The sequence below is a fragment of the Chiloscyllium plagiosum genome, unplaced genomic scaffold, assembly GCF_037043375.1.
Source record: "Chiloscyllium plagiosum isolate Xiang-an unplaced genomic scaffold, Cpla_swu_hap1 HiC_scaffold_244, whole genome shotgun sequence".
NCBI lineage: Eukaryota > Metazoa > Chordata > Chondrichthyes > Orectolobiformes > Hemiscylliidae > Chiloscyllium > Chiloscyllium plagiosum.
The window spans coordinates 1-219,994 of NW_028270383.1; the positions used below are offsets into that span (position 1 = coordinate 1).

Genomic DNA, 219,994 nt, shown 5'->3' on the forward strand with positions numbered 1-219,994 from the left:
GGTGTCTGTGGGGGGTGTGAGGGCGGGGTGTCTGTGTCTGTGGGTTGGGGGTGAGTGGGGGGTGTCTGTGTCTGTGGTTGGGTTTGAGGGGGGGTGTCTTGTGTCTGTGGGTGGGGGGTGAGGGGGGGGTGTCTGTGTCTGTGGGTGGGGGTGTGAGGGTGCGGTGGGTGTCTGTGTGTGGGTGGGGGTGAGGGGGGGGTGTCTGTGTCAGTGGGTGGGGGTGAGGGGGGGGTGTCTGTGTCAGTGGGTGGGGGTGAGGGGGGGGGGTGTCTGTGTCTGTGGGTGGGGGTGAGGGGGGGGGGTGTCTGTGTCTGTGGGTGGGGGTGAGGGGGGGGGTGTCTGGTCTGTGGGTGGGGGTGAGGGGGGGGTGTCTGTCTGTGGGTGGGGGTGAGGGGGGGTGTCTGTCTGTGGGTGGGGGTGAGGGGGGGGCTGGTCTGTCCTGTGGGTGGGGGTGAGGGGGGGGTGTCTGTGTCTGTGGGTGGGGGTGAGGGGGGGGTGTCTGTGTCAGTGGGTGGGGTGAGGGGGGGTGTCTGTGTCTGTGGTGGGGGTGAGGGGGGGTGTCTGTGTCTGTGGGTGGGGGTGAGGGGGGGGGTGTCTGTGTCTGTGGGTGGGGGTGAGGGGGGGGTGTCTGTGTCTGTGGGTGGGGGTGAGGGGGGGGTGTCTGTGTCTGTGGGTGGGGGTGAGGGGGCGTGTCTGTGTCTGTGGGTGGGGGTGAGGGGGCGTGTCTGTGTCTGTGGTGTGGGGGGGTGAGGGGGGTGTCTGTCTGTGGTTGGGGGTGGGTGGGGTGGGGGTGTCTGTGGGTGGGGGTGTCTGTGGGTGGGGGTGGGGGTGTGAGGGGGGTGGGGGTGTCTGTGGGTGGGGGTGGGGGTGTGAGGGGGTTGGGGGTGTGAGGGGGGTGGGGGTCGGGGTGTGAGGGGGGTGGGGGTGGGGTGTGAGGGGGGGGTGGGGGTGTCGGGGTGTGGGGGTGGAGGGGGGGTGGGGGTGGGGATCGGGGTGTGAGGGGGGTGGGGGTGTCTGGGGATGGGGGGTGGGGGTGTCTGGGGGTGGGGGTGTCTGGGGGTGGGGGTGTGAGGGGGTGGGGGGTGTGAGGGGGTGGGGTGTGAGGGGGTGGGGGGTCTGGGGTGGGGGTGTCTGGGGGTGGGGGTGTGAGGGGGGTGGGGGTGTGAGGGGGGTGGGGGGTGTGAGGGGGGTGGGGGTGTCTGGGGGTGGGGGTGTGAGGGGGGTGGGGGTGTGAGGGGGGTGGGGGGTGTGAGGGGGGTGGGGGGTGTGAGGGGGGTGGGGGGTGTCTGGGAGTGGGGGTGTGAGGGGGGTGGGGGTGTCTGGGGGTGGGGGTGTGAGGGGGTGGGGGTGTCTGGGGTGGGGGTGTGAGGGGGGTGGGGGTGTCTGGGGGTGGGGGTGTGAGGGGGGGTGGGGGTGTGAGGGGGGTGGGGGTGTCTGGGGGGTGGGGGTGTGAGGGGGGTGGGGGTGTGAGGGGGGTGGGGGTGTCTGGGGGTGGGGGTGTGAGGGGGGTGGGTGGGGGTGTCTGGGGTGGGGGTGTGAGGGGGGTGGGGGTGTGAGGGGGGTGGGGGTGTCTGGGGGTGGGGGTGTGAGGGGGGTGGGGGTGTCTGGGGGTGGGGGTGTGAGGGGGGTGGGGGTGTGAGGGGGGTGGGGTGTGAGGGGGGTGGGGGGTGTCTGGGGATGGGGGTGTGAGGGGGGTGGGGGTGTCTGGGGGTGGGGGTGTGAGGGGGTGGGGGGTGTCTGGGGGTGGGGGTGTTGAAGGGGGTGGGGGGTGTCTGGGGGTGGGGGTGTGAGGGGGGTGGGGGTGTCTGGGGGTGGGGGTGTCTGGGGGTGGGGGTGTGAGGGGGGTGGGGGTGTCTGGGGGTGGGGGTGTGAGGGGGGTGGGGGTGTCTGGGGTGGGGGTGTGAGGGGGGTTGGGGTGTCTGGGGGTGTGAGGGGGGTGGGGGTGTCTGGGGGTGGGGGTGTGAGGGGGGTGGGGGTGTCTGGGGTGGGGGGTGAGGGGGTGTGAGGGGGGTGGGGGTGTCTGGGGGTGGGGGTGTGAGGGGGGGGGGGTGTCTGGGGGTGGGGGTGTGAGGGGGTGGGGGTGTGAGGGGGTGGGGGGTGTGAGGGGGGGTGGGGGTGTCTGGGGGTGGGGGTGTCTGGGGGTGGGGGTGTGAGGGGGGTGGGGGTGTCTGGGGGTGGTGGTGTCTGGGGGTGGGGGTGTGAGGGGGGTGGGGGTGTCTGGGGGGTGGTGGTGTCTGGGGGTGGTGGTGTCTGGGGTGGTGGTGTGAGGGGGGTGGGGGTGTCTGGGGGTGGGGGTGTGAGGGGGGTGGGGGTGTGAGGGGGGTGGGGGTGTCTGGGGGTGGGGGTGTGAGGGGGGTGGGGGTGTGAGGGGGTGGGGTGTCTGGGGGTGGGGGTGTGAGGGGGTGGGGGTGTCTGGGGGTGGGGGTGTGAGGGGGGTGGGGGTGTCTGGGGGTGGGGGTGTGAGGGGGGTGGGGGTGTCTGGGGGTGGGGTGTCTGGGGGTGGGGGTGTGAGGGGGGTGGGGGTGTCTGGGGGTGGGGTGTGAGGGGGGTGGGGGTGTGAGGGGGGTGGGGGTGTCTGGGGGTGGGGGTGTGAGGGGGGTGGGGGTGTCTGGGGGTGGGGGTGTGAGGGGGGTGGGGGTGTCTGGGGGTGGGGGTGTGAGGGGGGTGGGGGTGTCTGGGGGTGGGGTGTGAGGGGGGTGGGGGTGTCTGGGGTGGGGGATGTGAGGGGGGTGGGGGGTGTCTGGGGGTGGGGGTGTGAGGGGGGTGGGGGTGTCTGGGGGTGGGGGTGTGAGGGGGGTGGGGGTGTCTGGGGGGTGGGGGTGTGAGGGGGGTGGGGGTGTGAGGGGGGTGGGGGTGTCTGGGGGTGGGGGTGTGAGGGGGGTGGGGGTGTCTGGGGGTGGGGGTGTGAGGGGGGTGGGGGTGTCTGGGGGTGGGGGTGTGAGGGGGGTGGGGGTGTGAGGGGGGTGGGGTGTCTGTGGATGGGGTGTCTGTGGGTGGGGGTGTGAGGGGGGTGGGGGTGTCTGTGGTGGGGGTGTGAGGGGGGTGGGGTGTCTGTGGGTGGGGGTGTGAGGGGGGTGGGGGTGTCTGTGGGTGGGGGTGTGAGGGGGGTGGGGGTGTCTGTGGGTGGAGGTGTGAGGGGGGTGGGGGTGTCTGTGGGTGGGGGTGTGAGGGGGGTGGGGGTGTCTGTGGGTGGGGGTGTGAGGGGGTGGGGGGTGTCTGTGGGTGGGGGTGTGAGGGGGGTGGGGGTGTCTGTGGGTGGGGGTGAGAGGGGGGTGGGGGTGTCTGTGGGTGTGGTGTGAGGGGGGTGGGGGTGTCTGTGGATGGGGGTGTCTGTGGATGGGGGGGTGTCTGTGGTGGATGGGGGTGTGAGGGGGGGTGGGGGTGTCTGTGGGTGGGGGTGTGAGGTGGGTGGGGGTGTCTGTGGGTGGGGGTGTGAGGGGGGGTGGGGGTGTCTGTGGGTGGGGGTGTGAGGGGGGGTGGGGGTGTCTGTGGGTGGGGTGTGAGGGGGGTGGGGGTGTCTGTGGGTGGGGGTGTGAGGGGGGTGGGGGGTGTCTGTGGGTGGGGGTGTGAGGGGGGTGGGGGTGTCTGTGGGTGGGGGTGTGTAGGGGGGTGGGGGTGTCTGTGGGTGGGGGTGTGAGGGGGGTGGGGTGTCTGTGGATGGGGGTGTCTGTGGATGGGGGTGTCTGTGGATGGGGGTGTGAGGGGGGTGGGGGTGTCTGTGGGTGGGGGTGTGTGGGGGGTGGGGGGTGTCTGTGGGTGGGGGTGTGAGGGGGGTGGGGGTGTCTGTGGGTGGGGGGTGTGAGGGGGGTGGGGGTGTCTGTGGGTGGGGGTGTGAGGGGGGTGGGGGTGTCTGTGGGTGGTGTGTGAGGGGGGTGGGGGTGTCTGTGGGTGGGGGTGTGAGGGGGGTGGGGGTGTCTGTGGGGTGGGGGTGTCTGTGGGTGGGGGTGTGAGGGGGGTGGGGGTGTCTGTGGGTGGGGGTGTCTGTGGGTGGGGGGTGTGAGGGGGGTTGGGGTGTGAGGGGGGTGGGGGTGTCTGTGGGTGGGGGGTGTGAGGGGGGTGGGGGGTGTCTGTGGGTGTGGGTGTGAGGGGGGTGGGGGTGTGAGGGGGGTGGAGGTGTCTGTGGGTGGGGGTGTCTGTGGGTGGGGGTGTGAGGGGGGTGGGGGTGTCTGTGGGTGGGGGGTGTGGAGGGGGGTGGGGGTGTCTGTGGGTGGGGGTGTCTGTGGGTGGGGGTGTGAGGGGGGTGGGGGTGTCTGTGGGTGGGGGTGTCTGTGGGTGGGGGTGTGAGGGGGGTTGGGGTGTGAGGGGGGTGGGGGTGTCTGTGGGTGGGGGTGTGAGGGGGGTGGGGGTGTCTGTGGGTGGGGATGTGAGGGGGGGTGGGGTGTCTGTGGGTGGGGGTGTGAGGGGGGGTGGGGGTGTGAGGGGGGTGGAGGTGTCTGTGGGTGGGGGTGTCTGTGGGTGGGGGTGTCTGTGTGGGTGGGGGTGTCTGTGGGTGGGGGTGTGAGGGGGGGGTGGGGTGTCTGTGTTGTGGGTGGGGGTGTGAGGGGGGTGGGGGTGTCTGTGGGTGGGGGGTGTCTGTGGGTGGGGGTGTGAGGGGGGTGGGGGTGTCTGTGGGTGGGGGTGTCTGTGGGTGGGGGTGTGAGGGGGGTGGGGGTGTCTGTGGGTGGGGGTGTCTGTGGGTGGGGGGTGTCTGTGGGTGGGGGTGTGAGGGGGGTTGGGGTATGAGGGGGGTGGGGGTGTCTGTGGGTGGGGGTGTGAGGGGGGTGGGGGTGTGAGGGGGGTGGGGGTGTCTGTGGGTGGGGTGTGAGGGGGGTGGGGTGTCTGTGGGTGGGGGTGTCTGTGGGTGGGGGTGTCTGTGGGTGGGGGTGAGGGGGGGTGTCTGTGTCTGTGGGTGGGGGTTGGGGTGGGTGTCTGTCTGTGGTTGGGGGTGGGGGGGGTGTCTGTGTCTGTGGGTGGGGGTGGGGGTGAGGTGGGGGTGAGGGGGGGTGTCTGTGTCTGTGGGTGGGGGTGAGGGGGGGTGTCTGTGTCTGTGGGTGGGGGTGAGGGGGGGTGTCTGTGTCTGTGGGGTGGGGTGAGGGGGGGGTTGTCTGTGGGGGTGTGAGGGGGGGTGTCTGTGGGTGGGGGTGGGGGGGGTTGTCTGTGGGGCTGAGGGGGGGGTGTCTGTGTCTGTGGGGTGGGGGTGAGGGGGGGTGTCTGTGTCTGTGGGTGGGGGTGTCTGTGTCTGTGGGTGGGGGTGTGGGGGTGGTGGTGTCTGTGTCTGTGGGTGGGGGTGAGGGGGGGGTGTCTGTGTCTGTGGGTGGGGGTGAGGGGGGGTGTCTGTGTCTGTGGGTGGGGGTGAGGGAGGGGGGTGTCTGTGTCTGTGGGTGGGGGTGAGGGAGGGGGGTGTCTGTGTCTGTGGGTGGGGTTGAGGGAGGGGGGTGTCTGTGTCTGTGGGTGGGGTTGAGGGAGGGGGGTGTCTGTGTCTGTGGGTGGGGTTGAGGGAGGGGGGTGTCTGTGTCTGTGGGTGGGGTTGAGGGAGGGGGGTGTCTGTGTCTGTGGGTGGGGTTGAGGGTGGGGTGTCTGTGTCTGTGGGTGAGGGGGGATGTCTGTGTCTGTGGGTGGGGGTGAGGGGGGGTGTCTGTGGGGGTGTGAGGGGGGGTGTCTGTGGGGGTGTGAGGGGGGGTGTCTGTGTCTGTGGGTGAGGGTGAGGGGGGGTGTCTGTGTCTGTGGGTGGGGGTGAGGGTGGGGGTGTCTGTGTCTGTGGGTGGGGGTGAGGGGGGGTTGTCTGTGGGGGTGTGAGGGGGGGTGTCTGTGGGGGTGTGAGGGGGGGTGTCTGTGGGGGTGTGAGGGGGGGTGTCTGTGGGGGTGTGAGGGGGGTGTCTGTGGGGGTGTGAGGGGGGGTGTCTGTGTCTGTGGGTGAGGGTGAGGGGGGGTGTCTGTGTCTGTGGGTGGGGGTGAGGGTGGGGGTGTCTGTGTCTGTGGGTGGGGGTGAGGGTGGGGGTGTCTGTGTCTGTGGGTGGGGGTGAGGGGGGGTTGTCTGTGGGGGTGTGAGGGGGGGTGTCTGTGTCTGTGGGTGGGGGTGAGGGGGGGTGTCTGTGTCTGTGGGTGGGGGTGCAGGGGGGTGTCTGTGTCTGTGGGTGGGGGTGAGAGGGGGGTGTCTGTGGGTGGGGGTGAGGGGGGGTGTCTGTGGGTGGGGGTGGGGGGGGTTGTCTGTGGGGGTGTGAGGGGGGGTGTCTGTGTCTGTGGGTGGGGGTGAGGGGGGGTGTCTGTGTCTGTGGGTGGGGGTGCGGGGGGGTGTCTGTGTCTGTGGGTGGGGGTGCGGGGGGGTGTCTGTGTCTGTGGGTGGGGGTGCGGGGGGGTGTCTGTGTCTGTGGGTGGGGGTGAGGGGGGGTGTCTGTGGGTGGGGGTGAGGGGGGGTGTCTGTGGGGGTGTGAGGGGGGGTGTCTGTGTCTGTGGGTGGGGGTGAGCGGGGGGGTGTCTGTGTCTGTGGGTGGGGGTGTCTGTGTCTGTGGGTGGGGGTGAGGGTGGGCGTGTCTGTGTCTGTGGGTGGGGGTGAGGGGGGGTTGTCTGTGGGGGTGTGAGGGGGGGTGTCTGTGTCTGTGGGTGGGGGTGAGGGGGGGTTGTCTGTGGGGGTGTGAGGGGGGGTGTCTGTGTCTGTGGGTGGGGGTGAGGGGGGGTGTCTGTGGGTGGGGGTGAGGGGGGGGTGTCTGTGGGTGGGGGTGAGGGGGGGTGTCTGTGGGGGTGTGAGGGGGGGTGTCTGTGTCTGTGGGTGGGGGTGAGGGGGTGTCTGTGTCTGTGAGGGGGGGTGTCTGTGTCTGTGGGTGGGGGTGAGGGGGGGTGTCTGTGGGGGTGTGAGGGGGGGGGTGTCTGTGTCTGTGGGTGGGGGTGAGGGGGGGGGTGTCTGTGTCTGTGGGTGGGGGTGAGGGGGGGGTGTCTGTGTCTGTGGGTGAGGGGGGGGGTGTCTGTGTCTGTGGGTGGGGGTGAGGGGGAGGGTGTCTGTGTCTGTGGGTGGGGGTGAGGGGGGGGTGTCTGTGGGGGTGTGAGGGGGGTGTCTGTGTCTGTGGGTGGGGGTGAGGGGGGGTGTCTGTGTGTGGGTGGGGGTGTGGGGGGGGTGTGAGGGGGGGTGTCTGTGGGGGTGTGAGGGGTGGGATCTGTGTGTGGGTGGGGGTGTGGAGGGGGGGGTGTCTGTGGGGGTGTGAGGGGGGTGTCTGTGTGGGTGGGGGTGTGAGGGGGGTGTCTGTGTGTGGGTGGGGGTGTCTGTGTGGGTGGGGGTGTGAGGGGGGGTGTCTGTGTGTGGGTGGGGCGGTCTGTGTGGGTGGGGGTGTGAGGGGGGTGTGTGTGGGTGGGGGTGTGAGGGGGGTGTCTGTGTGTGGGTGGGGGTGTGTGTGGGTGGGGGTGTGTGTGGGTGTGTGTGGGTGGGGGTGGGTGGGGGTGTGTGGGTGGGGGTGTGTGTGGGTGGGGGTGTGTGGGTGTCTGTGTGTGGGTGGGGGTGTCTGTGTGTGGGTGGGGGTGTCTGTGTGGGTGCGGGTGTGAGGGGGGGTGTCTGTGTGGGTGGGGTTGTGGGGGGGGTGTCTGTGAGTGGGTGGGGGTGTCTGTGTGGGTGGGGGTGTGGGGGGGTGTCTGTGTGGGTGGGGTTGTGGGGGGGGTGTCTGTGTGTGGGTGCGGGTGTCTGTGTGGGTGGGGGTGTGGGGGGGTGTCTGTGTGTGGCGGGGGTGTCTGTGTGTGGGTGGGGGTGTCTGTGTGGGTGGGGGTGTGGGTGGGGGTGTCTGTGTGGGTGGGGGTGTGGGGGGGGTGCCTGTGTGTGGGTGGGGGTGTCTGTGTGGGTGGGGGGTGTGGGGGGGTGTGTCTGTGTGTGGGTGGGGGTGTCTGTCTGGGTGGGGGTGTGGGTGTGGGTGTCTGTCTGGGTGTGGGTGTCTGTGTGTGGGTGGGGGTGTCTGTGTGTGGGTGGGGGTGGGGGTGTGTGTGGGTGGGGGTGGGGGTGTGTGTGGGTGGGGGTGGGGGTGTCTGTGGGTGGGGGTGGGGGTGTCTGTGTGGGTGGGGGTGGGGGTGTCTGTGTGGGTGGGGGTGGGGGTGTCTGTGGGGGTGGGGGTGGGGGTGTCTGTGTGTGGGTGGGGGTGGGGGTGGGGGTGTGTGGGTGGGGGTGTCTGTGTGTGGTTGGGGGTGGGGGTGGGGGTGTCTGTGTGTGGGGGGGGTGTCTGTGTGTGGGTGGGGGTGTCTGTGTGGGGGGGTGGGGGTGGAGGTGTCTGTGTGTGGGGGGGGGGTGTCTGTGTGTGGGTGGGGGTGTCTGTGTGGGGGGGTGTCTGTGTGTGTGTGGGGGTGTCTGTGTGGGTGGGGGTGTGGGGGGGGTGTCTGTGTGTGGGTGGGGGTGTCTGTGTGGGTTGGGGTGTGAGGGGGGGTGTCTGTGTGTGGGTGGGGGTGTCTGTGTGGGTGGGGGTGTGGGGGGGGTGTCTGTGTGGGTGGGGGTGTCTGTGTGGGTGGGGGTGTCTGTGTGGGTGGGGGTGTGGGGGGGGTGTCTGTGTGTGGGTGGGGGTGTCTGTGTGGGTGGGGGTGTGGGTGGGGTTGTCTGTGTGTGGGTGGGGGTGTGGGGGGGGGTGTCTGTGTGTGGGTGGGGGTGTCTGTGTGGGTGGGGGTGTGGGGGTGGTGTCTGTGTGTGTGTGGGGGTGTCTGTGTGGGTGGGGGTGTGGGGGGGGTGTCTGTGTGTGGGGGGGGTGTCTGTGTGGGTGGGGGTGTGGGGGGGGTGTCTGTGTGTGGGTGGGGGTGTCTGTGTGTGGGTGGGGGTGTGGGGGGGGTGTCTGTGTGTGGGTGGGGGTGTCTGTGTGGGTGGGGGTGTGGGGGGGGTGTCTGTGTGTGGGTGGGGGTGTCTGTGTGGGGGGGGTGTCTGTGTGTGGGTGGGGGTGTCTGTGTGGGTGGGGGTGTGGGGGGGTGTCTGTGTGTGGGTGGGGGTGTCTGTGTGGGTGGGGTGTGGGGGGGTGTCTGTGTGTGAGTGGGGGTGTCTGTGTGGGGGGGTGTCTGTGTGTGGGTGGGGGTGTCTGTGTGGGGGGGGTGTGGGGGGGTGTCTGTGTGTGGGTGGGGGTGTCTGTGTGGGTGTATCTGTGCGTGAGGGTGTCTGTGTGGGTGTTTGTGTGTGAGGGGGGTGTCTGTATGTGGGGGTGTCTGTGTGGGTGTTTGTGTGTGAGGGGGGTGTCTGTATCTGGGGAAAGGGTGTGTGTGTGGGGGGGGTGTCTGTGAGGGAGTGTGTCTGTGTGTGTGGGGGAGAAGGGTGTCTGTTTCTGTGTGAGGGAGTGTGTCTGTGGGTGGAGGGGGTGTGTGTGTCTGGGGAAAGGGTGTCTGTTTCTGTGTGAGGGACTGTCTGTGTGTAATGTCTGTTACAGTGTACAGTATCTGTGTAATCTGCCTGTCTGTTATCTGTGTAAATAGGAAAGGTTTGGTGGGATATGGGCCAGGAGCAGGCAGGTTTGACTGGCTCAGTTTGGGATAGTGTTCAGTATGGCCTGGTTGGACCGAAGGGTCAGTTTGTGTGCTGTCTGACTCTGCCTGAGTTGGAGTAGAGGGGAGGGAAACGTTTCTATAGCCTGCAGCCATGAGTCCGTTTGGGATGCTCTGCAGCCTTCTGTCTGTCTCCCTCTCTCTCACTTTGTCTGTCTCCCTCTCTCTCACTTTGTCTGTCTCCCTCTCTCTCACTTTGTCTGTCTCCCTCTCTCTCACTTTGTCTGTCTGTCGCTTTCTCTCTGTCTGTCTCGCTCTCTGTCTCGCTCTCTCTGGCTCTCTCTCTCTCACTCTCTCAATTGTGAGCGACTCAACAGAAACAATCATGGGGCTGTCAAAGGTCAGGCACCATCCAAGGGCACAGTGAGGAGTGTGTTGTATATGTCAACAAGTCTGGGCTTCAGAGAGTGTATTCCCAGTTTCGTCTGCGTAACACCCAGGGGCTAATTTCACTGTCACTTCCAATGTGTAGATATACAGCCTTTGATAAGGGGACCCAATCAACACACAGCAATCCAGATTGGGTTTCATCAAAGCACTATACAATGAAAAGCGTTGTACTCTATTTCTGTACTCCAATCCCCTTGCAATAAAGGCGGCATGAGTAAAGAGTTTTTGAAGAACAAGAGGCGACCTAATTGAAACATAATACAAAAATCCTAAAGAACTGCGGGTGCTGTAAATCGGAAAGGCAAATGGAAATTGCTGGAAAAGCTCAGCAGGTCTGACAGCAGCTGTGGAGAGAAATCCGAGTTAATGTTTCGCCTTGGGGGATGGAAGAAGGCTCTGAGGATGTGTCCCTGGAGCTGAAACGGTAACTCGGTTTCTCTGCACAGATGCTGCCAGACGGACAGGCAGATTACACAGATACTGTACACTGTAACAGACAGGCAGATTACACAGATACTGTACACTGTAACAGACAGGCAGGTTACACAGATACTGTACACTGTAACAGACAGGCAGATTACACAGATACTGTACACTGTAACAGACAGACAGGCAGATTACACAGATACTGTACACTGTAACAGACAGACAGGCAGATTACACAGATACTGTACACTGTAACAGACAGGCAGATTACACAGATACTGTGCACTGTAACAGACAGGCAGATTACACAGATACTGTGCACTGTAACAGACAGGCAGATTACACAGATACTGTGCACTGTAACAGACAGGCAGATTACACAGATACTGTGCACTGTAACAGACAGGCAGATTACACAGATACTGTGCACTGTAACAGACAGGCAGATGACACAGATACTGTACACTGTAACAGACAGGCAGATTACACAGATACTGTGCACTGTAACAGACAGGCAGATTACACAGATACTGTGCACTGTAACAGACAGGCAGATGACACAGATACTGTACACTGTAACAGACAGGCAGATTACACAGATACTGTACACTGTAACAGACAGGCAGATGACACAGATACTGTACACTGTAACAGACAGGCAGATTACACAGATACTGTGCACTGTAACAGACAGGCAGATTACACAGATACTGTGCACTGTAACAGACAGGCAGATTACACAGATACTGTGCACTGTAACAGACAGGCAGATTACACAGATACTGTGCACTGTAACAGACAGGCAGATGACACAGATACAGATTCTCAGGGGACTCGAGAGGGTGGGTTTGGGAAGGCTGTTTCCCCCTTGTGGAAGAATTGTGGACCAGTGGGCATCTCCTCAGAGTAAGGGGTCAAAATATCGAAGACAGAGGTGTGGAGTTTTCTACCCCTTAGTGTATTGAATCTGCTCTACCGCATGGGGCTAGCGAAGTTGGGTCATTCAGTATACCCAAGGCTGAGAGAGAGATTTTTAATCGGGAGAAAATGAGGACTGCCGATGCTGGAGATCAGATTCAAGAGGGCGGTGCTGGAAAAGCGCAGCAGGTCAGGGCAGCATCCGAGGAGCAGGGGAATCGACATTTTGGGCATAAGCCCTTGCTCATTTTTAATCGGTCAATGGAATCAAGGGTTACGGGGAAAAGGCAGGGAAAATGGAGTTGAGGATTACAGCCATTGGATGGTGGAACAGACTCAATGGGCTGAATGGCCTACTTGTGCTCCAATGCCTTCAGCATGGTGGCCCAGGGGAGGTGTACAGCCCGGGTCTGTGAAGTTTGGAATCCATGGTGTGCTGGCCTTGTGTTGTTGATTGTCTCCATTCGGGCCCACAATGTGGTTTTATTTGATCAGGTCCTGTTTTGATTGCAGGATGCACTGAAGGAATTCTTGGGTAAACTGGAGGAGAATGAGAGAAGATTAACCGAGGTTCAACAGAAACAGAAACGCAACATCTCCGGAGTGCAAGTAAGTGTGGCAGATGTTATCGCTCCCCCTTGGCCCTGAGGGATTTGTCCCCAGTGTTATAAAACCAGGGTCCTCTCTGTCCCTTCCAGGAGACGTTTGTGACTGAGTTAAAGCACATTAAGCAGTGCTTCGCTGAGATGGGCCAGTTCATGGAGAGAAAGGAGCGAGGTTTGGTGGAAAAACTGGAGGCCAGGTCAGAAACCATGGCGAAGGAGATGGAAGCGAGACTGGGTGAGATCCAGGAAGCATTGTCATCTGTGACAGCAGATATTGTAAAGAGAAAAGAAGAGATGGCGGAGGAGGATGATGTGAAATTCCTGCAGGTATAGGATGGGGAAATAGTATTTCAACTGCAGACTTTTGATATGATAGCCATGTGGTGAGAATGGGACTCATGATACAGACTGGCGTGTGTGTGGTAATGGTCCAGACTGGCATATGTGTTTGTGTGTTAATGTTACAGACTGGCACGTGCTCATGCGTTAATGTTACAGACTGGTGTGCGTGTGTGTGTATGTTAATGTTACAGACTGGCATGTGTGTGTATCTGTGTGTGCGTGTGTGTTAATGTTACACACTGGTGCGTGTGTTAATGTTACAGAGTAGTGCGTGGTCGTGTGTGCGTGTTGATGTTACAAGCTGGTGTGTGAGTGAGTGTTAATGTTACAGACTGGCATGTTTGTGTGTTATTGTTACAGACTGGTGTATGTGTGTGTGTGTGTGTGCTTGTGTTAACATTACATGCACACACACACTTCAGTCTGTATCAAGTATTTGGTTAAAGTTCAGATTAATTGCTTGCAAACCGCCCACATGTTGTTGAGGTTGTCTCGCAAAGGGACTGTGGTGTCCAGACTGAATATTTCGGAAAATGTCAAGCCTTTAGTTTATTCTTTCAAGGGAAGTGGACATCACTAGTGAGGTGAGCATTCGTTGCCCATTGCTTAAATAATATGGGTTTGAATAATCGTATTCTTTATTTTTGCAGGGATTGAGCAGTCTAAAGCTAAGGTATGTACTTTATTACTGCAAGGACATCCAAAGAGATTAAATAATGGACAGCCCTTTTGCTTCAGAAATGTTGACATGTTTTCCTATCTGCAGGGGTCTGGAAGACTATAAGGCACTTGAAGATACATCTGAAGACCCCTCGCTGGAAATATTGAAAGGCCCTTTGCAGTACAGTGTGTGGCAGGATCTGGGGAAAGTCATCAAACCAGGTAAATTGTTTGAAGAATTAGCATTTGTACGAATGACCTGACAGCGTCCCTTTTATAGTGTCTCCACATTGACCTGTTCAGGGCTGCTCAGCAACTCAAGTTTCAGTAAAATCTCCTCTTGGACCTCAAAGTTCCAGTGGGTGTAAGCCCGGCCAGTTGATTGCCTCTGTTAAACCTCTCGGACGTGCCTCCAATGGAATGGTGTAGCTCGTCCTTGAGTGAGGGGATACGGCAGGACTGGGTCAGCTCTACCAGTCCCATAAGAACTTGGCTGCTTCAAACTTTGGTCCTTGATTTTTTTTTTTTATTCTCCCCGTGTCTGCGTGGGTTTCCTCCCGGGTGCTCCGGTTTCCTCCCACAGTTCAAAGATGTGCAGGTCAGGGTGGATAGGCCCTTGGGCAGCACGATGGCTCAGTGGTTAGCACTGCTGCCTCACAGCTCCAAGGTTCGATTCCAGCCTCGCGGGACTGTCTGTGTGGAGTTTGCACGTTCTCCCCGTGTCTGTGTGGAGTTTGCACGTTCTCCCCGTGTCTGTGTGGAGTTTGCACGTTCTCCCCGTGTCTGTGTGGGTTTCCTCCGGGTGCTCCGGTTTCCTCCCACAATCCAAAGATGTGCAGGTCAGGGTGAATTGGCCATGCTAAATTCCCCGTAGTGTTAGGTGCAATAGTCAGAGGGAAGTGGGTCTGGGTGGGCTACTCTTCGGAGGGTCGGTTTGGACGGTTAGGCCGAAGGGCCTGTTTCCACACTGGGGGGAATCTAATCTTGACTTGGCGGCTCAGTGGTTAGCACTGCTGCCTCCCGGCACCAGGGACCCGAGTTCAATTCCAGCCTCGGGCGACTGTCTGTGTGGAGTTTGCACATTCTCCCCGTGTCTGTGTGCGTTTCCTCCGGATGCTCTGGTTTCTTCCCACAGTCCAAAGATGTGCAGGTCAGGGTGAATAGGCCGTGGGAAATTGCCCATGGTGCCCAGGGATGTATAGGTTAGGTTGATTGGCCTGCTAAGTTGCCCGTAGTGTGCAGGCTAGCTGAGCTAGCCATGGGAAATGCGGGGTTACAGGGACAGGGCGGGGTTGCGTGGGATGCTCTGCGGAGGTTCGGCGCAGACCTGATGGGCCAAATGGCCTCTTCCCGCACTGGGCGGGACTCTATGATTCCACTTTCCAGCGTTTTGAGTCCCTTGTTAGTCAAGGACCGATTGACCCCCATCTCCACTTATCTTATTCCAGAACCTCAACCTCCCACTGCCAGCAGGGGGGAAAAAACCCTCTCCTCACGAGAGGTATCGACAGGGTTAAAAGTAGTTGCCTTTTGGGGAATTTCAAGACGAGGGGACACATTTCAAGGTCAGAGGGGAGCGATTTTAAAAAAGACACGAGGGGCAAATGTTTTACACAGAGGGTGGTTCACGTGTGGAATGACCGTCCTGAGGAAGTGGTGGAAGCGGGTACAGTCCCAAACCATTTAAAAGACATTTGGGTAAGTACAGGAATAGGAAAGATGGAGGGATTAGGGCAAGGAGCAGGCAGGTGGAACTGGTTTAGTTTGGATCGTGGTCGGTATGGACTGGTTGGACTCCATCTCCATCTCCAACCTAAATGGGAGAGCCCTAAGGGGGAGCCATCCTCTCAACTCTCCACAGAATCCTGTATGCTTTGGTAAGGTCAACTCTCTGCCTAAGCTCTGATGGTTTCTCGAGCAGCTCCCTCCCCTCCCCTCCCCCCCCCCCCCCCCCCCACGAGGTGAATGGGTCGGAAACATGGCGCCTGTGACCCCCTGCCTGGAAGATCCAGGCCGGCAGTCTGAGGGTAGGAGTGGGGTGCTGGAGGGGATCCTCTGGGGGCACTACTTGGCTGCAGTTGTTACCCCGGGGCAGGGTGGGGGTTGGCTCCTCCCGTTGACCATTTGTAAACGCTGCCGTCGTTTTGGCCTCACCCCGGGGATTATGGGAAGTGGGCCCAGGGAGAGTGGAGTGGCTGTTTTCCCAGCGACCCCGTTCGGAGGTGGCATCGCGAGGCCTCCTATCTCTGAGGAAGGGGCCCTGCTGGCGGAATCCTGAGGCGTTACAGTGGCACGGTGGCTCAGTGGTTAGCACTGTGGCCTCACAGCACCAGGGACCCCGGTTCGATCCCACCCTCGGGCGACTGTCTGTGTGGAGTTCGTACATTCTCTCCGAGTGCTCGAGTTTCCTCCCACAGTCCAAAGATGTGCACGTTGGGGTGGATTCACTGTACTAAATGGCCAATAGTGTTCAGGGAAGTGTAGGCTGAATGGTTTCGCCACAGGAAATGCAGTGTGACGGGGGTGGGTCTGGGTGGGGTGCTCTTTGGAGGGTTGATGTGGACTAGTCGGGCCGAACGGCCTGCTTCCACACTGCTGGGATTCTGTGAATGAATTACAGGGTTTCGGTCAAAGGATAGTCTTGGATTTTTTTTTTTATCCCTGGAGCATCTGAGGCTGAGTAGTGACCTTAGAGGTTTATAAAACCATGAGGGGGCATGGATAGGGTAAATAGACAAGGCCTTTTCCCTGGGGTGGGGGAATCCAGAACTAGTGGGCATAGGGTTAGGGTGAGAGGGGAAAGATATAAAAGGGACCTAAGGGGCAACATTTTCACGCAGAAGGTATGGAATGAGCTGCCAGAGGAAGTTGCTGGAGACTGGTACAATTGCGACATTTAAAAGGGTCACAGAGATGTACAGTACAGGAACAGACCCTTCGGTCCAACTGGTCCATGCCGATCAGATATCCCAACCCAATCCAGTCTCATTTGCCAGCAGCCGGCCCATATCCCTCTAAACACATCCTATTCATGTACCCATCCAGATCCCTTTTAAATGTCGTCATTGTACAAGCCTCTGCCACACATGATTTAAAAACAGTTAGAATGGAGGAATAGAGCAATGGACTGAGAGATCTGTTCAGTTTGACGGTCTTTTCTTACACATAGCATTTACACATGAGGATGACTATAATTGAGAACAAGATTGATCTTTGAAACTGTAGCATTATCAACTGATAATCGATTCCCAACTGATCAATTCTCCGATGCATATGTGGCCACACACCAGCTGACCACTGTAAAATATTAAGGAAACTGTGCATTCAAAATAAAACCGAAATTGCTAGAAAACCTCAGCAGGCCTGCCTTGGTTAGCACCCCCCTCCCCCTCACTGCGCCACGGACCCGGGTTCAATTCCAGCCTTGGGCGATTGGCTGTGTGGAGTTTGCACATCCTCCCCGTGTCTGCGTGGCTTTCCTCCCACAGTCCAAAGATGTACAGGTCAGGGTGGATTGACCATGTTCCGTTGTCCACAGTGTTCAGGGATGTGTAGGTTAGGTGGATTGGTCAGGGGAATGGGTCTGGGTGAGTTACTCTTCAGAGGGGTCGGTGTGGACTTGTTGGACCGAAGGGCTTCTATATTTTATAGGGATCCTATATTTTAAAAAAAAAAGTCAGAGTTAATGTTACAATCCCTACTAGTGTGGAGGCAGGCTATTCGGCCCTTTGTGTCCATACTGACCATCCAAATAGTATTCCACCCAGCCCCAGCCATGTAGCCCCGCATTTCCCGTGACTCATCCACCTAGCCTACCACACTATGGATAATTTCCAATCCACTCTGACCTGCACATCTTTGGACTGTGGGAGAAAACCAGAGGAAACCCACGCAGACACGGGGAGAATGTGCAAACTCCACACGGACAGTTGCCCGAGGCTGGAATTGAACCCAGGTCCCTGGTGCCGTGAGGGGGTGGTGCTAACTACTGAGCCACCAACCCATTAGAGCTCACTGACCTTCAGAACCGCATTAAAAAGCTGTCAGTACCTGACCACACTTTGAAGCAACGCTATCTTCCCTCCCTGATAACCGCCTTCTACTTCCCTTCCCCATCTCCATATTAAACCCCAATATTTATAAACGTTCTGTTTCTTGTGTGTTGGGCGGAAATGGTTTTTTAAATTTCTGAACGATGGGGATCTGCCCCTTTATTGATGGACGGACTTTGACTTTAACATCTCTCTCTCTCTCTCTCTCTCTCTCTCCCCACCCCGTGTGGTTGTTGTTGCTGCAGGGCTGACCCCGCTGACCTTTGACCCCGAAACGGCCAGCCCATGGCTCCGTCTGACCCCCGACCTCACCGGCGTGGAGTGGGCTGCCCAGAGGGGCCCGGTGCCCGAAGACGACCCGCGGCGATACAATCCGTGCCCGTGCGTCCTGGCATCGCGGGGCTTTGACTCGGGGTGTCACTACTGGGAGGTGAGGGTGGCAGGCCGCACAAGCTGGACACTGGGAGTGGCATCTGAGCGAGTGCCCAGGTGGGGGGACATCCTGCTGTCCCCTCCCAACGGCTACTGGGCCATGGGCCTGAGGCAGGGCGGCCGGTACACGGCCTTCTCCGTGCCGCTCAGGGAGCTGCGGCCCACCGTTGCCGGTGGCAACTGGCCACGGGTGATTGGCGTCTACCTGGACTACGGTGGTGGGCGGCTCTCCTTCTATGACGCCGACAGCCTGCGCCACCTCCACACCTTCCAGGGCTGCCCCTTTGAGGGGAGGCTCTACCCCTTCTTCAGCCTGGGCCACGACCGTGCAGGGGCCTCCCCCTCTGAGCCACTGCGGCTGCTCAACCCACTGGCTGCCCCCGCCCCCAGTGGGGGGGCAGATGGGGAAGCCTGCCCCTGCGCACAGTGCCAGTCAGGGGATAGTGCTACTATCCCTGGCGCGGAGGGGGCCCACTTTCCCCAGTGCCCACCTCCCGGGCCGGGCCCTCAGGCCTGGTTGTGCCTGGCACTGCTGTTGGCACTCGGGCTGCTGGCTCCCGGGTGCCTGGCCGAGAGCTACCTGGCCTGCTGTGCCATAATGGGGCTTGCGGCCTGGAGCTGGTGCCTGCTGGATGGCGGTGAGAGCCTGGCAGTGGAGGTTTGCCGGGCCTCCTGCGGGGTTCTGGCCTACGCCGGGCTCTGGTGCCTGGTGCTAGCCTACGCCAGGCACCTTGGGGCCTGTTGCCTAGCACTGAGCCTGGGCGGCTTAATGCTGGCCCATAGCACCCGCTCAGGCCTGGCGCTGGCTCCTGGCTCGATGGCCCTGCTGGGATTGCTTTGGCTGGCGGACTCAGAGGTGTGGTCCTGGTGGATATGCTGTGGCCTACTGGGATATGCCGGGCTGTGTCTGACCGTGGCGGGCCACAGGCCCGGGGCCGAGATCTGCTGGTGGTGCTGCGGTGTCCATGGCTACTTCGGCCTGTCTGTGTTGCTCCTGAGCGCCCGGCCGCTGACCGGATTGTGCTGGGTCCTGCTGGGCGCTGCTGGGCTCGTCCTTGGGACAACAGGCCGCTTTGGGAGCCGCTGGCTCTGGGCTGGCACGCTGAGTTACTGCAGCGCCTGGTCCCTCCTTCTGCCCCATGCTCAGCTGGCTGCGGTCACTCTGGGCATGGCTGGCTTTGTTTGGTCAAACTGGTCCTACCTCTCACGCTAGACCCTGGCCTTGCCTCCCACGCGCAGCTTGCTTGTCCTCCCAGTGTCCGCGTGGGTTTCCTCTGGGTGCTCCAGTTTCCTCCCGCAGTCCGAAGATAGGTGGATTGGCCGTGAACAATTGCCCCATAGTGTGCAGGGATGTGCAGGCTAGGTAGGGGGGCCATGGGAAATGCACGATGCCAGGGATAGGGTTGGTTTGGGTGGAATGCCCTTGGGAGGGGTGGGGGGGAACGACCCGATGGGCCAAATGGCCTGCTTCCACACTGCAGGGATTCCCCTCCTCCTCCACCACCACTAGGAAAGCCCCAACAAGGCCAATTGAATTTTCGTCTTAACCCAATTATTGCATATCTCTAGAGGAGACGGGATGTGAACTCAGGCCTCCTAGATCTAAGATAAGGACACTACACTGTCTATCACACACTCCTCAGTGTCTCTTTTGGATAGACTCCCCCTGCCAACCCCAAAGCATCCATGGTTTTTTTATTTACATTTTGTACAGCGAGATGGAAAAAGAAGACACCATTGTGAATACATGTACTGTCTTTTGTTCCATCAGGAAAGCAGCTATGTGGTCTACTGAACGTTAACAAGCACAACCTGTTAAAGGCAATGCGGTCTTTAAAATGTGAAGGTGGGGCGGGGGGGGGGGGGGTTTGCTTCCCCCTCCTTCCTTCCCCCTCCCCATTCAAATCTAGATTGAAGCAATGAGAGCAGCTAACTTCTGATGATGCCCTTTCTCGTTGCCCACTCCCCCATGGAGACCCACACTCGCCCAACGACCACCCCCAGCCACAATCCAATATTAAATGGCTGCGCTCTCACACTACTCCTCCTGTAGCTCAACAAAGAGGAGTCTGTCAAAGTCGTTTCCCCCTTCGAACGGCATACCTTGTTGAAATAAAGAAATATCACAGGGTCATACAGCATGGAAACAGACCCTTCGGCCCAACCAGTCCATGCCGACTATGTTGTCAAACTAAACTAGTCCCACCTGCCTGCGTTTGGCCCATATCCCTCTGAACATTTTTTGTCCAAATGTATTTTTTAAACGTTGTAACTGTACCTGCATCCACCACTTCCTTAGTTAGTTCATTCCACACGTGAACCACTGTGTGGATGAAAAACCCTCATGTCATTTTAAATCTCTCTCCTCTCACCTTAAAAATACGCCCCCTAGTTTTGAAGTCTCCCACCATGGGGAAAAGACATCTGCTATTCCCCTTCTCCATGCCCCTCATGATTTTAGAAACCTCTACGAGGTCACCCCTCAACCTCCTCGGCTCCAGGGAAAACAGTCCCAGCCTATCTTTATAACTCAAACCTTGTGTACCCGGCAACATCCTGGGAAAGCGTTTCTGAACTCTCTCCTGCTTAATACCCTTGGTGTAATTTTTCTTTTCAATATTTCCAACCCATTCACAGGAATGCTAGGCCAGCACTGATTGTCCATCTGGAAATTGTGTTCAGAATCTCCACGTGACTCTCAACCCCCCCCCCCCCCCCCCCCCCCCCCCCCAGCAATGTGCCCGACTGTTAACCTAATTCGGGACGGGCAGTTGGCGTTGGCTAAGCCAGCAACCCCCACGTTCTGAGAATGAATTGGAACCAAAAACATTTGTAAAAGACGATTTTAAAAAAAATAAGTGTCTGGAGTCGCGTGGGGAGCACACCAGGTGTAGTGGGGAGTTCCCTCCCCAAAGAATTAGTGGGTTTTCAGAAACCCTGGCAAGTGTTTCCATCAGCTCTTAATTTGAGATTTTTTAAACAACTGAATTCAAAGCTGCCATGGTGGGATTTGAACCCAAGTCCCGGCACATTCCCCGGGTCAATAGTTAGTGATAATACCACCAGGCCATCATCTCTTAATTTGTTTGTCATCTAACTATGTGTAATGGCCAAATAATCAAAGTGCATTCATTAAATATATTTTTAGTTCTATCGAACTGTATTGAAACTAAATTGTAACCAATAGCAACACATCCTTTCTCTTTCTGTGAAATAGCAACTGGACTGTGCTGATGTAATTTAATGTAGGCCGTTACTGCCAAGTCAGTCAAAATAGTCTGGAACAGGTAAACCCTCAAACTATCAAGTGATGAGTAACGAGCTGAAACGTTCGGGTTTCAGCTCGTCACAAAGAGCCCATTGTGCAGGGAGGATCGCAGCGAGGTTTTGAGCCCCCCTGTGTTGTGTCTTCAGTTAGTTCAACGTTTTAACTTGCGATGCCTCAGGAAGAGCAATCACTTTTTTTTTCCCCCCAATCTGCAACAATCCTATGCATCACTTTGCCTCTGCAAGCTCAGGTGTCAAGCTCTGTATTAGTTTCATCGCCGTACAGGTACTTTGCTCTTACTGATGATCAGCATGCAACCATTGAAGATACGCTGCAGTAATTTATAAGCGCATCCTCTTAACTATGTACTAATTGTTTATACGTGGATTTTATGCATAAATTTCTTTGTTAAAGTTCTGTGCCACTTTGTCCTTTTTTAGTTAATTTGCACTCTGGTATAGAACGCTACGTAAGTAATTCCTTTATTTAAACTATTGCTAGGCACCTTCTCTGAATGAGAACACCCCATATATGATACCGAGACATCAGCACCATACAAAAGGGACGATAAACATGAGGCTGATTGTCACTACCTGACGATGTGCGGTCACTTCTGTCAACTATGAAAAGTAACAATCATAATGCACCTCATTATTTCAGTAAAAAGCATTCCATTTGATTGAAGAACAAGGAAGAGCTATGATAGGTTCAACAGGTAACCATTACAAAGAGAACTGGTCAAACGCTAACTGGAAATGTCATCTGTAAACGCCTGTCACCCTGAGGAAACCAACTGACTAATCACGCACGACCTGGTTGGAATCACTTTAATTCAAATAGTTTGGATGGAGCAGTTTTTGTCAGGTGTGTGCAGAAAGGTTTCCTGACTCAATATGTAGATAAGCTGACTAGAGGGGAGGCCATATTGGATTTGGTGCTTGGCAACGAACCAGGTCGGGTGTCAGATCTCTGAGTGGGAGCACATTTCGGTGACAACTCCCTGACCTTTACTGTAATCATGGAGAGGGATTAGGAGCAGACAGTATGGGAAAGTATTTAATTGGGGGAGGGGGAATTACAATGCTCTTAGGAAGGGACTACAGCACCTAAATTGGGAACAGATGTTCTTAGGAAAATGCATGACAGAAATGTGGAGGTTGTTTAGGAAGCACCTGCTGATAGTGCTGGACAGGTTTGTCCCACTGCAGCAAGGAAGGGATGGTAGGGTGAAGGAATCTTAGGTGACAAGGGATGGAGCACATCTAGTCAAGAGGAAAAAGGAAGCTTACTTAAGGTTGAGGAGGCAAGGATCAGACAGGGCTCTAGAGGGTTACAAGGTAGCCAGCAAGGAAGTGAAGAATGGACTTAGGAGAGCTAGAAGGGGGCATGAAAAAGCTTTAGCGGGTAGGATTAAGGAAAACCTTAAGGCGCTGAATACTAATATGAGGAGGTTGGCCAGAGTGAGGATAGTGGAGGGAACTTGTGCCTGGAGTCAGAGCAGGTAAGGGAGGTCCTTAATGAGTACTTGGCTTCGGTATTCACTGCTGAGAGGGATCTTGACATTACCGAGGACAGCGTGGAACAGACTGATACACTCTTAACAGGTTGATGTTAAAAAATAGGATGTGCTGAACATTTTGAAAAACATAAGGATAGATATGTCCCCCTGGGCCAGACGGGATATACCCAAGGTTACTACGGGGAGTGAGGGAAGAGATCGCTGCGCCTTTGGCGATGATCTTTGTATCCTCACTGTCCACTGGAGTAGTGCCAGATGATTGGAGGGTGGCAAATGTTATTCCCTTCTCAAGAAAGGGAATAGGAATAACCCTGGGAATTACAGACCAGCCAGTCTTACATCAGTGATGGGCAAAGTATTGGAGAGGATTCTGGCAGACAGGATTTATGATTACTTGGAAATCCATAGTCTGATTAGAGATAGTCAGCATGGCATTTTGAGGGACAGGTCATGCCTCACAAACCTTATTGAATTCTTTGAGGATGTGACAAAACACATTGATGAAGGTAGAGCAGTGGATGTGGTGTACATGGATTTTAGCAAGGCGTTTGATAAGGTTCCTCATAGTAGGCTCATTTCAAGGAGTAAGGAGGCATGGGATACAGGGAATTCTGGCTATCTGGATACAGAATTGGCTGGCCCATAGAAGACAGAGGATGGTGGTAGATGGAAAGTATTCAGCCTGGAGCTCGGTGACCAGTGGTGTTCCATAGGGATCTGTTCTGGGACCTCTGCTCTTAGTGATTTTTATAAATAACTTGGCTGAGGAAGTGGAAGGGTGGGTTAGTAAGTTTGCCGATGACAAGAAGGTTGGTGGAGTTGTGGATAGTGTGGAGGGCTGTTGTAGGTTGCATCAGGACAGTGACAGGATGCAGAGCTGGGCTGAGAAGTGGCAGAGGGAGTTCATCCTCAAAGTGTGAAGTGATTCATTTTGGAAAGTGGAATTTGAACACAGAATACAGGGTTAAAAGCAGGATTCTTGGCAGTGTGGACGAACAGGGGGATCTTGGGGTCTACATCCATAGATCCCTCAAAGTTCCAACTCACTTTGATTGGGTTGTTAAGAAAGCGTATGGTGTGTTGGCTTTCACTAGCTGGGGGAATTGAGTTTAAGAGCCGTGAGGTTATGCTATACTTCTATAAAGAACTGGTTAGACCACACTTGGAATATTGTGTTCAGTTCTAGTCACCTCATAGGAAGGATGTGCTAACTTTAGAAAGGGTGCAGAGGAAATTTACCATGATGCTGTCTGGACTGAAGGGTATGTCTAATGAAGAAAGGTTGAGGGAGCTAGGGCTTTTCTCATTGCAGTGAAGAAGGATAAGAGGTGATTTGTTAGAGGTGTACAAGATGATGTGAGGCATAGAGTGGATAGCCAGAGACTGTTTCCAACGGCAGAAATGACTACTATGAGGGGGGCATAATTTGAAGGCGATTGGAGGAAGGTTTAGGGGAGATGTCAGAGGCAGGTTCTTTTTACACAGGGAGTGGTGGGTGAGTGGAATGCACTGCTAGCAGTGGTAGTAGAATCAGATACATTCGGGACATTAAAGCGACTCTTGGCTAGGGACAGGAAAGATAGTACAATGAAGAGTACGTAGATTAGTCTGATCTTAGAGTAGGATAAAAGGCCGGCACAACATCGACGGACAAAGGGCTTGGACTATGTTGTACAGCTCTATGTACAAAACGAATGACTGATTGCTCACTTATGTAAACGAGGGCCGGATCACCACGTACCTAAACCAGGGTCTGATAACGGTCCTACCTAAACCAGGGTCTGATCCCACCCCTACCTAAACCAGGGCCTGATTACCCTCCTACCTAAACCAGGGCCCGATCACCACCCTACCTAAACCAGGGTCTGATCACCACCCCTATCTAAACCAGGGTCTGATCACCCCCCCTACCTAAACCAGGGTCTGATCACCCCCCCTACCTAAACCAGGGTCTGATCACCCCCCCTACCTAAACCAGGGCCTGATTACCCCCCTACCTAAACCAGGGCCGATCACCACCCTACCTAAACCAGGGTCTGATCACCCCCCCTACCTAAACCAGGGCCTGATTACCCCCCTACCTAAACCAGGGCCGATCACCACCCTACCTAAACCAGGGTCTGATCACCACCCCTACCTAAACCAGGGCCTGATTACCCCCCTACCTAAACCAGGGCCCGATCACCACCCCTACCTAAACCAGGGTCTGATCACCCCCCCTACCTAAACCAGGGCCTGATCACCCCCCCTACCTAAACCAGGACCTGATCACCCCCCCTACCTAAACCAGGACCTGATCACCCCCCCTACCTAAACCAGGACCTGATCACCCCCCCTACCTAAACCAGGACCTGATCACCCCCTACCTCAACCAGGGCCTGATCACCCCCTACCTAAACCAGGGCCTGATCTCCCCCTACCTAAACCAGGGCCTGATCACCCCCTACCTAAACCAGGACCCGATCACCCCCCTACCTAAAACAGGACCTGATCACCCCCTACCTAAACCAGGGCCTGATCACCCCGTACCTAAACCAGGGCCTGATCACCCCCCTACCTAAACCAGGACCCAATCACCACCCTACCTAAACCAGGACCTGATCACCACCCTACCTAAACCAGGACCTGATCACCCCCTACCTAAACCAGGGCCTGATCACCCCCTACCTAAATCAGGGCCTGATCACCCCCTACCTAAATCAGGGCCTGATCACCCCCTACCTAAACCAGGGCCTGATCACCCCCTACCTAAACCAGGACCCGATCACCACCCTACCTAAACCAGGGCCCGATCAGCCCCTACCTAAACCAGGACCCGATCACCCCCTACCTAAACCAGGACCCGATCACCACCCCCACCTAAACCAGGGCCCGATCACCACCCCTACCTAAACCAGGACCCGATCACCCCCTACCTAAACCAGGGCCCGATCACCACCCTACCTAAACCAGGGCCTGATCACTCCCTACCTAAACCAGGGCCTGATCACCACCCTACCTAAACCAGGGTCTGATCACCACCCCTACCTAAACCAGGGCCTGATCACCACCCTACCTAAACCAGGGCCTGATCACCACCCCTACCTAAACCAGGACCCGATCACCACCCCTACCTAAACCAGGGCCTGATCACCCCCTACCTAAACCAGGGCCTGATCACCACCCTACCTAAACCAGGGCCCGATCACCCCCTACCTAAAACAGGGCCTGATCACCACCCTACCTAAACCAGGGCCTGATCACCCCTGTGGGATATAGGTGAATTAATGTTATTTCTGCAAATTATAAGTTCTGATACAGAGTAAATAAATACACATTAGTCTGTGATTGTTTCTCAGCTAAGAGCTGAGTTAACAAGAATGGGAACTACATCGAGGAAGTATATAATCCGTTAAAAATGATATGTCAGCATGAGACGTGATTACAAAACAATGGTAGAAATACAGGCACTAGATAAAATGCTGTGAAGAGAGGCCTGTCTAAACAGTAGGTTTCCCACTTGTACAGAGACACAGGAACAAACCCCAATTAAAAAAGCTTAGTGATAAGATGCTGTGAGGGGCGGCGCAGGTGGAGGGAGTAGATAATGGTAAGCAAGGATGGGATGACTTCAAACAACCTTATGGGGGGGCCAGAGATAGACATTTGTCACGGACAAGGCCGGATAAACAGAAGTTGTGGGATCAGTCTTCAGGAAATGAATGACGTAAGCGGAGGATGGGGGCAAACAATGGAATGAGGAAAAAATATGGGGATTCAAACTGTATAAATTTCGAGAGTTTGTTGGATTTGATGTGCATTTGTCATTGTCTTACCTGGCATTAGACATTGCACCCACTTGCAAGTGTACAAATAAACAACACTGTTTCAGATTTTTGTCTCGGACTGAAATTATTGAAGTGAGTGAGCTTTTGTTTCTCACAATTGGGGGCTCGTCCGGGATTTTCTTCCATCGCCGGGGGGGAGTGGCTGGCCTTGGACACTGGGAAGAGGCGTTCCGTTCCTCATTGAGGTTTGGTCCGCTCCCTTGGGTGACTGGTGTGAATCCTACAAGAGAGACATCTGAATCAGACAGTGATCGGAGGTTGATAGACAATACAGAAAAAAGGGGCCAGGCAACTCTATGCACAGACCAGGGTAAGAAAACTGACTTTTAAGTATTGCCTTGGTGGCTGGGATTGAGTTTTAGTAGTTAATAAGGGACTAACGAAGGAACTCAATATGGATTGTGCTGTGGGTGAGGAAAAAGCCTCCGGGAAAACAAAAGAAGGAAAAGGCAATGGAAATGGAGGCGGGGTCCCTTACAACATTCCTCCAGAAAGTCCTTTGGGCAGGATGTTGCGGAATTGGCAAAATAATACTTGTACAAGGGAGAAAGATGATTAAATATTGTTGCTTTGTATGGACTAAGGAATCCATTCTTCGTCCCGCTGTCTTCTAGCCAACGTACAGATCGGACGAAGACTGGGTTTGTGAATATCTGACTTTATATGTCAATGTGCGAGAGAGAGAGAGAATGTACAGAGCTGTACAGCTGGTAGGAAGTTTAACCCTTTGTGATTTGGTTTGAATGAACATTTGTTTGTTGGTGATTGAATGTTTGTGTTTTATTCTCTGGAGCTTGAGTTCCAGGACTGTTTTGAATCTGATTTTTATTATGGAAACTTAACATGATTTCTTTTAAGGTTAAGGATTCTATCCAGATTATGAAAAAAAAAGAATGATAACTCCTGTTCTTTTTACAGATCATGACTGCCTTACTGTCAGTTTCTAACTAATCTCTTTTATCTTTACATAACAGCGATTTATGGAGGACAGTTGAAGTTTCAGTTCAACATTAGATTGTAGTAAAAGCAAAATTCTATGGTTAATATCTGTGACCTTGGATTCAGCCATTGTTCATGCATTAGAAGTTTTTTTTAAAACTTGAGTAGACAAATTCTTTTAAGGCAGCTCTGATTATTTTAAGACCTATAGTATTGTAATTGAGCAATGATTGGTCAGGACTATTTAAGAAAACTAATTTTGGATTTAAATTAAAGGACTAAAACTGGGTAATTACAGTGAATTGCAAAATTGGGAACTGTACGCATTTTGCATTTTAATTATTAAATACTGAAGAAATGAACGTAAATATATATAAATATATTTACAAGTTTGGAACAGGCTTTAAAGGTTAGTCAAGCATGAATTGATGAATTGGTGTTTGAAGTTATGGGGAGCTAGAAATATTGCAATATTTCTTTAAAAAAAGAAAAAGGGGAAGAACGTAACGACTTATCCCCTTCGGGAGGTACCCATAGGGGACAAAGAGATTGGGTTTGTAAGTGCCCCCCTCACCAATGGGGAGGTCAGAACATTTAAAAAGGAAATGAGGATCCGGTGGGGTTGTCTGAACAAATTGATCAATTTCTGGGGTCCAGTCTGTATACCTGGGCTGAGTTAATGTCTGTTTTGAATATACTATTTACTGGGGAGGAAAGGGGACTTATACGGGGAGCTGCTATTAAAATATGGGACAGGGAACACTCGATTGGAGATGGGAATGCTGGACAGGGAGAGGTGAAGTTTCCCCTCAAAGACCCCCAGTGGGAAAATCAAAACCCGGAGCATAGAGAAGAAATAAGGGAATTGAAAGACCTGATTCTAAAAGGAATAAGAGAGGCAGTTCCGAAGTCACAGAATTTGACTAAAGCCTTTGAAGTTAGACAGGAGAAAGATGAGACTCCCTCAGCTTTCTTGCAAAGATTAAGAGACTCAATGCGGAAATATTCTGGAATGAACCCTGAGGACCCAGTGGCACAGGGTCTGTTGAAAGTACATTTTGTGACAAAAGCGTGGCCAGACATACAGAGAAAGATACAGAAGATAGAAGGATGGAGCGAAAAATCATTGTTGAGAGAGGCACAGAAAGTGTTTGTAAAGAGGGAGGATGAGAGACAAAAACAGAAGGTGAAAATGATGGTAGCTACGGTTGATGAGGTAGTTAAGGGGAGAATGGAACCAATAGTGAGCAACCGGAGCGGCAGGAGGCAGCATGTAGGACAGAGAGGGAGAGGGAGAGGGAGAGGACAAGGGGGAGCATTTGATAGAGGGTTTGAGCGACAAGGGCAGAGATGGAGGTCTCCACAGGCAGGATGCTATTATTGTGGAAAGATAGGGCATTTTAAGCGGGAGTGTCCTGATCTACAAAGGGAAGAAAGGGCAATTCCGCTTATGAATTTTGATGAAGAATAGGGGTGTCAGGGGTTCCTGCCCTCGGGGGCCCACCAGGAACCCTTGATAAACCTGAAGGTGGGACCCTGTGGGGAAGAGGCAGTCTTCCTAGTAGATACGGGGGCGGCACGGTCATCGCTGAATTTTAAACCAAAGAAGGTAGAAATGTCGACACGGTCAATTACTGTTTCGGGGGTAAAAGGGGAGGGATTTACTGTCCCAGTATTTGAACCTATGATGATAGAAGGTCCTAAGGATAGGGTTACAGGGGAACTGCTGTATATCCCTGATATTGGAAGTAACTTACTGGGGAGAGACTTAATTATCCTTTTAGGACTGGAGATTGGAATTCAGGAAAAAGGAATTAGTTGTACAATTGGCAATGTTGACAGAGGACGCAGAGAGAAAGATAGACCTATTGTATGAGCTAGAGAAGGGAATCGTGGAAAACTACAGATCCCTCCCCTTTTAATAAATTTAAAACGGAAAGGGGACGTTGTCGGTAAACGAGGACTGCAGCCAGTAATTGAGGGACTGATTAGAAATGGGCTGTTGGAGCCATGTATGTCTCCTTATAATACCCCAATTCTACCAGTGCGGAAATCTGATGGAACTTATCGATTGGTGCAGGATTTGAGAACATTAAATCGAATAGTACAGATCAGGCACCCAGTGGTGCCAAACCCCTACACGTTATTAAGTAAGATCCCTCATGACCGCGAATGGTTTAGTGTGATAGATTTAAAGGATGCCTTTTGGGCTTGTCCCTTGGCGGAGGAAAGATTTGGGACTATCCCCCTATGAAATCTTATTTGGATTACCTTATCTGGGAATGAATGGAGAATTGCCAATTCCTGAAACTAAAGATTTGTTTTTAAAGAAGTATATACTGGGCTTGCCCTCCTCTTTATCTTTCCTCAGGAAACAGGGTCTATTAGCACAGACTCCGCCCCTTGAATTCACCGTTCACCCCATCTGGCCAGGAGATTGGGTCTTAATAAAATCATGGACAGAGACTAAATTGCAGCCAGACTGGGAAGGGCCGTACCAGGCTCTTTTGACTACCGACACGGCAATAAGGACGGCGGAGAAAGGCTGGACTCACTACACTCGGATCAAAGGGCCAGTGGACCCTCCAGTTGAGGAAGAAGTCTGGACAGCCGAATCAACGCAAGACCCGCTGAAACTCAGACTAAAGAGACTTTGAGTAACTGATTATACAGTGGCGACGCGAGCGTGGGGATTATTTCTGTAAGATTGTATATTAAGCCTTTTTGTGCTTCAGCATGATGTTTAGAATACTGGGAATGCTTAGAGTTATGATGCTAGCCCTCTTAGTATTGGGCTTTTGTCAAATATCATTTTCATATGTATTATTAACAGTTCCTGAGTCTGATAATCCACAAGTAATAGACGCTGATGCATGCAGCTTAATAAATTGTGGGGATGTAGATAATCAGAGACAATACCCCAGCTCAGAGATACATCTTAAGTCCTATGGGGATGGCCTTGGGGATGGTACCTGGTATAATGGTCTCGTCACAGTACACCGGGCCCCCTTCCGACCAGCTCGCGATTGTCCCAATAAAAAGTGTAACCCAATATACCTGACAATAAAGAAAACCACATGGCACAAAGCAGTTTTGGGGGGTAGCACTTATGAGATACAATTAAATGAAACATTTGGGATTCAAATGAAAGCAAATGGGAAGGAGTTTGTGGGCTGTTGTTTTCGAATTAGCGTAGGATAGGGAAAATGGGTAGAATTACTGGGTAATAAGATACAACATTTCACCCCTCCTGATGATCCTAAAGTAGTAAAAATTATAGAGGTAAAGGATTTGAAACAGACCATCGAGATAGAGACTGGGTACGGGGATGCAAATGCCTGGGTTGAATGGATAAAGTATACTGTAATAAGTCTGAACAAAAGCAATTGCTATGCATGTGCCTCCGGTAGGCCAGTGGCCCAGGTGGTTCCCTTTCCGCTCGGGTGGAAGCAAGACAGGAAGGGCATGAAATGTATGATAATCCTGTATCAGGATGAGACTGCATGGAATGATAGGAACTGTACCTCCCTATCTCTGATGTTCCCTCTCTTGGAGAAGAAAGATGTAAAAGTTCCCCCCACATTTTCCGCCGCAGTTGGAAATCACACGTCGTGTGTGCGCAGGCGAGGTACAAGTCGGTCGAGAGATTTGGAGGAGCTGAAATTATGTACAGAGATTAAGAATGTTACCGAAACGGAGAAGGGAGGGAACTACTCAGCACTAAAGGTTCCCCGAGCGGATCTGTGGTGGCACTGTGGAGGCAAAATATTGAGACCCACCCTACCTCCGGATTGGAGAGGGATATGTGCAATTGTACAATTGGCAATTCCATTTACCCTGGCATTTGAGAAGGAAAAGATAGTAGGGAAAAAGGGAAGGGATAAGAGATCACTGTTAGACACTTCTTTCGATGACAGGATTTATCTTGATTCGGTAGGAGTCCCTAGGGGGAGTACCTGATGAAATCAAGGCTCGTAACCAGATTGCAGCAGGCTTTGAGTCAGCTCTCTTTGGTGGGTAACAATTAATAAAAATATAGATTGGATAAATTACATTTTCTATAATCAACAGCGATTTATCAATTATACAAGAGATGCGGTTAAAGGAATATCAGAACAGCTTGATGCGACAAGTAGGATGGCATGGGAAAACAGAATGGCCCTTGATATGATTTTAGCAGAAAAAGGGGGTGTATGTGTGATGTTAGGAGGAAACTGTTGTACCGTTATTTCTAATAATACTGCGCCTGATGGTTCAATTACTCGGGCCTTACGGGGATTGACTACTTTAGCAGAGGAACTGGCTGAGAATTCAGGAGTAGACACATCTCTCACGGGATGGCTTGAATCCTGGTTTGGAAAATGGAAGGGGGTGGTGATTTCTATCCTTACTTCCCTGATAGTAGTAGTCGGGGTATTGGTGGCCATTGGCTGTTGCGTCATACCCTGTATACGAGGGCTCACCCAAAGACTGATTGAAACAGCCTTGACGAAACAGATGCCCATAAAAGGGAATCAGGCAGAGGAACTTTATTGGTTAAATAATGAGGAGATGAGTGAAACCAAGATGGATGAAATCTCTGAAATGATGCTTGCGAATTTTGGGAACGATGTTTAAAAAAAAGAGACAAAAATGCAGAAGATAACAAATGGTAATGAAAAGAAAAAGGGGAAATTGTGGGATATAGGTGAATTAATGTTATTTCTGCAAATTATAAGTTCTGATACAGAGTAAATGAATTCACATTAGTCTATGATTGTTTCTCAGCTAAGAGCTGAGTTAACAAGAATGGGAACTACATAGAGGAAGTATATAATCCGTTAAAAATGATATGTCAGCATGAGACGTGATTACAAAACAATGGTAGAAATACAGGCACTAGAAAAAATGCTGTGAAAAGAGGCCTGTATAAACAGTAGGTTTCCCACTTGTACAGAGACACAGGAACAAACCCCAATTAAAAGGGCTTAGTGATAAGATGCTGTGAGGAGCAGCGCAGGTGGAGGGAGTAGATAATGGTAAGCAAGGATGGGATGACGTCAAACAACCTTATGAGGGGCCAGAGATAGGCATTTGTCACGGACAAGGCCGGATAAACAGAAGTTGTGGGATCAGTCTGAAGGAAATGAGTGACGTAAGTGGAGGATGGGGGCAAACAATGAAATAAGAAAAAATATGGGGATTCAAACTGTATAAATTTCGAGAGTTTGTTGGATTTGATGTGTATTTGTCATTGCCTTACCTGGCATTAGACATTGCGCCCACTTGCAAGTGTACAAATAAACGACACTGTTTCAGATTTTTGGTCTCGGACTGAAATTTTTGAAGTGAGTGAGCTTTTGTTTCTCACACCCCTCTACCTAAATCAGGGCCTGATCACACCCCTACCTAAACCAGGGCCTGATCACACCCTTACCTAAACCAGGGCCTGATCCCACCCTTACCTAAACCAGGGCCTGATCCCACCCCTACCTAAACCAGGGCCTGATCCCACCCCTACCTAAACCAGGGCCTGATCACACCCTTACCTAAACCAGGGCCTGATCCCACCCCCTACCTAAACCAGGGTCTGATCCCACCCCTACCTAAACCAGGGCCTGATCCCACCCCTACCTAAACCAGGGCCTGATCCCACCCCTACCTAAACCAGGGCCTGATCCCACCCCTACCTAAACCAGGGCCTGATCCCACCCCTACCTAAACCAGGGCCTGATCCCACCCCTACCTAAACCAGGGCCTGATCCCACCCCTACCTAAACCAGGGCCTGATCCCACCCCTACCTAAACCAGGGCCTGATCCCACCCCTACCTAAACCAGGGCCTGATCCCACCCCTACCTAAACCAGGGCCTGATCCCACCCCTACCTAAACCAGGGCCTGATCCCACCCCTACCTAAACCAGGGCCTGATCACACCCCTACCTAAACCAGGGCCTGATCACACCCTTACCTAAACCAGGGTCTGATCCCACCCCTACCTAAACCAGGGTCTGATCCCACCCCTACCTAAACCAGGGCCTGATCCCACCCCTACCTAAACCAGGGCCTGATCACACCCCTACCTAAACCAGGGCCTGATCACACCCTTACCTAAACCAGGGTCTGATCCCACCCCTACCTAAACCAGGGTCTGATCCCACCCCTACCTAAACCAGGGCCTGATCCCACCCCTACCTAAACCAGGGCCTGATCACACCCTTACCTAAACCAGGGCCTGATCACACCCCTACCTAAAGCAGGGCCTGATCCCACCCGTACCTAAACCAGGACCCGATCACCCCCCTACGTAAACCAGGGCCTGATCCCACCCCTACCTAAACCAGGGCCTGATCACACCCCTACCTAAACCAGGGCCTGATCCCACCCTACCTAAACCAGGACCCGATCACCCCCTACCTAAACCAGCGCCTGATCCCACCCCTACCTAAACCAGGGCCTGATCCCACCCCTACCTAAACCAGGGCCTGATCCCACCCTACCTAAACCAGGGCCTGATCCCACCCTACCTAAACCAGGACCCGATCACCCCCTACCTAAACCAGGGCCTGATCACACCCCCTACCTAAACCAGTGCCTGATCCCACCCTACCTAAACCAGGACCCGATCACCCCCTACCTAAACCAGGGCCTGATCCCACCCCTACCTAAACCAGGGCCTGATCCCACCCCTACCCAAACCAGGGCCTGATCCCACCCCTACCTAAACCAGGGCCTGATCCCACCCCTACCCAAACCAGGGTCTGATCACACCCCTACCTAAACCAGGGCCTGATCACACCCCTACCCAAACCAGGGCCTGATCCCACCTCTACCTAAACCAGGGTCTGATCCCACCCCAACCTAAACCAGGGCCTGATCACACTCCTACCTAAATCAGGGATTGATCACACCCCTACCTAAACCAGTGCCTGATCACCCCCCTACCCAAACCAGGGCCTGATCCCACCCCTACCCAAACCAGGGTCTGATCACACTCCTACCCAAACCAGGGCATGATCACACCTCTATCGAAACCAGAGCCTGATCACATCCCTACTTAAACCAGGGCCTGATCACCCCCCTACCTAAACCAGGGCCTGATCCCACCCCTACCTAAACCAGGGCCTGATCCCACCCCTACCCAAACCAGGGTCTGATCACACTCCTACCCAAACCAGGGCATGATCACACCTCTATCGAAACCAGAGCCTGATCACATCCCTACTTAAACCAGGGCCTGATCCCACCCCTACCTAAACCAGGGCCTGATCCCACCCCTACCCAAACCAGGGTCTGATCACACTCCTACCCAAACCAGGGCATGATCACACCTCTATCGAAACCAGAGCCTGATCACATCCCTACTTTAACCAGGGTCTGATCCCACCCTTACCTAAACCAGGGCCTGATCAGATCCCTACTTAAACCAGGGCCTGATCCCACCCCTACCTAAACCAGGGCCAGATCACACCCCCTACCTAAACCAGGGTCTGATCACACTCCTACCTAAACCAGGGCCTGAACAGATCACTACTTAAACCAGGGTCTGATCACACCCCTACCGAAACCAGGGTCTGATCACACTGCTACCTAAACCAGGGCCTGATCACCCCCTACCTAAACCAGGGCCTGATCCCACCCTACCTAAACCAGGGCCTGATCCCACCCCTACCTAAACCAGGGCCTGATCACACCCCCTACCTAAACCAGGGCCTGATCAGATCCCTACTTAAACCAGGGCCTGATCACCCCCCTACCTAAACCAGGGCCTGATCACCCCCTACCTAAACCAGGGTCTGATCACACCCCTACCTAAACCAGGGCCTGATCCCACCCTACCTAAACCAGGACCCGATCACCCCCCTACCTAAACCAGGGTCTGATCACACTCCTACCTAAACCAGGGCCTGATCACACCCCCTACCTAAACCAGGGCCTGATCACACCCCCTACCTAAACCGGGGCATGATCACACCCCTACCTAAACCAGGGCCTGATCACCCCCCTACCTAAACCAGGGCCTGATCACACTCCAACCTAAACCAGGGCCTGATCACCCCCCTACCTAAACCAGGGCCTGATCACACTCCTACCTAAACCAGGGCCTGATCACCCCCCTACCTAAACCAGGGCCTGATCACACTCCTACCTAAACCAGGGCCTGATCACCCCCCTACCTAAACCAGGGCCTGATCCCACCCCTACCTAAACCGGGGCATGATCACACCCCTACCTAAACCAGGGCCTGATCACACTCCTACCAAAACCAGGGCCTGATCACCCCCCTACCTAAACCAGGGCCTGATCACACTCCTACCTAAACCAGGGCCTGATCCCACCCCTACCTAAACCAGGGCCTGATCACACTCCTACCTAAACTAGGGCCTGATCACCCCTTACCTAAACCGGGGCATGATCCCACCCCTACCTAAACCAGGGCCTGATCCCACCCCTACCTAAACCAGGGCCTGATCACACTCCTACCTAAACTAGGGCCTGATCACCCCCTACCTAAACCAGGGCCTGATCCCACCCCTACCTAAAGCAGGGCCTGATCCCACCCCTACCTAAACTCGGGCCTGATCACACCCCTACCTAAACTAGGGCCTGATCACACCCCTACCTAAACCAGGGTCTGATCCCACCCTTACCTAAACCAGGGTCTGATCCCACCCCTACCTAAACCAGGGTCTGATCCCACCCTTACCTAAACCAGGGTCTGATCCCACCCCTACCTAAACCAGGGTCTGATCCCACCCCTACCTAAACCAGGGTCTGATCCCACCCCTACCTAAACTAGGGCCTGATCACACCCTTACCTAAACCAGGGCCTGATCCCACCCCTACCTAAACCAGGGTCTGATCCCACCCCTACCTAAACTAGGGCCTGATCACACCCTTACCTAAACCAGGGTCTGATCCCACCCCTACCTAAACCAGGGTCTGATCCCACCTTTACCTAAACCAGGGTCTGATCCCACCCCTACCTAAACCAGGGCCTGATCCCACCCCTACCTAAACTAGGGCCTGATCACACCCCTACCTAAACCAGGGTCTGATCCCACCCCTACCTAAACCAGGGCCTGATCACACCCCTACCTAAACCAGGGTCTGATCCCACCCCTACCTAAACCAGGGCCTGATCCCACCCTTACCTAAACCAGGGATTGATCACACCCCTACCTAAACCAGGGATTGATCACACCCCTACCTAAACCAGGGTCTGATCCCACCCCTACCTAAACCAGTGCCTGATCACCCCCCTACCTAAACCAGGGCCTGATCCCACCCTACCTAAACTAGGGCCTGATCACACCCCTACCTAAACCAGGGCCTGATCACCCCCCTACCTAAACCAGGGCCTGATCCCACCCTACCTAAACCAGGGTCTGATCCCACCCCTACCTAAACCAGGGCCTGATCACCCCCCTACCTAAACCAGGGCCTGATCCCACCCTACCTAAACCAGAGCCTGATCCCACCCCTACCTAAACCAGGGCCTGATCACACCCCTACCTAAACCAGGGCCTGATCCCACCCTACCTAAACCAGGGCCTGATCCCACCCTACCTAAACCAGGACCCGATCACCCCCTACCTAAACCAGGGCCTGATCACACCCCCTACCTAAACCAGTGCCTGATCCCACCCTACCAAAACCAGGACCCGATCACCCCCTACCTAAACCAGGGCCTGATCCCACCCTACCTAAACCAGGACCCGATCAGCCCCCTACCTAAACCAGGGATTGATCACACCCCTACCTAAACCAGGGCCTGATCACACCCCTACCTAAACCAGGGTCTGATCACACCCCTATCTAAACCAGTGCCTGATCACCCCCCTACCTAAACCAGGGCCTGATCCCACCCTACCTAAACCAGGGCCTGATCACACCCCTACCTAAACCAGGGCCTGATCACCCCCCTACCTAAACCAGGGCCTGATCCCACCCCTACCTAAACCAGGGCCTGATCCCACCCCTACCCAAACCAGGGTCTGATCACACTCCTACCTAAACCAGGGATTGATCACACCCCTACCTAAACCAGGGCCTGATCACACCCCTACCTAAACCAGGGTCTGATCACACCCCTACCTAAACCAGTGCCTGATCACCCCCCTACCTAAACCAGGGCCTGATCCCACCCTACCTAAACCAGGGCCTGATCACACCCCTACCTAAACCAGGGCCTGATCACCCCCCTACCTAAACCAGGGCCTGATCCCACCCCTACCTAAACCAGGGCCTGATCCCACCCCTACCCAAACCAGGGTCTGATCACACTCCTACCCAACCCAGGGCATGATCACACCTCTATCGAAACCAGAGCCTGATCACATCCCTACTTAAACCAGGGCCTGATCCCACCCCTACCTAAACCAGGGCCTGATCCCACCCCTACCCAAACCAGGGTCTGATCACACTCCTACCCAAACCAGGGCATGATCACACCTCTATCGAAACCAGAGCCTGATCACAACCCTACTTTAACCAGGGTCTGATCCCACCCTTACCTAAACCAGGGCCTGATCACACCCTTACCTAAACCAGGGTCTGATCCCACCCCTACCTAAACCAGGGCCTGATCCCACCCCTACCTAAACCAGGGCCTGATCCCACCCCCTACCTAAACCAGGGTCTGATCCCACCCCTACCTAAACCAGGGCCTGATCCCACCCCTACCTAAACCAGGGCCTGATCCCACCCCTACCTAAACCAGGGCCTGATCCCACCCCTACCTAAACCAGGGCCTGATCCCACCCCTACCTAAACCAGGGCCTGATCCCACCCCTACCTAAACCAGGGCCTGATCCCACCCTTACCTAAACCAGGGCCTGATCACACCCCTACCTAAACCAGGGTCTGATCCCACCCCTACCGAAACCAGGGCCTGATCACACCCTTACCTAAACCAGGGCCTGATCCCACCCCTACCTAAACCAGGGCCTGATCCCACCCCTACCTAAACCAGGGCCTGATCACACCCCTACCTAAACCAGGGCCTGATCACACCCTTACCTAAACCAGGGTCTGATCCCACCCCTACCTAAACCAGGGTCTGATCCCACCCCTACCTAAACCAGGGCCTGATCCCACCCCTACCTAAACCAGGGCCTGATCACACCCCTACCTAAACCAGGGCTTGATCACACCCTTACCTAAACCAGGGTCTGATCCCACCCCTACCTAAACCAGGGTCTGATCCCACCCCTACCTAAACCAGGGCCTGATCCCACCCCTACCTAAACCAGGGCCTGATCACACCCTTACCTAAACCAGGGCCTGATCACACCCCTACCTAAAGCAGGGCCTGATCCCACCCCTACCTAAACCAGGACCCGATCACCCCCCTACGTAAACCAGGGCCTGATCCCACCCCTACCTAAACCAGGGCCTGATCACACCCCTACCTAAACCAGGGCCTGATCCCACCCTACCTAAACCAGGACCCGATCACCCCCTACCTAAACCAGCGCCTGATCCCACCCCTACCTAAACCAGGGCCTGATCCCACCCCTACCTAAACCAGGGCCTGATCCCACCCTACCTAAACCAGGGCCTGATCCCACCCTACCTAAACCAGGACCCGATCACCCCCTACCTAAACCAGGGCCTGATCACACCCCCTACCTAAACCAGTGCCTGATCCCACCCTACCTAAACCAGGACCCGATCACCCCCTACCTAAACCAGGGCCTGATCCCACCCCTACCTAAACCAGGGCCTGATCCCACCCCTACCCAAACCAGGGCCTGATCCCACCCCTACCTAAACCAGGGCCTGATCCCACCCCTACCCAAACCAGGGTCTGATCACACCCCTACTAAACCAGGGCCTGATCACACCCCTACCCAAACCAGGGCCTGATCCCACCCCTACCTAAACTAGGGTCTGATCCCACCCCAACCTAAACCAGGGCCTGATCACACTCCTACCTAAATCAGGGATTGATCACACCCCTACCTAAACCAGTGCCTGATCACCCCCCTACCTAAACCAGGGCCTGATCCCACCCTACCTAAACCAGGGCCTGATCACACCCCTACCTAAACCAGGGCCTGATCACCCCCCTACCTAAACCAGGGCCTGATCCCACCCCTACCTAAACCAGGGCCTGATCCCACCCCTACCCAAACCAGGGTCTGATCACACTCCTACCCAAACCAGGGCATGATCACACCTCTATCAAAACCAGAGCCTGATCACATCCCTACTTAAACCAGGGCCTGATCCCACCCCTACCTAAACCAGGGCCTGATCCCACCCCTACCCAAACCAGGGTCTGATCACACTCCTACCCAAACCAGGGCATGATCACACCTCTATCGAAACCAGAGCCTGATCACATCCCTACTTTAACCAGGGTCTGATCCCACCCTTACCTAAACCAGGGCCTGATCAGATCCCTACTTAAACCAGGGCCTGATCCCACCCCTACCTAAACCAGGGCCAGATCACACCCCCTACCTAAACCAGGGTCTGATCACACTCCTACCTAAACCAGGGCCTGAACAGATCAGTACTTAAACCAGGGTCTGATCACACCCCTACCGAAATCAGGGTCTGATCACACTGCTACCTAAACCAGGGCCTGATCACCCCCTTCCTAAACCAGGGCCTGATCCCACCCTACCTAAACCAGGGCCTGATCCCACCCCTACCTAAACCAGGGCCTGATCACACCCCCTACCTAAACCAGGGCCTGATCAGATCCCTACTTAAACCAGGGCCTGATCACCCCCCTACCTAAACCAGGGCCTGATCACCCCCTACCTAAACCAGGGTCTGATCACACCCCTACCTAAACCAGGGCCTGATCCCACCCTACCTAAACCAGGACCCGATCACCCCCCTACCTAAACCAGGGTCTGATCACACTCCTACCTAAACCAGGGCCTGATCACACCCCCTACCTAAACCAGGGCCTGATCACACCCCCTACCTAAACCGGGGCATGATCACACCCCTACCTAAACCAGGGCCTGATCACCCCCCTACCTAAACCAGGGCCTGATCACACTCCAACCTAAACCAGGGCCTGATCACCCCCCTACCTAAACCAGGGCCTGATCACACTCCTACCTAAACCAGGGCCTGATCACCCCCCTACCTAAACCAGGGCCTGATCACACTCCTACCTAAACCAGGGCCTGATCACCCCCCTACCTAAACCAGGGCCTGATCCCACCCCTACCTAAACCGGGGCATGATCACACCCCTACCTAAACCAGGGCCTGATCACACTCCTACCTAAACCAGGGCCTGATCACCCCCCTACCTAAACCAGGGCCTGATCACACTCCTACCTAAACCAGGGCCTGATCACCCCCCTACCTAAACCAGGGTCTGATCACACTCCTACCTAAACCAGGGCCTGAACAGATCACTACTTAAACCAGGGTCTGATCACACCCCTACCGAAATCAGGGTCTGATCACACTGCTACCTAAACCAGGGCCTGATCACCCCCTTCCTAAACCAGGGCCTGATCGCACCCTACCTAAACCAGGGCCTGATCCCACCCCTACCTAAACCAGGGCCTGATCACACCCCCTACCTAAACCAGGGCCTGATCAGATCCCCAGTTAAACCAGGGCCTGATCACCCCCCTACCTAAACCAGGGCCTGATCACCCCCTACCTAAACCAGGGTCTGATCACACCCCTACCTAAACCAGGGCCTGATCCCACCCTACCTAAACCAGGACCCGATCACCCCCCTACCTAAACCAGGGTCTGATCACACTCCTACCTAAACCAGGGCCTGATCACACCCCCTACCTAAACCAGGGCCTGATCACACCCCCTACCTAAACCGGGGCATGATCACACCCCTACCTAAACCAGGGCCTGATCACCCCCCTACCTAAACCAGGGCCTGATCACACTCCAACCTAAACCAGGGCCTGATCACCCCCCTACCTAAACCAGGGCCTGATCACACTCCTACCTAAACCAGGGCCTGATCACCCCCCTACCTAAACCAGGGCCTGATCACACTCCTACCTAAACCAGGGCCTGATCACCCCCCTACCTAAACCAGGGCCTGATCCCACCCCTACCTAAACCGGGGCATGATCACACCCCTACCTAAACCAGGGCCTGATCACACTCCTACCTAAACCAGGGCCTGATCACCCCCCTACCTAAACCAGGGCCTGATCACACTCCTACCTAAACCAGGGCCTGATCCCACCCCTACCTAAACCAGGGCCTGATCACACTCCTACCTAAACTAGGGCCTGATCACCCCCTACCTAAACCGGGGCATGATCCCACCCCTACCTAAACCAGGGCCTGATCCCACCCCTACCTAAACCAGGGCCTGATCACACTCCTACCTAAACTAGGGCCTGATCACCCCCTACCTAAACCAGGGCCTGATCCCACCCCTACCTAAAGCAGGGCCTGATCCCACCCCTACCTAAACTCGGGCCTGATCACACCCCTACCTAAACCAGGGTCTGATCCCACCCCTACCTAAACCAGGGTCTGATCCCACCCTTACCTAAACCAGGGTCTGATCCCACCCCTACCTAAACCAGGGTCTGATCCCACCCCTACCTAAACCAGGGTCTGATCCCACCCCTACCTAAACTAGGGCCTGATCACACCCTTACCTAAACCAGGGCCTGATCCCACCCCTACCTAAACCAGGGTCTGATCCCACCCCTACCTAAACTAGGGCCTGATCACACTCTTACCTAAACCAGGGTCTGATCCCACCCCTACCTAAACCAGGGTCTGATCCCACCTTTACCTAAACCAGGGTCTGATCCCACCCCTACCTAAACCAGGGCCTGATCCCACCCCTACCTAAACTAGGGCCTGATCACACCCCTACCTAAACCAGGGTCTGATCCCACCCCTACCTAAACCAGGGCCTGATCACACCCCTACCCAAACCAGGGCCTGATCCCACCCCTACCTAAACCAGGGTCTGAGCCCACCCCTACCTAAACCAGGGCCTGATCCCACCCCTACCTAAACCAGGGATTGATCACACCCCTACCTAAACCAGGGATTGATCACACCCCTACCTAAACCAGGGTCTGATCCCACCCCTACCTAAACCAGTGCCTGATCACCCCCCTACCTAAACCAGGGCCTGATCCCACCCTACCTAAACCAGGGCCTGATCACACCCCTAACTAAACCAGGGCCTGATCACCCCCCTACCTAAACCAGGGCCTGATCCCACCGTACCTAAACCAGGGTCTGATCCCACCCTACCTAAACCAGGGCCTGATCACACCCCTACCTAAACCAGGGCCTGATCCCACCCTACCTAAACCAGGGCCTGATCCCACCCCTACCTAAACCAGGGCCTGATCACACCCCTACCTAAACCAGGGCCTGATCCCACCCTACCTAAACCAGGGCCTGATCCCACCCTACCTAAACCAGGACCCGATCACCCCCTACCTAAACCAGGGCCTGATCACACCCCCTACCTAAACCAGTGCCTGATCCCACCCTACCTAAACCAGGACCCGATCACCCCCTACCTAAACCAGGGCCTGATCCCACCCCTACCTAAACCAGGGCCTGATCCCACCCCTACCCAAACCAGGGCCTGATCCCAACCCTACCTAAACCAGGGCCTGATCCCACCCTACCTAAACCAGGACCCGATCAGCCCCCTACCTAAACCAGGGTCTGATCACACCCCTACCTAAACCAGGGCCTGATCACACCCCTACCCAAACCAGGGCCTGATCCCACCCCTACCTAAACCAGGGCCTGATCACACTCCTACCTAAACCAGGGATTGATCACACCCCTACCTAAACCAGGGCCTGATCACACCCCTACCTAAACCAGGGTCTGATCACACCCCTACCTAAACCAGTGCCTGATCACCCCCCTACCTAAACCAGGGCCTGATCCCACCCTACCTAAACCAGGGCCTGATCACACCCCTACCTAAACCAGGGCCTGATCACCCCCCTACCTAAACCAGGGCCTGATCCCACCCCTACCTAAACCAGGGCCTGATCCCACCCCTACCCAAACCAGGGTCTGATCACACTCCTACCCAAACCAGGGCATGATCACACCTCTATCGAAACCAGAGCCTGATCACATCCCTACTTAAACCAGGGCCTGATCCCACCCCTACCTAAACCAGGGCCTGATCCCACCCCTACCCAAACCAGGGTCTGATCACACTCCTACCCAAACCAGGGCATGATCACACCTCTATCGAAACCAGAGCCTGATCACATCCCTACTTAAACCAGGGCCTGATCACCCCCCTACCTAAACCAGGGCCTGATCACACCCCCTACCTAAACCAGGGTCTGATCACACTCCTACCTAAACCAGGGCCTGAACAGATCACTACTTAAACCAGGGCCTGATCGCACCCTACCTAAACCAGGGCCTGATCCCACCCCTACCTAAACCAGGGCCTGATCACACCCCCTACCTAAACCAGGGCCTGATCAGATCCCTACCTAAACCAGGGCCTGATCACCCCCCTACCTAAACCAGGGCCTGATCACCCCCTACCTAAACCAGGGTCTGATCACACCCCTACCTAAACCAGGGCCTGATCCCACCCTACCTAAACCAGGACCCGATCACCCCCCTACCTAAACCAGGGTCTGATCACACTCCTACCTAAACCAGGGCCTGATCACACCCCCTACCTAAACCAGGGCCTGATCACACCCCCTACCTAAACCGGGGCATGATCACACCCCTACCTAAACCAGGGCCTGATCACCCCCCTACCTAAACCAGGGCCTGATCACACTCCAACCTAAACCAGGGCCTGATCACACCCCCTACCTAAACCAGGGCCTGATCACACGCCTACCTAAACCAGGGCCTGATCACCCCCCTACCTAAACCAGGGCCTGATCACACTCCTACCTAAACCAGGGCCTGATCACCCCCCTACCTAAACCAGGGCCTGATCCCACCCCTACCTAAACCGGGGCATGATCACACCCCTACCTAAACCAGGGCCTGATCACACTCCTACCTAAACCAGGGCCTGATCCCACCCCTACCTAAACCAGGGCCTGATCACACTCCTACCTAAACTAGGGCCTGATCACCCCCTACCTAAACCGGGGCATGATCCCACCCCTACCTAAACCAGGGCCTGATCCCACCCCTACCTAAACCAGGGCCTGATCACACTCCTACCTAAACTAGGGCCTGATCACCCCCTACCTAAACCAGGGCCTGATCCCACCCCTACCTAAACCAGGGCCTGATCCCACCCCTACCTAAACTCGGGCCTGATCACACCCCTACCTAAACTAGGGCCTGATCACACCCCTACCTAAACCAGGGTCTGATCCCACCCCTACCTAAACCAGGGTCTGATCCCACCCTTACCTAAACCAGGGTCTGATCCCACCCCTACCTAAACCAGAGCCTGATCCCACCCCTACCTAAACCAGGGCCTGATCCCACCCCTACCTAAACCAGGGTCTGATCCCACCCCTACCTAAACCAGGGTCTGATCCCACCCTTACCTAAACCAGGGTCTGATCCCACCCCTACCTAAACCAGGGTCTGATCCCACCCCTACCTAAACCAGGGCCTGATCCCACCCCTACCTAAACTAGGGCCTGATCACACCCTTACCTAAACCAGGGCCTGATCCCACCCCTACCTAAACCAGGGTCTGATCCCACCCCTACCTAAACTAGGGCCTGATCACACCCTTACCTAAACCAGGGTCTGATCCCACCCCTACCTAAACCAGGGTCTGATCCCACCTTTACCTAAACCAGGGTCTGATCCCACCCCTACCTAAACTAGGGCCTGATCACACCCCTACCTAAACCAGGGTCTGATCCCACCCTTACCTAAACCAGGGTCTGATCACACCCCTACCTAAACCAGGGCCTGATCCCACCCCTACCTAAACCGGGGCATGATCCCACCCCTACCTAAACCAGGGTCTGATCCCACCCCTACCTAAACCAGGGCCTGATCACACCCCTACCTAAACCAGGGCCTGATCCCACCCTACCTAAACCAGTGCCTGATCACACCCCTACCTAAACCAGGGCCTGATCCCACCCTACCTAAACCAGGGCCTGATCACACCCCTACCTAAACCAGGGCCTGATCCCACCCTACCTAAACCAGGGTCTGATCACCCCCCTACCTAAACCAGGGCCTGATCCCACCCTACCTAAACCAGGGTCTGATCCCACCCCTACCTAAACCAGGGTCTGATCACACTCCTACCCAAACCAGGGCATGATCACACCTCTATCGAAACCAGAGCCTGATCACATCCCTACTTAAACCAGGGTCTGATCCCACCCCCTACCTAAACCAGGGCCTGATCAGATCCCTACTTAAACCAGGGCCTGATCCCACCCCCTACCTAAACCAGGGCCTGATCACACCCCCTACCTAAACCAGGGCCTGATCACACCCCTACCTAAACCAGGGCCTGATCACAACCCTACCTAAACCAGGGCCTGATCACACTCCTACCTAAACCAGGGCCTGATCACCCCCCCTACCTAAACCGGGGCCTGATCCCACCCCTACCTAAACCAGGGCCTGATCACACTCCTACCTAAACCAGGGCCTGATCACCCCCCTACCTAAACCATGGCCGGATCCCACCCTTACCTAAACCAGGGCCTGATCACACCCCCTACCTAAACCAGGGTCTGATCACACTCCTACCTAAACCAGGGCCTGATCACACCCCCTACCTAAACCAGGGCCTGGTCACACCCCCTACCTAAACCAGGGCCTGATCACACCCCTACCTAAACCAGGGCCTGATCACACCCCCTACCTAAACCGGGGCCTGATCACACCCCTACCTAAACCAGGGCCTGATCACACTCCTACCTAAACCAGGGCCTGATCACCCCATACCTAAACCGGGGCATGATCCCACCCCTACCTATAACAGGGCCTGATCACACTCTTACCTAAACTAGGGCCTGATCACCCCCCTACCTAAACCAGGGTCTGATCCCACCCTTACCTAAACCAGTGTCTGATCCCACCCCTACCTAAACCAGGGTCTGATCCCACCCCTACCTAAACCAGGGCCTGATCCCACCCCTACCTAAACTAGGGCCTGATCACACCCCTACCTAAACCAGGGTCTGATCCCACCCCTACCTAAACCAGGGCCTGATCCCACCCTACCTAAACCAGGGCCTGATCCCACCCTACCTAAACCGGGGCCTGATCCCACCCGTACCTAGACCGGGGCCTGATCCCACCCCTACCTAAACCGGGGCATGATCCCACCCCTACCTAAACCAGGGCCTGATCACACCCCTACCTAAACCAGGGCCTGATCCCACCCCTACCTAAACCAGGGCCTGATCACCCCCCTACCTAAACCAGGGTCTGATTACACCCTTACCTAAACCAGGGCCTGATCCCACCCCTACCTAAACCAGGGCCTGATCCCACCCCTACCTAAACCAGGGCCTGATCACCCCCCTACCTAAACCAGGGCCTGATCACCCCCCTTCCTAAACCAGGGCCTGATCCCACCCCTACCTAAACCAGGGCCTGATCCCACCCCTACCTAAACCAAGGCCTGATCACACCCCTACCTAAACCAGGGTCTGATCCCACCCTTACCTAAACCAGGGCCTGATCACCCCCTACCTAAACCAGGGCCTGATCCCACCCCTACCTAAACCAGGGCCTGATCCCACCCCTACCTAAACCAGGGCCTGATCACCCCCCTACCTAAACCAGGGCCTGATCACCCCCCTACCTAAACCAGGGTTTGATTACACCCCTACCTAAACCAGGGCCTGATCACACCCCTACCTAAACCAGGGCCTGATCCCACCCCTACCTAAATCAGGGCCTGATCCCACCCCTACCTAAACCAGGGCCTGATCCCACCCCTACCTAAACCAGGGTCTGATCACACCCCTACCTCAACCAAGGCCTGATCACACCCCCTACCTAAACCAGGGTCTGATCACCCCCTTACCTAAACCAGGGTCTGATCACCCCCCTACCTAAACCAGGGCCTGATCACACCCCTACCTAAACCAGGGCCTGATCCCACCCCTACCTAAACCAGGGCCTGAACACATCCCTACTAAACCAGGGACTTTCACCTCCCTCCCTAAACCAGGGACTGGTAACACCCCTACGTAAACCAGGACGTTATCACCCCTCTACCTAAACCAGGTCCCCATCACTCTCCACCTAAACCATGAACTGATCACACCCTACCCAATGTACACAATGATCACTCACAACCCAGTGGAAGCATCATTTCAACACCTATCCTGTCAATGAACCTCAAAATCCTGGATGTTTCAATAGGATCACCCTTGCACTCTTCTGAAGCAGTGTAGCCACCTTGATGAGTCAGTGTGGATCAGCAGCAGTACAGCAGCGGGTAACCATCAAACCGACAGATCTCAATGAAGCTGTGAAGGGATCTCACTCTGCCCACCCATTAACAGAAGGTTAGCACAACGCGCTGGTTAAGTTCAAAGGTCCTTTGCCATCCTTTGCGTTGAGGTCTGTACTGGCAAGCGAAGCCGGATAAAAGCAGCAGTTTTCGTCTTCCCTCCTGGGTAACCATTCAGGAGGTGGAGATGGTTTGATCCATTGCGCAGGGGAATAGGAGGGCGCGACTGTTCCTGCGTGGATCGACGGGTCGAGTGGCCTCCTGCAGTGTGGCCGTTCAACTCTTTCGAGGAAAACTTTAACCGAGTTAATGGGTAACGTGCCACAAACAGTGGAGACAGTCAGGGGGAACTCTCAGAACGAGGAGGGGGAAACCGATCGGGGAGCATTGTCCAGGTGATGGTGCCCTCCCCCCCACCCCACTCCACCCCCCCCCCCCCGTGGTACCCTCCCACCATAGCCCCCACCTCCCCCCTGTGGTGCCCTCCCACCATAGCCCCCCACCCCACCCCCCCCCGTGGTGCCCTCCCACCATAGCCCCCCCCCCCACCCCCACCCCCCCTGTGGTGCCCAACGGTCTCTGGAGGCACGAACATTCAATTATTGTAGACCGACCACCCCCTGACTGTATGTGTGTGTGACCTTTATTACTCCCCCTTCCCACCCTGGCAGGGATGGGTCTCACCCCCCCACTCCCCCCCCCCCCCCAAAACCTCTGCTTCACCCTGAACCCATCAGCTGCAGTTACACCATCCGGGCCTGTGCTCTCCCAGCGGCGCTGCAGGCCCCTCCCCGCCCCGCCCCGCCCCGCCTCCCGTTTAGGGCGCGGAAACCCCCGGCGGTCACGTGCTCCGCTGCCATGGCGGCGCTGCGGCTCGGCTCGCGCCTGGCGCTGGTGACAGGTAACGAGACGCGCCGCCGATTGGCATGAAATCTGCGAATGGAAGGGGGGCGCGCCTGCGTCCCATCTCGCGCCCCCCTCCAACCTGCTGACACCTCACAATGGGAGGCGGGGGGGAGAAGGGTCGGCCAAAGGTCAGGGAACGCCCCCCAATCACTCCATGTCCTTCAGGCGCACAGTTAACTCTAAGGCACCCACACATTACAGAGGGAGGGGAGGGGAGGGACAGGGGCAGGGGCGGGGAGGGGCGGGGAGGGGGACGGATTTATTCCACTACCACACACCTCTTTACTCATTTTACCCCCTCCCTATGAATGGCACATAGATTTACTCTTCATCCCCCCCCCCCCCTCAGTTTTAAACCCTTCCCAGTTTTAACCCCCTTCCCAATGAAAGAGACTTGGATTCACTCTTAACCCCCCTTCCCAGTTTTAACCCCCTTCCCAATGAAAGAGACTTGGATTCACTCTTAACCCCCCTTCCCAGTTTTAACCCCCTTCCCAATGAAAGAGACTTGGATTCACTCTTAACCCCCCTTCCCAGTTTTAACCCCTTTCCCATGAAAGAGACTTGGATTCACTCTTAACCCCCCTTCCCAGTTTTAACCCCTTTCCCATGAAAGAGACTTGGATTCACTCTTAACCCCCCTTCCCAGTTTTAACCCCTTTCCCATGAAAGAGACTTGGATTCACTCTTAACCCCCCTTCCCAGTTTTAACCCCTTTCCCATGAAAGAGACTTGGATTCACTCTTAACCCCCCTTCCCAGTTTTAACCCCTTTCCCATGAAAGAGACTTGGATTCACTCTTAACCCCCCTTCCCAGTTTTAACCCCCTTCCCATGAAAGAGACTTGGATTCACTCTTAACCCCCCTTCCCAGTTTTAACCCCCTTCCCATGAAAGAGACTTGGATTCACTCTTAACCCCCCTTCCCAGTTTTAACCCCTTTCCCATGAAAGAGACTTGGATTCACTCTTAACCCCCCTTCCCAGTTTTAACCCCCTTCCCATGAAAGAGACTTGGATTCACTCTTAACCCCCCTTCCCAGTTTTAACCCCCTTCCCATGAAAGAGACTTGGATTCACTCTTAACCCCCCTTCCCAGTTTTAATCCCCTTCCCAATGAAAGAGACTTGGATTCACTCTTAACCCCCCTTCCCAGTTTTAACCCCTTTCCCATGAAAGAGACTTGGATTCACTCTTAACCCCCCTTCCCAGTTTTAACCCCCTTCCCATGAAAGAGACTTGGATTCACTCTTAACCCCCCTTCCCAGTTTTAACCCCCTTCCCATGAAAGAGACTTGGATTCACTCTTAACCCCCCTTCCCAGTTTTAACCCCCTTCCCAATGAAAGAGACTTGGATTCACTCTTAACCCCCCTTCCCAGTTTTAACCCCTTTCCCATGAAAGAGACTTGGATTCACTCTTAACCCCCCTTCCCAGTTTTAACCCCCTTCCCATGAAAGAGACTTGGATTCACTCTTAACCCCCCTTCCCAGTTTTAACCCCCTTCCCATGAAAGAGACTTGGATTCACTCTTAACCCCCCTTCCCAGTTTTAACCCCTTTCCCATGAAAGAGACTTGGATTCACTCTTAACCCCCCTTCCCAGTTTTAACCCCCTTCCCATGAAAGAGACTTGGATTCACTCTTAACCCCCCTTCCCAGTTTTAACCCCCTTCCCATGAAAGAGACTTGGATTCACTCTTAACCCCCCTTCCCAGTTTTAACCCCCTTCCCATGAAAGAGACTTGGATTCACTCTTAACCCCCCTTCCCAGTTTTAACCCCCTTCCCAATGAAAGAGACTTGGATTCACTCTTAACCCCCCTTCCCAGTTTTAACCCCCTTCCCATGAAAGAGACTTGGATTCACTCTTAACCCCCCTTCCCAGTTTTAACCCCCTTCCCATGAAAGAGACTTGGATTCACTCTTAACCCCCCTTCCCAGTTTTAACCCCCTTCCCATGAAAGAGACTTGGATTCACTCTTAACCCCCCTTCCCAGTTTTAACCCCCTTTCCATGAAAGAGACTTGGATTCACTCTTAACCCCCCTTCCCAGTTTTAACCCCTTTCCCATGAAAGAGACTTGGATTCACTCTTAACCCCCCTTCCCAGTTTTAACCCCCTTCCCATGAAAGAGACTTGGATTCACTCTTAACCCCCCTTCCCAGTTTTAACCCCCTTCCCATGAAAGAGACTTGGATTCACTCTTAACCCCCCTTCCCAGTTTTAACCCCTTTCCCATGAAAGAGACTTGGATTCACTCTTAACCCCCCTTCCCAGTTTTAACCTCTTTCCCATGAAAGAGACTTGGATTCACTCTTAACCCCCCTTCCCAGTTTTAACCCCCTTCCCATGAAAGAGACTTGGATTCACTCTTAACCCCCCTTCCCAGTTTTAACCCCCTTCCCATGAAAGAGACTTGGATTCACTCTTAACCCCCCTTCCCAGTTTTAACCCCCTTCCCATGAAAGAGACTTGGATTCACTCTTAACCCCCCTTCCCAGTTTTAACCCCTTTCCCATGAAAGAGACTTGGATTCACTCTTAACCCCCCTTCCCAGTTTTAACCTCTTTCCCATGAAAGAGACTTGGATTCACTCTTAACCCCCCTTCCCAGTTTTAACCCCCTTCCCATGAAAGAGACTTGGATTCACTCTTAACCCCCCTTCCCAGTTTTAACCCCCTTCCCATGAAAGAGACTTAGATTCACTCTTAACCCCCCTTCCCAGTTTTAACCCCTTTCCCATGAAAGAGACTTGGATTCACTCTTAACCCCCCTTCCCAGTTTTAACCCCTTTCCCATGAAAGAGACTTGGATTCACTCTTAACCCCCCTTCCCAGTTTTAACCCCCTTCCCAATGAAAGAGACTTGGATTCACTCTTAACCCCCCTTCCCAGTTTTAACCCCTTTCCCATGAAAGAGACTTGGATTCACTCTTAACCCCCCTTCCCAGTTTTAACCCCTTTCCCATGAAAGAGACTTGGATTCACTCTTAACCCCCCTTCCCAGTTTTAACCCCCTTCCCATGAAAGAGACTTGGATTCACTCTTAACCCCCCTTCCCAGTTTTAACCCCCTTCCCATGAAAGAGACTTGGATTCACTCTTAACCCCCCTTCCCAGTTTTAACCCCTTTCCCATGAAAGAGACTTGGAATCACTCTTAACCCCCCTTCCCAGTTTTAACCCCTTTCCCATGAAAGAGACTTGGATTCACTCTTAACCCCCCTTCCCAGTTTTAACCCCCTTCCCATGAAAGAGACTTGGATTCACTCTTAACCCCCCTTCCCAGTTTTAACCCCTTTCCCATGAAAGAGACTTGGATTCACTCTTAACCCCCCTTCCCAGTTTTAACCCCTTTCCCATGAAAGAGACTTGGATTCACTCTTAACCCCCCTTCCCAGTTTTAACCCCCTTCCCATGAAAGAGACTTGGATTCACTCTTAACCCCCCTTCCCAGTTTTAACCCCTTTCCCATGAAAGAGACTTGGATTCACTCTTAACCCCCCTTCCCAGTTTTAACCCCTTTCCCATGAAAGAGACTTGGATTCACTCTTAACCCCCCTTCCCAGTTTTAACCCCCTTCCCATGAAAGAGACTTGGATTCACTCTTAACCCCCCTTCCCAGTTTTAACCCCTTTCCCATGAAAGAGACTTGGATTCACTCTTAACCCCCCTTCCCAGTTTTAACCCCCTTCCCATGAAAGAGACTTGGATTCACTCTTAACCCCCCTTCCCAGTTTTAACCCCTTTCCCATGAAAGAGACTTGGATTCACTCTTAACCCCCCTTCCCAGTTTTAACCCCCTTCCCATGAAAGAGACTTGGATTCACTCTTAACCCCCCTTCCCAGTTTTAACCCCTTTCCCATGAAAGAGACTTGGATTCACTCTTAACCCCCCTTCCCAGTTTTAACCCCCTTCCCATGAAAGAGACTTGGATTCACTCTTAACCCCCCTTCCCAGTTTTAACCCCTTTCCCATGAAAGAGACTTGGATTCACTCTTAACCCCCCTTCCCAGTTTTAACCTCTTTCCCATGAAAGAGACTTGGATTCACTCTTAACCCCCCTTCCCAGTTTTAACCCCCTTCCCATGAAAGAGACTTGGATTCACTCTTAACCCCCCTTCCCAGTTTTAACCCCCTTCCCATGAAAGAGACTTAGATTCACTCTTAACCCCCCTTCCCAGTTTTAACCCCTTTCCCATGAAAGAGACTTGGATTCACTCTTAACCCCCCTTCCCAGTTTTAACCCCTTTCCCATGAAAGAGACTTGGATTCACTCTTAACCCCCCTTCCCAGTTTTAACCCCCTTCCCAATGAAAGAGACTTGGATTCACTCTTAACCCCCCTTCCCAGTTTTAACCCCTTTCCCATGAAAGAGACTTGGATTCACTCTTAACCCCCCTTCCCAGTTTTAACCCCTTTCCCATGAAAGAGACTTGGATTCACTCTTAACCCCCCTTCCCAGTTTTAACCCCCTTCCCATGAAAGAGACTTGGATTCACTCTTAACCCCCCTTCCCAGTTTTAACCCCTTTCCCATGAAAGAGACTTGGATTCACTCTTAACCCCCCTTCCCAGTTTTAACCCCCTTCCCATGAAAGAGACTTGGATTCACTCTTAACCCCCCTTCCCAGTTTTAACCCCTTTCCCATGAAAGAGACTTGGATTCACTCTTAACCCCCCTTCCCAGTTTTAACCCCTTTCCCATGAAAGAGACTTGGATTCACTCTTAACCCCCCTTCCCAGTTTTAACCCCTTTCCCATGAAAGAGACTTGGATTCACTCTTAACCCCCCTTCCCAGTTTTAACCCCTTTCCTGTGAAAGAGACTTGGATTTACTCTTTATGGCCCCTTCCCAGTTTTAACCCCTTTCCTACAAATGAGACAGATTTATTCTCTACCCTTCAACCCCCCCCCACCCAGGTTTTATAACCCCTTCTTCCCAACGCGCTGTCTCTGTGTCCTCTTGCTCCCCCCAACCCCTGCCCTCACCCAGTCACTCCTAATCGAGGAGCGCGGTTGTTGAGTGAGAGGCGTTTGGACTGAGGGTCTTCAGTACAGATTGGAGTTTTCTCGGGTGGGTAGTGCTGTTAAGATATTCCACAGTCTTGTTCAGTCATTACACTGTCAACTCTCCCTGGGCCGGCTCAATTGCTCGCACCCTCCTTTCTCCCTCTGCGGTGGTAAAGCACTTCCTTCACCCTCGCGATCCACTCCCAAGTCACCTTGGAGACTGTAGACTGTCCCTCGAGATACTGGGAGGGGGGAGTTGGTAAGATATCCCTTCACAGGTCACACATTCAGAATAAGGGACTATCCCTTAATGGGAGTGGATAGAAGGTCTCCCTGAGGGGCTGCGTTCTTTCTCCTCACCCCCCCCCCCGTTTATAGAGTACTGCCTCACCCAGGATGAGCAACTCGTGATCAGGGAATGAAGAGACTGTTCAGCTGTGGATTTTGGGTGCCCAGGGACAGTGTGATTGTCAGCTGGTTGGCAGAAGCTGGCCAGAGACCGTGCCAAAGATGGGGTGCTCCTGGCACCCTTAATCCCCCCCTCACCTGCCTCCCGGGTACCATGGCCACAGGGTGCATGCTTGCAGAAGAACAAAGAGGTATATGTGGGGGGGTGGGGGGAGGTGGTCAATCACCCACAGACTGTCACAGAAACAAGGAATTAATGATATTCTGTAACGATGCAAACCGTTCAAAAAGGGACAGTCCCCATCGTATGTCCACTTCCTCTTATCCCTTTTCCTCCAATCAGTGCCCAGGCTTACCCGGTCTTCCTCTATTCCCTCACACTCCACCCCCTACCATTTGACTCAATTTCAACATTCGGACTACTCCCCCTTTCATTGCTGCACAATTTACCCCTTACCTTCCACTGTCACACCCACTCTCACACTCACTCTCACACCTACTCCCACTGTCACACTCACTCTCACACTCACTCTCACACCTACTCCCACTGTCACACTCACTCTCACACTCACTCTCACACCTACTCCCACTGTCACACTCACTCTCACACTCACTCTCACACCTACTCCCACTGTCACACTCTCTCTCACCCACTCTCACACCTACTCCCACTGTCACACTCACTCTCACACCCACTCTCACACTCACTCTCACATCCACTCTCACATTCACTGTCACACCCACTCTCACACTCACCCACACACTCACTCTCTCACCCACAGTCACACCCACTCTCTCACCCACAGTCACACCCACTCTCTCACCCACAGTCACACCCACTCTCTCACTCACTGTCACACCCACTCACTCACCGTCACACCCACTCTCACAACCAGTCACACCCACTCTCACTGTCACACCCAGCCACACCCACTCTCACACTCACAATCACACACATTCTCACACCCACTCTCACACCCACTCACACCCACTCTCACACCCACTCTCACACTCACTCTCACACTCACTCTCACATCCACTCACTCACTCACACCCACTCTCACACTCACTGTCACACCCACTCTCACACCCACTCACTGTCACACCCAGTCACACCCACTCTCTCACACATTCTCACACCCACTCTCACACCCACTCTCACACCGACTCTCACACCGACTCTCACACCGACTCTCACACCCACTCTCACACCCACTCTCACACCCACTCTCACACCCACTCACTGTCACACCCAATCACAGCCACTCTCACACTCACTGTCACACCCAGTCACACCCACGCTCACACTCACTGTCACACCCAGTCACACCCACTCTCACACTCAGACTCACACATTCACTCACACATTCTCACACCCACTCTCACACCCACTCTCTCACCCACTCTCACACCCACTCTCACACTCACTCACATCCACTCACTCACTCACACCCACTCTCACACTCACTGTCACACCCACTCTCACACCCACTCTCACACCCACTGTCACACCCAGTCATACCCATTCTCACACCCACTGTCACACCCACTCTCACACTGTCACACCCACTCTCACACCCACAGTCACACCCACTCACTGTCACACCCACTCTCACACTCACTGTCACACCCACTGTCACACCCACTGTCACACATTGTCACACCCACTCTCACACTTACTGTTCCACCCACTGTCACTCTCACTGTCACACTCACTGTCCTTCTGTCACACACACTGTTCCACAGTCACACTCACTGTCCCTCTGTCTCACACACTGTCCCATTGTCACTCTCACTGTCCCATTGTCACTCTCACTGTCCCACTGTCACTCTCACTGTCCCTCTGTCTCTCACACTGTTCCACTCACACTCTCACTGTCACACCCACTCTCACACTGACTGTCACACCCACTCACTGTCACACCCAATCACAGCCACTCTCACACTCACTGTCACACCCAGTCACACCCACTCTCACACTCTCAGTCTCACACCCACTGTCACGCCCACTGTCACGCCCACTGTCACACCCACTCTCACACCCACTCTCACACCCACTCTCACACCCACTCTCACACCCACTCTCACACCCACTCACACCCACTCTCACACTCACTGTCACACCCACTCTCACACCCACTCACACAGCCACAGTCACACCCACTCTCACACCCACTCTCACACCCACTCTCACACCCAGTCATACCCACTCTCACACAGCCACAGTCACACCCACTCTCACACTCACTCTCACACCCACTCTCACACCCACTCTCACACCCACTCTCACACCCACTCTCACACCCACTGTCACACTCACTGTCACACCCACTCTCACACCCACTGTCACACCCAGTCATACCCACTCTCACACCCACAGTCACACATTGTCACACCCACTCTCACACCCACTCTCACACTCACTGTCACACCCACTCTCACACCCACTGTCACACCCAGTCATACCCACTCTCACACCCACAGTCACACATTGTCACACCCACTCTCACGTCCACTCTCACACCTACTGTTACATCCACAGTCACTCTCACTGTCACACTCACTGTCCCTCTGTCTCACACACTGTTCCACTCACACACTCACTGTCCCACAGTCACTCTCACTGTCCCATTGTCACTCTCACTGTCCCATTGTCACTCTCACTGTCCCACTGTCACTCTCACTGTCCCACTGTCACTCTCACTGTCCCTCTGTCACTCTCACTGTCCCACTATCACTCTCACTGTCCCACAGTCACTCTCACTGTCCCACTGTCACTCTCACTGTCCCATTGTCACACAGTCACTCTCACTGTCCCACTGTCACTCTCACTGTCCCTCTGTCACTCTCACTGTCCCACAGTCACTCTCACTGTCCCACTGTCACTCTCACTGTCCCACAGTCACTCTCAATGTCCCTCTGTCGGTCTCACTGTCCCACTGTCACTCTCACTGTCCCACTGTCACTCTCACTGTCACTCTCACTGTCTCACTGTCACTCGCACTGTCCCACAGTCACTCTCACTGTCCCACTGTCACTCTCACTGTCTCACAGTCACTCTCACTGTCTCACAGTCACTCTCACTGTCCCTCTGTCTCACACACTGTTCCACTCACACACTCACTGTCACACCCACTCTCACACTGACTGTCACACCCACTCACTGTCACTCCCAATCACAGCCACTCTCACACTCACTGTCACACCCAGTCACACCCACGCTCTCACTCTCAGTCTCACACATTCTCACACCCACTGTCACACCCACTCTCACACTCACTCTCACATCCACTCACACTCACTCACACCCACTCTCACACTCACTGTCACACCCACTCTCACACCCACTCACACACCCACTGTCACACCCACTGTCACACCCAGTCATACCCACTCTCACACCCACTCTCACACCCACTCTCACACCCACTGTCACACCCACTCACAGTCACACCCATTCTCACACCCACTGTCTCACCCAGTCATACCCACTCTCACACCCACTCTCACACCCACTCTCACACCCACTCTCACACCCACTCTCACACTCACTGTCACACCCATTCTCACACCCACTGTCACACATTGTCACACCCACTCTCACACCCATTCTCACACCCACTCTCACACCCACTCTCACACCCACTCTCACGGTCCACTCTCACACCCACTCTCACGTCCACTCTCACACCCACTCTCACACCTACTGTTACATCCACAGTCACTCTCACTGTCACACTCACTGTCCCTCTGTCTCACACACTCACTGTCCCATTGTCACTCTCACTGTCCCACTGTCACTCTCACTGTCCCACTGTCACACAGTCACTCTCACTGTCCCATTGTCACTCTCACTGTCCCACTGTCACTCTCAATGACCCACAGTCACTCTCACTGTCCCATTGTCACTCTCACTGTCCCACTGTCACTCTCACTGTCCCACTGTCACTCTCACTGTCCCACAGTCACTCTCACTGTCCCACAGTCACTCTCAATGTCCCTCTGTCACTCTCACTGTCCCACAGTCACTCTCACTGTCCCACTATCACTCTCAATGTCCCACAGTCACTCTCACTGTCCCACAGTCACTCTCAATATCCCACAGTCACTCTCACTGTCCCACAGTCACTCTCAATGTCCCTCTGTCAGTCTCACTGTCCCACTGTCACTCTCACTGTCTCACTGTCACTCTCACTGTCCCACTGTCACTCTCACTGTCTCACAGTCACTCTCACTGTCTCACAGTCACTCTCACTGTACTACTGTCACTCTCACTGTCCCACAGTCACTCTCACTGTCCCACTGTCACTCTCACTGTCCCACAGCAACTCTCACTGTCCCACAGCCACTCTCACTGTCCCACAGCCTGACTCACTGTCTCACAGCCACTCTCACTGTCTCACAGTCACTCTCACTGTCGCACAGTCACTCTCACTGTCCCTCTGTCACTCTCACTGTCCCACAGTCACTCTCACTGTCCCTCTGTCACTCTCACTGTCCCACAGTCACTCTCACTGTCCCTCTGTCACTCTCACTGTCCCACAGTCACTCTCACTGTCCCACAGTCACTCCCACTGTCCCACAGTCACTCCCACTGTCACTCTCACTGTCCCACAGTCACTCTCACTTTCCCTCTGTCACTCTCACTGTCCCTCTGTCACTCTCACTGTCCCACAGTCACTCTCACTGTCCCTCTGTCACTCTCACTGTCCCACAGTCACTCTCACTGTCCCACAGTCACTCCCACTGTCCCACAGTCACTCCCACTGTCACTCTCACTGTCCCACTGTCACTCTCACTGTCCCTCTGTCACTCTCACTGTCCCTCTGTCACTCTCACTGTCCCACAGTCACTCTCACTGTCCCACTGTCACTCTCACTGTCCCACAGTCACTCTCACTGTCCCACAGTCACTCTCAATGTCCCTCTGTCGGTCTCACTGTCCCACTGTCACTCTCACTGTCCCACTGTCACTCTCACTGTCACTCTCACTGTCTCACTGTCACTCGCACTGTCCCACAGTCACTCTCACTGTCCCACTGTCACTCTCACTGTCTCACAGTCACTCTCACTGTCTCACAGTCACTCTCACTGTCCCTCTGTCTCACACACTGTTCCACTCACACACTCACTGTCACACCCACTCTCACACTGACTGTCACACCCACTCACTGTCACTCCCAATCACAGCCACTCTCACACTCACTGTCACACCCAGTCACACCCACGCTCTCACTCTCAGTCTCACACATTCTCACACCCACTGTCACACCCACTCTCACACTCACTCTCACATCCACTCACACTCACTCACACCCACTCTCACACTCACTGTCACACCCACTCTCACACCCACTCACACACCCACTGTCACACCCACTGTCACACCCAGTCATACCCACTCTCACACCCACTCTCACACCCACTCTCACACCCACTGTCACACCCACTCACAGTCACACCCATTCTCACACCCACTGTCACACCCAGTCATACCCACTCTCACACCCACTCTCACACCCACTCTCACACCCACTCTCACACCCACTCTCACACTCACTGTCACACCCATTCTCACACCCACTGTCACACATTGTCACACCCACTCTCACACCCATTCTCACACCCACTCTCACACCCACTCTCACACCCACTCTCACGGTCCACTCTCACACCCACTCTCACGTCCACTCTCACACCCACTCTCACACCTACTGTTACATCCACAGTCACTCTCACTGTCACACTCACTGTCCCTCTGTCTCACACACTCACTGTCCCATTGTCACTCTCCCTGTCCCACTGTCACACAGTCACTCTCACTGTCCCATTGTCACTCTCACTGTCCCATTGTCACTCTCACTGTCCCACTGTCACACAGTCACTCTCACTGTCCCATTGTCACTCTCACTGTCCCACTGTCACTCTCAATGACCCACAGTCACTCTCACTGTCCCATTGTCACTCTCACTGTCCCACTGTCACTCTCACTGTCCCACAGTCACTCTCACTGTCCCACAGTCACTCTCAATGTCCCTCTGTCACTCTCACTGTCCCACAGTCACTCTCACTGTCTCTCTGTCACTCTCACTGTCACACTCACTCTCACTGTCCCACAGTCACTCTCACTGTCCCACAGTCACTCCCACTGTCCCACAGTCACTCCCACTGTCACTCTCACTGTCCCACTGTCACTCTCACTGTCCCTCTGTCACTCTCACTGTCCCTCTGTCACTCTCACTGTCCCACAGTCACTCTCACTGTCCCACTGTCACTCTCACTGTCCCACAGTCACTCTCACTGTCCCACAGTCACTCTCAATGTCCCTCTGTCGGTCTCACTGTCCCACTGTCACTCTCACCGTCCCACTGTCACTCTCACTGTCACTCTCACTGTCTCACTGTCACTCGCACTGTCCCACAGTCACTCTCACTGTCCCACTGTCACTCTCACTGTCTCACAGTCACTCTCACTGTCTCACAGTCACTCTCACTGTCCCTCTGTCTCACACACTGTTCCACTCACACACTCACTGTCACACCCACTCTCACACTGACTGTCACACCCACTCACTGTCACTCCCAATCACAGCCACTCTCACACTCACTGTCACACCCAGTCACACCCACGCTCTCACTCTCAGTCTCACACATTCTCACACCCACTGTCACACCCACTCTCACACTCACTCTCACATCCACTCACACTCACTCACACCCACTCTCACACTCACTGTCACACCCACTCTCACACCCACTCACACACCCACTGTCACACCCACTGTCACACCCAGTCATACCCACTCTCACACCCACTCTCACACCCACTCTCACACCCACTGTCACACCCACTCACAGTCACACCCATTCTCACACCCACTGTCACACCCAGTCATACCCACTCTCACACCCACTCTCACACCCACTCTCACACCCACTCTCACACCCACTCTCACACTCACTGTCACACCCATTCTCACACCCACTGTCACACATTGTCACACCCACTCTCACACCCATTCTCACACCCACTCTCACACCCACTCTCACACCCACTCTCACGGTCCACTCTCACACCCACTCTCACGTCCACTCTCACACCCACTCTCACACCTACTGTTACATCCACAGTCACTCTCACTGTCACACTCACTGTCCCTCTGTCTCACACACTCACTGTCCCATTGTCACTCTCCCTGTCCCACTGTCACACAGTCACTCTCACTGTCCCATTGTCACTCTCACTGTCCCATTGTCACTCTCACTGTCCCACTGTCACACAGTCACTCTCACTGTCCCATTGTCACTCTCACTGTCCCACTGTCACTCTCAATGACCCACAGTCACTCTCACTGTCCCATTGTCACTCTCACTGTCCCACTGTCACTCTCACTGTCCCACAGTCACTCTCACTGTCCCACAGTCACTCTCAATGTCCCTCTGTCACTCTCACTGTCCCACAGTCACTCTCACTGTCCCACTATCACTCTCAATGTCCCACAGTCACTCTCACTGTCCCACAGTCACTCTCAATATCCCACAGTCACTCTCACTGTCCCACAGTCACTCTCAATGTCCCTCTGTCAGTCTCACTGTCCCACTGTCACTCTCACTGTCTCACTGTCACTCTCACTGTCCCACTGTCACTCTCACTGTCTCACAGTCACTCTCACTGTCTCACAGTCACTCTCACTGTACTACTGTCACTCTCACTGTCCCACAGTCACTCTCACTGTCCCACTGTCACTCTCACTGTCCCACAGCCACTCTCACTGTCCCACAGCCACTCTCACTGTCCCACAGCCTCACTCACTGTCTCACAGCCACTCTCACTGTCTCACAGTCACTCTCACTGTCGCACAGTCACTCTCACTGTCCCTCTGTCACTCTCACTGTCCCACAGTCACTCTCACTGTCCCTCTGTCACTCTCACTGTCCCACAGTCACTCTCACTGTCCCTCTGTCACTCTCACTGTCCCACAGTCACTCTCACTGTCCCACAGTCACTCCCACTGTCCCACAGTCACTCCCACTGTCACTCTCACTGTCCCACAGTCACTCTCACTTTCCCACTGTCACTCCCACGGTCCCTCTCACTGTCCCACTGTCACTCTCACTGTCCCACTCTCACTGTCCCTCTGTCACTCTCACTGTCCCACAGTCACTCTCACTGTCCCACAGTCACTCTCACTGTCCCTCTGTCACTCTCACTGTCCCTCTGTCACTCTCACTGTCCCACAGTCACTCTCACTGTCCCACTGTCACTCTCACTGTCCCACTGTCACTCTCACTGTCCCACTCACTCTCACTGTCCCACTGTCACTCTCAATGTCCCACAGTCACTCTGAATGTCCCACAGTCACTCTCACTGTCCCACAGTCACTCTCACTGTCCATCTGTCACTCTCACTGTCCCACAGTCACTCTCACTGTCCCACAGCCACTCTCACTGTCCCACTGTCATGCTCACTGTCCCTCTGTCACTCTAAATGTCCCACTCACTGTCAATGTCCCACTGTCACTCTCACTGTCCCACAGTCACTCTCAATGTCCCACAGTCACTCTCACTGTCCCTCTGTCACTCTCACTGTCCCACAGTCACTCTCACTGTCCCACTCACTCTCACTGTCCCGCTGTCACTCTCACTGTCCCTCTGTCACACTCACTGTCCCACAGTCACTCTCACTGTCCCTCTGTCACACTCACTGTCCCACAGTCACTCTCAATGTCCCACTGTCACTCTCAATGTCCCACAGTCACTCTCACTGTCCCTCTGTCACTCTCACTGTCCCACAGTCACTCTCACTGTCCCACTCACTCTCACTGTCCCACAGTCACTCTCGCTCTCCCTCTGTCACACTCGCTGTCCCACTGTCACTCTCACTGTCCCATTCACTCTCACGGTCCCACTGTCACTCTCACTGTCCCACTGTCACTCTCACTGTCCCTCTGTCACTCTCACTGTCCCACTGTCACACCCACTGTCCCACAGTCACACCCACTGTCCCACAGTCACTCTCACTGTCCCACAATCACTCTCACTATCCAACATTCACTCACACTGTCCCACTGTCACTGTCACTGTCCCTCTGTCACTCTCACTGTCCCTCTGTCACTCTCACTCTCCCACTATCACTCTCACTGTCCCACTGTCACTCTCACTGTCCCTCTGTCACTCTCACTGTCCCACTCACTCTCACTGTCCCACAGTCACTCTCACTGTCCCACAGTCACTCTCACTGTCCCACTGTCACACTCACTGTCCCACAGTCACTCTCACTGCCCCACAGTCACTCTCACTGTCCCACAGTCACTCTCAATGTCTCACAGTCACTCTCACTGTCCCACAGTCACTCTCACTGTCCCTCTGTCACTCTCACTGTCCCACAGTCACTCTCACTGTCCCACAGTCACTCTCACTGTCCCACTGTCACACTCACTGTCCCTCTGTCACTCTCACTGTCCCACAGTCTCTCTCACTGTCCCTCTGTCACTCTCGCTGTCCCACAGTCACTCTCACTGTCCCTGTGTCACTCTCACTGTCCCATTCACTCTCACGGTCCCACTGTCACTCTCACTGTCCCACTGTCACTCTCACTGTCCCTCTGTCACTCTCACTGTCCCACTGTCACACCCACTGTCCCACAGTCACACCCACTGTCCCACAGTCACTCTCACTGTCCCACAATCACTCTCACTATCCAACATTCACTCTCACTGTCCCACTGTCACTGTCACTGTCCCTCTGTCACACTCACTGTCCCTCTGTCACTCTCACTCTCCCACTATCACTCTCACTGTCCCACTGTCACTCTCACTGTCCCACTGTCACTCTCACTCTCCCACTATCACTCTCACTGTCCCTCTGTCACTCTCACTGTCCCTCTGTCACTCTCACTGCCCCACAGTCACTCTCACTCTCACTGTCCCACAGTCACTCTCACTGTCCCACAGTCACTCTCACTGTCACACTCACTCTCACTGTCCCACAGTCACTCTCACTGTCCCACAGTCAGTCTCACTGTCCCTCTGTCACTCTCACTGTCCCACAGTCACTCTCACTGTCCCACTCACTCTCAATGTCCCACTGTCACTCTCGCTGTCCCACAGTCACTCTCACTGTCCCACAGTCACTCTCACTGTCCCTCTGTCACTCTCACTGTCCCACAGTCACTCTCAATGTCCCTCTGTCACTCTCACTGTCCCACTCACTCTCACTATCCCACAGTCACTCTCAATGTCCTACTCACTCTCACTGTCCCACTCACTCTCACTGTCCCACAGTCACTCTCACTGTCCCACTGTCACTCTCACTGTCCCATTGTCACACAGTCACTCTCACTGTCCCTCTGTCACTTTCACTGTCCCACAGTCAATCTCACTGTCCCACTCACTCTCACTGTCCCTCTGTCACTCTCAATGTCCCACAGTCACTCTCACTGTCCCACAGTCACTCTCACTGTCCCACTCACTCTCACTGTCCCTCTGTCACTCTCACTGTCCCTCTGTCACTCTCACTGTCCCTCTGTCACTCTCACTGTCCCACAGTCACTCTCACTGTTCCACAGTCACTCTCACTGTCCCACTCACTCTCACTGTCCCTCTGTCACTCTCACTGTCCCACAGTCACTCTCACTGTCCCTCTGTCACTCTCGCTCTCCCTCTGTCACTCTCGCTGTCCCTCTGTCACTCTCGCTGTCCCACAGTCACTCTCACTGTCCCTCTGTCACTCTCACTGTCCCACTCACTCTCACTGTCCCACTCACTCTCACTGTCCCACAGTCACTCTCACTGTCCCACAGTTACTCTCACTGTCCGTCTGTCACTCCCAATGTCCCACAGTCACTCTCACTGTCCCTCAGTCACTCTCACTGCCCCTCTGTCACTCTCACTGCCCCTCTGTCACTCTCATTTTCCCACAGTCACTCTCAATGTCCCACAGTCACTCTCGCTGTCCCACTCACTCTCGCTGTCCCACTCACTCTCAGTGTCCCTCAGTCACTCTCACTGTCCCTCTGTCACTCTCACTGTCCCTCTGTCACTCTCACTGTCCCACTCTCACTCTCACTGTCCCACTGTCACTCTCACTGTCCCTCTGTCACTCTCACTGTCCCACTGTCACTCTCACTGTCCCAATCACTCTCACTGTCCCACTCACTCTCACTGTCCCACTCACTCTCACTGTCCCACAGTCACTCTCACTGTCCCTCTGTCACTCTCACTGTCCCTCTGTCACTCTCACTGTCCCACTTTCACTCTCACTGTCCCTCTTTCACTCTCACTGTCCCTCTGTCACTCTCACTGTCCCACTGTCACTCTCACTTTCCCTCTGTCACTCTCACTGTTCCACAGTCACTCTCACTTTTCCACAGTCACTCTCACTGTCCCACAGTCACTCTCACTGTCCCTCTGTCACTCTCACTGTCCCACTTTCACTCTCACTGTCCCTCTTTCACTCTCACTGTCCCTCTGTCACTCTCACTGTCCCACTGTCACTCTCACTGTCCCTCTGTCACTCTCACTGTCCCACTGTCACTCTCACTGTCCCTCTGTCACTCTCACTGTCCCACTGTCACTCTCACTGTCCCAATCACTCTCACTGTCCCACTCACTCTCACTGTCCCACTCACTCTCATTGTCCCACAGTCACTCTCACTGTCCCACAGTCACTCTCACTGTCCCACATTCACTCTCACTGTCCCACATTCACTCTCACTGTCCCACAGTCACTCTCAATGACCCACTCACTCTCACTGTCCCACAGTCACTCTCGCTGTCCCTCTGTCACTCTCAATGTCCCACAGTCACTCTCGCTGTCCGACTCACTCTCAATGTCCCACAGTCACGCTCACTGTCCCTCTGTCACTCAATGTCCCACTCACTCTCACTGTCCCTCTGTCACTCTCAATGTCCCTCTGTCACTCTCACTGTCCCACTCACTCTCGCTGTCCCACAGTCACTCTCGCTGTCCCACAGTCACTCTCACTGTCCCACAGTCACTCTCACTATCCCACTGTCACTCTCACTGTCCCTCTGTCACTCTCACTGTCCCACAGTCACTCTCAATGTCCCTCTTTCACTCCCACTGTCCCACTCACTCTCACTGTCCCACAGTCACTCTCAATGTCCTACTCACTCTCACTGTCCCACTCACTCTCACTATCCCACAGTCACTCTCAATGTCCTACTCACTCTCACTGTCCCACTCACTCTCACTGTCCCACAGTCACTCTCACTGTCCCACAGTCACTCTCAATGTCCTACTCACTCTCACTGTCCCACTCACTCTCACTGTCCCTCTGTCACTCTCACTGTCCCACAGTCACTCTCACTGTCCCACTCACTCTCACTGTCCCACAGTCACTCTCACTGTCCCACAGTCACTCTCAATGTCCTACTCACTCTCACTGTCCCACTCACTCTCACTGTCGCTCTGTCACTCTCACTGTCCCACTGTCACTCTCACTGTCCCTCTGTCACTCTCACTGTCCCATAGTCAATCTCACTGTCCCACAGTCACTCTCACTGTCCCACAGTCACAGTCACACTCACTGTCCCTCTGTCACACTCACTGTCCCACAGTCACTCTCTCTGTCACTCTCACTGTCTCACAGTCATTCTCACTGTCTCACAGTCATTCTCACTGTCCCACAGTCATTCTCACTGTCCCACAGTCACTGTCACTGTCCCACAGTCACACTCACTGTCCCTCTGTCACTCTCACTGTCCCACTCACTCTCACTGTCCCACAGTCACTCTCACTGCCCCACATTCACTCTCATTGTCCCTCTGTTACTCTCACTGTCCCACTGTCACTCTCACTGTCCCACTGTCACTCTCACTGTTCCTCTGTCACTCTCACTGTCCCACTGTCACACCCACTGTCCCACAGTCACTCTCACTGTCCCACAGTCACTCTCACTGTCCCACAGTCTCTCTCACTGTCCCACAGTCGCTCTCAGTGTCCCACTCACTCTCACTGTCCCACTGTCACACCCACTGTCCCACAGTCACTCTCACTGTCCCACAGTCACTCTCACTGTCCCACAGTCTCTCGCACTGTCCCACAGTCGCTCTCAGTGTCCCACTCACTCTCACTGTCCCACTGTCACTCTCACTGTCCATCGGTCACTCTCACTGTCCCTCTGTCACTCTCACTGTCCCACTCACTCTCAATGTCCCACTGTCACTCTCACTGTCCCACAGTCACTCTCACTGTCCCTCTGTCACTCTCACTGTCCCACAGTCACTCTCACTGTCCCACTCACTCTCACTGTCCCTCTGTCACTCTCACTGTCCCACAGTCACTCTCACTGTCCCACAGTCACTCTCAATGTCCCACAGTCACTCTCGCTGTCCCTCTGTCACTCTCGCTGTCCCACAGTCACTCTCACTGTCCCACTCACTCTCACTGTCCCACTGTCACTCTCACTGTCCCTCTGTCACTCTCACTGTCCCTCTGTCACTCTCGCTGTCCCGCAGTCACTCTCACTGTCCATCGGTCACTCTCACTGTCCCTCTGTCACTCTCACTGTCCCACTCACTCTCAATGTCCCACTGTCACTCTCACTGTCCCACAGTCACTCTCACTGTCCCTCTGTCACTCTCACTGTCCCACAGTCACTCTCACTGTCCCACTCACTCTCACTGTCCCTCTGTCACTCTCACTGTCCCACAGTCACTCTCACTGTCCCACAGTCACTCTCAATGTCCCACAGTCACTCTCAATGTCCCACAGTCACTCTCGCTGTCCCTCTGTCACTCTCGCTGTCCCACAGTCACTCTCACTGTCCCACTCACTCTCACTGTCCCTCTGTCACTCTCACTGTCCCACAGTCACTCTCACTGTCCCACTCACTCTCACTGTCCCTGTCACTCTCACTGTCCCACAGTCACTCTCACTGTCCCACTCACTCTCACTGTCCCTCTGTCACTCTCAATGTCCCACAGTCACTCTCGCTGTCCCTCTGTCACTCTCGCTGTCCCTCTGTCACTCTCGCTGTCCCTCTGTCACTCTCGCTGTCCCACAGTCACTCTCACTGTCCCTCTGTCACTCTCACTGTCCCACTCACTCTCACTGTCCCACTCACTCTCACTGTCCCACAGTCACTCTCACTGTCCCACAGTCACTCTCACTGTCCCTCTGTCACTCCCAATGTCCCACAGTCACTCCCAATGTCCCACAGTCACTCTCACTGTCCCACAGTCACTCTCACTGCCCCTCTGTCACTCTCACTGCCCCTCTGTCACTCTCACTGCCCCTCTGTCACTCTCATTTTCCCACAGTCACTCTCAATGTCCCACAGTCACTCTCGCTGTCCCACTCACTCTCGCTGTCCCACTCACTCTCACTGTCCCTCAGTCACTCTCACTATCCCTCTGTCACTCTCACTGTCCCACAGTCACTCTCACTGTCCCACACTCACTCTCACTGTCCCACAGTCACTCTCACTGTCGCTCTGTCACTCTCACAGTCCCACAGTCACTCTCACAGTCCCTCTGGCACTCTCACTGTCCACTCACTCTCATTGTCCCTCTGTCACTCTCACTGTCCCTCTGTCACTCTCACTATCCCACAGTCACTCTCACTGTCCCACTCACTCTCACTGTCCCACAGTCACTCTCACTGTCCCACAGTCACTCTCACTGTCCCTCTGTCACTCTCACTGTCCCACTCTCACTGTCCCTCTGTCACTCTCCTTGTCCCACACTCACTCTCACTGTCCCACAGTGACTCTCAATGTCCCACTCTCTCTCACTGTCCCTCTGTCACTCTCACTGTCCCTCTGTCACTCTCACTGTCCCACTGTCACTCTCACTGTCCCACTCACTCTCACTGTCCCACTCACTCTCACTGTCCCACTCACTGTCCCTCTGTCACTCTCACTGTCCCACTGTCACTCTCACTGTCCCACTGTCACTCTCACTGTCCCACTGTCACTCTCACTGTCCCAATCACTCTCACTGTCCCACTCACTCTCACTGTCCCACTCACTCTCACTGTCCCACAGTCACTCTCACTGTCCCTCTGTCACTCTCACTGTCCCACTCACTCTCACTGTCCCTCTTTCACTCTCACTGTCCCTCTGTCACTCTCACTGTCCCACTGTCACTCTCACTTTCCCACAGTCACTCTCACTGTCCCTCTGTCACTCTCACTGTCCCTCTGTCACTCTCATTGTCCGTCTGTCACTCTCATTGTCCCACAGTCACTCTCACTGTCCCACAGTCACTCTCACTGTCCCACATTCACTCTCACTCTCCCACAGTCACTCTCAATGACCCACTCACTCTCACTGTCCCACAGTCACTCTCGCTGTCCCTCTGTCACTCTCACTGTCCCACAGTCACTCTCAATGTCCCACAGTTACTCTCGCTGTCCCACTCACTCTCAATGTCCCACAGTCACGCTCACTGTCCCTCTGTCACTCTAAATGTCCCACTGACTGTCAATGTCCCACTGTCACTCTCACTGTCCCTCTGTCACTCTCACTGTCCCACAGTCACTCTCACTGTCCCACAGTCACTCTCAATGTCCCACAGTCACACTCGCTGTCCCTCTGTCACTCTCACTGTCCACTCACTCTCACTGTCCAGCTGTCACTCTCACTGTCCCGCTGTCACACTCACTGTCCCACAGTCACTCTCACTGTCCCACAGTCACTCTCACTGTCCCACAGTCACTCTCGCTGTCCCACAGTCACTCTCACTGTCCCACTCACTCTCACTGTCCCGCTGTCACACTCACTGTCCCACAGTCACTCTCACTGTCCCACAGTCACTCTCGCTGTCCCTCTGTCACACTCGCTGTCCGACAGTCACTCTCACTGTCCCACTCACTCTCAATGTCCCACAGTCACTCTCACTGTCCCACTCACTCTCACTGTCCCACAGTCACTCTCACTGTCCACTCACTCTCACTGTCCCTCTGTCACTCTCACTGTCCCTCTGTCACTCTCACTGTCCCTCTGTCACTCTCACTGTCCCACAGTCACTCTCACTGTCCCACAGTCACTCTCACTGTCCCACTGTCACTCTCACTGTCCCACAGTCACTCTCAGTGTCCCACTCACTCTCACTGTCCCACAGTCACTCTCACTGTCCAACAGTCACTCTCACTGTCCCACTCACTCTCACTGTCCCACAGTCACTCTCACTGTCCCACAGTCACTCTCACTGTCCCATAGTCACTCCCACTGTCTCACAGTCACTCCCACTGTCTCACAGTCACTCTCACTGTCCCTCTGTCACTCTCACTGTCCCTCTGTCACTCTCACTGTCCCACAGTCACTCTTACTGTCCCTCTGTCACTCTCACTGTCCCACAGTCACTCTCAATGTCCCACAGTCACTCTCACTGTCCCACTGTCACTCTCACTGTCCCACTGTCACACTCACTGTCCCACGGTCACTCTCACTGTCCCACAGTCTCTCTCACTGTCCCTCTGTCACTCTCGCTGTCCCACAGTCACTCTCACTGTCCCTCTGTCACTCTCACTGTCCCATTCACTCTCACTGTCCCACTGTCACTCTCACTGTCCCTCTGTCACTCTCACTGTCCCACTGTCACACCCACTGTCTCACAGTCACTCTCACTGTCCCACAATCACTCTCACTATCCAACATTCACTCTCAGTGTCCCACTGTCACTCTCACTGTCCCTCTGTCACTCTCACTGTCCCACTGTCACTCTCACTGTCCCACTGTCACTCTCACTCTCCCACCATCACTCTCACTGTCCCTCTGTCACTCTCACTGTCCCTCTGTCACTCTCACTGTCCCTCTGTCACTCTCACTGTCACACTCACTCTCACTGTCCCACAGTCACTCTCAATGTCCCACAGTCACTCTCACTGTCCCTCTGTCACTCTCACTGTCCCACAGTCAGTCTCAATGTCCCTCTGTCACTCTCACTGTCCCACAGTCACTCTCACTGTCCCACTCACTCTCACTGTCCCTCTGTCACTCTCACTGTCCCACTCACTCTCAATGTCCCACTGTCACTCTCGCTGTCCCACAGTCACTCTCACTGTCCCAAAGTCACTCTCATTGTCCCTCTGTCACTCTCACTGTCCCTCTGTCACTCTCACTGTCCCACAGTCACTCTCAATGTCCCTCTGTCACTCTCACTGTCCCACTCACTCTCACTGTCCCACAGTCACTCTCAATGTCCTACTCACTCTCACTGTCCCACTCACTCTCACTGTCCAACAGTCACTCTCACTGTCCCACAGTCACTCTCAATGTCCTACTCACTCTCACTGTCCCACTCACTCTCACTGTCCCACTGTCACTCTCACTGTCCCACTGTCAATCTCACTGTCCCACAGTCACTCTCACTGTCCCACAGTCACAGTCACACTCACTGTCCCTCTGTCACACTCACTGTCCCACAGTCACTCTCTCTGTCACTCTCACTGTCTCACAGTCATTCTCACTGTCTCACAGTCATTCTCACTGTCCCACAGTCACTGTCACTGTCCCACAGTCACTCTCACTGTCCCACAGTCACACTCACTGTCCCTCTGTCACTCTCACTGTCCCACTCACTCTCACTGTCCCACAGTCACTCTCACTGCCCCACATTCACTCTCACTGTCCCTCTGTCACACCCACTGTCCGACCGTCACTCTCACTGTCCCACAGTCACTCTCACTGTCCCGCTGTCACACTCACTGTCCCACAGTCACTCTCACTGTCCCACAGTCACTCTCGCTGTCCCTCTGTCACACTCGCTGTCCGACAGTCACTCTCACTGTCCCACTCACTCTCAATGTCCCACAGTCACTCTCACTGTCCCACTCACTCTCACTGTCCCACAGTCACTCTCACTGTCCACTCACTCTCACTGTCCCTCTGTCACTCTCACTGTCCCTCTGTCACTCTCACTGTCCCTCTGTCACTCTCACTGTCCCACAGTCACTCTCACTGTCCCACTGTCACACTCACTGTCCCACAGTCACTCTGTGTCCCACTCACTCTCACTGTCCCACAGTCACTCTCACTGTCCAACAGTCACTCTCACTGTCCCACTCACTCTCACTGTCCCACAGTCACTCTCACTGTCCCACAGTCACTCTCACTGTCCCATAGTCACTCCCACTGTCTCACAGTCACTCTCACTGTCCCTCTGTCACTCTCACTGTCCCTCTGTCACTCTCACTGTCCCACAGTCACTCTTACTGTCCCTCTGTCACTCTCACTGTCCCACAGTCACTCTCAATGTCCCACACTCACTCTCAATGTCCCACTAACTCTCACTGTCCCACTCACTCTCACTGTCCCTCTGTCACTCTCACTGTCCCTCTGTCACTCTCACTGTCCCACAGTCACTCTCACTGTCCCACTCACTCTCACTGTCCCTCTGTCACTCTCACTGTCCCACTCACTCTCAATGTCCCACTGTCACTCTCACTGTCCCACAGTCACTCTCACTGTCCCACAGTCACTCTCAATGTCCCACAGTCACTCTCACTGTCCCACAGACACTCTCACGGTCTCTCTGTCACTCTCACTGTCCCACAGTCACTCTTACTGTCCCACAGTCACTCTCACTGTCCCTCTGTCACTCTCACTGTCCTACAGTCACTCTCACTGTCCCTCTGTTACTCTCACTGTCCCACTCACTCTCGCTGTCCCACAGTCACTCTCACTGTCCCTCTGTCACTCTCACTGTCACACTCACTCTCACTGTCCCACAGTCACTCTCACTGTCCCACAGTCACTCTCAATGTCCCACTGTCACTCTCGCTGTCCCACAGTCACTCTCACTGTCCCAAAGTCACTCTCATTGTCCCACTCTCACTCTCACTGTCCCTCTGTCACTCTCACTGTCCCACAGTCACTCTCAATGTCCCTCTGTCACTCTCACTGTCCCACTCACTCTCACTGTCCCACAGTCACTCTCAATGTCCTACTCACTCTCACTGTCCCACTCACTCTCACTGTCCCACAGTCACTCTCACTGTCCCACAGTCACTCTCAATGTCCTACTCACTCTCACTGTCCCACTCACTCTCACTGTCCCACTGTCACTCTCACTGTCCCACTGTCAATCTCACTGTCCCACAGTCACTCTCACTGTCCCACAGTCACAGTCACACTCACTGTCCCTCTGTCACACTCACTGTCCCACAGTCACTCTCTCTGTCACTCTCACTGTCTCACAGTCATTCTCACTGTCTGACAGTCATTCTCACTGTCCCACAGTCACTGTCACTGTCCCACAGTCACTCTCACTGTCCCACAGTCACACTCACTGTCCCTCTGTCACTCTCACTGTCCCACTCACTCTCACTGTCCCACAGTCACTCTCACTGCCCCACATTCACTCTCACTGTCCCTCTGTCACACCCACTGTCCGACCGTCACTCTCACTGTCCCACAGTCACTCTCACTGTCCCGCTGTCACACTCACTGTCCCACAGTCACTCTCACTGTCCCACAGTCACTCTCGCTGTCCCTCTGTCACACTCGCTGTCCGACAGTCACTCTCACTGTCCCACTCACTCTCAATGTCCCACAGTCACTCTCACTGTCCCACTCACTCTCACTGTCCCACAGTCACTCTCACTGTCCACTCACTCTCACTGTCCCTCTGTCACTCTCACTGTCCCTCTGTCACTCTCACTGTCCCTCTGTCACTCTCACTGTCCCACAGTCACTCTCACTGTCCCACTGTCACACTCACTGTCCCACAGTCACTCTCACTGTCCCACAGTCACTCTGTGTCCCACTCACTCTCACTGTCCCACAGTCACTCTCACTGTCCAACAGTCACTCTCACTGTCCCACTCACTCTCACTGTCCCACAGTCACTCTCACTGTCCCACAGTCACTCTCACTGTCCCATAGTCACTCCCACTGTCTCACAGTCACTCTCACTGTCCCTCTGTCACTCTCACTGTCCCTCTGTCACTCTCACTGTCCCACAGTCACTCTTACTGTCCCTCTGTCACTCTCACTGTCCCACAGTCACTCTCAATGTCCCACACTCACTCTCAATGTCCCACTAACTCTCACTGTCCCACTCACTCTCACTGTCCCTCTGTCACTCTCACTGTCCCTCTGTCACTCTCACTGTCCCACAGTCACTCTCACTGTCCCACTCACTCTCACTGTCCCTCTGTCACTCTCACTGTCCCACTCACTCTCAATGTCCCACTGTCACTCTCACTGTCCCACAGTCACTCTCACTGTCCCACAGTCACTCTCAATGTCCCACTGTCACTCTCACTGTCCCACAGTCACTCTCACTGTCCCTCTGTCACTCTCACTGTCCCACAGTCACTCTCAATGTCCCACAGTCACTCTCACTGTCCCACAGACACTCTCACGGTCTCTCTGTCACTCTCACTGTCCCACAGTCACTCTTACTGTCCCACAGTCACTCTCACTGTCCCTCTGTCACTCTCACTGTCCTACAGTCACTCTCACTGTCCCTCTGTTACTCTCACTGTCCCACTCACTCTCGCTGTCCCACAGTCACTCTCACTGTCCCTCTGTCACTCTCACTGTCACACTCACTCTCACTGTCCCACAGTCACTCTCACTGTCCCACAGTCACTCTCAATGTCCCACAGTCACTCTCACTGTCCCACAGTCAGTCTCACTGTCCCTCTGTCACTCTCACTGTCCCACAGTCACTCTCACTGTCCCTCTGTCACTCTCACTGTCCCACTCACTCTCACTGTCCCACTCACTCTCAATGTCCCTCAGTCACTCTCACTGTCCCACAGTCACTCTCACTGTCCCTCTCACTGTCCCTCTGTCACTCTCACTGTCCCACAGTCACTCTCACTGTCCCACAGTCACTCTCACTGTCCCTCTCACTGTCCCTCTGTCACTCTCACTGTCCCACAGTCACTCTGAATGTCCCACAGTCAGTCTCACTGTCCCTCTGTCACTCTCACTGTCCCTCTGTCACGCTCACTGTCCCACAGTCACTCTCAATGTCCCACAGTCACTCTCACTGTCCCTCTGTCACTCTCACTGTCCCATTCACTCTCACTGTCCCTCTGTCACTCTCACTGTCCCACTGTCACTCTCACTGTCCCTTTGGCACTCTCTCTGTCCCACTCACTCTCACTGTCCCACAGTCACTCTCACTGTCCCTCTGTCACTCTCACTGTCCCACAGTCACTCTCACTGTCCCACAGTCACTGTCACTGTCCCACAGTCACTGTCACTGTCCCACAGTCACTCTCATTGTCCCTCTGTCACTCTCACTGTCCCTCTGTCACTCTCACTGTCCCACAGTTACTCTCACTGTCCCACTGTCGCTCTCACTCTCACTGTCCCACAGTCACTCTCACTGTCCCACAGTCACTCTCAATGTCCCACAGTCACTCTCACTGTCCCACAGTCAGTCTCACTGTCCCTCTGTCACTCTCACTGTCCCACAGTCACTCTCACTGTCCCACTCACTCTCACTGTCCCTCTGTCACTCTCACTGTCCCACAGTCACTCTCACTGTCCCACAGTCACTCTCAATGTCCCTCTGTCACTCTCACTGTCCCACAGTCAGTCTCACTGTCCCTCTGTCACTCTCACTGTCCCACAGTCACTCTCAATGTCCCACACTCACTCTCAATGTCCCACTAACTCTCACTGTCCCACTCACTCTCACTGTCCCTCTGTCACTCTCACTGTCCCTCTGTCACTCTCACTGTCCCACAGTCACTCTCACTGTCCCACTCACTCTCACTGTCCCTCTGTCACTCTCACTGTCCCACTCACTCTCAATGTCCCACTGTCACTCTCACTGTCCCACAGTCACTCTCACTGTCCCACAGTCACTCTCAATGTCCCACTGTCACTCTCACTGTCCCACAGTCACTCTCACTGTCCCTCTGTCACTCTCACTGTCCCACAGTCACTCTCAATGTCCCACAGTCACTCTCACTGTCCCACAGACACTCTCACGGTCTCTCTGTCACTCTCACTGTCCCACAGTCACTCTTACTGTCCCACAGTCACTCTCACTGTCCCTCTGTCACTCTCACTGTCCTACAGTCACTCTCACTGTCCCTCTGTTACTCTCACTGTCCCACTCACTCTCGCTGTCCCACAGTCACTCTCACTGTCCCTCTGTCACTCTCACTGTCACACTCACTCTCACTGTCCCACAGTCACTCTCACTGTCCCACAGTCACTCTCAATGTCCCACTGTCACTCTCACTGTCCCACAGTCACTCTCACTGTCCCACAGTCACTCTCAATGTCCCACTGTCACTCTCACTGTCCCACAGTCACTCTCACTGTCCCTCTGTCACTCTCACTGTCCCACAGTCACTCTCAATGTCCCACAGTCACTCTCACTGTCCCACAGACACTCTCACGGTCTCTCTGTCACTCTCACTGTCCCACAGTCACTCTCAATGTCCCACTGTCACTCTCGCTGTCCCAAAGTCACTCTCATTGTCCCACTGTCACTCTCACTGTCCCTCTGTCACTCTCACTGTCCCACAGTCACTCTCAATGTCCCTCTGTCACTCTCACTGTCCCACTCACTCTCACTGTCCCACAGTCACTCTCAATGTCCTACTCACTCTCACTGTCCCACTCACTCTCACTGTCCCACAGTCACTCTCACTGTCCCACAGTCACTCTCAATGTCCTACTCACTCTCACTGTCCCACTCACTCTCACTGTCCCACTGTCACTCTCACTGTCCCACTGTCAATCTCACTGTCCCACAGTCACTCTCACTGTCCCACAGTCACAGTCACACTCACTGTCCCTCTGTCACACTCACTGTCCCACAGTCACTCTCTCTGTCACTCTCACTGTCTCACAGTCATTCTCACTGTCTCACAGTCATTCTCACTGTCCCACAGTCACTGTCACTGTCCCACAGTCACTCTCACTGTCCCACAGTCACTCTCACTGTCCCACAGTCACACTCACTGTCCCTCTGTCACTCTCACTGTCCCACTCACTCTCACTGTCCCACACTCACTCTCACTGCCCCACATTCACTCTCACTGTCCCTCTGTCACACCCACTGTCCGACCGTCACTCTCACTGTCCCACAGTCACTCTCACTGTCCCGCTGTCACACTCACTGTCCCACAGTCACTCTCGCTGTCCCTCTGTCACACTCGCTGTCCGACAGTCACTCTCACTGTCCCACTCACTCTCAATGTCCCACAGTCACTCTCACTGTCCCACTCACTCTCACTGTCCCACAGTCACTCTCACTGTCCACTCACTCTCACTGTCCCTCTGTCACTCTCACTGTCCCTCTGTCACTCTCACTGTCCCACAGTCACTCTCACTGTCCCACTGTCACACTCACTGTCCCACAGTCACTCTCACTGTCCCACAGTCACTCTGTGTCCCACTCACTCTCACTGTCCCACAGTCACTCTCACTGTCCAACAGTCACTCTCACTGTCCCACTCACTCTCACTGTCCCACAGTCACTCTCACTGTCCCACTCACTCTCAATGTCCCACAGTCACTCTCACTGTCCCACTCACTCTCACTGTCCCACAGTCACTCTCACTGTCCACTCACTCTCACTGTCCCTCTGTCACTCTCACTGTCCCTCTGTCACTCTCACTGTCCCTCTGTCACTCTCACTGTCCCACAGTCACTCTCACTGTCCCACTGTCACACTCACTGTCCCACAGTCACTCTCACTGTCCCACAGTCACTCTGTGTCCCACTCACTCTCACTGTCCCACAGTCACTCTCACTGTCCCTCTCACTGTCCCTCTGTCACTCTCACTGTCCCACAGTCACTCTCACTGTCCCACAGTCACTCTCACTGTCCCTCTCACTGTCCCTCTGTCACTCTCACTGTCCCACAGTCACTCTGAATGTCCCACAGTCAGTCTCACTGTCCCTCTGTCACTCTCACTGTCCCTCTGTCACGCTCACTGTCCCACAGTCACTCTCAATGTCCCACAGTCACTCTCAATGTCCCACTGTCACTCTCACTGTCCCACAGTCACTCTCACTGTCCCACAGTCACTCTCAATGTCCCACTGTCACTCTCACTGTCCCACAGTCACTCTCACTGTCCCTCTGTCACTCTCACTGTCCCACAGTCACTCTCAATGTCCACTCACTCTCACTGTCCCTCTGTCACTCTCACTGTCCCTCTGTCACTCTCACTGTCCCTCTGTCACTCTCACTGTCCCACAGTCACTCTCACTGTCCCACTGTCACACTCACTGTCCCACAGTCACTCTCACTGTCCCACAGTCACTCTGTGTCCCACTCACTCTCACTGTCCCACAGTCACTCTCACTGTCCAACAGTCACTCTCACTGTCCCACTCACTCTCACTGTCCCACAGTCACTCTCACTGTCCCACAGTCACTCTCACTGTCCCACAGTCACTCTCACTGTCCCATAGTCACTCCCACTGTCCCTCTGTCACTCTCACTGTCCCTCTGTCACTCTCACTGTCCCACAGTCACTCTTACTGTCCCTCTGTCACTCTCACTGTCCCACAGTCACTCTCAATGTCCCACACTCACTCTCAATGTCCCACTAACTCTCACTGTCCCACTCACTCTCACTGTCCCTCTGTCACTCTCACTGTCCCTCTGTCACTCTCACTGTCCCACAGTCACTCTCACTGTCCCACTCACTCTCACTGTCCCTCTGTCACTCTCACTGTCCCACTCACTCTCAATGTCCCACTGTCACTCTCACTGTCCCACAGTCACTCTCACTGTCCCACAGTCACTCTCAATGTCCCACTGTCACTCTCACTGTCCCACAGTCACTCTCACTGTCCCTCTGTCACTCTCAATGTCCCACAGTCACTCTCACTGTCCCACAGACACTCTCACGGTCTCTCTGTCACTCTCACTGTCCCACAGTCACTCTTACTGTCCCACAGTCACTCTCACTGTCCCTCTGTCACTCTCACTGTCCTACAGTCACTCTCACTGTCCCTCTGTTACTCTCACTGTCCCACTCACTCTCGCTGTCCCACAGTCACTCTCACTGTCCCTCTGTCACTCTCACTGTCACACTCACTCTCACTGTCCCACAGTCACTCTCACTGTCCCACAGTCACTCTCAATGTCCCACAGTCACTCTCACTGTCCCACAGTCAGTCTCACTGTCCCTCTGTCACTCTCACTGTCCCACAGTCACTCTCACTGTCCCTCTGTCACTCTCACTGTCCCACTCACTCTCACTGTCCCACTCACTCTCAATGTCCCTCAGTCACTCTCACTGTCCCACAGTCACTCTCACTGTCCCTCTCACTGTCCCTCTGTCACTCTCACTGTCCCACAGTCACTCTCACTGTCCCACAGTCACTCTCACTGTCCCTCTCACTGTCCCTCTGTCACTCTCACTGTCCCACAGTCACTCTGAATGTCCCACAGTCAGTCTCACTGTCCCTCTGTCACTCTCACTGTCCCTCTGTCACGCTCACTGTCCCACAGTCACTCTCAATGTCCCACAGTCACTCTCACTGTCCCTCTGTCACTCTCACTGTCCCATTCACTCTCACTGTCCCTCTGTCACTCTCACTGTCCCACTGTCACTCTCACTGTCCCTTTGGCACTCTCTCTGTCCCACTCACTCTCACTGTCCCATTCACTCTCACTGTCCCTCTGTCACTCTCACTGTCCCACAGTCACTCTCACTGTCCCACAGTCACTGTCACTGTCCCACAGTCACTGTCACTGTCCCACAGTCACTCTCATTGTCCCTCTGTCACTCTCACTGTCCCTCTGTCACTCTCACTGTCCCACAGTTACTCTCACTGTCCCACTGTCGCTCTCACTCTCACTGTCCCACAGTCACTCTCACTGTCCCACAGTCACTCTCAATGTCCCACAGTCACTCTCACTGTCCCACAGTCAGTCTCACTGTCCCTCTGTCACTCTCACTGTCCCACAGTCACTCTCACTGTCCCACTCACTCTCACTGTCCCTCTGTCACTCTCACTGTCCCACAGTCACTCTCACTGTCCCACAGTCACTCTCAATGTCCCTCTGTCACTCTCACTGTCCCACAGTCAGTCTCACTGTCCCTCTGTCACTCTCACTGTCCCACAGTCACTCTCAATGTCCCACACTCACTCTCAATGTCCCACTAACTCTCACTGTCCCACTCACTCTCACTGTCCCTCTGTCACTCTCACTGTCCCTCTGTCACTCTCACTGTCCCACAGTCACTCTCACTGTCCCACTCACTCTCACTGTCCCTCTGTCACTCTCACTGTCCCACTCACTCTCAATGTCCCACTGTCACTCTCACTGTCCCACAGTCACTCTCACTGTCCCACAGTCACTCTCAATGTCCCACTGTCACTCTCACTGTCCCACAGTCACTCTCACTGTCCCTCTGTCACTCTCACTGTCCCACAGTCACTCTCAATGTCCCACAGTCACTCTCACTGTCCCACAGACACTCTCACGGTCTCTCTGTCACTCTCACTGTCCCACAGTCACTCTTACTGTCCCACAGTCACTCTCACTGTCCCTCTGTCACTCTCACTGTCCTACAGTCACTCTCACTGTCCCTCTGTTACTCTCACTGTCCCACTCACTCTCGCTGTCCCACAGTCACTCTCACTGTCCCTCTGTCACTCTCACTGTCACACTCACTCTCACTGTCCCACAGTCACTCTCACTGTCCCACAGTCACTCTCAATGTCCCACAGTCACTCTCACTGTCCCACAGTCAGTCTCACTGTCCCTCTGTCACTCTCACTGTCCCACAGTCACTCTCACTGTCCCTCTGTCACTCTCACTGTCCCACTCACTCTCACTGTCCCACTCACTCTCAATGTCCCTCAGTCACTCTCACTGTCCCTCTCACTGTCCCTCTGTCACTCTCACTGTCCCACAGTCACTCTGAATGTCCCACAGTCAGTCTCACTGTCCCTCTGTCACTCTCACTGTCCCTCTGTCACGCTCACTGTCCCACAGTCACTCTCAATGTCCCACAGTCACTCTCACTGTCCCTCTGTCACTCTCACTGTCCCATTCACTCTCACTGTCCCTCTGTCACTCTCACTGTCCCACTGTCACTCTCACTGTCCCTTTGGCACTCTCTCTGTCCCACTCACTCTCACTGTCCCACAGTCACTCTCACTGTCCCTCTGTCACTCTCACTGTCCCACAGTCACTCTCACTGTCCCACAGTCACTGTCACTGTCCCACAGTCACTGTCACTGTCCCACAGTCACTCTCATTGTCCCTCTGTCACTCTCACTGTCCCTCTGTCACTCTCACTGTCCCACAGTTACTCTCACTGTCCCACTGTCGCTCTCACTCTCACTGTCCCACAGTCACTCTCACTGTCCCACAGTCACTCTCAATGTCCCACAGTCACTCTCACTGTCCCTCTGTCACTCTCACTGTCCCACTCACTCTCACTGTCCCACTCACTCTCAATGTCCCTCAGTCACTCTCACTGTCCCACAGTCACTCTCACTGTCCCTCTCACTGTCCCTCTGTCACTCTCACTGTCCCACAGTCACTCTCACTGTCCCACAGTCACTCTCACTGTCCCTCTCACTGTCCCTCTGTCACTCTCACTGTCCCACAGTCACTCTGAATGTCCCACAGTCAGTCTCACTGTCCCTCTGTCACTCTCACTGTCCCTCTGTCACGCTCACTGTCCCACAGTCACTCTCAATGTCCCACAGTCACTCTCACTGTCCCTCTGTCACTCTCACTGTCCCATTCACTCTCACTGTCCCTCTGTCACTCTCACTGTCCCACTGTCACTCTCACTGTCCCTTTGGCACTCTCTCTGTCCCACTCACTCTCACTGTCCCATTCACTCTCACTGTCCCTCTGTCACTCTCACTGTCCCACAGTCACTCTCAATGTCCCACAGTCACTGTCACTGTCCCACAGTCACTGTCACTGTCCCACAGTCACTCTCATTGTCCCTCTGTCACTCTCACTGTCCCTCTGTCACTCTCACTGTCCCACAGTTACTCTCACTGTCCCACTGTCGCTCTCACTCTCACTGTCCCACAGTCACTCTCACTGTCCCACAGTCACTCTCAATGTCCCACAGTCACTCTCACTGTCCCACAGTCAGTCTCACTGTCCCTCTGTCACTCTCACTGTCCCACAGTCACTCTCACTGTCCCACTCACTCTCACTGTCCCTCTGTCACTCTCACTGTCCCACAGTCACTCTCACTGTCCCACAGTCACTCTCAATGTCCCTCTGTCACTCTCACTGTCCCACAGTCAGTCTCACTGTCCCTCTGTCACTCTCACTGTCCCACAGTCACTCTCAATGTCCCACACTCACTCTCAATGTCCCACTAACTCTCACTGTCCCACTCACTCTCACTGTCCCTCTGTCACTCTCACTGTCCCTCTGTCACTCTCACTGTCCCACAGTCACTCTCACTGTCCCACTCACTCTCACTGTCCCTCTGTCACTCTCACTGTCCCACTCACTCTCAATGTCCCACTGTCACTCTCACTGTCCCACAGTCACTCTCACTGTCCCACAGTCACTCTCAATGTCCCACTGTCACTCTCACTGTCCCACAGTCACTCTCACTGTCCCTCTGTCACTCTCACTGTCCCACAGTCACTCTCAATGTCCCACAGTCACTCTCACTGTCCCACAGACACTCTCACGGTCTCTCTGTCACTCTCACTGTCCCACAGTCACTCTTACTGTCCCACAGTCACTCTCACTGTCCCTCTGTCACTCTCACTGTCCTACAGTCACTCTCACTGTCCCTCTGTTACTCTCACTGTCCCACTCACTCTCGCTGTCCCACAGTCACTCTCACTGTCCCTCTGTCACTCTCACTGTCACACTCACTCTCACTGTCCCACAGTCACTCTCACTGTCCCACAGTCACTCTCAATGTCCCACAGTCACTCTCACTGTCCCACAGTCAGTCTCACTGTCCCTCTGTCACTCTCACTGTCCCACAGTCACTCTCACTGTCCCTCTGTCACTCTCACTGTCCCACTCACTCTCACTGTCCCACTCACTCTCAATGTCCCTCAGTCACTCTCACTGTCCCTCTCACTGTCCCTCTGTCACTCTCACTGTCCCACAGTCACTCTGAATGTCCCACAGTCAGTCTCACTGTCCCTCTGTCACTCTCACTGTCCCTCTGTCACGCTCACTGTCCCACAGTCACTCTCAATGTCCCACAGTCACTCTCACTGTCCCTCTGTCACTCTCACTGTCCCATTCACTCTCACTGTCCCTCTGTCACTCTCACTGTCCCACTGTCACTCTCACTGTCCCTTTGGCACTCTCTCTGTCCCACTCACTCTCACTGTCCCACAGTCACTCTCACTGTCCCTCTGTCACTCTCACTGTCCCACAGTCACTCTCACTGTCCCACAGTCACTGTCACTGTCCCACAGTCACTGTCACTGTCCCACAGTCACTCTCATTGTCCCTCTGTCACTCTCACTGTCCCTCTGTCACTCCCACTGTCCCACAGTTACTCTCACTGTCCCACTGTCGCTCTCACTCTCACTGTCCCACAGTCACTCTCACTGTCCCACAGTCACTCTCAATGTCCCACAGTCACTCTCACTGTCCCACAGTCAGTCTCACTGTCCCTCTGTCACTCTCACTGTCCCACAGTCACTCTCACTGTCCCACTCACTCTCACTGTCCCTCTGTCACTCTCACTGTCCCACAGTCACTCTCACTGTCCCACAGTCACTCTCAATGTCCCACTGTCACTCTCACTGTCCCACAGTCACTCTCACTGTCCCTCTGTCACTCTCACTGTCCCACAGTCACTCTCAATGTCCCACAGTCACTCTCACTGTCCCACAGACACTCTCACGGTCTCTCTGTCACTCTCACTGTCCCACAGTCACTCTTACTGTCCCACAGTCACTCTCACTGTCCCTCTGTCACTCTCACTGTCCTACAGTCACTCTCACTGTCCCTCTGTTACTCTCACTGTCCCACTCACTCTCGCTGTCCCACAGTCACTCTCACTGTCCCTCTGTCACTCTCACTGTCACACTCACTCTCACTGTCCCACAGTCACTCTCACTGTCCCACAGTCACTCTCAATGTCCCACTGTCACTCTCGCTGTCCCAAAGTCACTCTCATTGTCCCACTGTCACTCTCACTGTCCCTCTGTCACTCTCACTGTCCCACAGTCACTCTCAATGTCCCTCTGTCACTCTCACTGTCCCACTCACTCTCACTGTCCCACAGTCACTCTCAATGTCCTACTCACTCTCACTGTCCCACTCACTCTCACTGTCCCACAGTCACTCTCACTGTCCCACAGTCACTCTCAATGTCCTACTCACTCTCACTGTCCCACTCACTCTCACTGTCCCACTGTCACTCTCACTGTCCCACTGTCAATCTCACTGTCCCACAGTCACTCTCACTGTCCCACAGTCACAGTCACACTCACTGTCCCTCTGTCACACTCACTGTCCCACAGTCACTCTCTCTGTCACTCTCACTGTCTCACAGTCATTCTCACTGTCTCACAGTCATTCTCACTGTCCCACAGTCACTGTCACTGTCCCACAGTCACTCTCACTGTCCCACAGTCACACTCACTGTCCCTCTGTCACTCTCACTGTCCCACTCACTCTCACTGTCCCACACTCACTCTCACTGCCCCACATTCACTCTCACTGTCCCTCTGTCACACCCACTGTCCGACCGTCACTCTCACTGTCCCACAGTCACTCTCACTGTCCCGCTGTCACACTCACTGTCCCACAGTCACTCTCGCTGTCCCTCTGTCACACTCGCTGTCCGACAGTCACTCTCACTGTCCCACTCACTCTCAATGTCCCACAGTCACTCTCACTGTCCCACTCACTCTCACTGTCCCACAGTCACTCTCACTGTCCACTCACTCTCACTGTCCCTCTGTCACTCTCACTGTCCCTCTGTCACTCTCACTGTCCCTCTGTCACTCTCACTGTCCCACAGTCACTCTCACTGTCCCACTGTCACACTCACTGTCCCACAGTCACTCTCACTGTCCCACAGTCACTCTGTGTCCCACTCACTCTCACTGTCCCACAGTCACTCTCACTGTCCAACAGTCACTCTCACTGTCCCACTCACTCTCACTGTCCCACAGTCACTCTCACTGTCCCACTCACTCTCAATGTCCCACAGTCACTCTCACTGTCCCACTCACTCTCACTGTCCCACAGTCACTCTCACTGTCCACTCACTCTCACTGTCCCTCTGTCACTCTCACTGTCCCTCTGTCACTCTCACTGTCCCTCTGTCACTCTCACTGTCCCACAGTCACTCTCACTGTCCCACTGTCACACTCACTGTCCCACAGTCACTCTCACTGTCCCACAGTCACTCTGTGTCCCACTCACTCTCACTGTCCCACAGTCACTCTCACTGTCCAACAGTCACTCTCACTGTCCCACTCACTCTCACTGTCCCACAGTCACTCTCACTGTCCCACTCACTCTCAATGTCCCACAGTCACTCTCACTGTCCCACTCACTCTCACTGTCCCACAGTCACTCTCACTGTCCACTCACTCTCACTGTCCCTCTGTCACTCTCACTGTCCCTCTGTCACTCTCACTGTCCCTCTGTCACTCTCACTGTCCCTCTGTCACTCTCACTGTCCCACAGTCACTCTCACTGTCCCACTGTCACACTCACTGTCCCACAGTCACTCTCACTGTCCCACAGTCACTCTGTGTCCCACTCACTCTCACTGTCCCACAGTCACTCTCACTGTCCCTCTCACTGTCCCTCTGTCACTCTCACTGTCCCACAGTCACTCTCACTGTCCCACAGTCACTCTCACTGTCCCTCTCACTGTCCCTCTGTCACTCTCACTGTCCCACAGTCACTCTGAATGTCCCACAGTCAGTCTCACTGTCCCTCTGTCACTCTCACTGTCCCTCTGTCACGCTCACTGTCCCACAGTCACTCTCAATGTCCCACAGTCACTCTCACTGTCCCTCTGTCACTCTCACTGTCCCATTCACTCTCACTGTCCCTCTGTCACTCTCACTGTCCCACTGTCACTCTCACTGTCCCTTTGGCACTCTCTCTGTCCCACTCACTCTCACTGTCCCACAGTCACTCTCACTGTCCCTCTGTCACTCTCACTGTCCCACAGTCACTCTCACTGTCCCACAGTCACTGTCACTGTCCCACAGTCACTGTCACTGTCCCACAGTCACTCTCACTGTCCCTCTGTCACTCTCACTGTCCCTCTGTCACTCTCACTGTCCCACAGTTACTCTCACTGTTCCACTGTCGCTCTCACTCTCACTGTCCCACAGTCACTCTCACTGTCCCACAGTCACTCTCAATGTCCCACAGTCACTCTCACTGTCCCACAGTCAGTCTCACTGTCCCTCTGTCACTCTCACTGTCCCACAGTCACTCTCACTGTCCCACTCACTCTCACTGTCCCTCTGTCACTCTCACTGTCCCACAGTCACTCTCACTGTCCCACAGTCACTCTCAATGTCCCACTGTCACTCTCACTGTCCCACAGTCACTCTCACTGTCCCTCTGTCACTCTCACTGTCCCACAGTCACTCTCAATGTCCCACAGTCACTCTCACTGTCCCACAGACACTCTCACGGTCTCTCTGTCACTCTCACTGTCCCACAGTCACTCTTACTGTCCCACAGTCACTCTCACTGTCCCTCTGTCACTCTCACTGTCCTACAGTCACTCTCACTGTCCCTCTGTTACTCTCACTGTCCCACTCACTCTCGCTGTCCCACAGTCACTCTCACTGTCCCTCTGTCACTCTCACTGTCACACTCACTCTCACTGTCCCACAGTCACTCTCACTGTCCCACAGTCACTCTCAATGTCCCACTGTCACTCTCGCTGTCCCACAGTCACTCTCACTGTCCCAAAGTCACTCTCATTGTCCCACTGTCACTCTCACTGTCCCTCTGTCACTCTCACTGTCCCACAGTCACTCTCAATGTCCCTCTGTCACTCTCACTGTCCCACTCACTCTCACTGTCCCACAGTCACTCTCAATGTCCTACTCACTCTCACTGTCCCACTCACTCTCACTGTACCACAGTCACTCTCACTGTCCCACAGTCACTCTCAATGTCCTACTCACTCTCACTGTCCCACTCACTCTCACTGTCCCACTGTCACTCTCACTGTCCCACTGTCAATCTCACTGTCCCACAGTCACTCTCACTGTCCCACAGTCACAGTCACACTCACTGTCCCTCTGTCACACTCACTGTCCCACAGTCACTCTCTCTGTCACTCTCACTGTCTCACAGTCATTCTCACTGTCTCACAGTCATTCTCACTGTCCCACAGTCACTGTCACTGTCCCACAGTCACTCTCACTGTCCCACAGTCACACTCACTGTCCCTCTGTCACTCTCACTGTCCCACTCACTCTCACTGTCCCACAGTCACTCTCACTGCCCCACATTCACTCTCACTGTCCCTCTGTCACACCCACTGTCCGACCGTCACTCTCACTGTCCCACAGTCACTCTCACTGTCCCGCTGTCACACTCACTGTCCCACAGTCACTCTCACTGTCCCACAGTCACTCTCGCTGTCCCTCTGTCACACTCGCTGTCCGACAGTCACTCTCACTGTCCCACTCACTCTCAATGTCCCACAGTCACTCTCACTGTCCCACTCACTCTCACTGTCCCACAGTCACTCTCACTGTCCACTCACTCTCACTGTCCCTCTGTCACTCTCACTGTCCCTCTGTCACTCTTACTGTCCCTCTGTCACTCTCACTGTCCCTCTGTCACTCTCACTGTCCCACAGTCACTCTCACTGTCCCACTGTCACACTCACTGTCCCACAGTCACTCTCACTGTCCCACAGTCACTCTGTGTCCCACTCACTCTCACTGTCCCACAGTCACTCTCACTGTCCAACAGTCACTCTCACTGTCCCACTCACTCTCACTGTCCCACAGTCACTCTCACTGTCCCACAGTCACTCTCACTGTCCCATAGTCACTCCCACTGTCTCACAGTCACTCTCACTGTCCCTCTGTCACTCTCACTGTCCCTCTGTCACTCTCACTGTCCCACAGTCACTCTTACTGTCCCTCTGTCACTCTCACTGTCCCACAGTCACTCTCACTGTCCCACACTCACTCTCAATGTCCCACTAACTCTCACTGTCCCACTCACTCTCACTGTCCCTCTGTCACTCTCACTGTCCCTCTGTCACTCTCACTGTCCCACAGTCACTCTCACTGTCCCACTCACTCTCACTGTCCCTCTGTCACTCTCACTGTCCCACTCACTCTCAATGTCCCACTGTCACTCTCACTGTCCCACAGTCACTCTCACTGTCCCACAGTCACTCTCAATGTCCCACTGTCACTCTCACTGTCCCACAGTCACTCTCACTGTCCCTCTGTCACTCTCACTGTCCCACAGTCACTCTCAATGTCCCACAGTCACTCTCACTGTCCCACAGACACTCTCACGGTCTCTCTGTCACTCTCACTGTCCCACAGTCACTCTTACTGTCCCACAGTCACTCTCACTGTCCCTCTGTCACTCTCACTGTCCTACAGTCACTCTCACTGTCCCTCTGTTACTCTCACTGTCCCACTCACTCTCGCTGTCCCACAGTCACTCTCACTGTCCCTCTGTCACTCTCACTGTCACACTCACTCTCACTGTCCCACAGTCACTCTCACTGTCCCACAGTCACTCTCAATGTCCCACAGTCACTCTCACTGTCCCACAGTCAGTCTCACTGTCCCTCTGTCACTCTCACTGTCCCACAGTCAGTCTCACTGTCCCTCTGTCACTCTCACTGTCCCACAGTCACTCTCACTGTCCCACAGTCACTCTCACTGTCCCTCAGTCACTCTCACTGTCCCACAGTCACTCTCACTGTCCCTCTCACTGTCCCTCTGTCACTCTCACTGTCCCACAGTCACTCTCACTGTCCCACAGTCACTCTCACTGTCCCTCTCACTGTCCCTCTGTCACTCTCACTGTCCCACAGTCACTCTGAATGTCCCACAGTCAGTCTCACTGTCCCTCTGTCACTCTCACTGTCCCTCTGTCACGCTCACTGTCCCACAGTCACTCTCAATGTCCCACAGTCACTCTCACTGTCCCTCTGTCACTCTCACTGTCCCATTCACTCTCACTGTCCCTCTGTCACTCTCACTGTCCCACTGTCACTCTCACTGTCCCTTTGGCACTCTCTCTGTCCCACTCACTCTCACTGTCCCACAGTCACTCTCACTGTCCCTCTGTCACTCTCACTGTCCCACAGTCACTCTCACTGTCCCACAGTCACTGTCACTGTCCCACAGTCACTGTCACTGTCCCACAGTCACTCTCACTGTCCCTCTGTCACTCTCACTGTCCCTCTGTCACTCTCACTGTCCCACAGTTACTCTCACTGTCCCACTGTCGCTCTCACTCTCACTGTCCCACAGTCACTCTCACTGTCCCACAGTCACTCTCAATGTCCCACAGTCACTCTCACTGTCCCTCTGTCACTCTCACTGTCCCACAGTCACTCTCAATGTCCCACAGTCACTCTCACTGTCCCACAGACACTCTCACGGTCTCTCTGTCACTCTCACTGTCCCACAGTCACTCTTACTGTCCCACAGTCACTCTCACTGTCCCTCTGTCACTCTCACTGTCCTACAGTCACTCTCACTGTCCCTCTGTTACTCTCACTGTCCCACTCACTCTCGCTGTCCCACAGTCACTCTCACTGTCCCTCTGTCACTCTCACTGTCACACTCACTCTCACTGTCCCACAGTCACTCTCACTGTCCCACAGTCACTCTCAATGTCCCACAGTCACTCTCACTGTCCCACAGTCAGTCTCACTGTCCCTCTGTCACTCTCACTGTCCCACAGTCAGTCTCACTGTCCCTCTGTCACTCTCACTGTCCCACAGTCACTCTCACTGTCCCACAGTCACTCTCACTGTCCCTCAGTCACTCTCACTGTCCCACAGTCACTCTCACTGTCCCTCTCACTGTCCCTCTGTCACTCTCACTGTCCCACAGTCACTCTCACTGTCCCACAGTCACTCTCACTGTCCCTCTCACTGTCCCTCTGTCACTCTCACTGTCCCACAGTCACTCTGAATGTCCCACAGTCAGTCTCACTGTCCCTCTGTCACTCTCACTGTCCCTCTGTCACGCTCACTGTCCCACAGTCACTCTCAATGTCCCACAGTCACTCTCACTGTCCCTCTGTCACTCTCACTGTCCCATTCACTCTCACTGTCCCTCTGTCACTCTCACTGTCCCACTGTCACTCTCACTGTCCCTTTGGCACTCTCTCTGTCCCACTCACTCTCACTGTCCCACAGTCACTCTCACTGTCCCTCTGTCACTCTCACTGTCCCACAGTCACTCTCACTGTCCCACAGTCACTGTCACTGTCCCACAGTCACTGTCACTGTCCCACAGTCACTCTCACTGTCCCTCTGTCACTCTCACTGTCCCTCTGTCACTCTCACTGTCCCACAGTTATTCTCACTGTCCCACTGTCGCTCTCACTCTCACTGTCCCACAGTCACTCTCACTGTCCCACAGTCACTCTCAATGTCCCACAGTCACTCTCACTGTCCTACAGTCAGTCTCACTGTCCCTCTGTCACTCTCACTGTCCCACAGTCACTCTCACTGTCCCACTCACTCTCACTGTCCCTCTGTCACTCTCACTGTCCCACTCACTCTCACAGTCCCACTCACTCTCAATGTCTCACAGTCACTCTCACTGTCTCACAGTCACTCTCAATGTCCCACTGTCACTCTCACTGTCCCACTGTCACTCTCACTGTCCCTCTGTCACTCTCTCTGTCCCACGCTCACTCTCACTGTCTCACAGTCACTCTCACTGTCCCATAGTCACTCTCACTGTCCCACAGTCACACACACTGTCCCTCTGTCCCTCTCACTGTCCCACTGTCACTCTCACTGTCCCTCTCACTGTCCTTCTGTAACTCTCACTGTCCCACAGTCATGCTGAATGTCCCACAGTCAGTCTCACTGTCCCTCTGTCACTCTCACTGTCCCTCTGGCACGCTCACTGTCCCACAGTCACTCTCAATGTCCCACAGTCACTCTCAATGTCCCACAGTCACTCTCACTGTCCCTCTGTCACTCTCACTGTCCCACTCACTCTCACTGTCCCTCTGTCACTCTCACTGTCCCACTGTCACTCTCACTGTCCCTCTGTCACTCTCTCTGTCCCACGCTCACTCTCACTGTCCCACAGTCACTCTCACTGTCCCACAGTCACTCTCACTGTCCCACAGTCACACACACTGTCCCTCTGTCCCTCTCACTGTCCCACAGTCACTCTCACTGTCCCTCTGTCACTCTCACTGTCCCACAGTCACTCTCACTGTCCCACAGTCACTCTCAATGTCCCACAGTCACTCTCACTGTCCCTCTGTCACTCTCACTGTCCCACTCACTCTCACTGTCCCTCTGTCACTCTCACTGTCCCACTGTCACTCTCACTGTCCCTCTGTCACTCTCTCTGTCCCACGCTCACTCTCACTGTCCCACAGTCAGTCTCACTGTCCCTCTGTCACTCTCACTGTCCCACAGTCACTCTCACTGTCCCTCTGTCACTCTCACTGTCCCACTCACTCTCACTGTCCCACTCACTCTCAATGTCCCTCAGTCACTCTCACTGTCCCACAGTCACTCTCACTGTCCCTCTCACTGTCCCTCTGTCACTCTCACTGTCCCACAGTCACTCTCACTGTCCCACAGTCACTCTCACTGTCCCTCTCACTGTCCCTCTGTCACTCTCACTGTCCCACAGTCACTCTGAATGTCCCACAGTCAGTCTCACAGTCCCTCTGTCACTCTCACTGTCCCTCTGTCACGCTCACTGTCCCACAGTCACTCTCAATGTCCCACAGTCACTCTCACTGTCCCTCTGTCACTCTCACTGTCGCATTCACTCTCACTGTCCCTCTGTCACTCTCACTGTCCCACTGTCACTCTCACTGTCCCTTTGGCACTCTCTCTGTCCCACTCACTCTCACTGTCCCACAGTCACTCTCACTGTCCCACAGTCACTGTCACTGTCCCACAGTCACTGTCACTGTCCCACAGTCACTCTCACTGTCCCTCTGTCACTCTCACTGTCCCTCTGTCACTCTCACTGTCCCACAGTTACTCTCACTGTCCCACTGTCGCTCTCACTCTCACTGTCCCACAGTCACTCTCACTGTCCCACAGTCACTCTCAATGTCCCACAGTCACTCTCACTGTCCCACAGTCAGTCTCACTGTCCCTCTGTCACTCTCACTGTCCCACAGTCACTCTCACTGTCCCACTCACTCTCACTGTCCCTCTGTCACTCTCACTGTCCCACTCACTCTCACTGTCCCACTCACTCTCAATGTCCCACAGTCACTCTCACTGTCTCACAGTCACTCTCAATGTCCCACTGTCACTCTCACTGTCCCACTGTCACTCTCACTGTCCCTCTGTCACTCTCTCTGTCCCACGCTCACTCTCACTGTCCCACAGTCACTCTCACTGTCCCATAGTCACTCTCACTGTCCCACAGTCACACACACTGTCCCTCTGTCCCTCTCACTGTCCCACTGTCACTCTCACTGTCCCTCTCACTGTCCTTCTGTAACTCTCACTGTCCCACAGTCATGCTGAATGTCCCACAGTCAGTCTCACTGTCCCTCTGTCACTCTCACTGTCCCTCTGTCACGCTCACTGTCCCACAGTCACTCTCAATGTCCCACAGTCACTCTCAATGTCCCACAGTCACTCTCACTGTCCCTCTGTCACTCTCACTGTCCCACTCACTCTCACTGTCCCTCTGTCACTCTCACTGTCCCACTGTCACTCTCACTGTCCCTCTGTCACTCTCTCTGTCCCACGCTCACTCTCACTGTCCCACAGTCACTCTCACTGTCCCACAGTCACTCTCACTGTCCCACAGTCACACACACTGTCCCTCTGTCCCTCTCACTGTCCCACAGTCACTCTCACTGTCCCTCTGTCACTCTCACTGTCCCACAGTCACTCTCACTGTCCCACTCACTCTCACTGTCCCTCTGTCACTCTCACTGTCCCACAGTCACTCTCACTGTCCCACTCACTCTCACTGTCCCTCTGTCACTCTCACTGTCCCACTCATTCTCAATGTCCCACTGTCACTCTCACTGTCCCACAGTCACTCTCACTGTCCCACAGTCACACACACTGTCCCTCTGTCCCTCTCACTGTCCCACAGTCACTCTCACTGTCCCACAGTCACTCTCACTGTCCCACAGTCACTCTCACTGTCCCCGTCACTCTCACTGTCCCACAGTCACTCTCACTGTCCCACAGTCACTCTCACTGTCCCTCTGTCACTCTCACTGTCCCACAGTCACTCTCACTGTCCCACAGTCACTCTCACTGTCCCTCTGTCACTCTCGCTGTCCCACAGTCACTCTCGCTGTCCCACAGTCACTCTCACTGTCCCACAGTCACTCTCAATGTCCCACAGTCACTCTCACTGTCCCACTCACTGTCACTGTCCCACAGTCACACTCACTGTTCCACAGTCACACTCACTGTCCCACTGTCGCTCTCACTCTCACTGCCCCACAGTCACTCTCACTGTCCCTCTGTCACTCTCACTGTCACACTCACTCTCACTGTCCCACAGTCACTCTCACTATCCCACAGTCACTCTCAATGTCCGACAGTCACTCTCACTGTCCCACAGTCAGTCTCACTGTCCCTCTGTCACTCTCACTGTCCCACAGTCACTCTCACTGTCCCACTCACTCTCACTGTCCCACTCACTCTCACTGTCCCACTCACTCTCAATGTCCCACTGTCACTCTCACTGTCCCTCTGTCACTCTCACTGTCCCTCTGTCACTCTCACTGTCCCACAGTCAGTCTCACTGTCCCTCTGTCACTCTCACTGTCCCACTCACTCTCACTGTCCCTCTGTCACTCTCACTGTCCCACTCACTCTCACTGTCCCTCTGTCCCTCTCACTGTCCTACTCACTCTCACTCTCCCACACTCACTCTCAATGTCCCACTAACTCTCACTGTCCCTCTGTCACTCTCACTGTCCCTCTGTCACTCTCACTGTCCCACAGTCACTCTCACTGTCCCACTCACTCTCACTGTCCCTCTGTCACTCTCACTGTCCCACTCACTCTCAATGTCCCACTGTCACTCTCACTGTCCCACTGTCACTCTCACTGTCCCACAGTCACTCTCAATGTCCCACTGTCACTCTCACTGTCCCACAGTCACTCTCACTGTCCCTCTGTCACTCTCACTGTCCCACAGTCACTCTCAATGTCCCACAGTCACTCTCAATGTCCCACAGTCACTCTCACTGTCTCTCTGTCACTCTCACTGTCCCACAGTCACTCTTACTGTCCCACAGTCACTCTCACTGTCCCTCTGTCACTCTCACTGTCCTACAGTCACTCTCACTGTCCCTCTGTTACTCTCACTGTCCCACTCACTCTCGCTGTCCCACAGTCACTCTCGCTGTCCCACAGTCACTCTCGCTTTCCCACAGTAACTCTCACTGTCCCTCTGTCACTCTCACTGTCCCTCTGTCACTCTCACTGTCCCTCTGTCACTCTCACTGTCCCACAGTCACTCTCACTGTCCCTCTGTCACTCTCACTGTCACACTCACTCTCACTGTCCCACAGTCACTCTCACTGTCCCACAGTCACTCTCACTGTCACACAGTCACTCTCAATGTCCCTCTGTCACTCTCACTGTCCCACAGTCACTCTCACTGTCCCACTCACTCTCACTGTCCCTCTGTCACTCTCACTGTCCCACTCACTCTCAATGTCCCACTGTCACTCTCACTGTCCCACAGTCACTCTCAATGTCCCACTGTCACTCTCACTGTCCCACAGTCACTCTCACTGTCCCACAGTCACTCTCACTGTCCCTCTGTCACTCTCACTGTCCCACTCACTCTCACTCTCCCACAGTCACTCCCGCTGTCCCACAGTCACTCTCACTGTCCCACAGTCACTCTCACTGTCCCTCTGTCACTCTCACTGTCCCTCTGTCACTCTCACTGTCCCACTCACTCTCACTCTCCCACAGTCACTCCCGCTGTCCCACAGTCACTGTCGCTGTCCCACAGTCACTCTCACTGTCCCACAGTCACTCTCAATGTCCCACAGTCACTCTCACTGTCCCACTCACTGTCACTGTCCCGCAGTCACACTCACTGTCCCGCAGTCACACTCACTGTCACACAGTCACACTCACTGTCCCACTTTCGCTCTCACTCTCACTGTCCCACACTCACTCTCACTGTCCCACAGTCACTCTCACTGTCCCACAGTTACTCTCACTGTCCCACAGTCACTCTCGCTGTCCCTCTGTCACTCTCACTGTCACACTCACTCTCACTGTCCCACAGTCACTCTCACTGTCCCACAGTCACTCTCAATGTCCCACAGTCACTCTCACTGTCCCACAGTCAGTCTCACTGTCCCACAGTCACTCTCACTGTCCCACAGTCACTCTCAATGTCCCACAGTCACTCTCACTGTCCCACAGTCAGTCTCACTGTCCCTCTGTCACTCTCACTGTCCCTCTGTCACTCTCACTGTCCCACAGTCACTCTCACTGTCCCTCTGTCACTCTCACTGTCCCACAGTCACTCTCACTGTCCCACTCACTCTCAATGTCCCACAGTCACTCTCACTGTCTCACTGTCACTCTCAATGTCCCACTGTCACTCTCACTGTCCCACAGTCAGTCTCACTGTCCCTCTGTCACTCTCACTGTCCCTCTGTCACGCTCACTGTCCCACTCACTCTCACTGTCCCTCTGTCACTCTCACTGTCCCACTGTCACTCTCACTGTCCCTCTGTCACTCTCACTGTCCCACAGTCACTCTCACTGTCCCGCTCACTCTCACTGTCCCACAGTCACTCTCACTGTCCAACAGTCACTTTCACTGTCCCACAGTCACACTCACTGTCCCTCTGTCCCTCTCACTGTCCCTCTGTCCCTCTCACTGTCCCACAGTCACTCTCACTGTCCCTCTGTCACTCTCACTGTCCCACAGTCACTCTCACTGTCCCACAGTCACTCTCACTGTCCCACAGTCACTGTCACTGTCCCACAGTCACTCTCACTGTCCCTCTGTCACTCTCACTGTCCCACAGTCACTCTCACTGTCCCACAGTCACTCTCACTGTCCCTCTGTCACTCTCACTGTCCCACAGTCACTCTCACTGTCCCACTCACTCTCAATGTCCCACAGTCACTCTCAATGTCCCACTGTCACTCTCACTGTCCCACAGTCACTCTCACTGTCCCTCTCACTGTCTCTCTGTCACTCTCACTGTCCCACAGTCACTCTGAATGTCCCACAGTCAGTCTCACTGTCCCTCTATCACTCTCACTGTCCCTCTGTCACGCTCACTGTCGCACAGTCACTCTCAATGTCCCACAGTCACTCTCACTGTCCCTCTGTCACTCTCACTGTCCCACTCACTCTCACTGTCCCTCTGTCACTCTCACTGTCCCACTGTCACTCTCACTGTCCCACAGTCACTCTCACTGTCCCACAGTCACTCTCACTGTCCCACAGTCACACTCACTGTCCCACTGTCCCTCTCACTGTCCCACAGTCACTCTCACTGTCCCACAGTCACTCTCACTGTCCCACAGTCACTCTCACTGTCCCACTCACTCTCACTGTCCCTCTGTCACTCTCACTGTCCCACTCACTCTCAATGTCCCACTGTCACTCTCACTGTCCCACAGTCACTCTCACTGTCCCACAGTCACTCTCACTGTCCCCCTGTCACTCTCACTGTCCCACAGTCACTCTCACTGTCCCACAGTCACTCTCACTGTCCCTCTGTCACTCTCACTGTCCCACAGTCACTCTCACTGTCCCACTCACTCTCACTGTCCCACAGTCACTCTCACTGTCCCTCTGTCACTCTCGCTGTCCCACAGTCACTCTCGCTGTCCCACAGTCACTCTCAATGTCCCACAGTCACTCTCACTGTCCCACTCACTGTCACTGTCCCACAGTCACACTCACTGTCCCACTGTCGCTCTCACTCTCACTGTCCCACAGTCACTCTCGCTGTCCCTCTGTCACTCTCACTGTCACACTCACTCTCACTGTCCCACAGTCACTCTCACTGTCCCACAGTCACTCTCAATGTCCCACAGTCACTCTCACTGTCCCACAGTCAGTCTCACTGTCCCTCTGTCACTCTCACTGTCCCTCTGTCACTCTCACTGTCCCACAGTCACTCTCACTGTCCCTCTGTCACTCTCACTGTCGAACTCACTCTCAATGTCCCACTCACTCTCAATGTCCCACTGTCACTCTCACTGTCCCTCTGTCACTCTCACTGTCCCTCTGTCACTCTCACTGTCCCACAGTCACTCTCACTGTCCCACTCACTCTCACTGTCCCTCTGTGATTCTCACTGTCCCACAGTCACTCTCAATGTCCCACAGTCACTCTCACTGTCCCACAGTCACTCTCAATGTCCCACAGTCACTCTCAATGTCCCACAGTCACTCTCACTGTCCCACAGTCACTCTCACTGTCTCTCTGTCACTCTCACTGTCCCACAGTCACTCTTACTGTCCCACAGTCACTCTCACTGTCCCTCTGTCACTCTCACTGTCCTACAGTCACTCTCACTGTCCCTCTGTTACTCTCACTGTCCCACTCACTCTCGCTGTCCCACAGTCACTCTCGCTGTCCCACAGTCACTCTCGCTGTTCCACAGTAACTCTCACTGTTCCTCTGTCACTCTCACTGTCACACTCACTCTCACTGTCCCACAGTCACTCTCACTGTCCCACAGTCACTCTCAATGTCCCTCTGTCACTCTCACTGTCCCACAGTCACTCTCACTGTCCCACTCACTCTCACTGTCCCTCTGTCACTCTCACTGTCCCACTCACTCTCAATGTCCCACTGTCACTCTCACTGTCCCACAGTCAATCACACTGTCCAACAGTCACTCTCACTGTCCCACAGTCACTCTCAATGTCCGACTGTCACTCTCACTGTCCCACAGTCACTCTCACTGTCCCCCTGTCACTCTCACTGTCCCACAGTCACTCTCACTGTCCCACAGTCACTCTCACTGTCCCTCTGTCACTCTCACTGTCCCACAGTCACTCTCACTGTCCCACAGTCACTCTCACTGTCCCCCTGTCACTCTCACTGTCCCACAGTCACTCTCACTGTCCCACAGTCACTCTCACTGTCCCCCTGTCACTCTCACTGTCCCACAGTCACTCTCACTGTCCCACAGTCACTCTCACTGTCCCACAGTCACTCTCGCTGTCCCTCTGTCACTCTCGCTGTCCCACAGTCACTCTCGCTGTCCCACAGTCACTCTCAATGTCCCACAGTCACTCTCACTGTCCCACTCACTGTCACTGTCCCACAGTCACACTCACTGTCCCACTGTCGCTCTCACTCTCTCTGTCCCACAGTCACTCTCGCTGTCCCTCTGTCACTCTCACTGTCACACTCACTCTCACTGTCCCACAGTCACTCTCACTGTCCCACAGTCACTCTCAATGTCCCACAGTCACTCTCACTGTCCCACAGTCAGTCTCACTGTCCCTCTGTCACTCTCACTGTCCCTCTGTCACTCTCACTGTCCCACAGTCACTCTCACTGTCCCTCTGTCACTCTCACTGTCGAACTCACTCTCAATGTCCCACTCACTCTCAATGTCCCACTGTCACTCTCACTGTCCCTCTGTCACTCTCACTGTCCCACAGTCACTCTCACTGTCCCACTCACTCTCACTGTCCCTCTGTGATTCTCACTGTCCCACAGTCACTCTCAATGTCCCACAGTCACTCTCACTGTCCCACAGTCACTCTCAATGTCCCACTGTCACTCTCACTGTCCCACAGTCACTCTCACTGTCTCTCTGTCACTCTCACTGTCCCACAGTCACTCTTACTGTCCCACAGTCACTCTCACTGTCCCTCTGTCACTCTCATTGTCCTACAGTCACTCTCACTGTCCCTCTGTTACTCTCACTGTCCCACTCACTCTCGCTGTCCCACAGTCACTCTCGCTGTCCCACAGTCACTCTCGCTGTTCCACAGTAACTCTCACTGTCCCTCTGTCACTCTCACTGTCCCTCTGTCACTCTCACTGTCCCACAGTCAATCTCACTGTCCCTCTGTCACTCTCACTGTCACACTCACTCTCACTGTCCCACAGTCACTCTCACTGTCCCACAGTCACTCTCAATGTCCCTCTGTCACTCTCACTGTCCCACAGTCACTCTCACTGTCCCACTCACTCTCACTGTCCCTCTGTCACTCTCACTGTCCCACTCACTCTCAATGTCCCACTGTCACTCTCACTGTCCCACAGTCACTCACACTGTCCAACAGTCACTCTCACTGTCCCACAGTCACTCTCAATGTCCGACTGTCACTCTCACTGTCCCACAGTCACTCTCACTGTCCCCCTGTCACTCTCACTGTCCCACTGTCCCTCTCACTGTCCCACAGTCACTCTCACTGTCCCTCTGTCACTCTCACTGTCCCACAGTCACTCTCACTGTCCCACTCACTCTCACTGTCCCTCTGTCACTCTCACTGTCCCACTCACTCTCACTCTCCCACAGTCACTCCCGCTGTCCCACAGTCACTGTCGCTGTCCCACAGTCACTCTCACTGTCCCACAGTCACTCTCAATGTCCCACAGTCACTCTCACTGTCCCACTCACTGTCACTGTCCCGCAGTCACACTCACTGTCCCGCAGTCACACTCACTGTCCCACAGTCACACTCACTGTCCCACTTTCGCTCTCACTCTCACTGTCCCACAGTCACTCTCACTGTCCCTCTGTCACTCTCACTGTCACACTCACTCTCACTGTCCCACAGTCACTCTCACTGTCCCACAGTTACTCTCAATGTCCCACAGTCACTCTCACTGTCCCACAATCAGTCTCACTGTCCCTCTGTCACTCTCACTGTCCCACAGTCACTCTCACTGTCCCACTCACTCTCACTGTCCCTCTGTCACTCTCACTGTCCCACTCACTCTCACTGTCCCACAGTCACTCTCAATGTCCCACAGTCACTCTCACTGTCTCACTGTCACTCTCAATGTCCCACTGTCACTCTCACTGTCCCACAGTCAGTCTCACTGTCCCTCTGTCACTCTCACTGTCCCTCTTTCACGCTCACTGTCCCACAGTCACTCTCAATGTCCCACAGTCACTCTCACTGTCCCTCTGTCACTCTCACTGTCCCACTCACTCTCACTGTCCCTCTGTCACTCTCACTGTCCCACTGTCACTCTCACTGTCCCTCTGTCACTCTCACTGTCCCACAGTCACTCTCACTGTCCCGCTCACTCTCACTGTCCCACAGTCACTCTCACTGTCCCACAGTCACTTTCACTGTCCCACAGTCACACTCACTGTCCCTCTGTCCCTCTCACTGTCCCTCTGTCCCTCTCACTGTCCCACAGTCATTCTCACTGTCCCTCTGTCACTCTCACTGTCCCACAGTCACTCTCACTGTCACACAGTCACTGTCACTGTCCCACAGTCACTGTCACTGTCCCACAGTCACTCTCACTGTCCCTCTGTCACTCTCACTGTCCCACAGTCACTCTCACTGTCCCACAGTCACTCTCACTGTCCCTCTGTCACTCTCACTGTCCCACAGTCACTCTCACTGTCCCACTCACTCTCACTGTCCCACAGTCACTCTCAATGTCCCACAGTCACTCTCACTGTCTCACTGTCACTCTCAATGTCCCACTGTCACTCTCACTGTCCCACAGTCAGTCTCACTGTCCCTCTGTCACTCTCACTGTCCCTCTGTCACGCTCACTGTCCCACAGTCACTCTCAATGTCCCACAGTCACTCTCACTGTCCCTCTGTCACTCTCACTGTCCCACTCACTCTCACTGTCCCTCTGTCACTCTCACTGTCCCACTGTCACTCTCACTGTCCCTCTGTCACTCTCACTGTCCCACAGTCACTCTCACTGTCCCGCTCACTCTCACTGTCCCACAGTCACTCTCACTGTCCCACAGTCACTTTCACTGTCCCACAGTCACACTCACTGTCCCTCTGTCCCTCTCACTGTCCCTCTGTCCCTCTCACTGTCCCACAGTCACTCTCACTGTCCCTCTGTCACTCTCACTGTCCCACAGTCACTCTCACTGTCACACAGTCTCTGTCACTGTCCCACAGTCACTGTCACTGTCCCACAGTCACTCTCACTGTCCCTCTGTCACTCTCACTGTCCCACAGTCACTCTCACTGTCCCACAGTCACTCTCACTGTCCCTCTGTCACTCTCACTGTCCCACAGTCACTCTCACTGTCCCACAGTCACTCTCACTGTCCCACTCACTCTCAATGTCCCACAGTCACTCTCAATGTCCCACTGTCACTCTCACTGTCCCACAGTCACTCTCACTGTCCCTCTCACTGTCTCTCTGTCACTCTCACTGTCCCACAGTCACTCTGAATGTCCCACAGTCAGTCTCACTGTCCCTCTATCACTCTCACTGTCCCTCTGTCACGCTCACTGTCGCACAGTCACTCTCAATGTCCCACAGTCACTCTCACTGTCCCTCTGTCACTCTCACTGTCCCACTCACTCTCACTGTCCCTCTGTCACTCTCACTGTCCCACTGTCACTCTCACTGTCCCACAGTCACTCTCACTGTCCCACAGTCACACTCACTGTCCCACTGTCCCTCTCACTGTCCCACAGTCACTCTCACTGTCCCACAGTCACTCTCACTGTCCCACTCACTCTCACTGTCCCTCTGTCACTCTCACTGTCCCACTCACTCTCAATGTCCCACTGTCACTCTCACTGTCCCACAGTCACTCTCACTGTCCCACAGTCACTCTCACTGTCCCCCTGTCACTCTCACTGTCCCACAGTCACTCTCACTGTCCCACAGTCACTCTCACTGTCCCTCTGTCACTCTCACTGTCCCACAGTCACTCTCACTGTCCCACTCACTCTCACTGTCCCACAGTCACTCTCACTGTCCCTCTGTCACTCTCGCTGTCCCACAGTCACTCTCGCTGTCCCACAGTCACTCTCAATGTCCCACAGTCACTCTCACTGTCCCACTCACTGTCACTGTCCCACAGTCACACTCACTGTCCCACTGTCGCTCTCACTCTCACTGTCCCACAGTCACTCTCGCTGTCCCTCTGTCACTCTCACTGTCACACTCACTCTCACTGTCCCACAGTCACTCTCACTGTCCCACAGTCACTCTCAATGTCCCACAGTCACTCTCACTGTCCCACAGTCAGTCTCACTGTCCCTCTGTCACTCTCACTGTCCCTCTGTCACTCTCACTGTCCCACAGTCACTCTCACTGTCCCTCTGTCACTCTCACTGTCGAACTCACTCTCAATGTCCCACTCACTCTCAATGTCCCACTGTCACTCTCACTGTCCCTCTGTCACTCTCACTGTCCCTCTGTCACTCTCACTGTCCCACAGTCACTCTCACTGTCCCACTCACTCTCACTGTCCCTCTGTGATTCTCACTGTCCCACAGTCACTCTCAATGTCCCACAGTCACTCTCACTGTCCCACAGTCACTCTCAATGTCCCACAGTCACTCTCAATGTCCCACAGTCACTCTCACTGTCCCACAGTCACTCTCACTGTCTCTCTGTCACTCTCACTGTCCCACAGTCACTCTTACTGTCCCACAGTCACTCTCACTGTCCCTCTGTCACTCTCACTGTCCTACAGTCACTCTCACTGTCCCTCTGTTACTCTCACTGTCCCACTCACTCTCGCTGTCCCACAGTCACTCTCGCTGTCCCACAGTCACTCTCGCTGTTCCACAGTAACTCTCACTGTCCCTCTGTCACTCTCACTGTCCCTCTGTCACTCTCACTGTCCCACAGTCACTCTCACTGTCCCTCTGTCACTCTCACTGTCACACTCACTCTCACTGTCCCACAGTCACTCTCACTGTCCCACAGTCACTCTCAATGTCCCTCTGTCACTCTCACTGTCCCACAGTCACTCTCACTGTCCCACTCACTCTCACTGTCCCTCTGTCACTCTCACTGTCCCACTCACTCTCAATGTCCCACTGTCACTCTCACTGTCCCACAGTCAATCACACTGTCCAACAGTCACTCTCACTGTCCCACAGTCACTCTCAATGTCCGACTGTCACTCTCACTGTCCCACAGTCACTCTCACTGTCCCCCTGTCACTCTCACTGTCCCACAGTCACTCTCACTGTCCCACAGTCACTCTCACTGTCCCTCTGTCACTCTCACTGTCCCACAGTCACTCTCACTGTCCCACAGTCACTCTCACTGTCCCCCTGTCACTCTCACTGTCACACAGTCACTCTCACTGTCCCACAGTCACTCTCACTGTCCCACAGTCACTCTCACTGTCCCTCTGTCACTCTCACTGTCCCACAGTCACTCTCACTGTCCCACAGTCACTCTCACTGTCCCTCTGTCACTCTCGCTGTCCCACAGTCACTCTCGCTGTCCCTCTGTCACTCTCAATGTCCCACAGTCACTCTCACTGTCCCACTCACTGTCACTGTCCCACAGTCACACTCACTGTCCCACTGTCGCTCTCACTCTCACTGTCCCACAGTCACTCTCGCTGTCCCTCTGTCACTCTCACTGTCACACTCACTCTCACTGTCCCACAGTCACTCTCACTGTCCCACAGTCACTCTCAATGTCCCACAGTCACTCTCACTGTCCCACAGTCAGTCTCACTGTCCCTATGTCACTCTCACTGTCCCTCTGTCACTCTCACTGTCCCACAGTCACTCTCACTGTCCCACTCACTGTCACTGTCCCGCAGTCACACTCACTGTCCCGCAGTCACACTCACTGTCCCACAGTCACACTCACTGTCCCACTTTCGCTCTCACTCTCACTGTCCCACAGTCACTCTCACTGTCCCTCTGTCACTCTCACTGTCACACTCACTCTCACTGTCCCACAGTCACTCTCACTGTCCCACAGTTACTCTCAATGTCCCACAGTCACTCTCACTGTCCCACAATCAGTCTCACTGTCCCTCTGTCACTCTCACTGTCCCACAGTCACTCTCACTGTCCCACTCACTCTCACTGTCCCTCTGTCACTCTCACTGTCCCACTCACTCTCACTGTCCCACAGTCACTCTCAATGTCCCACAGTCACTCTCACTGTCTCACTGTCACTCTCAATGTCCCACTGTCACTCTCACTGTCCCACAGTCAGTCTCACTGTCCCTCTGTCACTCTCACTGTCCCTCTGTCACGCTCACTGTCCCACAGTCACTCTCAATGTCCCACAGTCACTCTCACTGTCCCTCTGTCACTCTCACTGTCCCACTCACTCTCACTGTCCCTCTGTCACTCTCACTGTCCCACTGTCACTCTCACTGTCCCTCTGTCACTCTCACTGTCCCACAGTCACTCTCACTGTCCCGCTCACTCTCACTGTCCCACAGTCACTCTCACTGTCCCACAGTCACTTTCACTGTCCCACAGTCACACTCACTGTCCCTCTGTCCCTCTCACTGTCCCTCTGTCCCTCTCACTGTCCCACAGTCATTCTCACTGTCCCTCTGTCACTCTCACTGTCCCACAGTCACTCTCACTGTCACACAGTCACTGTCACTGTCCCACAGTCACTGTCACTGTCCCACAGTCACTCTCACTGTCCCTCTGTCACTCTCACTGTCCCACAGTCACTCTCACTGTCCCACAGTCACTCTCACTGTCCCTCTGTCACTCTCACTGTCCCACAGTCACTCTCACTGTCCCACTCACTCTCACTGTCCCACAGTCACTCTCAATGTCCCACAGTCACTCTCACTGTCTCACTGTCACTCTCAATGTCCCACTGTCACTCTCACTGTCCCACAGTCAGTCTCACTGTCCCTCTGTCACTCTCACTGTCCCTCTGTCACGCTCACTGTCCCACAGTCACTCTCAATGTCCCACAGTCACTCTCACTGTCCCTCTGTCACTCTCACTGTCCCACTCACTCTCACTGTCCCTCTGTCACTCTCACTGTCCCACTGTCACTCTCACTGTCCCTCTGTCACTCTCACTGTCCCACAGTCACTCTCACTGTCCCGCTCACTCTCACTGTCCCACAGTCACTCTCACTGTCCCACAGTCACTTTCACTGTCCCACAGTCACACTCACTGTCCCTCTGTCCCTCTCACTGTCCCTCTGTCCCTCTCACTGTCCCACAGTCACTCTCACTGTCCCTCTGTCACTCTCACTGTCCCACAGTCACTCTCACTGTCACACAGTCTCTGTCACTGTCCCACAGTCACTGTCACTGTCCCACAGTCACTCTCACTGTCCCTCTGTCACTCTCACTGTCCCACAGTCACTCTCACTGTCCCACAGTCACTCTCACTGTCCCTCTGTCACTCTCACTGTCCCACAGTCACTCTCACTGTCCCACTCACTCTCAATGTCCCACAGTCACTCTCAATGTCCCACTGTCACTCTCACTGTCCCACAGTCACTCTCACTGTCCCTCTCACTGTCTCTCTGTCACTCTCACTGTCCCACAGTCACTCTGAATGTCCCACAGTCAGTCTCACTGTCCCTCTATCACTCTCACTGTCCCTCTGTCACGCTCACTGTCGCACAGTCACTCTCACTGTCGCACAGTCACTCTCAATGTCCCACAGTCACTCTCACTGTCCCGCAGTCACACTCACTGTCCCGCAGTCACACTCACTGTCCCACAGTCACACTCACTGTCCCACTTTCGCTCTCACTCTCACTGTCCCACAGTCACTCTCACTGTCCCTCTGTCACTCTCACTGTCACACTCACTCTCACTGTCCCACAGTCACTCTCACTGTCCCACAGTTACTCTCAATGTCCCACAGTCACTCTCACTGTCCCACAATCAGTCTCACTGTCCCTCTGTCACTCTCACTGTCCCACAGTCACTCTCACTGTCCCACTCACTCTCACTGTCCCTCTGTCACTCTCACTGTCCCACTCACTCTCACTGTCCCACAGTCACTCTCAATGTCCCACAGTCACTCTCACTGTCTCACTGTCACTCTCAATGTCCCACTGTCACTCTCACTGTCCCACAGTCAGTCTCACTGTCCCTCTGTCACTCTCACTGTCCCTCTGTCACGCTCACTGTCCCACAGTCACTCTCAATGTCCCACAGTCACTCTCACTGTCCCTCTGTCACTCTCACTGTCCCACTCACTCTCACTGTCCCTCTGTCACTCTCACTGTCCCACTGTCACTCTCACTGTCCCTCTGTCACTCTCACTGTCCCACAGTCACTCTCACTGTCCCGCTCACTCTCACTGTCCCACAGTCACTCTCACTGTCCCACAGTCACTTTCACTGTCCCACAGTCACACTCACTGTCCCTCTGTCCCTCTCACTGTCCCTCTGTCCCTCTCACTGTCCCACAGTCATTCTCACTGTCCCTCTGTCACTCTCACTGTCCCACAGTCACTCTCACTGTCACACAGTCACTGTCACTGTCCCACAGTCACTGTCACTGTCCCACAGTCACTCTCACTGTCCCTCTGTCACTCTCACTGTCCCACAGTCACTCTCACTGTCCCACAGTCACTCTCACTGTCCCTCTGTCACTCTCACTGTCCCACAGTCACTCTCACTGTCCCACTCACTCTCACTGTCCCACAGTCACTCTCAATGTCCCACAGTCACTCTCACTGTCTCACTGTCACTCTCAATGTCCCACTGTCACTCTCACTGTCCCACAGTCAGTCTCACTGTCCCTCTGTCACTCTCACTGTCCCTCTGTCACGCTCACTGTCCCACAGTCACTCTCAATGTCCCACAGTCACTCTCACTGTCCCTCTGTCACTCTCACTGTCCCACTCACTCTCACTGTCCCTCTGTCACTCTCACTGTCCCACTGTCACTCTCACTGTCCCTCTGTCACTCTCACTGTCCCACAGTCACTCTCACTGTCCCGCTCACTCTCACTGTCCCACAGTCACTCTCACTGTCCCACAGTCACTTTCACTGTCCCACAGTCACACTCACTGTCCCTCTGTCCCTCTCACTGTCCCTCTGTCCCTCTCACTGTCCCACAGTCACTCTCACTGTCCCTCTGTCACTCTCACTGTCCCACAGTCACTCTCACTGTCACACAGTCTCTGTCACTGTCCCACAGTCACTGTCACTGTCCCACAGTCACTCTCACTGTCCCTCTGTCACTCTCACTGTCCCACAGTCACTCTCACTGTCCCACAGTCACTCTCACTGTCCCTCTGTCACTCTCACTGTCCCACAGTCACTCTCACTGTCCCACTCACTCTCAATGTCCCACAGTCACTCTCAATGTCCCACTGTCACTCTCACTGTCCCACAGTCACTCTCACTGTCCCTCTCACTGTCTCTCTGTCACTCTCACTGTCCCACAGTCACTCTGAATGTCCCACAGTCAGTCTCACTGTCCCTCTATCACTCTCACTGTCCCTCTGTCACGCTCACTGTCGCACAGTCACTCTCAATGTCCCACAGTCACTCTCACTGTCCCTCTGTCACTCTCACTGTCCCACTCACTCTCACTGTCCCTCTGTCACTCTCACTGTCCCACTGTCACTCTCACTGTCCCACTGTCACTCTCACTGTCCCACTGTCACTCTCACTGTCCCACAGTCACTCTCACTGTCCCACAGTCACTCTCACTGTCCCCCTGTCACTCTCACTGTCCCACAGTCACTCTCACTGTCCCACAGTCACTCTCACTGTCCCTCTGTCACTCTCACTGTCCCACAGTCACTCTCACTGTCCCACTCACTCTCACTGTCCCACAGTCACTCTCACTGTCCCTCTGTCACTCTCGCTGTCCCACAGTCACTCTCGCTGTCCCACAGTCACTCTCAATGTCCCACAGTCACTCTCACTGTCCCACTCACTGTCACTGTCCCACAGTCACACTCACTGTCCCACTGTCGCTCTCACTCTCACTGTCCCACAGTCACTCTCGCTGTCCCTCTGTCACTCTCACTGTCACACTCACTCTCACTGTCCCACAGTCACTCTCACTGTCCCACAGTCACTCTCAATGTCCCACAGTCACTCTCACTGTCCCACAGTCAGTCTCACTGTCCCTCTGTCACTCTCACTGTCCCTCTGTCACTCTCACTGTCCCACAGTCACTCTCACTGTCCCTCTGTCACTCTCACTGTCGAACTCACTCTCAATGTCCCACTCACTCTCAATGTCCCACTGTCACTCTCACTGTCCCTCTGTCACTCTCACTGTCCCTCTGTCACTCTCACTGTCCCACAGTCACTCTCACTGTCCCACTCACTCTCACTGTCCCTCTGTGATTCTCACTGTCCCACAGTCACTCTCAATGTCCCACAGTCACTCTCACTGTCCCACAGTCACTCTCAATGTCCCACAGTCACTCTCAATGTCCCACAGTCACTCTCACTGTCCCACAGTCACTCTCACTGTCTCTCTGTCACTCTCACTGTCCCACAGTCACTCTTACTGTCCCACAGTCACTCTCACTGTCCCTCTGTCACTCTCACTGTCCTACAGTCACTCTCACTGTCCCTCTGTTACTCTCACTGTCCCACTCACTCTCGCTGTCCCACAGTCACTCTCGCTGTCCCACAGTCACTCTCGCTGTTCCACAGTAACTCTCACTGTCCCTCTGTCACTCTCACTGTCCCTCTGTCACTCTCACTGTCCCACAGTCACTCTCACTGTCCCTCTGTCACTCTCACTGTCACACTCACTCTCACTGTCCCACAGTCACTCTCACTGTCCCACAGTCACTCTCAATGTCCCTCTGTCACTCTCACTGTCCCACAGTCACTCTCACTGTCCCACTCACTCTCACTGTCCCTCTGTCACTCTCACTGTCCCACTCACTCTCAATGTCCCACTGTCACTCTCACTGTCCCACAGTCAATCACACTGTCCAACAGTCACTCTCACTGTCCCACAGTCACTCTCAATGTCCGACTGTCACTCTCACTGTCCCACAGTCACTCTCACTGTCCCCCTGTCACTCTCACTGTCCCACAGTCACTCTCACTGTCCCACAGTCACTCTCACTGTCCCTCTGTCACTCTCACTGTCCCACAGTCACTCTCACTGTCCCACAGTCACTCTCACTGTCCCCCTGTCACTCTCACTGTCCCACAGTCACTCTCACTGTCCCACAGTCACTCTCACTGTCCCACAGTCACTCTCACTGTCCCTCTGTCACTCTCACTGTCCCACAGTCACTCTCACTGTCCCACAGTCACTCTCACTGTCCCTCTGTCACTCTCGCTGTCCCACAGTCACTCTCGCTGTCCCACAGTCACTCTCAATGTCCCACAGTCACTCTCACTGTCCCACTCACTGTCACTGTCCCACAGTCACACTCACTGTCCCACTGTCGCTCTCACTCTCACTGTCCCACAGTCACTCTCGCTGTCCCTCTGTCACTCTCACTGTCACACTCACTCTCACTGTCCCACAGTCACTCTCACTGTCCCACAGTCACTCTCAATGTCCCACAGTCACTCTCACTGTCCCACAGTCAGTCTCACTGTCCCTCTGTCACTCTCACTGTCCCTCTGTCACTCTCACTGTCCCACAGTCACTCTCACTGTCCCTCTGTCACTCTCACTGTCGAACTCACTCTCAATGTCCCACTCACTCTCAATGTCCCACTGTCACTCTCACTGTCCCTCTGTCACTCTCACTGTCCCACAGTCACTCTCACTGTCCCACTCACTCTCACTGTCCCTCTGTGATTCTCACTGTCCCACAGTCACTCTCAATGTCCCACAGTCACTCTCACTGTCCCACAGTCACTCTCAATGTCCCACAGTCACTCTCAATGTCCCACAGTCACTCTCACTGTCCCACAGTCACTCTCACTGTCTCTCTGTCACTCTCACTGTCCCACAGTCACTCTTACTGTCCCACAGTCACTCTCACTGTCCCTCTGTCACTCTCACTGTCCTACAGTCACTCTCACTGTCCCTCTGTTACTCTCACTGTCCCACTCACTCTCGCTGTCCCACAGTCACTCTCGCTGTCCCACAGTCACTCTCGCTGTTCCACAGTAACTCTCACTGTCCCTCTGTCACTCTCACTGTCCCTCTGTCACTCTCACTGTCCCACAGTCACTCTCACTGTCCCTCTGTCACTCTCACTGTCACACTCACTCTCACTGTCCCACAGTCACTCTCACTGTCCCACAGTCACTCTCAATGTCCCTCTGTCACTCTCACTGTCCCACAGTCACTCTCACTGTCCCACTCACTCTCACTGTCCCTCTGTCACTCTCACTGTCCCACTCACTCTCAATGTCCCACTGTCACTCTCACTGTCCCACAGTCACTCACACTGTCCAACAGTCACTCTCACTGTCCCACAGTCACTCTCAATGTCCGACTGTCACTCTCACTGTCCCACAGTCACTCTCACTGTCCCCCTGTCACTCTCACTGTCCCACTGTCCCTCTCACTGTCCCACAGTCACTCTCACTGTCCCTCTGTCACTCTCACTGTCCCACAGTCACTCTCACTGTCCCACTCACTCTCACTGTCCCTCTGTCACTCTCACTGTCCCACTCACTCTCAATGTCCCACTGTCACTCTCACTGTCCCACAGTCACTCTCACTGTCCCACAGTCACTCTCACTGTCCCCCTGTCACTCTCACTGTCCCACAGTCACTCTCACTGTCCCACAGTCACTCTCACTGTCCCACAGTCACTCTCAATGTCCGACTGTCACTCTCACTGTCCGACTGTCACTCTCACTGTCCCACAGTCACTCTCACTGTCCCCCTGTCACTCTCACTGTCCCACTGTCCCTCTCACTGTCCCACAGTCACTCTCACTGTCCCTCTGTCACTCTCACTGTCCCACAGTCACTCTCACTGTCCCACTCACTCTCACTGTCCCTCTGTCACTCTCACTGTCCCACTCACTCTCAATGTCCCACTGTCACTCTCACTGTCCCACAGTCACTCTCACTGTCCCACAGTCACTCTCACTGTCCCCCTGTCACTCTCACTGTCCCACAGTCACTCTCACTGTCCCACAGTCACTCTCACTGTCCCACTCACTCTCACTGTCCCTCTGTCATTCTCACTGTCCCACAGTCACTCTCACTGTCCCTCTGTCACTCTCACTGTCCCACAGTCACTCTCACTGTCCCACTCACTCTCACTGTCCCACAGTCACTCTCACTGTCCCTCTGTCACTCTCGCTGTCCCACAGTCACTCTCGCTGTCCCACAGTCACTCTCACTGTCCCACAGTCACTCTCATTGTCCCACAGTCACTCTCACTGTCCCACTCACTGTCACTGTCCCACAGTCACACTCACTGTTCCACAGTCACACTCACTGTCCCACTGTCGCTCTCACTCTCACTGTCCCACAGTCACTCTCGCTGTCCCTCTGTCACTCTCACTGTCACACTCACTCTCACTGTCCCACAGTCACTCTCACTGTCCCACAGTCACTCTCAATGTCCCACAGTCACTCTCACTGTCCCACAGTCAGTCTCACTGTCCCTCTGTTACTCTCACTGTCCCTCTGTCACTCTCACTGTCCCTCTGTCACTCTCACTGTCCCACAGTCACTCTCACTGTCCCACTCACTCTCACTGTCCCTCTGTCACTCTCACTGTCCAACTCACTCTCCATGTCCCACTCACTCTCAATGTCCCACTGTCACTCTCACTGTCCCACAGTCACTCTCACTGTCCCTCTGTCACTCTCACTGTCCCTCTGTCACTCTCACTGTCCCACAGTCACTCTCACTGTCCCACTCACTCTCACTGTCCCTCTGTCACTCTCACTGTCCCTCTGTCACTCTCACTGTCCCACAGTCACTCTCAATGTCCCACTGTCACTCTCACTGTCCCACAGTCACTCTCACTGTCCCTCTGTCACTCTCACTGTCCCACAGTCACTCTCACTGTCCCACAGTCACTCTCACTGTCTCTCTGTCACTCTCACTGTCCCACAGTCACTCTTACTGTCCCACAGTCACTCTCACTGTCCCTCTGTCACTCTCACTGTCCTACAGTCACTCTCACTGTCTCTCTGTTACTCTCACTGTCCCACTCACTCTCGCTGTCCCACAGTCACTCTCGCTGTCCCACAGTCACTCTCGCTGTTCCACAGTAACTCTCACTGTCCCTCTGTCACTCTCACTGTCCCTCTGTCACTCTCACTGTCCCACAGTCACTCTCACTGTCTCTCTGACACTCTCACTGTCACACTCACTCTCACTGTCCCGCAGTCACTCTCACTGTCTCGCAGTCACTCTCACTGTCCCACAGTCACTCTCAATGTCCCTCTGTCACTCTCACTGTCCCACAGTCACTCTCACTGTCCCACTCACTCTCACTGTCCCTCTGTCACTCTCACTGTCCCACTCACTCTCAATGTCCCACTGTCACTCTCACTGTCCCACAGTCACTCTCACTGTCCCACAGTCACTCTCACTGTCCCACGGTCACTCTCAATGTCCGACTGTCACTCTCACTGTCCCACAGTCACTCTCACTGTCCCCCTGTCACTCTCACTGTCCCACAGTCACTCTCAATGTCCCACAGTCACTCTCACTGTCCCACAGTCACTCTCACTGTCCCTCTGTCACTCTTACTGTCCCACTCACTCTCACTGTCCCTCTGTCACTCTCACTGTCCCTCTGTCACTCTCACTGTCCCACTCACTCTCAATGTCCCACAGTCATTCTCAATGTCCCACTGTCACTCTCACTGTCCCACAGTCACTCTCACTGTCCCTCTCACTGTCCCTCTGTCACTCTCACTGTCCCACAGTCACTCTGAATGTCCCACAGTCAGTCTCACTGTCCCTCTGTCACTCTCACTGTCCCTCTGTCACGCTCACTGTCCCACAGTCACTCTCAATGTCCCACAGTCACTCTCACTGTCCCTCTGTCACTCTCACTGTCCCACTCACTCTCACTGTCCCTCTGTCACTCTCACTGTCCCACTCACTCTCACTGTCCCACAGTCACTCTCACTGTCCCTCTGTCCCTCTCACTGTCCCACAGTCACTCTCACTGTCCCTCTGTCACTCTCACTGTCCCACAGTCACTCTCACTGTCCCACAGTCACTGTCACTGTCCCACAGTCACTGTCACTGTCCCACAGTCACTCTCACTGTCCCTCTGTCACTCTCACTGTCCCACAGTTACTCTCACTGTCCCACTCACTCTCACTGTCCCACAGTCACTCTCACTGTCCCACAGTCACTCTCACTGTCCCACAGTCACTCTCACTGTCCCTCTGTCACTCTCACTGTCCCACAGTCACTCTCACTGTCCCACTCACTCTCAATGTCCCACAGTCACTCTCACTGTCTCACAGTCACTCTCAATGTCCCACTGTCACTCTCACTGTCCCACAGTCACTCTCACTGTCCCTCTCACTGTCCCTCTGTCACTCTCACTGTCCCACAGTCACTCTGAATGTCCCACAGTCAGTGTCACTGTCCATCTATCACTCTCACTGTCCCTCTGTCACGCTCACTGTCGCACAGTCACTCTCAATGTCCCACAGTCACTCTCACTGTCCCTCTGTCACTCTCACTGTCCCACTCACTCTCACTGTCCCTCTGTCACTCTCACTGTCCCACTGTCACTCTCACTGTCCCACAGTCACTCTCACTGTCCCTCTGTCACTCTCACTGTCCCACTCACTCTCACTGTCCCTCTGTCACTCTCACTGTCCCACTCACTCTCAATGTCCCACTGTCACTCTCACTGTCCCACAGTCACTCTCACTGTCCCACAGTCACTCTCACTGTCCCCCTGTCACTCTCACTGTCCCACAGTCACTCTCACTGTCCCACAGTCACTCTCACTGTCCCACAGTCACTCTCACTGTCCCTCTGTCATTCTCACTGTCCCACAGTCACTCTCACTGTCCCTCTGTCACTCTCACTGTCCCACAGTCACTCTCACTGTCCCACTCACTCTCACTGTCCCACAGTCACTCTCACTGTCCCTCTGTCACTCTCGCTGTCCCACAGTCACTCTCGCTGTCCCACAGTCACTCTCACTGTCCCACAGTCACTCTCATTGTCCCACAGTCACTCTCACTGTCCCACTCACTGTCACTGTCCCACAGTCACACTCACTGTTCCACAGTCACACTCACTGTCCCACTGTCGCTCTCACTCTCACTGTCCCACAGTCACTCTCGCTGTCCCTCTGTCACTCTCACTGTCACACTCACTCTCACTGTCCCACAGTCACTCTCACTGTCCCACAGTCACTCTCAATGTCCCACAGTCACTCTCACTGTCCCACAGTCAGTCTCACTGTCCCTCTGTTACTCTCACTGTCCCTCTGTCACTCTCACTGTCCCTCTGTCACTCTCACTGTCCCACAGTCACTCTCACTGTCCCACTCACTCTCACTGTCCCTCTGTCACTCTCACTGTCCAACTCACTCTCCATGTCCCACTCACTCTCAATGTCCCACTGTCACTCTCACTGTCCCACAGTCACTCTCACTGTCCCTCTGTCACTCTCACTGTCCCTCTGTCACTCTCACTGTCCCACTCACTCTCACTGTCCCTCTGTCACTCTCACTGTCCCTCTGTCACTCTCACTGTCCCACTGTCACTCTCACTGTCCCACAGTCACTCTCACTGTCCCTCTGTCACTCTCACTGTCCCACAGTCACTCTCAATGTCCCACAGTCACTCTCACTGTCCCACAGTCACTCTCACTGTCTCTCTGTCACTCTCACTGTCCCACAGTCACTCTTACTGTCCCACAGTCACTCTCACTGTCCCTCTGTCACTCTCACTGTCCTACAGTCACTCTCACTGTCTCTCTGTTACTCTCACTGTCCCACTCACTCTCGCTGTCCCACAGTCACTCTCGCTGTCCCACAGTCACTCTCGCTGTCCCACAGTCACTCTCGCTGTTCCACAGTAACTCTCACTGTCCCTCTGTCACTCTCACTGTCCCTCTGTCACTCTCACTGTCCCACAGTCACTCTCACTGTCTCTCTGACACTCTCACTGTCACACTCACTCTCACTGTCCCGCAGTCACTCTCACTGTCTCGCAGTCACTCTCACTGTCCCACAGTCACTCTCAATGTCCCTCTGTCACTCTCACTGTCCCACAGTCACTCTCACTGTCCCACTCACTCTCACTGTCCCTCTGTCACTCTCACTGTCCCACTCACTCTCAATGTCCCACTGTCACTCTCACTGTCCCACAGTCACTCTCACTGTCCCACAGTCACTCTCACTGTCCCACGGTCACTCTCAATGTCCGACTGTCACTCTCACTGTCCCACAGTCACTCTCACTGTCCCCCTGTCACTCTCACTGTCCCACAGTCACTCTCAATGTCCCACAGTCACTCTCACTGTCCCACAGTCACTCTCACTGTCCCTCTGTCACTCTTACTGTCCCACTCACTCTCACTGTCCCTCTGTCACTCTCACTGTCCCTCTGTCACTCTCACTGTCCCACTCACTCTCAATGTCCCACAGTCATTCTCAATGTCCCACTGTCACTCTCACTGTCCCACAGTCACTCTCACTGTCCCTCTCACTGTCCCTCTGTCACTCTCACTGTCCCACAGTCACTCTGAATGTCCCACAGTCAGTCTCACTGTCCCTCTGTCACTCTCACTGTCCCTCTGTCACGCTCACTGTCCCACAGTCACTCTCAATGTCCCACAGTCACTCTCACTGTCCCTCTGTCACTCTCACTGTCCCACTCACTCTCACTGTCCCTCTGTCACTCTCACTGTCCCACTCACTCTCACTGTCCCACAGTCACTCTCACTGTCCCTCTGTCCCTCTCACTGTCCCACAGTCACTCTCACTGTCCCTCTGTCACTCTCACTGTCCCACAGTCACTCTCACTGTCCCACAGTCACTGTCACTGTCCCACAGTCACTGTCACTGTCCCACAGTCACTCTCACTGTCCCTCTGTCACTCTCACTGTCCCACAGTTACTCTCACTGTCCCACTCACTCTCACTGTCCCACAGTCACTCTCACTGTCCCACAGTCACTCTCACTGTCCCACAGTCACTCTCACTGTCCCTCTGTCACTCTCACTGTCCCACAGTCACTCTCACTGTCCCACTCACTCTCAATGTCCCACAGTCACTCTCACTGTCTCACAGTCACTCTCAATGTCCCACTGTCACTCTCACTGTCCCACAGTCACTCTCACTGTCCCTCTCACTGTCCCTCTGTCACTCTCACTGTCCCACAGTCACTCTGAATGTCCCACAGTCAGTGTCACTGTCCCTCTATCACTCTCACTGTCCCTCTGTCACGCTCACTGTCGCACAGTCACTCTCAATGTCCCACAGTCACTCTCACTGTCCCTCTGTCACTCTCACTGTCCCACTCACTCTCACTGTCCCTCTGTCACTCTCACTGTCCCACTGTCACTCTCACTGTCCCACAGTCACTCTCACTGTCCCATAGTCACACTCACTGTCCCACTGTCCCTCTCACTGTCCCACAGTCACTCTCACTGTCCCTCTGTCACTCTCACTGTCCCACTCATTCTCACTGTCCCTCTGTCACTCTCACTGTCCCACTCACTCTCAATGTCCCACTGTCACTCTCACTGTCCCACAGTCACTCACACTGTCCCACAGTCACTCTCACTGTCCCCCTGTCACTCTCACTGTCCCACAGTCACTCACACTGTCCCACAGTCACTCTCACTGTCCCACAGTCACTCTCACTGTCCCTCTGTCACTCTCACTGTCCCACAGTCACTCTCACTGTCCCACTCACTCTCACTGTCCCACAGTCACTCTCACTGTCCCTCTGTCACTCTCGCTGTCCCACAGTCACTCTCGCTGTCCCACAGTCACTCTCACTGTCCCACAGTCACTCTCAATGTCCCACAGTCACTCTCACTGTCCCACTCACTGTCACTGTCCCACAGTCACACTCACTGTTCCACAGTCACACTCACTGTCCCACTGTCGCTCTCACTCTCACTGTCCCACAGTCACTCTCGCTGTCCCTCTGTCACTCTCACTGTCACACTCACTCTCACTGTCCCACAGTCACTCTCAATGTCCCACAGTCACTCTCACTGTCCCTCTGTCACTCTCACTGTCCCTCTGTCACTCTCACTGTCCCACAGTCATTCTCACTGTCCCACTCACTCTCACTGTCCCTCTGTCACTCTCACTGTCGAACTCACTCTCAATGTCCCACTCACTCTCAATGTCCCACTGTCACTCTCACTGTCCCTCTGTCACTCTCACTGTCCCTCTGTCACTCTCACTGTCCCACAGTCACTCTCACTGTCCCACTCACTCTCACTGTCCCTCTGTCATTCTCACTGTCCCACAGTCACTCTCAATGTCCCACAGTCACTCTCACTGTCCCACAGTCACTCTCACTGTCCCTCTGTCACTCTCACTGTCCCACAGTCACTCTCAATGTCCCACAGTCACTCTCAATGTCCCACAGTCACTCTCACTGTCCCACAGTCACTCTCACTGTCTCTCTGTCACTCTCACTGTCCCACAGTCACTCTTACAGTCCCACAGTCACTCTCACTGTCCCTCTGTCACTCTCACTGTCCTACAGTCACTCTCACTGTCCCTCTGTTACTCTCACTGTCCCACTCACTCTCGCTGTCCCACAGTCACTCTCGCTGTCCCACAGTCACTCTCGCTGTTCCACAGTAACTCTCACTGTCCCACTCACTCTCACTGTCCCTCTGTCACTCTCACTGTCACACTCACTCTCACTGTCCCACAGTCACTCTCACTGTCCCACAGTCACTCTCAATGTCCCTCTGTCACTCTCACTGTCCCACAGTCACTCTCACTGTCCCACTCACTCTCATCGTCCCTCTGTCACTCTCACTGTCCCACTCACTCTCAATGTCCCACTGTCACTCTCACTGTCCCACAGTCACTCTCACTGTCCCACAGTCACTCTCACTGTCCCACAGTCACTCTCAATGTCCGACTGTCACTCTCACTGTCCCACAGTCACTCTCACTGTCCCCCTGTCATTCTCACTGTCCCACTGTCCCTCTCACTGTCCCACAGTCAATCTCACTGTCCCTCTGTCACTCTCACTGTCCCACAGTCACTCTCACTGTCCCACTCACTCTCACTGTCCCTCTGTCACTCTCACTGTCCCACTCACTGTCCCACTCACTCTCAATGTCCCACAGTCACTCTCAATGTCCCACAGTCACTCTCACTGTCCCACTCACTGTCACTGTCCCACAGTCACACTCACTGTTCCACAGTAACACTCACTGTCCCACTGTCGCTCTCACTCTCACTGTCCCACAGTCACTCTCGCTGTCCCTCTGTCACTCTCACTGTCACACTCACTCTCACTGTCCCACAGTCACTCTCACTGTCCCACAGTCACTCTCAATGTCCCACAGTCACTCTCACTGTCCCACAGTCAGTCTCACTGTCCCTCTGTCACTCTCACTGTCCCTCTGTCACTCTCACTGTCCCTCTGTCACTCTCACTGTCCCACAGTCACTCTCACTGTCCCACTCACTCTCACTGTCCCTCTGTCACTCTCACTGTCCAACTCACTCTCAATGTCCCACTCACTCTCAATGTCCCACTGTCACTCTCACTGTCCCACAGTCACTCTCACTGTCCCTCTGTCACTCTCACTGTCCCTCTGTCACTCTCACTGTCCCACAGTCACTCTCACTGTCCCACTCACTCTCACTGTCCCTCTGTCACTCTCACTGTCACACTCACTCTCACTGTCCCACAGTCACTCTCACTGTCCCACAGTCACTCTCACTGTCCCACAGTCACTCTCAATGTCCCTCTGTCACTCTCACTGTCCCACAGTCACTCTCACTGTCCCACTCACTCTCACTGTCCCACAGTCACACTCACTGTCCCACTCACTCTCAATGTCCCACTGTCACTCTCACTGTCCCACAGTCACTCTCACTGTCCAACAGTCACTCTCACTGTCCCACAGTCACTCTCAATGTCCGACTGTCACTCTCACTGTCCCACAGTCACTCTCACTGTCCCACTGTCCCTCTCACTGTCCCACAGTCACTCTCACTGTCCCTCTGTCACTCTCACTGTCCCACAGTCACTCTCACTGTCCCACTCACTCTCACTGTCCCTCTGTCACTCTCACTGTCCCACTCACTCTCAATGTCCCACTGTCACTCTCACTGTCCCACAGTCACTCTCACTGTCCTCCTGTCACTCTCACTGTCCCACAGTCACTCTCACTGTCCCACAGTCACTCTCACTGTTCCACTCACTCTCACTGTCCCTCTGTCATTCTCACTGTCCCACAGTCACTCACACTGTCCCTCTGTCACTCTCACTGTCCCACAGTCACTCTCACTGTCCCTCTGTCACTCTCACTGTCCCACTCACTCTCAATGTCCCACTGTCACTCTCACTGTCCCACAGTCACTCTCACTGTCCAACAGTCACTCTCACTGTCCCACAGTCACTCTCAATGTCCGACTGTCACTCTCACTGTCCCACAGTCACTCTCACTGTCCCCCTGTCACTCTCACTGTCCCACTGTCCCTCTCACTGTCCCACAGTCACTCTCACTGTCCCTCTGTCACTCTCAATGTCCCACAGTCACTCTCACTGTCCCACTCACTCTCACTGTCCCACAGTCACTCTCGCTGTCCCTCTGTCACTCTCACTGTCACACTCACTCTCACTGTCCCACAGTCACTCTCACTGTCCCACAGTCACTCTCAATGTCCCACAGTCACTCTCACTGTCCCACAGTCAGTCTCACTGTCCCTCTGTCACTCTCACTGTCCCTCTGTCACTCTCACTGTCCCTCTGTCACTCTCACTGTCCCACAGTCACTCTCACTGTCCCACTCACTCTCACTGTCCCTCTGTCACTCTCACTGTCCAACTCACTCTCAATGTCCCACTCACTCTCAATGTCCCACTCACTCTCAATGTCCCACTGTCACTCTCACTGTCCCACAGTCACTCTCACTGTCCCTCTGTCACTCTCACTGTCCCTCTGTCACTCTCACTGTCCCACAGTCACTCTCACTGTCCCACTCACTCTCACTGTCCCTCTGTCACTCTCACTGTCACACTCACTCTCACTGTCCCACAGTCACTCTCACTGTCCCACAGTCACTCTCAATGTCCCTCTGTCACTCTCACTGTCCCACAGTCACTCTCACTGTCCCACTCACTCTCACTGTCCCTCTGTCACTCTCACTGTCCCACTCACTCTCAATGTCCCACTGTCACTCTCACTGTCCCACAGTCACTCTCACTGTCCAACAGTCACTCTCACTGTCCCACAGTCACTCTCAATGTCCGACTGTCACTCTCACTGTCCCACAGTCACTCTCACTGTCCCCCTGTCACTCTCACTGTCCCACTGTCCCTCTCACTGTCCCACAGTCACTCTCACTGTCCCTCTGTCACTCTCACTGTCCCACAGTCACTCTCACTGTCCCACTCACTCTCACTGTCCCTCTGTCACTCTCACTGTCCCACTCACTCTCAATGTCCCACTGTCACTCTCACTGTCCCACAGTCACTCTCACTGTCCCACAGTCACTCTCACTGTCCCCCTGTCACTCTCACTGTCCCACAGTCACTCTCACTGTCCCACAGTCACTCTCACTGTCCCACTCACTCTCACTGTCCCTCTGTCATTCTCACTGTCCCACAGTCACTCTCACTGTCCCTCTGTCACTCTCACTGTCCCTCTGTCACTCTCACTGTCCCACTCACTCTCACTGTCCCACAGTCACTCTCACTGTCCCTCTGTCACTCTCGCTGTCCCACAGTCACTCTCGCTGTCCCACAGTCACTCTCACTGTCCCACAGTCACTCTCAATGTCCCACAGTCACTCTCACTGTCCCACTCACTGTCACTATCCCACAGTCACACTCACTGTTCCACAGTAACACTCACTGTCCCACTGTCGCTCTCACTCTCACTGTCCCACAGTCACTCTCGCTGTCCCTCTGTCACTCTCACTGTCACACTCACTCTCACTTTCCCACAGTCACTCTCACTGTCCCACAGTCACTCTCAATGTCCCACCGTCACTCTCACTGTCCCACAGTCAGTCTCACTGTCCCTCTGTCACTCTCACTGTCCCTCTGTCACTCTCACTGTCCCACAGTCACTCTCACTGTCCCACTCACTCTCACTGTCCCTCTGTCACTCTCACTGTCCAACTCACTCTCAATGTCCCACTCACTCTCAATGTCCCACTGTCACTCTCACTGTCCCACAGTCACTCTCACTGTCCCTCTGTCACTCTCACTGTCCCTCTGTCACTCTCACTGTCCCACAGTCACTCTCACTGTCCCACTCACTCTCACTGTCCCTCTGTCACTCTCACTGTCCCACAGTCACTCTCAATGTCCCACAGTCACTCTCACTGTCCCACAGTCACTCTCACTGTCCCTCTGTCACTCTCACTGTCCCACAGTCACTCTCACTGTCCCACAGTCACTCTCAATGTCCCACAGTCACTCTGAATGTCCCACAGTCACTCTCACTGTCCCACAGTCACTCTCACTGTCTCTCTGTCACTCTCACTGTCCCACAGTCACTCTTACTGTCCCACAGTCACTCTCACTGTCCCTCTGTCACTCTCACTGTCCTACAGTCACTCTCACTGTCCCTCTGTTACTCTCACTGTCCCACTCACTCTCGCTGTCCCACAGTCACTCTCTCTGTCCCACAGTCACTCTCGCTGTCCCACAGTCACTCTCGCTGTTCCACAGTAACTCTCACTGTCCCTCTGTCACTCTCACTGTCCCTCTGTCACTCTCACTGTCCCACAGTCACTCTCACTGTCTCTCTGTCACTCTCACTGTCACACTCACTCTCACTGTCCCACAGTCACTCTCACTGTCCCACAGTCACTCTCACTGTCCCACAGTCACTCTCAATGTCCCTCTGTCACTCTCACAGTCCCACAGTCACTCTCACTGTCCCACTCACTCTCACTGTCCCACAGTCACTCTCACTGTCCCACTCACTCTCAATGTCCCACTGTCACTCTCACTGTCCCACAGTCACTCTCACTGTCCCACAGTCACTCTCACTGTCCCACAGTCACTCTCAATGTCCGACTGTCACTCTCACTGTCCCACAGTCACTCTCACTGTCCCCCTGTCACTCTCACTGTCCCACAGTCACTCTCAATGTCCCACAGTCACTCTCACTGTCCCACAGTCACTCTCACTGTCCCTCTGTCACTCTTACTGTCCCACTCACTCTCACTGTCCCACAGTCACTCTCGCTGTCCCACAGTCACTCTCACTGTCCCACAGTCACTCTCAATGTCCCACAGTCACTCTCACTGTCCCACTCACTGTCACTGTCCCACAGTCACACTCACTGTCCCACTGTCGCTCTCACTCTCACTGTCCCACAGTCACTCTCACTGTCCCTCTGTCACTCTCACTGTCACACTCACTCTCACTGTCCCACAGTCACTCTCACTGTCCCACAGTCACTCTCACTGTCCCACAGTCAGTCGCACAGTCCCTCTGTCACTCTCACTGTCCCACAGTCACTCTCACTGTCCCACTCACTCTCACTGTCCCTCTGTCACTCTCACTGTCCCACTCACTCTCACTGTCCCACTCACTCTCAATGTCCCACAGTCACTCTCACTGTCTCACAGTCACTCTCAATGTCCCACTGTCACTCTCACTGTCCCACAGTCACTCTCACTGTCCCTCTCACTGTCCCTCTGTCACTCTCACTGTCCCACAGTCACTCTGAATGTCCCACAGTCAGTCTCACTGTCCCTCTGTCACTCTCACTGTCCCTCTGTCACGCTCACTGTCCCACAGTCACTCTCAATGTCCCACAGTCACTCTCACTGTCCCGCTCACTCTCACTGTCCCACAGTCACTCTCACTGTCCCACAGTCACTCTCACTGTCCCACAGTCACACTCACTGTCCCTCTGTCCCTCTCACTGTCCCACAGTCACTCTCACTGTCCCACAGTCACTCCTACTGTCCCACAGTCACTGTCACTGTCCCACAGTCACTCTCACTGTCCCTCTGTCACTCTCACTGTCCCACAGTTACTCTCACTGTCCCACTCACTCTCACTGTCCCACAGTCACTCTCACTGTCCCACAGTCAGTCTCACTGTCCCACAGTCAGTCTCACTGTCCCACAGTCACTCTCACTGTCCCACATTCACTCTCACTGTCCCTCTCACTGTCCCTCTGTCACTCTCACTGTCCCACAGTCACTCTCACTGTCCCACTCACTCTCACTGTCCCACAGTCACTCTCAATGTCCCACTAACTCTCACTGTCCCACTCACTCTCACTGTCCCTCTGTCACTCTCACTGTCCCTCTTTCACTCTCACTGTCCCACTCACTCTCACTGTCCCACACACTCTCACTGTCGCACAGTCACTCTCACTGTCGCACTGTCACTTTCAATGTCTCACAGTCACTCTCACTTTCCCACTAACTCTCACTGACCCTCACACTCTCACTGTCCCACGTCACTCTCACTGTCCCTCTGTCACTCTCACTGTCCCACTCATCTCACTGTCCTTCTGTCACTCTCACTGTCCCACTCACCTTCACTGTCCCACACTCACTGTCCCACTCACTCTCACTGTCCCACAGTCACTCTCAATGTCCCACTAACTCTCACTGTCCCACTCACTCTCACTGTCCCTCTGTCACTCTCACTGTCCCTCTGTCACTCTCACTGTCCCACTCACTCTCACTGTCCCTCTGTCACTCTCACTGTCCCACTCACTCTCACTGTCCCTCTGTCCCTCTCACCGTCCCACTCACTCTCACTGTCCCACACTCACTCTCAATGTCCCACTCACTCTCACTGTCCCACTCACTCTCACTGTCCCACAGTCACTCTCACTGTCCCACAGTCACTCTCACTGTCCCACAGTCACTCTCACTGTCCCTCTGTCACTCTCAATGTCCCACAGTCACTCTCAATGTCCCATCGTCACTCTCACTGTCCCACTGTCACTCTCAATGTCCCACTCACTCTCAATGCCCCACTGTCACTCTCACTGTCCCTCTGTCACTCTCACTGTCCCACATTCACTCTCACTGTCCCTCTGTCACTCTACCTGTCCCACTCACTCTCACTGTCCCACAGTCACTCTCACTGTCCCTCTGTCACTCTCACTGTCCCTCTGTCACACTCACTGTCCCACAGTCACTCTCACTGTCCCACTCACTCTCAATGTCCCACTAACTCTCACTGTCCCACTCACTCTCACTGTCCCTCTGTCACTCTCACTCTCCCACTCACTCTCACTGTCCCACAGTCACTCTCACTGTCGCACTGTCACTTTCAATGTCCCACAGTCACTCTCACTGTCCCACTAACTCTCACTGTCCCTCACACTCTCACTGTCCCACGTCACTCTCACTGTCCCTCTGTCACTCTCACTGTCACACTCACTCTCACTGTCCCACAGTCACTCTCAATGTCCCACAGTCACTCTCACTGTCCCACAGTCAGTCTCACTGTCCCTCTGTCACTCTCACTGTCCCTCTGTCACTCTCACTGTCCCACAGTCACTCTCACTGTCCCACTCACTCTCACTGTCCCTCTGTCACTCTCACTGTCCAACTCACTCTCAATGTCCCACTCACTCTCAATGTCCCACTGTCACTCTCACTGTCCCACAGTCACTCTCACTGTCCCTCTGTCACTCTCACTGTCCCTCTGTCGCTCTCACTGTCCCTCTGTCACTCTCACTGTCCCACAGTCACTCTCACTGTCCCACTCACTCTCACTGTCCCTCTGTCACTCTCACTGTCCCACAGTCACTCTCAATGTCCCACTGTCACTCTCACTGTCCCACAGTCACTCTCACTGTCCCTCTGTCACTCTCACTGTCCCACAGTCACTCTCAATGTCCCACAGTCACTCTCAATGTCCCACAGTCACTCTCACTGTCCCACAGTCACTCTCACTGTCTCTCTGTCACTCTCACTGTCCCACAGTCACTCTTACTGTCCCACAGTCACTCTCACTGTCCCTCTGTCACTCTCACTGTCCTACAGTCACTCTCACTGTCCCTCTGTTACTCTCACTGTCCCACTCACTCTCGCTGTCCCACAGTCACTCTCGCTGTCCCACAGTCACTCTCGCTGTCCCACAGTCACTCTCGCTGTTCCACAGTAACTCTCACTGTCCCTCTGTCACTCTCACTGTCCCTCTGTCACTCTCACTGTCCCTCTGTCACTCTCACTGTCCCACAGTCACTCTCACTGTCTCTCTGTCACTCTCACTGTCACACTCACTCTCACTGTCCCACAGTCACTCTCACTGTCCCACAGTCACTCTCACTGTCGCACAGTCACTCTCAATGTCCCTCTTCACTCTCACTGTGCCACAGTCACTCTCACTGTCCCACTCACTCTCACTGACCCACAGTCACTCTCATTGTCCCACAGTCACTCTCACTGTCCCACAGTCACTCTCAATGTCCGACTGTCACTCTCACTGTCCCACAGTCACTCTCACTGTCCCCCTGTCACTCTCACTGTCCCCCTGTCACTCTCACTGTCCCACAGTCACTCTCAATGTCCCACAGTCACTCTCACTGTCCCACAGTCACTCTCACTGTCCCTCTGTCACTCTTACTGTCCCACTCACTCTCACTGTCCCACAGTCACTCTCGCTGTCCCACAGTCACTCTCACTGTCCCACAGTCACTCTCAATGTCCCACAGTCACTCTCACTGTCCCACTCACTGTCACTGTCCCACAGTCACACTCACTGTCCCACTGTCGCTCTCACTCTCACTGTCCCACAGTCACTCTCACTGTCCCTCTGTCACTCTCACTGTCACACTCACTCTCACTGTCCCACAGTCACTCTCACTGTCCCACAGTCACTCTCAATGTCCCACAGTCACTCTCACTGTCCCACAGTCAGTCGCACAGTCCCTCTGTCACTCTCACTGTCCCACAGTCACTCTCACTGTCCCACTCACTCTCACTGTCCCTCTGTCACTCTCACTGTCCCACTCACTCTCACTGTCCCACTCACTCTCAATGTCCCACAGTCACTCTCACTGTCTCACAGTCACTCTCAATGTCCCACTGTCACTCTCACTGTCCCACAGTCACTCTCACTGTCCCTCTCACTGTCCCTCTGTCACTCTCTTTGTCCCACAGTCACTCTGAATGTCCCACAGTCAGTCTCACTGTCCCTCTGTCACTCTCACTGTCCCTCTGTCACGCTCACTGTTCCACAGTCACTCTCAATGTCCCACAGTCACTCTCACTGTCCCTCTGTCACTCTCACTGTCCCACTCACTCTCACTGTCCCACTGTCACTCTCACTGTCCCTCTGTCACTCTTACTGTCCCACAGTCACTCTCACTGTCCCGCTCACTCTCACTGTCCCACAGTCACTCTCACTGTCCCACAGTCACTCTCACGGTCCCACAGTCACACTCACTGTCCCTCTGTCCCTCTCACTGTCCCACAGTCACTCTCACTGTCCCACAGTCACTCTCACTGTCCCACAGTCACTGTCACTGTCCCACAGTCACTGTCACTGTCCCACAGTCACTCTCACTGTCCCTCTGTCACTCTCATTGTCCCACAGTCACTGTCACTGTCCCACAGTCACTCTCACTGTCCCACAGTTACTCTCACTGTCCCGCTCACTCTCACTGTCCCACAGTCACTCTCACTGTCCCACAATCAGTCTCACTGTCCCACAGTCAGTCTCACTGTCCCACAGTCACTCTCACTGTCCCACAGTCAGTCTCACTGTCCCACAGTCAGTCTCACTGTCCCACAGTCAGTCTCACTGTCCCACAGTCACTCTCACTGTCCCACTCACTCTCACTGTCCCTCTGTCACTCTCACTGTCCCACTCACTCTCAATGTCCCACTGTCACTCTCACTGTCCCACAGTCACTCACACTGTCCCACAGTCACTCACACTGTCCCACAGTCACTCTCACTGTCCCACAGTCACTCTCAATGTCCGACTGTCACTCTCACTGTCCCACAGTCACTCTCACTGTCCCCCTGTCACTCTCACTGTCCCACTGTCCCTCTCACTGTCCCACAGTCACTCTCACTGTCCCTCTGTCACTCTCACTGTCCCACAGTCACTCTCACTGTCCCACTCACTCTCACTGTCCCTCTGTCACTCTCACTGTCCCACTCACTCTCAATGTCCCACTGTCACTCTCACTGTCCCACAGTCACTCTCACTGTCCCACAGTCACTCTCACTGTCCCCCTGTCACTCTCACTGTCCCACAGTCACTCTCACTGTCCCACTCACTCTCACTGTCCCTCTGTCATTCTCACTGTCCCACAGTCACTCTCACTGTCCCACTCACTCTCACTGTCCCACAGTCACTCTCACTGTCCCTCTGTCACTCTCGCTGTCCCACAGTCACTCTCGCTGTCCCACAGTCACTCTCACTGTCCCACAGTCACTCTCATTGTCCCACAGTCACTCTCACTGTCCCACTCACTGTCACTGTCCCACAGTCACACTCACTGTTCCACAGTCACACTCACTGTCCCACTGTCGCTCTCACTCTCACTGTCCCACAGTCACTCTCGCTGTCCCTCTGTCACTCTCACTGTCACACTCACTCTCACTGTCCCACAGTCACTCTCACTGTCCCACAGTCACTCTCAATGTCCCACAGTCACTCTCACTGTCCCACAGTCAGTCTCACTGTCCCTCTGTTACTCTCACTGTCCCTCTGTCACTCTCACTGTCCCTCTGTCACTCTCACTGTCCCACAGTCACTCTCACTGTCCCACTCACTCTCACTGTCCCTCTGTCACTCTCACTGTCCAACTCACTCTCCATGTCCCACTCACTCTCAATGTCCCACTGTCACTCTCACTGTCCCACAGTCACTCTCACTGTCCCTCTGTAACTCTCACTGTCCCTCTGTCACTCTCACTGTCCCACAGTCACTCTCACTGTCCCACTCACTCTCACTGTCCCTCTGTCACTCTCACTGTCCCACAGTCACTCTCAATGTCCCACTGTCACTCTCACTGTCCCACAGTCACTCTCACTGTCCCTCTGTCACTCTCACTGTCCCACAGTCACTCTCAATGTCCCACAGTCACTCTCACTGTCCCACAGTCACTCTCACTGTCTCTCTGTCACTCTCACTGTCCCACAGTCACTCTTACTGTCCCACAGTCACTCTCACTGTCCCTCTGTCACTCTCACTGTCCTACAGTCACTCTCACTGTCCCTCTGTTACTCTCACTGTCCCACTCACTCTCGCTGTCCCACAGTCACTCTCACTGTCCCACAGTCACTCTCGCTGTCCCACAGTAACTCTCACTGTCCCTCTGTCACTCTCACTGTCCCTCTGTCACTCTCACTGTCCCACAGTCACTCTCACTGTCTCTCTGTCACTCTCACTGTCACACTCACTCTCACTGTCCCGCAGTCACTCTCACTGTCCCGCAGTCACTCTCACTGTCCCACAGTCACTCTCAATGTCCCTCTGTCACTCTCACTGTCCCACAGTCACTCTCACTGTCCCACTAACTCTCACTGTCCCACAGTCACTCTCACTGTCCCACTCACTCTCACTGTCCCTCTGTCACTCTCACTGTCCCACTCACTCTCAATGTCCCACTGTCACTCTCACTGTCCCACAGTCACTCTCACTGTCCCTCTGTCACTCTCATTGTCCCACAGTCACTGTCACTGTCCCACAGTCACTCTCACTGTCCCACAGTTACTCTCACTGTCCCGCTCACTCTCACTGTCCCACAGTCACTCTCACTGTCCCACAATCAGTCTCACTGTCCCACAGTCAGTCTCACTGTCCCACAGTCACTCTCACTGTCCCACTCACTCTCACTGTCCCTCTGTCACTCTCACTGTCCCACTCACTCTCAATGTCCCACTGTCACTCTCACTGTCCCACAGTCACTCTCACTGTCCCACAGTCACTCTCACTGTCCCTCTGTCACTCTCACTGTCCAACTCACTCTCCATGTCCCACTCACTCTCAATGTCCCACTGTCACTCTCACTGTCCCACAGTCACTCTCACTGTCCCTCTGTCACTCTCACTGTCCCTCTGTCACTCTCACTGTCCCACAGTCACTCTCACTGTCCCACTCACTCTCACTGTCCCTCTGTCACTCTCACTGTCCCACAGTCACTCTCAATGTCCCACTGTCACTCTCACTGTCCCACAGTCACTCTCACTGTCCCTCTGTCACTCTCACTGTCCCACAGTCACTCTCAATGTCCCACAGTCACTCTCACTGTCCCACAGTCACTCTCACTGTCTCTCTGTCACTCTCACTGTCCCACAGTCACTCTTACTGTCCCACAGTCACTCTCACTGTCCCTCTGTCACTCTCACTGTCCTACAGTCACTCTCACTGTCCCTCTGTTACTCTCACTGTCCCACTCACTCTCGCTGTCCCACAGTCACTCTCACTGTCCCACAGTCACTCTCGCTGTCCCACAGTAACTCTCACTGTCCCTCTGTCACTCTCACTGTCCCTCTGTCACTCTCACTGTCCCACAGTCACTCTCACTGTCTCTCTGTCACTCTCACTGTCACACTCACTCTCACTGTCCCGCAGTCACTCTCACTGTCCCGCAGTCACTCTCACTGTCCCACAGTCACTCTCAATGTCCCTCTGTCACTCTCACTGTCCCACAGTCACTCTCACTGTCCCACTAACTCTCACTGTCCCACAGTCACTCTCGCTGTCCCACTCACTCTCACTGTCCCTCTGTCACTCTCACTGTCCCACTCACTCTCAATGTCCCACTGTCACTCTCACTGTCCCACAGTCACTCACACTGTCCAACAGTCACTCTCACTGTCCCACAGTCACTCTCAATGTCCGACTGTCACTCTCACTGTCCCACAGTCACTCTCACTGTCCCCCTGTCACTCTCACTGTCCCACTGTCCCTCTCACTGTCCCACAGTCACTCTCACTGTCCCTCTGTCACTCTCACTGTCCCACAGTCACTCTCACTGTCCCACTCACTCTCACTGTCCCTCTGTCACTCTCACTGTCCCACTCACTCTCAATGTCCCACAGTCACTCTCACTGTCCCACAGTCACTCTCACTGTCCCACAGTCACTCTCACTGTCCCCCTGTCACTCTCACTGTCCCACAGTCACTCTCACTGTCCCACTCACTCTCACTGTCCCTCTGTCATTCTCACTGTCCCACAGTCACTCTCACTGTCCCTCTGTCACTCTCACTGTCCCACAGTCACTCTCACTGTCCCACTCACTCTCACTGTCCCACAGTCACTCTCACTGTCCCTCTGTCACTCTCGCTGTCCCACAGTCACTCTCGCTGTCCCACAGTCACTCTCACTGTCCCACAGTCACTCTCATTGTCCCACAGTCACTCTCACTGTCCCACTCACTGTCACTGTCCCACAGTCACACTCACTGTCCCCCTGTCACACTCACTGTCCCACTGTCGCTCTCACTCTCACTGTCCCACAGTCACTCTCGCTGTCCCTCTGTCACTCTCACTGTCACACTCACTCTCACTGTCCCACAGTCACTCTCACTGTCCCACAGTCACTCTCAATGTCCCACAGTCACTCTCACTGTCCCACAGTCAGTCTCACTGTCCCTCTGTTACTCTCACTGTCCCTCTGTCACTCTCACTGTCCCTCTGTCACTCTCACTGTCCCACAGTCACTCTCACTGTCCCACTCACTCTCACTGTCCCTCTGTCACTCTCACTGTCCAACTCACTCTCCATGTCCCACTCACTCTCAATGTCCCACTGTCACTCTCACTGTCCCACAGTCACTCTCACTGTCCCTCTGTCACTCTCACTGTCCCTCTGTCACTCTCACTGTCCCACAGTCACTCTCACTGTCCCACTCACTCTCACTGTCCCTCTGTCACTCTCACTGTCCCACAGTCACTCTCAATGTCCCACTGTCACTCTCACTGTCCCACAGTCACTCTCACTGTCCCTCTGTCACTCTCACTGTCCCTCTGTCACTCTCACTGTCCCACAGTCACTCTCAATGTCCCACAGTCACTCTCACTGTCCCGCAGTCACTCTCACTGTCCCGCAGTCACTCTCACTGTCCCACAGTCACTCTCAATGTCCCTCTGTCACTCTCACTGTCCCACAGTCACTCTCACTGTCCCACTAACTCTCACTGTCCCACAGTCACTCTCACTGTCCCACTCACTCTCCCTCTGTCACTCTCACTGTCCCACTCACTCTCAATGTCCCACTGTCACTCTCACTGTCCCACAGTCACTCACACTGTCCAACAGTCACTCTCACTGTCCCACAGTCACTCTCAATGTCCGACTGTCACTCTCACTGTCCCACAGTCACTCTCACTGTCCCCCTGTCACTCTCACTGTCCCACTGTCCCTCTCACTGTCCCACAGTCACTCTCACTGTCCCTCTGTCACTCTCACTGTCCCACAGTCACTCTCACTGTCCCACTCACTCTCACTGTCCCTCTGTCACTCTCACTGTCCCACTCACTCTCAATGTCCCACTGTCACTCTCACGGTCCCACAGTCACTCTCACTGTCCCACAGTCACTCTCACTGTCCCTCTGTCACTCTCACTGTCCCACTCACTCTCAATGTCCCACTGTCACTCTCACTGTCCCACAGTCACTCTCACTGTCCCACAGTCACTCTCACTGTCCCCCTGTCACTCTCACTGTCCCACAGTCACTCTCACTGTCCCACTCACTCTCACTGTCCCTCTGTCATTCTCACTGTCCCACAGTCACTCTCACTGTCCCACTCACTCTCACTGTCCCACAGTCACTCTCACTGTCCCTCTGTCACTCTCGCTGTCCCACAGTCACTCTCGCTGTCCCACAGTCACTCTCACTGTCCCACAGTCACTCTCATTGTCCCACAGTCACTCTCACTGTCCCACTCACTGTCACTGTCCCACAGTCACACTCACTGTTCCACAGTCACACTCACTGTCCCACTGTCGCTCTCACTCTCACTGTCCCACAGTCACTCTCGCTGTCCCTCTGTCACTCTCACTGTCACACTCACTCTCACTGTCCCACAGTCACTCTCACTGTCCCACAGTCACTCTCAATGTCCCACAGTCACTCTCACTGTCCCACAGTCAGTCTCACTGTCCCTCTGTTACTCTCACTGTCCCTCTGTCACTCTCACTGTCCCTCTGTCACTCTCACTGTCCCACAGTCACTCTCACTGTCCCACTCACTCTCACTGTCCCTCTGTCACTCTCACTGTCCAACTCACTCTCCATGTCCCACTCACTCTCAATGTCCCACTGTCACTCTCACTGTCCCACAGTCACTCTCACTGTCCCTCTGTCACTCTCACTGTCCCTCTGTCACTCTCACTGTCCCACAGTCACTCTCACTGTCCCACTCACTCTCACTGTCCCTCTGTCACTCTCACTGTCCCACAGTCACTCTCAATGTCCCACTGTCACTCTCACTGTCCCACAGTCACTCTCACTGTCCCTCTGTCACTCTCACTGTCCCACAGTCACTCTCAATGTCCCACAGTCACTCTCACTGTCCCACAGTCACTCTCACTGTCTCTCTGTCACTCTCACTGTCCCACAGTCACTCTTACTGTCCCACAGTCACTCTCACTGTCCCTCTGTCACTCTCACTGTCCTACAGTCACTCTCACTGTCCCTCTGTTACTCTCACTGTCCCACTCACTCTCGCTGTCCCACAGTCACTCTCACTGTCCCACAGTCACTCTCGCTGTCCCACAGTAACTCTCACTGTCCCTCTGTCACTCTCACTGTCCCTCTGTCACTCTCACTGTCCCACAGTCACTCTCACTGTCTCTCTGTCACTCTCACTGTCACACTCACTCTCACTGTCCCGCAGTCACTCTCACTGTCCCGCAGTCACTCTCACTGTCCCACAGTCACTCTCAATGTCCCTCTGTCACTCTCACTGTCCCACAGTCACTCTCACTGTCCCACTAACTCTCACTGTCCCACAGTCACTCTCACTGTCCCACTCACTCTCACTGTCCCTCTGTCACTCTCACTGTCCCACTCACTCTCAATGTCCCACTGTCACTCTCACTGTCCCACAGTCACTCACACTGTCCAACAGTCACTCTCACTGTCCCACAGTCACTCTCAATGTCCGACTGTCACTCTCACTGTCCCACAGTCACTCTCACTGTCCCCCTGTCACTCTCACTGTCCCACTGTCCCTCTCACTGTCCCACAGTCACTCTCACTGTCCCTCTGTCACTCTCACTGTCCCACAGTCACTCTCACTGTCCCACTCACTCTCACTGTCCCTCTGTCACTCTCACTGTCCCACTCACTCTCAATGTCCCACTGTCACTCTCACTGTCCCACAGTCACTCTCACTGTCCCACAGTCACTCTCACTGTCCCCCTGTCACTCTCACTGTCCCACAGTCACTCTCACTGTCCCACAGTCACTCTCACTGTCCCACTCACTCTCACTGTCCCTCTGTCATTCTCACTGTCCCACAGTCACTCTCACTGTCCCTCTGTCACTCTCACTGTCCCACAGTCACTCTCACTGTCCCACTCACTCTCACTGTCCCACAGTCACTCTCACTGTCCCTCTGTCACTCTCGCTGTCCCACAGTCACTCTCGCTGTCCCACAGTCACTCTCACTGTCCCACAGTCACTCTCATTGTCCCACAGTCACTCTCACTGTCCCACTCACTGTCACTGTCCCACAGTCACACTCACTGTCCCCCTGTCACACTCACTGTCCCACTGTCGCTCTCACTCTCACTGTCCCACAGTCACTCTCGCTGTCCCTCTGTCACTCTCACTGTCACACTCACTCTCACTGTCCCACAGTCACTCTCACTGTCCCACAGTCACTCTCAATGTCCCACAGTCACTCTCACTGTCCCACAGTCAGTCTCACTGTCCCTCTGTTACTCTCACTGTCCCTCTGTCACTCTCACTGTCCCTCTGTCACTCTCACTGTCCCACAGTCACTCTCACTGTCCCACTCACTCTCACTGTCCCTCTGTCACTCTCACTGTCCAACTCACTCTCCATGTCCCACTCACTCTCAATGTCCCACTGTCACTCTCACTGTCCCACAGTCACTCTCACTGTCCCTCTGTCACTCTCACTGTCCCTCTGTCACTCTCACTGTCCCACAGTCACTCTCACTGTCCCACTCACTCTCACTGTCCCTCTGTCACTCTCACTGTCCCACAGTCACTCTCAATGTCCCACTGTCACTCTCACTGTCCCACAGTCACTCTCACTGTCCCTCTGTCACTCTCACTGTCCCTCTGTCACTCTCACTGTCCCATAGTCACTCTCAATGTCCCACAGTCACTCTCACTGTCCCGCAGTCACTCTCACTGTCCCGCAGTCACTCTCACTGTCCCACAGTCACTCTCAATGTCCCTCTGTCACTCTCACTGTCCCACAGTCACTCTCACTGTCCCACTAACTCTCACTGTCCCACAGTCACTCTCACTGTCCCACTCACTCTCACTGTCCCTCTGTCACTCTCACTGTCCCACTCACTCTCAATGTCCCACTGTCACTCTCACTGTCCCACAGTCACTCACACTGTCCAACAGTCACTCTCACTGTCCCACAGTCACTCTCAATGTCCGACTGTCACTCTCACTGTCCCACAGTCACTCTCACTGTCCCCCTGTCACTCTCACTGTCCCACTGTCCCTCTCACTGTCCCACAGTCACTCTCACTGTCCCTCTGTCACTCTCACTGTCCCACAGTCACTCTCACTGTCCCACTCACTCTCACTGTCCCTCTGTCACTCTCACTGTCCCACTCACTCTCAATGTCCCACTGTCACTCTCACTGTCCCACAGTCACTCTCACTGTCCCACAGTCACTCTCACTGTCCCCCTGTCACTCTCACTGTCCCACAGTCACTCTCACTGTCCCACAGTCACTCTCACTGTCCCACTCACTCTCACTGTCCCTCTGTCATTCTCACTGTCCCACAGTCACTCTCACTGTCCCTCTGTCACTCTCACTGTCCCACAGTCACTCTCACTGTCCCACTCACTCTCACTGTCCCACAGTCACTCTCACTGTCCCTCTGTCACTCTCGCTGTCCCACAGTCACTCTCGCTGTCCCACAGTCACTCTCACTGTCCCACAGTCACTCTCATTGTCCCACAGTCACTCTCACTGTCCCACTCACTGTCACTGTCCCACAGTCACACTCACTGTCCCCCTGTCACACTCACTGTCCCACTGTCGCTCTCACTCTCACTGTCCCACAGTCACTCTCGCTGTCCCTCTGTCACTCTCACTGTCACACTCACTCTCACTGTCCCACAGTCACTCTCACTGTCCCACAGTCACTCTCAATGTCCCACAGTCACTCTCACTGTCCCACAGTCAGTCTCACTGTCCCTCTGTTACTCTCACTGTCCCTCTGTCACTCTCACTGTCCCTCTGTCACTCTCACTGTCCCACAGTCACTCTCACTGTCCCACTCACTCTCACTGTCCCTCTGTCACTCTCACTGTCCAACTCACTCTCCATGTCCCACTCACTCTCAATGTCCCACTGTCACTCTCACTGTCCCACAGTCACTCTCACTGTCCCTCTGTCACTCTCACTGTCCCTCTGTCACTCTCACTGTCCCACAGTCACTCTCACTGTCCCACTCACTCTCACTGTCCCTCTGTCACTCTCACTGTCCCACAGTCACTCTCAATGTCCCACTGTCACTCTCACTGTCCCACAGTCACTCTCACTGTCCCTCTGTCACTCTCACTGTCCCTCTGTCACTCTCACTGTCCCACAGTCACTCTCAATGTCCCACAGTCACTCTCACTGTCCCACAGTCACTCTCACTGTCCCACAGTCACTCTTACTGTCCCACAGTCACTCTCACTGTCCCTCTGTCACTCTCACTGTCCTACAGTCACTCTCACTGTCCCTCTGTTACTCTCACTGTCCCACTCATTCTCGCTGTCCCACAGTCACTCTCGCTGTCCCACAGTCACTCTCGCTGTCCCACAGTAACTCTCACTGTCCCTCTGTCACTCTCACTGTCCCTCTGTCACTCTCACTGTCCCACAGTCACTCTCACTGTCTCTCTGTCACTCTCACTGTCACACTCACTCTCACTGTCCCGCAGTCACTCTCACTGTCCCGCAGTCACTCTCACTGTCCCACAGTCACTCTCAATGTCCCTCTGTCACTCTCACTGTCCCACAGTCACTCTCACTGTCCCACTCACTCTCACTGTCCCTCTGTCACTCTCACTGTCCCACTCACTCTCAATGTCCCACTGTCACTCTCACTGTCCCACAGTCACTCTCACTGTCCCACAGTCACTCTCACTGTCCCACGGTCACTCTCAATGTCCGACTGTCACTCTCACTGTCCCACAGTCACTCTCACTGTCCCCCTGTCACTCTCACTGTCCCACAGTCACTCTCAATGTCCCACAGTCACTCTCACTGTCCCACAGTCACTCTCACTGTCCCTCTGTCACTCTTACTGTCCCACTCACTCTCACTGTCCCTCTGTCACTCTCACTGTCCCTCTGTCACTCTCACTGTCCCACTCACTCTCAATGTCCCACAGTCATTCTCAATGTCCCACTGTCACTCTCACTGTCCCACAGTCACTCTCACTGTCCCTCTCACTGTCCCTCTGTCACTCTCACTGTCCCACAGTCACTCTGAATGTCCCACAGTCAGTCTCACTGTCCCTCTGTCACTCTCACTGTCCCTCTGTCACGCTCACTGTCCCACAGTCACTCTCAATGTCCCACAGTCACTCTCACTGTCCCTCTGTCACTCTCACTGTCCCACTCACTCTCACTGTCCCACTCACTCTCACTGTCCCTCTGTCACTCTCACTGTCCCACTCACTCTCACTGTCCCTCTGTCACTCTCACTGTCCCTCTGTCACTCTCACTGTCCCACTCACTCTCACTGTCCCTCTGTGACTCTCACTGTCCCACAGTCACTCTCATTGTCCCGCTCACTCTCACTGTCCCACAGTCACTCTCACTGTCCCACAGTCACTTTCACTGTCCCACAGTCACACTCACTGTCCCTCTCACTGTCCCTCTGTCCCTCTCACTGTCCCACAGTCACTCTCACTGTCCCTCTGTCACTCTCACTGTCCCACAGTCACTGGCACTGTCCCACAGTCACTGTCACTGTCCCACAGTCACTCTCACTGTCCCTCTGTCACTCTCACTGTCCCACAGTTACTCTCACTGTCCCACTCACTCTCACTGTCCCACAGTCACTCTCACTGTCCCACAGTCACTCTCACTGTCCCACAGTCACTCTCACTGTCCCTCTGTCACTCTCACTGTCCCACAGTCACTCTCACTGTCCCACTCACTCTCAATGTCCCACAGTCACTCTCACTGTCTCACAGTCACTCTCAATGTCCCACTGTCACTCTCACTGTCCCACAGTCACTCTCACTGTCCCTCTCACTGTCCCTCTGTCACTCTCACTGTCCCACAGTCACTCTGAATGTCCCACAGTCAGTGTCACTGTCCCTCTATCACTCTCACTGTCCCTCTGTCACGCTCACTGTCGCACAGTCACTCTCAATGTCCCACAGTCACTCTCACTGTCCCTCTGTCACTCTCACTGTCCCACTCACTCTCACTGTCCCTCTGTCACACTCACTGTCCCACTGTCACTCTCACTGTCCCACAGTCACTCTCACTGTCCCACAGTCACACTCACTGTCCCACTGTCCCTCTCACTGTCCCAAAGTCACTCTCACTGTCCCTCTGTCACTCTCACTGTCCCACTCATTCTCACTGTCCCTCTGTCACTCTCACTGTCCCACTCACTCTCAATGTCCCACTGTCACTCTCACTGTCCCACAGTCACTCTCACTGTCCCCCTGTCACTCTCACTGTCCCACAGTCACTCACACTGTCCCACAGTCACTCTCACTGTCCCACAGTCACTCTCACTGTCCCTCTGTCACTCTCACTGTCCCACAGTCACTCTCACTGTCCCACTCACTCTCACTGTCCCACAGTCACTCTCACTGTCCCTCTGTCACTCTCGCTGTCCCACAGTCACTCTCGCTGTCCCACAGTCACTCTCGCTGGCCCACAGTCACTCTCACTGTCCCACAGTCACTCTCAATGTCCCACAGTCACTCTCACTGTCCCACTCACTGTCACTGTCCCACAGTCACACTCACTGTTCCACAGTCACACTCACTGTCCCACTGTCGCTCTCACTCTCACTGTCCCACAGTCACTCTCGCTGACCCTCTGTCACTCTCACTGTCACACTCACTCTCACTGTCCCACAGTCACTCTCACTGTCCCACAGTCACTCTCAATGTCCCACAGTCACTCTCACTGTCCCTCTGTCACTCTCACTGTCCCTCTGTCACTCTCACTGTCCCACAGTCACTCTCACTGTCCCACTCACTCTCACTGTCCCTCTGTCACTCTCACTGTCGAACTCACTCTCAATGTCCCACTCACTCTCAATGTCCCACTGTCACTCTCACTGTCCCTCTGTCACTCTCACTGTCCCTCTGTCACTCTCACTGTCCCACAGTCACTCTCACTGTCCCACTCACTCTCACTGTCCCTCTGTCATTCTCACTCTCCCACAGTCACTCTCAATGTCCCACAGTCACTCTCACTGTCCCACAGTCACTCTCACTGTCCCACAGTCACTCTCACTGTCCCTCTGTCACTCTCACTGTCCCACAGTCACTCTCAATGTCCCACAGTCACTCTCAATGTCCCACAGTCACTCTCACTGTCTCTCTGTCACTCTCACTGTCCCACAGTCACTCTTACTGTCCCACAGTCACTCTCACTGTCCCTCTGTCACTCTCACTGTCCTACAGTCACTCTCACTGTCCCTCTGTTACTCTCACTGTCCCACTCACTCTTGCTGTCCCACAGTCACTCTCGCTGTCCCACAGTCACTCTCGCTGTTCCACAGTAACTCTCACTGTCCCTCTGTCACTCTCACTGTCCCACAGTCACTCTCACTGTCCCACTCACTCTCACTGTCCCTCTGTCACTCTCACTGTCACACTCACTCTCACTGTCCCACAGTCACTCTCACTGTCCCACAGTCACTCTCAATGTCCGACTGTCACTCTCACTGTCCCACAGTCACTCTCACTGTCCCCCTGTCACTCTCACTGTCCCACTGTCCCTCTCACTGTCCCACAGTCAATCTCACTGTCCCTCTGTCACTCTCACTGTCCCACAGTCACTCTCACTGTCCCACTCACTCTCACTGTCCCTCTGTCACTCTCACTGTCCCACTCACTCTCAATGTCCCACAGTCACTCTCAATGTCCCACAGTCACTCTCACTGTCCCACTCACTGTCACTGTCCCACAGTCACACTCACTGTTCCACAGTAACACTCACTGTCCCACTGTCGCTCTCACTCTCACTGTCCCACAGTCACTCTCGCTGTCCCTCTGTCACTCTCACTGTCACACTCACTCTCACTGTCCCACAGTCACTCTCACTGTCCCACAGTCACTCTCAATGTCCCACAGTCACTCTCACTGTCCCACAGTCAGTCTCACTGTCCCTCTGTCACTCTCACTGTCCCTCTGTCACTCTCACTGTCCCTCTGTCACTCTCACTGTCCCACAGTCACTCTCACTGTCCCACTCACTCTCACTGTCCCTCTGTCACTCTCACTGTCCAACTCACTCTCAATGTCCCACTCACTCTCAATGTCCCACTGTCACTCTCACTGTCCCACAGTCACTCTCACTGTCCCTCTGTCACTCTCACTGTCCCTCTGTCACTCTCACTGTCCCACAGTCACTCTCACTGTCCCACTCACTCTCACTGTCCCTCTGTCACTCTCACTGTCACACTCACTCTCACTGTCCCACAGTCACTCTCACTGTCACACTCACTCTCACTGTCCCACAGTCACTCTCACTGTCCCACAGTCACTCTCAATGTCCCACAGTCACTCTCACTGTCCCACAGTCAGTCTCACTGTCCCTCTGTCACTCTCACTGTCCCTCTGTCACTCTCACTGTCCCACAGTCACTCTCACTGTCCCACTCACTCTCACTGTCCCTCTGTCACTCTCACTGTCCAACTCACTCTCAATGTCCCACTCACTCTCAATGTCCCACTGTCACTCTCACTGTCCCACTGTCACTCTCACTGTCCCACAGTCACTCTCACTGTCCCTCTGTCACTCTCACTGTCCCTCTGTCACTCTCACTGTCCCACAGTCACTCTCACTGTCCCACTCACTCTCACTGTCCCTCTGTCACTCTCACTGTCACACTCACTCTCACTGTCCCACAGTCACTCTCACTGTCCCACAGTCACTCTCACTGTCCCACAGTCACTCTCAATGTCCCTCTGTCACTCTCACTGTCCCACAGTCATTCTCACTGTCCCACTCACTCTCACTGTCCCACAGTCACACTCACTGTCCCACTCACTCTCAATGTCCCACTGTCACTCTCACTGTCCCACAGTCACTCTCACTGTCCAACAGTCACTCTCACTGTCCCACAGTCACTCTCAATGTTCGACTGTCACTCTCACTGTCCCACAGTCACTCTCACTGTCCCCCTGTCACTCTCACTGTCCCACTGTCCCTCTCACTGTCCCACAGTCACTCTCACTGTCTCTCTGTCACTCTCACTGTCCCACAGTCACTCTCACTGTCCCACTCACTCTCACTGTCCCTCTGTCACTCTCACTGTCCCACTCACTCTCAATGTCCCACTGTCACTCTCACTGTCCCACAGTCACTCTCACTGTCCCACAGTCACTCTCACTGTCCCCCTGTCACTCTCACTGTCCCACAGTCACTCTCACTGTCCCACAGTCACTCTCACTGTCCCACTCACTCTCACTGTCCCTCTGTCATTCTCACTGTCCCACAGTCACTCTCACTGTCCCTCTGTCACTCTCACTGTCCCTCTGTCACTCTCACTGTCCCACTCACTCTCACTGTCCCACAGTCACTCTCACTGTCCCTCTGTCACTCTCACTGTCCCACTCACTCTCAATGTCCCACTGTCACTCTCACTGTCCCACAGTCACTCTCACTGTCCCACAGTCACTCTCAATGTCCGACTGTCACTCTCACTGTCCCACAGTCACTCTCACTGTCCCCCTGTCACTCTCACTGTCCCACTGTCCCTCTCACTGTCCCACAGTCACTCTCACTGTCCCTCTGTCACTCTCACTGTCCCACTCACTCTCACTGTCCCACAGTCACTCTCGCTGTCCCTCTGTCACTCTCACTGTCACACTCACTCTCACTGTCCCACAGTCACTCTCACTGTCCCACAGTCACTCTCAATGTCCCACAGTCACTCTCACTGTCCCACAGTCAGTCTCACTGTCCCTCTGTCACTCTCACTGTCCCTCTGTCACTCTCACTGTCCCTCTGTCACTCTCACTGTCCCACAGTCACTCTCACTGTCCCACTCACTCTCACTGTCCCTCTGTCACTCTCACTGTCCAACTCACTCTCAATGTCCCACTCACTCTCAATGTCCCACTGTCACTCTCACTGTCCCACAGTCACTCTCACTGTCCCTCTGTCACTCTCACTGTCCCTCTGTCACTCTCACTGTCCCACAGTCACTCTCACTGTCCCACTCACTCTCAATGTCCCTCTGTCACTCTCACTGTCACACTCACTCTCACTGTCCCACAGTCACTCTCACTGTCCCACAGTCACTCTCACTGTCCCACAGTCACTCTCAATGTCCCTCTGTCACTCTCACTGTCCCACAGTCACTCTCACTGTCCCACTCACTCTCACTGTCCCTCTGTCACTCTCACTGTCCCACTCACTCTCAATGTCCCACTGTCACTCTCACTGTCCCACAGTCACTCTCACTGTCCAACAGTCACTCTCACTGTCCAACAGTCACTCTCACTGTCCCACAGTCACTCTCAATGTCCGACTGTCACTCTCACTGTCCCACAGTCACTCTCACTGTCCCCCTGCCACTCTCACTGTCCCACTGTCCCTCTCACTGTCCCACAGTCACTCTCACTGTCCCTCTGTCACTCTCACTGTCCCACAGTCACTCTCACTGTCCCACTCACTCTCACTGTCCCTCTGTCACTCTCACTGTCCCACTCACTCTCAATGTCCCACTGTCACTCTCACTGTCCCACAGTCACTCTCACTGTCCCACAGTCACTCTCACTGTCCCCCTGTCACTCTCACTGTCCCACAGTCACTCTCACTGTCCCACAGTCACTCTCACTGTCCCACTCACTCTCACTGTCCCTCTGTCATTCTCACTGTCCCACAGTCACTCTCACTGTCCCTCTGTCACTCTCACTGTCCCTCTGTCACTCTCACTGTCCCACTCACTCTCACTGTCCCACAGTCACTCTCACTGTCCCTCTGTCACTCTCGCTGTCCCACAGTCACTCTCGCTGTCCCACAGTCACTCTCACTGTCCCACAGTCACTCTCAATGTCCCACAGTCACTCTCACTGTCCCACTCACTGTCACTGTCCCACAGTCACACTCACTGTTCCACAGTAACACTCACTGTCCCACTGTCGCTCTCACTCTCACTGTCCCACAGTCACTCTCGCTGTCCCTCTGTCACTCTCACTGTCACACTCACTCTCACTTTCCCACAGTCACTCTCACTGTCCCACAGTCACTCTCAATGTCCCACAGTCACTCTCACTGTCCCACAGTCAGTCTCACTGTCCCTCTGTCACTCTCACTGTCCCTCTGTCACTCTCACTGTCCCACAGTCACTCTCAATGTCCCACAGTCACTCTCACTGTCCCTCTGTCACTCTCACTGTCCCACAGTCACTCTCACTGTCCCACAGTCACTCTCACTGTCCCCCTGTCACTCTCACTGTCCCACAGTCACTCTCACTGTCCCACAGTCACTCTCACTGTCCCACTCACTCTCACTGTCCCTCTGTCATTCTCACTGTCCCACAGTCACTCTCACTGTCCCTCTGTCACTCTCACTGTCCCTCTGTCACTCTCACTGTCCCACTCACTCTCACTGTCCCACAGTCACTCTCACTGTCCCTCTGTCACTCTCACTGTCCCACTCACTCTCAATGTCCCACTGTCACTCTCACTGTCCCCCTGTCACTCTCACTGTCCCACTGTCCCTCTCACTGTCCCACAGTCACTCTCACTGTCCCTCTGTCACTCTCACTGTCCCACAGTCACTCTCACTGTCCCACTCACTCTCACTGTCCCACAGTCACTCTCGCTGTCCCTCTGTCACTCTCACTGTCACACTCACTCTCACTGTCCCACAGTCACTCTCAATGTCCCACAGTCACTCTCACTGTCCCACAGCCAGTCTCACTGTCCCTCTGTCACTCTCACTGTCCCTCTGTCACTCTCACTGTCCCACAGTCACTCTCACTGTCCCACTCACTCTCACTGTCCCTCTGTCACTCTCACTGTCCAACTCACTCTCAATGTCCCACTCACTCTCAATGTCCCACTGTCACTCTCACTGTCCCACAGTCACTCTCACTGTCCCTCTGTCACTCTCACTGTCCCTCTGTCACTCTCACTGTCCCACAGTCACTCTCACTGTCCCACTCACTCTCACTGTCCCTCTGTCACTCTCACTGTCACACTCACTCTCACTGTCCCACAGTCACTCTCACTGTCCCACAGTCACTCTCACTGTCCCACAGTCACTCTCAATGTCCCTCTGTCACTCTCACTGTCCCACAGTCATTCTCACTGTCCCACTCACTCTCACTGTCCCTCTGTCACTCTCACTGTCCCACTCACTCTCAATGTCCCACTGTCACTCTCACTGTCCCACAGTCACTCTCACTGTCCAACAGTCACTCTCACTGTCCCACAGTCACTCTCAATGTCCGACTGTCACTCTCACTGTCCCACAGTCACTCTCACTGTCCCCCTGTCACTCTCACTGTCCCACTGTCCCTCTCACTGTCCCACAGTCACTCTCACTGTCCCTCTGTCACTCTCACTGTCCCACAGTCACTCTCACTGTCCCACTCACTCTCACTGTCCCTCTGTCACTCTCACTGTCCCACTCACTCTCAATGTCCCACTGTCACTCTCACTGTCCCACAGTCACTCTCACTGTCCCACAGTCACTCTCACTGTCCCCCTGTCACTCTCACTGTCCCACAGTCACTCTCACTGTCCCACAGTCACTCTCACTGTCCCACTCACTCTCACTGTCCCTCTGTCATTCTCACTGTCCCACAGTCACTCTCACTGTCCCTCTGTCACTCTCACTGTCCCTCTGTCACTCTCACTGTCCCACTCACTCTCACTGTCCCACAGTCACTCTCACTGTCCCTCTGTCACTCTCGCTGTCCCACAGTCACTCTCGCTGTCCCACAGTCACTCTCACTGTCCCACAGTCACTCTCAATGTCCCACAGTCACTCTCACTGTCCCACTCACTGTCACTGTCCCACAGTCACACTCACTGTTCCACAGTAACACTCACTGTCCCACTGTCGCTCTCACTCTCACTGTCCCACAGTCACTCTCGCTGTCCCTCTGTCACTCTCACTGTCACACTCACTCTCACTTTCCCACAGTCACTCTCACTGTCCCACAGTCACTCTCAATGTCCCACAGTCACTCTCACTGTCCCACAGTCAGTCTCACTGTCCCTCTGTCACTCTCACTGTCCCTCTGTCACTCTCACTGTCCCACAGTCACTCTCACTGTCCAACTCACTCTCAATGTCCCACTCACTCTCAATGTCCCACTGTCACTCTCACTGTCCCACAGTCACTCTCACTGTCCCTCTGTCACTCTCACTGTCCCTCTGTCACTCTCACTGTCCCACAGTCACTCTCACTGTCCCACTCACTCTCACTGTCCCTCTGTCACTCTCACTGTCCCACAGTCACTCTCAATGTCCCACAGTCACTCTCACTGTCCCACAGTCACTCTCACTGTCCCTCTGTCACTGTCACTGTCCCACAGTCACTCTCACTGTCCCACAGTCACTCTCAATGTCCCACAGTCACTCTCAATGTCCCACAGTCACTCTCACTGTCTCTCTGTCACTCTCACTGTCCCACAGTCACTCTTACTGTCCCACAGTCACTCTCACTGTCCCTCTGTCACTCTCACTGTCCTACAGTCACTCTCACTGTCCCTCTGTTACTCTCACTGTCCCACTCACTCTCGCTGTCCCACAGTCACTCTCTCTGTCCCACAGTCACTCTCGCTGTCCCACAGTCACTCTCGCTGTTCCACAGTAACTCTCACTGTCCCACAGTCAGTCTCACTGTCCCTCTGTCACTCTCACTGTCCCACAGTCACTCACACTGTCCCACAGTCACTCTCACTGTCCCACAGTCACTCTCACTGTCCCTCTGTCACTCTCACTGTCCCACAGTCACTCTCACTGTCCCACTCACTCTCACTGTCCCACAGTCACTCTCACTGTCCCTCTGTCACTCTCGCTGTCCCACAGTCACTCTCGCTGTCCCACAGTCACTCTCGCTGTCCCACAGTCACTCTCACTGTCCCACAGTCACTCTCAATGTCCCACAGTCACTCTCACTGTCCCACTCACTGTCACTGTCCCACAGTCACACTCACTGTTCCACAGTCACACTCACTGTCCCACTGTCGCTCTCACTCTCACTGTCCCACAGTCACTCTCGCTGACCCTCTGTCACTCTCACTGTCACACTCACTCTCACTGTCCCACAGTCACTCTCACTGTCCCACAGTCACTCTCAATGTCCCACAGTCACTCTCACTGTCCCTCTGTCACTCTCACTGTCCCTCTGTCACTCTCACTGTCCCACAGTCACTCTCACTGTCCCACTCACTCTCACTGTCCCTCTGTCACTCTCACTGTCGAACTCACTCTCAATGTCCCACTCACTCTCAATGTCCCACTGTCACTCTCACTGTCCCTCTGTCACTCTCACTGTCCCTCTGTCACTCTCACTGTCCCACAGTCACTCTCACTGTCCCACTCACTCTCACTGTCCCTCTGTCATTCTCACTGTCCCACAGTCACTCTCAATGTCCCACAGTCACTCTCACTGTCCCACAGTCACTCTCACTGTCCCTCTGTCACTCTCACTGTCCCACAGTCACTCTCAATGTCCCACAGTCACTCTCAATGTCCCACAGTCACTCTCACTGTCTCTCTGTCACTCTCACTGTCCCACAGTCACTCTTACTGTCCCACAGTCACTCTCACTGTCCCTCTGTCACTCTCACTGTCCTACAGTCACTCTCACTGTCCCTCTGTTACTCTCACTGTCCCAATCACTCTCGCTGTCCCACAGTCACTCTCGCTGTCCCACAGTCACTCTCGCTGTTCCACAGTAACTCTCACTGTCCCTCTGTCACTCTCACTGTCCCACAGTCACTCTCACTGTCCCACTCACTCTCACTGTCCCTCTGTCACTCTCACTGTCACACTCACTCTCACTGTCCCACAGTCACTCTCACTGTCCCACAGTCACTCTGAATGTCCGACTGTCACTCTCACTGTCCCACAGTCACTCTCACTGTCCCACTGTCCCTCTCACTGTCCCACAGTCAATCTCACTGTCCCTCTGTCACTCTCACTGTCCCACAGTCACTCTCACTGTCCCACTCACTCTCACTGTCCCTCTGTCACTCTCACTGTCCCACTCACTCTCAATGTCCCACAGTCACTCTCAATGTCCCACAGTCACTCTCACTGTCCCACTCACTGTCACTGTCCCACAGTCACACTCACTGTTCCACAGTAACACTCACTGTCCCACTGTCGCTCTCACTCTCACTGTCCCACAGTCACTCTCGCTGTCCCTCTGTCACTCTCACTGTCACACTCACTCTCACTGTCCCACAGTCACTCTCACTGTCCCACAGTCACTCTCAATGTCCCACAGTCACTCTCACTGTCCCACAGTCAGTCTCACTGTCCCTCTGTCACTCTCACTGTCCCTCTGTCACTCTCACTGTCCCTCTGTCACTCTCACTGTCCCACAGTCACTCTCACTGTCCCACTCACTCTCACTGTCCCTCTGTCACTCTCACTGTCCAACTCACTCTCAATGTCCCACTCACTCTCAATGTCCCACTGTCACTGTCCCACAGTCACTCTCACTGTCCCTCTGTCACTCTCACTGTCCCTCTGTCACTCTCACTGTCCCACAGTCACTCTCACTGTCCCACTCACTCTCACTGTCCCTCTGTCACTCTCACTGTCACACTCACTCTCACTGTCCCACAGTCACTCTCACTGTCCCACAGTCACTCTCACTGTCCCACAGTCACTCTCAATGTCCCTCTGTCACTCTCACTGTCCCACAGTCACTCTCACTGTCCCACTCACTCTCACTGTCCCACAGTCACACTCACTGTCCCACTCACTCTCAATGTCCCACTGTCACTCTCACTGTCCCACAGTCACTCTCACTGTCCAACAGTCACTCTCACTGTCCCACAGTCACTCTCAATGTTCGACTGTCACTCTCACTGTCCCACAGTCACTCTCACTGTCCCCCTGTCACTCTCACTGTCCCACTGTCCCTCTCACTGTCCCACAGTCACTCTCACTGTCTCTCTGTCACTCTCACTGTCCCACAGTCACTCTCACTGTCCCACTCACTCTCACTGTCCCTCTGTCACTCTCACTGTCCCACTCACTCTCAATGTCCCACTGTCACTCTCACTGTCCCACAGTCACTCTCACTGTCCCACAGTCACTCTCACTGTCCCCCTGTCACTCTCACTGTCCCACAGTCACTCTCACTGTCCCACAGTCACTCTCACTGTCCCACTCACTCTCACTGTCCCTCTGTCATTCTCACTGTCCCACAGTCACTCTCACTGTCCCTCTGTCACTCTCACTGTCCCTCTGTCACTCTCACTGTCCCACTCACTCTCACTGTCCCACAGTCACTCTCACTGTCCCTCTGTCACTCTCACTGTCCCACTCACTCTCAATGTCCCACTGTCACTCTCACTGTCCCACAGTCACTCTCACTGTCCAACAGTCACTCTCACTGTCCCACAGTCACTCTCAATGTCCGACTGTCACTCTCACTGTCCCACAGTCACTCTCACTGTCCCCCTGTCACTCTCACTGTCCCACTGTCCCTCTCACTGTCCCACAGTCACTCTCACTGTCCCTCTGTCACTCTCACTGTCCCACAGTCACTCTCACTGTCCCACTCACTCTCACTGTCCCACAGTCACTCTCGCTGTCCCTCTGTCACTCTCACTGTCACACTCACTCTCACTGTCCCACAGTCACTCTCACTGTCCCACAGTCACTCTCAATGTCCCACAGTCACTCTCAATGTCCCACAGTCAGTCTCACTGTCCCTCTGTCACTCTCACTGTCCCTCTGTCACTCTCACTGTCCCTCTGTCACTCTCACTGTCCCACAGTCACTCTCACTGTCCCACTCACTCTCACTGTCCCTCTGTCACTCTCACTGTCCCACAGTCACTCTCAATGTCCCACAGTCACTCTCAATGTCCCACAGTCACTCTCACTGTCCCACAGTCAGTCTCACTGTCCCTCTGTCACTCTCACTGTCCCTCTGTCACTCTCACTGTCCCTCTGTCACTCTCACTGTCCCACAGTCACTCTCACTGTCCCACTCACTCTCACTGTCCCTCTGTCACTCTCACTGTCCAACTCACTCTCAATGTCCCACTCACTCTCAATGTCCCACTGTCACTCTCACTGTCCCACAGTCACTCTCACTGTCCCTCTGTCACTCTCACTGTCCCTCTGTCACTCTCACTGTCCCACAGTCACTCTCACTGTCCCACTCACTCTCAATGTCCCTCTGTCACTCTCACTGTCACACTCACTCTCACTGTCCCACAGTCACTCTCACTGTCCCACAGTCACTCTCACTGTCCCACAGTCACTCTCAATGTCCCTCTGTCACTCTCACTGTCCCACAGTCACTCTCACTGTCCCACTCACTCTCACTGTCCCTCTGTCACTCTCACTGTCCCACTCACTCTCAATGTCCCACTGTCACTCTCACTGTCCCACAGTCACTCTCACTGTCCAACAGTCACTCTCACTGTCCAACAGTCACTCTCACTGTCCCACAGTCACTCTCAATGTCCGACTGTCACTCTCACTGTCCCACAGTCACTCTCACTGTCCCCCTGCCACTCTCACTGTCCCACTGTCCCTCTCACTGTCCCACAGTCACTCTCACTGTCCCTCTGTCACTCTCACTGTCCCACAGTCACTCTCACTGTCCCACTCACTCTCACTGTCCCTCTGTCACTCTCACTGTCCCACTCACTCTCAATGTCCCACTGTCCCTCTCACTGTCCCACAGTCACTCTCACTGTCCCACAGTCACTCTCACTGTCCCCCTGTCACTCTCACTGTCCCACAGTCACTCTCACTGTCCCACAGTCACTCTCACTGTCCCACTCACTCTCACTGTCCCTCTGTCATTCTCACTGTCCCACAGTCACTCTCACTGTCCCTCTGTCACTCTCACTGTCCCTCTGTCACTCTCACTGTCCCACTCACTCTCACTGTCCCACAGTCACTCTCACTGTCCCTCTGTCACTCTCGCTGTCCCACAGTCACTCTCGCTGTCCCACAGTCACTCTCACTGTCCCACAGTCACTCTCAATGTCCCACAGTCACTCTCACTGTCCCACTCACTGTCACTGTCCCACAGTCACACTCACTGTTCCACAGTAACACTCACTGTCCCACTGTCGCTCTCACTCTCACTGTCCCACAGTCACTCTCGCTGTCCCTCTGTCACTCTCACTGTCACACTCACTCTCACTTTCCCACAGTCACTCTCACTGTCCCACAGTCACTCTCAATGTCCCACAGTCACTCTCACTGTCCCACAGTCAGTCTCACTGTCCCTCTGTCACTCTCACTGTCCCTCTGTCACTCTCACTGTCCCACAGTCACTCTCAATGTCCCACAGTCACTCTCACTGTCCCTCTGTCACTCTCACTGTCCCACAGTCACTCTCACTGTCCCACAGTCACTCTCACTGTCCCCCTGTCACTCTCACTGTCCCACAGTCACTCTCACTGTCCCACAGTCACTCTCACTGTCCCACTCACTCTCACTGTCCCTCTGTCATTCTCACTGTCCCACAGTCACTCTCACTGTCCCTCTGTCACTCTCACTGTCCCTCTGTCACTCTCACTGTCCCACTCACTCTCACTGTCCCACAGTCACTCTCACTGTCCCTCTGTCACTCTCACTGTCCCACTCACTCTCAATGTCCCACTGTCACTCTCACTGTCCCCCTGTCACTCTCACTGTCCCACTGTCCCTCTCACTGTCCCACAGTCACTCTCACTGTCCCTCTGTCACTCTCACTGTCCCACAGTCACTCTCACTGTCCCACTCACTCTCACTGTCCCACAGTCACTCTCGCTGTCCCTCTGTCACTCTCACTGTCACACTCACTCTCACTGTCCCACAGTCACTCTCAATGTCCCACAGTCACTCTCACTGTCCCACAGCCAGTCTCACTGTCCCTCTGTCACTCTCACTGTCCCTCTGTCACTCTCACTGTCCCACAGTCACTCTCACTGTCCCACTCACTCTCACTGTCCCTCTGTCACTCTCACTGTCCAACTCACTCTCAATGTCCCACTCACTCTCAATGTCCCACTGTCACTCTCACTGTCCCACAGTCACTCTCACTGTCCCTCTGTCACTCTCACTGTCCCTCTGTCACTCTCACTGTCCCACAGTCACTCTCACTGTCCCACTCACTCTCACTGTCCCTCTGTCACTCTCACTGTCACACTCACTCTCACTGTCCCACAGTCACTCTCACTGTCCCACAGTCACTCTCACTGTCCCACAGTCACTCTCAATGTCCCTCTGTCACTCTCACTGTCCCACAGTCATTCTCACTGTCCCACTCACTCTCACTGTCCCTCTGTCACTCTCACTGTCCCACTCACTCTCAATGTCCCACTGTCACTCTCACTGTCCCACAGTCACTCTCACTGTCCAACAGTCACTCTCACTGTCCCACAGTCACTCTCAATGTCCGACTGTCACTCTCACTGTCCCACAGTCACTCTCACTGTCCCCCTGTCACTCTCACTGTCCCACTGTCCCTCTCACTGTCCCACAGTCACTCTCACTGTCCCTCTGTCACTCTCACTGTCCCACAGTCACTCTCACTGTCCCACTCACTCTCACTGTCCCTCTGTCACTCTCACTGTCCCACTCACTCTCAATGTCCCACTGTCACTCTCACTGTCCCACAGTCACTCTCACTGTCCCACAGTCACTCTCACTGTCCCCCTGTCACTCTCACTGTCCCACAGTCACTCTCACTGTCCCACAGTCACTCTCACTGTCCCACTCACTCTCACTGTCCCTCTGTCATTCTCACTGTCCCACAGTCACTCTCACTGTCCCTCTGTCACTCTCACTGTCCCTCTGTCACTCTCACTGTCCCACTCACTCTCACTGTCCCACAGTCACTCTCACTGTCCCTCTGTCACTCTCGCTGTCCCACAGTCACTCTCGCTGTCCCACAGTCACTCTCACTGTCCCACAGTCACTCTCAATGTCCCACAGTCACTCTCACTGTCCCACTCACTGTCACTGTCCCACAGTCACACTCACTGTTCCACAGTAACACTCACTGTCCCACTGTCGCTCTCACTCTCACTGTCCCACAGTCACTCTCGCTGTCCCTCTGTCACTCTCACTGTCACACTCACTCTCACTTTCCCACAGTCACTCTCACTGTCCCACAGTCACTCTCAATGTCCCACAGTCACTCTCACTGTCCCACAGTCAGTCTCACTGTCCCTCTGTCACTCTCACTGTCCCTCTGTCACTCTCACTGTCCCACAGTCACTCTCACTGTCCAACTCACTCTCAATGTCCCACTCACTCTCAATGTCCCACTGTCACTCTCACTGTCCCACAGTCACTCTCACTGTCCCTCTGTCACTCTCACTGTCCCTCTGTCACTCTCACTGTCCCACAGTCACTCTCACTGTCCCACTCACTCTCACTGTCCCTCTGTCACTCTCACTGTCCCACAGTCACTCTCAATGTCCCACAGTCACTCTCACTGTCCCACAGTCACTCTCACTGTCCCTCTGTCACTGTCACTGTCCCACAGTCACTCTCACTGTCCCACAGTCACTCTCAATGTCCCACAGTCACTCTCAATGTCCCACAGTCACTCTCACTGTCTCTCTGTCACTCTCACTGTCCCACAGTCACTCTTACTGTCCCACAGTCACTCTCACTGTCCCTCTGTCACTCTCACTGTCCTACAGTCACTCTCACTGTCCCTCTGTTACTCTCACTGTCCCACTCACTCTCGCTGTCCCACAGTCACTCTCTCTGTCCCACAGTCACTCTCGCTGTCCCACAGTCACTCTCGCTGTTCCACAGTAACTCTCACTGTCCCACAGTCAGTCTCACTGTCCCTCTGTCACTCTCACTGTCCCACAGTCACTCACACTGTCCCACAGTCACTCTCACTGTCCCACAGTCACTCTCACTGTCCCTCTGTCACTCTCACTGTCCCACAGTCACTCTCACTGTCCCACTCACTCTCACTGTCCCACAGTCACTCTCACTGTCCCTCTGTCACTCTCGCTGTCCCACAGTCACTCTCGCTGTCCCACAGTCACTCTCGCTGTCCCACAGTCACTCTCACTGTCCCACAGTCACTCTCAATGTCCCACAGTCACTCTCACTGTCCCACTCACTGTCACTGTCCCACAGTCACACTCACTGTTCCACAGTCACACTCACTGTCCCACTGTCGCTCTCACTCTCACTGTCCCACAGTCACTCTCGCTGACCCTCTGTCACTCTCACTGTCACACTCACTCTCACTGTCCCACAGTCACTCTCACTGTCCCACAGTCACTCTCAATGTCCCACAGTCACTCTCACTGTCCCTCTGTCACTCTCACTGTCCCTCTGTCACTCTCACTGTCCCACAGTCACTCTCACTGTCCCACTCACTCTCACTGTCCCTCTGTCACTCTCACTGTCGAACTCACTCTCAATGTCCCACTCACTCTCAATGTCCCACTGTCACTCTCACTGTCCCTCTGTCACTCTCACTGTCCCTCTGTCACTCTCACTGTCCCACAGTCACTCTCACTGTCCCACTCACTCTCACTGTCCCTCTGTCATTCTCACTGTCCCACAGTCACTCTCAATGTCCCACAGTCACTCTCACTGTCCCACAGTCACTCTCACTGTCCCTCTGTCACTCTCACTGTCCCACAGTCACTCTCAATGTCCCACAGTCACTCTCAATGTCCCACAGTCACTCTCACTGTCTCTCTGTCACTCTCACTGTCCCACAGTCACTCTTACTGTCCCACAGTCACTCTCACTGTCCCTCTGTCACTCTCACTGTCCTACAGTCACTCTCACTGTCCCTCTGTTACTCTCACTGTCCCAATCACTCTCGCTGTCCCACAGTCACTCTCGCTGTCCCACAGTCACTCTCGCTGTTCCACAGTAACTCTCACTGTCCCTCTGTCACTCTCACTGTCCCACAGTCACTCTCACTGTCCCACTCACTCTCACTGTCCCTCTGTCACTCTCACTGTCACACTCACTCTCACTGTCCCACAGTCACTCTCACTGTCCCACAGTCACTCTGAATGTCCGACTGTCACTCTCACTGTCCCACAGTCACTCTCACTGTCCCACTGTCCCTCTCACTGTCCCACAGTCAATCTCACTGTCCCTCTGTCACTCTCACTGTCCCACAGTCACTCTCACTGTCCCACTCACTCTCACTGTCCCTCTGTCACTCTCACTGTCCCACTCACTCTCAATGTCCCACAGTCACTCTCAATGTCCCACAGTCACTCTCACTGTCCCACTCACTGTCACTGTCCCACAGTCACACTCACTGTTCCACAGTAACACTCACTGTCCCACTGTCGCTCTCACTCTCACTGTCCCACAGTCACTCTCGCTGTCCCTCTGTCACTCTCACTGTCACACTCACTCTCACTGTCCCACAGTCACTCTCACTGTCCCACAGTCACTCTCAATGTCCCACAGTCACTCTCACTGTCCCACAGTCAGTCTCACTGTCCCTCTGTCACTCTCACTGTCCCTCTGTCACTCTCACTGTCCCTCTGTCACTCTCACTGTCCCACAGTCACTCTCACTGTCCCACTCACTCTCACTGTCCCTCTGTCACTCTCACTGTCCAACTCACTCTCAATGTCCCACTCACTCTCAATGTCCCACTGTCACTGTCCCACAGTCACTCTCACTGTCCCTCTGTCACTCTCACTGTCCCTCTGTCACTCTCACTGTCCCACAGTCACTCTCACTGTCCCACTCACTCTCACTGTCCCTCTGTCACTCTCACTGTCACACTCACTCTCACTGTCCCACAGTCACTCTCACTGTCCCACAGTCACTCTCACTGTCCCACAGTCACTCTCAATGTCCCTCTGTCACTCTCACTGTCCCACAGTCACTCTCACTGTCCCACTCACTCTCACTGTCCCACAGTCACACTCACTGTCCCACTCACTCTCAATGTCCCACTGTCACTCTCACTGTCCCACAGTCACTCTCACTGTCCAACAGTCACTCTCACTGTCCCACAGTCACTCTCAATGTTCGACTGTCACTCTCACTGTCCCACAGTCACTCTCACTGTCCCCCTGTCACTCTCACTGTCCCACTGTCCCTCTCACTGTCCCACAGTCACTCTCACTGTCTCTCTGTCACTCTCACTGTCCCACAGTCACTCTCACTGTCCCACTCACTCTCACTGTCCCTCTGTCACTCTCACTGTCCCACTCACTCTCAATGTCCCACTGTCACTCTCACTGTCCCACAGTCACTCTCACTGTCCCACAGTCACTCTCACTGTCCCCCTGTCACTCTCACTGTCCCACAGTCACTCTCACTGTCCCACAGTCACTCTCACTGTCCCACTCACTCTCACTGTCCCTCTGTCATTCTCACTGTCCCACAGTCACTCTCACTGTCCCTCTGTCACTCTCACTGTCCCTCTGTCACTCTCACTGTCCCACTCACTCTCACTGTCCCACAGTCACTCTCACTGTCCCTCTGTCACTCTCACTGTCCCACTCACTCTCAATGTCCCACTGTCACTCTCACTGTCCCACAGTCACTCTCACTGTCCAACAGTCACTCTCACTGTCCCACAGTCACTCTCAATGTCCGACTGTCACTCTCACTGTCCCACAGTCACTCTCACTGTCCCCCTGTCACTCTCACTGTCCCACTGTCCCTCTCACTGTCCCACAGTCACTCTCACTGTCCCTCTGTCACTCTCACTGTCCCACAGTCACTCTCACTGTCCCACTCACTCTCACTGTCCCACAGTCACTCTCGCTGTCCCTCTGTCACTCTCACTGTCACACTCACTCTCACTGTCCCACAGTCACTCTCACTGTCCCACAGTCACTCTCAATGTCCCACAGTCACTCTCAATGTCCCACAGTCAGTCTCACTGTCCCTCTGTCACTCTCACTGTCCCTCTGTCACTCTCACTGTCCCTCTGTCACTCTCACTGTCCCACAGTCACTCTCACTGTCCCACTCACTCTCACTGTCCCTCTGTCACTCTCACTGTCCAACTCACTCTCAATGTCCCACTCACTCTCAATGTCCCACTGTCACTCTCACTGTCCCACAGTCACTCTCACTGTCCCTCTGTCACTCTCACTGTCCCTCTGTCACTCTCACTGTCCCACAGTCACTCTCACTGTCCCACTCACTCTCACTGTCCCTCTGTCACTCTCACTGTCACACTCACTCTCACTGTCCCACAGTCACTCTCACTGTCCCACAGTCACTCTCAATGTCCCTCTGTCACTCTCACTGTCCCACAGTCACTCTCACTGTCCCACTCACTCTCACTGTCCCTCTGTCACTCTCACTGTCCCACTCACTCTCAATGTCCCACTGTCACTCTCACTGTCCCACAGTCACTCTCACTGTCCAACAGTCACTCTCACTGTCCCACAGTCACTCTCAATGTCCGACTGTCACTCTCACTGTCCCACAGTCACTCTCACTGTCCCCCTGTCCCTCTCACTGTCCCACAGTCACTCTCACTGTCCCTCTGTCACTCTCACTGTCCCACAGTCACTCTCACTGTCCCACTCACTCTCACTGTCCCTCTGTCACTCTCACTGTCCCACTCACTCTCAATGTCCCACTGTCACTCTCACTGTCCCACAGTCACTCTCACTGTCCCCCTGTCACTCTCACTGTCCCACAGTCACTCTCACTGTCCCACAGTCACTCTCACTGTCCCACTCACTCTCACTGTCCCTCTGTCATTCTCACTGTCCCACAGTCACTCTCACTGTCCCTCTGTCACTCTCACTGTCCCTCTGTCACTCTCACTGTCCCACTCACTCTCACTGTCCCACAGTCACTCTCACTGTCCCTCTGTCACTCTCGCTGTCCCACAGTCACTCTCGCTGTCCCACAGTCACTCTCACTGTCCCACAGTCACTCTCAATGTCCCACAGTCACTCTCACTGTCCCACTCACTGTCACTGTCCCACAGTCACACTCACTGTTCCACAGTAACACTCACTGTCCCACTGTCGCTCTCACTCTCACTGTCCCACAGTCACTCTCGCTGTCCCTCTGTCACTCTCACTGTCACACTCACTCTCACTTTCCCACAGTCACTCTCACTGTCCCACAGTCACTCTCAATGTCCCACAGTCACTCTCACTGTCCCACAGTCAGTCTCACTGTCCCTCTGTCACTCTCACTGTCCCTCTGTCACTCTCACTGTCCCACAGTCACTCTCAATGTCCCACAGTCACTCTCACTGTCCCTCTGTCACTCTCACTGTCCCACAGTCACTCTCACTGTCCCACAGTCACTCTCACTGTCCCCCTGTCACTCTCACTGTCCCACAGTCACTCTCACTGTCCCACAGTCACTCTCACTGTCCCACTCACTCTCACTGTCCCTCTGTCATTCTCACTGTCCCACAGTCACTCTCACTGTCCCTCTGTCACTCTCACTGTCCCTCTGTCACTCTCACTGTCCCACTCACTCTCACTGTCCCACAGTCACTCTCACTGTCCAACAGTCACTCTCACTGTCCCACAGTCACTCTCAATGTCCGACTGTCACTCTCACTGTCCCACAGTCACTCTCACTGTCCCCCTGTCACTCTCACTGTCCCACTGTCCCTCTCACTGTCCCACAGTCACTCTCACTGTCCCTCTGTCACTCTCACTGTCCCACAGTCACTCTCACTGTCCCACTCACTCTCACTGTCCCACAGTCACTCTCGCTGTCCCTCTGTCACTCTCACTGTCACACTCACTCTCACTGTCCCACAGTCACTCTCACTGTCCCACAGTCACTCTCAATGCCCCACAGTCACTCTCACTGTCCCACAGCCAGTCTCACTGTCCCTCTGTCACTCTCACTGTCCCACAGTCACTCTCACTGTCCCACTCACTCTCACTGTCCCTCTGTCACTCTCACTGTCCAACTCACTCTCAATGTCCCACTCACTCTCAATGTCCCACTGTCACTCTCACTGTCCCACAGTCACTCTCACTGTCCCTCTGTCACTCTCACTGTCCCTCTGTCACTCTCACTGTCCCACAGTCACTCTCACTGTCCCACTCACTCTCACTGTCCCTCTGTCACTCTCACTGTCCCACAGTCACTCTCACTGTCCCACAGTCACTCTCACTGTCCCACAGTCACTCTCAATGTCCCTCTGTCACTCTCACTGTCCCACAGTCATTCTCACTGTCCCACTCACTCTCACTGTCCCTCTGTCACTCTCACTGTCCCACTCACTCTCAATGTCCCACTGTCACTCTCACTGTCCCACAGTCACTCTCACTGTCCAACAGTCACTCTCACTGTCCCACAGTCACTCTCAATGTCCGACTGTCACTCTCACTGTCCCACAGTCACTCTCACTGTCCCCCTGTCACTCCCACTGTCCCACTGTCCCTCTCACTGTCCCACAGTCACTCTCACTGTCCCTCTGTCACTCTCACTGTCCCACAGTAACTCTCACTGTCCCTCTGTCACTCTCACTGTCCCTCTGTCACTCTCACTGTCCCACAGTCACTCTCACTGTCCCTCTGTCACTCTCACTGTCACACTCACTCTCACTGTCCCACAGTCACTCTCACTGTCCCACAGTCACTCTCAATGTCCCTCTGTCACTCTCACTGTCCCACAGTCACTCTCACTGTCCCACTCACTCTCACTGTCCCTCTGTCACTCTCACTGTCCCACTCACTCTCAATGTCCCACTGTCACTCTCACTGTCCCACAGTCACTCACACTGTCCAACAGTCACTCTCACTGTCCCACAGTCACTCTCAATGTCCGACTGTCACTCTCACTGTCCCACAGTCACTCTCACTGTCCCCCTGTCACTCTCACTGTCCCACTGTCCCTCTCACTGTCCCACAGTCACTCTCACTGTCCCTCTGTCACTCTCACTGTCCCACAGTCACTCTCACTGTCCCACTCACTCTCACTGTCCCTCTGTCACTCTCACTGTCCCACTCACTCTCAATGTCCCACTGTCACTCTCACTGTCCCACAGTCACTCTCACTGTCCCACAGTCACTCTCACTGTCCCCCTGTCACTCTCAATGTCCCACAGTCACTCTCACTGTCCCACTCACTCTCACTGTCCCTCTGTCATTCTCACTGTCCCACAGTCACTCTCACTGTCCCTCTGTCACTCTCACTGTCCCTCTGTCACTCTCACTGTCCCACTCACTCTCACTGTCCCACAGTCACTCTCACTGTCCCTCTGTCACTCTCGCTGTCCCACAGTCACTCTCGCTGTCCCACAGTCACTCTCACTGTCCCACAGTCACTCTCAATGTCCCACAGTCACTCTCACTGTCCCACTCACTGTCACTGTCCCACAGTCACACTCACTGTTCCACAGTAACACTCACTGTCCCACTGTCGCTCTCACTCTCACTGTCCCACAGTCACTCTCGCTGTCCCTCTGTCACTCTCACTGTCACACTCACTCTCACTTTCCCACAGTCACTCTCACTGTCCCACAGTCACTCTCAATGTCCCACAGTCACTCTCACTGTCCCACAGTCAGTCTCACTGTCCCTCTGTCACTCTCACTGTCCCTCTGTCACTCTCACTGTCCCACAGTCACTCTCACTGTCCCACTCACTCTCACTGTCCCTCTGTCACTCTCACTGTCCAACTCACTCTCAATGTCCCACTCACTCTCAATGTCCCACTGTCACTCTCACTGTCCCACAGTCACTCTCACTGTCCCTCTGTCACTCTCACTGTCCCTCTGTCACTCTCACTGTCCCACAGTCACTCTCACTGTCCCACTCACTCTCACTGTCCCTCTGTCACTCTCACTGTCCCACAGTCACTCTCAATGTCCCACAGTCACTCTCACTGTCCCACAGTCACTCTCACTGTCCCTCTGTCACTCTCAATGTCCCACAGTCACTCTCACTGTCCCACAGTCACTCTCAATGTCCCACAGTCACTCTCAATGTCCCACAGTCACTCTCACTGTCCCACAGTCACTCTCACTGTCTCTCTGTCACTCTCACTGTCCCACAGTCACTCTTACTGTCCCACAGTCACTCTCACTGTCCCTCTGTCACTCTCACTGTCCTACAGTCACTCTCACTGTCCCTCTGTTACTCTCACTGTCCCACTCACTCTCGCTGTCCCACAGTCACTCTCTCTGTCCCACAGTCACTCTCGCTGTCCCACAGTCACTCTCGCTGTTCCACAGTAACTCTCACTGTCCCTCTATCACTCTCACTGTCCCTCTGTCACTCTCACTGTCCCACAGTCACTCTCACTGTCTCTCTGTCACTCTCACTGTCACACTCACTCTCACTGTCCCACAGTCACTCTCACTGTCCCACAGTCACTCTCACTGTCCCACAGTCACTCTCAATGTCCCTCTGTCACTCTCACTGTCCCACAGTCACTCTCACTGTCCCACTCACTCTCACTGTCCCACAGTCACTCTCACTGTCCCACTCACTCTCAATGTCCCACTGTCACTCTCACTGTCCCACAGTCACTCTCACTGTCCCACAGTCACTCTCAATGTCCGACTGTCACTCTCACTGTCCCACAGTCACTCTCACTGTCCCCCTGTCACTCTCACTGTCCCACAGTCACTCTCAATGTCCCACAGTCACTCTCACTGTCCCACAGTCACTCTCACTGTCCCTCTGTCACTCTTACTGTCCCACTCACTCTCACTGTCCCACAGTCACTCTCGCTGTCCCACAGTCACTCTCACTGTCCCACAGTCACTCTCAATGTCCCACAGTCACTCTCACTGTCCCACTCACTGTCACTGTCCCACAGTCACACTCACTGTCCCACTGTCGCTCTCACTCTCACTGTCCCACAGTCACTCTCACTGTCCCTCTGTCACTCTCACTGTCACACTCACTCTCACTGTCCCACAGTCACTCTCACTGTCCCACAGTCACTCTCAATGTCCCACAGTCACTCTCACTGTCCCACAGTCAGTCGCACAGTCCCTCTGTCACTCTCACTGTCCCACAGTCACTCTCACTGTCCCACTCACTCTCACTGTCCCTCTGTCACTCTCACTGTCCCACTCACTCTCACTGTCCCACTCACTCTCAATGTCCCACAGTCACTCTCACTGTCTCACAGTCACTCTCAATGTCCCACTGTCACTCTCACTGTCCCACAGTCACTCTCACTGTCCCTCTCACTGTCCCTCTGTCACTCTCACTGTCCCACAGTCACTCTGAATGTCCCACAGTCAGTCTCACTGTCCCTCTGTCACTCTCACTGTCCCTCTGTCACGCTCACTGTCCCACAGTCACTCTCAATGTCCCACAGTCACTCTCACTGTCCCTCTGTCACTCTCACTGTCCCACTCACTCTCACTGTCCCACTGTCACTCTCACTGTCCCGCTCACTCTCACTGTCCCACTCACTCTCACTGTCCCTCTGTCATTCTCACTGTCCCACAGTCACTCTCACTGTCCCTCTGTCACTCTCACTGTCCCTCTGTCACTCTCACTGTCCCACTCACTCTCACTGTCCCACAGTCACTCTCACTGTCCCTCTGTCACTCTCGCTGTCCCACAGTCACTCTCGCTGTCCCACAGTCACTCTCACTGTCCCACAGTCACTCTCAATGTCCCACAGTCACTCTCACTGTCCCACTCACTGTCACTGTCCCACAGTCACACTCACTGTTCCACAGTAACACTCACTGTCCCACTGTCGCTCTCACTCTCACTGTCCCACAGTCACTCTCGCTGTCCCTCTGTCACTCTCACTGTCACACTCACTCTCACTTTCCCACAGTCACTCTCACTGTCCCACAGTCACTCTCAATGTCCCACAGTCACTCTCACTGTCCCACAGTCAGTCTCACTGTCCCTCTGTCACTCTCACTGTCCCTCTGTCACTCTCACTGTCCCACAGTCACTCTCACTGTCCCACTCACTCTCACTGTCCCTCTGTCACTCTCACTGTCCAACTCACTCTCAATGTCCCACTCACTCTCAATGTCCCACTGTCACTCTCACTGTCCCACAGTCACTCTCACTGTCCCTCTGTCACTCTCACTGTCCCTCTGTCACTCTCACTGTCCCACAGTCACTCTCACTGTCCCACTCACTCTCACTGTCCCTCTGTCACTCTCACTGTCCCACAGTCACTCTCAATGTCCCACAGTCACTCTCACTGTCCCACAGTCACTCTCACTGTCCCTCTGTCACTCTCAATGTCCCACAGTCACTCTCACTGTCCCACAGTCACTCTCAATGTCCCACAGTCACTCTCAATGTCCCACAGTCACTCTCACTGTCCCACAGTCACTCTCACTGTCTCTCTGTCACTCTCACTGTCCCACAGTCACTCTTACTGTCCCACAGTCACTCTCACTGTCCCTCTGTCACTCTCACTGTCCTACAGTCACTCTCACTGTCCCTCTGTTACTCTCACTGTCCCACTCACTCTCGCTGTCCCACAGTCACTCTCTCTGTCCCACAGTCACTCTCGCTGTCCCACAGTCACTCTCGCTGTTCCACAGTAACTCTCACTGTCCCTCTGTCACTCTCACTGTCCCTCTGTCACTCTCACTGTCCCACAGTCACTCTCACTGTCTCTCTGTCACTCTCACTGTCACACTCACTCTCACTGTCCCACAGTCACTCTCACTGTCCCACAGTCACTCTCACTGTCCCACAGTCACTCTCAATGTCCCTCTGTCACTCTCACTGTCCCACAGTCACTCTCACTGTCCCACTCACTCTCACTGTCCCACAGTCACTCTCACTGTCCCACTCACTCTCAATGTCCCACTGTCACTCTCACTGTCCCACAGTCACTCTCACTGTCCCACAGTCACTCTCAATGTCCGACTGTCACTCTCACTGTCCCACAGTCACTCTCACTGTCCCCCTGTCACTCTCACTGTCCCACAGTCACTCTCAATGTCCCACAGTCACTCTCACTGTCCCACAGTCACTCTCACTGTCCCTCTGTCACTCTTACTGTCCCACTCACTCTCACTGTCCCACAGTCACTCTCGCTGTCCCACAGTCACTCTCACTGTCCCACAGTCACTCTCAATGTCCCACAGTCACTCTCACTGTCCCACTCACTGTCACTGTCCCACAGTCACACTCACTGTCCCACTGTCGCTCTCACTCTCACTGTCCCACAGTCACTCTCACTGTCCCTCTGTCACTCTCACTGTCACACTCACTCTCACTGTCCCACAGTCACTCTCACTGTCCCACAGTCACTCTCAATGTCCCACAGTCACTCTCACTGTCCCACAGTCAGTCGCACAGTCCCTCTGTCACTCTCACTGTCCCACAGTCACTCTCACTGTCCCACTCACTCTCACTGTCCCTCTGTCACTCTCACTGTCCCACTCACTCTCACTGTCCCACTCACTCTCAATGTCCCACAGTCACTCTCACTGTCTCACAGTCACTCTCAATGTCCCACTGTCACTCTCACTGTCCCACAGTCACTCTCACTGTCCCTCTCACTGTCCCTCTGTCACTCTCACTGTCCCACAGTCACTCTGAATGTCCCACAGTCAGTCTCACTGTCCCTCTGTCACTCTCACTGTCCCTCTGTCACGCTCACTGTCCCACAGTCACTCTCAATGTCCCACAGTCACTCTCACTGTCCCTCTGTCACTCTCACTGTCCCACTCACTCTCACTGTCCCACTGTCACTCTCACTGTCCCGCTCACTCTCACTGTCCCACAGTCACTCTCACTGTCCCACAGTCACTCTCACTGTCCCACAGTCACACTCACTGTCCCCCTGTCCCTCTCACTGTCCCACAGTCACTCTCACTGTCCCACAGTCACTCTCACTGTCCCACAGTCACTGTCACTGTCCCACAGTCACTCTCACTGTCCCTCTGTCACTCTCACTGTCCCACAGTTACTCTCACTGTCCTACTCACTCTCACTGTCCCACAGTCACTCTCACTGTCCCACAGTCAGTCTCACTGTCCCACAGTCAGTCTCACTGTCCCACAGTCACTCTCACTGTCCCACATTCACTCTCACTGTCCCTCTCACTCTCACTGTCCCTCTGTCACTCTCACTGTCCCACAGTCACTCTCACTGTCCCACTCACTCTCACTGTCCCACAGTCACTCTCAATGTCCCACTAACTCTCACTGTCCCACTCACTCTCACTGTCCCTTTGTCACTCTCACTGTCCCTCTTTCACTCTCACTGTCCCACTCACTCTCACTGTCCCACACACTCTCACTGTCGCACAGTCACTCTCACTGTCGCACTGTCACTTTCAATGTCTCACAGTCACTCTCACTTTCCCACTAACTCTCACTGTCCCTCACACTCTCACTGTCCCACGTCACTCTCACTGTCCCTCTGTCACTCTCACTGTCCCACTAATCTCACTGTCCTTCTGTCACTCTCACTGTCCCACTCACCTTCACTGTCCCACACTCACTGTCCCACTCACTCTCACTGTCCCACAGTCACTCTCACTGTCCCTCTGTCACTCTCACTGTCCCACTCACTCTCACTGTCCCTCTGTCACTCTCACTGTCCCTCTGTCACTCTCACTGTCCCTCTGTCACTCTCACTGTCCCACTCACTCTCACTGTCCCTCTGTCCCTCTCACCGTCCCACTCACTCTCACTGTCCCACACTCACTCTCAATGTCCCACTCACTCTCACTGTCCCACTCACTCTCACTGTCCCTCTGTCACTCTCACTGTCCCACAGTCACTCTCACTGTCCCACAGTCACTCTCACTGTCCCTCTGTCACTCTCAATGTCCCACAGTCACTCTCAATGTCCCATCGTCACTCCCACTGTCCCACTGTCACTCTCAATGTCCCACTCACTCTCAATGCCCCACTGTCACTCTCACTGTCCCTCTGTCACTCTCACTGTCCCACATTCACTCTCACTGTCCCTCTGTCACTCTACCTGTCCCACTCACTCTCACTTTCCCACAGTCACTCTCACTGTCCCTCTGTCACTCTCACTGTCCCTCTGTCACACTCACTGTCCCACAGTCACTCTCACTGTCCCACTCACTCTCAATGTCCCACTAACTCTCACTGTCCCACTCACTCTCACTGTCCCACAGTCACTCTCAATGTCCCACAGTCACTCTCAATGTCCCACAGTCACTCTCACTGTCCCACAGTCAGTCTCACTGTCCCTCTGTCACTCTCACTGTCCCTCTGTCACTCTCACTGTCCCTCTGTCACTCTCACTGTCCCACAGTCACTCTCACTGTCCCACTCACTCTCACTGTCCCTCTGACACTCTCACTGTCCAACTCACTCTCACTGTCCCACTGTCACTCTCACTGTCCCACAGTCACTCTCACTGTCCCTCTGTCACTCTCACTGTCCCTCTGTCGCTCTCACTGTCCCTCTGTCACTCTCACTGTCCCACAGTCACTCTCACTGTCCCACTCACTCTCACTGTCCCTCTGTCACTCTCACTGTCCCACAGTCACTCTCAATGTCCCACAGTCACTCTCACTGTCCCTCTGTCACTCTCACTGTCCCACAGTCACTCTCACTGTCCCACAGTCACTCTCACTGTCTCTCTGTCACTCTCACTGTCCCACAGTCACTCTCACTGTCCCACAGTCACTCTCACTGTCCCTCTGTCACTCTCACTGTCCTGCAGTCACTCTCACTGTCCCTCTGTTACTCTCACTGTCCCACTCACTCTCGCTGTCCCACAGTCACTCTCGCTGTCCCACAGTCACTCTCGCTGTCCCACAGTCACTCTCGCTGTTCCACAGTAACTCTCACTGTCCCTCTGTCACTCTCACTGTCCCTCTGTCACTCTCACTGTCCCTCTGTCACTCTCACTGTCCCACAGTCACTCTCACTGTCTCTCTCACTGTCACACTCACTCTCACTGTCCCACAGTCACTCTCACTGTCCCACAGTCACTCTCACTGTCCCACAGTCACTCTCAATGTCCCTCTGTCACTCTCACTGTCCCACAGTCACTCTCACTGTCCCACTCACTCTCACTGTCCCACAGTCACTCTCACTGTCCCACAGTCACTCTCACTGTCCCACAGTCACTCTCAATGTCCGACTGTCACTCTCACTGTCCCACAGTCACTCTCACTGTCCCCCTGTCACTCTCACTGTCCCCCTGTCACTCTCACTGTCCCACAGTCACTCTCAATGTCCCACAGTCACTCTCACTGTCCCACAGTCACTCTCACTGTCCCTCTGTCACTCTCACTGTCCCACTCACTCTCACTGTCCCACAGTCACTCTCGCTGTCCCACAGTCACTCTCACTGTCCCACAGTCACTCTCAATGTCCCACAGTCACTGTCCCACAGTCACACTCACTGTCCCACTGTCGCTCTCACTCTCACTGTCCCACAGTCACTCTCACTGTCCCTCTGTCACTCTCACTGTCACACTCACTCTCACTGTCCCACAGTCACTCCCACTGTCCCACAGTCACTCTCAATGTCCCACAGTCACTCTCACTGTCCCACAGTCAGTCGCACAGTCCCTCTGTCACTCTCACTGTCCCACAGTCACTCTCACTGTCCCACTCACTCTCACTGTCCCTCTGTCACTCTCACTGTCCCACTCACTCTCACTGTCCCACTCACTCTCAATGTCCCACAGTCACTCTCACTGTCTCACAGTCACTCTCAATGTCCCACTGTCACTCTCACTGTCCCACAGTCACTCTCACTGTCCCTCTCACTGTCCCTCTGTCACTCTCACTGTCCCACAGTCACTCTGAATGTCCCACAGTCAGTCTCACTGTCCCTCTGTCACTCTCACTGTCCCTCTGTCACGCTCACTGTTCCACAGTCACTCTCAATGTCCCACAGTCACTCTCACTGTCCCTCTGTCACTCTCACTGTCCCACTCACTCTCACTGTCCCACTGTCACTCTCACTGTCCCTCTGTCACTCTTACTGTCTCACAGTCACTCTCACTGTCCCGCTCACTCTCAATGTCCCACAGTCACTCTCACTGTCCCACAGTCACTCTCACGGTCCCACAGTCACACTCACTGTCCCTCTGTCCCTCTCACTGTCCCACAGTCACTCTCACTGTCCCACAGTCACTCTCACTGTCCCACAGTCACTCTCAATGTCCCACAGTCACTCTCACTGTCCCTCTGTCACTCTCACTGTCCCACAGTTACTCTCACTGTCCCGCTCACTCTCACTGTCCCACAGTCACTCTCACTGTCCCACAGTCAGTCTCACTGTCCCACAGTCAGTCTCACTGTCCCACAGTCAGTCTCACTGTCCCACAGTCACTCTCACTGTCCCTCTCACTCTCACTGTCCCTCTGTCACTCTCACTGTCCCACAGTCACTCTCACTGTCCCACTCACTCTCACTGTCCCACAGTCACTCTCAATGTCCCACTAACTCTCACTGTCCCACTCACTCTCACTGTCCATCTGTCACTCTCACTGTCCCACAGTCACTCTCACTGTCCCACTCACTCTCACTGTCCCTCTGTCACTCTCACTGTCCCACTCACTCTCAATGTCCCACTGTCACTCTCACTGTCCCACAGTCACTCTCACTGTCCAACAGTCACTCTCACTGTCCCACAGTCACTCTCAATGTCCGACTGTCACTCTCACTGTCCCACAGTCACTCTCACTGTCCCCCTGTCCCTCTCACTGTCCCACAGTCACTCTCACTGTCCCTCTGTCACTCTCACTGTCCCACAGTCACTCTCACTGTCCCACTCACTCTCACTGTCCCTCTGTCACTCTCACTGTCCCACTCACTCTCAATGTCCCACTGTCACTCTCACTGTCCCACAGTCACTCTCACTGTCCCCCTGTCACTCTCACTGTCCCACAGTCACTCTCACTGTCCCACAGTCACTCTCACTGTCCCACTCACTCTCACTGTCCCTCTGTCATTCTCACTGTCCCACAGTCACTCTCACTGTCCCTCTGTCACTCTCACTGTCCCTCTGTCACTCTCACTGTCCCACTCACTCTCACTGTCCCACAGTCACTCTCACTGTCCCTCTGTCACTCTCGCTGTCCCACAGTCACTCTCGCTGTCCCACAGTCACTCTCACTGTCCCACAGTCACTCTCAATGTCCCACAGTCACTCTCACTGTCCCACTCACTGTCACTGTCCCACAGTCACACTCACTGTTCCACAGTAACACTCACTGTCCCACTGTCGCTCTCACTCTCACTGTCCCACAGTCACTCTCGCTGTCCCTCTGTCACTCTCACTGTCACACTCACTCTCACTTTCCCACAGTCACTCTCACTGTCCCACAGTCACTCTCAATGTCCCACAGTCACTCTCACTGTCCCACAGTCAGTCTCACTGTCCCTCTGTCACTCTCACTGTCCCTCTGTCACTCTCACTGTCCCACAGTCACTCTCAATGTCCCACAGTCACTCTCACTGTCCCTCTGTCACTCTCACTGTCCCACAGTCACTCTCACTGTCCCACAGTCACTCTCACTGTCCCCCTGTCACTCTCACTGTCCCACAGTCACTCTCACTGTCCCACAGTCACTCTCACTGTCCCACTCACTCTCACTGTCCCTCTGTCATTCTCACTGTCCCACAGTCACTCTCACTGTCCCTCTGTCACTCTCACTGTCCCTCTGTCACTCTCACTGTCCCACTCACTCTCACTGTCCCACAGTCACTCTCACTGTCCAACAGTCACTCTCACTGTCCCACAGTCACTCTCAATGTCCGACTGTCACTCTCACTGTCCCACAGTCACTCTCACTGTCCCCCTGTCACTCTCACTGTCCCACTGTCCCTCTCACTGTCCCACAGTCACTCTCACTGTCCCTCTGTCACTCTCACTGTCCCACAGTCACTCTCACTGTCCCACTCACTCTCACTGTCCCACAGTCACTCTCGCTGTCCCTCTGTCACTCTCACTGTCACACTCACTCTCACTGTCCCACAGTCACTCTCACTGTCCCACAGTCACTCTCAATGCCCCACAGTCACTCTCACTGTCCCACAGCCAGTCTCACTGTCCCTCTGTCACTCTCACTGTCCCACAGTCACTCTCACTGTCCCACTCACTCTCACTGTCCCTCTGTCACTCTCACTGTCCAACTCACTCTCAATGTCCCACTCACTCTCAATGTCCCACTGTCACTCTCACTGTCCCACAGTCACTCTCACTGTCCCTCTGTCACTCTCACTGTCCCTCTGTCACTCTCACTGTCCCACAGTCACTCTCACTGTCCCACTCACTCTCACTGTCCCTCTGTCACTCTCACTGTCCCACAGTCACTCTCACTGTCCCACAGTCACTCTCACTGTCCCACAGTCACTCTCAATGTCCCTCTGTCACTCTCACTGTCCCACAGTCATTCTCACTGTCCCACTCACTCTCACTGTCCCTCTGTCACTCTCACTGTCCCACTCACTCTCAATGTCCCACTGTCACTCTCACTGTCCCACAGTCACTCTCACTGTCCAACAGTCACTCTCACTGTCCCACAGTCACTCTCAATGTCCGACTGTCACTCTCACTGTCCCACAGTCACTCTCACTGTCCCCCTGTCACTCCCACTGTCCCACTGTCCCTCTCACTGTCCCACAGTCACTCTCACTGTCCCTCTGTCACTCTCACTGTCCCACAGTAACTCTCACTGTCCCTCTGTCACTCTCACTGTCCCTCTGTCACTCTCACTGTCCCACAGTCACTCTCACTGTCCCTCTGTCACTCTCACTGTCACACTCACTCTCACTGTCCCACAGTCACTCTCACTGTCCCACAGTCACTCTCAATGTCCCTCTGTCACTCTCACTGTCCCACAGTCACTCTCACTGTCCCACTCACTCTCACTGTCCCTCTGTCACTCTCACTGTCCCACTCACTCTCAATGTCCCACTGTCACTCTCACTGTCCCACAGTCACTCACACTGTCCAACAGTCACTCTCACTGTCCCACAGTCACTCTCAATGTCCGACTGTCACTCTCACTGTCCCACAGTCACTCTCACTGTCCCCCTGTCACTCTCACTGTCCCACTGTCCCTCTCACTGTCCCACAGTCACTCTCACTGTCCCTCTGTCACTCTCACTGTCCCACAGTCACTCTCACTGTCCCACTCACTCTCACTGTCCCTCTGTCACTCTCACTGTCCCACTCACTCTCAATGTCCCACTGTCACTCTCACTGTCCCACAGTCACTCTCACTGTCCCACAGTCACTCTCACTGTCCCCCTGTCACTCTCAATGTCCCACAGTCACTCTCACTGTCCCACTCACTCTCACTGTCCCTCTGTCATTCTCACTGTCCCACAGTCACTCTCACTGTCCCTCTGTCACTCTCACTGTCCCTCTGTCACTCTCACTGTCCCACTCACTCTCACTGTCCCACAGTCACTCTCACTGTCCCTCTGTCACTCTCGCTGTCCCACAGTCACTCTCGCTGTCCCACAGTCACTCTCACTGTCCCACAGTCACTCTCAATGTCCCACAGTCACTCTCACTGTCCCACTCACTGTCACTGTCCCACAGTCACACTCACTGTTCCACAGTAACACTCACTGTCCCACTGTCGCTCTCACTCTCACTGTCCCACAGTCACTCTCGCTGTCCCTCTGTCACTCTCACTGTCACACTCACTCTCACTTTCCCACAGTCACTCTCACTGTCCCACAGTCACTCTCAATGTCCCACAGTCACTCTCACTGTCCCACAGTCAGTCTCACTGTCCCTCTGTCACTCTCACTGTCCCTCTGTCACTCTCACTGTCCCACAGTCACTCTCACTGTCCCACTCACTCTCACTGTCCCTCTGTCACTCTCACTGTCCAACTCACTCTCAATGTCCCACTCACTCTCAATGTCCCACTGTCACTCTCACTGTCCCACAGTCACTCTCACTGTCCCTCTGTCACTCTCACTGTCCCTCTGTCACTCTCACTGTCCCACAGTCACTCTCACTGTCCCACTCACTCTCACTGTCCCTCTGTCACTCTCACTGTCCCACAGTCACTCTCAATGTCCCACAGTCACTCTCACTGTCCCACAGTCACTCTCACTGTCCCTCTGTCACTCTCAATGTCCCACAGTCACTCTCACTGTCCCACAGTCACTCTCAATGTCCCACAGTCACTCTCAATGTCCCACAGTCACTCTCACTGTCCCACAGTCACTCTCACTGTCTCTCTGTCACTCTCACTGTCCCACAGTCACTCTTACTGTCCCACAGTCACTCTCACTGTCCCTCTGTCACTCTCACTGTCCTACAGTCACTCTCACTGTCCCTCTGTTACTCTCACTGTCCCACTCACTCTCGCTGTCCCACAGTCACTCTCTCTGTCCCACAGTCACTCTCGCTGTCCCACAGTCACTCTCGCTGTTCCACAGTAACTCTCACTGTCCCTCTGTCACTCTCACTGTCCCTCTGTCACTCTCACTGTCCCACAGTCACTCTCACTGTCTCTCTGTCACTCTCACTGTCACACTCACTCTCACTGTCCCACAGTCACTCTCACTGTCCCACAGTCACTCTCACTGTCCCACAGTCACTCTCAATGTCCCTCTGTCACTCTCACTGTCCCACAGTCACTCTCACTGTCCCACTCACTCTCACTGTCCCACAGTCACTCTCACTGTCCCACTCACTCTCAATGTCCCACTGTCACTCTCACTGTCCCACAGTCACTCTCACTGTCCCACAGTCACTCTCAATGTCCGACTGTCACTCTCACTGTCCCACAGTCACTCTCACTGTCCCCCTGTCACTCTCACTGTCCCACAGTCACTCTCAATGTCCCACAGTCACTCTCACTGTCCCACAGTCACTCTCACTGTCCCTCTGTCACTCTTACTGTCCCACTCACTCTCACTGTCCCACAGTCACTCTCGCTGTCCCACAGTCACTCTCACTGTCCCACAGTCACTCTCAATGTCCCACAGTCACTCTCACTGTCCCACTCACTGTCACTGTCCCACAGTCACACTCACTGTCCCACTGTCGCTCTCACTCTCACTGTCCCACAGTCACTCTCACTGTCCCTCTGTCACTCTCACTGTCACACTCACTCTCACTGTCCCACAGTCACTCTCACTGTCCCACAGTCACTCTCAATGTCCCACAGTCACTCTCACTGTCCCACAGTCAGTCGCACAGTCCCTCTGTCACTCTCACTGTCCCACAGTCACTCTCACTGTCCCACTCACTCTCACTGTCCCTCTGTCACTCTCACTGTCCCACTCACTCTCACTGTCCCACTCACTCTCAATGTCCCACAGTCACTCTCACTGTCTCACAGTCACTCTCAATGTCCCACTGTCACTCTCACTGTCCCACAGTCACTCTCACTGTCCCTCTCACTGTCCCTCTGTCACTCTCACTGTCCCACAGTCACTCTGAATGTCCCACAGTCAGTCTCACTGTCCCTCTGTCACTCTCACTGTCCCTCTGTCACGCTCACTGTCCCACAGTCACTCTCAATGTCCCACAGTCACTCTCACTGTCCCTCTGTCACTCTCACTGTCCCACTCACTCTCACTGTCCCACTGTCACTCTCACTGTCCCGCTCACTCTCACTGTCCCACAGTCACTCTCACTGTCCCACAGTCACTCTCACTGTCCCACAGTCACACTCACTGTCCCTCTGTCCCTCTCACTGTCCCACAGTCACTCTCACTGTCCCACAGTCACTCTCACTGTCCCACAGTCACTGTCACTGTCCCACAGTCACTGTCACTGTCCCACAGTCACTCTCACTGTCCCTCTGTCACTCTCACTGTCCCACAGTTACTCTCACTGTCCTACTCACTCTCACTGTCCCACAGTCACTCTCACTGTCCCACAGTCAGTCTCACTGTCCCACAGTCAATCTCACTGTCCCACAGTCACTCTCACTGTCCCACATTCACTCTCACTGTCCCTCTCACTCTCACTGTCCCTCTGTCACTCTCACTGTCCCACAGTCACTCTCACTGTCCCACTCACTCTCACTGTCCCACAGTCACTCTCAATGTCCCACTAACTCTCACTGTCCCACTCACTCTCACTGTCCCTTTGTCACTCTCACTGTCCCTCTTTCACTCTCACTGTCCCACTCACTCTCACTGTCCCACACACTCTCACTGTCGCACAGTCACTCTCACTGTCGCACTGTCACTTTCAATGTCTCACAGTCACTCTCACTTTCCCACTAACTCTCACTGTCCCTCACACTCTCACTGTCCCACGTCACTCTCACTGTCCCTCTGTCACTCTCACTGTCCCACTAATCTCACTGTCCTTCTGTCACTCTCACTGTCCCACTCACCTTCACTGTCCCACACTCACTGTCCCACTCACTCTCACTGTCCCACAGTCACTCTCACTGTCCCTCTGTCACTCTCACTGTCCCACTCACTCTCACTGTCCCTCTGTCACTCTCACTGTCCCTCTGTCACTCTCACTGTCCCTCTGTCACTCTCACTGTCCCACTCACTCTCACTGTCCCTCTGTCCCTCTCACCGTCCCACTCACTCTCACTGTCCCACACTCACTCTCAATGTCCCACTCACTCTCACTGTCCCACTCACTCTCACTGTCCCTCTGTCACTCTCACTGTCCCACAGTCACTCTCACTGTCCCACAGTCACTCTCACTGTCCCTCTGTCACTCTCAATGTCCCACAGTCACTCTCAATGTCCCATCGTCACTCCCACTGTCCCACTGTCACTCTCAATGTCCCACTCACTCTCAATGCCCCACTGTCACTCTCACTGTCCCTCTGTCACTCTCACTGTCCCACATTCACTCTCACTGTCCCTCTGTCACTCTACCTGTCCCACTCACTCTCACTTTCCCACAGTCACTCTCACTGTCCCTCTGTCACTCTCACTGTCCCTCTGTCACACTCACTGTCCCACAGTCACTCTCACTGTCCCACTCACTCTCAATGTCCCACTAACTCTCACTGTCCCACTCACTCTCACTGTCCCACAGTCACTCTCAATGTCCCACAGTCACTCTCAATGTCCCACAGTCACTCTCACTGTCCCACAGTCAGTCTCACTGTCCCTCTGTCACTCTCACTGTCCCTCTGTCACTCTCACTGTCCCTCTGTCACTCTCACTGTCCCACAGTCACTCTCACTGTCCCACTCACTCTCACTGTCCCTCTGACACTCTCACTGTCCAACTCACTCTCACTGTCCCACTGTCACTCTCACTGTCCCACAGTCACTCTCACTGTCCCTCTGTCACTCTCACTGTCCCTCTGTCGCTCTCACTGTCCCTCTGTCACTCTCACTGTCCCACAGTCACTCTCACTGTCCCACTCACTCTCACTGTCCCTCTGTCACTCTCACTGTCCCACAGTCACTCTCAATGTCCCACAGTCACTCTCACTGTCCCTCTGTCACTCTCACTGTCCCACAGTCACTCTCACTGTCCCACAGTCACTCTCACTGTCTCTCTGTCACTCTCACTGTCCCACAGTCACTCTCACTGTCCCACAGTCACTCTCACTGTCCCTCTGTCACTCTCACTGTCCTGCAGTCACTCTCACTGTCCCTCTGTTACTCTCACTGTCCCACTCACTCTCGCTGTCCCACAGTCACTCTCGCTGTCCCACAGTCACTCTCGCTGTCCCACAGTCACTCTCGCTGTTCCACAGTAACTCTCACTGTCCCTCTGTCACTCTCACTGTCCCTCTGTCACTCTCACTGTCCCTCTGTCACTCTCACTGTCCCACAGTCACTCTCACTGTCTCTCTCACTGTCACACTCACTCTCACTGTCCCACAGTCACTCTCACTGTCCCACAGTCACTCTCACTGTCCCACAGTCACTCTCAATGTCCCTCTGTCACTCTCACTGTCCCACAGTCACTCTCACTGTCCCACTCACTCTCACTGTCCCACAGTCACTCTCACTGTCCCACAGTCACTCTCACTGTCCCACAGTCACTCTCAATGTCCGACTGTCACTCTCACTGTCCCACAGTCACTCTCACTGTCCCCCTGTCACTCTCACTGTCCCCCTGTCACTCTCACTGTCCCACAGTCACTCTCAATGTCCCACAGTCACTCTCACTGTCCCACAGTCACTCTCACTGTCCCTCTGTCACTCTCACTGTCCCACTCACTCTCACTGTCCCACAGTCACTCTCGCTGTCCCACAGTCACTCTCACTGTCCCACAGTCACTCTCAATGTCCCACAGTCACTCTCACTGTCCCACTCACTGTCACTGTCCCACAGTCACACTCACTGTCCCACTGTCGCTCTCACTCTCACTGTCCCACAGTCACTCTCACTGTCCCTCTGTCACTCTCACTGTCACACTCACTCTCACTGTCCCACAGTCACTCCCACTGTCCCACAGTCACTCTCAATGTCCCACAGTCACTCTCACTGTCCCACAGTCAGTCGCACAGTCCCTCTGTCACTCTCACTGTCCCACAGTCACTCTCACTGTCCCACTCACTCTCACTGTCCCTCTGTCACTCTCACTGTCCCACTCACTCTCACTGTCCCACTCACTCTCAATGTCCCACAGTCACTCTCACTGTCTCACAGTCACTCTCAATGTCCCACTGTCACTCTCACTGTCCCACAGTCACTCTCACTGTCCCGCTCACTGTCCCTCTGTCACTCTCACTGTCCCACAGTCACTCTGAATGTCCCACAGTCAGTCTCACTGTCCCTCTGTCACTCTCACTGTCCCTCTGTCACGCTCACTGTTCCACAGTCACTCTCAATGTCCCACAGTCACTCTCACTGTCCCTCTGTCACTCTCACTGTCCCACTCACTCTCACTGTCCCACTGTCACTCTCACTGTCCCTCTGTCACTCTTACTGTCTCACAGTCACTCTCACTGTCCCGCTCACTCTCAATGTCCCACAGTCACTCTCACTGTCCCACAGTCACTCTCACGGTCCCACAGTCACACTCACTGTCCCTCTGTCCCTCTCACTGTCCCACAGTCACTCTCACTGTCCCACAGTCACTCTCACTGTCCCACAGTCACTCTCACTGTCCCACAGTCACTCTCAATGTCCCACAGTCACTCTCACTGTCCCTCTGTCACTCTCACTGTCCCACAGTTACTCTCACTGTCCCGCTCACTCTCACTGTCCCACAGTCACTCTCACTGTCCCACAGTCAGTCTCACTGTCCCACAGTCAGTCTCACTGTCCCACAGTCAGTCTCACTGTCCCACAGTCACTCTCACTGTCCCTCTCACTCTCACTGTCCCTCTGTCACTCTCACTGTCCCACAGTCACTCTCACTGTCCCACTCACTCTCACTGTCCCACAGTCACTCTCAATGTCCCACTAACTCTCACTGTCCCACTCACTCTCACTGTCCATCTGTCACTCTCACTGTCCCTCTGTCACTCTCACTGTCCCTCTTTCACTCTCACTGTCCCACTCACTCTCACTGTCCCACTCACTCTCACTGTCCCTGTCCCTCTGTCACTCTCACTGTCCCACTCACTCTCACTGTCCCACTCACTCTCAATGTCCCACAGTCACTCTCACTGTCTCACAGTCACTCTCAATGTCCCACTGTCACTCTCACTGTCCCACAGTCACTCTCACTGTCCCTCTCACTGTCCCTCTGTCACTCTCACTGTCCCACAGTCACTCTGAATGTCCCACAGTCAGTCTCACTGTCCCTCTGTCACTCTCACTGTCCCTCTGTCACGCTCACTGTTCCACAGTCACTCTCAATGTCCCACAGTCACTCTCACTGTCCCTCTGTCACTCTCACTGTCCCACTCACTCTCACTGTCCCACTGTCACTCTCACTGTCCCTCTGTCACTCTTACTGTCTCACAGTCACTCTCACTGTCCCGCTCACTCTCAATGTCCCACAGTCACTCTCACTGTCCCACAGTCACTCTCACGGTCCCACAGTCACACTCACTGTCCCTCTGTCCCTCTCACTGTCCCACAGTCACTCTCACTGTCCCACAGTCACTCTCACTGTCCCACAGTCACTGTCACTGTCCCACAGTCACTCTCACTGTCCCTCTGTCACTCTCACTGTCCCACAGTTACTCTCACTGTCCCGCTCACTCTCACTGTCCCACAGTCACTCTCACTGTCCCACAGTCAGTCTCACTGTCCCACAGTCAGTCTCACTGTCCCACAGTCAGTCTCACTGTCCCACAGTCACTCTCACTGTCCCTCTGTCACTCTCACTGTCCCACTCACTCTCACTGTCCCACAGTCACTCTCACTGTCGCACTGTCACTTTCAATGTCCCACAGTCACTCTCACTGTCCCTCTGTCACTCTCACTGTCCCTCTGTCACTCTCACTGTCCCACAGTCACTCTCACTGTCCCACTCACTCTCACTGTCCCACAGTCACTCTCAATGTCCCACTAACTCTCACTGTCCCACTCACTCTCACTGTCCCTCTGTCACTCTCACTGTCCCTCTGTCACTCTCACTGTCCCTCTTTCACTCTCACTGTCCCACTCACTCTCACTGTCCCACACACTCTCACTGTCGCACAGTCACTCTCACTGTCGCACTGTCACTTTCAATGTCTCACAGTCACTCTCACTTTCCCACTAACTCTCACTGTCCCTCACACTCTCACGGTCCCACAGTCACACTCACTGTCCCTCTGTCCCTCTCACTGTCCCACAGTCAGTCGCACAGTCCCTCTGTCACTCTCACTGTCCCACAGTCACTCTCACTGTCCCACAGTCACTCTCACTGTCCCACTCACTCTCACTGTCCCTCTGTCACTCTCACTGTCCCACTCACTCTCACTGTCCCACTCACTCTCAATGTCCCACAGTCACTCTCACTGTCTCACAGTCACTCTCAATGTCCCACTGTCACTCTCACTGTCCCACAGTCACTCTCACTGTCCCTCTCACTGTCCCTCTGTCACTCTCACTGTCCCACAGTCACTCTGAATGTCCCACAGTCAGTCTCACTGTCCCTCTGTCACTCTCACTGTTCTTCTGTCACGCTCACTGTTCCACAGTCACTCTCAATGTCCCACAGTCACTCTCACTGTCCCTCTGTCACTCTCACTGTCCCACTCACTCTCACTGTCCCACAGTCACTCTCACGGTCCCACAGTCACACTCACTGTCCCTCTGTCCCTCTCACTGTCCCACAGTCACTCTCACTGTCCCACAGTCACTCTCACTGTCCCACAGTCACTCTCACTGTCCCACAGTCACTGTCACTGTCCCACAGTCACTCTCACTGTCCCTCTGTCACTCTCAATGTCCCACAGTTACTCTCACTGTCCCACAGTCAGTCTCACTGTCCCACAGTCAGTCTCACTGTCCCACAGTCAGTCTCACTGTCCCACAGTCACTCTCACTGTCCCTCTCACTCTCACTGTCCCTCTGTCACTCTCACTGTCCCACAGTCACTCTCACTGTCCCACTCACTCTCACTGTCCCACAGTCACTCTCAATGTCCCACTAACTCTCACTGTCCCACTCACTCTCACTGTCCCTCTGTCACTCTCACTGTCCCTCTGTCACTCTCACTGTCCCTCTTTCACTCTCACTGTCCCACTCACTCTCACTGTCCCACACACTCTCACTGTCGCACAGTCACTCTCACTGTCGCACTGTCACTTTCAATGTCTCACAGTCACTCTCACTTTCCCACTAACTCTCACTGTCCCTCACACTCTCACTGTCCCACGTCACTCTCACTGTCCCTCTGTCACTCTCACTGTCCCACTCACTCTCACTGTCCTTCTGTCACTCTCACTGTCCCACTCACCTTCACTGTCCCACACTCACTGTCCCACTCACTCTCACTGTCCCACAGTCACTCTCAATGTCCCACTAACTCTCACTGTCCCACTCACTCTCACTGTCCCTCTGTCACTCTCACTGTCCCTCTGTCACTCTCACTGTCCCTCTGTCACTCTCACTGTCCCACTCACTCTCACTGTCCCTCTGTCACTCTCACTGTCCCTCTGTCACTCTCACTGTCCCACTCACTCTCACTGTCCCTCTGTCCCTCTCACCGTCCCACTCACTCTCACTGTCCCACACTCACTCTCAATGTCCCACTCACTCTCACTGTCCCACTCACTCTCACTGTCCCACAGTCACTCTCACTGTCCCACAGTCACTCTCACTGTCCCATAGTCACTCTCACTGTCCCACTGTCACTCTCAATGTCCCACTCACTCTCAATGCCCCACTGTCACTCTCACTGTCCCTCTGTCACTCTCACTGTCCCACATTCACTCTCACTGTCCCTCTGTCACTCTACCTGTCCCACTCACTCTCACTGTCCCACAGTCACTCTCACTGTCCCTCTGTCACTCTCACTGTCCCTCTGTCACACTCACTGTCCCACAGTCACTCTCACTGTCCCACTCACTCTCAATGTCCCACTAACTCTCACTGTCCCACTCACTCTCACTGTCCCTCTGTCACTCTCACTCTCCCACTCACTCTCACTGTCCCACAGTCACTCTCACTGTCGCACTGTCACTTTCAATGTCCCACAGTCACTCTCACAGTCCCACTAACTCTCACTGTCCCTCACACTCTCACTGTCCCACGTCACTCTCACTGTCCCTCTGTCACTCTCACTGTCCCACTCACTCTCACTGTCCCACTCACTCTCACTGTCCCTCTGTCACTCTCACTGTCCCTCTGTCACTCTCACTGTCCCACTCACTCTCACTGTCCCTCTGTCCCTCTCACTGTCCCACTAACTCTCACTGTCCCACTCACTCTCACTGTCCCTCTGTCACTCTCACTGTCCCACTCACTCTCAATGTCCCACTCACTCTCACTGTCCCACTCACTCTCACTGTCCCTCTGTCACTCTCAATGTCCCTCTGTCACTCTCACTGTCCCACAGTCACTCTCACTGTCCCTCTGTCACTCTCAATGTCCCACTCACTCTCACTGTCCCTCTGTCCCTCTCACTGTCCCACTCTCACTGTCCCACTCACTCTCACTGTCCCTCTGTCACTCTCATTGTCCCACTCACTCTCACTGTCCCTCTGTCCCTCTCACTGTCCCACTCTCACTGTCCCACTCACTCTCACGGTCCCACACTCACTCTCAATGTCCCACTCACTCTCACTGTCCCAATGTCACTCTCACTGTCCCTCTGTCACTCTCACTGTCCCTCTGTCACTCTCACTGTCCCTCTGTCACTCTCACTGTCCCACAGTCACTCTCAATGTCCCACTCACTCTCACTGTCCCTCTGTCACTCTCACTGTCCACTCACTCTCACTGTCCCACAGTCACTCTCACTGTCCCTCTGTCACTCTCCCTGTCCCACTCTCCCTCCCTGTCCCACTCACTCTCCCTGTCCCTCAGTCACTCTCACTGTCCCTCTGTCCCTCTCACCGTCCCACTCATTCTCACTGTCCCACACTCACTCTCAATGTCCCACTCACTCTCACTGTCCCACTCACTCTCACTGTCCCTCTGTCACTTTCACTGTCCCTCTGTCACTCTCACTGTCCCACAGTCACTCTCACTGTCCCTCTGTCACTCTACCTGTCCCACTCACTCTCACTGTCCCACAGTCACTCTCACTGTCCCACAGTCATTCTCAATGTCCCACTCACTCTCAATGCCCCACTGTCACTCTCACTGTCCCACTCACTCTCACTGTCCCTCTGTCCCTCTCACCGTCCCACTCACTCTCACTGTCCCACACTCACTCTCAATGTCCCACTCACTCTCACTGTCCCACTCACTCTCACTGTCCCTCTGTCACTTTCACTGTCCCTCTGTCACTCTCACTGTCCCACAGTCACTCTCACTGTCCCTCTGTCACTCTACCTGTCCCACTCACTCTCACTGTCCCACAGTCACTCTCACTGTCCCACAGTCATTCTCAATGTCCCACTCACTCTCAATGCCCCACTGTCACTCTCACTGTCCCACTCACTCTCACTGTCCCTCTGTCCCTCTCACCGTCCCACTCACTCTCACTGTCCCACACTCACTCTCAATGTCCCACTCACTCTCACTGTCCCACTCACTCTCACTGTCCCTCTGTCACTCTCACTGTCCCACAGTCACTCTCACTGTCCCACAGTCACTCTCACTGTCCCTCTGTCACTCTCAATGTCCCACAGTCACTCTCAATGTCCCATAGTCACTCTCACTGTCCCACTGTCACTCTCAATGTCCCACTCACTCTCAATGCCCCACTGTCACTCTCACTGTCCCTCTGTCACTCTCACTGTCCCACATTCACTCTCACTGTCCCTCTGTCACTCTACCTGTCCCACTCACTCTCACTGTCCCACAGTCACTCTCACTGTCCCTCTGTCACTCTCACTGTCCCTCTGTCACACTCACTGTCCCACAGTCACTCTCACTGTCCCACTCACTCTCAATGTCCCACTAACTCTCACTGTCCCACTCACTCTCACTGTCACTCTCACTCTCCCACTCACTCTCACTGTCCCACAGTCACTCTCACTGTCGCACTGTCACTTTCAATGTCCCACAGTCACTCTCACTGTCCCACTAACTCTCACTGTCCCTCACACTCTCACTGTCCCACGTCACTCTCACTGTCCCTCTGTCACTCTCACTGTCCCACTCACTCTCACTGTCCCACTCACTCTCACTGTCCCTCTGTCACTCTCACTGTCCCTCTGTCACTCTCACTGTCCCACTCACTCTCACTGTCCCTCTGTCCCTCTCACTGTCCCACTAACTCTCACTGTCCCACTCCTCTCACTGTCCCTCTGTCACTCTCACTGTCCCACTCACTCTCAATGTCCCACTCACTCTCACTGTCCCACTCACTCTCACTGTCCCTCTGTCACTCTCAATGTCCCTCTGTCACTCTCACTGTCCCACAGTCACTCTCACTGTCCCTCTGTCACTCTCAATGTCCCACTCACTCTCACTGTCCCTCTGTCCCTCTCACTGTCCCACTCTCACTGTCCCACTCACTCTCACTGTCCCTCTGTCCCTCTCACTGTCCCACTCTCACTGTCCCACTCACTCTCACGGTCCCACACTCACTCTCAATGTCCCACTCACTCTCACTGTCCCAATGTCACTCTCACTGTCCCTCTGTCACTCTCACTGTCCCTCTGTCACTCTCACTGTCCCACAGTCACTCTCAATGTCCTACTCACTCTCACTGTCCCTCTGTCACTCTCACTGTCCACTCACTCTCACTGTCCCACAGTCACTCTCACTGTCCCTCTGTCACTCTCCCTGTCCCACTCTCCCTCCCTGTCCCACTCACTCTCCCTGTCCCTCAGTCACTCTCACTGTCCCTCTGTCCCTCTCACCGTCCCACTCATTCTCACTGTCCCACACTCACTCTCAATGTCCCACTCACTCTCACTGTCCCACTCACTCTCACTGTCCCACAGTCACTCTCACTGTCCCACAGTCACTCTCAATGTCCCACTCACTCTCAATGCCACACTGTCACTCTCAATGTCCCACTCACTCTCAATGTCCCACTGTCACTCTCACTGTCCCTCTGTCACTCTACCTGTCCCACTCACTCTCACTGTCCCACAGTCACTCTCACTGTCCCACAGTCACTCTTACTGTCCCACTCACTCTCACTGTCCCACAGTCACTCTCAATGTCCCACTAACTCTCACTGTCCCTCTGTCACTCTCACTGTCCCTCTGTCACTCTCACTGTCCCACTCACTCTCACTGTCCCTCTGTCACTCTCACTGTCACTCTCAATGTCCCTCTGTCACTCTCACTGTCCCACTCACTCTCACTGTCCCTCTCTCACTCTCACTGTCCCTCTGTCACTCTCACTGTCCCACTCACTCTCACTGTCGCTCTGTCCCTCTCACTGTCCCACTCTCACTGTCCCACTCACTCTCACTGTCCCACAGTCACTCTCACTGTCCCTCTGTCACTCTCACTGTCCCTCTGTCACTCTCACTGTCCCACAGTCACTCTTACTGTCCCACTCACTCTCACTGTCCCACAGTCACTCTCAATGTCCCACTAACTCTCACTGTCCCTCTGTCACTCTCACTGTCCCTCTGTCACTCTCACTGTCCCACTCACTCTCACTGTCCCTCTGTCACTCTCACTGTCACTCTCAATGTCCCTCTGTCACTCTCACTGTCCCACTCACTCTCACTGTCCCACTCACTCTCACTGTCCCTCTCTCACTCTCACTGTCCCTCTGTCACTCTCACTGTCCCACTCACTCTCACTGTCGCTCTGTCCCTCTCACTGTCCCACTCTCACTGTCCCACTCACTCTCACTGTCCCACAGTCACTCTCACTGTCCCACTGTCACTCTCACTGTCCCACTCACTCTCACTGTCCCTCTGTCACTCTCACTGTCCCTCTGTCACTCTCACTGTCCCACAGTCACTCTCACTGTCCCACAGTCACTCTCAATGTCCCACTCACTCTCAATGCCCCACAGATACTCTCACTGTCCCACTCACTCTCACTGTCCCACAGTCACTCTCACTGTCCCACATTCACTCTCACTGTCCCTCTGTCACTCTACCTGTCCCACTCACTCTCACTGTCCCACAGTCACTCTCACTGTCCCTCTGTCACTCTCACTGTCCCTCTGTCACTCTCACTGTCCCACAGTCACTCTTACTGTCCCACTCACTCTCACTGTCCCACAGTCACTCTCAATGTCCCACTAACTCTCACTGTCCGTCTGTCACTCTCACTGTCCCTCTGTCACTCTCACTGTCCCACTCACTCTCACTGTCCCACAGTCACTCTCACTGTCGCACTGTCACTTTCAATGTCCCACAGTCACTCTCACTGTCCCTCTGTCACTCTCACTGTCCCTCTGTCACTCTCACTGTCCCACAGTCACTCTCACTGTCCCACTCACTCTCACTGTCCCACAGTCACTCTCAATGTCCCACTAACTCTCACTGTCCCACTCACTCTCACTGTCCCTCTGTCACTCTCACTGTCCCACTCACTCTCACTGTCCCACTCACACTCACTGTCCCACTCACTCTCACTGTCCCTCTGTCACTCTCACTGTCCCACTCACTCTCACTGTCCCACTCACTCTCACTGTCCCTCTGTCACTCTCACTGTCCCTCTGTCACTCTCACTGTCCCACTCACTCTCACTGTCCCTCTGTCCCTCTCACTGTCCCACTAACTCTCACTGTCCCACTCACTCTCACTGTCCCTCTGTCACTCTCACTGTCCCTCTGTCACTCTCACTGTCCCACTCACTCTCACTGTCTCTCTGTCACTCTCACTGTCCCACAGTCACTCTCACTGTCCCTCTGTCACTCTCAATGTCCCACTCACTCTCACTGTCCCTCTGTCCCACTCACTCTCACTGTCCTTCTGTCACTCTCAATGTCCCACTCACTCTCACTGTCCCTCTGTCCCACTCACTCTCACTGTCCCTCTGTCACTCTCACTGTCCCACTCACTCTCACTGTCCCTCTGTCCCTCTCACTGTCCCACTCTCACTGTCCCACTCACTCTCACGGTCCCACACTCACTCTCAATGTCCCACTAACTCTCACTGTCCCACTCACTCTCACTGTCCCACACTCACTCTCACTGTCCCACTCACTCTCACTGTCCCACTCACTCTCACTGTCCCTCTGTCACTCTCACTGTCCCTCTGTCACTCTCACTGTCCCTATGTCACTCTCACTGTCCCTCTGTCACTCTCACTGTCCCACAGTCACTCTCACTGTCCCACAGTCACTCTCAATGTCCCACTCACTCTCACTGTCCCTCTGTCACTCTCACTGTCCCACAGTCACTCTCACTGTCCCACAGTCACTCTCACTGTCCCTCTGTCACTCTCCCTGTCCCACTCTCTCTCCCTGTCCCACTCACTCTCCCTGTCCCACTCACTCTCCCTGTCCCTCAGTCACTCTCACTGTCCGTCTGTCCCTCTCACCGTCCCACTCATTCTCACTGTCCCACACTCACTCTCAATGTCCCACTCACTCTCACTGTCCCTCTGTCACTCTCACTGTCCCTCTGTCACTCTCACTGTCCCACAGTCACTCTCACTGTCCCTCTGTCACTCTCAATGTCCCACAGTCACTCTCACTGTCCCACAGTCACTCTCACTGTCCCACAGTCACTCTCAATGTCCCACTCACTCTCAATGCCCCACTGTCACTCTCACTGTCCCACAGTCACTCTCACTGTCCCACATTCACTCTCACTGTCCCTCTGTCACTCTACCTGTCCCACTCACTCTCACTGTCCCACAGTCACTCTCACTGTCCCTCTGTCACTCTCACTGTCCCTCTGTCACTCTCACTGTCCCACAGTCACTCTCACTGTCCCACAGTCACTCTTACTGTCCCACAGTCACTCTTATTGTCCCACTCACTCTCACTGTCCCACAGTCACTCTCAATGTCCCACTAACTCTCACTGTCCCTCTGTCACTCACACTGTCCCTCTGTCACTCTCACTGTCCCACTCACTCTCACTGTCCCACTCACTCTCACTGTCCCACAGTCACTCTCACTGTCGCACTGTCACTTTCAATGTCCCACAATCACTCTCGCTGTCCCACGTCACTCTCAATGTCCCTCTGTCACTCTCACTGTCCCACTCACTCTCACTGTCCCACTCACTCTCACTGTCCCTCTGTCACTCTCACTGTCCCTCTGTCACTCTCACTGTCCCACTCACTCTCACTGTCGCTCTGTCCCTCTCACTGTCCCACTCTCACTGTCCCACTCACTCTCACTGTCCCACAGTCACTCTCACTGTCCCACATTCACTCTCACTGTCCCACAGTCACTCTCACTGTCCCTCTGTCACTCTCACTGTCCCACAGTCACTCTCACTGTCCCACAGTCACTCTCAATGTCCCACTAACTCTCACTGTCCCTCTGTCACTCTCACTGTCCCTCTGTCACTCTCACTGTCCCACTCACTCTCACTGTCCCACTCACTCACTGTCCCACAGTCACTCTCACTGTCGCACTGTCACTTTCAATGTCCCACAGTGACTCTCACTGTCCCACAGTTACTCTCACTGTCCCACTCACACTCACTGTCCCACAGTCACTCTCAATGTCCCACTAACTCTCACTGTCCCACTCACTCTCACTGTCCCACTCACTCTCACTGTCCCTCTGTCACTCTCTAAGTCCCACTCACTCTCACTGTCCCACTCACTCTCACTGTCCCTCTGTCACTCTCACTGTCCCACTCACTCTCACTGTCCCACTCACTCTCACTGTCCCTCTGTCACTCTCACTGTCCCACTCACTCTCACTGTCCCTCTATCCCTCTCACCGTCCCACTCACTCTCACTGTCCCACACTCACTCTCACTGTCCCACTCACTCTCACTGTCCCTCTGTCACTCTCACTGTCCCACAGTCACTCTCACTGTCCCACAGTCACTCTCACTGTCCCTCTGTCACTCTCAATGTCCCACAGTCACTCTCACTGTCCCACAGTCACTCTCAATGTCCCACTCACTCTCAATGCCCCACTGTCACTCTCACTGTCCCTCTGTCACTCTCGCTGTCCCACTCACTCTCGCTGTCCCACTCACTCTCACTGTCCCACAGTCACTCTCACTGTCCCTCTGTCACTCTCACTGTCCCACTCACTCTCACTGTCCCACTCACTCTCACTGTCCCACATTCATTCTCACTGTCCCTCTGTCACTCTACCTGTCCCACTCACTCTCACTGTCCCACAGTCACTCTCACTGTCCCTCTGTCACTCTCACTGTCCCTCTGTCACTCTCACTGTCCCTATGTCACTCTCACTGTCCCTCTGTCACTCTCACTGTCCCACAGTCACTCTCACTGTCCCACAGTCACTCTCAATGTCCCACTCACTCTCACTGTCCCTCTGTCACTCTCACTGTCCACTCACTCTCACTGTCCCACAGTCACTCTCACTGTCCCACAGTCACTCTCACTGTCCCTCTGTCACTCTCCCTGTCCCACTCTCTCTCCCTGTCCCACTCACTCTCCCTGTCCCACTCACTCTCCCTGTCCCTCAGTCACTCTCACTGTCCGTCTGTCCCTCTCACCGTCCCACTCATTCTCACTGTCCCACACTCACTCTCAATGTCCCACTCACTCTCACTGTCCCACTCACTCTCACTGTCCCTCTGTCACTCTCACTGTCCCTCTGTCACTCTCACTGTCCCACAGTCACTCTCACTGTCCCTCTGTCACTCTCAATGTCCCACAGTCACTCTCACTGTCCCACAGTCACTCTCACTGTCCCACAGTCACTCTCAATGTCCCACTCACTCTCAATGCCCCACTGTCACTCTCACTGTCCCACAGTCACTCTCACTGTCCCACAGTCACTCTCACTGTCCCACATTCACTCTCACTGTCCCTCTGTCACTCTATCTGTCCCACTCACTCTCACTGTCCCACAGTCACTCTCACTGTCCCTCTGTCACTCTCACTGTCCCTCTGTCACTCTCACTGTCCCACAGTCACTCTCACTGTCCCACAGTCACTCTTACTGTCCCACAGTCACTCTTATTGTCCCACTCACTCTCACTGTCCCACAGTCACTCTCAATGTCCCACTAACTCTCACTGTCCCTCTGTCACTCACACTGTCCCTCTGTCACTCTCACTGTCCCACTCACTCTCACTGTCCCACTCACTCTCACTGTCCCACAGTCACTCTCACTGTCGCACTGTCACTTTCAATGTCCCACAATCACTCTCGCTGTCCCACGTCACTCTCAATGTCCCTCTGTCACTCTCACTGTCCCACTCACTCTCACTGTCCCACTCACTCTCACTGTCCCTCTGTCACTCTCACTGTCCCACTCACTCTCACTGTCGCTCTGTCCCTCTCACTGTCCCACTCTCACTGTCCCACTCACTCTCACTGTCCCACAGTCACTCTCACTGTCCCACATTCACTCTCACTGTCCCACAGTCACTCTCACTGTCCCTCTGTCACTCTCACTGTCCCACAGTCACTCTCACTGTCCCACAGTCACTCTCAATGTCCCACTAACTCTCACTGTCCCTCTGTCACTCTCACTGTCCCTCTGTCACTCTCACTGTCCCACTCACTCTCACTGTCCCACTCACTCACTGTCCCACAGTCACTCTCACTGTCGCACTGTCACTTTCAATGTCCCACAGTGACTCTCACTGTCCCACAGTTACTCTCACTGTCCCACTCACACTCACTGTCCCACAGTCACTCTCAATGTCCCACTAACTCTCACTGTCCCACTCACTCTCACTGTCCCACTCACTCTCACTGTCCCTCTGTCACTCTCTAAGTCCCACTCACTCTCACTGTCCCACTCACTCTCACTGTCCCTCTGTCACTCTCACTGTCCCACTCACTCTCACTGTCCCACTCACTCTCACTGTCCCTCTGTCACTCTCACTGTCCCACTCACTCTCACTGTCCCTCTATCCCTCTCACCGTCCCACTCACTCTCACTGTCCCACACTCACTCTCACTGTCCCACTCACTCTCACTGTCCCTCTGTCACTCTCACTGTCCCACAGTCACTCTCACTGTCCCACAGTCACTCTCACTGTCCCTCTGTCACTCTCAATGTCCCACAGTCACTCTCACTGTCCCACAGTCACTCTCAATGTCCCACTCACTCTCAATGCCCCACTGTCACTCTCACTGTCCCTCTGTCACTCTCGCTGTCCCACTCACTCTCGCTGTCCCACTCACTCTCACTGTCCCACAGTCACTCTCACTGTCCCTCTGTCACTCTCACTGTCCCACTCACTCTCACTGTCCCACTCACTCTCACTGTCCCACATTCATTCTCACTGTCCCTCTGTCACTCTACCTGTCCCACTCACTCTCACTGTCCCACAGTCACTCTCACTGTCCCTCTGTCACTTTCACTGTCCCACAGTCACTCTCAATGTCCCACTAACTCTCACTGTCCCACTCACTCTCACTGTCCCTCTGTCACTCTACCTGTCCCACAGTCACTCTCACTGTCCCACTCACTCTCACTGTCCCACTCACTCTCACTGTCCCACAGTCACTCTCAATGTCCCACTAACTCTCACTGTCCCACTCACTCTCACTGTCCCTCTGTCACTCTCACTGTCCCACTCACTCTCACTGTCCCACAGTCACTCTCACTGTCGCACTGTCACTTTCAATGTCCCACAGTCACTCTCACTGTCCCACTAACTCTCACTGTCCCTCACACTCTCACTGTCCCATGTCACTCTCACTGTCCCTCTGTCACTCTCACTGTCCCACTCACTCTCACTGTGCCACGCACTCTCACTGTCCCTCTGTCACTCTCACTGTCCCTCTGTCACTCTCACTGTCCCACTCACTCTCACTGTCCCTCTGTCCCTCTCACAGTCCCATTCTCACTGTCCCACTCACTCTCACTGTCCCACAGTCACTCTCAATGTCCCACTAACTGTCACTGTCCCACTCACTCTCACTGTCCCTCTGTCACTCTCACTGTCCCTCTGTCACTCTCACTGTCCCACTCACTCTCACTGTCCCACTCACTCTCAATGTCCCACTCACTCTCACTGTCCCTCTGTCTCTCTCAATGTCCCTCTGTCACTCTCACTGTCCCACAGTCACTCTCACTGTCCCTCTGTCACTCTCAATGTCCCACTCACTCTCACTGTCCCTCTGTCCCTCTGACTGTCTCACTCTCACTGTCCTACTCACTCTCACTGTCCCTCTGTCACTCTCACTGTCCCACTCACTCTCACTGTCCCTCTTTCCCTCTCACTGTCCCACTCTCACTGTCCCACTCACTCTCACTGTCCCACACTCACTCTCAATGTCCCACTAACTCTCACTGTCCCACTCACTCTCACTGTCCCTCTGTCACTCTCACTGTCCCACACTCACTCTCAATGTCCCACGAACTCTCACTGTCCCACTCACTCTCACTGTCCCACAGTCACTCTCACTGTCCCACAGTCACTCTCAATGTCCCACTAACTCTCACTGTCCCTCTGTCACTCTCCCTGTCCCACTCACTCTCACTGTCCCACAGTCACTCTCACTGTCCCTCTGTCACTCTCACTGTCCCTCTGTCACTCTCACTGTCCCACTCACTCTCACTGTCCCACAGTCACTCTCACTGTCCCACTAACTCTCACTGTCCCACTCACTCTCACTGTCCCTCTGTCACTCTCACTGTCCCACTCACTCTCACTGTCCCACTCACACTCACTGTCCCACTCACTCTCACTGTCCCTCTGTCACTCTCACTGTCCCACTCACTCTCACTGTCCCACTCACTCTCACTGTCCCTCTGTCACTCTCACTGTCCCTCTGTCACTCTCACTGTCCCACTCACTCTCACTGTCCCTCTGTCCCTCTCACTGTCCCACTAACTCTCACTGTCCCACTCACTCTCACTGTCCCTCTGTCACTCTCACTGTCCCTCTGTCACTCTCACTGTCCCACTCACTCTCACTGTCCCACTCACTCTCACTGTCTCTCTGTCACTCTCACTGTCCCACAGTCACTCTCACTGTCCCTCTGTCACTCTCAATGTCCCACTCACTCTCACTGTCCCTCTGACTCTCACTGTCCTTCTGTCACTCTCAATGTCCCACTCACTCTCACTGTCCCTCTGTCCCACTCACTCTCACTGTCCCTCTGTCACTCTCACTGTCCCACTCACTCTCACTGTCCCTCTGTCCCTCTCACTGTCCCACTCTCACTGTCCCACTCACTCTCACGGTCCCACACTCACTCTCAATGTCCCACTAACTCTCACTGTCCCACTCACTCTCACTGTCCCACACTCACTCTCAATGTCCCACTCACTCTCACTGTTCCACTCACTCTCACTGTCCCACTCACTCTCACTGTCCCTCTGTCACTCTCACTGTCCCTCTGTCACTCTCACTGTCCCTATGTCACTCTCACTGTCCCTATGTCACTCTCACTGTCCCACAGTCACTCTCAATGTCCCACTCACTCTCACTGTCCCTCTGTCACTCTCACTGTCCCACAGTCACTCTCACTGTCCCACAGTCACTCTCACTGTCCCTCTGTCACTCTCCCTGTCCCACTCTCTCTCCCTGTCCCACTCACTCTCCCTGTCCCTCAGTCACTCTCACTGTCCGTCTGTCCCTCTCACCGTCCCACTCATTCTCACTGTCCCACACTCACTCTCAATGTCCCACTCACTCTCACTGTCCCACTCACTCTCACTGTCCCTCTGTCACTCTCACTGTCCCTCTGTCACTCTCACTGTCCCACAGTCACTCTCACTGTCCCTCTGTCACTCTCAATGTCCCACAGTCACTCTCACTGTCCCACAGTCACTCTCACTGTCCCACATTCACTCTCACTGTCCCACAGTCACTCTCAATGTCCCACTCACTCTCAATGCCCCACTGTCACTCTCACTGTCCCACAGTCACTCTCACTGTCCCACATTCACTCTCACTGTCCCTCTGTCACTCTACCTGTCCCACTCACTCTCTCTGTCCCACAGTCACTCTCACTGTCCCTCTGTCACTCTCACTGTCCCTCTGTCACTCTCACTGTCCCACAGTCACTCTCACTGTCCCACAGTCACTCTTACTGTCCCACTCACTCTCACTGTCCCACAGTCACTCTCAATGTCCCACTAACTCTCACTGTCCCTCTGTCACTCACACTGTCCCTCTGTCACTCTCACTGTCCCACTCACTCTCACTGTCCCACTCACTCTCACTGTCCCACAGTAACTCTCACTGTCGCACTGTCACTTTCAATGTCCCACAATTACTCTCGCTGTCCCACGTCACTCTCAATGTCCCTCTGTCACTCTCACTGTCCCACTCACTCTCACTGTCCCACTCACTCTCACTGTCCCTCTGTCACTCTCACTGTCCCTCTGTCACTCTCACTGTCCCACTCACTCTCACTGTCGCTCTGTCCCTCTCACTGTCCCACTCTCACTGTCCCACTCACTCTCACTGTCCCACCGTCACTCTCACTGTCCCACTCACTCTCACTGTCCCACAGTCACTCTCACTGTCCCACATTCACTCTCACTGTCCCTCTGTCACTCTACCTGTCCCACTCACTCTCACTGTCCCACAGTCACTCTCACTGTCCCACAGTCACTCTCACTGTCCCTCTGTCACTCTCACTGTCCCACAGTCACTCTCACTGTCCCACAGTCACTCTCACTGTCCCACAGTCACTCTCAATGTCCCACTAACTCTCACTGTCCCTCTGTCACTCTCACTGTCCCTCTGTCACTCTCACTGTCCCACTTACTCTCACTGTCCCACTCACTCACTGTCCCACAGTCACTCTCACTGTCGCACTGTCACTTTCAATGTCCCACAGTGACTCTCACTGTCCCACAGTTACTCTCACTGTCCCACTCACACTCACTGTCCCACAGTCACTCTCAATGTCCCACTAACTCTCACTGTCCCACTCACTCTCACTGTCCCTCTGTCACTCTCACTGTCCCACTCACTCTCACTGTCCCACTCACTCTCACTGTCCCTCTGTCACTCTCACTGTCCCACTCACTCTCACTGTCCCTCTGTCACTCTCACTGTCCCACTCACTCTCACTGTCCCTCTATCCCTCTCACCGTCCCACTCACTCTCACTGTCCCACACTCACTCTCACTGTCCCACTCACTCTCACTGTCCCTCTGTCACTCTCACTGTCCCACAGTCACTCTCACTGTCCCACAGTCACTCTCACTGTCCCTCTGTCACTCTCAATGTCCCACAGTCACTCTCACTGTCCCACAGTCACTCACACTGTCCCACAGTCACTCTCAATGTCCCACTCACTCTCAATGCCCCACTGTCACTCTCACTGTCCCTCTGTCACTCTCACTGTCCCACTCACTCTCACTGTCCCACTCACTCTCACTGTCCCACTCACTCTCACTGTCCCTCTGTCACTCTCACTGTCCCTCTGTCACTCTCACTGTCCCACAGTCACTCTCACTGTCCCTCTGTCACTCTCAATGTCCCACAGTCACTCTCACTGTCCCACAGTCACTCTCACTGTCCCACATTCACTCTCACTGTCCCACAGTCACTCTCAATGTCCCACTCACTCTCAATGCCCCACTGTCACTCTCACTGTCCCACAGTCACTCTCACTGTCCCACATTCACTCTCACTGTCCCTCTGTCACTCTACCTGTCCCACTCACTCTCTCTGTCCCACAGTCACTCTCACTGTCCCTCTGTCACTCTCACTGTCCCTCTGTCACTCTCACTGTCCCACAGTCACTCTCACTGTCCCACAGTCACTCTTACTGTCCCACTCACTCTCACTGTCCCACAGTCACTCTCAATGTCCCACTAACTCTCACTGTCCCTCTGTCACTCACACTGTCCCTCTGTCACTCTCACTGTCCCACTCACTCTCACTGTCCCACTCACTCTCACTGTCCCACAGTCACTCTCACTGTCGCACTGTCACTTTCAATGTCCCACAATTACTCTCGCTGTCCCACGTCACTCTCAATGTCCCTCTGTCACTCTCACTGTCCCACTCACTCTCACTGTCCCACTCACTCTCACTGTCCCTCTGTCACTCTCACTGTCCCTCTGTCACTCTCACTGTCCCACTCACTCTCACTGTCGCTCTGTCCCTCTCACTGTCCCACTCTCACTGTCCCACTCACTCTCACTGTCCCACCGTCACTCTCACTGTCCCACTCACTCTCACTGTCCCACAGTCACTCTCACTGTCCCACATTCACTCTCACTGTCCCTCTGTCACTCTACCTGTCCCACTCACTCTCACTGTCCCACAGTCACTCTCACTGTCCCACAGTCACTCTCACTGTCCCTCTGTCACTCTCACTGTCCCACAGTCACTCTCACTGTCCCACAGTCACTCTCAATGTCCCACTAACTCTCACTGTCCCTCTGTCACTCTCACTGTCCCTCTGTCACTCTCACTGTCCCACTTACTCTCACTGTCCCACTCACTCACTGTCCCACAGTCACTCTCACTGTCGCACTGTCACTTTCAATGTCCCACAGTGACTCTCACTGTCCCACAGTTACTCTCACTGTCCCACTCACACTCACTGTCCCACAGTCACTCTCAATGTCCCACTAACTCTCACTGTCCCACTCACTCTCACAGTCCCTCTGTCACTCTCACTGTCCCACTCACTCTCACTGTCCCACTCACTCTCACTGTCCCTCTGTCACTCTCACTGTCCCACTCACTCTCACTGTCCCTCTGTCACTCTCACTGTCCCACTCACTCTCACTGTCCCTCTATCCCTCTCACCGTCCCACTCACTCTCACTGTCCCACACTCACTCTCACTGTCCCACTCACTCTCACTGTCCCTCTGTCACTCTCACTGTCCCACAGTCACTCTCACTGTCCCACAGTCACTCTCACTGTCCCTCTGTCACTCTCAATGTCCCACAGTCACTCTCACTGTCCCACAGTCACTCACACTCTCCCACAGTCACTCTCAATGTCCCACTCACTCTCAATGCCCCACTGTCACTCTCACTGTCCCTCTGTCACTCTCACTGTCCCACTCACTCTCACTGTCCCACTCACTCTCACTGTCCCACTCACTCTCACTGTCCCACAGTCACTCTCACTGTCCCTCTGTCACTTTCACTGTCCCACAGTCACTCTCAATGTCCCACTAACTCTCACTGTCCCACTCACTCTCACTGTCCCACATTCATTCTCACTGTCCCTCTGTCACTCTACCTGTCCCACTCACTCTCACTGTCCCACAGTCACTCTCACTGTCCCTCTGTCACTTTCACTGTCCCACAGTCACTCTCAATGTCCCACTAACTCTCACTGTCCCACTCACTCTCACTGTCCCTCTGTCACTCTACCTGTCCCACAGTCACTCTCACTGTCCCACAGTCACTCTCACTGTCCCACTCACTCTCACTGTCCCACAGTCACTCTCAATGTCCCACTAACTCTCACTGTCCCACTCACTCTCACTGTCCCTCTGTCACTCTCACTGTCCCACTCACTCTCACTGTCCCACAGTCACTCTCACTGTCGCACTGTCACTTTCAATGTCCCACAGTCACTCTCACTGTCCCACTAACTCTCACTGTCCCTCACACTCTCACTGTCCCACGTCACTCTCACTGTCCCTCTGTCACTCTCACTGTCCCACTCACTCTCACTGTGCCACGCACTCTCACTGTCCCTCTGTCACTCTCACTGTCCCTCTGTCACTCTCACTGTCCCACTCACTCTCACTGTCCCTCTGTCCCTCTGACTGTCCCATTCTCACTGTCCCACTCACTCTCACTGTCCCACAGTCACTCTCAATGCCCCACTAACTGTCACTGTCCCACTCACTCTCACTGTCCCTCTGTCACTCTCACTGTCCCTCTGTCACTCTCACTGTCCCACTCACTCTCACTGTCCCTCTGTCACTCTCACTGTCCCTCTGTCACTCTCACTGTCCCTATGTCACTCTCACTGTCCCTCTGTCACTCTCACTGTCCCACAGTCACTCTCACTGTCCCACAGTCACTCTCAATGTCCCACTCACTCTCACTGTCCCTCTGTCACTCTCACTGTCCCACAGTCACTCTCACTGTCCCACAGTCACTCTCACTGTCCCTCTGTCACTCTCCCTGTCCCACTCTCTCTCCCTGTCCCACTCACTCTCCCTGTCCCTCAGTCACTCTCACTGTCCGTCTGTCCCTCTCACCGTCCCACTCATTCTCACTGTCCCACACTCACTCTCAATGTCCCACTCACTCTCACTGTCCCACTCACTCTCACTGTCCCTCTGTCACTCTCACTGTCCCTCTGTCACTCTCACTGTCCCACAGTCACTCTCACTGTCCCTCTGTCACTCTCAATGTCCCACAGTCACTCTCACTGTCCCACAGTCACTCTCACTGTCCCACATTCACTCTCACTGTCCCACAGTCACTCTCAATGTCCCACTCACTCTCAATGCCCCACTGTCACTCTCACTGTCCCACAGTCACTCTCACTGTCCCACATTCACTCTCACTGTCCCTCTGTCACTCTACCTGTCCCACTCACTCTCACTGTCCCACAGTCACTCTCACTGTCCCTCTGTCACTCTCACTGTCCCTCTGTCACTCTCACTGTCCCACAGTCACTCTCACTGTCCCACAGTCACTCTTACTGTCCCACAGTCACTCTTACTGTCCCACTCACTCTCACTGTCCCACAGTCACTCTCAATGTCCCACTAACTCTCACTGTCCCTCTGTCACTCACACTGTCCCTCTGTCACTCTCACTGTCCCACTCACTCTCACTGTCCCACTCACTCTCACTGTCCCACAGTCACTCTCACTGTCGCACTGTCACTTTCAATGTCCCACAATCACTCTCGCTGTCCCACGTCACTCTCAATGTCCCTCTGTCACTCTCACTGTCCCACTCACTCTCACTGTCCCACTCACTCTCACTGTCCCTCTGTCACTCTCACTGTCCCTCTGTCACTCTCACTGTCCCACTCACTCTCACTGTCGCTCTGTCCCTCTCACTGTCCCACTCTCACTGTCCCACTCACTCTCACTGTCCCACCGTCACTCTCACTGTCCCACTCACTCTCACTGTCCCACAGTCACTCTCACTGTCCCTCTGTCACTCTACCTGTCCCACTCACTCTCACTGTCCCACAGTCACTCTCACTGTCCCACAGTCACTCTCACTGTCCCTCTGTCACTCTCACTGTCCCACAGTCACTCTCACTGTCCCACAGTCACTCTCACTGTCCCACAGTCACTCTCAATGTCCCACTAACTCTCACTGTCCCTCTGTCACTCTCACTGTCCCTCTGTCACTCTCACTGTCCCACTCACTCTCACTGTCCCACTCACTCACTGTCCCACAGTCACTCTCACTGTCGCACTGTCACTTTCAATGTCCCACAGTGACTCTCACTGTCCCACAGTTACTCTCACTGTCCCACTCACACTCACTGTCCCACAGTCACTCTCAATGTCCCACTAACTCTCACTGTCCCACTCACTCTCACTGTCCCTCTGTCACTCTCACTGTCCCACTCACTCTCACTGTCCCACTCACTCTCACTGTCCCTCTGTCACTCTCACTGTCCCACTCACTCTCACTGTCCCTCTGTCACTCTCACTGTCCCACTCACTCTCACTGTCCCTCTATCCCTCTCACCGTCCCACTCACTCTCACTGTCCCACACTCACTCTCACTGTCCCACTCACTCTCACTGTCCCTCTGTCACTCTCACTGTCCCACAGTCACTCTCACTGTCCCACAGTCACTCTCACTGTCCCTCTGTCACTCTCAATGTCCCACAGTCACTCTCACTGTCCCACAGTCACTCACACTGTCCCACAGTCACTCTCAATGTCCCACTCACTCTCAATGCCCCACTGTCACTCTCACTGTCCCTCTGTCACTCTCACTGTCCCACTCACTCTCGCTGTCCCACTCACTCTCACTGTCCCACAGTCACTCTCACTGTCCCTCTGTCACTCTCACTGTCCCACTCACTCTCACTGTCCCACTCACTCTCACTGTCCCACAGTCACTCTCACTGTCCCTCTGTCACTTTCACTGTCCCACAGTCACTCTCAATGTCCCACTAACTCTCACTGTCCCACTCACTCTCACTGTCCCACATTCATTCTCACTGTCCCTCTGTCACTCTACCTGTCCCACTCACTCTCACTGTCCCACCGTCACTCTCACTGTCCCACTCACTCTCACTGTCCCACAGTCACTCTCACTGTCCCTCTGTCACTCTACCTGTCCCACTCACTCTCACTGTCCCACAGTCACTCTCACTGTCCCACAGTCACTCTCACTGTCCCTCTGTCACTCTCACTGTCCCACAGTCACTCTCACTGTCCCACAGTCACTCTCACTGTCCCACAGTCACTCTCAATGTCCCACTAACTCTCACTGTCCCTCTGTCACTCTCACTGTCCCTCTGTCACTCTCACTGTCCCACTCACTCTCACTGTCCCACTCACTCACTGTCCCACAGTCACTCTCACTGTCGCACTGTCACTTTCAATGTCCCACAGTGACTCTCACTGTCCCACAGTTACTCTCACTGTCCCACTCACACTCACTGTCCCACAGTCACTCTCAATGTCCCACTAACTCTCACTGTCCCACTCACTCTCACTGTCCCTCTGTCACTCTCACTGTCCCACTCACTCTCACTGTCCCACTCACTCTCACTGTCCCTCTGTCACTCTCACTGTCCCACTCACTCTCACTGTCCCTCTGTCACTCTCACTGTCCCACTCACTCTCACTGTCCCTCTATCCCTCTCACCGTCCCACTCACTCTCACTGTCCCACACTCACTCTCACTGTCCCACTCACTCTCACTGTCCCTCTGTCACTCTCACTGTCCCACAGTCACTCTCACTGTCCCACAGTCACTCTCACTGTCCCTCTGTCACTCTCAATGTCCCACAGTCACTCTCACTGTCCCACAGTCACTCACACTGTCCCACAGTCACTCTCAATGTCCCACTCACTCTCAATGCCCCACTGTCACTCTCACTGTCCCTCTGTCACTCTCACTGTCCCACTCACTCTCGCTGTCCCACTCACTCTCACTGTCCCACAGTCACTCTCACTGTCCCTCTGTCACTCTCACTGTCCCACTCACTCTCACTGTCCCACTCACTCTCACTGTCCCACAGTCACTCTCACTGTCCCTCTGTCACTTTCACTGTCCCACAGTCACTCTCAATGTCCCACTAACTCTCACTGTCCCACTCACTCTCACTGTCCCACATTCATTCTCACTGTCCCTCTGTCACTCAACCTGTCCCACTCACTCTCACTGTCCCACAGTCACTCTCACTGTCCCTCTGTCACTTTCACTGTCCCACAGTCACTCTCAATGTCCCACTAACTCTCACTGTCCCACTCACTCTCACTGTCCCTCTGTCACTCTACCTGTCCCACAGTCACTCTCACTGTCCCACAGTCACTCTCACTGTCCCACTCACTCTCACTGTCCCACAGTCACTCTCAATGTCCCACTAACTCTCACTGTCCCACTCACTCTCACTGTCCCTCTGTCACTCTCACTGTCCCACTCACTCTCACTGTCCCACAGTCACTCTCACTGTCGCACTGTCACTTTCAATGTCCCACAGTCACTCTCACTGTCCCACTAACTCTCACTGTCCCTCACACTCTCACTGTCCCACGTCACTCTCACTGTCCCTCTGTCACTCTCACTGTCCCACTCACTCTCACTGTGCCACGCACTCTCACTGTCCCTCTGTCACTCTCACTGTCCCTCTGTCACTCTCACTGTCCCACTCACTCTCACTGTCCCTCTGTCCCTCTGACTGTCCCATTCTCACTGTCCCACTCACTCTCACTGTCCCACAGTCACTCTCAATGTCCCACTAACTGTCACTGTCCCACTCACTCTCAATGTCCCTCTGTCACTCTCACTGTCCCACTCACTCTCACTGTCCCACTCACTCTCAATGTCCCACTCACTCTCACTGTCCCTCTGTCACTCTCAATGTCCCTCTGTCACTCTCACTGTCCCACAGTCACTCTCACTGTCCCTCTGTCACTCTCAATGTCCCACTCACTCTCACTGTCCCTCTGACTGTCTCACTCTCACTGTCCTACTCACTCTCACTGTCCCTCTGTCACTCTCACTGTCCCACTCACTCTCACTGTCCCTCTTTCCCTCTCACTGTCCCACTCTCCCTCTCACTGTCCCACTCTCACTGTCCCACTTACTCTCACTGTCCCACACTCACTCTCAATGTCCCACTAACTCTCACTGTCCCACTCACTCTCACTGTCCCTCTGTCACTCTCACTGTCCCACACTCACTCTCAGTGTCCCACGAACTCTCACTGTCCCACTCACTCTCACTGTCCCACAGTCACTCTCACTGTCCCACAGTCACTCTCAATGTCCCACTAACTCTCACTGTCCCTCTGTCACTCTCCCTGTCCCACTCACTCTCCCTGTCCCACAGTCACTCTCACTGTCCCTCTGTCACTCTCAATGTCCCACAGTCACTCTCACTGTCCCACAGTCACTCTCAATGTCCCACTCACTCTCACTGCCCCACTGTCACTCTCACTGTCCCTCTGTCACTCTCACTGTCCCACTCACTCTCGCTGTCCCACTCACTCTCACTGTCCCACAGTCACTCTCACTGTCCCTCTGTCACTCTCACTGTCCCACTCACTCTCACTGTCCCACTCACTCTCACTGTCCCACATTCATTCTCACTGTCCCTCTGTCACTCTACCTGTCCCACTCACTCTCACTGTCCCACAGTCACTCTCACTGTCCCCCTGTCACTTTCACTGTCCCACAGTCACTCTCAATGTCCCACTAACTCTCACTGTCCCACTCACTCTCACTGTCCCACATTCATTCTCACTGTCCCTCTGTCACTCTACCTGTCCCACTCACTCTCACTGTCCCACAGTCACTCTCACTGTCCCTCTGTCACTTTCACTGTCCCACAGTCACTCTCAATGTCACACTAACTCTCACTGTCCCACTCACTCTCACTGTCCCTCTGTCACTCTCACTGTCCCTCTGTCACTCTCACTGTCCCACAGTCACTCTCACTGTCCCACAGTCACTCTCACTGTCCCACAGTCACTCTCACTGTCCCACTCACTCTCACTGTCCCACAGTCACTCTCAATGTCCCACTAACTCTCACTGTCCCACTCACTCTCACTGTCCCTCTGTCACTCTCACTGTCCCACTCAGTCTCACTGTCCCACAGTCACTCTCACTGTCGCACTGTCACTTTCAATGTCCCACAGTCACTCTCACTGTCCCACTAACTCTCACTGTCCCTCACACTCTCACTGTCCCACGTCACTCTCACTGTCCCTCTGTCACTCTCACTGTCCCACTCACTCTCACTGTGCCACGCACTCTCACTGTCCCTCTGTCACTCTCACTGTCCCTCTGTCACTCTCACTGTCCCACTCACTCTCACTGTCCCTCTGTCCCTCTCACTGTCCCATTCTCACTGTCCCACTCACTCTCACTGTCCCACAGTCACTCTCAATGTCCCACTAACTCTCACTGTCCCACTCACTCTCACTGTCCCACTCACTCTCAATGTCCCACTCACTCTCACTGTCCCTCTGTCACTCTCAATGTCCCTCTGTCACTCTCACTGTCCCACAGTCACTCTCACTGTCCCTCTGTCACTCTCAATGTCCCACTCACTCTCACTGTCCCTCTGTCCCTCTGACTGTCTCACTCTCACTGTCCTACTCACTCTCACTGTCCCTCTGTCACTCTCATTGTCCCACTCACTCTCACTGTCCCTCTGTCCCTCTCACTGTCCCACTCTCACTGTCCCACTCACTCTCACTGTCCCACACTCACTCTCAATGTCCCACTAACTCTCACTGTCCCACTCACTCTCACTGTCCCTCTGTCACTCTCACTGTCCCACACTCACTCTCAATGTCCCACGAACTCTCACTGTCCCACTCACTCTCACTGTCCCACAGTCACTCTCACTGTCCCACAGTCACTCTCAATGTCCCACTAACTCTCACTGTCCCTCTGTCACTCTCCCTGTCCCACTCACTCTCCCTGTCCCACTCACTCTCACTGTCCCACACTCACTCTCACTGTCCCACTCACTCTCACTGTCCCTCTGTCACTCTCACTGTCCCTCTGTCACTCTCACTGTCCCACAGTCACTCTCACTGTCCCTCTGTCACTCTCACTGTCCCACAGTCACTCTCACTGTCCCACTCACTCTCACTGTCCCACAGTCACTCTCAATGTCCCACTAACTCTCACTGTCCCACTCACTCTCACTGTCCCTCTGTCACTCTCACTGTCCCACTCACTCTCACTGTCCCACAGTCACTCTCACTGTCGCACTGTCACTTTCAATGTCCCACAGTCACTCTCACTGTCCCACTAACTCTCACTGTCCCTCACACTCTCACTGTCCCACGTCACTCTCACTGTCCCTCTGTCACTCTCACTGTCCCACTCACTCTCACTGTCCCTCTGTCACTCTCACTGTCCCTCTGTCACTCTCACTGTCCCACAGTCACTCTCACTGTCCCACTCACTCTCACTGTCCCACTCACTCTCACTGTCCCACACTCACTCTCAATGTCCCACTAACTCTCACTGTCCCACTCACTCTCACTGTCCCTCTGTCACTCTCACTGTCCCACTCACTCTCACTGTCCCACAGTCACTCTCACTGTCGCACTGTCACTTTCAATGTCCCACAGTCACTCTCACTGTCCCACTAACTCTCACTGTCACTCTCACTGTCCCTCTGTCACTCTCACTGTCCCACTCACTCTCACTGTCCCACTCACTCTCACTGTCCCTCTGTCACTCTCACTGTCCCACAGTCACTCTCACTGTCCCACTCACTCTCACTGTCCCTCTGTCACTCTCACTGTCCACTCACTCTCACTGTCCCACAGTCACTCTCACTGTCCCTCTGTCACTCTCCCTGTCCCACTCACTCTCCCTGTCCCACTCACTCTCACTGTCCCACAGTCACTCTCACTGTCCCTCTGTCACTCTCACTGTCCCTCTGTCACTCTCACTGTCCCACTCACTCTCACTGTCCCTCTGTCACTCTCACTGTCCCTCTGTCACTCTCACTGTCCCTATGTCACTCTCACTGTCCCTCTGTCACTCTCACTGTCCCACAGTCACTCTCACTGTCCCACAGTCACTCTCAATGTCCCACTCACTCTCACTGTCCCTCTGTCACTCTCACTGTCCCACAGTCACTCTCACTGTCCCACAGTCACTCTCACTGTCCCTCTGTCACTCTCCCTGTCCCACTCTCTCTCCCTGTCCCACTCACTCTCCCTGTCCCTCAGTCACTCTCACTGTCCGTCTGTCCCTCTCACCGTCCCACTCATTCTCACTGTCCCACACTCACTCTCAATGTCCCACTCACTCTCACTGTCCCACTCACTCTCACTGTCCCTCTGTCACTCTCACTGTCCCTCTGTCACTCTCACTGTCCCACAGTCACTCTCACTGTCCCTCTGTCACTCTCAATGTCCCACAGTCACTCTCACTGTCCCACAGTCACTCTCACTGTCCCACATTCACTCTCACTGTCCCACAGTCACTCTCAATGTCCCACTCACTCTCAATGCCCCACTGTCACTCTCACTGTCCCACAGTCACTCTCACTGTCCCACATTCACTCTCACTGTCCCTCTGTCACTCTACCTGTCCCACTCACTCTCACTGTCCCACAGTCACTCTCACTGTCCCTCTGTCACTCTCACTGTCCCTCTGTCACTCTCACTGTCCCACAGTCACTCTCACTGTCCCACAGTCACTCTTACTGTCCCACAGTCACTCTTACTGTCCCACTCACTCTCACTGTCCCACAGTCACTCTCAATGTCCCACTAACTCTCACTGTCCCTCTGTCACTCACACTGTCCCTCTGTCACTCTCACTGTCCCACTCACTCTCACTGTCCCACTCACTCTCACTGTCCCACAGTCACTCTCACTGTCGCACTGTCACTTTCAATGTCCCACAATCACTCTCGCTGTCCCACGTCACTCTCAATGTCCCTCTGTCACTCTCACTGTCCCACTCACTCTCACTGTCCCACTCACTCTCACTGTCCCTCTGTCACTCTCACTGTCCCTCTGTCACTCTCACTGTCCCACTCACTCTCACTGTCGCTCTGTCCCTCTCACTGTCCCACTCTCACTGTCCCACTCACTCTCACTGTCCCACCGTCACTCTCACTGTCCCACTCACTCTCACTGTCCCACAGTCACTCTCACTGTCCCTCTGTCACTCTACCTGTCCCACTCACTCTCACTGTCCCACAGTCACTCTCACTGTCCCACAGTCACTCTCACTGTCCCTCTGTCACTCTCACTGTCCCACAGTCACTCTCACTGTCCCACAGTCACTCTCACTGTCCCACAGTCACTCTCAATGTCCCACTAACTCTCACTGTCCCTCTGTCACTCTCACTGTCCCTCTGTCACTCTCACTGTCCCACTCACTCTCACTGTCCCACTCACTCACTGTCCCACAGTCACTCTCACTGTCGCACTGTCACTTTCAATGTCCCACAGTGACTCTCACTGTCCCACAGTTACTCTCACTGTCCCACTCACACTCACTGTCCCACAGTCACTCTCAATGTCCCACTAACTCTCACTGTCCCACTCACTCTCACTGTCCCTCTGTCACTCTCACTGTCCCACTCACTCTCACTGTCCCACTCACTCTCACTGTCCCTCTGTCACTCTCACTGTCCCACTCACTCTCACTGTCCCTCTGTCACTCTCACTGTCCCACTCACTCTCACTGTCCCTCTATCCCTCTCACCGTCCCACTCACTCTCACTGTCCCACACTCACTCTCACTGTCCCACTCACTCTCACTGTCCCTCTGTCACTCTCACTGTCCCACAGTCACTCTCACTGTCCCACAGTCACTCTCACTGTCCCTCTGTCACTCTCAATGTCCCACAGTCACTCTCACTGTCCCACAGTCACTCACACTGTCCCACAGTCACTCTCAATGTCCCACTCACTCTCAATGCCCCACTGTCACTCTCACTGTCCCTCTGTCACTCTCACTGTCCCACTCACTCTCGCTGTCCCACTCACTCTCACTGTCCCACAGTCACTCTCACTGTCCCTCTGTCACTCTCACTGTCCCACTCACTCTCACTGTCCCACTCACTCTCACTGTCCCACAGTCACTCTCACTGTCCCTCTGTCACTTTCACTGTCCCACAGTCACTCTCAATGTCCCACTAACTCTCACTGTCCCACTCACTCTCACTGTCCCACATTCATTCTCACTGTCCCTCTGTCACTCTACCTGTCCCACTCACTCTCACTGTCCCACCGTCACTCTCACTGTCCCACTCACTCTCACTGTCCCACAGTCACTCTCACTGTCCCTCTGTCACTCTACCTGTCCCACTCACTCTCACTGTCCCACAGTCACTCTCACTGTCCCACAGTCACTCTCACTGTCCCTCTGTCACTCTCACTGTCCCACAGTCACTCTCACTGTCCCACAGTCACTCTCACTGTCCCACAGTCACTCTCAATGTCCCACTAACTCTCACTGTCCCTCTGTCACTCTCACTGTCCCTCTGTCACTCTCACTGTCCCACTCACTCTCACTGTCCCACTCACTCACTGTCCCACAGTCACTCTCACTGTCGCACTGTCACTTTCAATGTCCCACAGTGACTCTCACTGTCCCACAGTTACTCTCACTGTCCCACTCACACTCACTGTCCCACAGTCACTCTCAATGTCCCACTAACTCTCACTGTCCCACTCACTCTCACTGTCCCTCTGTCACTCTCACTGTCCCACTCACTCTCACTGTCCCACTCACTCTCACTGTCCCTCTGTCACTCTCACTGTCCCACTCACTCTCACTGTCCCTCTGTCACTCTCACTGTCCCACTCACTCTCACTGTCCCTCTATCCCTCTCACCGTCCCACTCACTCTCACTGTCCCACACTCACTCTCACTGTCCCACTCACTCTCACTGTCCCTCTGTCACTCTCACTGTCCCACAGTCACTCTCACTGTCCCACAGTCACTCTCACTGTCCCTCTGTCACTCTCAATGTCCCACAGTCACTCTCACTGTCCCACAGTCACTCACACTGTCCCACAGTCACTCTCAATGTCCCACTCACTCTCAATGCCCCACTGTCACTCTCACTGTCCCTCTGTCACTCTCACTGTCCCACTCACTCTCGCTGTCCCACTCACTCTCACTGTCCCACAGTCACTCTCACTGTCCCTCTGTCACTCTCACTGTCCCACTCACTCTCACTGTCCCACTCACTCTCACTGTCCCACAGTCACTCTCACTGTCCCTCTGTCACTTTCACTGTCCCACAGTCACTCTCAATGTCCCTCTGTCACTCTCACTGTCCCACTCACTCTCGCTGTCCCACTCACTCTCACTGTCCCACAGTCACTCTCACTGTCCCTCTGTCACTCTCACTGTCCCACTCACTCTCACTGTCCCACTCACTCTCACTGTCCCACAGTCACTCTCACTGTCCCTCTGTCACTTTCACTGTCCCACAGTCACTCTCAATGTCCCACTAACTCTCACTGTCCCACTCACTCTCACTGTCCCACATTCATTCTCACTGTCCCTCTGTCACTCTACCTGTCCCACTCTCTCTCACTGTCCCACAGTCACTCTCACTGTCCCTCTGTCACTTTCACTGTCCCACAGTCACTCTCAATGTCCCACTAACTCTCACTGTCCCACTCACTCTCACTGTCCCTCTGTCACTCTACCTGTCCCACAGTCACTCTCACTGTCCCACAGTCACTCTCACTGTCCCACTCACTCTCACTGTCCCACAGTCACTCTCAATGTCCCACTAACTCTCACTGTCCCACTCACTCTCACTGTCCCTCTGTCACTCTCACTGTCCCACTCACTCTCACTGTCCCACAGTCACTCTCACTGTCGCACTGTCACTTTCAATGTCCCACAGTCACTCTCACTGTCCCACTAACTCTCACTGTCCCTCACACTCTCACTGTCCCACGTCACTCTCACTGTCCCTCTGTCACTCTCACTGTCCCACTCACTCTCACTGTGCCACGCACTCTCACTGTCCCTCTGTCACTCTCACTGTCCCTCTGTCACTCTCACTGTCCCACTCACTCTCACTGTCCCTCTGTCCCTCTGACTGTCCCATTCTCACTGTCCCACTCACTCACTGTCCCACAGTCACTCTCAATGTCCCACTAACTGTCACTGTCCCACTCACTCTCACTGTCCCTCTGTCACTCTCACTGTCCCACTCACTCTCACTGTCCCACTCACTCTCAATGTCCCACTCACTCTCACTGTCCCTCTGTCACTCTCAATGTCCCTCTGTCACTCTCACTGTCCCACAGTCACTCTCACTGTCCCTCTGTCACTCTCAATGTCCCACTCACTCTCACTGTCCCTCTGTCCCTCTGACTGTCTCACTCTCACTGTCCTACTCACTCTCACTGTCCCTCTGTCACTCTCACTGTCCCACTCACTCTCACTGTCCCTCTTTCCCTCTCACTGTCCCACTCTCCCTCTCACTGTCCCACTCTCACTGTCCCACTTACTCTCACTGTCCCACACTCACTCTCAATGTCCCACTAACTCTCACTGTCCCACTCACTCTCACTGTCCCTCTGTCACTCTCACTGTCCCACACTCACTCTCAGTGTCCCACGAACTCTCACTGTCCCACTCACTCTCACTGTCCCACAGTCACTCTCACTGTCCCACAGTCACTCTCAATGTCCCACTAACTCTCACTGTCCCTCTGTCACTCTCCCTGTCCCACTCACTCTCCCTGTCCCACAGTCACTCTCACTGTCCCTCTGTCACTCTCAATGTCCCACAGTCACTCTCACTGTCCCACAGTCACTCTCAATGTCCCACTCACTCTCACTGCCCCACTGTCACTCTCACTGTCCCTCTGTCACTCTCACTGTCCCACTCACTCTCGCTGTCCCACTCACTCTCACTGTCCCACAGTCACTCTCACTGTCCCTCTGTCACTCTCACTGTCCCACTCACTCTCACTGTCCCACTCACTCTCACTGTCCCACATTCATTCTCACTGTCCCTCTGTCACTCTACCTGTCCCACTCACTCTCACTGTCCCACAGTCACTCTCACTGTCCCCCTGTCACTTTCACTGTCCCACAGTCACTCTCAATGTCCCACTAACTCTCACTGTCCCACTCACTCTCACTGTCCCACATTCATTCTCACTGTCCCTCTGTCACTCTACCTGTCCCACTCACTCTCACTGTCCCACAGTCACTCTCACTGTCCCTCTGTCACTTTCACTGTCCCACAGTCACTCTCAATGTCACACTAACTCTCACTGTCCCACTCACTCTCACTGTCCCTCTGTCACTCTCACTGTCCCTCTGTCACTCTCACTGTCCCACAGTCACTCTCACTGTCCCACAGTCACTCTCACTGTCCCACAGTCACTCTCACTGTCCCACTCACTCTCACTGTCCCACAGTCACTCTCAATGTCCCACTAACTCTCACTGTCCCACTCACTCTCACTGTCCCTCTGTCACTCTCACTGTCCCACTCAGTCTCACTGTCCCACAGTCACTCTCACTGTCGCACTGTCACTTTCAATGTCCCACAGTCACTCTCACTGTCCCACTAACTCTCACTGTCCCTCACACTCTCACTGTCCCACGTCACTCTCACTGTCCCTCTGTCACTCTCACTGTCCCACTCACTCTCACTGTGCCACGCACTCTCACTGTCCCTCTGTCACTCTCACTGTCCCTCTGTCACTCTCACTGTCCCACTCACTCTCACTGTCCCTCTGTCCCTCTCACTGTCCCATTCTCACTGTCCCACTCACTCTCACTGTCCCACAGTTACTCTCAATGTCCCACTAACTCTCACTGTCCCACTCACTCTCACTGTCCCACTCACTCTCAATGTCCCACTCACTCTCACTGTCCCTCTGTCACTCTCAATGTCCCTCTGTCACTCTCACTGTCCCACAGTCACTCTCACTGTCCCTCTGTCACTCTCAATGTCCCACTCACTCTCACTGTCCCTCTGTCCCTCTGACTGTCTCACTCTCACTGTCCTACTCACTCTCACTGTCCCACTCACTCTCACTGTCCCTCTGTCCCTCTCACTGTCCCACTCTCACTGTCCCACTCACTCTCACTGTCCCACACTCACTCTCAATGTCCCACTAACTCTCACTGTCCCACTCACTCTCACTGTCCCTCTGTCACTCTCACTGTCCCACACTCACTCTCAATGTCCCACGAACTCTCACTGTCCCACTCACTCTCACTGTCCCACAGTCACTCTCACTGTCCCACAGTCACTCTCAATGTCCCACTAACTCTCACTGTCCCTCTGTCACTCTCCCTGTCCCACTCACTCTCCCTGTCCCACTCACTCTCACTGTCCCACACTCACTCTCACTGTCCCACTCACTCTCACTGTCCCTCTGTCACTCTCACTGTCCCTCTGTCACTCTCACTGTCCCACAGTCACTCTCACTGTCCCTCTGTCACTCTCACTGTCCCACAGTCACTCTCACTGTCCCACTCACTCTCACTGTCCCACAGTCACTCTCAATGTCCCACTAACTCTCACTGTCCCACTCACTCTCACTGTCCCTCTGTCACTCTCACTGTCCCACTCACTCTCACTGTCCCACAGTCACTCTCACTGTCGCACTGTCACTTTCAATGTCCCACAGTCACTCTCACTGTCCCACTAACTCTCACTGTCCCTCACACTCTCACTGTCCCACGTCACTCTCACTGTCCCTCTGTCACTCTCACTGTCCCACTCACTCTCACTGTCCCTCTGTCACTCTCACTGTCCCTCTGTCACTCTCACTGTCCCACAGTCACTCTCACTGTCCCACTCACTCTCACTGTCCCACTCACTCTCACTGTCCCACACTCACTCTCAATGTCCCACTAACTCTCACTGTCCCACTCACTCTCACTGTCCCTCTGTCACTCTCACTGTCCCACTCACTCTCACTGTCCCACAGTCACTCTCACTGTCGCACTGTCACTTTCAATGTCCCACAGTCACTCTCACTGTCCCACTAACTCTCACTGTCACTCTCACTGTCCCTCTGTCACTCTCACTGTCCCACTCACTCTCACTGTCCCACTCACTCTCACTGTCCCTCTGTCACTCTCACTGTCCCTCTGTCACTCTCACTGTCCCACTCACTCTCACTGTCCCACAGTCACTCTCACTGTCCCACAGTAACTCTCAATGTCCCACTAACTCTCACTGTCCCTCTGTCACTCTCACTGTCCACTCACTCTCACTGTCCCACAGTCACTCTCACTGTCCCTCTGTCACTCTCCCTGTCCCACTCACTCTCCCTGTCCCACTCACTCTCACTGTCCCACAGTCACTCTCACTGTCCCTCTGTCACTCTCACTGTCCCTCTGTCACTCTCAATGTCCCTCTGTCACTCTCAATGTCCCTCTGTCACTCTCACTGTCCCACAGTCACTCTCACTGTCCCTCTGTCACTCTCAATGTCCCACTCACTCTCACTGTCCCTCTGTCCCTCTCACTGCCCCACTCTCACTGTCCCACTCACTCTCACTGTCCCTCTGTCACTCTCACTGTCCCACTCACTCTCACTGTCCCTCTGTCCCTCTCACTGTCCCACTCTCACTGTCCCACTCACTCTCACTGTCCCACACTCACTCTCAATGTCCCACTAACTCTCACTGTCCCACTCACTCTCACTGTCCCTCTGTCACTCTCACTGTCCCTCTGTCACTCTCACTGTCCCACAGTCACTCTCACTGTCCCTCTGTCACTCTCAATGTCCCACAGTCACTCTCACTGTCCCACAGTCACTCTCAATGTCCCACTAACTCTCACTGTCCCTCTCACTGTCCACTCACTCTCACTGTCCCACAGTCACTCTACTGTCCCTCTGTCACTCTCCCTGTCCCACTCACTCTCCCTGTCCCACTCACTCTCACCGTCCCACTCACTCTCACTGTCCCACTCACTCTCACTGTCCCTCTGTCACTCTCACTGTCCCTCTGTCACTCTCACTGTCCTTCTGTCACTCTCACTGTCCCTCTGTCCCTCTCACTGTTCCTCTGTCACTCTCACTGTCCCACAGTCACTCTCACTGTCCCTCTGTCACTCTCACTGTCCCACAGTCACTCTCACTGTCCCTCTGTCACTCTCACTGTCCCACTCACGCTCACTGTCCCACTCACTCTCACTGTCCCACTGTCACTCTCACTGTCCCACAGTCACTCTCACTGTCCCACAGTCACTCTCACTGTCCCTCTGTCACTCTCACTGTCCCACAGTCACTCTCAATGTCCCACTGTCACTCTCAATGTCCCACAGTCACTCTCACTGTCCCACAGTCACTCTTACTGTCCTTCTGTCACTCTCACTGTCCCACTCACTCTCACTGTCCCACTCACTCTCAATGTCCCACTGTCACTCTCACTGTCCCTCTGTCACTCTCAATGTCCCACAGTCACTCTCAATGTCCCTCTGTCACTCTCACTGTCCCACAGTCACTCTCACTGTCCCACTAACTCTCACTGTCCCTCACACTCTCACTGTCCCACGTCACTCTCACTGTCCCTCTGTCACTCTCACTGTCCCACTCACTCTCACTGTCCCTCTGTCACTCTCACTGTCCCACTCACTCTCACTGTCCCTCTGTCCCTCTCACTGTCCCACTCTCACTGTCCCACTCACTCTCACTGTCCCACAGTCACTCTCAATGTCCCACTAACTCTCACTGTCCCACTCACTCTCACTGTCCCACTCACTCTCACTGTCCCACAGTCACTCTCACTGTCGAACTGTCACCTTCAATGTCCCACAGTCTCTCTCACTGTCCCACTAACTCTCACTGTCCTATTGTCACTCTCGCTGTCCCAGAGTCACTCTCGCTGTCCCAGAGTCACTCTCACTGTCCCACAGTCACTCTGACTATCCCACAGTCACTCTCACTGTCCCTCTTTCACTCTCACTGTCCCTCTTTCACTCTCACTGTCCCACTCACTCTCAATGTCCCACAGTCACTCTCACTGTCCCACTGTCACTCTCACTGTCCCACTGTCACTCTCACTGTCCCACTGTCACTCTCACTGTCCCACTGTCACTCTCACTGTCCCACTGTCACTCTCACTGTCCCACTGTCACACACACTGTCCCACCCACTGTTCCTCTGTCTCTATCACTGTCCCACAGTCACTCTCACTGTCCCTCTCCCTGTCCCTCTGTTGCTGGTCACAGTGAGTGAGCTGTGAATGGTGTCTAGCACAGGGATCCATACCTAACACCCTGCCTATCCCTGCGAGCCTGAGTATGGCCCGGTTTGGTCCCAGTGTTCCTCTCTCCCCACTTTCCCTGTTTGTCTTTCACTCTGATCGTCCCCTTCACCCCCGAATGTCAGCTGCGCACTCCCTCTCCCCCTCCTTCCCTCCCGTTCTCTCCCCCTCTTGCTGCTGCTGGTTACTGAAGCCTCATGGTGTGGGGTGTGGCATTGCCCAGGCCTGGGGTGGGGGACACCTGGGCTGCTGGAAGCTGCCTTTAACCCTGTGACCTGTCCTGTAGGTGGTGGCAGTGGGATCGGTCGCGCTGTGTGCCAGCGCTTTGCGAAGGAGGGAGCCGCGGTGGCAGTGGTGGACATCGACCAAGGGGCAGCTGAGGAAACCCTGCGGAGCCTGTCCTCCAATCAGCAGCAGCACTCGCTGTTTGTCACCGACGTGACCTCCTCTGAGCGTGTCCGCAGCCTCGTGGCTGATATTCAGGTAGGACGGACTGATATTGGCAGCACTCGGACCCACGCACAGGCCTGGCAACGCACTCTCCAACAGCAGCTTACACAGTCACAGAGACGTACAGCATGGAAACAGACCCTTCGGTCCAACCCGTCCATGCCAACCAGATGTCCCAACCCAATCTAGTCCCACCTGCCAGCACCCGGCCCATATCCCTCCAAATCCTTCCTATTCATATACTCATCCAAATGCCTCTTAAATGTTGTAATTGTACCAGCCTCCACCACTTCCTCTGGCAGCTCATTCCATACACGTACCACCCTCTGCGTGAAAAGGTTGCCCCTTAGGTCTCTTTTATATCTTTCCCCTCTCACCCTAAACCTATGCCCTCTAGTTCTGGACTCCCCTACCCCAGGGAAAAGACTTTGTCTATTTACCCTATCCATGCCCCCTCATAATTTTGTAAACCTCTATAAAGTCACCCCTCAGCCTCCGATGCTCCAGGGAAAACAGCCCCAGCCTGTTCAGCCTCTCCCTGTAGCTCAGATCCTCCAACCCTGGCAACATCCTTGTAAATCTTTCCTGAACCATTTCACAACATCTTTCCGATAGGAAGGAGACCAGAATTGCGCACAATATTCCAACAGTGGCCTAACCAATGTCCTGTACAGCCGCAACATGACCTCCCAACTCCTGTACTCAATACTCTGACCAATAAAGGAAAGCATACCAAATGCCTTCTTCACTATCCTATCTACCTGCGACTCCACTTTCAAGGAGCTATGAACCTGCACTCCAAGGTCTCTTTGTTCAGCAACACTCCCTAGGACCTCACCATTAGGTGTTCAGGTCCTGCCTGTTCTCAAAGTTTGTATCCATGAACCATTTCAGCAGGGCCGAAGACCCCTTCAGACTGCCCCCAGGTTCCGACCCCAATCTTTTACACTCCCACACCACAGTTAATGGGCACTTAAAGAAAACTATAAAACTATTGCTGTTTTGACCCCTAAATGTAACACACAAATCTTTTTATTACCTCAAGTGTCGCAAATAATTATTATGATTTGGAAGTGCCAGTGTTGGACTGGGGTGTACGAAGCTTAAAAATCACACAACACCAGGTTATAGTCCAACATGAATCTGTGTAAGATCCTGTAAATCCCTTGTTTAGAAATAGAATCAGTCTGAACATTGGGGCACAGCCAGCCTCACACAGGGCACCTCACCCCTTCAACACATTATCTGGGCCGACATGGCACCGACTGTTAACGTTCACTTGAGAATGTAACTTTCTTAAAAAAAAAGGTCTGGGATTTACATGTGAAAGAACTGAAACCAACATGGTCATTCGAAAAGATGGAGAGACTTAACAAACAATCCAGGTCTTTTTCAGTATATCATTTCAGTTACATCACACTGTCAACCTTTTCTCTAAACTCTGTGTCTTACGATCTTATACTCCACAACCCTCCGATGAAGGAGCAGCGCTCTGAAAGCAAGCAAGTATTAACCTCCATCAGAAACAGAGTGTTTTTATCTGAAAAATATATAAGCACGGTAACCGATGTACTTATATCATTTTAAGGTGATCACAATGATCTTCTCTGGAGAAACTAGCCTTCGCCCACCCCCCAGCCACCCCTCACCCCTCACCCCCCACTCCCCGCCCCCCCAGCCCCCCCCCAGCCCCCACACACCCCCCACAAGAGGATCTTATATGCACCCTATCCCTGTAATCCTGCACTTCCCATTCACATTCACCTCGCCTGCACATCCCTGAACACTGTGGGCAATTTCTCACAGCCAATCCACCCTAACCTGCACTTCTTTCAATTGTGGGAGGAAACTGGTGCACCCAGAGGAAAGACAGACAGACAGACACACACAGGCACAGGCACAGACACACAGGCGCGCACACACAGGCGCACACACACAGGCACACACACACAGGCACACACACACAGACACACACACACAGACACACACACAGGCACACACACACAGACACAGACACACACAGAGACACACACACAGACACAGACACAGACACACACACAGACACACACACACAGACAGACACACAGACACACACACACAGACAGACACACACTCACAGACACACACTCACAGACACACACTCACAGACACACACTCACAGACACACACACACAGGCACACACACACAGGCACACACACACAGGCACACACACACAGGCACACACACACAGACACACACATCGACACACACACACAGACACACATTCGCTCACACTCACACTCACGCACACACACTCAGTCACACACACACACACACAAATTGACCGGGGTCCCAGGTGGCTGTGAGTGTTAACCACTCAACCAATGTGTCTCAGCATATGGGTCTCAGCATTTGTGGCTAGATTATAAGAGTTGGGAGGTTATGTCGAAAATTCCAGAACTTGGGTTCGGCCACAGCTGGAGTGCAGTGTGCAGTGTGGTCCCTCCACTACAGGGAGGATGGGGCTGCATTGGAGGGGATGCAGAGGAGATTCACCAGGGAGGGAGCATCTCAGCGATGAAGAGAGGCTGGATAAGCTCAAATCCCTCAACCCTGGCAACATCCTTGTCAATCTTTTCTGAACCCTTTCAAGTTTCACATCTTTCCGATAGGAAGGAGACCAGAATTGCATGCAATATTCCAACAGTGGCCTAACCAATGTCCTGTACAGCCGCAACATGACCTCCCAACTCCTGTACTCAATACTCTGACCAATAAAGGAAAGCATACCAAACACCTTCTTCACTATCCTATCTACCTGCAGCTCCACTTTCAAGGAGCTATGAACCTGCACTCCAAGGTCTCTTTGTTCAGCAACACTCCCTTGGACCTCACCATCAAGTGTACAAGTCCTGCTAAGATTTGCTTTCCCAAAAATGCAGCACCTCGCATTTATCTGAATTAAACTCCATCTGCCACTTCTCAGCCCATTGGCCCATCTGGTCCAGATCCTGTTGTAATCTGAGGTAACCCTCTTCGCTGTCCACTACACCTCCAATTTTGGTGTCATCTGCAAACTTACTAACTGTACCTCTTATGCTCGCATCCAAATAATTTATGTAAATGACAAAAAGTAGAGGGCCCAGCACCAATCCTTGTGGCACTCCACTGGTCACAGGCATCCAGTCTGAAAACCAACCCTCCACCACCACCCTCTGTCTTCCACCTTTGAGCCAGTTCTGTATCCAAATGGCTAGTTCTCCCTGTATTCCGTGAGATCTAACCTTGCTAACCGGAGCACCCGGAGGAAACTCACACAGACACGGGGAGAATGTGCAAACTACACACAGACAGTCCCGCGAGGCTGGAACCGAACCCAGCTCCCTGGCGCCGTAAAGCAGCAGTGCTAACCACTGAGCCACCGTGCCCTCCGATAAGCCAGACTGGGTAAGGATGGCAGATTTCCTTCCCTAAGGGCATGAGGGAACCCGATTGGTTTTTCCAACAGTTGACAATGCTCAGACTCAAATCCGACCCTCGTGGATTGAATTGATATTCTTTTGGCCCCCTGCTGAGATTTGAGTCCTCTGGCTGGGCCTCTGGATTAGGAGGCCCTGTGAAATTAGCACGATACACCTGCCTCCCTGCTGTTATAAAATAACACAAGGCTTCACAATTCCAATGTGCAAATCATTAGATCAATCGCAAAATGCAGCTGAAAAATCCCCGGGTCACGTGGGGTCACATCGAGTTCACCGATTTCTCAAAATGGTTGCACCCTCTTCACAGGTTTTACAAAGCATCGTCTGCTTGTCTCAACTTGATGAATAGCGATCGTTCCCCTTAATACCATCGCACTGTTACTTGCCTGCAGTTGTTTCGAGAGGTAACAGTGATGAGGAGGTTTCCAGACAGGAGTTATTCCCATTCCTCCGCTGGGTGGGGGGAAACGACCCCCCCCCCCCCCCCCCTTGTGTCCGTGTGTTAGACTGGATGAACACCACACTTGGCTGGGGTGACGTGCTGTTCCTGGGCAAACCTGAAAAGTTGAATCAAAGCCCACGCACTTTCCCGATGTACCTGCCTTTGTATATGGGGGTTAATAGAAGTCATGGGCCAGCTATCTTTACTCAACAAGAATCTCTATTTGTAACAACAGGAATCGATTCTAACCATAGATAAACAACTGTGAACTGTTAAGATGCAACTCTGTAGACCAGTGCAGCACAGGATCAGGCCCTTCGGCCCACGATGTGTGTCGAACATGATGCCTGCCTGCCCTCGGTCCATACCCCTCCATTCCATGTGCTTATCTAAAAGTCCTTTAAACGCCCTTGTTCAATCTGCCTCCACCACCCCTGGTAGTGTGTTCCAGACTCCTACCACTCTCTGTGTAAAACACCTGCCCCTCACATCTCCTTTGACCTTTCCCCATCTCACCTTTAAATGTGTTCCCCCTTGTAACAGACATTTTAACTCTGGGAGAAAGATTCTGACCATCAGTCCTACCTATGCATCTCATAATTTTATACAATTCTATCAAGTCTCCCCTCAGCCTCCGCTGCTCCAGAGAAAATAACCCGAGTTCTTCCAGCCTCTCCTTATAGCTCACACCCTCTAATCCGGGCAGCATCCTGGGAAACCTCTTCTGCACCCTCTGGGAAATGTCCATTTCCTTCCTGTAATGTGGTGACCAGAACTGAACACAATACTTGGTGTGGCCTAACCAAAGTCTTACAAACTGCTATAGTTAAAACTCTTGTCCCTTTATAAAACTTCCCTTATATATTATATATATTGCACACCCACACCCACACACACCCACCCACACCCAAACACACACACCCACACACCCATATACACACACACCCATATACACACCCACACACCCATATACACACACACACACCCACACACACCCACACACCCACCCACACCCACCCACACCCACACACCCATATACACACACACACACCCACACACCCATATACACACACACCCATATACACACACACCCACACACCCATATACACACACACCCATATACACACACACCCACACACACACACACACCCACACACCCATATACACACACACCCACACACCCATATACACACACACACACCCACACACACCCACACACACCCACACACCCATATACACACACCCACCCACCCACACATCAAAAACACACCTACCCACACACCCATATATACACACACACACCCACATACACACCCACATACACACACACACCCACACACCCATATACACACACACCCACATACACACACACACCCACACACCCATATACACACACACCCATATACACACACACCCACACACACACACACACACACCTATATACACACACACCCACACACCCATATACACACACACTCACACACACACACACCACACACCCACATACACACCCACATACACAGACACCCACCCACCCACACACCGACACACCCACATACACACCCACACATCCACATACACACCCACACACACACCCACCCATACACCCACACACCCACCCACCCATACACCCACACACACACCCACACACCCACCCATACACCCACACACCCACCCACCCATACACCCACACACACACCCACACACCCACACACACACCCACCCACCCACACACCAACAAACACACACACCCACACACCCATATACACACACACCCACCCACAAACACACACACCCACACACCCACATACACACCCACACACCCACCACACACCCACACACCCACATACACATCCACACACCCACCACATACCCACACACCCACCAAACACCCATATACACACACACACCCACATACACCCACACACACACACGCACACACACAGGCACACACACACGCACACACACACACGCACACACACACACACCCACACACCCATATACACAGACACACACCCACACCCATATACACCCACATACACACCCACACACACACCCACCCACACACACACACGCACACACACAGGCACACACACAGGCACACACACACGCACACACACACACACACCCACACACCCATATACACACACACACCCACACACCCATATACACACACACACCCACACACAATCCCACACCCATATACACACACACACACACCCACAAACACACACACCTACATACACACCCACACACACACCCACATACACACCCACACACCCACATACCCACCCACATACCCACCCACACACCCATATACACACACACACACACACACACACCTACATACACACACACACCCACACACACACCCACCCACATACGCATACACACACCCACCCACACACACACTCACACACACACCCACCCACACACCCATATACACACACACACCCACACCCACACCCACACACCCACCCACATACACACCCACACACACACCCGCATACACACCCACACACCCACATACACACCCACACACACACACGCATACACGACCACACACCCACACACACACCCACATACACACCCACACACACACCCACGCACACACCCACACACCCATATACACAGACACACACACACACCCACACACCCACCATCACACCCTCAAACACACACACCCACACACCCATATACACACACACACACGCCCACCCACACACACACCCACACACCCACCATCACACCCTCAAACACACACACACACACACCCATATACACACACACACACACCCACACACCCATATACACACCCACACACCCACCCACACACCCACACCCACATACACACACCCACATACACACACCCACACACCCACAAACACACACACCCACATACACAGCCACACACTCACCCACATACACCCCCACACACCCACATACACACCCACACACCCACAAACACACACCCACACACCCACCCACATACACACCCACACACCCACATACACACCCACACACCCACATACACACCCACACTCCCACCCACACACCCATATACACACACACACACACACACACCTACATACACACACACCCACACCCACCCACCCACACACCCACCCACAAACACACACACACCCACATACACAAACACACACACACCCACACACCCACCCACACACCCACCCACACACCCACATACACAAACACACACACCCACACAGCCACCCACATACGTATATACACACACCCACACCCCCCCACATACACACACACCCACAGACACCCACATACGCATACACACACTCACACACACCTACATACACAAACACACACACACCCACACACACGCACAGACACCCACATACGCATACACACAGACCCACACACACCCACACACACACACCCACATACACCCACACACCCACACACACACCCACACATGCACAGACACCCATATACGCATATACACACACACACACACACCCACACACGCACAGACACCCACATACACATACGCACACACACCCACACACGCACAGACACCCACATACACACACACAGACACTCACATACACACACCCACATACACACCCACACCCACACACACACCCACATACACATACACACCCACACACCCACCCACCCACACACGCGCGCACACACACCTATAGACACACACACCCATACCCACACACACACCCTCCCACATACACACACATACACACACACACCCACATACACACACACACCCACATACACATATACACCCACCCACTCACCCACACACCCACCCCCCCCCACCCACCCCCATCCCCACACCCACACCCATCCCCACACCCACACCCCCACACCCACACCCACACACCCACACCCACACCCACCCACACCCACGCACACACACACCCATACACACACACCCACCCACATACACACACCCACCCACATACACACACACACCCACATACACACACACACCCATACACACACACACCCATACACACACACACCCATACACACACGCACACACACCCATACACACACACACCCATACACACACGCACACACACCCATACACACACGCACACACACCCACATACACACACACCCACACACACACACACACACACACACCCATACACACACTCCCTTGCTCTCTCTCTCTCTCTCTCTCTCTCTCACACTCTCTCTTTTGCTCTTTCTCTCTGTGTTTTTGGTGAAAGGTTGGGAAAGTGCTTCAGTGGCCCGCTTCCACTGGGAGCGCTGAGATGATCCTTTTGTACTTTGGGATTTGTTGTTCTTGTGCTGGCCTTGAAGAAGGCACAGAGCAACTGGTGCACAAATAGCAAAGTCTCTTCATTATATGTTAAAAGTGACCACTTACAGCAACTAGCGAGGGAGAAAGGATTGGCTCTCCTCAGGCTTTAGTTTATGTTGCTGCAGGGGGAGAGATGGGGGAGGGGGGGGGGAGAGACCATTTTCCCCTCCGGACTTCTGGCCCATATCATTCACACCCACAAACTGTTGAGCCACCGAGAAGCCAATCACATGGGTGTGGGCAGGCAGAAGGCTCCTCCGGCCAATCAGTTACTGGCTGAATGTCACATTGTTCATCTCCTTCTGCTACTTCACCCAGCAGCCCCCACAATGCATTTGTAGGCAAGTTGTCTTTAGAATCTGCGCAAGTCGAAATGATCCTTTTTTCTAATTTCAGTTCGAAATGCAAAAAAGTAAAGATGCAGCGTTTCCAGTCCTCGCCCATTTCCGAACGCCTCCGAGCTTGGGGGTGGGGGGGGGGTTGTGTTCTCTTTGCAAAATCCAAACGAACTCCATGTGTTCACCGATGGGTCTTAATAGGAGACAGTGAGGGCTGCAGATGCTGGAGATCAGAGTTGAGAAGTGTGGTGCTGGAAAAGCACAGCCCCTCT

The 219,994-nt window shown here is 54.3% G+C and overlaps 2 protein-coding genes across 2 annotated transcripts; both read left to right on the forward strand.

Moving 5' to 3' along the window:
• Positions 1-11,657: 11,657 nt before the first annotated feature.
• On the forward strand, positions 11,658-19,268 carry LOC122547431 (uncharacterized). Its single transcript, XM_043686053.2, has 5 exons — positions 11,658-11,805; positions 11,895-12,128; positions 12,794-12,816; positions 12,910-13,025; positions 17,101-19,268. The coding sequence occupies exons 2-5, from the start codon at positions 11,943-11,945 to the stop codon at positions 18,498-18,500; spliced, it is 1,725 nt and encodes a 574-aa protein (XP_043541988.2). The 5' UTR covers positions 11,658-11,805; positions 11,895-11,942; the 3' UTR covers positions 18,501-19,268.
• A 28,774-nt stretch (positions 19,269-48,042) lies between these two features.
• On the forward strand, positions 48,043-211,189 carry LOC148133637 ((3R)-3-hydroxyacyl-CoA dehydrogenase-like; the record flags this gene model as incomplete). Its single annotated transcript, XM_087985775.1, has 2 exons — positions 48,043-48,113; positions 210,993-211,189. Coding segments are annotated over exons 1-2 (240 nt in total), but the record flags the coding sequence as incomplete, so codon positions are not given.
• Positions 211,190-219,994: the final 8,805 nt, after the last annotated feature.

Bases quoted from the DNA above. Each gene is read 5' to 3' on its own strand.
- LOC122547431 (XM_043686053.2), top strand. From the start codon at position 11,943: ATGGGCCAGTTCATGGAGAGAAAGGAGCGAGGTTTGGTGGAAAAACTG. The intron at 12,817-12,909 runs GTATGTACTTTA...TCCTATCTGCAG, and splicing joins TTGAGCAGTCTAAAGCTAAG to GGGTCTGGAAGACTATAAGG. The intron at 13,026-17,100 runs GTAAATTGTTTG...TTGTTGCTGCAG, and splicing joins GGGGAAAGTCATCAAACCAG to GGCTGACCCCGCTGACCTTT.